A 288358-nucleotide genomic window follows, 5' to 3' on the forward strand; every position below is an offset into this window, starting at 1 on the left:
CTTTGAGTCCTGTGCACCCACCCCCATATGTCTGGACACTGCTGGTATTCATCTGAACACACCCCTCATATTGCAGGCCACTGCTGGGAGTCCTGTGCACCCACCCCCATATGTCTGGACACTGCTGGTATTGATCTGCACACACCCCTCATATTGCAGGCCACTGCTGGGAGTCCTGTGCACCCACCCCCATATGTCTGGACACTGCTGGTATTCATGTGCACCCACCCACATGTCTCTGTCCACTGCTGGGAGTCCTCTGCACCCACCCCCATGTCTCTGTCCACTGCTGGGAGTCGTCTGCACCCACCCCCATGTCTCTGTCCACTGCTGGGAGTCCTGTGCACCCACCCCCATATGTCTGAACACTGCTGGTATTCATCTGCACACACCCCTCATATTGCATGCCACTGCTGGGAGTCCTGTGCACCAACCCCCATATGTCTGGACACTGCTGGTATTCATCTGCACACACCCCTCATATTGCAGGCCACTGCTGGGAGTCCTGGGCACCCACCCCATATGTCTGGACACTGCTGGTATTCATCTGCACCCACCCCCATGTATCTGTCCACTGCTGGGAGTCCTCTGCACCCACCCCCATGTCTTTGTCCACTGCTGGGAGTCCAGTGCACCCACCCCATATGTCTGGACACTGCTGGTATTTATCTGCACCCACCCCTATATGTGTGGCAACTGCTGGGAATCCTCTGCACCCACCCACCCACCCCCTTGGAGCATTACACTGCTGGCCTGGACCTACACACACACCAATATGAAGGTAACATGCAGGACCAGTCCGTAAGCCCACATTCGTGGCGTGTGTACGCCTCGTATCCCAAATGTACTGGTGCCGTAGGGGTACATGTGAAATGCACCGTACCCAAGAATTCATTGCGTGTGTACGGTCCGTATCACTGTTCTACTTGTGCCGTAGGGGTACGTGTGGAATGCACCGTACCCACGCATTCATTTTGTGTGTACGGTCCGTATCACTGTTCTACTGGTGCCGTAGGGGTACGTGTGGAACTCACCGTACCCACGCATTCATTGCGTTGTACGGTCCGTATCACTGTTCTACTGGTGCCGTAGGGGTACGTGTGGAACACACCGTACCCACACATTCATTGCGTGTGTACGGTCCGTATCACTGTTCTACTGGTGCCATAGGGGTACGTGTGGAACGCACCGTACCCACGCATTCATTGCGTGTGTACGGTCCGTATCACTGTTCTACTGGTGCTAGGGGTACGTGTGCATTGCACTGTACACGTCCACTTCCGTTGTTGTGGTACGCAGGTGTTGCTGGCCACGGCCCCCCAAGTGACCAGACCCTGGTGGTAATGTGTGGATTCCATATGCTACGTTTTGCTTTGGGTATGGGGTATGTTTCCTGCCCCTCACCCCCCCTGGCCCCTGGGTGTTGTTCTCACCTTCTGAGGTGTGTGCGTCAAGTCCAGTGCACCAGGTCGTAGGCTAGGAGGACTGGGATGACACGTACGATGGGGTTCATGGCGTGTACGTCACGTACCGGGGCTCCGTTGCGTAGCGGTTCACGTCGGACTCTGCTTTTCTGGCTGTGTTTGGCTCACGTAAAAAAAGAGCCGTGCGGAGTGACGTAGGGACGATTCGTACTTGCTGGGCCGGAAACCGCTGCTTGAATGCGTCCGGACGTCGCGTACAAGCTATTCCGGATCAGAATCGTTGTTTTTTTTGACCCATACAGTGTTTTGTACGAAACGTACGGTAATAGGCTTTCTGTACGTATCGTACTTCCTAGGTTGTACGGACACTTTACCGGGTACGAGTCGTATGGAGAAAACGCTCCGTACAATGATTCGTACAGCCTTTACCCAGGATTGGAATCGGCCCCCCAATATGAGAGTTGGAAAAATGAGGACACAAAAAAAATACTAGTGTAATTGTCACAGTTTTCACCTCCCTCAGCTTATTCCTTTGCTGCATTCCTCTCTCTCTATTTTTCCTTTCTTGTTATGTTATGTTATGTTAAACACATTTATATAGCGCATGGCTACCCCAGCAGCAGGGTTTCCCAGCGCTAGTACACCATGTGACCAGATAAAGGATGTTTGATGGTAGAAAAGAGCCAGGTTTTGATCAGTTTCCTGAAGGCTCAATGATCCTGTCTGCTCCGGGCCATAAGTGGGATGGAATTCCAAAGGGCAGAAGCCCTCGCCTTAAAAGCACGCCCCCCTGCTCTATGGCTGCATGTAGCAGGAATGCATGCTAGATGCTGGTCGGCAGAGCGTGGGATGGGACATATGGTGTGCAGAGTCCCTTCAGGATTTGGGGACCCTGCCCATATAGGATCTTATGGGTGGTGCAGAGGGTCTTAAACTGGACTCTCTGTTCAATGGGCAGCCAGTGGAGACGATGGAGAAGATTGGAAGTGCGGCAGTGTTTTGGCAGGGCAAAGAGAAGGCGTGCCACTTCTGTGCCCGTTGGAGTTTTTAGTAACAGTTTTATTTACACCCAGAAAAAATCCATTACTATAATCTAGGTGGGAATGCACCACTGATTGCACAATTAATTGGCACGTAGATGCATCTAAGAACCCCAAGATGGGTTTTAAGCCACGTAGGAGGCCAAAACAGGTCCCTACCACTTTTTTTGCATGAAACTCAAAGGAGAGGGTATTGTCCATAAGGACCCCTAAGTTCTTATCTGTATCTTTCGGTTGGGGGGGAGATCCGAGAGCCGTGGGTCACCAGTGGCAGTCCCACTTATGGGTGTCACGGCCCACCAGCAGCAGCTCGGTCTTAGAAGAATTTGGTTGTAGATAATTGTCTGCCAACCAGGCAGAAATGGCCAGAATGTCTTCACGGAATTTCAGTTGATCCTGATCCGTGTTGTCGGAAAAGGTAAATAACAACTGAGTATCATCAGCATAGGTTATAATACTGATATTCCGAGCTTTTGCTAAAAGGGCCAGTGGGTGAATATACACGTTAAATAACCTGGGGCTCAGAGCTGAACCTTGGGGAACCCCACAGCTGAGAGGGTATGTGTTAGACTGATAGGGGGGGCATAGCCCTGAAAAGAGCGATTAGATAGAAACAACGTAAACCAGGCCAAGGCCTTGCCAATGACCCCGATCTCTTCTAGCCATTGAAGCAAGATCTTATGAGAGACCGTGTCGAAGGCCGCACTGAGGTAAAATAAAATCAGCTTCAATGTATTGCCCTGGTCCATCGTGGCCCACAACTGCTCTGTGACCGCCAGTAGAGCAGATTCCCTACTATGTCTTGTCCAATAGCCGTTTTGGGAACTATCCAAAATCTCATTTACTTGAAGGTAATTGGTCAGGGTGGCATTGACGTGGGACTCCATAATCTTGGCCAGATAGGGGAGGAGAGAAATAGGCCGAAAATTCTCTGGTAGAGATGCATCTAGTGTGGGCTTTTTTAATAATGGGACAACCTTGGCATGCTTCCACGAATTAGGGATCTCTGCCATCAGCAGTGATCTGTTGATCAGTTCCCTGCTCGCTGTCATAAGACATTCATGGAATTTCCTGAAAATATCAGGTTTTACAGGGTCTTCATGGGATCCTGATTTGACCTTGGATGTGGCATGTCATACAAATAGTGGGGGAGACCTGTTGGCATAGAGGTCACTAAAATTTCAGGGACACCTTGTCCCCTGTCAAGTGCACTATAAATGCAGTCAACCTTGCTAATAAAGTGCTTCGCCAGTGATTCACATTTTGTATTAGTGCCAATCACATTGTTAGTACCCATCAGGAGTTTTGTCATCTCTTTTACCAGGGAAAAATAGTTTTAGAGGGATTAGGACTCGACAAGATCAAATTTGCATAGTATGAGGCCTTGGTCATTTGAACTAGTTTCTAATAGGATTTAGTGGCATTCCTGTAAGTGATTTTTGCCTGGATTCATATATACGCCTCCAGGCTCGTTCCCAAATTTTAAATTTTTTCTTTTCCAGTATCAAGGTCTCATTGTACCAGGCGTGGGATTGTTTGCATTTAGCACCCATCAGTTTCTTTGGAATGGAATGGTCGAGTGTGATAATAATCCAATCCCTGAAAGCTTTCTCAGCTGCCTCCAAGCTGGTGGGCCAGTCAGGAAACGATCAGTTTAAAGTAGATACAAAGGTGGAGGCATCCAGTTTATGCCATGGGCGTTTCAAGGAGGGCTGGCTATGGAGCTGTGTGGGGAGACCAGCAATACCCAGACGCATAGAGATGAGAAAATGGTCCATCCAAGTCAGGGGAAGAGGTGCATTTACTTCCAGAGACTGGAGGTTTGAAAATATTGGGTCAAGTAAGTGACCTGCAACATGTGATGAACCCTCCACTAGCTGAGTTAACTGGCATGCATCCATATCTCCCAAAAAATTAGAAATCTCCAGAGAGTTAAGGCACTCCAAGTGGAGATTAAGGTCACCTATGATGTTCAAGTTGGCTGTTTCAAGGACAAGGGTGGATGCGATTTGAGTCAAGGCTTCTTGAAATGCTTTGGCTGGGCCCAGTGGACGGTAAATAAGAATCCCCGTTAGTGTAAAGTTATGTGACAACGCAATTTTAAACAGAGCACTTTCACAATCAGGGATAGCTTGAGGGGAGAGAGTACAAGAAAGCGAAAATTTAAGTATAACTGCTAGGCCTCCCCCCTCCATGAAGCCCTATTGTGTGTAGGCATTACATACCCTGCCGGAAGGTCCAGCGCAGGAATGGCCACAGAGTCACTGGTTAGACAGGTTTCCATCAAAAAGAGTATATATGGTGAGGTATCCTGGAGAAGATCAAATATTTCAGCATGATGCTTTACCAGTGACCTACAGTTCAAACTATAGATATTAATATAGGATAAGCCAGAGGCCAGATGGACTGACCTAGGGCTAGTGTTTATTTTAAAACCACAGACACTGCATTGCTTATGAGGGTAATCAAGTTGCCAGTTGTAGATAACACATGTTGATTGCGGTTGGAGGGCAAGCAGGCGGTGCCGCGTGTAAATTAGCCTATGGGGAGTCTCAGAGCCAGGGGTCCTGGTGTCTGGCGACAGCCCATCGTGGACGGGCGCAGACGGGCTTGCCTTATGTATGCCTTCGGTGCGCCCGCTGCGCGCGTCTGCGATGGCATTCGATTTAAATGGTTAGAGCAGCAAAGAGAGCCCGCCTCCTCCACCTCCCAGGAAATGATCCACTAGCAGGAAGACAGGTGAGTAGACAGGTAAACGCCCCCCACTCAAGTGGCACACAACCATGGTGGACCGAGGCAATACCAGAAAGTGCAAGTGCAAAGGTAGGAAAACCTGAAAATTAGCACCAAGCAGCTTGCAAAAAGGGAAGTTCTGAAAATGCTAAATAGATCCACGCAATCAAATACTAGCAGCTTAAAACAGATTATGTAAAAAAGCCCTTCCTAAACTGTAAACCTGTCAACTCCTTATACAACTAAGCTCCCTCTATCATCATCTCTTCTGTTCTGCATCGCACTTTGCACCAACATAAGTATGCACTGCCTTTCTAGCTCTTCCCTGATAACTTTCCTTCTCTCTAGCAAGAGATGCACGTTCCCAAGCATTTAGTGCTTCCAACTGTGTAGGTCTAAACTATGGTTTCATCTCATATAAAGTCCTCCTCAAGTTTTCAATGATTCTGATATTAAATTTACCATAGTGTGGAAACGACAGCGCACCTTTCTTCTTGTGCCATTGTTTAAGCTAAATACAATTGTGTAGCCATACATTTAATGCCATATACCTGTTTCTCCTCCCGCTCTAACAGGTATTATCACATCTCCACTAATCAAATCTTGTATGACCTTAAAACTTTTCATATTTCACGTAAAATGTCAATGATCACAATAAGAATTATTATTTTCAAATCAGGGCCCAATAATAAAGTCACAATTCTCATTCCAAATCAACAACTAATAACAGTGCAGCTCTCCATGATGTAAACAGCCAATTGCAGTACAGCTTTTCACCAACCAACCAATCTCAGCGCGGCCCACTGTGACATCAATTTCCCCCCTATGCAGCGGTTCACCCTCCTTCACAGACTTCACAAACATGCTCTCTTAAGCAACTCACATACAAACAAATCCAAATGAAATAACAGAAAATACCAATTGTCTGCTTTACTAAAAAAAATCAACAGAACTCACTCACATAAGAAATGATTCAATCTACCTTGACACACATTTGAGTGAAACCTCAATCTGTGGGTAATCATCCAGATCAGTATGATTTCCCTCTGAGAAAAAGATTCACCACACTGATCATACCTCACTTTCACACATAAAGATAATGTCCCTATCTCAATTGGGTTGTCTACAATGTCTCACAACAGACCGCACAAAACCTTATCAGACAATTACAATACAGTGTCTACACTTTTAATAACATACCAGGATATTAGGCCACAACGGACCTGTTAACAGCTTCAACTTAAGTACCACATTCAAAATACCTCCGTCAAATATCACACAACTTTTAACACCGCAAGCTAAGGATAAGCTGTACAGGTGCAACCCAATTTATACTCACACCTCCATGGTTACCACCCTGCCACAAACCACCGGAATTTTGCTGATCCTCCAAATCGATTCAAGAGCACTGGGACTGGGATTTTAACTATTCTATATAAAGTCTCCTAACGTCCTATCACCAGACCTAAACCGCCTCTGCTACCATCTGAGAAATAATCATACTTGGTCTCTGCCTTCCTGGGCCCCTGCAATGGAAAGTCTAAGGTTCCTGAGGAGTAAAATGAGTTAGGTTCAACTACATAGGACCCTATTCTCAAAGATAAACTTAGACATTTGGTCTAAATTGAGACCAAACTTCCATTTCCGACTTTAGGAATTCACAAAGGCAATTTACATGTACTATCTTTATGTCCACATTCGGGGTTTATCTTCACCCCGAGTCTGTACATAAAGATGTTACTCATAAATGCTCTTTGTGAATTCCCAAAGTAAGAAACCTGGGCGTTTGGTCTACTTTAGACCAAACATCTAAGTTTACGTTTGTGAATCGGGCCCATAGTACAAAAACACAAAATCAATATAGAATAGCTAAAACGACGGACACAATTGATACTTAATAACAAAATGCAAATGAGGAATTTGATAGCTATTACACAAAGTACAAGAAATAAAGTCTGATGCATGAATTGAGAGGTTGTCTAACGAGTCCTACTAAACCCTATTCTAGCTGGGGGTCAGGAAAACCAAATGAATCAAGGAAGCAGAGAAAGCTCTCAGCATAGCAGAATGTCTGCAGAATTTCTCAAAGGTAAAGTATATTGCATAGCGTGAAGGGTGAACAGTCAAAATATCAATATGGCAAAATATTGAGTTTAAAATAACGAGTGGACATATCGACTGTCAAAAATATAGTGGTGCAGAATATCGAAATGCAGGTAAAAAATATCGTTTGTCATAATATCGAAGTTAGAAATATCGACGGTCATAATATAGTTGTTAAAAATATCGTTTTTATTTTAGTGTTTTAAGTGTTAGTATCTGTGTTAAAAGTATGTATTATTTTTGTAATGTATGTTTGAATTTTTTTTAAGTAATAAATTTTATGTTAATTAATTTTTGTGTAATTTAATTCCGTAGCGGGTTGTGGGTTTATAGGGAAATAGGGTGGGAAGTAATTTATTATAATATATTTTTTAAGAATGATTTAGAATTAATTAATTATATGTTAATTACTTTTTGCGTATTATAATTCTGTAGCGGGTTGTGTGTTTCTAGGGGAATAGGGTGGGAGGTAATTTAATTTTAATTAATGAATTAATTATTTTATTAATTAGTAATTTAGTATTTAATAATTTATATTGTTAATTAAGATAATTAATTTACAATTAATTGGTAACTATGTTAATTGTGTTATTTTTTTAATTAATTAGTACTTTTTAGATATTAAATATTAATAATTAATTTGTAAATATGTTAATTGTGTACTTTTTTTAGGAGTGGGTTGAGAGTCTACAGGGGAGTAGGGTAGGAAGTAATTTAGTTTAAATGTAATTGTTATTATTTTATATACTATAATTATTAAAAGTAATTTTATTGTGTTATTTGTGTGAATTAATTTAGATTTGATGGTTATTAATTTTATTATTAATTGTTATTAGTTTATTAATTAATTGTTAATGAATTAAGTTAATTTATTAATAGTTTACAATATTGTAGGTGATGTTTATAGGGGAAAATGGTGGGAGGTAAATTAATTTCGAAAAAAAAAATGACTTGTTAATTAATGTTAATTATACTACAGGAGTGGGTATACTAAATTATTCCCCTACGCTATCCAACACATTCCCTACTGTTATAGTTGGTGGAGTGGGAATATTAGATTATTCTAACCCCCTATCCAACACTTTCCCACCTGTTGCAATCGCTGGAGTGGGAATAGTAATTTTTACCCTCCCGCTATCCAACACTTTCCCTACTGTTACACTCACTGGAATGGGAATAGTAATTTTTACCTAGCCGCTATCCAACACTTTTCCTACTGGTGTACTCACTGGAATGGGAATAGTAATTTTTACCCTCCCGCTATCCAACACTTTCCCTACTGTTGCAGTCACTGGAGTGGGAATAGTCATTTTTACCCACCCGCTATCCAACACTTCCCCTACTGTTGCACTCACTGGAGTGGGAATAGTAATTTTTCCCCTCCCGCTATCCAACACTTTCCCTACTGTTGCACTCACTGGAGTGGGAATAGTCCATTATTCCCAGTCGCTATCCAACACTTTCCCTACTGTTGCACTCACTGGAGTGTGAATAGTAATTTTTACCCTCCCGCTATCCAATACTTTCCCTTCTGTTGCACTCGGTGGAGTGGGAATAGCACATTATTCCTAGCCGCTATCCAACACTTTCCCTACTGTTGCACTCACTAGAGGGTGAATAGTAATTTTTACCAACCCACTATCCCACACTTTCCCTACTGTTGCACTCACTGGAGTGGGAATAGTAAGTTTTACCCACTCGCTATCCAACACTTTCTCTACTGCTCCACTCGCTGAAGTGTGAATAGTAATTTGTATCCACCCGCTATCCTACAGTTTCCCTACTGTACCACTTGTTGGAGTGGATATAGTAATTTTATCCTTTACGCTAAATAACATATTTAGTATTGCTATATTTAATGTAGTGTCAAATATATATATATTTAAAATATTTATTTTAATGTTTTAACCTTATCATATTTCAAATGTCACGCCCCCATTTCGTAATCCACAGGGCTTTATGGGAGTAGTAGTGCTCAATTATTCACTCCTTAATACGGCGCACTTATCACTGCGATAGATATAGCCCAAAGTGAGCCCCAAACATGAATTTATGTCCTAAATCCTGCACCGCTGCTCCATTAAGAGGATGGTGTATCTAAACCTCATGGCCCCCTCGTAATCCTGGGGTGGTGCGTGCTCAGCAGCCTGGCCTCCGCCTCAAGATGCAAACATATGGTAACCCTAGTAGAGACACACTCAAACAGATGGCAAAGTTACCAGCCTTTATTTCAGATACGGACATGCTCCCATGTGTCGGAGTGAATAATTGAGCACTACGACTCCCATAAAGCCCTGTGGATTACGAAATGTTGGCGTGATATTTGAAATATATTTGGGAGTGGTTTGGTTGCTCGCCACAGCATGAACTTTGTGAAAAGCCTTTGAAAAAGAGGACACTCGAAACACGTCAGGCGCTGTGCAAAGCTGCCTATTTTACCGACACATGGGAGCATGTCCGTACCTGAAATAAAGGCTGGTAACCTTGCCGTCTGTTTGAGTGTGTCTCTACTAGGTTTACCATATGTTTGTATATATATATATATATACAATATATACAATACTATAGCAAAATCGCCATCAGCGTTGGAAGGGATTTGTTGGGGCTGTACATCCCTAACAATCGTTCGTGAGTGAAAAACTTTTTCAAGGTGACAATTAACATTGTGTTATTCATGTATCAGTGACTGTTTCCAACTGGATATTAGATTGAAAGCACCATGATTCTGTGTGAATTAATGAACTCTTTGAACTAATTAAGCACTGTCCTTTCAATATCAGACTTATTTGTGCTTTGTGGTGCATTGTAGGATTTGGAGTTACCAAGCAGTCACGTGTTTGTGAATTATTTAATTGCCAGCACGGAAGCACTTTGCTTACGCTTCCTGTCCGTGATCAAGGCCGACAACACGCCGAAACATGTAGGACGAAAGGAAGCATGTGTGCGGCATCGCTGTTGAATAAAGCGCTTCACTTTCGGAATGGGCCTCTATTCTTTGTTGCCTCTGATGTGTGGATTCAACGGGCTCCTCCGTGCCCGTCAAGAGGCTGCCCTGAAGGGTCGGGGGCTTCCTGTACGGGGACTCTTTCTGTGTATATATATATATATATTCACTGAAAAAACCATGGGTTTCACACACGTTATAGTTAGGAATTAGCATTTAAAAAACCTTAGAAATTCAGTGAAAAAACCATAGGTTTCACACACGTTATAGTTAGGAATTAGCATTTAAAAAACCTTAGAAATTCAGTGAAAAAACCATAGGTTTCACACATGTTATAGTTAGCTGGACATTTTACTCGTAAAAAACCAATGAAATTCCCCCGTTATAGTTAGTTCAGCTAACTATAACTCGCGCGCCCGCAATGAACTGCTGATGACGTCACATATTACATCACTCATGACATGGTCAGTGACATCACTCATGACATCACTGATGACATCTCAAATGACATCACTGATGACCTCACTGATGACATCATCCAGTGAATGTGTGTTTTTCTGAAAATTAAATATGTTTTATATATGTATATCTCAAGGTTGATGGAAGAATAAATGGGTATATTACTGTCTAAATGGATGATTTCTTTTTGAAAAATTGATTATGTAACTGACTGATTAAGTGTATCATAGTGAATACATGGCTTAGTGAGTAATGTTTAAATATATAAATATCTGTATCATTTTTTCACTTTGTGTATAAGTGGCTGCATGGGTTGGTGAGTAGCTACATGGGTGTCTATAGGTTATTAGTTGGTTTTTTGAGTATCAGTCTGAGTGTCTGCATGGTTCGGTGGGGGGTATGACGTAGTGCATAGGTGCATGAATGAGTGACTCACTGTTTGTATGTGTTGAACAGAGCATGTGTGCAGGACTGCATGGGTGGATGAGTGTGTGTATGGGTGTGTTAGTGAGTGAATGACTGTCTCAATAGTGTCTTTATGAGTAACTACATATGTTTAAAACTAGTATATGTGACTATTGGTTTATATATGTGAGTATATGTGAGAGTGAGAGATTGAAAGAGTTCCTGTATGAATAAGTATGTATTTCTATAAGTGATTGTTTAAAAGACTAAGTATGTGTAAGTTTCCGTAGAAGTAAGTGTGGTGGTGTGTGTATAACTGTATATGCAAGTAAATGTATGTTTGATTCTTTATTAGCATGAGTGACTATGTGTGTGAGTAGCTCTATGGATGAGTGGCATTGTGTAACAGGATGTATAGGTGTATGAGTACATATGATAAGTGAGTACATGTATGAGTGACTGTATTGGACTGTTGGTGAATGAGTGGATGTGTATGTGGATCTTAGAATTACTGAAGAGGTTGTTGTAACTGTTATTGGTATGTCCATTGTTTTGTAAATTTTAGTCTCTATTTTTGAATGTGTGTATCAAAGGTTTTATTAGGGGAAGAGGAGGTCTGCCACTCTATCACAAGGATGATGTAATCAGTGAGGTCATCAGTGATGTCATTTGAGATGTCATCAGTGATGTCATGAGTGATGTCACTGACCATGTCATGAGTGATGTAATATGTGACGTCATCAGCAGTTCATTGCGGGCGCGCGAGTTATAGTTAGCTGAACTAACTATAACGGGGGAATTTCATTGGTTTTTTACGAGTAAAATGTCCAGCTAACTATAACATGTGTGAAACCTATGGTTTTTTCACTGAATTTCTAAGGTTTTTTAAATGCTAATTCCTAACTATAACGTGTGTGAAACCTATGGTTTTTTCACTGAATTTCTAAGGTTTTTTAAATGCTAATTCCTAACTATAACGTGTGTGAAACCCATGGTTTTTTCAGTGAATTTGCAAGGTTTTTTAAATGCTAATTCCTAACTATAACGTGTGTGAAACCCATGGTTTTTTCAGTGAATTTGCAAGGTTTTTTAAATGCTAATTTTTTTTTTTCTTTTATTTTTTCTAACATATTTTTATTTTAATTTTCTTACCTTTTATAAAGACTATGATTAAATTTTTAAAATTCTTTAATATGTTTTTTTTTATATATTTTTTAAAATAAACATGTAAAATTTATTTGCAGTACTTTTTTTCTATTTTTTTTAAAAAATTTTTAGTACGCGTACCGTAAGCTCACGGTAAGCGTACGGTTTACGCAACGTCCGTAATTTTCCTACGCTGCTTGCGTATAGTTACGCAATTTGCGTAGCCGCGCGTACTCCGCGTGGGACGCGTACGCGTGTACGCTACACGCGCACGTTACGCGGAAGTGCCGGGAGTGACTGTTATGCGCATGCGCGCAAGCGCGTGTCTTTTTTACGCGCATGCGCACTTTTGCCGTAAGCGTACCGTAAGCGTACCGTAAGCGTACGGTAGGTCATGTGATCATGAAACACAACTTTTGATTGGTTGAAACTACTTTCAGTTCTAGAACTCTCCTACACCACACCCATTCCCCTCATTTCTGCTTGTGATCCCTTGGGAGAAGGAGCTGGTTTGTCTTTGGGATACGATGGCAGAACAGCAGAGCTCTTCTGAGAGTGAGGCTAGCACTAGCAGCACTGTCTTGAGGCAGAGATCGAGGAAACAAAAGCCCTCTTATGTATGGGATTATTTTACTTTTCCTGAAGGCCAGCAAAAGGTAAATGCACCCTTAGTGACTTGTAAGCTGTGTAAGCGTGTACTTTCTAGAGGTAATCCTAACAGGAAGTATTCCTTTGGGAATCACACCATGAAGAGACACCTCCAGGATGTACACAGAAGGACACATGGTCATCTTTTTGGAGGTAACTCTTCAGAAAGACAAGCCAGTACATCCACAGCAGCTCAGCCTGAACCATCATCTGCAGGGCTGACTCCTTCTTCTGCAGGTCAGGTGAGCCCTTCATCTGTGGGGGGAGAATCTCCTTTTGCTGGCCCTCTGGAAATCAACCCTCGATTTCGGAAGGTTGATATTCGATGCACATTTTGTCAAGATCTAATTTGCTATAGGGAGACCAGTGTTTCCCTAGTGAACAACAAAATAGATCAGCACATTTGTCGCTTTGAATAATTTTCCCATGCTTCCTTTCCTCTGTCCCTGCATGAACACACCGGTTCTTTTAAGAGCCAACCTTATCTTTCATCTTTTTTTTACATATGTTTTTAAAAACTTTTTTTTATTTTTTTTTACCGTACGCGTACGGTGCGCGTACTTTTTTTTTTTTTGTAAAAAAAAAACACTAAAAATCAATAAACACATTACAAGGTCCTTGAGAGACTACAATTATTATTATTGACTTACCATATTCACTGAAAAAATATTTATTCATTTGTTTTTTTAAAAAATAGTTTTAAAAATGTTTGTAGTTTTCGAAAATTTTCTATATCTATCTGGAAAAAAAGAAAAAAGTATTAATATTTTTAAAACATTTTATAATACAGTACACATATTTACATTTTTTTCCATAAAATATTTTTGCCTTATTTTTGCTGTTTTCAGAATATATTGCATTTCACTATAAATTGTGAAAGCAATTGCATTCATCATTTTACAGCGGGCAAAAAAAAAATAACAATCACAAAGATTGTATTAAAAAAGCCCTGATTCTTTTTTTACTTAAACTTAACATTATAGAAATGCATAATATTCTAAAAAAATATCATCTAATACCAATACTTATTTCTTTAAAATACCGTCTGATATGTTTGTTTCAGAAGTATAATCACAATATTATATCTCAAATAACTCCAAAATACATCTGATTTCATTTCCTTTAGACCAAATAGTAATTTTAAAATTCTTTTTTGATTAAATTTCCAATGGTAATCCAATAAAATTCTAAAGTTTTATTTGTACAGATCTCACAGATTCTCTGTAACAATTCCTTTATTGTATTTAAATATATTACTACATTTCTTTTCACAATAGTCACAAAACGAAATTTCTATGCCAATTTGAATGCACACTAACTGCTCTTTTTTTTGGGCAAGTGAAAATCACTTTTACAAACTGTCACATTATGAAACCACTTTTCAGATTTTTTAAAAAGCCCATGTCCAGACTGCTACACTACAGCAAGGGCAACCAGCCTTAGTGATGCTGAATGTATTTGCATTACAGACTGAAACCTGAAAACCCCACTCGCTTGTAAATACTGTGCATGACTATACATGGCAAGCACATGGGTGTGTGCTAAGACTCTGCTTCTTCCCCCAAAAATTCGCTCCCCCTTTCCATCTAATGCAACTGTGAAATCACCAGAGAAAGACGCAATAAATCTCTGCCTATAATTCCTCTCTGCACACAGAGTCATGTTTTCACATTAGTCCCAAAACGAAATTTCTTTGCCAATTTGAAAGCACACTTACTGCTCTTTTTTTTTTCGGCGCAAGTGAAAATCACTTTTACAGACTGACACATTATGAAACCACTTTTTTTGATTTATTTAAATGCACATGTCCAAACTGTTTTTTCAGACCACCACCATGTGTATTCTCGGTGACTGCCTACACTCCAGCAAGGGCAACCAGCCTTAGTGATGCTGAATGTATTTGCATTACAGACTGAAACCTGAAAACCCCACTCGCTTGTAAATACTGTGCATGACTATACATGGCAAGCACATGGGTGTGTGCTAAGACTCTACTTCTTCCCCCAAAAATTCGCTCCCCCTTTCCATCTAATGCAACTGTGAAATCACCAGAGCAATACGCAATAAATCTCTGCCTATAATTCCTCTCTGCACACAGAGTCATGTTTTCACATTAGTCCCAAAACTAAATTTCTTTGCCAATTTGAAAGCACACTTACTGCTCTTTTTTTTTCGGGGCAAGTGAAAATCACTTTTTACAAGTGAAAATCACTTTTACAGACTGACACATTATGAAACCACTTTTTTTGATTTATTTAAATGCACATGTCCAAACTGTTTTTTCAGACCACCACCATGTGTATTCTCGGTGACTGCCTACACTCCAGCAAGGGCAACCAGCCTTAGTGATGCTGAATGTATTTGCATTACAGACTGAAACCTGAAAACCCCACTCGCTTGTAAATACTGTGCATGACTATACATGGCAAGCACATGGGTGTGTGCTAATACTCTGCTTCTTCCCCCAAAAATTCGCTCCCCCTTTCCATCTAATGTAACTGTGAAATCACCAGAGCAATACGCAATAAATCTCTGCCTATAATTCCTCTCTGCACACAGAGTCATGATTTCACATTAGTCCCAAAACGAAATTTCTTTGCCAATTTGAAAGTACACTTACTGCTCTTTTTTTTTTCGGGGCAAGTGAAAATCACTTTTTACAAGTGAAAATCACTTTTACAGACTGACACATTATGAAACCACTTTTTTTGATTTATTTAAATGCACATGTCCAAACTGTTTTTTCAGACCACCACCATGTGTATTCTCGGTGACTGCCTACACTCCAGCAAGGGCAACCAGCCTTAGTGATGCTGAATGTATTTGCATTACAGACTGAAACCTGAAAACCCCACTCGCTTGTAAATACTGTGCATGACTATACATGGCAAGCACATGGGTGTGTGCTAAGACTCTGCTTCTTCCCCCAAAAATTCGCTCCCCCTTTCCATCTAATGCAACTGTGAAATCACCAGAGCAATACGCAATAAATCTCTGCCTATAATTCCTCTCTGCACACAGAGTCATGTTTTCACATTAGTCCCAAAACGAAATTTCTTTGCCAATTTGAAAGCACACTTACTGCTCTTTTTTTTTTCGGGGCAAGTGAAAATCACTTTTACAGACTGACACATTATGAAACCACCATGTGTAACTACAACAAAAACAATTTCCATTTCTATTATTCATTTCTTAAGTTACCACATACATCCCCTCTCAAACTGTAAACTCACCTTTAAAATTAGTTAGTTGTGAAAGAAATGTGACACTCAAACAGCAGATTATCAGAGCCAGGATCTCTGTTGTGTTCACCTCTCTCCTCTCAGCAGAACCAGATAATGGCAAACTTTCCCTCTATTTTTCCACACATATACTTGTAAGTTTCGAATCTCAGTGCTTCCCCCTTTTTTTCAAATGTAATCACACATTTCTATTGGTTGAAAAACAACCCTTTTCCAAAAGTACCCTTCCCCCAACTTGACTTCTGCCTAGTACCCTTCCCCCAACTTGACTTCTGCCTGCTACCATAGCAACAGCTCATGGAACACTGCTGTGTTGAGTTAGGTCAGAAGTTCGCCAAACAATGTTTCAATTCCACAGAGCAAGAGTGCTTGACTTTTCAAACCTAACAGCAAATCCATAGTACTGTTCTTTGGTTACACATTTTTTTTTACCAATACAAAACATGCTTCTATTAATTTACACATACAGCCTAGTTTTTATTCTAGAATGGTATGAAACAGCCAATCAGTTCTTTTTGTTTTGAAAAAAATATGTATGCCTCCATTTCCAAACTGTCTTTCTTTTCATATTGCCATTCTACTGAAAGACACCTCCTGAGTGCATCCAGTTCTCCTTTGAAGATGTTCACAGTGTGGATTGTAGGGCACAGCTATGTCTTCTGGAGTCAAAAGTTTGCAGAGAAAACAGGTATGGTGAGAGACCTTGCTTTGCCAAATGTAGACATTAAATGGATTGGTCAGAGAGGGTTAAAGTGGCACCAATTGATGCCATTGGTGAAATCCTTCATTCAAATCCAACACCCTGACCTCATAATAGTGCACTGTGGTGGCAATGACCTAGGCACTTTGACTGGGGTAGGTCTGGAAATGCTTATGAAGGACACCTTTGCACAACTGTTTACACTTTTCCCTAAAACTGCCTTTGTGTTTTCCAACATATGCCGAAGGCAAAAATGGAACTGGTCCAATCATTTCTGTCCACAGATTGACAAAGCAAGAAAGCACGTCAACAAATCTGTTTCTGCTTTCCTCCGTGACTATGGTATGGGTGCCATTTACCACAACAACTTGCGTTATGACATGCAAGACATTTATAGAGGAGATGGTGTGCACTTCAATGATGAAGGGAACAGAGTCTTCCTCTTGAACCTTAGACTCTGCATCGGTACTTACTTGTAGGTACCACTAAAAAAATGACTTCATAAACACAACAGCTCTTTTTAGAGCTCCCTAATTTCTAAACTCTTAAATCTGCTTTTCATTTATTTATTTTTATTTTTTTTACCGTACGCTTACCATAAGCTTACCGTACGCGTACTCCGTGATTTTTTTTAAAATCAATAAATGTTTTTTTTGTACTTTTCTGTCCTTCTTTGACCCCCTTACAAATGTTAGGGGGTCTGTAACTCTCCTCATTGCCCCCTTTCCTTGTTTTCACTCTTTTTTTTCAGAGTGAAATACACAAAATGGCGGCCGCCGCTTCCTGGTTTCGGCCGATTCGAATGTTTACGAAGATCTAAGAGCCAATCAGAATCGCGCTCGCGCACGCCACCGTACGCTTACCGTAAGCGTACGGTAAGCGTACCGTAAGCGGGCTCAGATATATATATTGATTTAAAGGCTATTTTCTCAGAATCTACTGAACAGATTTACACCAAACCTACAAAAGGCACTTCCTTGACCTAGGGACTACCTCTCTGCCAAATTTTGAGTAATTCTGTTCAGCCGTTCGGGCTGTAGCTCGTTCTAAAGGTCCTATGGAAAAATGCATGGGAAAAACGCGTTTTGGGACCCCCCTTTTATCTCAGCCCCCGCTTGACGGATCCCCCCGAGACTTTCAGGGTAGGAGCGGAGCGTAGCGCCCCACCTATTTTGAGAACTTCGCGAGGATTCGTCGACCGGCGCCAAAGTTATTCAAAATAGAATGTTGAGGTTTTCCTATGGAAACGTGGTCCTAACTATAACTACCTACTGGCGACTGCCAGTAGGTAATATATATATATATATATATATATATATATATATATCATGCATACTCGTCTCGATCTTCCTGTTGTGGAAAAAGACGAAGAGAACCCAAAATTTGCAGTGCTTCTTTTTCTTTTATTATGAGCCCAGCTCCACCGCCATTACGTGTTTCGATCCTCGTGGGACCTTGATCACATGACACGTTACTGGGTACATTCACCATATTTAAATTGGCAATGCCTAATTGAATCAGCTCTTCCTCAGAGACATGGAAGAAATACATTGATATAAGGTGTGACGACACATTGTAAACAAAACAGCTCTTGAGTTTCAGCTTATGTGCAAATAGATGCAAAGTGATAAGAAATATAAATAGATAAATATATAAATATGTAAATATCAGTGTTGCAAAAAATTCACTGTTAAACCCGTAAATAATACTAGATAGAACCAACCCTTTAAAAAACGAAACAATGCGTTAAAAGGGTATAGCAACTAAAACGACATATATAAATAGTCAATTATAAATATATGTAAAATTGTTGATAAAATGCATAAGCCTTAAATAGTAAAAATATTAACCTTTTGCATCTTATTTGGATGTGGCAGCATTAACCAACTCAGCATCAGATATTAAATTGCACACAAATAAACTGTAAACAATGTTTCAGTTCCATGAGTTGACCTCACACAATCAACGTATATAGAGCCCAAGTGGGCAATAATCCAAGTCTTAGATTAAAGTGCTGGTGCATATAGAGTGTAAGTGAATAAAAAGCAGTGAAATAAAAATACTTTCCAGGAGTCAATAATTCTTGTAGTACATAAGCACTAATGTATTTATTGAATAATGCAAAATATGCCTAAATGTATTTATTAACTTGTTATATAGGTTGGGTATCATGTAGTACGTCTTTACTGCTGCCACAAGAGGGCAGCAAACAACCGATCTTATTTCAACATGTTTATTCACTTGGCTCGGCTCAGTGAAAGCATGCGCTCCGTTACTATGCCACATACAAAAATAACAAACCTTGATAAAGACAGTATGGTTGAATTTAATATACTATGGTGCCACCTCACTCCATTGCCTCCTGTTTTAGCTTCCAATGAGTTAAGATAAAGTCAGCATGTACAAATGATTTGTCTGTTAAAAATTCAGTCCTGGGAAAGACGAATTACACTCGAAAGCGTGATTGATGTTTACAAGACTAATGCAAGCTAGCGAGTTGGTAGAAAGTTTTAAATAATAACATACAATGGGTATATTGGTGTAAAAACACATCTACAGAAAAGAAATGTGAAGTGTATCATTTTGATAGGTATATCTGTAAATAGTTCTGATGAAAACTACAACGTAGCTTTAGCGGTGCTTCAAGTAGTCCCCAAATAACAAAATAACACTTACTAGTGTAAAGGCACTGTAATTGGCAGGTGCAAGGAAACAAAAAACGAGGCATGAATTAACCAATTAGAAGAAGCATGCCCGAAAGCCAGAGATTGCACTCCGTATCGTGATTACAGCAGGTTTTGCAGACAGCGCATGCGCGCAGATGCTCGAGCTAAAACGTATAAAATCAGCATTTCTGCTATATTAATGCTACAGCATATTTTGACTTGTGATCCTGTTAGTACAGAATTTAGGATGCCACCAGGAAGCAGTGCATTTTATTGGTTTAGCTTCTTCAGATTGTACTACAGTGCTATGGGTTAGTTTTCTCATGGTGCTTGTGTGATAGGCCAATATCCCTCCAATGCACCATAATGCATTGCTATATCGTCTGTTGGATACAATACAATATATTATACAGTTTTCTCCTGCAAGTGGTATAATGTGGTGAATTAATGCTTACATTTATCTGTGCAGTGTCAGTAGAGAATACTGTGGTGGGTTAGTTTCTTTAGGATGCATTACAACATGCTGGGGTACTGTTCATGATTGTTGTCTTCTGTGTATCTTTCTATGTTCATTCCTTAATTAAATAGGCACTGGACTGTATTGAGTAATTGTTAATAGCTGGAACTGCAGCATACCCGGTTAGTGCCACTTGAAAGTCAACGAGAAGGACATATTATCAATCAGACAGCACAGTGTGGCATTGGACAATAGTGTATCTAAAGTCTACAATGAGGTGGTTTGGTTTCCTTATGCTACAGTGTAGTATGAGGAGTTAATCATCTAGGTTTTCAGTGCATAGTGGTGGGTGAGTGTCTCTAAAGCCAAACATTGTGTGATGCGTTAGGCCCTCATTACGAATCTTTCAGAATTTGGTGCAGAGATACTGGGAGAACCGCACCATATGATTCCAGTAATTACAAGGTTTTTTTTTATATGAAATGGGGAATAAGTACACAGCTTCCAGAGCACGTGGAAGGCTTAAGAGTGAGTGACATCTACTCAGAGGAGGTGGAAAGTGGTAGGGTGATGGCTGCTAGATAGTGTTGTTTCGTGAGTTAAGGATGGCTGGTAAGGGCAGGTTTGAGCCTGTTCGGGGAACAGTTGTCTGTTCCCCCATGCTGCTGAAAGAGTCCGGTGGAAACCAGGATGTGGTCATACCTACTGCTTCTGCTGCATGAAACAGAGGAACTAGTGTTTTTGGATAAGTAATTATTGTGCCCAGAGACAGCATGACACTAATAATTATGGTTGACAGACATTCATCCTGAGCTATCACTCCAGGTTAAATTCTGCCTGTTAGAAATGGGGGTCTCTAGTTGGCAATGGTTTGCACCTTTATCAAAATAAAGACCCATGCTTCTAGTCAAGGAAAGGGGGCTGCACTCCTAAAATAACCCCTACTCACCCCCTTGGTAGCATGGCACGAGCAGGCAGGCTTTTCTCAGAGGCAGTGTGTAAAGCATTTGTGAACACATACAGTAATAGTAAAAACACTACAATTGGACACCACACCAGTTTAGAAAAATTAGTAATCTTTATCTAGACTTAACACAAGACCAAACTACAAAAATCCACAATGCAGTAATAAAAATATGACTTTCAGATAGTAGAAATAGTTTAGTTCAATGTAGATGGAAAAAGCGACACTTTACTCTCAAAGTACTTTGGATACGTCTCGGAAAACAAACAAAAGGGTCGCAGATAAGGTGATGCATCGGTTCCTTGCTTCAGGGGAGGTGATGCATCGGTTCCTTACTGGAGAGGAGGTGATGCGCTGGTTTCTTTCTGAGTTCTGGTTACGATGGGACAAGAGGGCGCCCCGATGCAATGCGACGATCCGGTGCGATGCGACAAAATGGTGTCTTTGATGCGATACGACAACGTGGATGAGATGCATACACGCCCAACGGCCGTGCAGCAAATTCAATGGTTACTTGAGCCACAACAAGTCCTGCGACGTGCTTCGCCAGTGATGCGACGACACCCTCCGCAGCAGTGGCACGTTTCTCCGGTGATGCAACATGCTTCTTCGGCAATGCGACGGCAAACAGCTACAGCGGCAGCATGCTTCTTCAGCGATGCGATAACAACAGCTGCGGGGGTGACACGCTTCTTCCTCATTGCATCGCACTTCCAGCTCCCAGCGACACACAGTCTCTAGAGGGCCCAAAACAACAGCAGGCACCACTCTGCAAGTACAATTCCAAGGAAGGAAATTCAGGGGGAGCTGGTGGTGAAGTCTTTGTGTCCCTGAGACTTCAGAACAGGAAACAAGCTCAGCTTCAAGCCCTTGGAGATCTTCCTCAAGATAGTTGATGTACACACAAAGTTCCTTTTCTCCTTTCCTTGGTAATAAGTAACCTCTGCAGGCCAACCCCAAACAACAAACAGCACAGGGGCAGTCTCCTCCTTCATCTTCCTTGGTTTCTCACCATCGCAAAGGTTTGTCTTGATTCCCAGAAGTGATCTAAAGTTCTGCGGTCTGGGCCCCGATATTTATACTACTAAATCCTTTTTTCTCTGAAGGCAGAGAGTATCTGTACCTAGTCAAAACGAGTTCTGTCCTCCCTAGTGTAGCTTCCTGGCAGGAGGCGGAGACAGCATTGTTGAAAGGAGACCTGGCCCAGGTAGCTGAAAGGAAGTCTGCTCCCCCTATACTCTATTCTATGAAGGCTCAGGCAAGTGAAAGGAAATCTCCTCCCCTACTCTCTGTGCAATGAAGGTCCTATTCAGCCCAGCCCTGACCCATCAGACTGCTGGAGCCAAGGCCCTCTCCAGTCCCCTGTCACTCATAAACCAGACATGGAATACACAACCCTAGCAGAGGCATACTGGATGGTTGGGCAAGAAAATACCTACTTTCTGAAAGTGGTATTTTCAAACACAGAATGTAAAAATTACCCACACTAAAAGATGTATTTTAACATTCTGAGTTCAAGCATATCAAACTCGTTTTTCTAACTTGTTTCCTGGGTCAGTTAGGATTATAAGATGTTATAATCAAACTGCCCATTCTGGCTTATGGGAACAGGTAGCCTTGCAATAGTGAAAAACGAAATTGGCAGTAATTCACATGCTACACACACCAGGGCATGTCCTACCTTTTACATACAATGCACCCTGCCCAGAGGGGTGACTAACATGTAGAAAAGGGAAGGTTTAGGGACTGGCAAGTGAGTGAACTTGCCAAGTCGACATGGCAGTCCCAGACTGCACACAGGCTCTGAAATGGCAGGCCTGAAACATATTTTACAAGCTGATTTTTGTTTAGAGCTTTATATAGCACAAACTAGACCCGAAGATATCAGGTATCATAGTGCTTTACATGAGCACCAGTTTCTTTACAGATGGACACATTCATTTTTATTGTTAGGCACGGGGAGATTAAGTGATTTGCCCAGAATCACAGTATGATGAGCATCCCTGCCAAGACTCAAACCCTATTTCCCAGCTTCGAGGTTGACCGCTATAGCCATAAGGCTACATCCTCTCCTCATTATGGTGCAAAGACCACACAGGATGCAATTCAGTGCCCTACAATATTGTGAATAGGATACTTTGCTTTGTGCCAAGATATGATTTACACAGTGCATAGGTGTTGACAGTACTGGGAAAGGGAATCCCTGATTCCGTCGGTGATTGCAAGCTTGCAGCAATCAATTGTGAGATTTTCCACCCAACAAATGCACTGAGGCGAGTTAGTCTCTCACAGGACAATATATATGGGAGGGTGGCAACAGGGGAGAGGAGTTGGCCTAACGGTTATAGTGGGCGACCTCAAATCTGGGTAACTGGGCTCATGTCTCGGGAAGGACGCGCAACATCCTGTGAAGGATTATGAAGGAGTGCGCTGTGGTGAGTCACATTCCTCGTATACAGGACATTTTGGCGGATTAGAATCTCTAGGATAACTTGGATTTGTATTGAATATTGTCCCTAAAATACAGGGGAGTGAGTTGGGTTAATATCTTCAAGATACTGACTCGTGTCAGGAGCTAACACCAGGCACCACTACAAAACTCTCCTAATGAGCAGACTACAACATGAGGGCAGTAAATAAATATTACATTCAAGAAAGAATATCTACAAGAACCACCGAGCGATGCTTCTTTTAAGACTTTCTGTTTTGTGTGGCATGAAATAAGGGGTGTCCAAAATGGAAAGTTTACCAACACAGGTTACACAGATATGTTTACTTTGCAAACCTTAAAATGCCAAATAATTTGCTAACAAGATTTTCGTGAGAAAGTGCTCCTACTAAAGTCTACCACTAACAGTGAGTTTTTACTGTGTTTCTGATGCCAAATTTTCCTTTTGCAAACCGTTTTTTCTCAATGTAATCCCGTCATGTTCACAGAGTTTCTACGAACACTTTAGAAGTTTAGAAGTGGACAATCATCATAAACGTGTGCATTCTTTTTATGACAATCAATAGGGGCAAGTTGTGTGCTCTTCTCCCTAAAAATATATGTGCGATGTATTGTTATATATACAGACATAAGGATTTATAGGCTCGCAAACATTTACACTCTCCCGAAGAAAGAACAATTGCATACATTCACCTTTACAAGGCAACACAACAAAAACACTAAAACATGAAGTGCCATGTAATATTCGAACCAGCAAACTCAAGCAGTCACATTAGCAAAGGATACATAAACCTTTTACAATTTATGCTGCTGCACAACGATATTTAAAACTCATTTACAGCTTTGGAACTCAGAACCTAGTATCTTATTAATAAGAAGCAGGAAAGAATGAATGCTTAGAAAAGAAAGTATTCTTTCACCATTAGATGATGAAATGTAATGACTGAATGTAATATTCCTGTTTGGTCATTTCTCTATGCTCTCTCTTTCAGGGAACCAAAACAGAAGCAAGTGATCAGAATTTCAAATGTGTGGTCAAGGACATCCTCTTTAATGTTGTAAGGGATTTATTTCTTCTTGGCAACATTTTTAGATATTTTCATGCAAAATTACAGGTTTTGGGGGACAGGGAGGTGATGCATAGTTTCATAGTGGATACTATAATTGATATGTATATTCAAGATTCAAGCATAGTGTCTCTGTAGTATGGGTTAGATGTCTTTGTCAATGAAGGAACAGTTGTTTTGCAATTATTTCTTGCAACATTTGTTCAATTCGTAATTTGAAGCTACCCACCTAGATATGGTCATGCAAGCAGCGTGCACATCAATATGTACTTTGTGTGAACTACATGGATACATTGCTCTCTTTTTTCATTCGAGGTGCTTTGATATGTTTTAATTCTTTGATATCATTAAGTGTGTAAGACTATTTAGTATTTCTATTGAAATAATATCTTTGTACAAAATATAAACAATTTTGGCCCTAAGATTGTTACATACTCTGCTTCACAAGGGTTTTACGGGTTGTTCTTGTAGCCTGACATGACCATCGATCAATGTTGTCATGTATAAGGTATAGGATGGCTACTTTTTAGATTTTACTTGGTTTGCAAAATCTCTTGTATTAAAAAAACAAATCTTAAAAGGGGCTCACAGCTTGCTCATTACACACCAGTTCTTACCATTGGTTGGCTCCCATGACGCTTTTGTTACCTTGATTCTGATTGGTCAGCAAGCCGCCTGCTTTCACTTTGAATGTCTTTCTGCTTTGCCTGTCCATGCAATGGAGCTTGGCCCAAGTACAGTTTCCAGTTACTGGCCACTTGTTAGTTGTCAGTGTGCTTTCATTGGCTACCCTCATCAAAATGTACTTTTTGATTATTTGCTTTCTAATAGTCCATTTGAGTGCATCTGCAAGCTGTGTCCTCCCCAGCGCTCTTCCCAAATCGTTCTTTCCACCCTCCCTCACTCGCTATTGTGTCCACATTATTGCTTCTTCTCTCCCTCTTCATTGCTTGTTTCACTTTGTCATTGTTGCTTCCACTGTTGCTTTTGCTGGTTTCCATTTACAATCCTTGACTGATCTTGTCAACACTCTATTCCCCCCACCCTGGTTCTCTCTTTGCTAACTGCATCCTGGCACCTCCTGCACCCCCTTCCATTCAAAGGGTTCATAGAAAACTCTGTGAGCAAGGAGAAGGTGTGTCACACCACCCCTGTGGAAGAATGCACATAAATAACACATCTAAAGGTAATGCCCAGCCCTCACCACACAACGGGCCATGACTGTCTCACTTCTCCTCAGAAGTGATCAGCCACTTCTTTAAACTTTCTGCCACAGGTACTTGAGTTCACAAAACCATAGACCCCTCAGTATTTTCACAGAAGGGAAACAATGGCACAAGGGTCATGAAAAGATGTCTGAGAGGTTGCCTCACCCAAAACGTATTGTGGCACACTTCATCATCGGTGACCTCTCACGCTGGGGTAGAAACAATGCCACCCCAATTTACTTGACTGACATCTGTGGATCGTGGAATTCTTATAAATCTTTTTACCATTATTGTTGAGTACCACTGTTATTGATTAAAAGCAATGTTAAAGAAGAGGGGGGCAGGAGCTAGTTAATGGTCCAGTGAATGTGCTATAAACTAACCATGAAGTTAACAACGGGAGGACACTGTGCCAAGGTGAGTGGTGCCAGCAGTCACACACTCACTAGAAGCAAACAATGGGAAAGAAAGGGAACAAAGGCTAGAAAGGGGAGAGTGCTAGGTCTAGGACTCAGTGGGGGGAACAGATCTTGTCTCTTGTAGCCCTCACACACCCGAAGGATTTCATGCTTCATCATTGGGCAGTTGTTCCTCGTCGGGCCGGCGCTGCAATGCCCTATGGGTCCCCGAAGGGTCACTTTAGAGAAGATCTTTTGAGAACTGCCATTTGGTGCATGTTTGGTGCAGAGTCCTAAGTGAAGGGTGATAAGGTGTGTGCAATGCATTAAAACTGTCTAAAGGTTACTGAAAGGGACGTTTTAATGAAGAGGTACCCTTCGTGGAGTAAAAACCCGTAGGTAAAGGGTTATTAGAATGGGCATAATGTGCCCAGGTAACTACAATGTCAACATGTTTCACGCCTCTATGGTCATAAAGATCCCTGGCGTTTCTTCAGGACCAGAAAAAACTGTGAAAGTTGTGTAGTGCACAAAGAGAATAATACTAATAGAGGGGTAACATTAGCTCTCTAGATGATCAGTGGGGATCATAAACTAAGGTTCTTTAAGTAATGGCTGTGACTCAATTGTCGAATTACCTTCTTGATCGTGACCTAATAAGTGGGAGAAAAGTGCTCCATAGGCTAATGGCGTAGGGTGTCGGCTCCGGTAGACCTGCCCGTCCTGACGCCTGCCTGAAGGCACTACACAACTTTCACAGTTTTTTCTAGTCTAGATGAAATGCCAGGGATCTTTATGACCATAGAGGCATGAAACATGTCGACCTTGTAGTTACCTGGGCACATTACGCCTATTCTGGTAACCCTTTACCTACGGGTTTTTACTCTGCCAAGGGTACCTCTTCATTAAAACTTCCTTTCGGTAACCCTTAGACAGTTTTAACGCATTGCACGCACCTTATCACCCTTCACTTAGGACTCTGTTCATATACCCACATGCTCCAAATGGCAGTTCTCAAAAGATCTCAGCTAAAGTGACCCTTCGGGGGACCCGTAGGGCATTGCAGCGCCAGCCCGACGAGGAGCAACTGCCCAATGATGAAGAATGACATCCTTCGGGTGTGTGAGGGCTACAAGAGACAAGATCTGTTCCCCCCACTGAGTCCTAGACCTAGTACTCTCCCCTTCCTAGCCTTTGTTACTTTTTTCCCCATTGTTTGTTTCTAGTGAGTGTGTGACTGATGGCACCACTCACCTTGGAAAAGTGTCCTCCTGTTGTTGACTTCATTGATTAAAAGCAGACAGAATGGTCCATAGATGCAAATCAATGATTCATCTGACCATTTAGAGTCCTTTGATTACCAACATGTTTCGACCTGTAGGTATGCAAAGAAAGGTCAAAGGCCTTGTCCAGTGTTATCAATTCCCTACTTGGTAACCAGGTAAAGGCCACACTATGGGCGCTCTACTGAAGTAAAAGGCAGTGTAACAAGCTGAGTTTATATTTCTAAAGTGGTGCTCTAAGGGGAAGAGTGGTTGGTTACCAATTCTACCACATAGCTACCCTCTAAAAGAGGGGATAAAACAACATACATAGGGGGTTCTACCACGACCACACAGAATCTCTATTTGCAGTCCAAAGTATAAAGACAAATCCTATAAATTGTTCCAGATTATCAGTTCTTTAGTCCAATATTCTTCTTTCAAGTCACTTTTCCAAGATATAAGGGTAAATTCACAAATATCCACAGTTCAATCCAATCGTCTTTCTGAAATACAGCTTGTGGCAAGAATTCTCAAAAAACCAAATATTCACAAATATTTAATGTAATTGTTTTAAGTATCAGCTTAATGCAAAGTTTCACAGAAAGCCAACACATGTTTTGTCTTGTGCAGTAGCACAAAATCGATTTCTTCAGGGCTATGAACCCAAACAGAAAACATATAGTTATACCTCAATTACAATATCTTCTTCAGGATATTCGGACTTCCTAGCTATCATATGCATTGGTACCATGCAAAAAAGGACATTATTTACTACCAGTCAACCATCTAATTGGATGGCAACTAGAGTCAGACTAAACAACAGGCTTTGTGTATCAGTGTGGGGGAATACCTACTCTAGTCAAAATTTCGTCAAGAGGAGTGAGTTGCTGCAGCACCTAGGTTGGGTATCCCTTCCACAGCTGTATCAACTTTCACAGTTGAAACAGCGATGTGTCTGAGTCACACGGGCTATCAGATGTGGTGTACCTCATTCCAGCTATCTATTTTTTTGTCTCGCTCTGTCCTCAAAATACAATCCTGTTCCTTGTAATTATTGAATTGTCTCCTCACACAGACACAAGGCACCCCGTGCCTGATTTATATTTTTCTTTTGCTTTTAGGATTTAGGTCTTTCTTTCACCCTGCCACACTTTCCTTTGCAAGCGTCTATTTATTTAGGCACTTTTATTCCATGTTTATCTAAAACACAAATTTGATTAGGCACATTGGTGTGTAGTATATATCACCAGTAATCATGATTCACATAAACAAATGCAGGGTATGATAAGGCTTCATGTGAAAGTGTGTGTTTATTTTCTGCTCCTGTTTGTATGTGTGTATGTGTGTATGTTTATGTATTTGTTTCACAAGCATTGGCAAAGCCAATAGATTTCTCCTCTGCAAAATTACTAGCTTTGTCAATGTATATTTTATATATTGCAAAGTTGAGCTGCTGTGGAACATGGCTAAAAAAAATTATGACACTGTCGAAGCTGGCCACATCATAACAGCTTTTTTTTTAAACTTGAAGTCATGTTGCACAGGAGGTCAACTACTGTCCACGATGAAAAAAACAGTAACAAAGGTCCACAATTTTGCATAGGCAAAAGCCTATTACCTCTGCCAATGCTAAATTTAGACTTTAAGCAGGAAGATTTAGGGAAGAAGGACACAAAATCATATTTTCACAAATCTGAGGAGAAGTCAAATACACTGCCTCCAGGCTGCTCATTTTGATTCAATAAAACTCCTTTACATTTTTTGTTATCTGCAAAAAGGGAATAACAAATAATTTAGATATATTTTGGCAGATGGGTTTGTAGACAGATCAGTGAACATAATATTGGATCTGAGCTAAAATCTAATTCTGATTGAATATAAAGAGTATTATACTTCATCTGAGAGCCTTTATGAGGTCTATGGACCCAAACCGAGATACAAGGAAAAATTGTACGAATGGTTTGCCAAGGAGCCAGTGATGATGACATTCCAACTCCAGGACAAGATTAGTCCACAGCAAAATCCCCTTTTTTTCAAATTAATCTTACTAGTTTCAAGCAGTTTCAAAGTGTTCCTGAATAGTTCTCCTTATTTCACCCACTTTTAAGTAACATTCAGCTTTTTCATTGGTATTGACCAGGCTAAATGGATTAATGGAGGCTTTATTGAGGACACCAGCAGAACAAAATAAGTACAGGATTAAGAAGTACCACCACTGCTACAGAACACCTCATTAACTAACTAGAAAGCATAACAAACAAGCAAATCTAGCATTGTAGTGATAAAAAGCATAACAAAAACCTGTGGTGTAAAATCTCTCTAGTAAAACGCTTGATTGTGTTTTCATGCTACTATCAAGAACTATGTCAGATGTCTAAAAGTTCCAAGGGGTATTGGCTGCCTCATGGAAAGAGGCACATATATGTATATGTATATATATATATTCACTGAAAAAACCATAGGTTTCACACATGTTATAGTTAGCTGGACATTTTACTGATAAAAAACCAATGAAATTCCCCCGTTATAGTTACTGTGGGCAACTATAACTCACGCGACCGTAATCCTCTGCTGATGCTAATACTGTATTTAGACACTTATTTGCCCATGTCTTCTTCCATTAAATTTTAGCTATACAGATATTACAAATATTTTTTTTTCATAAAGACACATATGTCATCAGCAGAGGATTACGGTCGCGTGAGTTATAGTTGCCCACAGTAACTATAACGGGGGAATTTCATTGGTTTTTTATCAGTAAAATGTCCAGCTAACTATAACATGTGTGAAACCTATGGTTTTTTCAGTGAATTTGCAAGGTTTTTAAATGCTAATTCCTAACTATAACGTGTGTGAAACCTATGGTTTTTTCAGTGAATTTGTACGGTTTTTTAAATGCTAAGTTACTTTACGCCATTTGTGGCGTGCGCGCCCACTTAACGCAGTTCGTTCCGATTTACACCAAACCTACAAAAGGCACTTTCTTGACCTGAGGACTACCTCTCTGCCAAATTTCAAGTAATTCTGTTCAGCCGTTCGGGCTGTAGCTGTGTCTAAAGGTCCTATGGAAAAATGCATGGGAAAAATGTGTTTTGGGACCCCCCTTTTATCTCAGCCCCCGCTTGACGAATCCCCTCGAGACTTTCAGGGTAGGAGCGGAGCTTAGCGCCCCACCTATTTTGAAAAATTCGCGAGGATTCGTCAACCGGCGCCAAAGTTATTCAAAATAGAATGTTGCGGATTTCCTATGGAAACGTGGTCCTAACTATAACTATCTACTGGCGATTACGCTTACCGTACGCATACGATAATAAAAAATAAATAAATAAAAAAATATCCACACTCTCCCCACCCCGTGTGCAAAAGGTCCCTGAAGGGCACCATTTGTGCATTGCTTATTATCTCATAAAAAAACATATATTTTACCTGTCACAACGATGCTCATCATATGTCCTCCATGTGTGCACGGTGCGCGAAGCGCATCGTGCATTCATGGCCCATCTAGCGTAACGTGGGCACGCGGTGCACGAAGCGCACCGCGTGCTCACCGTGCGCGCATGGAACGAACTGCGTTAAGTGGGCACGCACGCCACAAATGGCGTAAAGTAACTTAGCATTTAAAAAACCGGACAAATTCACTGAAAAAACCATCGGTTTCACACACGTTATAGTTAGGAATTAGCATTTAAAAAACCTTGCAAATTCACTGAAAAAACCATAGGTTTCACACATGTTATAGTTAGCTGGACATTTTACTGATAAAAAACCAATGAAATTCCCCCGTTATAGTTACTGTAGGCAACTATAACTCACTAGACCGTAATCCTCTGCTGATGACATATGTGTCTTTATGAAAAAAAAATATTTGTAATATATGTATAGCTAAAATTTAATGGAAGAAGACATGGGCAAATAAGTGTCTAAATACAGTATTAGCATCAGCAGAGGATTACGGTCGCGTGAGTTATAGTTGCATACAGTAACTATAACGGGGGAATTTCATTGTTTTTTTATCAGTAAAATGTCCAGCTAACTATAACATGTGTGAAACCTATGGTTTTTTCAGTGAATATATATATATATATTACCTACTGCCGGTCGCCAGTAGGTAGTTATAGTTTGGACCTATTTTCCATAGGAAATCTGCAACATTCTATTTGGAATTACTTTGGCGCCCGTTGACGAATCTTCGTGAAAGTTTCAAAACTTTTGGCCAGCTCCGGTCCGCTCCTATCCTGAAAGTCTCAGGATGATTCGTGTAGCGGGGGCTGAGAAAAAAGGGGGGTCCCAAAATGCAATTTCCCATAGGACCTTTAGCCACAGCTACAGCGGGAATTGCTGAACAGAATTACACCAAATTTGGCAGAAAGGTAGACCTTGGTTCAGAGTCATGCCTTTTGCTTAATGGTGTAAATCCGTTCAGTAGTTCCTGAGAAAATCAAAATCAAAATCACATATATATCTGGGTGGAGCCTAACCACACATCTCATCGTGAGATCTGATTGGCTTTCAGTACTTCATCCAAGAAGTGTTGGCAGCCATCTTGGGACCAATATACATGATAGCACCTCATTAAAAAGCATTGCAGTTAATAGAAGGTTTTAAGACTTTAGTTACATTATAAATCATTTGTTGATGGTACCATACTCATTTTAGGAATTGTGGTGTGTTCTAAGGTGATTTTACCATGTGAAAAAGCCTTCTGCTGTGATATCATGAATCAAGTTTGAGAGAAAACTATTTTCTCTTGCTTTTCCCACAGAGGTTTGGAAGGTGATCTATAAGCTAAACTGAGAGCATATTTTCTGTAAATTCACATTATCTTTCTCAGTCATGTGAGAATGAAGTCTGACATTCTCAGTAAAACATGTACATCCAACAAGGGCAGAGACTGTCGGTTGATTCCTTTGTGTTCTACTGCAGCTTCCCAGAGTGTTCTAAAGAACAACTAGAGCGCTAACAGTCCTACTTATGACAAACTTATTGCACACCTGAGGCCATCTTGATTGGAATAAAGTGGTAACTCCTAAAACATTTAATTTAAAAAGGAACAAAATTAGGGTGTTCATTTTTCCATAGAAAGTATGATTAGTGCTGCAGAAAGAAAAATTAGGGCACATTTTGAGTGACTTCTCAAATCCTCTTCTATTTCATTAAACAATTCTGACATGCAGACTGAAACATGCACTTTCAATACCAGCAGCAGACTTCCCTGGTGAGCAGTAGCTTTACTACAGTGATCTAATGAGCAACTAGAGTGCTAACATTCTGAATTTATGGCAAATATGTTACACATCTGAATGCCTTCTTGATGGAATCAAAGTAAAAAACTGAAAGTATTTCCTACTGAGGAGACGGTGGTAAATGAGGAAATTAGGAAACTTCATAACAAATAAGTCTCCCAAGATTGCCACCAGAGACAAAAGAGCCCAAATGTAGCACAAATATCACCCAGATGTTTTCTAACAAACAACTAGAGCGCTAACTGTCTTACTTATCACAAAAGTATGGCACACCTGAAGCTAACTTGATTAGAATAAAGTGTTAACACTTAAAACATTTAATTTGCAAAGGAACAAAATGAGGGGGTTCATTTTGCCATAGAAACAATGATTAGTGCTGCAGAAAGAAAAATTAGGGCACATTTTGCCTTCTCAAATCCTCTTCTATTTCATAAACAAATTCTGACATGCAGACTGAAACATGCACTTTGAATACCAGCAGCAGACTTCCCTGGTGAACAGTAGCTTTACTACAGTGATCTAAGGAGCAACTGGAGTGCTAACATTCAGAATTTATGGCAAATGTGTGACATATCTGAATACCTTCTTGATGGAATCAAAGTAAAAAACTGAAAGCATTTCCTACTGAGGAGACTGCAGTAAACGAGGAAATTAAGAACATTCATAACAAATACATCTCCCAAGATGGCCACCAGAGACAAAAGAGCCCAAAATGCAGCACAAATATCACCCAGATGTAGCCCACATGTAGCCCAATGACAGAAGTGTGCAAAACAATTATTTTTTGTGTTTTTGCAGTTTTATATAGTTCAGACTTGTCAGGTATTGGAGTGCTTTACATGAGCATTGGTTACATCACACACGATCAAATTCATTTTTGTTGTAGACATGGGGAGTTTAATTGATTTGACCAGAATCACAGAATGTTGAGGTGAAGCAGAAACTCCAACCTTGTTCCCCAGTTGCAAAGTCTTCAGCTCTGGAAGTAACACCACATCCTCTCCCCTAAGTGCAAAATGTAATCAAGTGGTCAATTGGATAAAAAAACATAAAGATAACAAATAATTTAAAAGTGCTTTGTCGCTATTTGAAAACTCAGTAAATATGTCCTCATTTTAGTTTTTTAGAGCACCAACATCATTTTGATGCAAATAAGACCATCTCATATATGTAATTTCTAAGGGAAATGCTCTAGGTATTACAGTTTAGATTACATCAAGATGACGTCAGGCATTCCACACTTTTGTAATAAATATAGAATGTTAGCAACCTAGTTGTTCATTAGGATACTGTTGAGAGGCAGAGGCCAGGGGCACGGACTCTGAAAATTGAAGGGAGGTAGGAGGGTGCAGAGGACTTCTGTTGCTTCTTTCTGCATTTCTTTTTTTTCTTTATGTGCGTTTTTTCTTCTTTCTTCACATGTCCTATCTCTGTAGGCATAGTTAGAAATTAGCATTTAAAAAACCTTTGAAATTCACTGATAAAACCATAGGTTTCAGGCACGTTATAGTTAGGAATTAGCATTTAAAAAACCTTAGAAATTCACTGAAAAAACCATAGGTTTCAGGGGCGTTATAGTTAGCTGGACTTTTCACTCGTACAAAACCATTGAAATTCCCCCGTTATTGTTAGTTCAGCTAACTATAACTCGCGAGCCTGCAATGCACTGCTGATGACGTCACATATTACATTACTCATGACATGGTCAGTGACATCACTCATGACATCACTGATGACATCTCAAATGACATCACTGATGACATCACTGATGACATCACTGATGACATCATCCTTGTGATAGAGTGGCAGACCTCCTCTCACCCTAATTTAACCTTTGATACACACATTCAAAAGTAGAAACTAAAATTTACAAAACAATGGACATACCAATACCAGTTACAACAACCTATTCAGTAAGTCTAAGATCCACATCCACATCCACTCATTCACCAACAGTCCTATACAGTCACTCATACATGTAAGCACTCATCATATGTACTCATGCACCTATACATCCTGTTACACAACGCCACTCATCCATAGAGTTACTCACACACATAGTCACTCTTGCTAATCAAGAATCAAACATCCATTTACTTGCATATACAGTTATACACACACCACCACACTTACTTCTACAGAAACTTACACATACTTAGTCTTTTAAACAATTACTTATACAAACACATACTTATTCATACAGGAACCCTTCCAATCTCTCCCTCTCACATATACTCACTTATATACACCAATAGTCACATATACTAGTTTAAAACATATTTAGTTACTCATAAAGACACTATTGAGACAGTCATTCACTCACTAACACACCCATGCACACACTCATCCACCCAAACAGTCCTGCACACATGCTGTCTTCAACACATACAAACAGTGAGTCACTCATTCATGCACCTATGCACTATGTAATACCCCCACCGAACCATACAGACACTCAGACACTCATAATGATACTCAAAAAACCAACTAATAACTAGGGGTGGGCGGAATTTGCGAAAGTGACTTTCGCAAATTATCGCGAAAATGTTACAAATCTCCGCAAACATGCGAAAATATCGCAAAGATGCGGAAGTTTTTTTCCCGCCCGTTTGCGGTATTTTCTGCATGGTCGCGGCTCGCCAACATACCCATGCGGTTGCTTGCGGGCGCGGCCATCTTGTTTTCACTCTTCTCGCGGTGCATGATCGCGAGAAGAAAGACGTGATCGCGCGACCAATGACATTACTGCGGCCGCAAACTGTCGCGAGACAGAGCAAATGGCTACCAACAATCCAACATCTTGTGGAGAACGCTGGGATTCAGGTAAGGCGATCGCGCGCGCGAGAATGTATTATTTTACAGCGCGAGCAAGAAACAAATTATTGCTAAGCTGCGGAAATTTTGACGTTTTTGCGCTCTCTGCGGAACGCGAAAATGTCAAATTATAGCAATTTCCGTGAGCGGAACGGAAATTTAGCCCAGGCATACTAATAACCTATCTAGACACTCATATAGCTACTCACCAACCCATGCAGCCACTTATACACAAAGTGAGAGACTGATACAGATATTTACATATTTAAACAGTACTCACTAAGCCATGTATTCACTAAGATAGAATTAATCAGTCAGTTATACAATCAATTTTTCAAATACAAATCATCCATTTAGACACTTATATACCCATTTACTCGACCTTGAGAGATACATATATAAAATATATTTAATTTTCAGAAAAACACACATTCACTGGATGATGTCATCAGTGATGTCATCTGTGATGTCATTTGAGATGTAATCAGTGATGTCATCAGTGATGTCACTGCCCATGTCATGAGTGATGTAATATGTGACGTCATCAGCAGTGCATTGCGGGCGGGTGAGTTATAGTTAGCTGAACTAGCTATAACGGAGAAATTTCAATGGTTTGTACGAGTGAAAAGTCCAGCTAACTATAACACCCCTGAAACCTATGTTTTGTTCAGTGAATTTCTAAGGTTTTTTAAATGCTAATTCCTAACTATAACGTGCCTGAAACATATGTTTTTTTCAGTGAATATATATATATATACATATATATCACAACCAAACCCGATCTTCATAAAATCGGACACCGACACAGGAGATGCTGTTAGCCATCCGGCTTGGGTTTATTCTTCTTTTTGCAACGCGTTTCGGCACAACTGCCTTGCTCACACAATTTAACATTATGAATCAATTTCATTTAAATACAAGTCACAGAGTCACATGACCATTTCCAAAATAACCACTGAAAACAGACTCATGTTATTTTTCTCGTAATGCTGATGCTTTTAACACAGTAATTTTTAACACAGTATTCAATTATAGCTTAGTGCCACACTCCCTCCTCTCTTAATATATTAAAATCCTAAAATTCTTTTTCATTTAAGGATTTCAAAACCCATAATACTGAAGCATTACAGTTATATTAAAAAAACCAATAATTCTCACAGAGGACACCGGGAGTAAGTGATTCTTAAGCATAAGAAGCCTTAAAAATGTTAATACAGCATTACACAGTAATATAATTAATACTCATATATTACAAAAAAACAGTAGTAATTTTCAAAATTTGATGCAGTGTTTCTGGGCAAGTGCCCCATCATTATCAACAGTTGATCATTAGATGTCGTATTGATCTGATATAACGTAGTAACTATTTTCTGTCAATCCACTGTTCAGACCTTAATGTGGACAAGAAATCAAAAGAGGAAAAGAACATTGTAGAATGGTCATTTTTTGGTACATACCATTATTTATATTAAACTGTCTTATTAACAATAAATAATATAAATATTAAAATTATTGTAAAACACTTGTGCGCATTGGTTCTAGATAAAGTGCTAGTGCCTGCTGTGTGCAAAAACCGCAATTCCAGTAAAGTGCAACTCCATTAAAGTGCAAATGCATTACAGAACTTGGTTTTAAGACAGTCTATAATTAACTTATTAGGTATATCCTTTCTTATCATTACTACGGATGATGAGATTCTCTTCATACCAGCACCTAGTTATTAATGATGTTTTTAAAGGAATTTGTCTAATTCGTTTGTGACCCTATGACAATTTAAAATCTGTAAAATTTGGACTAAAAAGAGGAGCAGCACTCACTCTTAATGGATACTTCTATATCAGATGTACATGGAGATCCTCTTCAACATTCAAACCGTTTGGACTTTTCGTATTGAACATCAATATATATTTAGACTCCAATTTCCGTAACTTTCTTTCTCTATCTCCTCCTCTCTGTTCTATGGGGATCTGGTCAATAGCAAAGTACACTAGTACACTAGTGTTGCCTTTATGGAATTGCCCTAAGATGTTGTAGGATACGTACATGAACCATGTGAATAGTGCTTCCCACATACATCTTAGGGCAAGAACATTTTAGAATGTAGACAACAAATTCACTTTTACAGTTCAAGGTTTCCTTAATTTCCAGGGGCTATTTAAGAGAGGAGAGGCTACCTGTTGCGTATTTTTTCCGTGTTTACAGGCCTTGCATTTAAAACATTTGTGAAAGCCCGGACTTACTTTTAGCCAACCACCTCCTTTCTTGACCTCCTGATTAGTCTTGAATAAATCATCTCTCATAGACCTGGCCCGATTGAATGTCATTAAGGGCCTTCTGGATATTGTCCCCTGTAGGATCGGATCCTGTTTGACCAGGTACCAGTGTCTACTCAGACTGTCTCTCACCCGAGTCTGGTATGCACTGAATCCTGTTATCATACGGATTTCACTCTGGGTGTGTTTCTTCTTTTCCTCGACTTTCTTTTTATCTGGTTTTAGTAACGTACATCTATCCAAACCATCTACTTTTTCTTTAGCTTGATTTAGTATTTCCAATTTGTATCCTCTTTGTAAGAATCTATGTGTGAGAGCCCCCTGAGCTTTACTTAGGGCATTCGCTTCACTACAATTACGCTTCATTCTTAGGTTCTCCGCATAGGGGATACTCATCTTTAGTTTGGTAGGATGAAAACTAGCCGCGTGCAGGATTGAATTGCCGGCGGTTGTTTTCCTGTATGTACATGTTTGGATTGATTGTTGTGCGATATACACTTCCAAATCGAGGTAAGTCACACTCTCTGTACTCATTTGTTCTGTGAATTTCAAATTTAGGTTGTTTACATTAATGCGGTCAATGAAATGTTGGGCTGATTCTCTGGATCCATTCCATATGATGAATAAATCATCAATGAATCGGATCCATTTGATGACATGATCCCTCCATTCATTACTGTACTCAACTCTGAGCACCTGTTCCTCCCACCAGCCCATATGCAAATTAGCATAGCTGGGGGCGAAACAGGTGCCCATTGCCGTGCCCTTCAACTGTTTGAAAGTGTCTCCTCCAAATAAAAAATGATTATTGTTGAGATACAATCTACACATCTCCAACAACATATTGGTGTGTTGGTAGAGGTTGATCGGTCTTGAATTGAGGAAGTGTCTCATTGCTCTTAACCCATCTTCATGGGCAATGCTCGTGTATAGGCTCACGACATCTAATGTAATGAGGATATAGGAATCCTGCCATTTCACATCTTCCAATTTAATCAGAAAATCCCTAGAGTCTTGTATGTAAGCCGGTAAGGCTCTCACATGTTTTTGTAGAAATGAGTCCAAATACCTTGACGTGGGTTCAAAGAGACTCCCTATAGCGGAGATTATTGGTCTCCCTGGCGGTTTTTCCCTCTGCTTGTGGATCTTTGGTATTAAGTATAGAATCGGTACGACTGGTTTGTCTACCTTCAAAAAGGAGTATTCTGATTGGTTAATCAAGCCAATCCCTCGCCATCTGGCCAGTTCCTTTTCGTACTTCATTTTAACCTCAACCAGATTGCTATGTGGCACCAATGCATAACAAGACTTGTCTCTCAGTTGCATGTTCGCCTCACGATTGTAAGCCTCCAATGGCCATAGTACAAGGTTACCCCCTTTGTCGGCCTGCCTTACTACTATGTCCTGTCTCTTTTGGATTTTGGTTATCACCGACTGATACTTTTTATCAAAAGTTGTTTCAGTTTTCAGAAAGCCTTTACTAGAACTTATAGATATTTATTTTAGATCCTTGATCACTAAATCAGAAAATAAGTCTAGAGCATCGTTGGGAGTATTAGGCGTGAAGGTAGATTTTGATCTGAAGTTAGTGACTGAACTGTCAAATACATCAAAACAAAATGGCTCAATTGTCTGACTAATTTGCTCTACCCCATCACCCACTTCGCCTTCCCTCATTAACTGATGGCAGTAAAATAACACTTGCATATCTCCAACTTCTAAATTACCTGGATGTTCACCAATCACATTCTTATTCGTCTTTGGATTGGTGATCTTCATATCAAAGAATTTTTTAAGCTTCAATTTCCTCACGAACTTAAAAAAGTCAATGCGTGTTTGGGTGTAATTGAAGTTAGTGCGTTTGCAAAAGGAGAGACCAAGTGACAAAATCTTCGTTTCTTCATCTGTCAGGGTCAAATCTGTCAAGTTTATCACTGTTGGTGCTACTTCTTCCACCCCTTGCGTTGGGATTGCTCCTTCTTCTTTTTCCCCGATCTTAACTCCATGCCTGCTCCGTCTGTTTTTCCGTTTACGTAATTTTCTTTTCTTTGATTTTGAAACGGTGGTCTCTGGTTTTGAGTCCGGTCCTGATATAAAAAACCGAACTCTTCGATGATGGAGGGGGGTGTAGGGGTTTCTATTCCCAATGACTGCACTGATCCCTCTTCAGGAAGTGAATCAACATCAGAGCTTGCTCTTGAACTCATATCAGAACCTTCGCCTGCATCGTTTCTGGCAAGATCGTTACCCGTTTGTTTACTTTTCACTGCGCTTGTTTTTGAAAGCCGTTGTTTGCGAATAGTGTCAAAACGGCGCGCAAATGTGTATATTTGGCCACGCAGGTAATCCTGTCTGTCTCGCTTAAATTTAGTGGCTTTGCGTTCCGTTATCGACTGTTCATATTTCTTTAAGCGAATATTGAGATCCAGCTTGAATTTATTTAATTCATCCTCTCCCAAACATTTCAATAGGTCAACTTCCAATGAAATGATATCCGCCAATAGCTTTTCACGATCTTTCACAGCGTATTTTATCAGAATTCGCATCATGTTTTCTGACGCCTGTGCATTATTTGCCGCCCATTCTTTGAGCATCTCCGGGTCTGGGTTCTCATACGTGGGGGCTGTCAATACGCGTAGCCCTCGGGGAACTCTCCCCACATGCAGGTATCTGCTCAGTGACTTTACCTCCCACCATTTTGAGATCTCATTACGATGCAGTTTTTCGATTTTTCTTTTCAACGCTACGATATTCCCATTTGGTTCCTTCGTTACAGAATCCGCTCCGTGTTTTGGATCAGGCGCTGTGTTACTCCCTTCACTAAATACAGAGTCAGCTGTCTCCTCGCGCAGCTGAATTAGAGTATCCATTATTAAAACTCTTGTTTTTTTAAAATGTTCGTTTGTTCGTATGTTAATTATATATTCCTCTTTACGCTGAACATACCCGTTTGCCTGCCTTGCGATCTCCGCTACAACTTTTTCAGTCGTGGCTCCTCTCCCCGCTGCCTTCAATTACTGACCGTTTTTTCTGTGGCGATTCACCTCCGTGCTCCGCTTCCAGAAAAGGCTCACAGTACGCAGCTCCAGTAGTAGTTGCTCCGTGTGCCCGGTCAAGCATTCATCGGGACGGCATAGGGGGGGTTCTCTCGTAGTGTTAGCCAACACTCCACACCAATTTCTGCCAGAAAGTCGAGAGAACACCTAAACGAGGTCGCGTCGGTACTTCCGCTATTCCAGCAACGTAGCGGCTTAGTATCACAACCAAACCCGATCTTCATAAAATCGGACACCGACACAGGAGATGCTGTTAGCCATCCGGCTAGGGTTTATTCTTCTTTTTGCAACGCGTTTCGGCACAACTGCCTTGCTCACACAATTTAACATTACGAATCAATTTCATTTAAATGCAAGTCACAGAGTCACATGACCATTTCCAAAATGACCACTGAAAACAGACTCATGTTATTTTTCTCGTAATGCTGATGCTTTTAACACAGTAATTTTTAACACAGTATTCAATTATAGCTTAGTGCCACACTCCCTCCTCTCTTAATATATTAAAATCCTAAAATTCTTTTTCATTTAAGGATTTCAAAACCCATAATACTGAAGCATTACAGTTATATTAAAAAAACCAATAATTCTCACAGAGGACACCGGGAGTAAGTGATTCTTAAGCATAAGAAGCCTTAAAAATGTTAATACAGCATTACACAGTAATATAATTAATACTCATATATTACAAAAAAACAGTGGTAATTTTCAAAATTTGATGCAGTGTTTCTGGGCAAGTGCCCCATCATTATCAACATTTGATCATTAGATGTCGTATATGTATATGTATATATATATTATCTACTGGCGGTCGCCAGTAGATAGTTATAGTTAGGACCGTGTTTCCATAGGAAATCTGAAAATTCTATTTTGAATAACTTTGGAGCCGGTTGACGAATCCTCGCAAATTTTTCAAAATCGGTGGGGCGCTCCACTCCGCTCCTACCCTGATAGTCTCGGGGTGATTAGTCAAGCGGGGGCCGAGAAAAAAGGGGGGTCTCAAAACACGTTTTCCCCATGCATTTTTCCATAGGACCTTTAGTCGAAGGTACAGCCCGAACGGCTGAACAGAATTACGTGAAATTTGGCAGAGAGGTAGCCATAAGGTCAAAGAAGTGCCTTTTGAAGGTCTCGTGTAAATCTGTTCAGTATTTCCTGAGAAAAAACGCATTTAAAACCATATCAATATCTATACGCGCGCACCGTGCGCGCACCGTGCGCGCACCCTGCCGTGCGCAAGCACAATTCTGATTGGTTGTTAGATGTCAGTAAACATTCGAATCGGTCGAAATCAGGAAGTGGCGGCCGCCATTTTGTCTCTCGCAGCCTGAGGCAGTGAAAAACAAAGGTGGAGAACGTGAAAAGGGGGCAGGGTGTGTGGAAATATGGATTTTTATGATCAGTTATGTCCCCTATCTTGGACCCCAACGGTTTCATGTATAAGTCACAAGTACATGTATGTTCCCTCCAGTTCCAGTTATGAAGACTCAAACACATGTGCGTCCACCGTCAACATGTCCTCTTTCAGATCCGCCATGAATGGGCCGGATATTCTATTCCTAAGTATGAAAGGCCACCGGCTTTATATGGTTTACTTTCCACATTTTACAGTCCAGGCGAGTAGGCCCTGATTCTGCCATTAAGCCTTTTCCTGCCTTCTGCCTCTGAAAGCTCCAGTCTGAGCTCGCATCTGTATCCATGAACTTTGTCCTACTCCCTGCGCGGCTAACGGTGCCTGACTCGGCCTGTCTGCCTGCCAAAAACTGTATTTCACCTTCAAGATTATCTGCTCTGCTCCGCTCCTCATCCAATGCATTCCTGTCTAGTAGCTTAAGTAAACATTCTTCCAGCTACCGAGCAAAAGGCCCGGCTTCTCTGTCTTTATGCCAGTAATTCATAGCCCTGTTACTATGGAAGATTTCTGCCCTTGCATCTCATGTAGACACTTAGACGCTTGTACACGCACTCACAGTCAGTATAGAATAGATTTTGTTCGAGAGACCTTTCCTTTTGGATAACATAGTTCTTTAAACATAGGATGTTAGATATGATTTGGGATTAGGTTGACTTGACCCCCCAGACTTCTGTCTCCACATGTAGAGCTAAATGTCAAGTCCCCTTCACCCCCTAGTTGCACGTCAATCACACGTCATGCTGCTGCGCGCGCATCTCTGCCAAGTATTTCTGCTGACATTGCGAAATTCTTTCATGGAACCACCCATTTGTGACATCATACCTAATGACGTTCTTTAGTTACGCCTAGTTACACCCATTTTAGTTACGCATGTATGTCTTTATCTCTGTTATCAACTGTTACGCCTCCTGCATCTGTTTCACTATAATGCCTCTTCTATAAAAATGATTACCTGTCAATAAAGTATTGTCCTTCACTTCCTGAACCTTCGTGGTGATGGAATATGGAGTCCACAATTCGAATTGATTTTGGAATAAAGCCCGTTCCGAACCTCTAATACCACGGATTCTGCCTCTTATTTTACTGAGCTATTCTTATTAATTTTCCGCATCAAATTAAGTACCGGTAATTAAATTATTTACCACATATATGGCGCCCGAACAGGGACACTTTCTCATCTCACGCGCCGGAGGTGCGTTGCAGGCCCGGTCTCCTGTCACAGCTGGACGGACAACAACGCGTACCCACAGGATTTCCTGTATCTCCCTCCTGCCGAGCGGGGGTAACTGAGGCTGCGATCAACACCCAGACGAGGCGGTGAGAAGTGCGAAGTATCCCGACCAGAGCCTAGCTGAGAGAGCAAGATCCGAGGTATACAGAGGCCCACCAGGTTCCGAAGTTCCGAAGTTTCGAGTCGAGTCCAGTCCGGTTCAAGTCCAGTTCAGTTCAGTTCCGAGGCCTTCCGTTCCGAGCTACCCGGTGAGTACCATTGTCGGGGAGGCGTTCTGACGTGCACATAGGTTGTGCCGGTCAAGACGGGTTTGGGTACACAAATCCGGTCTGCACTGTTTCAGCAGTGTATCTGTACTGTTCAGCAGTATATCTAGTATGTCTAGTATATAATTCAGAATTACCTAGTTAGTGCCGAGTATTATGCTTAGTGACTAGTTCCTTAAATGGCCATCATTGTTGTTCATTAAATGTTAAATGTTAAATGTTTTAAAATACGTTCTGCATATTGTGGTGTGAATGACTGTTCATTATTGTGTTTTGTTGTATTAAACGTGTTCAAAATTAGGTATCAGATCAGTTCTCAATATGCCGCTCTTTTCGAAATTAAGACAGATCAAAACTAGAAAAGGGGTACTCGAAGAAGCTGTTCCCATTCCTCCTAGGGACACTCCAGGGTACTTTATGTATCATAAACATGGCCTAGACGCCATATTATTTCTTGATTTATGGGTAGACTACACCAAGGAATTACCAGAAAGTCAGAGGTGGCCCGCAGCTGGGACCTGGGATGCAGATTGCATCATGAAAGTAGAGGAAGAATTATGGAAAAAGAAAGCTAGACAATCACAGAAAGATGCCATTGAATTATGGCGTAAAGAATCATATAGATGTACAGAAAAAGCACTCAGACAGGAAGAGAAAAGTAAGGAGAATTCAAATAAAGTCCGAGAAAATCTATTAATTGAAGAAGGTACCCGAGTAAAATCAGAACAAGTAGACAGACAAAGAAATGCCCTAATGAATGGTATGTATCCTCTTCTAGCCGAAGGGTTACCTAAAGCTACTCCGGAGATACCAAAAGACTTGCCACCCCCATTGTTTCCGATAAAAGCACATCCCAAAGGGCATCCCAGAACCGCAGAAGATGTTTTCCTTTCCTCTTATTTAGACGACGCAGCTCCCGAGTATGCTAATACTGCGCCACATAGACCGCCTGCCGAGGGGGTTCAACGCCAAGACCCTCCGTCTGTACCTCCGCAACAACAAACTCCGACACAAGTTCCGGCAAGCACATCTGTTTCTACAGCTGTATCCACACCTATGGTTGCTATATCACGTTCAACGAATCCCTTCACATCCAGCACCCCAGGCGGTGCTACAGGAGGTACAACAAACATTTTTTCCACGCCACCCAGAGTAAATAAACTTTCCTTTCAAGAATTAGCCCACCAACGTACGCCCAAACTAGTAACTCCCGACATGCTTAAGGAACTTCTAGTAGATTGTAGATATGACCCTGTGCCCGGCAAAGAGGACGAAATGCTGCTGGCATCATTACGTATCCGACGAGCTGCAATATATTTAGGGAGGCTACCAGGAATGACTACACATTTAGAAAATATATATCACTTTGTCCAGTCAGGGCGAGATTCTGAAAGTATTAATCGAGCCATGGAGTACCAGAAAGTGGAGATACAGGGGGAACTGTTACGTTTCCTCATAAATTGTGTGATCAGAAATCAAGACCGACCAGGGGTAAATCCGGAAGAAATGCGAATTCTTACCACATGGAGTCGGAATATATCAGAGGGGAGACATAATAAACTATTAAGTATAGTAGCTATGTGCCGAAAGATCCGCAAAGAAGTAGAACGAATACACGAAGAAAGATTAGCGGTAGACCAGCCTGAACAAAACGAGGAGGAGGAAGAATTAGAACTGCCCACAGGACAGTTAGAAACCATGGCCTATGTAGGTAGAGGAAGATCTTGCAATAATACTAGATGCTTTACGGATCCGATACGTCCGATACGTCCAGATAATAGCAGAAATTTCCAAACCCCTATAATAAATATAAGGTCCCCCGAACATTCGTTCCAAGCCGCTGACAAATTACTCCGAGAACGAAGGGGTTATCATATACTCGATTCTATGGACGAACAAGAATTAGCCAGGTCAGCCGTTCACTGGGTTGACAGTCCCGGAAAATATAGTGATGATACACTAGCGCACACGTTTTTGAACCTCACCCCAGATGAACAGCGTTTAGCTGGTATCTACATGATTCAACAACTCCTTATATTATATAAAAGTCAACACTCCGATCCTGGTCCCTTACCTGATATATTGACTGAATTACTCACGAATAAATGGAGAGGTTCAGGTACTGAGTTAATTAGAGAAATACTAGAATCCAGAAAGCAGTACATTCTTTTTGTATGCCCCGAACATGTCTCACTGCCCATCAAGGAAAGAACGACGTATTATATGGATAGACAGAATCCCTTACGCGAAGTGCACCCGATAAAAGGTGATGACAATCAGTTTAAACGTGTGTTTGTATACACACCCATATCTAAAATAGAACTATTAGAAATGAAGAAAGTGGTACCCAGTCATGACAAAGACCCAGCGGGTTTCCACCGTGAAATTAAAGACATGTTGCTCATGGGAGAGTATACCTATCCCGACATTATGAAAATATTGAAGGTATTAATGCCTGCGGGCATTTACGAAAAACTCAAGGAAAAGGATTGGGAGGTGGGAGACCAAAAGATAGATTGGACAGCATTAGAAAACGAAGAAACAGCTCGAGGTCCAGGTTTAGGGCTTGGGGAAAAGACCAAAACACTACCAGGTTTACTAGTACAGGTACTGCCACGTTTATTAACTACGAAAAAGGAAGACTGGGGTGCAATCTCAGCCTGTAAACAAAAGCAAGATGAAGACACTAGTGATTTCTATGCCCGATTCGAAAAATGTTTTGGTATAAATAGTGGAATAAAAGCAAGTAGCGAATCGTATCCACATCTGTTTGTGACAAAATTAGTTGAAAATTCCTTGCCCCAAGTTAAGAATAGAGTATTGAAATTCGAGAGTACCTGGCAAGGTAACACTCCGTCACAAATGTTACAAATGCTACAGTACCATCACAATAGAATTAGAGAGGAACAAGAACATGAACAAAGACGCATGAAAGACACGAAAATGAAAATGCTAGTTTCCCAGACAGTTCCAGCTGACGGTCATAAAAAGGGTATGACACAGTCCAGTGTTTCAGCAGGTTCTGTAAAAGGAACATGCAACTATTGTAAACAGCCAGGTCATTATGTACACGATTGTCCAGTTTTAAAACATAATATCGCCATAGGTAATACAAAAGAAAGACCACGGCCACTTAGACAGGATCAGAACCAACAAGGAGCCCCGCAGCATGCACAGTCCATGCCAGCTCCGCAACAGTCTATGCCAGCTCCACCACCGCAGCCTATTGCTGCCACACAAACAACGACACAACAGATGTACCAGACCGCACAGTATGACTATCCTGATTATCAACGATACTCATGAAACAGCCTAGAGAGGGAAGTTGGCTTACCCCTTATCGAGGTCCCTGTAGATCAAGAAGGACCTTATGTACACAGTGAACTATTAGGCCAAGATAGAAAATTTTTACTTGATACAGGGGCAAGCCGAACAACCATAAAACGTAGTGAAGTTCCAGGGGCCCCCCTCTCAGGCTCACAGAATATTTCCCTTGGTTTTTCAGGAAATCCTATCATTAACGAAGTATCACAGCCTCTTCCACTTACGATTGGTCCCTTGACACGAACTACAGATTTATTGCTTACTAAATCATGTCCAGAAAACCTGTTAGGTATAAAAACATTGAAAGCTCTAGGAGCTATAATATGTAGTTCTCCGGAAGGAGTAAGATTGTTTTTACGTGATTTCAAAGGGCACTATGTGTCCCGAGACATGGATCCCTGACTGCAGACTTTACCCACACATTTATGGGCACAAGGCCCTACAGATGTTGGTTGCATGAACATTACACCATATCGAGTCACACTAAAGACAGGAGTGGTACTACCACGAATGCGACAATACAAGTTACCCCCAGATGCTGTAGTGGCTTTACTGCAAATCATTGACGAGCTTATTACCCAAGGAGTGGTTGTGGAAACCGACTCCAATGTATGTAATTCCCCGATCATTCCGATTCTTAAACGAACTGATCCAAAAGCCCCGCCAGTATATCGATTGGTTATTGATCTGCGCGAATTAAATAAATGTATTGTACCACAATACCCCGTAGTCCCAGACATTTCTTCATTACTGACAGCCATTGATTCTGAAGCAACATTCTTTACTGTAATTGATCTCAAGAATGCCTTTTTCAGCGTCCCAATAGATCCGGAAAGCCAATACTTGTTCGGATTTAGTTTAAATGGACGAAGCTTTAAATTCACACGCGCACCTCAAGGATTCACAGAAAGCCCCAGCATCTATAGCCAAGCACTGAAACGAGAACTTGACAGTATCCACATGCCAGTCAACACTGCCCTGCTTCAATATGTCGATGATCTGCTGATCACCGCTAGAAGCGAACCTGAATGTGAAAAAGCCTCACTGACGGTTTTACAATTTTTGGCCGAAAAGGGGCACAAGGTGTCCCCTTCTAAGCTGCAATTCTGTGTCCAGCGAGTTGTTTACCTTGGGCACTCGCTGTCCAAGGAGGGAAGGCAGCTTACACCCGATCGCATCCAGTTAATTGCTAACATGCCAATACCCAAGACACAAAAGGAGGTGCGGGCTTTCATAGGCCTCACTTCATACTGTAGGCAGTGGATCCCTCAGTATGCATTTCTAGCAAAACCACTCATTCAGTTGACAACACAGGAGGCAGCCACATCGACTGTCCTCCCTTGGATTCAGGAACATACACAAGCTTTTGAAAGCTTAAAGAAAGCTTTATGTCAAGCACCTGTTTTAGCAACACCATGTTACAATAAACAGTTTACACTCTTTGTTACAGAACGCGAAGGTACTGCCTTGTCAGTACTCACACAGGAACAAGCAGGATCACACACCATGTGCTTATTTTTCTAGTACATTACTGTTACCAGTAGGCGGAACAGACCCACTAGCACATGATTGTATTGAAGTTATTACTATCACGACGAAACCCAGACAAGACTTGACAGACGTCCCATTGTCAGATCCAGACATGACGTTGTATGTAGATGGTTCATGTAAAAGAACAAGTACAGGAGAGCTAGTGGCCGCGTACGCAGTCACAACAGACACTAAAGTCATTGAAACAAATTGCATAAATACCTTGTCAGCTCAAGCAGCAGAGCTCATCGCTCTGACACAAGCCTGTATTCAAGCCACAAATAAGAAAGTCAACATATACACTGATTCACGTTATGCATTCGGAGTTGTACATGACTTCGGCGTGCTGTGGCGAGAGAGAGGTTATTTAACTTCTCACGGTGCCCACATTCAGCACGGACCCCTCATTCATGCCTTATTAGATGCAATACATCTACCCACTGCAATATCAATTATGAAATGTAAAGCTCATACGAAAGTTACTGATATCATTTCCCAAGGCAATGATCTAGCTGACAGAACAGCTAAACAGACTGCTCAAACTCACACATCTGACATGACAAAGACAATAGTTCCGACACCAACACATTGCATGACGGTTAAGGATCCCGCTTTTGACGTAATTGACATACAGACACATGCTACACCAGATGAAATAAAGAAATGGACTGAATTAGGAGGGATCCAAACGGATCAAGGATGGATGACGAAGGAAAAATCTGTATGGTTCCTTCCTGACTCTATGGTTCAAGTTATCATTAATACAATACATAGTCCAGCGCACCTAGGAGAAAAAGCTATGCTAGACAGCATTCAACACATTTGGTTCAACAAACATTTACGAGCAGCAGCTAAACAAAAAGTTCGTACCTGTATGATCTGTTGTCAGTTCAACCCAGGTAAAAGCATTCCCGTAGAACAAGGTGGATTTCAGCCTCCTGATCACCCTTTTGAAGTCCTCCAGATGGATTATATCCAGATGGAACGATGTCGAGGATTCAAATATGTTCTCGTAGTTGTCTGTGCTCTTTCCCGTTGGACAGAGGCATACCCGGTCTCAGATTACACTGCCCCGACTACTGCCAAACAGCTAGTTCGAGAATTCTTCCCACGATACGGTTTACCACGTGTTGTCTACTCAGATAACGGCCAGCCGTTCTCATCCGAACTAATGAAACACGTTTCACTTTTGTTAGGATATCAATGGAAATTTCACTGTGTCCGACACCCCGAGGCAGCAGGTCTCGTGGAACGACATAATCAAACTCTGAAAATTAGATTGTCCAAAATATGTAGAGAGAAAGGTGTCGATTGGGTAGTAGCCTTACCAGTTGCACTCTTTTACATGAGAATGGTAGCGCACTCTCGAACAGGGCTATCAACTTATGAGGTGATCTTTGGCAGACCACCAAATATGTGGGGGACGCCTATACCACGCAAAATAACTGATGTTGACTGTAATATGCTGACAGATTACCTGGCATCCTTGATGTCTGCACTACAATCTTGTCGTTCACAGGTAGCTGCAGCCTTTCCCGACAACACCGAGGTGAAACCCCATGACGTAGTTCCCGGGGACCTGGTGTTAGTGCGAAATTTTGACCGGAAGACTCAGCTGGATCCTAGGTGGAAGTCGCCTCAACTTGTACTACTCACCACGAGGACAGCCGTGAAGATCGAAGGTCGCAAGGGATGGATACATTCAAGTCATATCAAGAAATTTCATGGACTACCGTCTGATGTAAACGATACACCTCGCGTGTCTTCACCGATTGACTCAAAGCTTCCTTTGGTTGAACAGAGTGATAAGGAACTATACAAACTAAAATTACGGTCTAATAAGTCAGACAATTTGATTGTTTAAGTCCTCTCCAAGGTGAATCGGTCGAATTTGTCTCTGACATGTATCCCCTAGACCTGAATAGAGAAAGAAACCGAAAGATGCAGTTGAAAAAACATGCGTACTGTAAATCACTGCGTAGTCATTGCACAGTGACGTTATTAATTTTGTTTTTCTTAAGTCTTTTAATAATCGCTGCAAGTATATTGTTGCACATATATTATCCTATTTCTAAACATGTTTACAATGTTACTGCTGAACATTCTTTTAGTGAATTACCCCCGCATGAGTTGTCCTATAGATTTGCGCTGCGCAATAACACTTTTATTAGTATGTTACATCATTCCCATCAGGCTAGCAATGCTACAAATTGTTGGATATGTGGCCGACTCCCTCCCTATCAGAACTATAAGGGAATTCTGCCACTCGTTCCATATCCGTTCACACACAATGGCTCCTGTGGAGCATGGTTTAGTTTAATTAATTCCCTAGATTCGAATTCCGCAGTTTATCAAGACAACTGGGTATGGGGAAACCTGAACCTAGTTTTACTCAAAGTCTGCTACCCTGACAAGGAGGGACTTCCCAAAAGAACAGGAACTGATCTAGAAAATGAAGTATATGGATTAGGGAATTTCACGCTTAATCTCATGATCCTGAATGTTGAATCTGAAGCTGCACCAATTTTGCCCGCTATGTCAGTATTTCCAGTTAAAGGTGAATTGTGTGTAAGAAAGAATGGTTCCATACATATGGGCCATAGTAGATGCACCACTGTAATAGAATTCAGTGATCAAGGCAAGTCTACATTTAGAGCTTCTCGCCATTCCTACTTCGTATGTGGTCAGACTGCATATATACGTTTGCCTCTAGATTGGGATGGTACCTGTTACATCGGATTCCTTTTGCCACCTGTTTTCCTAGCTCCTCCTGATTATCATAGAAATACTCATTTAGTACACAATAGACAGCAGAGAGATCTCCCAATTGTCGATTACACTGAGACGGCATGGGAAAAATACACAGATTTCAATAAAGGTTTCTTTCCCTATATAGGTACAGTTACCAATAGTAAGTTGATACGTAGATTAACCAGAACCCTTGAAGCCGTAGTAAATGAAACTATTTCCGCCTTAGGCAATTTAACAGAAGAGCAGTCTGCTATGCGGATTGTTGTGCTTCAAAATCGTCTTGTCCTTGACGTGATCCTGGCCGATAGGGGCGGAGCTTGTAGGGTCATCGGATCAAGTTGTTGCATTTTCATACCAGAAAATTCGCCGTCAGTATATAAAGCCATAACTCGCCTTCATAAGATTGTAAGCCAGATACACCAGAATCCAGGCACCTGGACTTGGTCCGGTTGGTTTTGGAGTGTATTGTCAGCCTGGGGATGGAGGGTCCTATCCTTCCTAGGTATTGGCTTTCTCATACTATTCAGTTGCTGCTTATGCCTACAATGTGGACCAGCGATTTGTGGTCTGTGTGCCACATCGTGTATTCCACCACCAAGATTTCATTCATCCCGGAAGAAGAAAGAAGAACAAATGATGCTATATGAACAGATCGATGGATTGATGAAGATCGATATCTCCTAAGGGCCAGTAGGGGACAAGGAGGGAATGTGGAAATATGGATTTTTATGATCAGTTATGTCCCCTATCTTGGACCCCAACGGTTTCATGTATAAGTCACAAGTACATGTATGTTCCCTCCAGTTCCAGTTATGAAGACTCAAACACATGTGCGTCCACCGTCAACATGTCCTCTTTCAGATCCGCCATGAATGGGCCGGATATTCTATTCCTAAGTATGAAAGGCCACCGGCTTTATATGGTTTACTTTCCACATTTTACAGTCCAGGCGAGTAGGCCCTGATTCTGCCATTAAGCCTTTTCCTGCCTTCTGCCTCTGAAAGCTCCAGTCTGAGCTCGCATCTGTATCCATGAACTTTGTCCTACTCCCTGCGCGGCTAACGGTGCCTGACTCGGCCTGTCTGCCTGCCAAAAACTGTATTTCACCTTCAAGATTATCTGCTCTGCTCCGCTCCTCATCCAATGCATTCCTGTCTAGTAGCTTAAGTAAACATTCTTCCAGCTACCGAGCAAAAGGCCCGGCTTCTCTGTCTTTATGCCAGTAATTCATAGCCCTGTTACTATGGAAGATTTCTGCCCTTGCATCTCATGTAGACACTTAGACGCTTGTACACGCACTCACAGTCAGTATAGAATAGATTTTGTTCGAGAGACCTTTCCTTTTGGATAACATAGTTCTTTAAACATAAGATGTTAGATATGATTTGGGATTAGGTTGACTTGACCCCCCAGACTTCTGTCTCCACATGTAGAGCTAAATGTCAAGTCCCCTTCACCCCCTAGTTGCACGTCAATCACACGTCATGCTGCTGCGCGCGCATCTCTGCCAAGTATTTCTGCTGACATTGCGAAATTCTTTCATGGAACCACCCATTTGTGACATCATACCTAATGACGTTCTTTAGTTACGCCTAGTTACACCCATTTTAGTTACGCATGTATGTCTTTATCTCTGTTATCAACTGTTACGCCTCCTGCATCTGTTTCACTATAATGCCTCTTCTATAAAAATGATTACCTGTCAATAAAGTATTGTCCTTCACTTCCTGAACCTTCGTGGTGATGGAATATGGAGTCCACAATTCGAATTGATTTTGGAATAAAGCCCGTTCCGAACCTCTAATACCACGGATTCTGCCTCTTATTTTACTGAGCTATTCTTATTAATTTTCCGCATCAAATTAAGTACCGGTAATTAAATTATTTACCACAGGTGGACAGTTCCTGACCCCCTAGCCTTTGTCAGGGGGTCACTGAAGGACCCTCAAGGGGGATTTTTTTTTAATTTTTTGCCAAAAAACCGCGGGGTGCACGCATGGTGCGCGCACGGCACGCACAACACTTCGTGGGCGCTCGGTGCGCGAAGCGCACACAGTGCCCACAGCGTGCACACGGTGCGTGCACGGTGAAAAACCTGAAAAAAAAAATATTAATAAATACATAACTTAGCATTAAAAAAAACGTACAATTCACTTAAAAAACCATAGGTTTCACACACGTTATAGTTAGGAATTAGCATTTAAAAAACCTTGCAAATTCACTTAAAAAACCATAGGTTTCACACATTTTATAGTTAGCTGGACATTTCCCTCGTAAAAAACCAATGAAATTCCCCTGTTATAGTTAGTGCAGGCAACTATAACTCACGCGACCGCAATCCTCTGCTGATGACGTCAGATATTACATCACTGATATGTGTCTTTCTGAAAAATAAATATTTGTAATATATGTATAGCTAAAGATTATTGGAAGAAGACATGGGTAAATAGGTGTCTAAATACAGTGATGTAATATCTGACGTCATCAGCAGAGGATTGCGGTCGCGTGATTTATAGTTGCCTGCACTAACTATAACAGGGGAATTTCATTGGTTTTTTACGAGTGAAATGTCCAGCTAACTATAACATGTGTGAAACCTATGGTTTTTTAAGTGAATTTGCAAGGTTTTTTAAATGCTAATTCCTAACTATAACGTGTGTGAAACCTATGGTTTTTGAAGTGAATATATCTATATATTAAATTAAACTAAAGAAATTTTTCCAATTGAACAAATCGACAAAAGGGGCCACTACCTCTGACACTATGTTGGATACGTTACAAGTCCGGGACTTAGACATGCTTCAAACGATGCAATCTTTGGCCAAAGAAAACTCAGACCATCCAGTATCCGGCAATGACTTTGAACACCTTGAAGGAATTAACACGGGAATGGCGGCTGCCAGTCCATTTCGTTCTCCTTCCTGTTTCTACCCGGTTATGCCTAAAGACTCTGTAGATGTTTTTAGTGACATGGTAATCGATGATTTGAAGAAATTAAATCTGTCTACTTACTCTAAGTGTGGTAAAATCAATTTGAAATTGAGAAACTATTGGGCGTTGATCAAAAAAATTCGTGAGAATGGTCAAATTGTGGTTATGGGTGCTGATAAGGGAGGTAATATAGTTCTATGGCCTAAAAGTGATTATCTTCAGGAGGCTCAATGCCACCTATCTGATACCAATTGCTACTGTAAAGTAGGCCGAGATTATCTTACACAAATCAAAAAATCTGTATCCTCCCTTTTGGCACAATGGAAAAGAATGGGACTCCTTTCCAAAAATGAGTATTTGTTTCTTAAAAATGATTTTCCAGCCACCCTGTACTTTATTCCTAAAGTTCACAAGGGTACTCACCCTATACCTGGCAGACCCATCATCTCTGCCAGGAACAATCTTTTGGAAGCCATGTCCAAATATGTTGATTATTTTCTTCAACCCCACATGACTGCTTTGCCATCCTTCATTAAGGACACAGGCGACTTCTTGAAGAAAATACAAGCAATACATTGGCAATCTAACTTCACACTTATCACGCTTGACATAGCTTCCTTGTATACCAGCATACTACACTCACAAGGGTTGATAGCTGTAAAACATTTTTGGGACTCTCGCTCTATCAACTTCAAAGACCACAATGCCATGCTCCTCCAAATGATTGATCTATGCCTTAACAATAATGTGTTTCTCTTCGATAAAGTTTTGTACAAACAACTGAGGGGGGTGGCTATGGGGGCATGTTTTTCTCTAACCTATGCCTGCCTTTTGGTGGGTTGGTGGGAGGAACATGTCCTCAGGGTCACCCATAAGACCATGTGGGATTCACATATCCGTTATTACGGCAGATACAATGACGACATTTTTATCGTCTGGGAAGGATCCAAAGAGGAGGCTTCTTTTTTTGTAACATCTATCAATACTAATATCATGAATTTACAATTCACGGCTACCATTAGTACTGAGAGGGTGGAATTTCTGGATGTGGAGGTCTTTATTTTAGACAACCACATAGAAACCAAATTATACAGAAAAACCACTGCTGGGATTTCCATCTTACATGCCAGCAGTGCCCACCCACCCCATCTCATACACAGTATACCCTATGGGGAATTTCTCCTCTTACGGCGAATATGTAGCCGTCAATCTGACTTAGAACAATGTCAGAAAGAAGCATCTGATCGGTTCCTTGCTCGGGGTTATAAACAACTTAACCTCAAAAAAGCCCTTGACAAAGCTAATCTCTGTTCTCGGGAACTCTGCCTTCCCACTGAGCAACTTCAGGTCACATCCAACAGTTGTGAAGTAACAAATGAGGCCATGCAACCCATCAGACTAATTACCACATTCTGTAAACAAAACAAGACTTTTCGCAGAATAATTTACAAACACTGGCCAATTGTTCTGACTGACATGACTCTCAAAGTTTTGCTGCCCAATCTACCCAACATTACTTTCAGGAGAGCGCCCTCAATGAGGGATGCTTTGGTTAAATCCAATCCTGAATCTACGGAAAAGACCACCTGGCTGTCACGTTCTGTTTTTTTTAAATGTTCATCATGTCGTGCTTGCAAATTCGGAATCAATGTTTCCGAGTACTACACAGCATTCAGCAACATTCCAGTACAAATAAAACACCACTTCACATGTCGTACTGATTTTGCAGTCTATGTGCTTGAATGCACCTGTCACCTTAAGTATGTGGGCAGTACTAAATTACCGGTTTTCAATCGCATTCTGCAACACCTTCGTGCGATTGTCAACTCGGATTCCACATACCCTGTTGCTCGACATTTTAAAGCCATTCATTCCAATAAAATCTGTGACTTGAAATACTTTGTCATTGGGGCAGTACCCCCCTCAATTCGCGGGGGCAACAGAGAGAGACAACTTCGTCAGTTAGAATCCTCCTTCATTCTATTACTTGACACTAAAATGCCTAATGGGATGACTACGAGTGAAGATCTGCACAACTTTTTGTAAATATCTGTATTTGACAATTTGGTCTTTTTTTTGTTGAATTGCAGTCTGTCAACCAGTCACTTCAACACCTAGATGTTTTATCCTTCACTGGCGGTCATAATATCGGTTTTATTTTTAAAGGATTAATACTTTTTTGTCTTCTGTTTCACCTCTTTCTTTCTTCCTTTCCTTTGTTATATTCTTTTTATCCCCTTTTTTACTTTCATCGCTCCTCTTAATTTTGATTCAATGATACTATACCGTTTTTTTGTTTAAACTTTATTAACTTGTTATTCTGAGAACATGAGTGTGCATTTCTATTATAACCAATGAATGAACTTTAGATCTTTTTTAGTACATCCAATCATGGTTGTGATCAACTATCAGCATTATAGAATTTTGGGGCACTTGCCAGATATTCATTTGCTGTTACATGCTTATTTTTGTGATCTGTACTAATTATTGTTACTTTTGTCGGGTTATTAATCGTTCTGAATTGAATCCATAACACTCTCACGATGATACACTCCCACTACTTTAGTTTTTGTTTATGTTTACTGTGAACAAGAGATTTGATTGGGTGAAACAATCTTTTTAAAGGAAGGTCCGGCATCAGCGCGTCAGGTGATCAAGATCGCGGAGGCAATCGAAACGCGTCTGAGGCGGACACTTGTCTGACAAAATGAAATAAATGTCAGGACTTGAATCGTGAAACCGCTTGGTGTATTCTTTTTGAACGGCAGCATCGAGTATGGATTGAGGTCCGTACCTGTTTTGTAACTCCCCTGGGTGCAATCGGGAGATCAGGACTTTGTTTGTATATATATATATATATATATATATATCCAGCACGATCCAGCATTAATCCATTGAGAGACATAAGCAGGAACGGACCACCGCACAAACAAGTCTTGTTTCAATCTTGAGTGCTTTATTCCATATTTTCAGCTAGCATGACACGTTTCGAGCGGGGAACCCGGTCTTGATCACATGACATGCCCCGACCACCCACGTGTTTAAATACAGGTATGGTTGAAAAACGGCTCCTCCCATGAGTAAATATAAACAACAGACTTAAGACTTTAGACATTTCTCATTCCATGGTCGCTGTTACGTGCACACATTTGAACCAACATATATTTTTTGCAATCAAGGAAAAATGTGTGAATCCAAACAAATATAAATATAAATATAATTGCATTTGGATCATGGTGGGCAAGTGCCCATTATTTAACAATTGTATATTTAATTGTACCCAAAAGGGAGCATGTGTATTCATATTCGTGAATCAAAACAAATATAAATATAGTTGCATTTGGATCATCGTGGGCAAGTGCCCATTATTTAACATATGTATATTTGTTTATACCCAAAAGGGACCATGTATATTCCTATACCAGTATTAAATTTTAGGTTTTTCTTAATTTTATACGTGTTTTTCCAAAATTATATCTTTGTAAAAGTAAAATAAATTCAAAGAACAATTGTTCTGTGATTTGATTCATTACAGATTAACCAATTTTTTAACCATTCATTTAGAATAATTTTAAAAAACACCACTTTTTTTGTATTTAGGAGGTATACTGCATAGGTCCGCAAATGTATACTAATTCATTTTTTTCTGATTTCTTTCGATATAAAGTGCTAAGTGCAAAAACAATCAGTATCTTAGTGCAACACATCGGGCGATTCCCCATTAAAGTTTAACATTAATATTTAGATACCAATGATTAAATTCATAACAGTTTGTTTTAGCGAATATCATATTTCATACTCAGTTTTTTCAGTTCCTCTAAAGCTCCTTAACAGTACAGTACATAACAATGGTTTATAAATAAATATAAAAAACCAATGTGCAAACAGCAATCAACAAAGCCACCCACCTCATAAATATCAGATAAAAACCAGTAAAACCAAGTCAAACTAATTAAAATCCAATAAAATGAAGATCGTAGCTCATATAAAAAACCATCCACACACGATTAAAACATCAATCCTAAAACCATTGTCATAAATAATTGTTAACAAACTTCAAATTTTTCGATCAAGGGTTTAGCAGCAAGTTGGAGGTACAATATTCATCGACTAATTTCTACACTTTCACTGAATCCTTATAAAAATACATAAAATTCTCCACAAAGTATCTACAAAAAGTTGTGTAAGTGGTGCGACCTGCAGTGGGCCTAATAAGTCTTCCCCAGTGTTTAAACCGTTTGGCATTTTAGTATCTAATTGAACAATATATTGGCTTTCCAGTTTTCGTAATTGTTTCTCTCTGTTACCACCCCTGATGGATTTCGGTACGGCATTTATTACAAAATATTTGAGGTCATTCAAATTGTTCTGATGCACTAATTTAAAGTGTCGGGCCACAGGGTAGTTGGAATCGGAGTTAACAATAGCCCATAGATGCTGAAGAATACGGTTAAATACTTGGAGTTTTGTACAGCCAACATATTTCAATTGACAAGTGCATTCCACGACATAGACCGCATAATCAGTTTTACATGTAAACTGCCCTTTAATTTTACATGTGTTTGTGGAGAAAGCGTCTAAAAACTCAGTTTTGTTAATGCCAAATTTACAAGCCCTACAAGAGCTGCACTTATAAAAACCTGTCTTATTTGTTAACCAATTTGTTTTTTCTTGTATTTCTGGACTAGTCTTTACAAGTGCATACCTCATAGAGGGTGCTCTTCTAAATGTAATTAATGGAGAATCCTGAATTTCTGATGATAATGAAATGTCAGATTTTAAAATAGGCCAGTTTTTAGTAATAATACGTCTGACCTGTTTGTGATGACAACTATACATAGTTATTAGTCTGACTGATGATTTTTCTTTGTTGGATTCATCATTAATACATAGAGGAATGACATCTTTCTCAATGTTTGTTATCGTTGTGTTTGCAGGGCTCTGTATCTTGGTTAAAGCAGTTTTTAGATCATGCATTTTGTAACCTCTTGCTAAGAATCTCTGTACTGATTCATTTAGGCAAATAGTTAAGTCTTGTTCGTTGCTGCAAATTCTTTTAATTCTAAGAAATTCCCCATAGGGAATACTCTTGATCAAATATCTAGGGTGGGTGCTACTAGCATGGAGAAGCGAGTTTCCCACAGTTGTTTTTCTGTGTAATGTTGTGCATATAGTATTGTTGTTGATATATATCTCAACATCCAGGAACTCTGCCCTCTCTTTGCTGATGTTTGCTGTAACTTTCAGGTTAAGGTTGTTGATATTGATAGTATCAACAAACTTTTGTGCGGATTCAGTGGTGCCATGCCACACTATACAGACATCGCCAATAAAACACCACCATCTTACTATGTTTGACATGTCTGATTCTTCCAGGGTGTGGTTCAGGACATGCTCCTCCCACCAGCCTACATGAAGACATGCATAGCTGGGGGAGAAGCATGCTCTAATCGCCACACCTCGTAGTTGTTGATAGACTTCTTTGTTGAACAAAAAATAATTTAGGCATATATGTATCATGGTTAATAACATTTTGTTATGTTCATTACATTTCACATCCCTGTTTTCGAGAGATTGTTTTATAGCATTAAGGCCATCTTCATGATTGATGCTGGTGTATAGGGAGCATATATCCATCACAATAAAACAATACTCACTGTCCCATGTAATCTCCCTAAGTTTGTTGAGAAAGTGGCCAGTATCCTTTATATATGAAGGAAGCTTTTCTGCAAAGTCCCTGAGAAAGAAATCCACATATTTAGACATGGATTCCAATAATCCACGTTGAGCGGATATTATAGGGCGCCCAGGCACAGGGTTTACTTGTTTGTGTACTTTAGGTATAAAATACAACGTTGGAGTATATGGATGATCAGTTTTCAAAAAAGTGTATTCTTCTTTACTAATAAGACCCATTCTTTTCCACTGTGCTAGTTCCCTAAAGACTAGATCTTTTACCGCTCTTATTTCAGGAAATGTTGCCTTCCTATAACATAATGGATCCCCAAGATGTCTTTAGGCCTCTTTTATATAGGCATCACGTGGCCAGAGCACAATATTGCCCCCTTTATCTGCATTTTTCACAATTATGTTATTGTGCTCATTGATTTTCCTAATTAATCTCGAATATTGTTGTTCATTATACCTTCTATGTTTATTTTCACACAGTATATTTCTGTTCAACGTTTTCAATTCATCAACAACACAGTCACTGAAAATGTCTATAGCATCCCGTGGCATAATTGGGATAAAGGTTGAAGGGGGACGGAAAGGGCTGGTGGCAGGGCTGGTGCTAATAATCCCCATTTCACGAAGCTCCTCCTGTGTATTCCCCATTATTTCATTTGCATGGCCCGCTAATGAATAAACATTTCTCAACATAGGCCCATCCGATACCTGGAATTGATTACTTGGTTGATTCTCTATATTGGTCGCTGTAGCTGTGTTGGTCGCTTTCTTAAGTTTGTGAAATTTTATAAGTTTCAGTTTTCGTATGAATTTGAAAACATCAATTCGCGATTGTATGTATTTAAATCCTGATTTGGGGCAAAATGAAAGTCTAAGAGTTGAATTTCTGCCTTATCAAGGTTCAAGTCAGTCAGGTTAATTACAGTGTTGTTAATTTTTTGATCTTCTTCTCTTTTTACTTCTGGAGAGGTTTCCCCCTTCCTCTTTTGCCTCTCCAATTGCCTCTTCCTCCTGCGCCTCTCATTGTGGCGCTTGTTTCGTTTAATCCTTTTGGTTTCTGTTGTAATCTGGGCCTTAAGGTGTTTTTCCGGTCCTCTATGATAAACCCCAATTCTTCAGATGGAGTGAAACTAGCAGAATTAGTTATTCCTACATTTGGAAGACCACCTTCATCCGATTCACCACTGCTTACTAGAGAGCTTGCATCTGTGTCAGACAAAATAACAACATTGTCTTCATTTTGTATTTGGGTTGCTGGTGCTTTCTGACCCAAAGCTTGTTTTTTTACAGATTCAAACTTTTTAGAGAAAGTGAATATTTTTCCCATCTCATAATCTCTTTTATCCCTGGCGAATTTGAAAATTTTACGCTCCTTGATAACAGTCTCATGTTTGTCTAAACGTTTCTTAATGTCCTCTTTTCCCTTCTTGATTACATCTTGTTCATCCATGGTATCAAGTTCCTGATTTAATTTATCTATTTGTTTCACTATTTCCGCCCTATCAATTTCAGCGTATTTTATCAGGATGCATACCATGTTCATTGATGCATCAAGATTGTTGGTGTCCCATTCTAGTAGCATTAGGGGGTTGGGGTTCTCAAATGATGGTGCAATTAGGACCCGCAACCCCCTTGGAACTCTTCCTGCTTCCTTATATTTCTGCAGGGATTTTCCTTCCCACCATTTTGTTAGTTCCGTGCGTTGTAGTTTTTCTAACTTCTTCAAAAGTACTTGGACATTTTGTTTCTCCCCATTGTTGGCATTGGTATTTCTATTGATGTTGATATTGCTGCCCTCCGGTAAATTTAAGTACAAGGCGTCCGCAGCTGCCTCACGGTCACGGAGCACGTCCGCCGCTGTAGCCATTACGGCATTTTCGTATGGAAAATATTTATGCACTGTTCGCCGAAGAGTATATTTGCTTTACTCCACTCGGCTCGTGTTACTTATTCTAGATTGTGTCGAATCTCTTCACCCTCTTAAATGTCAATACATACAGACACTGTTTTTTGTTTATGCGTGTGCACGGCTCACCTCAGAGCATCCCGGTTTTACTTCGGTTTGTTCACGAGCACAATTCTGATTGGTTGTTAGATGTCAGTAAACATTCGAATCGGTCAAAATCAGGAAGTGGCGGCCGCCATTTTGTCTCTCGCAGCCTGAGGCAGTGAAAAACAAAGGTGGAGAACGTGAAAAGGGGGCAGGGTGGACAGTTCCTGACCGCCTAGCCTTTGTCAGGGGGTCACTGAAGGACCCCCAAGGGGGGAAAAAAAACGCGGGGTGCGTGCACGGTGCGCGCACGGCACGCACAATGCTTCGCGGGCGCTCGGTGCGCGAAGCGCATGGAGTGCCCACAGCGTGTGCACGGTGCGCGAAGCACACGGTGCGCGCACGGTGAAAAACCTGAAAAAAACAAAATATGAATAAATACATAACTTAGCATTTAAAAAAAACGTACAAATTCACTTAAAAAACCATAGGTTTCACACACGTTATAGTTAGGAATTAGCATTTAAAAAACCTTGCAAATTCACTTAAAAAACCATAGGTTTCACATATGTTATAGTTAGCTGGACATTTCCCTCGTAAAAAACCAATGAAATTCCCCCGTTATAGTTAGTGCAGGCAACTATAACTCACGCGACCGCAATCCTCTGCTGATGACGTCAGATATTACATCACTGATTACATATGTGTCTTTCTGAAAAATAAATATTTGTAATATATGTATAGCTAAAGATTAATGGAAGAAGACATGGGTAAATAGGTGTCTAAATACAGTGATGTAATATCTCGCCCCTGATCGGCCCGCGCAGCGGACTCTAGCGCTGCCGCGAAGTCTGACCTAAAAACTATGTTTTTTTCTGTGAATTTCTAAGGTTTTTTAAATGCTAATTCCTAACTATAACGTCTGTAAAACCTATGTTTTTTTCAGTAAATTTCAAATGCTTTTTAAATGTTAATTTCATATTTTAATATTTATAAAACTTATATTTTTTCAATTTTTTTGTAATATTTCAGAACTCTATTATCCTTTTTTGTTTTTAATTTGAAAAATATGTAATGTTTTATATCTTCCAAAAAAAGTATATATATTGTTTGTTTTTTATGAGAAAACTGTAGTCCCGTACCGGTAGTGTACCAAGCTCCATCAGCATGTGAATCCTATCCGCTATATTGCTAAACTCGTAAAAGATGCGCATTTCGTATTCGACGGGTTCATAGCACCACGTCCCGCATAACATCATATATGTATGTGGTTGTGCCAGCTGCTACTTTGGTATGCGACATGTACGCAGTACCACGCCGTGCCTTACGTCATGTACGTATGGGGTCATGCCGGCTGTGCGTTGCGTATGCGACGAGTGCACGCTGCCAGGCCCTGTTACATCATAGACATATGGTGTTGCGCCGGAACGCAATTCCCTCTTTTTTTCCGTCTCAAAACTATATCTAAATAAGTTTAAAGTGTATATGAGAACAAGCGATAATCTAAAATATTTTAAACATTGATATATTTCTAACCACAAGCAACCTATCTCCTGAGGCGGAAGCCGGGAGTGTGAATTTGCGCTATTTTTAAAAACAAAATCTATTGTCACTTAACTTTGTGTTTTTAAACTCACCACGCTTGCAAAGCATTTCCGTGCACTTGCTCGCCCCTGATCGGCCCGCGCAGCGGACTCTAGCGCTGCCGCGAAGCCTGACCTGAACACTCCTCCTGACGCCATTACCGGCGAGGACAGAGGCCACGCCCCTTTTTCAGGCCACGCCCCCTCCCCTCCACCCCCTTCCTTCCGCATAAACCATGTGCATCTGCCGGAAGCGCAGCGGACGAGCGCAGCGGGAGCGCTGTCTGCGCTCCGAAGGCGCACCTAAGGCAAGCCGGTCTGCGCCCGTCCGCGCCAGACCGAGCCCTGAGCCCAGGACCCCTGCTTCCGCCATACCTTCTCCCCTGAGATATACCCAGGAAACCCTCCTCAAACTCAGGGGCTCTCCCTCCGCTCCCTGTTGCAGCATTATCTCCCTAAAGGATGGACATTCCGGCTGCGCAAACTGTCCATATAGGCTCAGTCCACGACTCCCCCTGAAACCACGCTGGCTCAATATGGCTCTACTCAATTGCAGATCCCTCCCGAAACACCAAGCAGAAATCAACATGCTCCTGCAGGATTCTGAGATCGAGATCCTCTTTCTCACCGAAACTTGGATCAACCCCAACTCTGACCCAGACATAATCCAAACACTCCCCCGGGCTACCTTATCAAACACCAGGACAGACCCTCCGAGACAGGAGGTAGGATAGCAATCATCTACCGTGATCACCTGGCTTGCCATTTTAAGGACAGCCCAATTCAGGACTGTGAAAATGCCCAGTTCTCTATCAACTTGCCACCATCCATAACCCTCTCGGCGATATTAGTCTACCGTCCCCCAGGACAGCAATGACTTTTCTGCAACTCCTTTGTGGAATCCATCTCCTCTCTTGCCTGCCTGACCCCTAACTTTACGGTCTTAGGAGACCTAAATCTCCATTTCGACGACCTAACAAACAAAACAGCCGTCGACCTTAAAGAAGACCTAGCCTCCCTTAATCTCCACTTGAAAAGCAACCAGCCTACCCATTCTAAGGGCCACCTGTTGGACCTTATATTCACTAACCTCACGAGACTAGTCGTGAATACCCCCATACCTGTCCCCTGGTCAGACCATTTCTTAATCCCCTTTAAGCTTCAACGTTCAGCTGAAGCACCGGAGAGACCTCCTCCCCAAGCACCATCCCACCCGTGGCAAAAACTGGATACGGCCTCATGGGCCCAAGCACTTGCCTCTACCTCACCAGTGCTGGACCCAGACCCCTCCAGAGCAGACGTTCAACTACGCGGCTGGATCGATCAATCCCTTGATGCTATCCTTCCCGTCAAACCCCTCCCCAGTAAGAAGAAAACCTTCAAATCTCCGTGGTTCACCCAAGAACTACGCCAACTCAGGAAAAAGTGCAAAAAGCTTGAGCGCCTTTGGAGAAAGGACTGGGCGACTGAAAGCAAAAACGAATACAGGTCCGCCATGAAGCACTACAAAACCTGTATAAAAAACACCCAGGCAACCTTCTTTGAGAAAAAAATATTAGCTGCAGCTAACTCTGCCAAAGAAACCTATCGCATTGTTCGCCTTCTCACTAAAACCCCAGACCCTTTGCCCACACCAGACCAATCGGGCACCAGATGCAACCAGCTAGCTGAGTTCTTTGCAACAAAAATTAATAATATCCTCAAATCCCTCCCATCTCCCATTACCTCCCAACTCCCCTCTACCCCCCCCCCCTTATGCAGAGGCTCCACGCCTCCAAACATTCTCCCAGGTCACCACAGAACTTTTCCTGACCACTTTACAATCCGTGAAGAGCGGGGCTCCATCAGATCCAGCTCCTATGAGCAAACTAAAACTGGTCGCCGCCACTGTCGCCCCTCCACTCACCCACCTGATTAACGCTTCCCTGGCACTAGGCATTGTTCCAGCCGTGGGCGCTCGGTGCGCAAAGCGCATGGAGTGCCCACAGCGTGTGCACGGTGCGCGAAGCACACGGTGCGCGCACGGTGAAAAACCTGAAAAAAAAATATGAATAAATACATAACTTAGCATTTAAAAAACCCTACAAATTCACTTAAAACACCATAGGTTTCACACATGTTATAGTTAGGAATTAGCATTTAAAAAACCTTGCAAATTCACTTAAAAAACCATAGGTTTCACACATGTTATAGTTAGCTGGACATTTCCCTCGTAAAAAACCAATGAAATTCCCCCGTTATAGTTAGTGCAGGCAACTATAACTCACGCGACCGCAATCCTCTGCTGATGACGTCAGATATTACATCACTGATTACATATGTGTCTTTCTGAAAAATAAATATTTGTAATATATGTATAGCTAAAGATTAATGGAAGAAGACATGGGTAAATAGGTGTCTAAATACAGTGATGTAATATCTCACCCCTGACTCTAGCGCTGCCGCGAAGCCTGACCTAAAAACTATGTTTTTTTCTGTGAATTTCTAAGGTTTTTTAAATGCTAATTCCTAACTATAACGTCTGTAAAACCTATGTTTTTTTCAGTGAATTTCAAATGCTTTTTAAATGTTAATTTCATATTTTAATATTTATAAAACCTATATTTTTTCAATTTTTTTGTAATATTTCAGAACTCTATTATCCTTTTTTGTTTTTAATTTGAAAAATATGTAATGTTTTATATCTTCCAAAAAAAGTATATATATTGTTTGTTTTTTATGAGAAAACTGTAGTCCCGTACCGGTAGTGTACCAAGCTCCATCAGCATGTGAATCCTATCCGCCATATTGCTAAACTCGTAAAAGATGCGCATTTCGTATCCGACGGGTTCATAGCACCACGTCCCGCATAACATCATATATGTATGTGGTTGTGCCAGCTGCTACTTTGGTATGCGACAGGTACGCAGTACCACGCCGTGCCTTACGTCATGTACGTATGGGGTCATGCCCGCTGCGCATTGCGTATGCGACGAGTGCACGCTGCCAGGCCCTGTTACATCATAGACATATGGTGTTGCGCCGGAACGCAATTCCCTCTTTTTTTCCATCTCAAAACTATATCTAAATAAGTTTAAAGTGTATATGAGAACAAGCGATAATCTAAAATATTTTAAACATTGATATATTTCTAACCACAAGCAACCTATCTCCTGAGGCGGAAGCCGGGAGTGTGAATTTGCGCTATTTTTAAAAACAAAATCTATTGTCACTTAACTTTGTGTTTTTAAACTCACCACGCTTGCAAAGCATTTCCGTGCACTTGCTCGCCCCTGATCGGCCCGCGCAGCGGACTCTAGCGCTGCCGCGAAGCCTGACCTGAACACTCCTCCTGACGCCATTACCGGCGAGGACAGAGGCCACGCCCCTTTTTCAGGCCACGCCCCCTCCCCTCCACCCCCTTCCTTCCGCATAAACCATGTGCATCTGCCGGAAGCGCAGCGGACGAGCGCAGCGGGAGCGCTGTCTGCGCTCCGAAGGCGCGCCTAAGACAAGCCCGTCTGCACCCATCCGCGCCAGACCGAGCCCTGAGCCCAGGACCCCTGCTTCCGCCACACCTTCTCCCCTGAGATATACCCAGGAAACCCTCCTCAAACTCAGGGGCTCTCCCTCCTCTCCCTGTCGCAGCATTATCTCCCTAAAGGATGGACATTCCGGCTGCGCAAACTGTCCATATAGGCTCAGTCCATGACTCCCCCTGAAACCACGCTGGCTCAATATGGCTCTACTCAATTGCAGATCCCTCCCGAAACACCAAGCAGAAATCAACATGCTCCTGCAGGATTCTGAGATCGAGATCCTCTTTCTCACCGAAACTTGGATCAACCCCAACTCTGACCTAGACATAATCCAAACACTCCCCCGGGCTACCTTATCAAACACCAGGACAGACCCTCCGAGACAGGAGGTAGGATAGCAATCATCTACCGTGATCACCTGGCTTGCCATTTTAAGGACAGCCCAATTCAGGACTGTGAAAATGCCCAGTTCTCTATCCACTTGCCACCATCCACAACCCTCTCGGGGATATTAGTCTACCGTCCCCCAGGACAGCAATGACTTTTCTGCAACTCCCTTGTGGAATCCATCTCCTCTCTTGCCTGCCTGACCCCTAACTTTACGGTCTTAGGAGACCTAAATCTCCATTTCGAGGACCTAACAAACAAAACAGCCGTCGACCTTAAAGAAGACCTAGCCTCCCTTAATCTCCACTTGAAAAGCAACCAGCCTACCCATTCTAAGGGCCACCTGTTGGACCCTATATTCACTAACCTCACAAGACTAGTCGTGAATACCCCCATACCTGTCCCCTGGTCAGACCATTTCTTAATCCCCTTTAAGCTTCAACGTTCAGCTGAAGCACCGGAGAGACCTCCTCCCCAAGCACCATCCCGCCCGTGGCAAAAACTGGATACGGCCTCATGGGCCCAAGCACTCTACCTCACCAGTGCTGGACCCAGACCCCTCCAGAGCAGACGTTCAACTACGCGGCTGGCTCAATCAATCCCTTGATGCTATCCTTCCCGTCAAACCCCTCCCCAGTAAGAAGAAAACCTTCAAATCTCCGTGGTTCACCCAAGAACTACGCCAACTCAGGAAAAAGTGCAAAAAGCTCGAGCGCCTTTGGAGAAAGGACTGGGCGACTGAAAGCAAAAACGAATACAGGTCCGCCATGAAGCACTACAAAACCTGTATAAAAAACACCCAGGCAACCTTCTTCGAGCTAACTCTGCCAAAGAAACCTATCGCATTGTTCGCCTTCTCACTAAAACCCCAGACCCTTTGCCCACACCAGACCAATCGGGCACCAGATGCAACCAGCTAGCTGAGTTCTTTGCAACAAAAATTAATAATATCCTCAAATCCCTCCCATCTCCCATTACCTCCCAACTCCCCGCTACCCCCCCCCCCCTTATGCAGAGGCTCCACACCTCCAAACATTCTCCCAGGTCACCACAGAACTTTTCCTGACCACTTTATAATCCGTGAAGAGCGGGGCTCCATCAGATCCAGCTCCTATGAGCAAATTAAAACTGGTCGCCGCCACTGTCGCCCCTCCACTCACCCACCTGATTAACGCTTCCCTGGCACTAGGCATTGTTCCGGCCAACTGGAAGAAAGCTACAGTCAGGGCACTTCTTAAAAAACCCCACCTCGATCCCGGCCATCAGCAAAGTGGCCGAGCGAACTGTCAACCACCAACTATCCCTCTTCTTGGAAACCAACAATCTCCTGCGCCAATACCAGACAGGGTTTAGACCTGGACAAGGAATAGAACCATCATAGACGCAGGAGGATCAGTGGCAGTGAAACTCCTCGATCTGTGTGCTGCCTTCGACACGGTGGATCATGCCATCCTCATCCACCGGCTCAGCTTGGTAGGAGTTTCAGGCACCGCCCTGTCCTGGATCAAATCCTTCCTTGAAGGCAGAACCTTTCAGGTGTCGGATGGCACAGTTATGTCCAGAGCTCTTCCTCTCCAGTGTGCGGTCCCCCAGGGCTCCTCCCTGAGCCCCACACTTTTTAACGTCTACATGTCCCCCTTAGAGGACATTATAGCCCCATTCGGCATAAATACAGTCATGTATGCCGATGACACCCAACTGGTGGTGTCCTTAAACCAGTCGAGTAAAAGCCTGGACAACCTGGCAGCTTGTCTTGAGAACATCTTCCACTGGATGTGCGAATCACGCCTGAAATTAAAAGGAGAGAAATCCGAGATCCTCCTCCTGGGAAACCCACGCAAACTCCCTCCTTCCCTCTCTTGGCCCCTCTGCATGGGATCACCTCCCACCCCCAAATCAAAAGTCAAGAGCCTTGGTATCTGGTTGGACCAAGAGCTCAACTTTAAAGCCCAGGCCAGAAAAACCACAGGCATCTGCTTCGGTCTCATTCAAACAGCGCAGAAGATCCTCCACTTGATCCCCTTCCAGTCCAGGAAATTGCTCATGCAGGGGCTGGTGAACTCCAGACTAGATTACGGAAACGCCCTTTATCTAGGGGCCCCTGCATCGTTTATTAACAGACTGCAATACGCCCAAAACGCGGCTGCCAGACTCCTAACCGGGACCACATCCAGATGCTCCGCCAAACCGGCCCTCAAAAGCCTACACTGGCTCCCGATTAAGGAAAGGATCACCTTTAAGACCCTTTGCATTTCACACAAAATAATGCAAGGCAGAGGCCCGCCGATCCTGAGATCCCTCGTCAAACCCCATCAGTCTAACAGACAACTCAGATCAGACTCCCTCTCCCTGGCCAGCGTCCCCAGAATAAAAAAGGCCCGCTCTGGGGGGCGATTGTTCTCCTACAATGCTCCAAAACTGTGGAACTCCCTTCCACTTTCCATCCGAAGAGAACACAACCTACTTGCCTTCCGTAGGCAACTTAAAACATGGCTCTTCCCATAATTCTTCACCTCCTCTTCCCCCCCCTCCGGAACAATAGGTCGACTGACAGCGCTGGGACGCCCCAGGGTAGCTACGCGCTTTATAAATCCGTATTCAAATTCAAACTGTAATCAACTTATATTATGGTAATATTTTCTCAAAATCGCGGCGGGTGTGGCCTCCTTGCGCGCTCGCTGCGCGATTGCCATGTGACCTTAAAGAAAAGCATTTGATTGCTTCATAACATTTCCCATTGTAACAGATGGAGGACCCCACCCATTTTCGCCATTCTCTCTACAACGTTTGATGAGAGACTCCTCTTCTGCTTACAGAGCTTTTTTGAAAACTTTTTGCTGTGTACACATATCTGACAGTACACACAACATGCAACCATCATCTTCATCATTATTCATGCTCTGTAAAGCAGACTTCCACTTGTGATAGCCATGCATCTAAAAGCTACATAACAGAACTTTTCCCACTGCCAGAGGTAACATGGTTGCATGCGCTGTCCACAGCACAATGTAATGTGGTACGGCCCAGGGGTAGTATCATGCATACATAATTAACACACAGACACAGATAGATAGTGGAAGTGGGTACGGGCACGTGCGCTCGACTCCTTTTTATTACCAGGGTCACATATCAAGTGATGTCTGTGCTGGATGCATGTGGGGTGAGTGTAAACCAGCTCTCAGGGAATGGTTGCTGCTAGCATCAACTACAACAGTAATCATTGGATCACACACAGAGATTCAATAATAAAAGTGTAAATAGTTTGTGCTGCAGTAAGGTAGGGACACTAGATGTGAAATAATACAGAAAAGATTCTATCGTAAAACAACCATAACTTGTGGTTTACTAAGATACAGGCAGTAGATCTGAAATAATGCACAAAATACACAAAAAGATTGTATCATAAAGGGTCCATCAGGTCTAGTGCACTTAGATATCCACATCAAAAGCATTCAGCATGTGCACAGCCAGCGATGATGCATGCTGAATTGCGGGCCGTACTAGGAGCAATGTCTGTTGCTTACAACACTACATCATCTGCAATAGCGACTCAATCAGAATTGTAAACACTGCTGTCTGCAGTGTAGTCCAGAGAGCGGTCAGCAAGGGCCCACAGCCACTTGGCATTGACTTGTGCTGCCCAGTTTGCCGTACGCGAAGCAACAAAAAGTGTGTGCAGACCCTGTGATGATGCGTATGCGTGGTGCGGACAGAGCGCACTCGAGCAATGTCTTTTGCCTACAGGACTGCGCCATCTACAATAGCGACTCGATCTGAATTGTGACCACTGCTGTTTTCTCACGTCCTCTTCACAAAATAAATTAAACAAAACTCTGTAATAAATAAATCAAAACAATTCGAATTGCAATCTCTGCTGTCCACTGTGTTCACTGTTATTCAGTGTTCTTTACCACTACCAAGAAGAATTTGGTCATTGCACTAGAGCTATAAGTCATCTTAAAAAACTTCTTCAAGCAAGTATACTAAAAGGCTATTGTGTATATTTCAATAGACATTGTAGTTAGTTGCCTACTGGATTCTGTAATTAAACAATCACCACTCAATCTGAATTGTGTGGCCTGCTGACTACACTGTAGGCCAGAGGCAGTGGTCATTAACGCCTCACAGCCACGTGCCATTGGATTCGGAAGCATGCAGTTGGTTGCACATGATCAGAATGGGTACACAGAAATTATCACAAACTTTAACTTCAGACATCCTCAATCACAGGATCATGACCCTGTTTCACTGTTCCAACCTGCTGTACCACGGTGTACTCCACCAACTGCAGTCAACCAAGCCCAATAATCATGTGCAGCAGTTAGCTACGCAAGCACTGAGTCTGATGCACCTCAACGGAGGGAGTTCTCTCAAAACCAAGCAGCAAGTAATATCGGACATCGTCCATTTTGGGATCAAGACACCGTTCAACTGTTGGGACCTAGAGTTGGTTGCACCTGGTCGAAAGGACTACCTTCATCTCCACTCTCAGATACAGTTCTAACATTGTCCATTGTGGGATCAAGACACCGTTCCACTGTTGGGACCTAGAGTTGCGTGCACTTGGTCGCAGGGAGTACCTTCATCTCCACTCTCAGCTGTAGTTCTAACATCATCCATTCTGGGATCAAGACCCCGTTCCACTGTTTGGACCTGCTGTACCACGGTGTACTCCGCCGACTGCAGTCACCCAACCCCAATAATCATGTGCAGCAATTAGCTACGGAAGCACAGAGTCTGATACACCTCAACAGAGGGAGGTCTGTGAAAACCAAGCAGCACGTAATATCGGACATCGTCCATCCTGGGATCAAGACACCATTCCACTGTTGGGACCTAGAGTTGCTTGCACCTGGTCAAAGGGAATACCTTCATCTCCACTCTCAGATGTAGTTCTAACATCGTCCATTCTGGGATCAAGACCCCGTTCCACTGTTTTGACCTGCTGTACCACGGTGTACTCCACCGACTGGAGTCAACCAAGCACAATAATCATGTGCAGCACTTAGCTACGGAAGCACAGAGTCTGATGCACGTCAATGCAGGGACTTCTGTGAAAACCCACAAGCAGCAGGAAATATCAGACATCTTCCATTCTGGGATCAAGACACTGTTCCACTGTTTGGACCTAGAGTTGTTTGCACCTGGTCGAAGGGAGTACCTTCATCTCCACTCTCAGATGTAGTTCTAACATCATCCATTGTGGGATCAAGACACTGTTCCACTGTTGGGACCTAGAGTTGGTTACAGCTGGCCGAAAGGAGTATCTTCATCTGCACTCTCAGATGCAGTTCTAACATCGTCCATTGTGGGATCAAGACACCGTTCCACTGTTGGTACCTCTTTGACTACTGTGTTAGTAGTATACAGAGCACTTCACGGTGCTGGGCCACAGTCTGGGCGCTGTATGTCTGTGTCGCGGTAGCCAGCGTTGATCCCAGCTCGCAGACCTCGGCCCAGGAGCTTCCGCCGGCACATGGTGGGCCCTCTTTCACATACGACGGTGTCAAAAGTTGAACTGTGGGGCATTTGTGCATCACAGCGGCCATGACGGTTTCTGGGTAGCAGCAGGCTGAGAGCATTATTCCCGCAGCCACCTTCGCTCACGGTGTCAGCCTTGTGGCGGTGTAAGCTGCGCACCCCTGACAGACATGTTCGCCATTCCGGAAGAGAACCACACCCAGAGAAACGTCCCTTTTATTCATACCCCTACTCTAGCCTTGTGTACGCCGAGCCAGCCCACTACGCTAAAGATTTGGGGGAGAGGGGGCACGTATGCGCTATGTTTTCGTATTCTTTCCTACTGACGGTACTATCATGGTTGCGTCCACTGTCGACCTCACTCAATAGACCATCAGTGTATGTTGACATGTAAATGTCTGTGCTCTGCATACTCAAGTCTGTCCGGCACAGCCCCTCAATACTTTGCATTGTATACTTTTATAATCGAGAATCACATGCCACCTTTGCACATACTTTGCTCCCATCTCTCCCCGCATTCTGCATTGTGTGGCAGAGGTGCCATGCCATGTTTGGTTTGTGTACATGGCTAGCCACGGTTCCCATAGTACGTAGTGTTGTTGTGTCTGCTAGGTGTACATGTTGTTTGTCATGTTGTATGTGATTATATAAGGTACTGCATTTATTCACGAGCAGTGGTTTCTCCTATTTATATATCCCTGTCTTAAAGAGGATACCATCATTTTTCTCACAGGTGAAAGTGGGACCACAATGGCAATCATTCATTACTATGCAAGAATGTCCAACTGCACGACGCTTCTAAGCTTATAGCTCCCAATTGTGTGTGCTTTCTTAAAAGCACGCCAACTCCCACAATCAGACCAACATTCACACAGCTTTCTAACAGCAGTTATATGCTTCTTAATAACATGGACTGCTACGCAATGTGAGCTGGCATACCGCATGTCCTTACTGTTTCAAACCAGATAACTTCCTCTGGCAATCTCTATTCTGACCCACACAAAGTAACTCCCAAAGTTCAACTTGCCCTTCAATACCTACTTTGAAAACAGATTTTATTAAGCGGAGCAAACTGAAAGTGCTTTTGTTTCAAACAGAAGTGTCCCTCACTTCTCCAAAAGTAATTTATCTACTGCAGATAGCACGAACTTCAAGTAAAATACACTCCCTTTTAAATACGAACCTCCCATTACAATTTGTGAATTGTTGCACAATTTTCAACACATCTGACATTTAAGGTCTGGCACACTTTTTTAACATTGTCTTCTCTGGCCTTCTCACAGGCTTTCAAACAGTTTTTAGTCTAATACCAGACTTCATTCATTCGATCATCTCTGTAATAACGGCAACAGTGCCCATAATTCTCGCTCTGTTTGCGGCCATCTGTTAGAAAAGGTAGATGGACCGGGAGGGTCGGCCGGGGTCAGGAGGAGAGGTCTCCGGGGAGAGCCGTCTCCAGCGATCGTACAGACAAGTAACTTCCCCCCCACAGACAGATATCACACACGGATAAGGTTCAGTGATCTTTATAGGCACTTATTTAAGGTACGGTAAAATGGTACAAGGAGGTCTGGACTCAGGGGTCCCCTCGATTAGAGTCTCGTAAGGTAGGGAAGGGGGTAGCGGGACAGTCTAATTACCAATCAGGTAATTCGGATGAGATGGTGATGAGCTCACAATCCTCGAGCGTGGTGGTTAGGTGGTATGGGCCGCGGCAGCGCCAGCAGGTCCCGGTGCGGAAGGTCGATACAACGGGCCGCGGCAGCGCCAGCAGGTCCCTGGAAGATGAACGGTCCGCGGCAGCGCCAGCAGGTCCCGGTGAGGATGGTCGTTACAACGGGCCGCGGCAGCGCCAGCAGGTCCCAGGAAGATGAAGGTTGCAGAGGGCCGCGGCAGCGCCAGCAGGTCCCGGTGAGGATGGTCGGTACAACGGGCCGCGGCAGCGCCAGCAGGTCCCAGGAAGATGAAGGTTGCAGAAGGCCGCGGCAGCGCCAGCAGGCAGGACGATGGTTCACAAGAGCGGGCTACGGCAGCGCCAGTAGACCGTCAGGGTTGAGTTCACTCGGTGTCTCTCGACTCCAGGATACAACTGCCTTCCTGCTCCGGAGCTGCCTCAGTTATAGGGCTGGTGCCCTTTGATGTCCGGACCCTCGCACTTGGAGGTCGGAGGGTCCGGGATGAAGGTGTCCAGACACCCAGCAGGGGGTGGAGCCAGTGCCCGGGGGAGCTGGGAGCGATCGGCACCTGGCGGGGGAGAGCCCTTGACACTTCGGTCTCCCATTGACCTGCCAAGTGGTCCGCTCACCTCCTGGGTGGATAGTGGTGCCGGGATGTCGGGGCCGGCCAGGCCCGGGGTTAGGGTCGAGGGGAGGCCAGGCGGCCGCGTGGTACAGGGTCCAAGATGGCGGCTTGACCCGGCCGGGAAAGCCGGTGGGGCTGGACCCCGTGATGAGTAGGGGTCCGAGGGCAGAGGGTCCGTCGGGGGACAGGGTACAGGTGCTGGTCGCGGGGTTATGCCAGGTGGCCCGGAGTCCTGGCCTTGTCGAGCGGGGAGGGCGCGAGCCGTCTGTGAGGCCTGTCCAACATGCGTCCCCCCCAGCTGAAGGCGGGGAGAGTCACCCATCCCCTTGGGGACTCTCTTCGTCGAGGCGGAAAAAGCGGGACAGGCCATCCGCGTTGGCGTGGTCTCGGCCCGGTCGGTGCTCCACAGTGAAGTCCATTCCCTGCAGGGAAATGGACCAGCGCAAGAGTTTTGGGTTCTCCCCCCGCATCTGCATCAGCCATTGCAGGGGTCGATGGTCGGTCTGTACCCGGAAGTGGGTACCGAAGAGATAGGGCCGGAGCTTTTTGAGGGCCCACACCACTGCGAAGGCTTCCCTCTCGATGGTGCTCCAACGCTGTTCTCGGGCCAGGAGACGTCGACTGATGAAGGCCACCGGCTGGTCCTGACCTTCGGGGTTCAACTGAGAGAGGACGGCTCCGATGCCGTGGTCGGAGGCGTCGGTCTGCACCACAAACTCCCGACTGTAATCGGGGGCCTGGAGCACCGGGGCGGTGCACAGGGCGGCCTTCAGCTCCTCGAAGGCCGCTTGACAGTCCGGAGTCCAATTGACCCGCTTTGGCTGGTTCTTGGATGTGAGACCCGTGAGGGGCCCCACGATGCTGCCGTATTCCTTCACGAACCGCCGGTAGTAGCCGGTGAGCCCCAAGAAGGCTCGGACCTCGGTCTGGGTGACGGGGGGCTGCCAGGCCTGGATGGCAGCAATCTTAAGTTGTAGGGGGGCCACCAGCCCGCTCCCCACTTGGTGCCCAAGGTAGGTCACAGACCCTTGGCCAATCTGGCACTTGCCGGCCTTAATGGTGAGGCCGGCCCGCTGGAGGGCTTGTAGGACCTCTTGGAGGTGACGGAGGTGGTCGGACCAGTGGCGGCTGTACACAGCGATATCGTCCAGGTAGGCAGCGCTGAATTCTTCAAGCCCCGTCAAGACCTGGTTCACAAGGCGTTGGAACGTGGCGGGGGCATTCTTCATGCCAAAGGGCATGACCTTAAATTGATAGTGGCCATCGGGGGTGGAGAAGGCCGACCGTTCCTGAGCCCTGGGTGTGAGGCCGATTTGCCAGTAGCCCGCCGTTAGGTCGAAGATACTAAGGTAGCGGGCGGCCCCCAGCCGGTCGATCAGCTCGTCTGCTCGGGGGATGGGATGAGCGTCGGTCCGGGTGACAGCGTTCAAGCCCCGGTAGTCGACGCAGAATCTCAGTTCAGGTGCGGTGCCGGGGGCAGCGGCTTTGGGGACTAGTACGACCGGGCTGGCCCAGGGACTGTCCGAGGGCTCGATGACCCCGATCGTGAGCATCTTGGCCACTTCCTCCTGTATGCAGGCCCGTACCCGATCTGGTACGCGGTAGGCCCGGTGCCGGACAGGGGGACTGTCCCCGGTGTCTACGTCGTGCAAACACCAGGGGGTGACCCCGGGGGTGAGGGAGAACAGGGCAGCGTACTGCAGCAGGAGGTCCCGGCAGTCCTGTCGTTGCTCCGTAGTGAGGGCGTCAGAGAGCCGGACCCCATCTACGGACCCGTCCTTCTCTTGAGTCTTCAGGAGATCCGGGAGGGGCTCGGAGTCTTCTTCTGTGCCACTGTCCGTAGCCATCAAGAGGCTTAGTTCGGAGCGCACAAAGTGCGGTTTGAGCCGGTTGGTGTGGAGGACCCGAAGGGGGTTCCGGGAGGTCCCCAGGTCGATGAGATAAGTGACGGGGCTTTTGCGCTCGACCACTTTGAAGGGCCCCGTCCACTTATCTTGCAGGGCACACGGTTCGGTGGGGGACATTACCCATACTTGTTGCCCCGGCTCGAATTCCACGGAGGAGGCATTGTGGTCATACCACCTCTTCATGTCTTCCTGGCTGGCCTCGAGGTTCGCCTTGGCAATCTCCCTGAAGCGCCGGGTCTGGTTTCGTAAGGCCAGGAGGTATTTGAAGACGTCTGGAGGGGTCGTTAGGGGGGCCAACTCCCAGCCCTCCTTCACGAGGCTGAGGGGCCCTCGCACAGGGTGTCCGTATAGGAGTTCAAAGGGGCTAAAGCCGAGGGACTTCTGGGGTACTTCTCGGTAGGCGAAGAGGAGGCACGGGAGCAGTACATCCCACTGGCGACGGAGAGGCTCTTCCAATCCCCCAATCATCCCTTTGAGAGTGCGGTTGAACCGCTCCACTAGTCCGTTTCCTTGGGGGTGATAGGGGGTCGTGAATCTGTATGTGACCCCGCATTGTTGCCAGAGGGACTTCATGTACTTCGATATGAAGTTCGTACCTCGGTCGCTGACGACTTCTCGGGGGAAGCCTACCCGGGAGAAGATCCCCATCAGGGCCCGGCCAACCACTGGAGCGGTCACGGTCCGTAGGGGCACCGCCTCGGGATAGCGGGTGGCATGGTCCACTAGTACCAAGATGAACCTGTGTCCTTGTGCCGTGCGAGGGTCCAGCGGCCCCACAATGTCTATCCCCACCCTCTCGAACGGGGTGGTGACCACCGGGAAGGGTTGTAGAGGGGCCTTAAGCTTCCGGCCACTCTTCCCGCTTGCTTGGCATGTGGGGCACGATCGGCAGTGGTTCAGGACGTCATTCCTCATTTTTGGCCAGAAAAAGTGGGTCACCAGTCGACTGTACGTTTTATCTTGGCCCAGGTGCCCAGCCAGGGGGACATCGTGGGCTAGGTTGAGTAGAAAGTCTCGGAAGCGGAGCGGTACCACCAGAACTCGACTGGCCCCCAGCTCGGCGATTCTTTGCTCGCTGTAGAGCAGGTCGTTATCCCAGTAGACCCAGTGGGTTCCGGTGGTGTCCCCGGCGGCTTGGGTGCTGGCTTGTTGGCGAAGTCCCTCGAGGGAGGGACAGGTCTTTTGCTCCTGGCGGAACTGTTCTTGGGTGGGCCCCCCTTCTTGCCGCCACTGAGCCAGATCCGGAAGGTCCTGGGGTTGCGCGTTTTCTTCGGGGGCCGGGTCTGGGAGGTCGGCCTCGCCGTTGTCCTCTACGGGGGCAACCGGGGGCGGAGGTGCCGGCCATTCGGTTTCTTCTGATCGGGGGGCGGCCCGGCCGGCCATGGATCGGGTGGTTATGCAGGCCCAGTCCGGGAGGCCCAGCATCCCCAAGTGCTCTCTTCTCTCGACGGTGGCCCACGGGGAACTCTCGAGGTCATTCCCCAGGAGGCAGTCCACGGGGGCATCGTCCCGGACCGTCACTTTCAGTAGGCCGGAGACCCCTCCCCATTCAAACGGGACGCAGGCCATCTTGCACATGCTTTCAGAGTTATCTGCCGAGCGGACGGGGCAGAGAATGTTCGGCAAGATCTGCTCGGGCTTCACCAGGTGACAGCGGACGGCCGTCACGCTGGCGCCGGTGTCGCGCAAGGCCTCAGCTCTCTGTCCATTAATGGTCACCCACTGACCGTATTTCCTGGTGTTGGCAGGTAGGGGAGCCCGCGGAACCATGTCTCTTCCCCCTAAGCATGCCAGGACCATGGCGGCCGGTTCCCACCCTTGCTGGTCCGGCTCACACTCCTCGGGACCCTCCAACGACTGCTCCTCCCCCAGGGCAGCGGCAGCTACCTGGCGGGGTTTGGGCGTTTGGTTCAGCGGGCAGTTCGGATCGTTGGCGTAGTGGCCTAGTCGCTGGCATCTGTGGCACGTGACGTTGGCTCGGTACCCAGGCCGCAACGGGGGGTTGCCCCGGCCGGCCGGCGGCGGGGTGCTGGCCACGGTTGTTGCTGGCAAGGCGTCTCTCCCCCGCCCCTGGCCTCCTCCTCCTCGAGGACGGTGCTGGCCTTGGTTGCTTCTGTTCTGGTCGTGTGGCCCTTTCCGGCCCACTCGGGTGCTCTCCCACCGGTCAGCTTCGGCGGCGAGCTGCCGGGGGTCAGTCAGCTTACTGTCGAGTAGGTGCTGCCGGAGCTCGACGAAGCAGTTGTTTGACAGGTGTTCCCATACCATGAGGTTGAAGAGCTGTTCGTAGGTGGTGACCTGACTTCCCTTGATCCAACCGTCGAAGGCCCGGCTGAAATAGTTCACGTATTCCACCCAAGTGGTACCTGGGATCCGGGTGCAATCCCTGAACCTCTGGCGGTACATCTCGGGCGTGAGGCCGTAGCGGGTGAGGAGGGCAGCCTTCATGTGGTCGTAGGACGACATTTGGTGATCGGGGAGCTGCAGCAGGGCATCGCGACCCTCGTTGATAAATCTCCCCCAAAGTCCGGCTCCCCAATCACTCCGGTCGATCCGGTGGGAGGTCATTGCGATCTCATAGGCCTTAAACCATTGTTGTATGTCGTCTTCTCGGACATACTCGCGGACCACATCCTTGGGGATGTGAACTTTTTTCTCAGTTGGTCCCGGGGTGTGTGGTCTTTCAGGCACCCCCAAGTCCTTATGCTGTTTGCGCAGTTCTATCTCTGCCAATTGGCGCTCGTGCTCGAGCGTTATCTTTTTCTCTTCCAGCTCTCTCTGTCTCTGTTTTTCTTCTCGCTCCTCTCGAATCCGCATATGCTCGAGGTTGAGTTTCTGTTCAGCCAACTTGAGCTCCCCATCCATCTTGAGTCGTGCCATCTCTAATTCGTGCAGTCTGACTCTGTCTCTTTCTCGTATTTCCTCCGGTGAGAGGCCCGTTCCCCGTTCCTCGGGAGTCGTGGCGTTCCCCTCTGGTGTAACGCTGTTTTGGTCTGGTGTGACGCTGCCTTGGTCGGAGGGTCTTGCGACCCCCGTTTCTGTCCACGACTCAAGGGCGTGCTTTAGGTCATCCTTGGTACTCAGGCCAGTGGTAGCAATGCCAAGTTCTATGCAAAATTGTCTCAGTTCGCGGTGGTTGTACTCCTCTAGTTTCTCCATTTGGAACTTCTCGGTGGAGCTGCTATCTTTGGTCGACATCGTGCTTTGTCGTGGGGTGAGCTACTCTCTGTACGATTACGCGTTGATTCGGATCGCGCCGCTGGCCACCAATGTTAGAAAAGGTAGATGGACCGGGAGGGTCGGCCGGGGTCAGGAGGAGAGGTCTCCGGGGAGAGCCGTCTCCAGCGATCGTACAGACAAGTAACTTCCCCCCCACAGACAGATATCACACACGGATAAGGTTCAGTGATCTTTATAGGCACTTATTTAAGGTACGGTAAAATGGTACAAGGAGGTCTGGACTCAGGGGTCCCCTCGATTAGAGTCTCGTAAGGTAGGGAAGGGGGTAGCGGGACAGTCTAATTACCAATCAGGTAATTCGGATGAGATGGTGATGAGCTCACAATCCTCGAGCGTGGTGGTTAGGTGGTATGGGCCGCGGCAGCGCCAGCAGGTCCCGGTGCGGAAGGTCGATACAACGGGCCGCGGCAGCGCCAGCAGGTCCCTGGAAGATGAACGGTCCGCGGCAGCGCCAGCAGGTCCCGGTGAGGATGGTCGTTACAACGGGCCGCGGCAGCACCAGCAGGTCCCAGGAAGATGAAGGTTGCAGAGGGCCGCGGCAGCGCCAGCAGGTCCCGGTGAGGATGGTCGGTACAACGGGCCGCGGCAGCGCCAGCAGGTCCCAGGAAGATGAAGGTTGCAGAAGGCCGCGGCAGCGCCAGCAGGCAGGACGATGGTTCACAAGAGCGGGCTACGGCAGCGCCAGTAGACCGTCAGGGTTGAGTTCACTCGGTGTCTCTCGACTCCAGGATACAACTGCCTTCCTGCTCCGGAGCTGCCTCAGTTATAGGGCTGGTGCCCTTTGATGTCCGGACCCTCGCACTTGGAGGTCGGAGGGTCCGGGATGAAGGTGTCCAGACACCCAGCAGGGGGTGGAGCCAGTGCCCGGGGGAGCTGGGAGCGATCGGCACCTGGCGGGGGAGAGCCCTTGACACTTCGGTCTCCCATTGACCTGCCAAGTGGTCCGCTCACCTCCTGGGTGGATAGTGGTGCCGGGATGTCGGGGCCGGCCAGGCCCGGGGTTAGGGTCGAGGGGAGGCCAGGCGGCCGCGTGGTACAGGGTCCAAGATGGCGGCTTGACCCGGCCGGGAAAGCCGGTGGGGCTGGACCCCGTGATGAGTAGGGGTCCGAGGGCAGAGGGTCCGTCGGGGGACAGGGTACAGGTGCTGGTCGCGGGGTTATGCCAGGTGGCCCGGAGTCCTGGCCTTGTCGAGCGGGGAGGGCGCGAGCCGTCTGTGAGGCCTGTCCAACACCATCCTATTAATATTTTAGCTTGTTAAAAATGTCTACACTCCCTGTGGTAACAAGCATGTCCGACAGCATACGCCTCTACGCAAAGCTACATCAATATCGTGAAAAAATGGAACAACTTTTCGGCTGCCTGCCTCTATCTTTTATCGGAGCCAGCTACAACATGATATTTATGTACACATATACAATCTGCGTGTAACCATCTTTTAATTGCAAAACTTGCCCAATCGACTGGCAAATGGATCTATGCCATGCCAACATACCAGCAAACGCTCCCAATATCCAGCAGGTAATGGAGTATCTTGAAAACCATGAACTTGACTGTTCGGGCAGTGGAGCAATGGCGGATGTAATGCAAAAAGGTATCCTGGCGGGATGGGATTTCTGCGCAGCCGCGAAAGATCTTCTGCAACGTGCGACCTTTGAAAACATCGCACATTGCCTGCCAATTCAAATTGCTGCTCCAACATTCGAGGAACATTACTGTCCCTTCGAGGATATGAATTGGATCGCTTCGCTTTTCTCACACGATGATAACAATCGCCTCTTGGAACATTACATATCTCAAGCCGCTGAAGAACTTCCAGACTGCAATCTCCAAGACTTGCAAGAAATTCACTTTATTCTTGGATTAATTTTTTTCAACTTTCTTGACTTTTTCCTGTTCAATTTTTGAATACACTTGAATTTAATTATTTTCATATAATAACGTTCTATGTATGCTTAGGCATTTGAACTCTGTTTTCATTATTGGCCCTTACCTCTCCACACTAAGCAGGGATGGATGATGTATGACCTATGCAAATGCGCTATTTACTTGCTAAATTAGCTTAAACACAACATCCATTTTGAAACCATATCTATTCTTTGTACACACATCTCTCTGCCTGCCTCTTATCCACTAAGCCCTTTCACACAAATTAGCTCATCCTCAGCCTCTGCTCACAAACTGGCGATCAATATAAAAAAACACGGCATTGTTTAGGAACTGGTTGGCACAGTGTGGTAATTGTATCCTACCTTTATTTTCATTATACAATTTACAGTCATTCATGTCTAATAGGTATTGTTTATGTCACATGGAACTGTAACATGTAATGTGGAATTGACTGATGCAGGAGCCTAGGTGTGAAGACAGCAGAAGCGGTTGGAGTTTGCCTCAGTTGGATGCCTTAGCTCTTGCACCAGTGGGTCCATTTATGGCACTTAAATAAAGACACTTTTGATATAACTTGCAGACTCCATCGCTTTATTACACACAGCCACTTTCTTAAACACCCCTGATTTCACCATTTGTCTTCTGTGGCATTGCAACATTCTGCATTATATTCTGCATGATTATTTCTTTATTCCTGCATGCTAAAACACTCCATTCGAGTCTTCAGACCGGTGTGGGTGAGTAGTTTGCTTCCCACTCCTGCTATAGTCTAAACCAATACTAACACCCCTTGCACAGCTATGCTACAGTGGCCAGTATGCTACAGCACCCAGAGCACATCAGTTTACAGCAGTCAGCTCACGGATTCATCCCCGAGTGTACTGGCACCTCACCTCAGCACCATCTCACTATGGTCAAAACAGCACTTTCACATCGCTAGGGGTGAATACTTTACTTCACACTCCCTGTATAGCACACCCTAACCACCCCACGGAGCTCACACGCCACACTCTAAACCCATACTAACAACATTTGCACAGCTATGCTACAGCGGCCAGTATCCTGCAGTTCCCAGAGCACATAAGTTTACAGCAGTTAGCTCACGGTTTCATCCCCGAGTGCACCAGCACCTCACCTCAGCACCATCTCACTCTGGGCAAAACAGCACTTTCACACTGGTAGGGGTGAATACATTGCTTCACACTCCCTGTGTAGCACACCCTAACCACCCCACAGAGCTCACACCGCTATACTCTAAACCCATACTAACACCACTTGCTCAGCTATGCTACAGTTGCCAGTATCCTACAGCACACAGAGCACATCAGTTTACAGCAATCAGCTCACAGTTTCATCCCTGAGTGTACCGGCACCTCACCTCAGCACCATCTCACTCTGGGCAAAACAGTACTTTCACACCGGGTGAATACATCGCTTCAAACTCCCTGTGTAGCACACCCTAACCACCCCACAGAAATCACAGCGCTCCTACCCTCATCTTTCCTACTGTTTTCACCCTTTTTTCCCCTTCCTTGCTTCAACGGAATCACAAAATGGCGGCCAACCCTTCCTAGTTGCAACCGCTCGCAGCGCTCAAAACCAATAAGCAGCAAGCTCGTGCTCATAACGCCTCAGCCAATCAGATGGCAGAATTCCCAAATATTGATATCTGTACATTTTGATATTTCTCAAAAACTACTGAATGGATTTACACCAAATAAACAAAAGCATGCTTTATAGACCAAGACCCTTCTCCCTGCCAAGTTTGGGGTAAGTTTGTTCACCCGTTCGACCTGTAGCCTTGTCTAAAGATTCCTATGGAAATTAACATAGAGAAGACATGTTTTGGGACCCCCCTCTTTTCTCGGCCCCCCCTTGATGAATTACCCCCAAACTTCCCACATAGGGGCTGATATGAACAAAGAATTAGTTTGGTAAATGTCATGAAGATTCATCAAACGATGCCAAAGTTATAATCAAAACTAAAAATGCTATTCCGATGGAAACTTGGTCCTAACTATAACTACCTACTGGCGACTGCCAGTAGGTAATATATATATATATATATATATATATATATATATATATATATATTCACTGAAAAAACCATAGGTTTCACAAACGTTATAGTTAGGAATTAGCATTTAAAAAACCTTGCAAATTCACTTAAAAAACCATAGGTTTCACACATGTTATAGTTAGCTGGGCATTTCCCTCGTAAAAAAACAATGAAATTCCCCCATTATAGTTACTGCAGGCCACTATAACTCACGCGACCGCAATCCGCTGCTGATGACGACAGCCAATCAGATCTCACGATGTGTGGTTAGGGTCCGCCCAGATATATATGTGATTTTACTTTTGATTTTCTCAGGAACTACTGAACGGATTTACAGCATTTAAGCAAAAGGCACATGCCTGACCTGAGGACTACCTATTTGGCAAATTTCAAGTAATTCTGTTCAGCTGTTCGGGCTGTACCTTCGACTAAAGGTCCTATGGGAAAAATCCATGGGGAAAATGCGTTTTGGGACCCCCCCTTTTTCTCGGCCCCCGCTTGACGAATCACCCCAAGACTTTCAGGGTAGGAGCAGAGCGGAGCGCCCCATTAGTTTTGAAAATTTTGCGAGGATTCGTCAATCGGCGCCAAAGTTATTCAAAATAGAATTTTGAGATTTCCTATGGAAACTCGGTCCTAACTATAACTATCTACTGGCGACCGCCAGTAGATAATGTATATATATATATATATATAATCTACTGGCGGTCGCCAGTAGATAGTTATAGTTAGGACCGAATTCCCATAGGAAATCTGAAAATTCGATTTTGAATGACTTTAGCGCCGGTTGACTTATCGTCGTGAAAATTTCAAAACTAATGGGGCGCTCCGCTCAGCTCCTACCCTGAAAGTCTCGGGGTGATTCATCAAGCGGGGGCTGAGAAAAAAGGGGGGTCCAGAAACGCGTTTTCCCCATTCTTTTTCCCATAGGACTTTTAGTCGAAGGTACAGCCCGAACAGCTGAACAGAATTACTTGAAATTTGGCAAATAGGTAGTCCTCAGGTCAGGCATGTGCCTTTTGCTTAAATGCTGTAAATCCGTTCAGTAGTTCCTGAGAAAATCAAAAGTAAAATCACATATATATCTGGGCGGAGCCTAACCACACATCTCATCGTGAGATCTGATTGGCTGTCAGCACTTCATCCAAGAAGTGTTGGCAGCCATCTTGGGACCAATATACATGATAGCACCTCATTAAAAAGCATTGCAGTTAATAGAAGGTTTTAAGACTTTAGTTACATTATAAATCATTTGTTGATGGTACCATACTCATTTTAGGAATTGTGGTGTGTTCTAAGGTGATTTTACCATGTGAAAAAGCCTTCTGCTGTGATATCATGAATCATGTTTGAGGGAAAACTATTTTCTCATGCTTTTCCCACAGAGGTTTGGAAGGTGATCTATAAGCTAACTGAGAGCATATTTTCTGTAAATTCACAATATCTTTCTCAGTCATGTGAGAATGAAGTCTAACATTCTCAGTAAAACATGTACATCCAACAAGGGCAGAGACTGTCAGTTGATTCCTTCCCAGAGTGTTCTAAAGAACAACTAGAGCGCTAACAGTCCTACTTATGACAAACGTATGGCACACCTGAAGCCATCTTGGTTGGAATAAGGTGGTAATTCTTAAAACATTTAATTTGAAAAGGAACAAAATGAGGGGGTTCATTTTGCCATAGAAAGTATGATTAGTGCTGCAGAAAGAAAAATTAGGGCACATTTTGAGTGACTTCTCAAATCCTCTTCTATTTCATTAAAAAATTCTGACATGCAGACTGAAACCTGCACTTTCAATACCAGCGGCAGACATCCCTGGTGAGCAGTAGCTTTACTACAGTGATCTAATAAGCAACTAGAGTGCTAACATTCAGAATTTATGGCAAATGTGTGACACATCTGAATGCCTTCTTGATACAACCAAAATAAAAAACTGAAAGTATTCCCACTGAGGAGACTGCAGTAAATGAGAAAATTAGGAAACTTCATAACAAATAAATCTCCCAAGATGGCCACCAGAGACAAGAGAGCCCAAATGTAGCCCAAATATCACCCAGATGTAGCCCAAGTATAGCCTAATGACAGAATGTCCCAGCGTGTTCTTAAGAACAACTAGAGCGCTTACTGTCTTACTTATGACAAAAGTATGGCACACCTGAAGCCATCTTGATTGGAATAAACTGGTAACACTTAAAACATTTAATTTAAAAAGGGACACAATGAGGGGGTTCATTTTGCCATAGAAATTATGATTAGTGCTGAAGAAAGAAAAATTAGGGCACATTTTGAGTGACTTCTCAAATCCTCTTCTATTTCATTAAAAAATTCTGATATGCAGACTGAAACATGCACTTTTAATACCAGCAGCAGACTTCCGTGGTGAGCAGTAGCTTTACTCCAGTGATCTAATAAGCAACTAGAGTGCTAACATTCAGAATTTATGGCAAATGTGTGACATATCTGAATACCTTCTTGATGGAATCAAAGTAAAAAACTGAAAGCATTTCCTACTGAGGAGACTGCAGTAAATGAGGAAATTAGGAAACTTCATAACAAATAAATCTCCCAAGATGGCCACCAGACACAAAAGAGCCTAAATGCAGCACAAATATCACCCAGATGTAGCCCACATGTAGCCCAATGACAGAAGTGTGCTAAACACTTATTTTTTGTATATTTGCAGTTTTATATAGTGCAGACTTGTCAGGTACTGGAATGCTTTACATGAGCATTGGTTACATCACACAAGATCAAATTCATTTTGGTTGTAGACATGGGGAGATTAAGTGATTTGACCACAATCACAGAATGTTGAGCTGAAGCAGAAACTCCAACCTGGTTCCCCAGTTGCAAAGTCTGCAGCTCTGGAAGTAACACCACATCCTCTCGCCAAAGTGCAACATTTAATCAAGTGGTCAACTGGATAAAAAAACATAAAGATTACAAATAATTTAAAAGTTCTTTGTCGCTATTTGAAAACTCAGAAAATATGTCCTCATTTTAGTTTTTTAGAGCACTAACCATAATTTTGATGCAAATAAGACCCTCTCATATATGTAATTTCTAAAGGAAATACTCTAGGTATTACAGTTTTGATTACATCAAGATGATGTCAGGCGCTCCACACTTTTGTAATAAATATAAAATGTTAGCAATCTAGTTGTTCATTGGGATACTGTTGAGAGGCAGAGGCCAGGGGCACGGACTCTGAAAATTGAAGGCAGGTAGGAGAGTGCAGAGGCAACAATTTGACCACACTGAGCAGGCAGGAAGGGCAGTGGCAGCAAAACAATATATGGAGGGCAGTGGAAAGGGGGGCAGGGGCAACAAATCAACAATACAGGACTGGCAAGAGAGGCTGTGGCAATATAATAGACCATTGTGGGCAGAAGGAAGAGGCAGTGGTAGTACAACCATACATGCCAACAGACCCGTTTCAGCCAGAAAACGTCCAATGTTTTTAAGCTCATATGGGCTTTATTTGATCTGTCTCCTGTCTACAATCTCCTCTTTTTCAATGTAACTCAAAGGGGAAAATCAATACCCCAGTTTTTTTTCAAAATCTCCCTCTTACCAAGTTCAAAATGTTCGCAAGTATGGTACATTGAATCATGGTAGGCAGGAGGAATTGGGGTAGGGACATGGACTCGGGTAACAGAGGACAGGAGGGACATGGAGAGGTGCAAAAAACTGACCCTACAGTGTAGGCATCAGGGTTTGCAGCAGCACAATACACCACACAGCGCATGCGGGACGGGAGTGCAGCACAACAATCCATAGAAAGCAATAGGGAGGGGACAGGACCATGCACATGGACAACAGAGAACAGATGGTAAAGAGGCAATGGTAGCTAGCTGACCATAATGGACAGACAGGAGAGAAAGCTGCAGCATAACAGACCATAAAGGGCAGGAGGGACGGATCAGGGGCCTTACAATGGAACAGACAAGGCAGGAGGGAGGGAATAGGGGGTCTGCACATGGAAACAGAGGCCTGGGGCATGGTGGCAGGAAAGGAGCAGCAGGATGACCATGGAGGTAAGGCAGAATGGGCACTAGAAACAAGACACACCATGGAGAGCAACAATGAGACTATGGTGGCATACACAAAGAACATGGAGGGACGGTGGGAGGGGGTCAGGGGCAGCTAGCTGACCACAGAGGGAAGGTGGGAGGGGCCATGGCAGCACAGAAGACCATGCATGGCAAGCGGGAGGGTTAGTGTCAGCACAATGGCAATGATGGGCAAGAAGGAGGGTGCAGGGGCATGCACAATGGACCATGGAGGATAGAAGGGAGGGTCAGGACCTGGGCACAGACAAGAGAGATCAGGGGAAGGGGCCTCACAACAGACCGCGCGGGGCAGGCGGGAGGAGCAGATGCAGCACAACAGATCAGGGAGGGCAGAAGTGTGTGGCAGTAAAATGGACCATGGATGACAGGAGGAAGGGGATAGGGGCATGGCATGTGGACAGGCAGGGTGGAAGTGGCAGGGACAGGTTTCAGTCATCTGTCAATGCTAGGAAGGTGGGAGGGGAGTGGCAGCTCAACAGAACACTCAGAGTAGATATGAGTGGCAGGTCCATGGAACATAGTGGGCAAAAAGGATGGAGCAGGGGCATGCACAAAGACATCGGAGGGCAGGGGGGAGGAGAATAGGGGCAGCAAGCTAAGCACAGAGGCTAAGCAGGAGGCCAATGATGGGCCATAGAATTGGGCAATGGAGGGCAGGAGGAGTGGACTGGTACATCATGCTAAATAGAGGGCAGTGGCAGCACATCAGACCATGCATGGCAGGAGGGAGGAGGCTAGTCCATGGATTCAGACAACAGAGGATAGGGAGGAGGTGGATGGGGCAGCAAGCTAACTGTTCAGAGAAGGTGGGTATTAGGAACTTTATTGTTTTTAAAATGTGTGTCTGTGTGAACTACTTAAAATATGAACAAGTTTGCAGCATAATCTCACTTTTATTCAGGAAGAAGAGGACGTTTGTGACTGTGACTCCGGGCTCACTTGGCAGAAACACCCCCTGACCCTCCACCCCATCGCAAAATTTAATGCCCGTGAAAAGGGTATGTGGACGCAGTGTTATATAGAACATAGTCCTGAGGGCACGATTGAAAATGAAAACTAGATGTAGTATATGGTATAAACTATGCACCAAAAAGTGTGATATAAGATGAACCGGGGCGTGAAATATAATATGCAATACATTGTGCGCAATGACAGATTCATTGGCGAGCGCGAGATAGCACAGGCACTAGCGCGTGCTATGCGATATGCGCCTTGGAGTGTAATATGCACAGGGCAGTGTTGTGTAACATAAATAGTCTCTAAAGTTGTAATATAAAATATGTGCTGGGGAGTGTAACGTTGCATATGCACTGTGACAAAGATATGGATCCCAGATTGTAATATGTATGGCATAGCGCTGTGCGTTATATCATACACATCGAGGAAGGCACGTTAGATGGGGCAATATAACCCGTGCGAAGGCAAGTGTGGCATGACATATTCACGGGGTGGTGTTACAGTGCACATGGGCTAGAGAGTGTCATAGCATACGCACTAGCTGGTGGAATACAACACAGAGGTGTGAGGCAATCGGCGGGCACTGGTGGGTGTAACACAGCATTGGGCTCAGCAAGGAGCACGCTGTGACTCTCAAGTGAGGTTTGTCTCCTTTCCAGAGAGTGAAATAAAAAGTATTACACGTCCGGCGGTGGATGTGTTTTTTATTAACCGTGAGGGGGGTTTCTTGCATAGTTTGGTCGAATTTTTGTCGAATCCGCTTTGAATGGCTTGGTGTGCGTTTATATTAAATGTGCCCGTCAATAGCTACCCATGTTTGTATAAATAAACAACAAGGGTGTCTACTTGGAGAGTACCCCCCGGCGGGGGCGCCGGGATTAGGCACGGTAGGGCATCAGACACGTCATAGCTTCACTAGCGGTGTAAATACATTCCATGTGGATTCATTCTATGAATAGTCGCCTTTTAATGAATATCAAGCAAATCGTCATGGTGATAGGTACATACGGTTTGTCCAGCATGTCCTAGGTGTTTCTATAAATATATATATTTTTAAAATAATAAAAAACAAAGGCCGGCCCCGGGGGATGGGGTCCCCAGAGCCATAAGTGGCCTGAGGAGGGGGGCAACGCAGCCCCCTCCTAAACAATTTAAATTAAAAAAAGGCTATGACCCGGGGGTTGGGGTCCCCGGGGCCGATTAAGACCTTGGGAGGGCCACATTTTTTTTTTCAACAAAAAAAATGAGGGTGCAGGCCCTGGGGTATGGGGTCTCCAGGGCCAGTAAATTAGAAAAAGAAGGGGGGCCACACAGCCCTCCTTCTTAAAAATATAAAATAAATAAAAGTCCGGCATCGCGCTGGATGCCATGTCCCCTCCTTGCAGCACTCTGCAAACACGCCCCCTGGCCAGTTGTAAGTTGGGGAATTAATTCCCCTTCAATAATGAGGGTCCCTGAGGGCCAACTAGCCCAACAAGTATCTCCAGTGTGCGCCAGGGAGCTGCGTTCCAGACAGGTGTTCTGAGGCCATGCCCCTTTTTACACCTCTATGCAATGCAGCTCTGTGGCGTTTACTGGAGGTACCTAGTGGGCTAGTTTGATGCTAGGGACCCTTAGGCTTCAAGGGGACTTAATCTCTCAACTTAGAACGGCCACAGGGCGCGTTTACACAGTGGTGAAGGGAGGGGACGGGGCCTGAGGTGACGTGTGCAAACACGCCCTGTGGCGCTCTTTAAGTTGGGGAAATAATTCCCTTTCAATCCTGAGGGACCCTGGGGGCCAACTAGCCCACCAGGTGCTTCCAGTAAGTGCCACTGCTCTGCGTTGCAGAGAGGTGGTGCAGGCCGTACCTCTTTTTACACCTCTCTGCAATGGCGCTTACTGGACGTACCTAGTGGGCTATTTTGCCCCTAGGGATCCTCAGGATTCAAGGGGACTTAATCTCCCAACTTAAAAAACGGCCACAGGGCATGTTTACACAGTGGGGAAGGAAGGGGACGGGGCCTGAGGTGACGTGTGCAAACACGCCCTATGGCACGTTTTAAGTTGGGAAAATAATTCCCCTTCAATCCTGAGGGCCCCTGGGGGCTAACTAGCCCACCAGGTTCTTCCAGTAAGCGCCACTGAGCTGCATTGCAGAGAGGTGGTCCAGGCCGTGCCACTTTTTACACCTCTCAGCAACGCAGCTTTTTGGCACATACTGAAGGTACCTAGTGGGCTAGTTGGACCCTAGGGACCCTCAGGATTCAAATTAACTTAATCTCCCAACTAAAAACTGCCACAGGGCTTGTTTACACAGTGGTGAAGGGAGGGGACGGGGCCTGAGTTAACGTGTGCAAACACGCCCTGTGGCGCGTTTTAAGTTGGGGAAATAATTCCCCTTCAATCCTGAGGGCCCCTGGGGGCTAACTAGCCCACCAGGTGCTTCCAGTAAGCGCCTCTGAGCTGCGTTGCAGAGAGGTGGTCCAGGCCGTGCCACTTTTTCCACCTCTCTGCAACGCAGCTCTGTGGCGCATTCTGGAGGTACCTAGTGGGCTAGTTGGACCCTAGGGACCCTCAGGATTCAAATGAACTTAATCTCCCAACTAAAAACGGCCACAGGGCGTGTTTACACAGTGGTGAAGGGAGGGGACGGGGCCTGAGTTAACGTGTGCAAACAGGCCCTGTGGCGCGTTTTAAGTTGGGGAAATAATTCCCCTTCAATCCTGAGGGACCCTGGAGGCCAACTAGCCCACCAGGTGCTTCCAGTAAGCACCACTCCGCTGTGTTGCAGAGAGGTGGTCTAGGCCGTGCCCCTTTTTACATCTCTCTGCAACACAGCTCTGTGGCGCTTACTGGAGGTACCTAGTGGTCTAGTTGGACCCTAGGGACCCTCAGGATTCAAGGGGACTTAATCTCCCAACTTAAAACGGCCACAGGGCGTGTTTACACAGTGGGGAAGTGAGGGGACGGGGCCTGAGGTGACGTGTGCAAACACGCCCTGTGGCTCGTATCTAAAAGGTAGTTTTAATCCCCTGCCCTATTATCTACTAGGGGCTTACAGAGGAGGTAATGCTGATCACGGGGGGACCCCAATGCATAGTGTTTTCACTGTATTCTGAGTGTTTTGTAACATAGCACTGGCTCTAGGACTGCTTAGTCAGACTCAGTTACCACCAGCATCTGTCTGAAAAAGTTGAGGGTACAGGATGATTTTGCAACAAGGCTTCTTTCTGCTCTTCTGTTTGTTCTCTCTGCACGTTATCCTTCTTCCTGCACTTTTCTTCGTCTTTGAGGACTTCTGTTGCTTCTTTCTGCATTTCTGTTTTTTTCTTTCTGTGCGTTTTTTCTTCTTTCTTCACATGTCCTATCTCTGTAGGCATAGTTAGAAATTAGCATTTAAAAAACCTTTGAAATTTACTGAAAAAACCATAGGTTTCAGGCACGTTATAGTTAGGAATTAGCATTTAAAAAACCTTAGAAATTGACGGAGAAAACCATAGGTTTCAGGGGCGTTATAGTTAGCTGGACTTTTCACTCGTACAAAACCATTGAAATTCCCCCGTTATAGTTAGTTCAGCTAACTATAACTCGTGCGCCCGCAATGCACTGCTGATGACGTCACATATTACATCACTCATGACATGGTCAGTGACATCACTCATGACATCACTGATGACATCTCAAATGACATCACTCATGACTACATTTAACTGAAGCGTAACATTCCCTCCTATTGCTGCCCAAGTGGGCGTTTCACAGTTACCAATTACAATTCAATTTCATTCCACAAGTCTAAAACTATCTTGGTTACTAACCATTAAGAACACATTTATATCTTAATATTCAAGCTAGATGAGTATACAGATCCTCTTCCATATTTAGACCGTCTGGTTGTTTGAAATTTAATTCCACTATATATTGTGACTCCAATTTCCTCAATTTCCTTTCACGATTCCCACCTCTTGGATTTTTTTCTATGGCATCAATCACAAATTAAGTCAATCCTTTCACATCCTTATTGTGAAATCTCTCAAAGTGTCTGGCGACCGGATAGGTTCAGTCACTATTTTTTACAGCTCTAAGGTGCTGCAGGATTCGCTTATGCACCTCTAGGATTGTGCTGCCCACATACTTCAGGCCACAAGGGCACTGGAGTTCATAGACAGCGTTGTCCGTTTTGCAATTATATTTTCCTTTGATTCTCTTCATGCCTTTACTTAAACCTGGTTTGTATCTCTCTGTGTTCACCCCATGTGAACATGCCTTGCATTTAGTGCACTTTACAAACCCTTGGTGCTTCTTCAGGATATTCTTAACCAGTGACTGTTTAAAGGACCTTGCTCTACGGAATGTGATTTGAGGCCTCCAGGGCAGCAATGGGAGGGAATGTTACACTTCAGTTAAATGTAGGCCCACTTGGGCTCAAACAGAAAATCAGCAATGTAAAATATATATTTTTTAAATATTTGTAAAATATTTTTAAAATTCTTACATTTTCAATATGTATATTTTATACGGTATTTAACTGCACATGTTTTATACAAATCCATGTGAGTAGTAATGAAAGCGTTCGTTCAATACCTCGTATAGCAGTTCAAAGGCAATGAAATGGTAAAAACTACAAGTCTTTCTTCACATGCACTCGGAATGTAGTTTTAGCAAAATCACGTGTGAAATAATGTAAAATGGCCACTCGCTAGAGTTTTCATTGTCAGTGAACACGAGTGCGTTGCACTCGAAACGCGTTTGACAAGTGGCTGAATAAAAAATCAAGTAACCGCGCAAGGCTTCGTTTTTCTTCTAAGATACATGAAGAATTTGAAAGAATTTAAACAGGACCCGCTTTCGTGGGGTCCTCCTGCAACAAAGCGACTTTTGATTTGGAGGAGGCAGTTTATACACGGAAGGCGCTTTGAAATATATCTATATATATTCACTGAAAAAACCATAGGTTTCAGGGATGTTATAGTTAGAAATTAGAATTTAAAAAAGGTTTGAAACTCACTGAAAAAAACATAGGTTTCAGAGACGTTATAGTTAGAAATTAGTATTTAAAAAACCTTAGAAATTCACAGAAAAAAATATAGGTTTTAGGGGTGTTATAGTTAGCTGGACATTTCACTCATACAAAACCATAGAAATTCCTCCGTTATAGTTAGGCCTGCTAACTATAACTCGCGCGCCCGCAATGCACTGCTGATGATGTCACATATTACATCATTCATGACATGGTCAGTGACTTCACTGATGACATCTCAAATGACATCACTGATTACATCACTGATGACATCATTCAGTGAATTTGGGTTAGTTTGAAATTTAAATATGTATTATATATATTCCAATCTGTATTGAAGATTGAGTGGATATATAACTCTCTGAATGGAGGATTTAGTAGCTGTCTGACTGTTTAAGTGAGTAATTAAAAGTGTCTTACTTAATACATGGTTTAGTAACTAAACTATGTGAATGTGTGCATCACTGTCTCTGTTGTTGTATAACATGCTGCATCAGTTGGTCACTAACTACATGAGTGTGTATATTAGTTATTGATTAGTTGGGTGAGTATTTGTATGGGACACTGAGTTTGTGTGTGGTTGGATGGGGTGTGTGTAACTCTATGCATAGATGTGTGAATGGTTGATTGACTAGGTGTATAGGTATAAGTGTGCATGTGGAAACAGTTGTTTATGTGACTGAGTGTATTTATTTGTGTGTTGGTGAGCGAATATATGTTTTAGTTGTACATCTTCAACAAAGTAAAAAAATAAAAGGCATTGTATGTGAGAGTTAGTGTATATAAATAAGTATATATAAGAGTCAGTGATTGTGAGAGTAACTATATGAATGAGTGTATAATTGTAATGGTGATTTTTTAACATATTAATTTATGAGTTACTATGTGTTTGAATAAATGAGGTGTTGTGTGTATAATTGTGTAAGTGAGTAAATGTAAGTGTGATTAATTTTTTTCATGAGTGAGTAGGATGACTGCATAACCGACTAAGATGACTGCTGATGTGTCAATGTCTATATATGTGTATAAGTGCATTTGATAGTGTTCTATTGATTAGTGACTGCCTGTATAAGTGATTCTGCTGTTGAATGGGTAGTTGTGTGTGTAGACTTAGGAATCAGTGAGTGGGTATGTAGTAACTGGTATTGGTGTGTCAATGGTTTCAAATATGGTACTCTGTATTTTACAGTGAGTGAGGAAAGGTTATACTAGTGTATGATGAGGTGTATCAGATTGTCATGTGGATGATGTCATCAGTGATGTCATCAGTGATGTCATTTGAGATGTCATCAGTGATGTCATCAGTGATGTCACTGATCATGTCATGAATGATGTAATATGTGACATCATCTGCAGTGCATTGCAGGTGCGCGAGTTATAGTTAGCAGAACTAACTATAACAGAGGAATTTCTATGGTTTTGTACGAGTGAAATGTCCAGCTAACTATAACAACCCTGAAACCTATGTTTTTTTCTGTGAATTTCTGAAGTTTTTTAAATGCTAATTTCTAACTACAAAGTCTCTGAAAAAGATGTTTTTTTCAGTGAATTTCAAAGGTTTTTTAAATGCTAATTTTTAAGTTTAATAGTAGTTATACCTATTTTTTTTGTACTGATTTTCTACAGTTTTTTAACTGTTTATTTATAAATATTTAATTCATTAAATAACATTTTCCGAAAATTGCTAAAAAAAATTAAAAAAAATTAAAACTGAAATATTGTTAATTTTTTTTGTTTTATTTTAATATATTTATATAATTTTTGTATTTATTTATTTTTCCAAAAGTCGCACTCCCAAAGTGTACATATCACAGTGGGTGCGTGGATTCTAGCCGCCATTTTAGAAACGTTGTGAAGGATCCACGTACCGTGTGCGACGGCTGCGTGTTTTTCAGTTACATCGTATACATTTAATATTATGTGATGTGCGCGATTGATATGCGACCAGTCTGTGACTCCTGCTCCCGTGCATTCGTGACACATGCTCATTACGGTACGCGATTCTTGCGCGGTGGCGGGTCCCGCGTGATGTCATATACTTGATGGGGCGCGCTGGGTGCACGACTCCCGTGAAATTTTTTTATGTTCTAAAATGATATGTATGTGTGTTTAATATACATATTAGGACAAGAAACTATCTAAGATATTCATAAAAATAATATATTTCTACTTATAATCAATCAATCAATCAATCAATGCATTTATATAGCGCACTACTCACCCAGAGGGTCTCAAGGCGCTAGGGGAGGGGGGTCCGCTACTGCTCGAACACCCAGGTCTTGAGCTGCTTCCTGAAGGTGAGGTGGTCCTGGGTCAGGCGTAGGTGGGTCGGGAGGGAGTTCCATGTCTTGGCGGCGAGGTAGGAGAAGGATCGTCCCCCTGTGGTGGCTCTTCGGATTCGGGGGAAGGCGGCGAGGGCATGGGCGGTCGATCGAAGCTGGCGTTTGGGAGCGTAGAAGTTGAGGCGGCTGTTGAAGTATCCTGGTCCTTGGTTGTGTAGGGCTTTGTGAGCGTGGGTGAGGAGACGGAAGGTGATTCTCCTGTTGACCGGGAGCCAGTGCAGGTCTCTCAGGTGTTCGGAGATGTGGCTGCGACGGGGGATGTCCAGGATGAGTCGTGCTGAGGCGTTCTGGATCCGCTGTAGTCTCTTCTGGAGTTTGGCGGTGGTTCCTGCGTAGAGGGAGTTGCCGTAGTCCAGACGGCTGGTGACGAGGGCCTGGGTGACCGTCTTCCTGGTCTCGGTGGGGATCCACCGGAAGATCTTTCGTAGCATGTGCAGGATGTTGAAGCACGACGAGGAGACGGCGTTGACTTGTCTGGTCATGGAGAGGGAGGAGTCCAGGATGAAGCCTAGGTTGCGTGCGTGGTCTGTTGGTTTGGGTGCACTGCCTAGGGCGGGGGGCCACCAGGAGTCATCCCAGGCGGAGGGTGAGGATCCCAGGATGAGGACTTCCGTCTTGTCCGAGCTCAGTTTCAGGCGGCTGTTCTTCATCCATTCGGCTACCTCTTTCATCCCTTCGTGGAGGTTGGCTCTGGCGGTGGCGGGGTCGTTGGTGAGGGAGAGGATCAGCTGGGTGTCGTCGGCGTAGGAGATGATGTTGAGGTTGTGCTGGTGTGCGATGTCTGCGAGGGGGCTCATGTAGACGTTGAAGAGGGTTGGACTGAGCGAGGAGCCTTGAGGAACGCCGCAGATGACTTCGGTGGCTTCAGATCTGAACGGGGGGAGGCGAACTCTCTGTGTCCTTCCGACGAGGAAGGAGATGATCCACTCCAGTGCCTTCTCCTGGATTCCGATGTTGCGGAGTCGCTGCACAAGTGTGCGGTGGCAGACAGTGTCGACGGCCGCGGAGAGGTCTAGGAGGATGAGGGCTGCTGTTTCTCCATTGTCAAGCAGGGCTCGGATGTCATCGGTGGCTGCGATCAGGGCGGTCTCGGTGCTGTGGTTGGCCCGGAAGCCAGACTGTGAGAGGTCTAGGGATCCATTCGTCTCGAGGAAGACGGCCAGCTGCTTGTTGACGGTCTTCTCGATGACTTTTGCAGGGAACGGGAGCAGCGAGATGGGGCGGTAGTTCTTGAGGTCGGTGGGGTCAGCTGATGGCTTCTTTAGTAGAGCGTTGAGTTTGGCGTGCTTCCAGCTCTCCGGGAAGGTAGCGGTGTCGAAGGAGGTGTTGATGATGTCCCGCAGGTGGGGTGCGATGACAGCATCGGCCTTGTTGAAGACTTATAATATTTTTAAATATATTTGTGTGAAGTTGCGTCGGGTGCGTGCCTCATGAGCGCAGAATGGGCGGATCCCATGTGACCTGATAAAAAAAGAATTCATTGGTTCATAACATTTCCCACTGTAACTATTGAAGGACCCCACCCATTTTAATCATTCTTGTTGGAGCATCTTTAGAGAGACATCTCTTTTCCTACAAGAACCCTTTTTGCTTGTTTTTTTTGGTGTTTTTCAAAAAATATCAAACAAAATGGCATCTGGACAGCAGCAGCAGCAGGAGGAAGTATCTTCTGAAGAACAATTCTTGAAGGCGGTGCCACGTCCACAGAGGCCAGAATCTGTTGTGTGGAAATTCTTCACTTTTCCACCTGGAGAGAAGAAAGTAAATGCGAGAAAGCTGACGTGCAAAATTTGTGACCGAGTCCTGTCAAGAGGCAGTGAAAAGAAATACTCTTGTGGCACTGCTTCTATGTACAAGCATCTCCGGACCACACATCCTCTCAATCTTGCTCGGGAGGAAATGAGGCGAGCTGCTTTGAACCCCTCACCTGCTGTGGCAAGTACATCTGGAGCGTCCTCAGGAACACCTGCAATGGACATTAGTGCTTCGGGGGATGCAGTTTGTGCTGCGCAACACAACCATCATTGTTAATTTTTTTGTTTTTGGCATGATAAGTAATTCCAAATGTTTCCTGTTTTATTCTGTTTTTTTTGTTCATTTTTTGAAAAAAAAAAAAAATACAAAATTGTTCAAAAAAATAAAAAAAATACAAAAGAAAAAAGAAGAAACTCAGAACTACCTTATCTGGTTAAAGAAAGAACCATAATTGCAAGGTAATGTGCGAAAGTTTGGTTGAATATATATATACAGCATGATTGACTGAAAGAATGCATTAGTAGTGTATGGTGAATTTATAGGTGAAGATTTATGAGGAAGTACTGCAGCGTGACACTGCAAGCTCCTTAGCTGCACTGCACTGTGGCACTTCCAAAGCACAGGGATGTGACATATGTACATGAATATGTTGCAACTCTGTGCTTCCCTCTGCACTGCGGCACAAACTGCCGCCATGCGGTGACACAGGCACCCTTGCACCATGGTGCAAGGATGTCTGTGGCATGTGGAGATTGTTTTTGTGCAGGAATGGACACCTTCCTGCACAAATACAATCAGTAAAGGCATTTTCCTCTTTCACTGTATGCTGTGAAATGCAGCATGCATTGAAAGAGGAAAAAATGAGGAGAAATGAAAACAGTTTTCCTCGTTGCGCCTTGCTATACCAACTCTAGGATGGCGCAGCATTCACACACATCTCCAGATTTACCATTTCTCATTAATCTGGAGCTGTGTCTTGTTCTATGGGTGTTTTGCGTGAGAACACCCACAGCAACACCTATGGGATGCCCCTTCAACGCAAAAATCTGTGTATGAAGGGGTCGTATTTACAAGGAGAGGAAAAAAACACGAAGGGTGGCTTTTCCTCTCCTTGTAAATATGAAGGAGTGCCTGGCGCCATCACTACGTAACAAAAAGTGACGTACTGGTGGCACAGGGTGCTTGTAAATCTGCCCCATAAGTGCTTAGGTTTTGGCAGACTGATACAATAAGAACATAGTGCTGGATGGGTAATTGAAGAATTGCATGAGACTGACAGGAGGTATCCTACGCTGCATGGGTACTACTTCAGTATTTAATGGAGTGGACCAATAGTATGTATCTTCTTAGAGATCTGTAGGGATTATGCACAGAATGATTTATGTGTACTTGTGTTGGTGCCTAGGTCATTTTATAAGAATACCACTGGTAACTGGAATGATGACAGTGGTAGATAAGTGATTAAAGACGTGCATGGGACAGACTGGACGATTCCTACACTGCATGAGTACTAACTGGGTATTTAGAAGAGTGCATACTTGATTCATGGGTTCACACTCTGCGACTCTGGGCAATAGCTTGCTTAATCTCCACAAGGGCCCCTCGCGGCAGGATGCCTAGCTTTCACCTTGTGGATGCCCTGCTGGGTTATCTCACAGGGGAATACCAGGACGGGTTCCCTAAGCAAGCGCTTAGAGACCGGTTGGTGATTTGCGCTATATAAATATCTGCACATTTACATTTACATTTACTTCAGTATTTAATGGAGTGGACCAATAGTATGTATCTGCTTAGAGATATGTAGGGATTATGCACAGAATATTTTATGTGTACTTGTGTTGGTGCCTAGGTCATTTAATAAGAAGACCCGTAGTAACTGGAATGATGACAGTGCTGCAAACACTTAATGTATAAGTGCTTACGTATTGGTGGAGTGATATGCTAAGTAGATAGTGGTAGATAAGTGATTAAAGAAGTGCACGGGACTGACTGGACGATTCCTACACTGCATGAGTACTAACTGGGTTTTTAGAAGAGTGTATCAATATAACGTTGCTAGTTAGAGGTGTACCTGCACTTGTGTTTTTGACTACACCATTCCTTAAGTATACGACTAATAACTGGAGTAGTTTCAGTGTTGCAAAGAAAGTGCGTGCTGAATTTATACGTGCTTAGGTATTGGTGGAGTGATAGGATACGTAGATAGTGCTGGATGGGTGAATGGAGAAGTGCATGGGACAGACAGATGTATTCCTAGACTGCATAGGTACTAACTGGGTATTTAGAAGAGCGTATCAATAGTATGTAGCTGGTTAGAGGTCTGCATGCATAGTGTACACATTATTGTACCTGCACTTGTGTTAGTGGCTAGGCCATTCCGTAAGTATATGACTAATAACTGGAGTAATTTCAGTGCTGCAAAGAGAGTGCATGCTAAATTTATTAGTGCTTAGGTATTGGCAGAGTGATAGGATGCATAGATAGTGCTGGATGGTTGAATGGAGAAGTGCATGGGACAGACAGAAGGATTCCTAGACTACATAGGTACTAACTGGTATTTAAAAGATTGTATCAAAGCTATGTAGCTGGTTAGAGGTCTGCATGCATAGTGCACAGAATATTGTAGCTGTACTAGTATTGGTGTGTCTATGGTTTCGAGAATGGTAGTCTGTATTTTAGTGTGTGAGGAGGTGCATCAGATGATCACGTAGATGATGTCATCAGTGATGTCATTTGAGATGTCATCAGCGATGTCATCAGTGATGTCACTGACCTTGTCATGAGTGATGTAATATGTGACATCATCAGCAGTGCATTACTTTCATCCAAAAAGCTGGCGGCCATATTGGCCTGGTCACGATGTGAAAATTCAGGAATTGACACAATAAAGAAAAGAAAACAAGTGTTAATATGCACACAATGTCATTTCAGCATATCTCGCCCCGTGATCGCCATACCTGTATGTTCGTCAACGTGACTTATTCATAATACACATACTTAGAATTGCAAACATCAACATAAACAATGGACTACACATTACTTTAAAGTGAAAGGCTATCGGCCATTTTAATCTGGGCACGTTGCTCATTATAATGGTTCTTACACAAAAGAAAAGGAAAAAAAGGGGTGTTAATATACACACGCTATCCCTAAATAAAGTTCTAGGGCCCGATTCACAGAACTAACTTAAGACAAAATCCTAAACTTACTACCATTTTGGTATTCACAGAAGGCACTTACTCATTTTGGTATTCACAGAAGACACTTACTCACTTCGGTATTCACAGAAGTTAGGAGTCCTAACTTTAGGACTCCTAAATGCCTTCTGTGAATACCGAAAGTCTTAAAATTAGGATTTATCTCAGTTTAGGAGTTCTAAAGTTAGGACTCCTAACTTTACTACTACTAAACTGAGAAAAATCCTAATTTTAAGGCTTTCGGTATTCACAGAAGGCATTTAGGAGTCCTAAATTTAGGAGTCCTAACTTTACTACTACTAAATTGAGAAAAATCCTAAATTTAAGACTTTCGGTATTCACAGAAGGCATTTAGGAGTCCTAAAGTTAGGAGTCCTAACTATACTACTACTAAACTGGGAAAAATCCTAATTTTAAGGCTTTCGGTATTCACAGAAGGCATTTAGGAGTCCTAAAGTTAGGACTCCTAACTTCTGTGAATACCGAAATGAGTAAGTGCCTTCTGTGAATGCCAAAATGAGTAAGTGCCTTCTGTGAATACCAAAATGGTAGTAAGTTTAGGATTTTGTCTTAAGTTAGTTCTGTGAATCAGGCCCCTAGTGATTATAGTTCCATTCCATTCACTGCTCATTAGAGATGTCATGAGTGATGTCATGAGTGATGTAACTGACCATGTCATGAATGATGTAATGTCTGAGGTCATTAGCAGTACATTGCGGGGGTGTAAGTTATAGGTAGCTCAGGTAACTATAACTGCTGAATTTCACTGGTTGTATATGAGTGAACTATACCGTCCCTGTAATCTTTGTTTTTTTCAGCAAATTTCTACTTTTTTATAACGTTAAATAAGATGCATATCACAATGGATGGTGGGGGGTTGGAAGCAGGGCCTGGCATTGTGCTGCCCCCACCCAAGCTTGCTGCTCCTGCCTTCCCTCCTCCTAGCCATCCATTGTCCAAGCCAATGTCCCTGCTCCCTTATTACAGCCCTGTGTGGCCGTTGTTCTGCCACTGGCCTTCCCGCCTTCTCTGAACAGTTAGCTTGCTGCTTCATCCACCTCCTCCCTATCCTCTGTTGTCTGAATCCATGGACTAGACTCCTCCCTCCAGCCATGCATGGTCTGATGTGCTGCCACTGCCCTCCATTTAGCATGATGTATCAGTCCTCCTGCCCTCAATTACCCAATTCAATGCCCCATCATTGACCTCCTGCTTAGCCTCTGTGCTTAGTTTGCTGCCCCTATTCTCCTTCCCCCTGCCCTCCGATGTCTTTGTGCATGCCCCTGCTCCATCCTTTTTGCCCCCCATGTTCCATGGACCTGCCACTCCTATCTACCCCTACCACCTGCCGAGCATTGTCAGATGACTGTAACCTGTCCCTGCCACCTCCACCCTGGCTGTCCACATTCCATGCCCCTATCGTCTTCCTCCTGTCCTCCATGGTCCATTTTACTGCCGCACCCTTCTGCCCTCCCTGGTCAATTGTGCTGCAACTGCTCCTCCTGCCTGCCACGCGTGGTCTGTTGTGAGGCCCCTTCCCCTGAACTCTCTTGTCTGTGCCCAGGTCCGGACCCCCCCTTCTATCCTCCATGGTCCTTTGTGAATGCCCCTGCACCATCCTTCTTGCCCATCATAGCCATTGTGCTGCCACTATCCCTCCCACTTGCCATGCATGGTTTTCTGTGCTGCCACGGCCTCTCCCACCTTCCCTGTGTGGGCAGCTAGCTGCCCCTGACCCCCTCTCACCTTTCCTCCATGGTCTGTGTGTATGACATCATAGTCTCACTGTTGCTCTCCATGGTGTATCTTGCTTCTAGTGCCCATCCTGCCTGACCTCCATGGTCATCTTGCTGCTCCTGCCCTGCCCCCTTGCCCCCAGCCCTCTGTTTCCATGTGCAGACCCCTATTCCCTCCCTCCTGGCTTGTCTGTTCCATTGTAATGCCCCTGATCCGTCCCTCCTGCCCTTTATGGTCTGTTATGCTGCAGCTTTCTCTCCTGTCTGTCCATTATGGTCAGCTAGCTACCGTTGCCTCTTTCCCATCTGTTGTCTGTTGTCCATGTGCATGGTCCTGTCCCCTCCCTATTGCTTTATATGGATTGTTGTGCTGCACTCCCATCCTGCATGCCCTGTGTGGTGTATTGTGCTGCTGCAAACCCTGATACCTGCCCTGTAGGGTCAGTTTGGTGCACCTCTCCATGTCCCTTCTGTCCTCTGTTATCCGAGTCCATGTCGCTACCCCAATTCATCCTGCCTTCCATGATCCAATGTACCATACTTGCGAACATTTTGAACTTGGTATGAGGGAGATTTTGAAAAAAAATTGGGGTATTGATTTTCCCCTTTGAGTTACATTGAAAAAGAGAAGATTGTAGACAGGAGACAGATCAAATAAAGCCCATTTGAGCTTAAAAACGTTGGAAGTTTCCTGGCTGAATCGGGTCTGTTGGCATGAATGGTTGTACTACCACTGCCTCTTCCTTCTGCCCACAATCGTCTATTATATTGCCACAGCCTCTCTTGCCACTCCTGTATTGTTGGTTTGTTGCCCCATACCCCCTTTCCACTGCCATCCATAGTCTGTTGTGCTGCCACTGCCCTTCCTGCCTGCCCAGTGTGGTCAGATTGTTGCCTCTGCACCCTCCAACCTGCCTTCAATTTTCAGAGTCCGTGCCCCTGGCCTCTGCCTCTCAACAGTATCCTAATGAACAACTAGATTTCTAAAATTCTGTATTTATTACAAAAGTGTGGTACGCCTGACCTCCTGATGTAGTCAAAACTGTAATACCTAGAGCATTTCCTTTAGAAATTACATATATGAGAGGGTCTTATTTGCATGAAAATTATGTCTAGTGCTCTAAAAAACTAAAATGAGGACATATTTTCTGAGTTTTCAAATAGCGACAAAGCACTTTTAAATTATTTGTTATCTGTATGTTTTTTTAATCAGTTGACCACTTGATTAAATGTTGCACTTAGGGGAGAGGATGTGGTGTTACTTCCAGAGCTGCAGACTTTGCAAATGGTTAACCAGGTTGGAGTTTCTGCTTCAGCTTGACATTCTGTGAATATGGTCAAATCACTTAATCTCCCCATGTCTACAACCAAAATGAATTTGTTCTTGTGTGATGTAACCAATGCTCATATAAAGCACTCCAATACCTGATAAGTCTGCACTATATAAAACTGCAAAAACACAAAAAATAAAAAGTGTTTTGCACACTTCTGTCATTGGCCTACATGTGGGCTACATCTGGGTGATGTGTGTGCTGCATTTGGGCTCTTTTGTCTCTGGTGGCCATCTTGGGAGATTTATTTGTTATGAAGTTTCCTAATTTCCTCATTTACTGCAGTCTCCTCAGTAGGAAATGCTTTCAGTTTTTTACTTTGATTCCATCAAGAAGGAATTCAGATATGTCACACATTTGCCATAAATTCTGAATGTTAGCACTCTAGTTGCTCATTAGATCACTGTAGTAAAGCTACTGCTCACCACGGAAGTCTGCTGCTGGTATTAAAAGTGCATGTTACAGTCTGCATGTCAGGATTTTTTAATGAAATAGAAGAGGATTTGCGAAGTCACTCAGAAAGTGCCCTAATTTTTCTTTCTTCAGCACTAATCATAATTTCTATGGCAAAATGAACCCCCTCATTGTGTTCCTTTTTAAATTAAATGTTTTAAATGTTACCAGTTTATTCCAATCAAGATAGCTTCAGGTGTTCCATACTTTTATCATAAGTAAAACGGTAAGCGCTCTAGTTGTTCTTAAGAAAACTCTGGGATATTCTGTCATTGGGCTATACTTGGGCTACATCTGGGTGATATTTGGGCTACATTTGGGCTCTTTTGTCTCTGGTGGCCATCTTGGGAGACTTATTTGTTATGAAGTTTCCTAATTTCCTCATTTACTGCAGTCTCCTCAGTAGGAAATACTTTCAGTTTTTTACTTTGGTTCCATCAAGAAGGCATTCAGATGTGTCACACATTTGCCATAAATTCTGAATGTTAGCACTCTAGTTGCTCATTAGATCACTGTAGTAAAGCTACTGCTCACCAGGGAAGTCTGCTGCTGGTATTGAAAGTGCATGTTTCAGTCTGCATGTCAGAGTTTTTAATGAAATAGAAGAGGATTTGAGAAGTCACTCAAAATGTGCCCTAATTTTTCTTTCTGCACCACTAATCATACTTTCTATGGCAAAATGAACCCCCTCATTTTTTTCCTTTTTAAATTAAATGTTTTAAGAGTTACCACTTTATTCCAATCAAGATGGCTTCAGGTGTGCAATACGTTTGTCATAAGTAGGGCTGTTCTTTAGAACACCCTGGGAAGCTGCAGTAAAACACAAAGGAATCAACTGACAGTCTCTGCCCTTGTTGGATGTACATGTTTTACTGAGAATGTCAGACTTCATTCTCACATGACTGAGAAAGATAATGAGAATTTACAGAAAATATGCTCTCAGTTTAGCTTCTAGATCACCTTCCAAATCTCTGTGGGAAAAGCATGAGAAAATAGTTTTCTCTCAAACATGATTCATGATATCCCAGCAGAAGGCTTTTTCACATGGTAATATCACCTTAGAACACACCACAGTTCCTAAACTGAGTATGGTACCATCAACAAATGATTTATAATGTAACTAAAGTCTTAAAACCTTCTATTAACTGTAATGCTATTTAATAAAGTGCTATCATGCATATTGGTCCCAAGATGGCTGCCAACACTTCTTAGATGATGTGCTGACAGCCAATCAGAACTCACGATGAGATGTGTGGTTAGGCTCCTCCCAGATATATATGTGATTTTACTTTTGATTTTCTCAGGAACTACTGAACGGGTTTACACCATTTATCCAAAAGGCACGACTCTGAACCAAGGGCTACCTTTTTGCCAAATATGGTGTAATCCTGTTCAGCAGTTCGGGCTGTAGCTGCGACTAAAAGTTCCTAAGGAAAATTGCATGGGGAAAACAAATTTTGGGACCCCCTTTTTTCTCGGCCTCCGCTTGACAAATCACCCTGAGACTTTCTGGATAGGAGCTGACTGGAGCCTTGCCAAAAGTTTTGAAAATTTTGCGACGATTCGTCAACCGGCGCCAAAGTTATTGGGAATAGAATGGTGCGGATTTCCTATGGAAAATAGGTCCTAACTATAACTACCTATAAGGTAATATATACATATATATATATATATATATATATATATATATATATATATATATATATATATATATATATATCACCTACTGGCGGTCGCCAGTAGGTAGTTATAGTTAGGACCCCTTTTCCATAGGAAATCCGCAACATTCTATTTTGAATAACTTTGGCGCCGGTCGACGAATCCTCGCGAATTTCTCAAAATAGGTGGGGCGCTACGCTCCGCTCCTACCCTGAAAGTCTCGGGGGGATTCGTCAAGCGGGGGCTGAGATAAAAGGAGGGTCCCAAAACGCGTTTTTCCCATGCATTTTTCCATAGGACCTTTAGACAGGGCTACAGCCCGAACGGCTGAACAGAATTACTAGAAATTTGGCAGAGAGGTAGTCCTCAGGTAATGGAAGTGCCTTTTGTAGGTTTGGTGTAAATCTGTTCAGTAGATTCTGAGAAAATAGCCTTTAAATCAATATATATATCTGAGCCAGCTTACGGTACGCTTACCGTAAGCTTACCGTACGCGTACGGTGGCGTGCGCGAGCGCGATTCTGATTGGCTGTTACATCTAAGTAAACATTCGAATCGGTCGAAACCAGGAAGCGGCGGCTGCCATTTTCTCTCTCGCACTCTGAGGGGGGGGCAGTAAATAAAGGCAAAAAACATATAAAGGGGCTGTTTAGACAGCGCCCATGCACATAGCCATGTTAGTTGAGTCCTCAAAGGCCAAAAACGGTAAATTTTTATTTTTTGAAAATTTCTCCGATTACGCTTACCGTACGCGTACGGTGCGCTTACGCTAAAAATTTTAATAAAAAAAAAAAAACTCTCTGTGCATGGCATATTATTGTCATCACTTACAAATTAAATTTAACAGATTACCTATCACAAGGAAGCGCATAATATGTCCTCCATGTGCGCACGGTGCGTAACGTGGGCACGCGGTGTGCGTAGCGCACTGCGTGCCCACCTTTCGTGTACGGCACTAACTGCGTAAAGTGGGCGCGCGGTGCGCAAAGCGCACCGCGTGCTCACCGTGCGCGCACGGAACGAACTGCGTTAAGTGGGCGTGCACGCCACGAATGGCGTAAAGTAACTTAGCATTTAAAATACCGTACAAATTCACTGAAAAAACCATAGGTTTCACACACGTTATAGTTAGGAATTAGCATTTAAAAAACCTTGCAAATTCACTGAAAAAACCATAGGTTTCAGACATGTTATAGTTAGCGGAAATTTTACTGATAAAAAACCAATGAAATTCCCCTGTTATAGTTAGTGCAGGCAACTATAACTCACTCGACCGCAATCTTCTGCTGATGACATATGTGTCTTTATGAAAAAAAAATATTTCTAATGTATGTATAGCTAAAAATTTATGGAAGAAGACATGGGCAAATAAGTGTCTAAATACAGTATTAGCATCAGCAGAGGATTGCGGTCGCGTGAGTTATAGTTGCCTGCACTAACTATAACGGGGGAATTTCATTGGTTTTTTATCAGTAAAATTTCCGCTAACTATAACATGTCTGAAACCTATGGTTTTTTCAGTGAATATATATATATATATATATATATATATATATATATATATATATTACCTACTGGCGGTCGCCAGTAGGTAGTTATAGTTAGGACCACGTTTCCATAGGAAAACCTCAACATTCTATTTTGAATAACTTTGGCGCCGGTCGACGAATCCTCGCGAATTTCTCAAAATAGGTGGGGCGCTACGCTCCGCTCCTACCCTGAAAGTCTCGGGGGGATCCGTCAAGCGGGGGCTGAGATAAAAGGGGGGTCCCAAAACGCGTTTTTCCCATGCATTTTTCCATAGGACCTTTAGAACGAGCTACAGCCCGAACGGCTAAACAGAATTACTCAAAATTTGGCAGAGAGGTAGTCCCTAGGTCAAGGAAGTGCCTTTTGTAGGTTTGGTGTAAATCTGTTCAGTAGATTCTGAGAAAATAGCCTTTAAATCAATATATATATCTGAGCCCGCTTACGGTACGCTTACCGTACGCTTACGGTAAGCGTACGGTGGCGTGCGCGAGCGCGATTCTGATTGGCTCTTAGATCTTAGTAAACATTCGAATCGGTCGAAACCAGGAAGCGGCGGCCGCCATTTTGTGTATTTCACTCTGAAAAAAAAGAGTGAAAACAAGGAAAGGGGGCAATGAGGAGAGTTACAGACCCCCTAACATTTGTAAGGGGGTCAAAGAAGGACAGAAAAGTACAAAGAAAACATTTATTGATTTTAAAAAAAATCACCGGGTACGCGTACGGTAGAAAAAAAAAAAAAAAAAAAATGAAAATCAGATTTAAGTGTTTAGATATTAGGGGGCTCTAAAAAGAGCCGTTGTGTTTATGAAATGATTTTTTAGTGGTACCTACAAGTAAGTACCGATGCAGAGTCTAAGGTTCAAGAGGAAGACTCTGTTCCCTTCATCATTGAAGTGCACACCATCTCCTCTATAAATGTCTTGCATGTCATAACGCAAGTTGTTGTGGTAAATGGCACCCATACCATAGTCACGGAGGAAAGCAGAAACAGATTTGTTGACGAGCTTTCTTGCTTTGTCATCGCACCGCGTGCCCACCGAGCGTGCACGGCACTAACTGCGTAAAGTGGGCGCGGGGTGCGCGAAGCGCACCGCGTGCTCACTGTGCGCGCACGGTGCGCGAAGCGCACCGTGCGCGCACGGAACGAACTGCGTTAAGTGGGCGCGCACGCCACGAATGGCGTAAAGTAACTTAGCATTTAAAAAACTGTACAAATTCACTGAAAAAACCATAGGTTTCACACACGTTATAGTTAGGAATTAGCATTTAAAAAACCTTGCAAATTCACTGAAAAAACCATAGGTTTCACACATGTTATAGTTAGCGGAAATTTTACTGATAAAAAACCAATGAAATTCCCCCGTTATAGTTAGTGCAGGCAACTATAACTCACGCGACCGCAATCTTCTGCTGATGACATATGTGTCTTTATGAAAAAAAAATATTTGTAATATATGTATAGCTAAAAATGTATGGAAGAAGACATGGGCAAATAAGTGTCTAAATACAGTATTAGCATCAGCAGAGGATTGCGGTCGCGTGAGTTATAGTTGCCTGCACTAACTATAACGGGGGAATTTCATTGGTTTTTTATCAGTAAAATTTCCGCTAACTATAACATGTGTGAAACCTATGGTTTTTTCAGTGAATTTATATATATATATATATATATATCCAAAATATGAATCACGAGAGGGCTTTGAATTGTTCTGAACATTGCAGTTTGCAATCCCATACATTTTGTACATGATTTTGACATTTTTGGCATGGACTTTATTTTGCACATTATGTCATGGAGTACCGACAATATTCATGTGTATTCGTTACCTATTTGTTTTTACCATTCCAAATATGTCTGACAAATTCAACACAAACAGTCCAGTTCTTTGTTGATGTATTGTAAAACTTTATCAGTTACCCACTGCACATCTTGTACGTGACCAAGGCTCCGCAGGGTGCTGAAACGCGTTGTAATAAACACCTCTTGCAAATTCGATTGCTGAGTTCTGCATTACTGAGAGCGCATAATGCATAACTCAGCAATCGAATCGAACACAGAGCACAGATAGTACATTATACATTTATACATAACAAATGAAGAATATAATGATGTTCTCTTTCTTCCATGCACATAAGCAACAAGAAACGAGCAGAGATCGAGAGAAAGCAGTTGGTAAAAAAGAATGAGCTTAAGCATATAGAAAAAGGTACACAGGTCATCAAGTATTAATCTCTAAGATGTACTGCCAATTCCTCATCCTGGTTGAGCCCCCCAGGATGTTTCGTTTGGAAATTGACAATATATTTTGATTCTTTTTGTCTCAACTTCAGAGTGCGATTCCCACCCCTGGGATTGTGGCAAATTTGTTCCAGGATGAAGAATTTGAGAAGGGCAGGATTCGAAAAATGTAAATCTCTGAAATGGCGAGTCACGGGGTATTTGTCATCTTTGTGTATGATTGCCCGGTAGTGTTCGAGAATGCGTTTCTTGGCCATGAGAGTGATGCTGCCAATATACCACAACTTACACGGGCATTCAATTGCATAGATGACAAACGTGGGACTGCAGGTTAAAAATTTAGTGATTTCCTTGCTTATCCCATTGTTGTGGGCATTCTTGCAAAAGACACTGTTTTTGCAGGCCTTACAGTTGCCGCATGGAAAGAAACCCTGAAGACCATGTTCATGTCTGCTGGGATAGGTGGTGACATCACTCCGTACAAGAAGATCCCTGATGTTTTTTCCTTTCCTGTAAATGATACTGGGTCTGATGGGAATATTGGCACCAATGATGTTATCACATTTTAAGATATCCCAATTTTTGGCCAATATATAGTGTATCTTGTTGGAATCAGAATTGAATGTCGTGATAAGGCTAGTTTCATTCCCCTCTTCCTCATTGGTACTGGGAGGTTTGTCTTCAATGGTGGAAGCTCTGTTAATGCCATCAGCTCTGTCTTTGGCCCTACGTAATACCCAATTGGGGTATCCCCTGGCCTTAAAACGATCCAGCACGCGACCACATTCCAGCTGATAAGCTTCTTCAGTCTTACAGTTTCTTTTAGCCCTCAGCAGTTCTCCAAACGGGATGCTCCATTTGAGCATGTCTGGATGGCTGCTGAGGGCATGAAGAATGCTGTTCCCTGCAGTAGATTTCCTAAACAAAGCGGAGCAAATGGAGTTCTCTTTAATGTCAAGCCTGACATCAAGGTATTCAGCCATCGTGCTACTGATGTTACTGGTGAGAACAATGTTGTATGGGTTGATGTTCAGCTGTTCAATGAATTCAGTAGCCTCGAATTCCGTGCCTTTCTATATGATGAAAAGGTCATCAATATAGCGTACCCAGGTGTTAACATGTTCTAGATGACCTTTCATATCAGGATTCGCAAACAGTTCTTCCTCCCAGCATCCCATGAAGAGATTCGCGTAACTGGGAGCGAAGCATGAACCCATCGCAGTACCGATGTTTTGTCTGTAGAGGGCGCCGTTGAACAAAAAAATGTTGTTATTGAGACAAAACTCAATCATCTCCAAAATCATGGCAGTGTGTTCCCTAAAACGGATGGGTCTATCTTTAAGAAATTGATTACATGCTGTCAAGCCCTGTTTGTGATCAATAATCGTATATAACGATTGGACATCTAATGTAATAAACAAACATCCTTTCTCCCAGCTGAATTTTTGCAACTTGTTAAGAAAATCTTTAGTGTCCCTTATGTAACTGGGCAGCTTGACAACATAATCTCTGAGAAAGTGGTCAGCATAAACACTCCCTCTGGAAGACACAATGGGACGCCCAGGAGGGTTGATGGGATCCTTGTGTAATTTGGGCAGCAAATACAACACAGGTAAGATGGGATGATCATTTTTGAGATAACAGAGCTCCTCCCATATAAGAATACCCTTTTCATACCAGTTGGTCAATTTATCCCAAATTGTGATGATGCTGTTGTTGTAAATCTCAAATGGGATCGGCATGTAAAATTTCTGATCTGAAAGTTGTCTCAGAGCTTCCTGGATGTATTTGTCCCTGTCCAGAATAACAGCATTCCCGCCTTTGTCAGCTGGACGGATAACAATATTGTTATCTTCTGCCAGGGATCTTAAAGCCTCTCCTTGTTTGAATGTAAGAATATTCATCCTGTTCTGATGTCTATTTTTGTGTCTAAAAGTGCAAAGAGCTTTGCTGACAATATCATGAAAGGTGTCTATGTTATCATGTGATATCATCGGTAAAAATGTGGATTTAGGTTTAAAGCCTGTTGCACAAGGTAAGTCAGTTGGTAACTCTAAACTCCTGATAATTTGAGTAGAGGATATCTCACAGTCAGTGGAAGAAATGTGGATTTGTGTGGAGTATATGGTATTCATGCTGTTATTCACTTCAGATTCTTGCCCTAGCTGTACCATGGTGACAAGGGTGTCTATGTCACCAGAGTTAATGTTGTCCTGACAATTGGATATGGTCGATCCTACCCTTCTGTTATCTCCCAATCTTTTAAGCTTATGCCATTTTTTTAGTTTTAGTTTTCTCGTGAATTTGAACAGATCTATTCTGGTCTCTATAAAATCAAAGGATTTAGAGTGGCAGAAAGATAAACCAAGACATAAAGTTCGTTTTTCAACATCATTCATCACCCTGCTGGAGAGATTAATAACAGTCTTATTAACCATTTCATGCTCCATCAATAGTTTTTCCTGGGGCGTGATCTTCTGTTGCCCATGTTCCCCCTTGATCTGCCTCTTCTGCCATCGCTGGAATATTCGTTTCCTTCTGTTTCTACGCTTCCGCGTCCTCTTCCCCGGCCTCGGCCCCTCTGTCCTCTCATCTGAGGCATGGGGGTTTCCTGTATAGTCCGTCTGATCCGGCGTAGGTGCTGGTATTCCTCTAAAAAATTAATTTGACGGGAAGTGGAATTGGTGACGTGGTGTTCTTCACAGAAATATCAGATTCGGTGTCATTGGGGAGAGAGGAAAAAGTAGCTGGACCTTCATCTTTCTCGGTATTGGTAGGTACGGATGTATTATCTTGTTTATACCGATGGTCGTATTTGCGACTAAAAGTGAGAATCCTACCACTCTCATAATCTCCATAATCACGGTTAAGTTTTCTTTCTTTCCGTGCCTTGATGTCATCCTCATATTTTTTCAAACGGTCTTTCATGGCACTTATTGCTTTGTTAACTTTTTCCACATCAGGATGTTTCATGATGTCCTCCATAATTTCCTGTATCTGTTTAATTATCCTGTCACGGTCTATCCAGGCGTATTTCACCAATATTTCTAACATCCTTCTAGAACTTAGAGCGGAGTTCTGAGACCATTCTTGCAACATTTCGGGATTGGGCAATTCGTATGTGGGTGTGGTGAAAATACGCAAGCCTCTTGGAACCATGTCTTGATCAATGTAATTTTGTAAAGATGTTGCTTCCCACCATTTTGAAGTCTCAGTTTTCTTAAATTTCTCTAGTTTGCGTAGCTGTTCATCACTTAATGGTGTTGGAACAGTCTATACATTAGTAGTTGCTCTTGACTGTCTTTTGGAAAACAGTGCATGTGCTGCCGCTTTTCTCTCGTCCTCCTCGTCCATGTTCTAACACCTCCAAAGATGTTTGATATAGAAAGCCGAGAGTCTGCACTACCCCTGTATAATTACAGGTTCCTCCTGCCGCGGGAAGCGTGTCAGATATCCATCTGCCTGGAATGCAGGGATACTATGCCGTGTAAGGAATCTGGACACTTGTCCTTTAGACCCTCATGCACTTATACTCTCTTATGTAGATGGAGATATTGGCCAATTGGCATTTTGTTTTCTGTTCTATTTCAGATACACTGGGTGACATCTGCCGATGTCTTCCCATACACTGATTAAAGGCTTACCACCTTGTGTTTGTGTTCGAGTGCTGACTCAACGTGTGGGAACTGGTTACTAGGAGCTTTGATGTTAGGCGGCTGCCCAGCCGCCGAGTCGCGCACCACCTCAAGATGAAAGAGGGACATGCGGCCTGGAATTTTTCACGCCGATCTGTGACCACACACACGGGATGGAGGGAAGACACTGTTCGCTGTGGCCCATCTACGGGCTTGAAAGGATGACAGAAATTAGTGCCACCATCGAGGGATGTAAATATCAGGACTTCAGTTCCCATAATACAGCAGTCATTTGACCGGCCAATCAGTCGGCGTAATTATAGCATTTGAGGGACTGAAACCAGATGCATGCATTCAATTCCGAAAAGCCTCTGAGGAAGAAAGTGTATAATTTCGAAACGCGTCAGGCGGAGGAATTGGCTGCCCTATGTGAGCAGAGAACAGATGTGTTCCCATACCCTGATTAAAGGCTTACCACCTTGTGTTTGTGGTCGAGTGCTGACTCAACGTGTGGGAACTGGTAACTTGGAGCTTTGATGTTAGGCGGCTGCCCAGCCGCCGAGTCGTGCACCACCTCTAGATGAAAGAGGGACATGCGGCCTGGAATTCTTCACGCCGATCTGTGACCACACACACAGGATTGAGGGAAGACGCTGTTCGCTGTGGCCCATCTACGGGCTTGAAAGGATGACAGAAATTAGTGCCACCATCAAGGGATGTAAATATCAGGACTTCAGTTCCCATAATGCAGCAGTCAATTGACCGGCCAATCAGTGGGCGTAATTATAGCATTTGAGGGACTGAAACCGGATGCATGCATTCAATTCCGAAAAGCCTCTGAGGAAGAAAGTGTATAATTTCAAAACGCGTCAGGCGGAGGAATTGGCTGTCCTATGTGAGCAGAGAACAGATGTCTTCCCATACCCTGATTAAAGGCTTACCATCTTGTGTTTGTGGTCGAGTGCTGACTCATCGTGTGGGAACGGGTAACTTGGAGCTGTGATGTTAGGCGGCTTCCCAGCCGCCGAATTGCACACCACCTCAAGATGAAAGAGGGACATGCAGCCTGGAATTCTTCATGCCGATCTGTGACCACACACACGGGATTGAGGGAAGAAGCTGTTCGTTGTGGCCCATCTACGGGCTTGAAAGGTTGACAGAAATTAGTGCCACCATCGAGGGATGTAAATATCAGGACTTCAGTTCCCATAATGCAGCAGTCATTTGACCGGCCAATCAGTCGGCGTAATTATAGCATTTGAGGGACTGAAACCGGATGCATGCATTCAATTCCGAAAAGCCTCTGAGGAAGAAAGTGTATAATTTCGAAACGCGTCAGGCGGAGGAATTGGCTGTCCTATGTGAGCAGAGAACAGATGTCTTCCCATACCCTGATTAAAGGCTTACCACCTTGTGTTTGTGGTCGAGTGCTGACTCAACGTGTGGGAACTGGTAACTTGGAGCTTTGATGTTAGGCGGCTGCCCAGCCGCCGAGTCGCGCACCACCTCAAGATGAAAGAGGGACAGGCGGCCTGGAATTCTTCACGCCGATCTGTGACCACACACACAGGATTGAGGGAAGACGCTGTTCGCTGTGGCCCATCTACGGGCTTGAAAGGATGACAGAAATTACTGCCACCATCGAGGGATGTAAATATCAGGACTTCAGTTCCCATAATGCAGCAGTCATTTGACCGGCCAATCAGTCGGCGTAATTATAGCATCTGAGGGACTGAAACCGGATGCATGCATTCAATTCCGAAAAGCCTCTGAGGAAGAAAGTGTATAATTTCGAAACGCGTCAGGCGGAGGAATTGGCTGTCCTATGTGAGCAGAGAACAGATGTCTTCCCATACCCTGATTAAAGGCTTACCACCTTGTGTTTGTGGTCGAGTGCTGACTCAACGTGTGGGAACTGGTAACTTGGAGCTTTGATATATATATATATATATATATATATATATATATATATATATATATATATATATATTACCTACTGGCGGTCGCCAGTAGGTAGTTATAGTTAGGACCACGTTTCCATAGGAAATCCGCAACATTCTATTTTGAATAACTTTGGCGCCGGTCGACGAATCCTCGCGAATTTTTCAAAATAGGTGGGGCGCTACGCTCCGCTCCTACCCTGAAAGTCTCGGGGGGATTCGTCAAGCGGGGGCTGAGATAAAAGGGGGGTCCCAAAACGCGTTTTTCCCATGCATTTTTCCATAGGACCTTTAGACAGGGCTACAGCCCGAACGGCTGAACAGAATTACTAGAAATTTGGCAGAGAGGTAGTCCTCAGGTCAAGGAAGTGCCTTTTGTAGGTTTGGTGTAAATCTGTTCAGTAGATTCTGAGAAAATAGCCTTTAAATCAATATATATATCTGAGCCAGCTTACGGTGCGCTTACGGTACGCTTACCGTACGCGTACGGTGGCGTGCGCGAGCGCGATTCTGATTGGCTCTTAGATCTTAGTAAACATTCGAAACGGCCGAAACCAGGAAGCGGCGGCCGCCATTTTCTCTCTCGCACTGAGAGTGATGTTTAAAATATAAAGCACAAAAACATGTAAAGGGGCTGTTTAGACAGCTCCCACACACATAGCAATGTTGAGGGAGCCCCCAAAGATCCCCCAAGGCCAAAAACGGAATTTTTATTTTTTCGCTAATTTCGCCGATTACGCTTACCGTACGCGTACGGTAAAAAATTATTAAAAAAAAAAATTATCCACACTCTCCCCACCCCGTGTGCAAATGGTGCCCGAAGTGCACCAATTGTGCATGGCTTATTAAAGATGAGTTAAACTAAAATATTTTTAAAAAAACATAATAAAAAAAAAATTATCCACACTCTCTCCACCCCGTGTGCAAATGGTGCCCGAAGGGCACCATTTGTGCATGGCTTATAACATATACGAAAAATTAAAATATTACCTTTCAAAACGAAGTGCATCATATGTCCTCCATGTGCGCACAGTGCGCGAAGCGCATCGTGCGTACATGGCCCATCTAGCGTAACGTGGGCACGCGGTGCGCGTAGCACACCGCGTGCTCACCGTGCGTGCACAGCACTAACTGCGTAAAGTGGGCGCGCGGTGCGCGAACGCGCACGGAACGAACTGCGTTAAGTGGGCGCGCACGCCACGAATGGCGTAAAGTAACTTAGCATTTAAAAAACCGTACAAATTCACTGAAAAAACCATAGGTTTCACACACGTTATAGTTAGGAATTAGCATTTAAAAAACCTTGCAAATTCACTGAAAAAACCATAGGTTTCACACATGTTATAGTTAGCGGAAATTTTACTGATAAAAAACCAATGAAATTCCCCCGTTATAGTTAGTGCAGGCAACTATAACTCACGCGACCGCAATCTTCTGCTGATGACATATGTGTCTTTATGAAAAAAAAATATTTGTAATATATGTATAGCTAAAAATGTATGGAAGAAGACATGGGCAAATAAGTGTCTAAATACAGTATTAGCATCAGCAGAGGATTGCGGTCACGTGAGTTATAGTTGCCTGCACTAACTATAACGGGGGAATTTCATTGGTTTTTTATCAGTAAAATTTCCGCTAACTATAACATGTGTGAAACCTATGGTTTTTTCAGTGAATATATATATATATATATGAAACCATGTTGTTTGCCCTGCATTGAGAACGCACTCCGCAGCAGATGATAAAAAAATCCTTTATTGAAGAACTGGCATTTCATCCTACTCTTCAGTTCTGCCTGACGCGTTTCGGGGTTCCAAACCCCTTATTCATAGGCTCGCATGGAATCCACAGTCCAACAGCTTCCCTGCATGCTCACTAATTTATGCACGTGGGTGTGCCTCTCAGGTGAGTTCCATTTCACATTGCATGCCGGAATTTGTAGTGCACTTACGTGCCGATTTAACCCTTCAGTGGGTCCTGTGTGATAAAATGCGATGTCTTGATTCATTTTTGTGACCCTCCAGTGGGCCTGAGGAATAAAACGACCAGTTGCATTTTCTTCTCTGCTGCGCCGCTTGTGAAAAGAATGTTTCAAAACCCAGCAGCCTTGCATTTCGTTTTCAAGTGGTGCAGTCCTCTACGGCTGGACCTGCCGTAAATAATGAAACCATGTTGTTTGCCCTGCATTGAGAACGCACTCCGCAGCAGATGATAAAAAAATCCTTTATTGAAGAACTGGCATTTCATCCTACTCTTTAGTTCTGCCTGACGCGTTTCGGGGTTCCAAACCCCTTATTCATAGGCTCGCATGGAATCCACAGTCCAACAGCTTCCCTGCATGCTCACTAATTTATGCACGTGGGTGTGCCTCTCAGGTGATTTCCATTTCACATTGCATGCCGGAATTTGTAGTGCACGTACGTGCCGATTTAACCCTTCAGTGGGTCCTGTGTGATAAAATGCGATGTCTTGATTCATTTTTGTGACCCTCCAGTGGGCCTGAGGAATAAAACGACCAGTTGCATTTTCTTCTCTGCTGCGCCGCTTGTGAAAAGAATGTTTCAAAACCCAGCAGCCTTGCATTTCGTTTTCAAGTGGTGCAGTCCTCTACGGCTGGACCTGCCGTAAATAATGAAACCATGTTGTTTGCCCTGCATTGAGAACGCACTCCGCAGCAGATGATAAAAAAATCCTTTATTGAAGAACTGGCATTTCATCCTACTCTTTAGTTCTGCCTGACGCGTTTCGGGGTTCCAAACCCCTTATTCATAGGCTCGCATGGAATCCACAGTCCAACAGCTTCCCTGCATGCTCACTAATTTATGCACGTGGGTGTGCCTCTCAGGTGAGTTCCATTTCACATTGCATGCCGGAATTTGTAGTGCACTTACGTGCCGATTTAACCCTTCAGTGGGTCCTGTGTGATAAAATGCGATGTCTTGATTCATTTTTGTGACCCTCCAGTGGGCCTGAGGAATAAAACGACCAGTTGCATTTTCTTCTCTGCTGCGCCGCTTGTGAAAAGAATGTTTCAAAACCCAGCAGCCTTGCATTTAGTTTTCAAGTGGTGCAGTCCTCTACGGCTGGACCTGCCGTAAATAATGAAACCATGTTGTTTGCCCTGCATTGAGAACGCACTCCGCAGCAGATGATAAAAAAATCCTTTATATATATATTCAACCAATTCCTTCAAAAAAGGCACAGGGTCGCAATCCGCAAAAAAGTTAAGAATGTGAAGGTATTTAATTTCATTTCTTTAGCTCATAATTATTGTGAAAAGACACAAATCGATGCGTTTCGGTCTTGACACAAGACCTTGATCACGATCGTGATCAAGGTCTTGCGTCAAGACCGAAAAGTGTCGGAGTGCGACCCTGTGCCTTTTTTGAAGGAATTGGTTGAATACGTAACGGTCAGGCTCGACCATAAGGATACCGCATGGATATGGAGCGCTAAGAACCCGACAAGTGGAGCCAACGTGAGGGAATATATATATATATATGTATATATTATCTACTGGCGGTCGCCAGTAGATAGTTATAGTGAGGACCCTGTTTCCATAGGAAATCCGCAACATTCTATTTGGAATAACTTTGGCGCCGGTCGATGAATCCTCGCGCAATTTTCAAAATAGGTGGGGCGCTATGCTCCGCTCCTACCCTGAAAGTCTCAGGGGGATTCGTCAAGCGGGGGCTGAGAAAAAAGGGGGGTCCCAAAACGCGTTTTTCCCATGCATTTTTCCATAGGACCTTTAGACACAGCTACAGCACGAACGGCTGAACAGAGTTACTTGAAATTTGTCAGAGAGTTAGTCCTCAGGTCAAGGAAGTGCCTTTTGTAGGTCTGGTGTAAATCTGTTCAGTAGTTCCTGAGAAAATAGCATTTAAATCAATATATATATCTGAGCCAGCTTACGGTGCGCTTACCTATTCTGATTGGCTATTAGATCTTAGTAAACATTCGAATCGTTCGAAACCAGGAAGCGGCGGCCGCCATTTTCTCTCTCGCACTCTGAGAGCTGTAGGAAAAACAAAGGCAAAAAACATGTAAAGGGACTGTTTATACAGCTCCAAACCACCTAGCCTTGGTGAATGTGTCCCCAAAGAACCCCCAATGCCAAAAATTCATTTTTATTTTTTTTCGGTAAATCGCCGATTACGCTTACCGTACGCGTACGGTAAAATATATTTGTAAAAAAAAAATTATCCACACTCTCCCCACCCCGTGTGCCAATGGTGCCCGACGGGCAACATTTGTGCATGGCATATTAATTCCAAAACAAAATTTAAAAGCTTACCTTTCACAACGAAGCGCATAATCTGTCCTCCATCGTGCGTACATGGCCCATCCAGCGTAACGTGGGCACGCGGTGCGCGTAGCGCACCGCGTGCCCACCGTGCGTGCAAGGCACTAACTGCGTAAAGTGGGCGTGCGGTGCGCGAAGCGCACCGCGTGCTCACTGTGCGCGCACGGTGCGGAGATATTACATCACTGATGACATATGTGTCTTTATGAAAAATAAATATTTGTAATATATGTATAGCTAAAGATTAATGGAAGAAGACATGGGTAAATAAGTGTCTAAAAACAGTGATGTAATATCTGACGTCATCAGCAGAGGATTGCGGTCGCGTGAGTTATAGTTGCCTGCACTAACTACAACGGGGGAATTTCATTGGTTTTTTACGAGTGAAATGTCCAGCTAACTATAACATGTGAGAAACCTATGGTTTTTTAAGTGAATTTGCAAGGTTTTTTAAATGCTAATTTGTAACTATAACGTGTGTGAAACGTATGTTTTTTTCAGTGAATATATATATATATATATATATATAGATATATTACCTACTGGCGATAGCCAGTAGGTAGTTATAGTTAGGACCACGTTTCCATAGGAAAACCTCAACATTCTATTTTGAATAACTTTGGCGCCGGTCGACGAATCCTCGCAAATCTTTCAAAATAGGTGGGGCGCTACGCTCCGCTCCTACCCTGAAAGTCTCGGGGGGATCCGTCAAGCGGGGGCTGAGATAAAAGGGGGGTCCCAAAACGCGTTTTTCCCATGCATTTTTCCATAGGACCTTTAGAACGAGCTACAGCCCGAACGGCTGAACAGAATTACTCAAAATTTGGCAGAGAGGTAGTCCCTAGGTCAAGGAAGTGCCTTTTGTAGGTTTGGTGTAAATCTGTTCAGTAGATTCTGAGAAAATAGCCTTTAAATCAATATATATATCTGAGCCAGCTTACGGTACGCTTACCGTACGCTTACGGTAAGCGTACGGTGGCGTGCGCGAGCGCGATTCTGATTGGCTCTTAGATCTTAGTAAACATTCGAATCGGCCGAAACCAGGAAGCGGCGGCCGCCATTTTGTCTCTCGCACTGAGAGTGATTTTTAAAATATCAAGCCCAAAAACATGTAAAGGGGCTGTTTTGACAACTCCCTCCCACATAGTCATGTTGAGGGAGTCCCCAAACATCCCCCAAGTGCAAAAACGGTTTTATTTTTTTTTCGGCAATTTCGCGGGGTACGCTTACCGTACGCTTACCGTAAGCGTACGGTAAAAAAATAAAAATAAAAAAAACACTATCCACACTTACCCCACCCCCTGTGCTTTTGGTGGCCGAAGGCCACCAAATGTACAGGGCTTATGTTAAGGGCAAAAAACACTATCCACACTTACTCCACCCCCTGTGCTTTTGGTGGCCGAAGGCCACCAAATGTACAGGGCTTATTATAAGGGAAAAAAACTTAGCATTTAAAAAAACGTACTAATTCACTGAAAAAACCATAGGTTTCACACACGTTATAGTTAGGAATTAGCATTTAAAAAACCTTGCAAATTCACTGAAAAAACCATAGGTTTCACACATGTTATAGTTAGCGGAAATTTTACTGATAAAAAACCAGTGAAATTCCCCCGTTATAGTTAGCGCAGGCAACTATAACTCACGCGACTGCAATCTTCTGCTGATGACATATGTGTCTTTATGAAAAAAAAATATTTGTAATATATGTATAGCTAAAAATGTATGGAAGAAGACATGGGCAAATAAGTGTCTAAATACAGTATTAGCATCAGCAGAGGATTGCGGTCGCGTGAGTTATAGTTGCCTGCGCTAACTATAACGGGGGAATTTCACTGGTTTTTTATCAGTAAAATTTCCGCTAACTATAACATGTGTGAAACCTATGGTTTTTTCAGTGAATATAGATATATATATATATTCACTGAAAAAACCATAGGTTTCAGGCACATTATAGTTAGGAATTAGCATTTAAAAAACCTTAGAAATTCACTGAACAAAACATAGGTTTCAGGGGCGTTATAGTTAGCTGGACTTTTCACTCATACAAAAACATTGAAAATCCCCCGTTATAGTTAGTTCAGCTAACTATAACTCACGCACCCGCAATGCACTGCTGATGACGTCACATATTACATAACTCATGACATGGTCAGTGACATCACTGATGACATCACTGATGACATCTCAAATGACATCACTGATGATATCACTGATGACATCATCCAGTGAATGTGTGTTTTTCTGAAAATTACATATGTTTTATATATGTATATCTCAAGGTTGATGGAAGAATAAATGGGTATATAAGTGTCTAAATGGATGATTTGTTTTTGAAAAATTGATTGTAAAACTGATTAAGTATATCTTAGTGAATACATGGCTTAGTGAGTAATGTTTAAATATGTAAATATCTGTATCAGTCTCTCACTTTGTGTATAAGTGGCTGCATGGGTTGGTGAGTAGCTACATGAGTGTTTATATAGGTTAGTAGTTGGTTTTTTGAGTATCAGTATGAGTGTCTGAGTGTCTGTATGGTTCTGGTGGGGGGTGTTACGTAGTGCATAGGTGCATGAATGAGTGACTCACTGTTTGTGTTGAAGACAGCATGTGTGCAGGACTGTATGGGTGGATGACTGTGTGCATGGGTGTGTTAGTGAGTGAATGACTGTCTCAATAGTGCCTTTATGAGTAAATACATATGTTTTAAACTAGTATATGTGACTATTGGTGTATATAAGTGAGTATATGTGAGAGTGAGTGTTTGAAAGAGTTCCTGTATGAATAAGTATGTGTTTCTATAAGTGATTGTTTAAAAGACTAAGTATGTGTAAGTTTCTGTAGAAGTAAGTGTGGTGGTGTGTGAATAACTGTATATGCAAGTAAATGGATGTTTGATTCTTTATTAGCATGAGTGACTATGTTTGTGAGTAACTCTATGGATGAGTGGCATTGTGTAACAGGATGTATAGGTGTATGAGTACATATGATGAGTGAGTACATGTATGAGTGACTGTATAGGAATGTTGGTGAATGAGTGGATGTGTATGTGGATCTTAGAATTACTGATTAGGTTGTTGTAACTGATATTGGTATGTCCATTGTTTTGAAAATTTTAGTTTCTTTTTTTGAATGTGTGTATCAAAGGTTATATTAGGGGGAGAGGAGGTCTGCCACTCTATCACAAGGATGATGTCATCAGTGATGTCATTTGAGATGTCATCAGTGATGTCATGAGTGATGTCACTGACCTTGTCATGAGTGATGTAATATGTGACGTCATCAGCAGTACATTGCAGGCGCGTGAGTTATAGTTAGCTGAACTAACTATAACGGGGGAATTTCAATGGTTTTGTATGAGTGAAAAGTCCAGTTAACTATAACGCCCCTGAAACCTATGGTTTTTTCAGTGAATTTCTAAGGTTTTTTAAATGCTAATTCCTAACTATAACGTGCCTGAAACCTATGGTTTTTTCAGTGAATTTCAAAGGTTTTTTAAATGCTAATTTCTAACTATGCCTACAGAGATAGGACATGTGAAGAAAGAAGAAAAAACGCACAGAAGGAAAAAAAAGAAATGCAGAAAAAAGCAACAGAAGTCCTCAAAGACGAAGAAAAGTGCAGGAAGAAGGATAATGTGCAGAAAGAACAAACACAAGAGCAGAAAGAAGCCTTGTTGCAAAATCATCCTGTACCCTCAACTTTTTCAGCCGGATACTGGTGGTAACTGAGTCTGACTAACCAGTCCTAGAGCCAGTGCTATGTTAAAAGACACTCAGAATACAGTGAAAACACCTACATACACTAGGGAACACTATGCGTTGGGGTCCCCCTTGTGATCAGCATGACCTCCTCTGTAAGCCCCTAGTATATAATAGGGCAGGGGATTAAAACGACCTCTTAAATTGCGCCACAGGGCGTGTTTGCACACGTCACCTCCAGCCCTGTCCCCTCACTTCCCCACTGCGTAAACACACACTGAGCCATTTTAAGTTGGGAGATTAAGTCCCCTTTAATTCTGAGGGTCCCTGGGGTCCAACTCGACCACTAGGTACCTCCTGTAAGCACCACAGAGCTGTGTTGCAGAGAGATGTACAAAGGGGCACGGCCTAGACCACCTCTCTGCAACGCAGCACAGTGGCGCTTACTGGAAGCACCTGGTGGGCTACTTGGCCCCCAGGGTCCCTCAGGATTGAAGGGTAATTATTTCCCCAACTTAAAACGCACCACAGGGCTTGTTTGCACATGTTAACTCCGGCCCCATCCTCTTCCTTCACCACTGTGTAAACACGCCCTGTGGCCGTTTTTAGTTGGGAGATTAGGTCCCCTTGAATCCTGAGGATCCCTTGGGGCAAAATAGCCCACTAGGTACGTCCAGTAAGCGCCATTGCAGAGAGGTGTAAAAAGGGGCACGGCCTGGACCACCTCTCTGCAATGCAGAGCAGTGGCGCTTACTGGAAGCACCTGGTGGTCTAGTTGGCCCCCACGGTCCCTCAGGATTGAAAGGGAATTATTTCCCCAACTTAAAATGCGCCACAGGGCGTGTTTGCACATGTCACCTCAGGCCCGTCCCCTCCCATCACCACTGTGTAAACGCGCCCTGTGGCCGTTCTAAGTTGAGAGATTAAGTCCCCTTGAATCCTAAGGGTCCCTAGGTCAAACTAGCCAACTAGCTACCTCCAGTAAGCGTCACAGAGCTGCGTTGCATAGAGGTGTAAAAAGGGGATGGCCTCAGAACACCTGTCTGCAATGCAGCTCCCTGGCGCATACTGGAGATACCTGTTGGGCTAGTTGGCCCTCAGGGACCCTCAGTATTGAAGGGGAATTAATTCCCCAACTTACAACTGGCCAGGGGGCATGTTTGCAGAGTGCTGCAAGGAGGGGGCGTGGCCTCCGGCGCGATGCCGGTCTTTTATTTATTTTATTTTTTTAAGAAGGAGGGCTGTGTGGCCCCCCTTCTTTTTCTAATGTACTGGCCCTGGGGACCCCATCCCCCAGGAACTGCACCCTAATTTCTTTTGTTGAAAAAAATAAATGTGGCCCTCCCAAGGCCTTAATCGGCACCGGGGACCCCAACCCCCGGGTCATGGCCTTTTTAAAAAAAAAATATTTAGGAGGGGGCTGCGTTGCCCCCCTCCTCAGGCCACTTATGACCCCGGGGAACCCATCCTCCGGGGCCGGCCTTTGTTTTGTATTATTTTAAAAAAATATATATTTATAGAAACACCTAGGACATGCTGGACAAACCGTATGTACCTATCACCATGACGATTTGCGTGATATTCATTAAAAGGCGACTATGCATAGAATGAATCCACATGGAATGTATTTACACCGCTAGTGAAGCTCTGACGCGTCTGACGCCCTACCGCGCCTAATCCCGGCACCCCCGCCGGTGGGTACTCTCCAAGTAGACACCCTTGTCGTTTATTTATACAAACATGGGTAGCTATTGACGGGCATATTTAATATACACGCACACCAAGCCATTCAAAGGGGATTCGACAAAAATTCGACCAAACTATGCAAGAAACCCCACTCACGGTTAATAAAACACTCATCCACCGCCGGATGTGTAATACTTTTTATTTTACTCTCTGGATAGGAGACGAACCTCACTTGAGAGTCACAGCGTGCTCCTGGCTGAGCCCAATGCTGTGTTACACCCACCAGTGCCCACCGATTGCCTCACACCTCTGTGTTGTATTCCACCAGCTAGTGCGTATGCTATGACACTCTCTAGCCCATATGCACTGTAACACCACCCCGTGAATATGTCATGCCACACTTGCCTTCGCACGGGTTATATTGCCCAATCTAACTTGCCTTCCTCGATGTGTATGTTATAACGCACAGCTCTATGCCATACATATTACAATCTGGGATCCATATCTTTGTCACAGTGCATATGCAACGTTACACTCCCCAGCACATATTTTATATTACAACTTTAGAGACTAGTTATGTTACACAACACGGCCCTGTGCATATGCTTCTGCAAAGCTTCTGATGAGATCAGGACCATCATGGATCAGGGGGGGGGGGGCGGCGGTCCTGGTGCTCCTTGATCTGTCCGCCGCCTTCGACACGGTCGACCATTCCATCTTGATCGACCGTGTCGCATCCATGGGGATTACTCATCATGCAAAGGATCTCATCACTTAATTTCTGGCCAACCGAACTCAAGCGGTGAAGCTGGGTAATTTCTATTTACCAACTTTTACTCTCCCTTGAGGGGTTCCTCAGGGATCCTCACTAAGCCCCACATTATTTAATATATATGTGGCGGACTTAGCAAGGGTTATAACAGCTCACAGGCTGCGGTTAACCACTTATGCTGACGACACCCAACTGGTGCTGTCTATTCAAAAAGATGGTCCCGCAGTCGCCGCTCAATTCCAGAAAGGGATGATAGCCATTAGCTCGTGGATGGCGGATAACAGTTTGAAATTGAACTCGGATAAGACCGAGGTGCTGACCTTTGGTAGGCTCTCTCCTGAGTGGTCTGCGATCTGGTGGCCCAGTGATATGGGTCCCCCTCCCACTCCAGTAACCAAGGTCAGGAATCTCGGCATCATGTTTGATAATAAACTGTCTTTTAAGCATCATGTCAATTCTGTGGTGGCATCTTCCTTCTATATGCTGAGAAAGATCAAGAAGTTGCTGCCATACCTTCCCTCTACTGCAGGAAAAACCTTGATTACCACCCTTGTTTTCTCAAAAATGGACTATAGCAACGGCCTCTTCCTTAATGCTCAGGAGCAGGTTCTAGCTAAGCTACAATCAGTACAGAACGCAGCAGCTAGATTAATGCTTGACGTTCCATTTTGTCACTCCACATCTGTGGCCATTCACCAGCTGCACTGGTTGAGAGTAAAGAGTCGGATAAAATTCAAGGCTTTATGCATTGCCTATAAAGCCATTCATGACTCAGGACCTAAGTTCCTGAAGGATGCTTTCCGGATCTATGTTCCCAACAGAACTTTAAGATCAGCCTCCATACATCTGCTCCCGGTGCCACGCACCAGAACCTCCACGTGGGGAGACATACGTTCTTTGGTAGCAACCCCCAGGCTGTGGAACTCCCTCCCTTTTGCTATAAAAACTGCCCCTACCCTTATTATGTTCCGTAAGCTTTTGAAGACCTGGTTATTTAACCAGTGATCCTTTCAGATGCCTTTGTCAGTAGGAAGCACTGTATGCGCCGAGACACCCCAGGGTAGTCGTGCGCAATAAAAATTGTAAAAACATAAACATATTACACTCCAAGGCGCATATCGCATAGCACGCGCTAGTGCCTGTGCTATCTCGCGCTCTCCAATGAATCTGTCATTGCGCACAATGTATTGCATATTATATTTCACGCCCCGGTTCATCTTATATCACACTTTTTGGTGCATAGTTTATACCATGTACTACATCTAGTTTTCATTTTCAATCGTGCTCTCAGGACTATGTTCTATATAACACTGCGTCCACCTACCCTTTTCACGGGCATTACATTTTGCGATGGGGGTGGAGGGTCAGGGGGTGTTTCTGCCAAGTGAGCCCAGAGTCACAGTCACAAACGTCCTCTTCTTCCTGAATAAAGGTGAGATTATGCTGCATACTTGTTTATATTTTAAGTAGTTCACACAGACACACATTTTAAAAACAATAAAGTTCCTAATACCCACCTTCTCTGAACAGTTAGCTTGCTGCCCCATCCACCTCCTCCCTATCTTCTGTTGTCTGAATCCATGGACTGGCCTCCTCCCTCCTGCCATGCATGGTCTGATGTGCTGCCACTGCCCTTCATTTAGCATGATGTACCCAACCACTCCTCCTGCCCTCCATTGCCCAATTCTATGGCCCATCATTGACCTCCTGCTTAGCCTCTGTGCTTAGCTTGCTGCCCCTATTCTCCTTCCCCCTGCCCTCCGATGTCTTTGTGCATGCCCCTGCTCCATCCTTTTTGCCCACCATGTTCCATGGACCTAGCACTCCTATCTACTCTGAGTGTTCTGTTGAGCTGCCACTCCCCTCCCACCTGCCTAGCATTGTCAGATGACTGTAACCTGTCCCTGCCACCTCCACCCTGCCTGTCCACATGCCATGCCCCTATTCCCTTCCTCCTGTCCTCCAAGGTCCATTTTACTGCCACACCCTTCTGCCCTCCCAGGGCTGTTGTGCTGCAACTGCTCCTCCTGCCTGCCCCGCGCGGTCTGTTGTGAGGCCCCTTCCCCTGAACTCTCTTGTCTGTGCCCAGGTCCTGACCCACCCTTCTATCCTCCATGGTCCTTTGTGCATGCCCCTGCACCCTCCTTCTTGCCCATCATAGCCATTGTGCTGCCACTAACCCTCCTGCTTGCCATGCATGGTCTTCTGTGCTGCCATGGCCCCTCCCACTTTCCCTGTGTGGTCAGCTAGCTGCCCCTGACCCCCTCCCAACTTCCCTCCATGGTCTGTGTGTATGCCATCATAATCTCATTGTTGCTCTTCATGGTGTGTCTTGTTTCTAGTGCCCAACCTGCCTGACCTCCATGGTCATCTTGCTGCTCCTGCCCTGCCCCCTTGCCCCCAGCCCTCTGTTTCCATGTACAGACCCCTATTCCCTCCCTCCCTCCTGGCTTGTCTGTTCCATTGTAATGCCCCTGATCCGTCCCTCCTGCCCTTTATGGTCTGTTATGCTGCAGCTTTCTCTCCTGTCTGTCCATTATGGTCAGCTAGCTACCATTGCCTCTTTCCCCTCTGTTCTCTGTTGTCCATGTGCATGGTCCTGTCCCCTCCCTATTGCTTTCTATGGATTGTTGTGCTGCACTCCCGTCCCGCATGCGCTGTGTGGTGTATTATGCTGCTTCAAACCCCGATGACTGCCCTGTAGGGTCAGTTTGGTGCTCCTCTCCATGTCCCTCCTGTCCTCTGTTATCCGAGTCCATGTCCCTACTCCAATTCCTCCTGCCTACCATGATCCAATGTACCATACTTGCGAACATATTAAACTTGGTAAGAGGGAGATTTTGAAAAAAAACTGGGATATTGATTTTCCCCTTTGAGTTACATTGAAAAAGAGGAGATTGTAGACAGGAGACAGATCAAATAAAGCCCATTTGAACTTAAAAACATTGGACATTTCCTGGCTGAAACGGGTCTGTTGGCATGTATGGTTGTACTACCACTGCCTCTTCCTTCTGCCCACAATGGTCTATTATATTGCCACAGCCTCTCTTGCCAGTCCTGTATTGTTGGTTTGTTGCCCCTGCCCCCCTTTCCACTGCCCTCCATAGTCTGTTGTGCTGCCACTGCCCTTCCTGCCTGCCCAGTGTGGTCAAATTGTTGCATCTGCACTCTCCTACCTGCCTTCAATTTTCAGAGTCCGTGCCCCTGGCCTCTGCCTCTCAACAGTATCCCAATGAACAACTAGATTGCTAACATTCTATATTTATTACAAAAGTGTGGAACGCCTGACGTCATCTTGATGTAATCAAAACTGTAATACCTAGAGTATTTCCTTTAGAAATTACATATATGGCAGGGTCTTATTTGCATCAAAATTATGGTTAGTGCTCTAAAAAACTAAAATGAGGACATATTTTCTGAGTTTTCAAATAGCGACAAAGAACTTTTAAATTATTTGTAATCTTTATGTTTTTTTATCCAGTTGACCACTTGATTAAATGTTGCACCTAGGGGAGAGGATGTGGTGTTACTTCCAGAGCTGCAGACTTTGCAACTGGGGAACCAGGTTGGAGTTTCTGCTTCAGCTCAACATTCTGTGATTCTGGTCAAACTCACTTAATCTCCCCATGTCTAAAACCAAAATGAATTTGATCTTGTGTGATGTAACCAATGCTCATGTAAAGCACTCCAATACCTGACAAGTCTGCACTATATAAAACTGCAAATACACAAAAAATAAGTGTTTTGCACACTTCTGTCATTGGGCTACATGTGGGCTACATCTGGGGGATATTTGTGCTGCATTTGGGCTCTTTTGTCTCTGGTGGCCATCTTTGGAGATTTATTTGTTATGAAGTTTCCTAATTTCCTCATTTACTGCAGTCTCCTCAGTAGGAAATGCTTTCAGTTTTTTACTTTGATTCCATCAAGAAGGTATTCAGATATGTCACACATTTGCCATAAATTCTGAATGTTAGCACTCTAGTTGCTCATTAGATCACTGTAGTAAAGCTACTGCTCACCACGGAAGTCTGCTGCTGGTATTAAAAGTGCATGTTTCAGTCTGCATATCAGAATTTTTTAATGAAATAGAAGAGGCTTTGAGAAGTCACTCAAAATGTGCCCTAATTTTTCTTTCTTCAGCAATAATCATAATTTCTATGGCAAAATGAACACCCTCATTGTGTTCCTTTTTTAAATTAAATGTTTTAAGTGTTACCAGATTTTTCCAATCAAGATGGCTTCAGGTGTACCATACTTTTGTCATAAGTGAGACAGTAAGCGCTCTAGTTGTTCTTAAGAACACTCTCGGACATTCTGTCATTGGGCTATACTTGGGCTACATCTGGGTGATATTTGGGCTACATTGGGGCTCTTTTGTCTCTGGTGGCCATCTTGGGAGATTTATTTGTTATGAAGTTTCGTAATTTCCTCATTTACTGCAGTCTCCTCAGTGGGAATACTTTCAGTTTTTTTATTTTGATTCCATCAAGAAGGTATTCAGATGTGTCACACATTTGCCATAAATTCTGAATGTTAGCACTCTAGTTGCTCATTAGGTCACTGTAGTAAAACTACTGCTCGCCAGGGAAGTCTGCTGCTGGTATTCAAAGTGCATGTTTCAGTCTGCATGTCAGACTTTTTTTATGAAATAGAAGAGGATTTGAGAAGTCAAAATGTGCCCTAATTTTTCTTTCTGCAGAACTAATCATAATTTCTATGGCAAAATGAACCCCCTCATTTTGTTCCTTTGTAAATTAAATGTTTTAAGTGTTACCACTTTATTCCAATCAAGATGGCTTCAGGTGTGCCATACTTTTGTCATAAGTAAGACTGTTAGCGCTCTAGTTGTTCGTTAGAACACTCTGGGACATTCTGTCGTTGGGCAATACTTGGGCTACATCTGGGTGATATTTGGGTTACATTTGGGCTCTTTTGTCTCTGGTGGCCATCTTGATAGATTTATTTGTTATAAAGTTTCCTAATTTCCTGCAGTCTCCTCAGTAGGAAATACTTTTACTTTTTTACTTTGGTTCCATCAAGAAGGCATTCAGATATGTCACACATTTGCTATAAATTCTGAATGTTGGCACTCTAGTTGCTCATTAGATCACTGTAGTAAAGCTACTGCTCACCAGGGAAGTCTGCTGCTGGTATTCAAAGTGCATGTTTCAGTCTGCATGTCAGAATTTTTTTATGAAATAGAAGAGGATTTGAGAAGTCAAAATGTGCCCTAATTATTCTTTCTACAGCACTAATCATAATTTCTATGGCAAAATGAACCCCCTCATTTTGTTCTTTTGTAAATTAAATGTTTTACCACTTTATTCCATTCAAGATGGCTTCAGGTGTGCCATACTTTTGTCATAAGTAAGAGTGTTAGCGCTCTAGTTGTTCGTGAGAACACTCTGGGACATTCTGTCATTGGGCTATACTTGGGCTACATCTGGGTGATATTTGGGCTACATTTTGTCTCTTTTGTCTCTGGTGGCCATTTTGGGAGACTTATTTGTTATGATGTTTCCTAATTTCCTCATTTACTACAGTCTCCTCAGTAGGAAATACTTTCAGTTTTTTACTTTGATTCCATCAAGAAGGCATTCAGATGTGTCACACATTTGCCATGAATTCAGAATGTTAGCACTCTAGTTGCTTATTAGATCACTGTAGTAAAGCTACTGCTCACCAGGGAAGTCTGCTGCTGGTATTGAAAGTGCATGTTTCAGTCTGCATGTCAGAATTTTTTAATGAAATTGAACAGGATTTGAGAAGTCCCTCAAAATAAATGTGCCCTAATTTTTCTTTCTGCAGAACTAATCATACTTTCTATGGCAAAATGAACGCCCTCATTTTGTTCCTTTTTAAATTAAATGTTTTGAGAGTTACCACTTTAGGCCAACCAAGATGGCTTCAGGTGTGCTATACGTTTGTCATAAGTAGGACTGTTAGCGCTCTAGTTGTTCTTTAGAACACTCTGGGAAGCTGCAGTAGAACACAAAGGAATCAACTGACAGTCTCTGCCCTTGTTGGATGTACATGTTTTACTGAGAATGTCAGACTTCATTCTCACATGACTGAGAAAGATAATGTGAATTTACAGAAAATATGCTCTCAGTTTAGCTTATAGATCACCTTCCAAACCTCTGTGGGAAAAGCATGAGAACATAGTTTTCTCTCAAACATGATTCATGATATCACAGCAGAAGGCTTTTTCACATGGTAAAATCACCTTAGAACACACCACAATTCCTAAAATGAGTATGGTACCATCAACATATGATTTATAATGTAACTAAAGTCTTAAAACCTTCTATTAACTGCAATGCTTTTTAATGAGGTGCTATCATGTATATTGGTCCCAAGATGGCTGCCAACACTTCTTGGATGAAGTGCTGACAGCCAATCAAATCTCACGATGAGATGTGTGGTTAGGCTCCGCCCAGATATATATGTGATTTTACTTTTGATTTTCTCAGGAACTACTGAACGGATTTACACCATATATGCGAAAGGCACATGCCTGACCTAAGGACTACCTCTTTGCCAAATTTCAAGTAATTCTGTTCAGCCGTTCGGGCTGTACCTTCGACTAAAGGTCCTACAGGAAAATGCATGGGGAAAACGCATTTTGGGACCCCCCTTTTTTCTCGGCCCCCGCTTGACGAATCATCCCAAGACTTTTAGGGTAGGAGCTGACCGGAGCGCCCCCATTAGTTTTGAAACTATAACTATCTACTGGCGACCGCCAGTAGATAATATATATATATATATATATATATATATATATATATATATATTACCTACTGGCGGTCGCCAGTAGGTAGTTATAGTTAGGACCCCTTTTCCATAGGAAATCCGCAACATTCTATTTTGAATAACTTTGGCGCCGGTCGATGAATCCTCGCGAATTTCTCAAAATAGGTGGGGCGCTACGCTCCGCTCCTACCCTGAAAGTCTCGGGGGGATTCGTCAAGCGGGGGCTGAGATAAAAGGGGGGTCCCAAAACGCGTTTTTCCCATGCATTTTTTCATAGGACCTTTAGAACGAGCTACAGCCCGAACGGCTGAACAGAATTACTAGAAATTTGGCAGAGAGGTTGTCCGTAGGTCAAGGAAGTGCCTTTTGTAGGTTTGGTGTAAATCTGTTCAGTAGATTCTGAGAAAATAGCCTTTAAATCAATATATATATCTGAGCCCGCTTACGGTACGCTTACGGTACGCTTACCGTACACGTACGGTGGCGTGCGCGAGCGAGATTCTGATTGGCTGTTAGATCTTAGTAAACATTCGAATCGGCCGAAACCAGGAAGCGGCGGCCGCCATTTTGTGTGTTTCACTCAGAAAAAAAAGAGTGAAAACAAGAAAAGGGGGCAATGAGGAGAGTTACAGACCCCCTTACATTTGTGAGGGGGTCAAAGAAGGACTGTAAAGTACAAAGAAAACATTTATTGATTTTTAAAAAAATCACGGGGTACGCGTACGGTAAGCTTACGGTAAGCGTACGGAAGAAAAAATAAATTAAAAAAGAAATGAAATGCAGATTTAAGAGTTTAGATATTAGGGAGCTCTAAAAAGAGCTGTTGTGTTTATGAAGTCATTTTGTTAGTGGTACCTACAAGTAAGTACCGATGCAGAGTCTAAGGTTCAAGAGGAAGACTCTGTTCCCTTCATCATTGAAGTGCACACCATCTCCTCTATAAATGTCTTGCATGTCATAACGCAAGTTGTTGTGGTAAATGGCACCCATACCATAGTCACGGAGGAAAGCAGAAACAGATTTGTTGACGTGCTTTCTTGCTTTGTCAATCTGCGGACAGAAATGATTGGACCAGTTCCATTTTTGCCTTTGGCATATGTTGGAAAACACAAAGGCAGTTTTAGGGAAAATTGAAAACAGTTGTGCAAAGGTGTCCTTCATAAGCATTTCCAGACCTACCCCAGTCAAAGTGCCTAGGTCATTGCCACCACAGTGCACTATTATGAGGTCAGGGTGTTGGATTTGCATGAAGGATTTCACCAATGGCATCAATTGGTGCCACTTTAACCCTCTCTGACCAATCCATTTAATGTCTACATTTGGCAAAGCAAGGTCTCTCACCATATCTGTTTTCTCTGCAAACTTTTCACTCCAGAAGACATAGCTGTGCCCTACAATCCACACTGTGAACATCTTCAAAGGAGAACTGGATGCACTCAGGAGGTGTCTTTCAGTAGAATGGCAATATGAAAAGAAAGACAGTTTGGAAATGGAGGCATACATATTTTTTTCAAAACAAAAAGAACTGATTGGCTGTTTCATACCATTCTAGAATAAAAACTAGGCTGTATGTGTAAATTAATAGAAGCATGTTTTGTATTGGTACAAAAAAATGTGTTACCAAAGAACAGTACTATGGATTTGCTGTTAGGTTTGAAAAGTCAAGCACTCTTGCTCTGTGGAATTGAAACATTGTGTGGCGAACTTCTGACCTAACTCCACACAGCAGTGTTCCATGAGCTGTTGCTATGGTAGCAGGCAGAAGTCAAGTTGGGGGAAGGGTACTAGGCAGAAGTCAAGTTGGGGGCAGGGTACTTTTGGAAAAGGGTTGGTTTTCAACCAATAGAAATGTGTGATTACATTTAAAAAAAGGGGGAAGCACTGAGATTTGAAACTTACATGTATATGTGTGGAAAAATAGAGGGAAAGTTTGCCATTATCTGGTTCTGCTGAGAGGAGAGACGTGAACAGAACAGAGATCCTGGCTCTGATAATCTGCTTTTTGAGTGCCACATTTCTTTCACAACTAACTAATTTTAAAGGTGAGGTTAGAGTTTGAGAGGAGATGTATATGGTAAATTAAGAAATGAATAATAGAAATGGAAATTCTTTTTGTTGAAGTTGCGTTTATCATTTTCTCTTTTGGGAGAAATTTAAATGTGAGGAACATGTAAAATAATATGGACTATGTTTTCACGATAAATTAAGGTGTACTGGAAAAAAAAAGAATAGTTTAAGGGTTTGAGGTTGGACTCAGTAATGCAAATACATTCAGCATCACTAAGGCTGGTTGCCCTTGCTGGAATGTAGGCAGTTACCCAGGTTACACATGGTGGTGGTCTGAAAAAGCAGTTTGGACATGTGCATTTAAAAAAATCTGAAAAGTGGTTTCATAATGTGTCAGTCTGTAAAAGTGATTTTCACATGCCCAAAAAAAAGAGCAGTAAGTGTGCATTCAAATTGGCAAAGAAATTTCGTTTTGGGACTAATGTGAAAACATGACTCTGTGTGGAAATAGGAATTACAGGCAGAGATTTAATGCGTTTTGCTCTGGTGATTTCACAGTTGCATTAGTAGGAAAAAGGGGGAGCGATTTTTTGGGGGAAGAAGCAGACTCTTAGCAAACACACCCAGCTGCTTGCCATGTATAATCATGCACAGTATTTACAAGCGAGTGGGGTTTTCAGGTTTCAGTCTGTAATGCAAATACATTCAGCATCACTAAGGCTGGTTGCCCTTGCTGGAATGTAGGCAGCCACCCAGGTTACACATGGTGGTGGTCTGAAAAAGCAGTTTGGACATGTGCATTTAAAAAAATCTGAAAAGTGGATTCATAATGTGTCAGTCTGTAAAAGTGATTTTCACTTGCCAAAAAAAAAGAGCAGTAAGTGTGCTTTCAAATTGGCAAAGAAATTTCGTTTTGGGACTAATGTGAAAACATGACTCTGTGTGGAAATAGGAATTACAGGCAGAGATTTATTGCGTATTGCTCTAGTGATTTCACAGTTGCATTAGTAGGAAAAAGGGGGAGCGATTTTTTGGTGCAGAAGCAGACTCTTAGCACACACCCAGCTGCTTGCCATGTATAATCATGCACAGTATTTACAAGCGAGTGGGGTTTTCAGGTTTCAGTCTGTAATGCAAATACATTCAGCATCACTAAGGCTGGTTGCCCTTGCTGGAATGTAGGCAGCCACCCAGGTTACACATGGTGGTGGTCTGAAAAAGCAGTCTGGACATGGGCTTTTTAAAAAAACTGAAAAGTGGTTTCATAATGTGTCAGTCTGTAAAAGTGATTTTAACTTGCCAAAAAAAAAAGAGCAGTAAGTGTGCATTCAAATTGGCAAAGAAATTTCGTTTTGGGACTAATGTGAAAACATGACTCTGTGTGGAAATAGGAATTACAGGCAGAGATTTATTGCGTTTTGCTCTGGTGATTTCACAGTTGCATTAGTAGGAAAAAGGGGGAGCGATTTTTTGGGGGAAGAAGCAGACTCTTAGCAAACACACCCAGCTGCTTGCCATGTATAATCATGCACAGTATTTACAAGCGAGTGGGGTTTTCAGGTTTCAGTCTGTAATGCAAATACATTCAGCATCACTAAGGCTGGTTGCCCTTGAAGGAGTGTAGGCAGCCACCCAGGTTACACATGGTGGTGGTCTGAAAAAGCAGTTTGGACATGTGCATTTAAGAAAATCGAAAAAAGTGGTTTCATAATGTGACAGTCTGTAAAAGTGATTTTCAGTTGCCCCAAAAAAAAAGAGCAGTAAGTGTGCTTTCAAATTGGCAAAGAAATTTCGTTTTGGGACTAATGTGAAAACATGACTCTGTGTGCAGAGAGGAATTATAGGCAGAGATTTATTGCTTATTGCTCTGGTGATTTCACAGTTGCATTAGATGGAAAGGGGGAGCGATTTTTTGGGGGAAGAAGCAGACTCTTAGCACACACCCAGCTCCTTTCCATGTATAATCATGCACAGTATTTACAAGCGAGTGGGGTTTTCAGGTTTCAGTCTGTAATGCAAATACATTCAGCATCACTAAGGCTGGTTGCCCTTGCTGGAATGTAGGCAGCCACCCAGGTTACACATGGTGGTGGTCTGAAAAAGCAGTTTGGACATGTGCATTTAAAAAAATCTGAAAAGTGGATTCATAATGTGTCAGTCTGTAAAAGTGATTTTCACTTGCCAAAAAAAAGAGCAGTAAGTGTGCTTTCAAATTGGCAAAGAAATTTCGTTTTGGGACTAATGTGAAAACATGACTCTGTGTGGAAATAGGAATTACAGGCAGAGATTTATTGCGTATTGCTCTGGTGATTTCACAGTTGCATTAGTAGGAAAAAGGGGGAGCGATTTTTTGGTGCAGAAGCAGACTCTTAGCACACACCCAGCTGCTTGCCATGTATAATCATGCACAGTATTTACAAGCGAGTGGGGTTTTCAGGTTTCAGTCTGTAATGCAAATACATTCTGCATCACTAAGGCTGGTTGCCCTTGAAGGAGTGTAGGCAGCCACCCAGGTTACACATGGTGGTGGTCTGAAAAAGCAGTCTGGTCATGGGCTTTTTAAAAAAACTGAAAAGTGGTTTCATAATGTGTTAGTCTGTAAAAGTGATTTTAACTTGCAAAAAAAAAAGAGCAGTAAGTGTGCATTCAAATTGGCAAAGAAATTTCGTTTTGGGACTAATGTGAAAACATGACTCTGTGTGGAAATAGGAATTACAGGCAGAGATTTATTGCGTTTTGCTCTGGTGATTTCACAGTTGCATTAGTAGGAAAAAGGGGGAGCGATTTTTTGGGGGAAGAAGCAGACTCTTAGCACACACCCAGCTCCTTTCCATGTATAATCATGCACAGTATTTAGAAGCGAGAAGGGTTTTCAGGTTTCAGTCTGTAATGCAAATACATTCAGCATCACTAAGGCTGGTTGCCCTTGCTGGAGTGTAGGTAGTCACCGAGGATACACATGGTGGTGGTCTGAAAAAGCAGTCTGGACATGGGCTTTTTAAAAAAACTGAAAAGTGGTTTCATAATGTGTCAGTCTGTATAAGTGATTTTCACTTGCCAAAAAAAAAGAGTAGTAAGTGTGCATTCAAATTGGCAAAGAAATTTCGTTTTGGGACTAATGTGAAAACATGACTCTGTGTGGAAATAGGAATTACAGGCAGAGATTTATTGCGTTTTGCTCTGGTGATTTCACAGTTGCATTAGTAGGAAAAAGGGGGAGCGATTTTTTGGGGGAAGAAGCAGACTCTTAGCAAACACACCCAGCTGCTTGCCATGTATAATCATGCACAGTATTTACAAGCGAGTGGGGTTTTCAGGTTTCAGTCTGTAATGCAAATACATTCAGCATCACTAAGGCTGGTTGCCCTTGAAGGAGTGTAGGCAGCCACCCAGGTTACACATGGTGGTGGTCTGAAAAAGCAGTCTGGACATGGGCTTTTTAAAAAAACTGAAAAGTGGTTTCATAATGTGTCAGTCTGTAAAAGTGATTTTCACTTGCCAAAAAAAAAGAGTAGTAAGTGTGCATTCAAATTGGCAAAGAAATTTCGTTTTGGGACTAATGTGAAAACATGACTCTGTGTGGAAATAGGAATTACAGGCAGAGATTTATTGCGTTTTGCTCTGGTGATTTCACAGTTGCATTAGTAGGAAAAAGGGGGAGCGATTTTTTGGGGGAAGAAGCAGACTCTTAGCAAACACACCCAGCTGCTTGCCATGTATAATCATGCACAGTATTTACAAGCGAGTGGGGTTTTCAGGTTTCAGTCTGTAATGCAAATACATTCAGCATCACTAAGGCTGGTTGCCCTTGAAGGAGTGTAGGCAGCCACCCAGGTTACACATGGTGGTGGTCTGAAAAAGCAGTTTGGACATGTGCATTTAAAAAAATCTGAAAAGTGGATTCATAATGTGTCAGTCTGTAAAAGTGATTTTCACTTGCCAAAAAAAAAGAGCAGTAAGTGTGCTTTCAAATTGGCAAAGAAATTTCGTTTTGGGACTAATGTGAAAACATGACTCTGTGTGGAAATAGGAATTACAGGCAGAGATTTATTGCGTATTGCTCTGGTGATTTCACAGTTGCATTAGTAGGAAAAAGGGGGAGCGATTTTTTGGTGCAGAAGCAGACTCTTAGCACACACCCAGCTGCTTGCCATGTATAATCATGCACAGTATTTACAAGCGAGTGGGGTTTTCAGGTTTCAGTCTGTAATGCAAATACATTCAGCATCACTAAGGCTGGTTGCCCTTGAAGGAGTGTAGGCAGCCACCCAGGTTACACATGGTGGTGGTCTGAAAAAGCAGTTTGGACATGTGCATTTAAAAAAATCTGAAAAGTGGATTCATAATGTGTCAGTCTGTAAAAGTGATTTTCACTTGCCAAAAAAAAAGAGCAGTAAGTGTGCTTTCAAATTGGCAAAGAAATTTCGTTTTGGGACTAATGTGAAAACATGACTCTGTGTGGAAATAGGAATTACAGGCAGAGATTTATTGCGTTTTGCTCTGGTGATTTCACAGTTGCATTAGTAGGAAAAAGGGGGAGCGATTTTTTGGTGCAGAAGCAGACTCTTAGCACACACCCAGCTCCTTTCCATGTATAATCATGCACAGTATTTACAAGCGAGTGGGGTTTTCAGGTTTCAGTCTGTAATGCAAATACATTCAGCATCACTAAGGCTGGTTGCCCTTGCTGGAATGTAGGCAGCCACCCAGGTTACACATGGTGGTGGTCTGAAAAAGCAGTTTGGACATGTGCATTTAAAAAAATCTGAAAAGTGGATTCATAATGTGTCAGTCTGTAAAAGTGATTTTCACTTGCCAAAAAAAAAGAGCAGTAAGTGTGCTTTCAAATTGGCAAAGAAATTTCGTTTTGGGACTAATGTGAAAACATGACTCTGTGTGGAAATAGGAATTACAGGCAGAGATTTATTGCGTATTGCTCTGGTGATTTCACAGTTGCATTAGTAGGAAAAAGGGGGAGCGATTTTTTGGGGGAAGAAGCAGACTCTTAGCAAACACACCCAGCTGCTTGCCATGTATAATCATGCACAGTATTTACAAGCAAGTGGGGTTTTCAGGTTTCAGTCTGTAATGCAAATACATTCAGCATCACTAAGGCTGGTTGCCCTTGAAGGAGTGTAGGCAGCCACCCAGGTTACACATGGTGGTGGTCTGAAAAAGCAGTTTGGACATGTGCATTTAAAAAAATCTGAAAAGTGGATTCATAATGTGTCAGTCTGTAAAAGTGATTTTCACTTGCCAAAAAAAAAGAGCAGTAAGTGTGCTTTCAAATTGGCAAAGAAATTTCGTTTTGGGACTAATGTGAAAACATGACTCTGTGTGGAAATAGGAATTACAGGCAGAGATTTATTGCGTTTTGCTCTGGTGATTTCACAGTTGCATTAGTAGGAAAAAGGGGGAGCGATTTTTTGGGGGAAGAAGCAGACTCTTAGCACACACCCAGCTCCTTTCCATGTATAATCATGCACAGTATTTACAAGCGAGTGGGGTTTTCAGGTTTCAGTCTGTAATGCAAATACATTCAGCATCACTAAGGCTGGTTGCCCTTGCTGGAATGTAGGCAGCCACCCAGGTTACACATGGTGGTGGTCTGAAAAAGCAGTTTGGACATGTGCATTTAAAAAAATCTGAAAAGTGGATTCATAATGTGTCAGTCTGTAAAAGTGATTTTCACTTGCCAAAAAAAAAAGAGCAGTAGGTGTGCATTCAAATTGGCAAAGAAATTTCGTTTTGGGACTAATGTGAAAACATGACTCTGTGTGGAAATAGGAATTACAGGCAGAGATTTATTGCGTATTGCTCTGGTGATTTCACAGTTGCATTAGTAGGAAAAAGGGGGAGCGATTTTTTGGTGCAGAAGCAGACTCTTAGCACACACCCAGCTCCTTTCCATGTATAATCATGCACAGTATTTACAAGCGAGTGGGGTTTTCAGGTTTCAGTCTGTAATGCAAATACATTCAGCATCACTAAGGCTGGTTGCCCTTGCTGGAGTGTAGCAGTCTGGACATGGGCTTTTTAAAAAATCTGAAAAGTGGTTTCATAATGTGTCAGTCTGTAAAAGTGATTTTCACTTGCCAAAAAAAAAGAGCAGTAAGTGTGCATTCAAATTGGCAAAGAAATTTCGTTTTGTGACTATTGTGAAAAGAAATGTAGTAATATATTTAAATAAAATAAAGGAATTTTTTTTTTAGTTTTTTTCAGGTATTGCTGAAGAGCAGTGAACAAAATTTAAGATGCCTACAAAATCCAGAGTTCAAAAAACGCTAAAAAAAAACCTATATTTGAAGACAACTAGAGGACCAAAGTTAGTAGAAGATGCTGATGTTGGGAAAAAGAAAAAATCTTCTGGTAAGCACAAAAAACAATTTCTTAAAAATATATTCAAAAGAATGAAAAATGTACAAAATGTCTGTACTCGAAAGGATGTTTTTAAAAAAAAAGGAGAGGAAAAAATTGACAATTTAGTTAATGCAAATATACCTTCAGCAACTGAAAAGATTTATATAAATAGAAAAACAGCGTTTAAAGAGATACGTAGAAAAATGTTTCAGAGAAGAGTTATGTCTAATTTGATGAAGGATGTGAAGAAATATAAGAAAAAGACAAAGTTTTATAAAAGAAAAAAAGAAATAGAAGCCATTGCAGCAAAGGCATTAGAATTAAAAAGGAAACTATTCATATTAATTTTGAATAGGATGCGTACATTAGACAAAATGGTTAATGTACTGAAATCACATAGCAAAAGGAAAAGAGTAGTGAACAGAACAAACTTTTGTAAAGTGTTTTTAGGCAAGTGGATGCATAGTTCAAGTAGTGAACCTTTTTTTAATGAAGAAAGCTATTTTCAAAGTAATAGTTTGCTGCATGCAGTTGACACCAGAGGTCGTTCATACGAAGTAAAAAATGGTTGCATAATGGAGAAGGAGATAATGGTTCCAAGAGATGAGGTACAAGTGATGGCAGATGAGGCAATGGGGAGACGTCCTAAAGCCCCAGTGTACACTTGGAATTGTAGTAGTATTTGCACTGTGCGTCAGGAATCTATTGACAAATTTCGAGAGTTTCTAAGAGAATATAGTAAAAAAAGTATAAAACAGAAAATTAAGGTGCTTCAAAGTCTGGATCCATGCAGAGTGAGAGAGAATACTGGTTTGCAGGGTCATTCTCTGGCTTGTCTATCTAGGAAAGTGTGCAATAGTGTTTTCCATCATTTTAGGATGCTGGCTGTTCATCATACTGAAATGAGAAAGTTTGTGAGACGGTTGTATTTTGCTAAAAGTCCAGCAATAAAGTTAAATGAATTGAATAGGGCTCTGTTCCGAGGAACGGTATCAGATGTAGAGAAGGTTGTTGATGAAATTCAGTTTTGTTACTTTGGTCCTGAACAAAACAGTGCAGAGAAGGACACACTAAATGAGGAAGAAGTGGAAGAGAATGTACAACCATTTGTAAGTAAGACATTTAATGATCACATAACAAAATTTGAAAAAATCTCTAATGAAAGACCAAATATTACTTGTATTTGTTGCCGCAGAACTCATTATAGAAAACAAACCAGGTATGTTGATCTGTATAGAAAGAGTGAAAATGAAGATAATTATAAGTGGAAGGATTTTGCCACATATATATTTCTTGAAAATTGTTTTGAATTGGGTGAAGTTCAGCGTATTTGTAAATACTGTTACAACAAGTTAGAGGAAAATAGAATGCCGACCAGAGCTGTACATAATAATTTAGAATTGGATGCTATTCCTGCTGAACTTTCTGAATTAAATACTTATGAGTCTATACTCATTCAATGTGTTCATCCGTTCCAGACCATAGTACGTATGGAGCCCAAAACTGGTAAATTACCTCCTTCTGATTTACTGAGAGGTTTAAAAGGTAGAGTGGTGTATTTGCCCTTGGATTTGAAAAAAAATATGGAAACTATTGATGCGGATACTGAACCATTAGTTATTCTGGTAAATGGTGTACCTACAAAGAATAAGAAGATTTGGCAGGAGCTGGTAGATGTACGGAAAGTACAAAGAGCAAATTTGTATTTGAAAAGGAATAACAAATGGTATGAATCAATTTATATAATAGAAGAAGAAGAAGAAGATTTACAAGAAGACACAGAAACACCAACTGGACAAATTGAAAAAGTGGACAAGTCAAAGGAAGAAGAATTTATGAACATTTTAGCATACATCCTCGTCATTCAAAAGAAGTTATGGGAGACAATATTGATCTCTTTCAGATGAAGAAAGCAAAAGGGACTCCCGTGAGTGTATGGGAGGAGAGCTTGGAAGCTCGATGTTTTCCCCAGCTGTTTCCTAAAGGAAAAGGAGGACGATACGATGAACGTCCAGAACAGATTCCAGCTTCTGAGTATCGGACTACAAGACTATATGCTGAAGATCCCAGATTTCGACAAAGTATTCCTTATTTGTTCCATCTTTTATTTGAAAGCGACTTGTCTGCACTGTCTTATGCAGTAAATCACATTTTAAAAAGTGGAGTACATTTACAAAATGTGTCTGCTAAGGTTTTTATGGAGAAAGTGCAGCACCGAGATGATCATTTGGAAACACAACTGATCAATCTGATGGCTTGTCAGCGTGGGACAAATGAATATTGGTACCGACGCCATGGTGAATTAAAATGCATGTTACGGAATTTAGGAACTCCAACATGGTTCCTTACCCAAAGCTGTGCCGAGTACGCTTGGGATGATTTACTGGATTTTCTACGAGAGGCAAATTCAAACATTAAAAACATCGAATACAAGACAGCAGGAGAACTGTGCTCATTGGATCCGGTTAATGTTTGCAGATATTTCAATCATAGATTTGAGGCTATGATGTCCTTCATCTGCAATAAAAAAAAATCCACCTCTTGGAGAAGTAGTGGATTTCTTTTGGAGAAAAGAGTACCAGGCAAGAGGTGCTCCTCATATTCATATGCTGTTGTGGATCAAGGATGCCCCAAAGTTTGGAACAGATACTGATGAAGCAGTGTTATCTTACATTGAAGAATATGCAACATGTGCTATACCAAAAAGCACAGAAGAGAAAAAGTTAAAGGAGCAAGTTTTACGTTTCCAAAGTCATCGGTGTGGAAAATACTGTCGACGGAAATACAAGAGCAAAGAAAAATACTACACTAAATGTCGATTTAGATTTCCTAGACCTTTTCTTTCAAATGGAAGAGTTAACAGTTTTATGTCAGCTGTGAGACATACTATCACAAGAAAATCACCTAAGAATACCTACAACCTTAAAAGAAAAGAAGAATCAAAAAATATAAATGACTACAACCCAGTCATTTTATCCATGTGGAACGCTAACATGGATATACAGTATGTAGCTGACAATGCCATTGCTGTTGCTCGATATGTAACGTCTTACATTACGAAATCAGAAAAAACAGAATTGAAGGAAATGTGGGAAGAGATTTCTCACGAGAAGACTGTCAGTAAGAAGCTGTACAGTTTCAGTTTGAAGATGTTATCGCATCGAGAAATTGGATCCTACGAATGTTCAGATAGGTTATCTTCTGCAAGTCTCTACTCGAAGTCAAGAAGAATAATTTGGGCAAGTTTAGGCCTTGCAGCAATGAGAAATCGGGTACTGAAATCTGTAGGAGAAATTGAATATTTGGCCGAGAATGACCCAGAAAGTACAGATATTTTGAAATCAAACATGTTGGACACTTATTATCCCAAGAGAAGTCATCATCTGGAGAACATGTGTCTCTATGAAGTGCTGCAGAACTACATTTATTCACGGAAAGCCGCAGAAGACAACAACAATGGAAAATATAAAGTCGTTGGTGAAGAAGGATGTTTGGTGAAGCAAACAAAAGGAAGTTTGATAAATCACCGGAAGCTGAGTTGTGACACTACTGACAAGAAGGAATTTTACTACTTGGCTCTTTTACAGTTGTTTAAACCATGGCGTACAGAGGATGAACTACTGGGAGAATTTCAAAGCTATGAAGATTCTTTTAATGCTTGCAAAGACAGCATACAATGCAGTACATTCTCAACTTATCTGCAAATGTTAAATGAAGAAATTGAACAGGAAACTACAATTGCAGCAGAAATAGCTAGAGACGGTTCTCAGGACAGCCAAAGTTCAGGAACACTCAGTCAAGATCCCCTAGGACAACCAATCGTTGAAAATGAAGCATCAATAGCCATGAATGAAGTGGAAACGGCTATGAATCAAGCTCAAGAAGAATTTATAGACTTAGAAAATTTGGAAAGACAACTGAATCAAGAGCAGCAACAAATTTATGAAGAGATCAAAAACAAAATTGATCACGGATTTCTACATGAAAAAAAAGAGTGCTCATGCACATCATTTCATCCAATCAGGATGTATGTAAGCGGACAAGCTGGAACTGGAAAAAGTTTCCTAATAAAAGTCATCAGAAGCTACCTACAGCAAAAAACGGATTCTACTTTGTCTTGTGTGGTTACTGCTCCAACTGGGTTAGCAGCATATAACATAAAAGGAATCACTTTACATCGTTTGCTAATGTTACCAGTGGAGCATGAGAACAAAATACAATACAACAAGCTAACTGGAGAAGCATCCTTGGAAGTTTCAAGAGTATTGAAGAAGATGCAAGTTCTCATTATTGATGAGGTGAGCATGGTATCAAACTTAATGCTTGCCTTTGTGCATTTAAGAATGCAGCAAATTTTGAAGACAGACTATGACATGTTATTTGGTGGAAAACACGTCATAGTTTTTGGAGATCTTCTGCAGCTTACTCCAGTTAAAGGACAACCAGTTTTTAATACTGTCACACATGAAGACACGAAGAAGTCATTGGGAAGCATCGGAAATACAAATATTTGGTCCTTCTTTGAGTACAAGGAACTTACTACTAATATGAGGCAAGCAAGCGATGAAGAATATGGAAGTATTCTGAAAGATATCAGAATTGGACTACTCACAGAAGTTGGCAAAAAAGCATTACAGAGTCGGCTGCTACATAATTTATTTCCAAAGGAAGAAATAGTTGCAGAGAAAATATACAAGAATATTGCAGAAAACAAAAGTGTCATCTGCTTAATGCCAACTCTACGTGAATGCTCAATATTTAATGAGGAGCTTTTGAAATTGGAAAAGGAAGAGATCAGGAAATTGGAAGCAGTGGACAAAATTGAGGATGGAAGAATTACTGTCACAGTAACAGGCAAACTGAAAAATAAATTGGACTCACTAGAGAAGAACATCTCCAAAACAGCTGGATTAGAAACAAATCTATATGTTTGCATGAACTGTAGAGTATTTTTAAGAAGAAATTTGGATGTTGAAAAAGGTTTAGTTAATGGAGCTATGGGAAGAGTTGTGGGTTTTATTAATTATCAGAAAAAAGAAGGAATTGAATGTTTAAAAATAAAATTTGATCAGATAGAAGAAGTTAAAGATATTTGTCGTTGTACAGTTCGTTTCATGCTTGTGAAAGACTTATATGTACGTAGGAAGCAGTTTCCGTTTTCTCTAGCATATGCTGTAACTATTCACAAGTCTCAAGGATTGACTGTAGATTGTGCTTTTGTGAACATTGGTTCAACTGTGTTCAAAGAAGGTATGGCATATGTTGCTTTGTCACGAGTGAAAACATTATCAGGTTTATTCATGATAGACTTTGATGATTCAAAAGTTAGTGCTGATACAAACTGTGTAAAGGAGTATAATAGATTAAGAAGAAGCTATGCTCCTCATTTAGGTCAGTATCCTGTGTTGGAGAAACGTGTAGTTTCTCGTAAAAGAAAAAATGAGAATATCTGTAATGAAGATGTAGAGAAGAGGAAAAAAAAGAGGAGTGATGTAATTGCAAGCAAAAAGAAAAAGGAAAATGAAGAACAGGTTGTAGGATGTCATTTTGAAAATAGCTCTGGTGTCAACTGCTACGCAAATGTAGTGCTGAATGTTGCATTTTATCTGGAAAGTTTGCAAGAGCAGATAATAGTAAATCAGGGAAAAAGATTCTGTTCAGAGCTGAGTCTCCTTTTTCAAAAGCTGAGTAAAGATAAAACTCAAATAGAAAGTGCTACTGAAATTAGAAAACTTTTAGATATATGTTCAGGACGAACACAGTTTTCTCAAAATGAACAGCAAGATGCACACGAATTTTTGATGTATTTTCTTCAGGTAGTGGAAGAAGAAGGAGTTCCCATTGAAATTTTTTTTGGTCTCTCTTATAAATGGGAACATAGTTGTGAAAATTGTTATAATATATGTGGCTCTAATGTTGATAATGAAAGGTTTATTTATTTGACATTGCCAGAGAGTAAAACAGTCACTTTTGCAAAATTAGTTAAAGATGCTAATCATAGCATGAAATGTGGTGAGTGTAAATCTGACATGTTTTCAACATTAATTTTAAAGGAATACGGACAGTATGTAATTTTAATGATGCAACGATGTAGAGCTGATGGTTCAAAATTGGATACTTTAATAAAGAAGTTTACAGGACAGCAATTATCAATTTCAGGAAAAACTTTTGTAACTGTTGCAATAATTTTCCATGATGGACCTACTGTTACTTCTGGACATTACACAGTTTATCTTAAATGTGAAAAAGGCTGGACACTGTGTAATGATTCCCAATTAATTTTCAAACAACGTTTGCCTTTTGATTTAGCAAATTCCTATCTAATCTTCCTGAAACCTAAATTTTAGAGAGATTTGGCAAGATCTGGACAAAATAATTTTACCATTTTACTGGATTACCATTGCAATTTTGTAAAAAAAAGATTTTTTAAATTATCATTTGGCCTAATGGAAAGATAACCAATTGTAATGTGGACTTTTTTAATTTTTAATGAAACTTTCAAAAACCAATAATTTAGAGATAATCGGTAACATCTGCACAATTTAAATTTTGGAATGTTATTGGACTGCCATTGGAAATTTTTTCAAAAATGATTTAAAAAATTACTATTTGGCCATGTGGAAAAGTAACCAATTCTCTTGTGGACTTAATAAATTATTCAAAAAATTTTCGTGAACCAAAATGTTACAGAGAATCGGTGAGATCTGGACAAATTAAACTTTAGAATTTTATTGGATTACCGTTGGAAATTTATTCCCAAAAAAATTTTAAAATTACTATTTGGCCTAAAGGAAATGGAATCAGATGTATTGTGGAGTTATTTGAGATATAGTATTGTGATTATACTTCTGAAACAAACATATCAGACGGTATTTTAAAGAAATAAGTATTGGTATTAGATGATATTTTTTTAGAATATTATGCATTTCTATAATGTTAAGTTTAAGTAAAAAGAGATTCTGGGCTTTTTTAATACAATCTTTGTGATTGTTATTTTTTTTTGCCCGCTGTAAAATGATGAATGCAATTGCTTTCACAATTTATAGTGAAATGCAATATATTCTGAAAACAGCAAAAATAAGGCAAAAATATTTTTTGAAAAATATGTAAATATGTGTACTGTATTATAAAATGTTTTAAAAATATTAATACTTTTTTCTTTTTTTTCAGATTGATATAGAAAAATTTCGAAAACTAGAACCATTTTTAAAGCTATTTTTTTAAAAAACAAATGAATAAATATTTTTTTGAGTGGGTATGGTAAGTCAATAATAATAATTGTAGTCTCTCAAGGACCTTGTAATGTGATAATTGATTTTTAGTGTTTTTTTTTTTTTTTTTTTTAAAAAGTACGCGCACCGTACGCGTACGGTAAAAAAAAAAAAAAAAAAGTTTTTAAAAACATATGTAAAAAAAAGATGAAAGATAAGGTTGGCTCTTAAAAGAACCGTTGTGTTCATGCAGGGACAGAGGAAAGAAAGAATGGGAAAATTATTCAAAGCGACAAGTGTGCTGATCTATTTTGTTGTTCACTAGGGAAACACTGGTCTCCCTATGGCAAATTAGATCTTGACAAAAGGCGCATCGAATATCAACCCTCCGAAATCGAGGGTTCATTTCCAGAGGGCCAGCAAAAGGAGATGCTCCCCCCACAGATGAAGGGCTCACCTGACCTGCAGAAGAAGGAGTCAGCTCTGCAGATGATGGTCCAGGCTGAGCTGCTGTGGATGTACTTACTTGTCTTTCTGAAGAGTTACCTCCAAAAACATGACCATGTGTCCTTCTGTGTACATCCTTGAGGTGTCTCTTCATGGTATGATTCCCAAAGGAATACTTCCTGTCAGGATTACCTCTTGAAAGTACACGCTGACACAGCTTGCAAGTTACTAAGGGTGCATTCACCTTTTGCTGGCCTTCAGGAAAAGTAAAATAATCCCATACATAAGAGGGCTTTTGTTTCCTCGCTCGCTGCCTCAAAACAGTGCTGCTAGTGCTAGCCTCACTCTCAGAAGAGCTCTGCTGTTCTGCCATCGTATCACAAAGACAACCCAGCTCCTTCTCCTAAGGGATCACAAGCAGAAATGAGAGGAATGGGTGTGGTGTAGGAGAGTTCTAGAACTGAAAGTAGTTTCAACCAATCAAAAGTTGTGTTTCATGATCACATGACCTACCGTACGCTTACGGTACGCTTACGGTACGCTTTCGGCAAAAGTGCGCATGCGCGTAAAAAAGACACGCGCTTGCGCGCATGCGCATAAAAGTCACTACCCGACACTTCCGCGTAACGTGCGCGTGTAGCGTACGCGCGCACGCGTCCCACGCGGAGTACGCGCGGCTACGCAAATTGCGTAACTATATGCAAGCAGCGTAGAAAAATTACGGGCGTTGCGTAAACCGCACGCTTACCGTAAGCTTACAGTACGCGTACTAAAAAAATAAAAAAAAATAAAAAATGTACTGCAAATAAATTTTACATGTTTATTTTAAAAAATATATTAAAAAAAAACATATTAAAGAATTTTAAAAATTAAACCATAGTCTTTATAAAAGGTAAGAAAATTAAAATACAAATATGTTAAAAAAAATAGAAGAAAAAAAAAACAACTAGCATTTAAAAAACCTTGCAAATTCACTGAAAAAACCATGGGTTTCACACACGTTATAGTTAGGAATTAGCATTTAAAAAACCTTAGAAATTCAGTGAAAAAACCATAGGTTTCACACACGTTATAGTTAGGAATTAGCATTTAAAAAACCTTAGAAATTCAGTGAAAAAACCATAGGTTTCACACATGTTATAGTTAGCTGGACATTTTACTCGTAAAAAACCAATGAAATTCCCCCGTTATAGTTAGTTCAGCTAACTATAACTCGCGCGCCCGCAATGCACTGCTGATGACGTCACATATTACATCACTCATGACATGGTCAGTGACATCACTCATGACATCACTGATGACATCTCAAATGACATCACTGATGACCTCACTGATGACATCATCCTTGTGATAGAGTGGCAGACCTCCTCTTCCCCTAATAAAACCTTTGATACACACATTCAAAAATAGAGACTAAAATTTACAAAAGAATGGACATACCAATAACAGTTACAACAACCTCTTCAGTAATTCTAAGATCCACATACACATCCACTCATTCACCAACAGTCCAATACAGTCACTCATACATGTACTCACATATCATATGTACTCATACACCTATACATCCTGTTACACAATGCCACTCATCCATAGAGCTACTCACACACATAGTCACTCATGCTAATAAACAATCAAACATACATTTACTTGCATATACAGTTATACACACACCACCACACTTACTTCTACGGAAACTTACACATACTTAGTCTTTTAAACAATCACTTATAGAAATACATACTTATTCATACAGGAACTCTTTCAATCTCTCACTCTCACATATACTCACATGTATAAACCAATAGTCACATATACTAGTTTTAAACATATGTAGTTACTCATAAAGACACTATTGAGACAGTCATTCACTCACTAACACACCCATACACACACACATCCACCCATGCAGTCCTGCACACATGCTCTGTTCAACACATACAAACAGTGAGTCACTCATTCATGCACCTATGCACTACGTAATACCCCCCACCAAACCATGCAGACACTCATACTGATACTCAAAAAACCAACTAATAACCTATATAGACACCCATGTAGCTACTCACCAACCCATGCAGCCACTTATACACAAAGTGAAAAAATGATACAGATATTTATATATTTAAACATTACTCACTAAGCCATGTATTCACTATGATACACTTAATCAGTCAGTTACACAATCAATTTTTCAAAAAGAAATCATCCATTTAGACAGTAATATACCCATTTATTCTTCCATCGACCTTGAGATATACATATATAAAACATATTTAATTTTCAGAAAAACACACATTCACTGGATGATGTCATCAGTGAGGTCATCAGTGATGTCATTTGAGATGTCATCAGTGATGTCATGAGTGATGTCACTGACCATGTCATGAGTGATGTAATATGTGACGTCATCAGCAGTGCATTGCGGGCGCGCGAGTTATAGTTAGCTGAACTAACTATAACGGGGGAATTTCATTGGTTTTTTACGAGTAAAATGTCCAGCTAACTATAACATGTGTGAAACCTATGGTTTTTTCACTGAATTTCTAAGGTTTTTTAAATGCTAATTCCTAACTATAACGTGTGTGAAACCTATGGTTTTTTCACTGAATATATATATATATATATATATATATATATATATATATATATATTCACTTAAAAAACCATAGGTTTCACACATGTTATAGTTAGCTGTACATTTCACTCGTAAAAAAACAATGAAATTCCACGTTATAGTTAGATCAGGTAACTATAACTTGCGCGCCCACAATAAACTGCTGATGACGTCACATAGTACATCACTCATGACATGGTCAGTGACATCACTCATGACATCAATGATGACATCTGAAATTACACATTGTGGATTGCGGTCGCGCAAGTTATAGTTACCTGATCTAACTATAACATGGAATTTCATTGGTTTTTTACGAGTGAAATGTACAGCTAACTATAACATGTGTGAAACCTATGGTTTTTTAAGTGAATTTGCAAGGTTTTGTAAATGATAATTCCTAACTATAACGTGTGTGAAACCTATGGTTTTTTCAGTGAATTTGTACGTTTTTTTAAATGCTAAGTTATGTATTTATTTATTTATTTTTTTCTGGTTTTTCACTATGCGCACACCCTGCGCTGTGGGCGCTCGGTGCGCTTCGCGCACCGAGCACCCACATTGCGCAGTCCATGCCGTGCACGCCTCGCATTTCTTTACGCAGTAACATTTGTTTTTTTCTCCCTTGTGGGTCCTTTAATTTATTTAATAAATGTGATTGTTACGTCTTTATTTTTTTTGTTTATTTTTTTTTGCCGTACGCGTACCCCGCGATTTTTTTTTAAAATTTATTTTTTGTACTTTTGGGTCCTTCTTGGACCCCCTGACAAACACTAGGGGGTCTGCAACTCTCTTCGTTGCCCCCGTTTCACGTTCCCCACCTTTGTTTCTCAGTGCGAGAGACATAAAATGGCGGCCGACACTTCCTGATTTCGACCGATTCGAATGTTTACAGTCATGTAACCACCAATCAGAATTGAGCTCGCGCACGGCACCGTACGCGTACGGTAAGCTTACGGTAAGCGCACGGAGCGCGCTTACAGATATATATATTGATTTAAATGCTATTTTCTCAGGACCTACTAAACAGATTTACACCAGACCTACAAAAGGCACTTCCTTGACCTGAGGACTACCTCTCTTCCAAATTTCAAGTAATTCTGTTCAGCCGTTCGGGCTGTAGCTGTGTCTAAAGGTCCTATGGAAAAATGCATCGGGAAAACGCGTTTTGGGACCCCCCTTTTTTCTCAGCCCCCGCTTGACGAATCCCCCCGAGACTTTCAAGGTAGGAGCGGAGCGTAGCGCCCCATTAGTTTTGAAAATTTCGCGAGCATTCGTCGACCGGCGCCAAAGTTATTCCAAATAGAATGTTGCGGATTTCCTATGGAAACAGGGTCCTAACTATAACTACCTACTGGCGACCGCCAGTAGGTAATATATATATATATATATATATATATATATATATATATATATATATATATATATATATATATATATATATATACATATATATAACCTACTGGCGGTCGCCAGTAGGAAGTTATAGTTAGAACTTATTTTCCATTGGAAAAGCATTTTTTGTTTTCCCAATAACTTTTGCGTCGTTTGACGAATCATCGCAAACTTTTCAAAACTAGTGGGGCGCCTCGGTCAGCTCCTGTCTTGAAAGTTTCGGGGTGATTCGCCAAGCAGGAGATGAGATAAAAGGGGGTCCCAAAACGTGTTTTCTCAATGTTATTTTCCATAGTTAACTTTAGACACGGCTACAGCCCAAACTGCTGAACGGAATTATACCAAATGTTGCTAAAAGGTAACCCTTGGTTCAGAAAGAGCCCTTTTTGTTAAATGGTGTAAATCTGTTGAGTAGTTCCTGAGAAATTAAAAAAATAGAGGTCGGAAAATTAATTTCCCTTAGGAAACTTTAGACACAGTTACAGCTCAAACTGCTGAATGGAATTAAATCAAATTTGCTTGGTTCAGAAAGCGTCCTTTTTTTTAAATGGTGGAAATCCATTCAGTAGTTTTTGAGATATTAAAGGAAAAAAATCTTTATATATCTGGGAGGTACCTAACTACACAAGCATAAGCTTGGTTCTAATTGGCTGCCAACACTTCAATCCAGGAAGTGTTGGCAGCCATCTTGGTGCAATGCCTTTTAGGTCTCGCCTAGCGAAGCAGCGCATGCACTGTTCACTACACAAACACCACTGCACTGCCCTAAACCCTAAAACACTACCCCCTGCCCGACCCCCTACACTGTCCAAACACCACTGCACTGCCCTAAACCCTAAAACATCACCTCCTGCAAGACCCCCTACACTGCCCGAACACCACTGCACTACCCTAAACACTAAAACACTTCCCCCAGCACCACTCCCTATACTACCCAAGCACTACTGCACTACCCTAAACCCTAAAAAACTACCCCCAGCACGACCCCCTACATTACCCGAACACCACTGCACTACACTAAACTCTAAAACACTACCCCCAGCACGACCCCCTACATTACCCGAACACCACTGCACTAACCTAAACCCTAAATCTACCCCAGCACGACCCCCTATACTACCCGAACACCACTGCACTACCCTAAACCCTAAAACACAACCCTCAGCACGACCCCTTACACTACTCAAACACCACTGCACTACCCTAAACCCTAAATCTACCCCCACTATGACCCCATACACTACTCAAAAACCACTGCACTACCCTAAACCCTAAAACACTACCCCCAGCACCATCCCCTACACTATCCAAACACCACTGCTCTAACCTAAACCCTAATACACCACCCCGCACGACCCCCTGCACTACACAACCACCACTGCACTAAAATAAACCCTAAATCTACCCCCAGCATGACCCCATATGCTACCCAAACACCACTGCTCTACCCTAAACCCTAAAACACTACCCATAGCACAACATCCTACACTACCCGAACACCACTGCACTACCCTAAACACTAGCCCAGCACAATCCCCTACACTACCCAAACACCACTGCTCTACCCTAAACCCTAAAACACTACCCCTAGCATGACCCCCTACACTAGATAAACACCACTGCAGTGCCCTAAACCCTAAAACACTACCCCCTGCATGACCCCCTACACTACCCAAACACCACTGCACTAGCCTAAACCCTAAACACTACCCCCAGCACAACCCACTACACTACACAAACACCAATGCACTACCCTAAACCCTAAAATACTACCCCCAGCACGACCCCTTCACTACACAAACACCACTGCACTACCCTAAACCCTAAAACACTACCAGCAGCACGACCCCTACACTACCCAAACACCACTGCACTACCCTAAACCCTAAAACACTACCACCTGCATGACCCCCTACACTACACAAACACCACTAGACTACCCTAAACCCTAAAACACTACCCCCCGCACGACCCCCTACACTACCCAAACACCACTGCACTACCATAAACCCTAAAACACTACCCCAGCACGACCCCCTACACTACCCAAACACCACTGCACTACACTAAACCCTAAAACAGTACCCCCAGCATGACCCCCTACACTACCCAAAGACCACTGCACCACCCTAAACCCTAAAACACGATCCCCCACATGACCCCCTACACTACCCAAAGACCACTGCACTACCCTAAACCCTAAAACACGACCCACTACACAAACACCACTGCACTAACCTAAACCCTAAAACACGACCCACTACACTACACAAACACCACTGCACTACGCTAAACCCTAAAAAACCACCCCCAGCACAACCCCCTACACTACACAAACACCAGTGCACTACCCTAAACCCTAAAACACCACCCCCAACACGACCCTCTACACCACCCAAACACTACTGCACTACCCTAAACCCTAGAAAAGTAACCACCACCCCATGCACAATCCCCCTTACCTCTCACTCCTCATGGTTTCACTCTCCTTGTGGTTCCTGCTACATTTCGTCTCTGAGGGGCGGTGCACGTCGTTGTGAGGAAACAGAACAGCCTCTGTTTCCTTACAACGACGCGGATCGTCTACATATTTTTTAGAATTCATGGTCATTTACCATACATACCTTTACAACAAAATTCGTTGTAAAGGCATGCGTGGTAAATGACCATGCATTCTAAAAAAATGAGTAGTAATGACTTTGCGATGTACAGCACATGCGTGGTAATGCATGTAATGGTATCGTGAAGTAAAAAAGTAATTGTAACGGCTGTTTACCGATCAAAGTTGGCCCCTGTTCTTCAGTGAGTCGTTTATTTAATAAATTAGGAGGAAGGAATGTATTTTTTTTTACCAAAAAGTGCATTCCCGGCTGTTGTATTTTGAAAGTGTCCGCATTGCCAGGTTCCACTTCCGGTGAGAGAGTGGAAGAGTCTGTTTGGATCTAAAGGGGTTCTGCTGTTGGACGGGCCGGCACGACACATCATCAGAAAACACAGTTAATGGAAAGCGTTGTCCCCGAAGTGTGGAGCAGTGCCATGAGAGGTCAACGAGTGTGCGTCCCACTTCAGTATGACCGTACCGCGTGACCCATGTGCCGCTGCGAGTATACGGAAAGCAGAAGCGGCATCCATCGCAGGTCCTCTTGAAGACCGTTGTAGCACTAATTCTACATTTTGGAACTAGGGGATTTTAACCTTGTTGTTCCTGCCAGATACAAAGAGAAGATCCTGTGTTATTCAGTGCAGTCGTTACCTTTTTTGTGGGTAGTGGTGCTTGTCACTTCACTGCCCAACCGGTGCACACGAATGGGCTCCCCAGCTCGTGTGCCATCTGCAGGGCCTCTGCCCTCGGATCACTGGTTTCAGTTTCTGGAGTGGCAACATAAACAGTTGCTCCCAAAGGACTAGCCTGAACACTTAGGTGAATATCCCCTGCGGCAGCATTCCGTGGAAATTCTTTCCTAACTCTCCCACGTCGATGATGATGTGGGAGAGTTACCCGATGACATCACGTGCCCATTAGGGGGCGATATAATGGAAATGAGGGACTCTCTCCCACGTATCAAATGGACTGTTGCAGCCGGATTCCCGACTTCGTATAACAGGATGGCAGGCTGAGGATTTTACTGGCGAGGTGACCGGAGGCTCTATGCAGAGTCATGAACTAAAGTGCTGTTAGGCGGAACCCATACAGGGTAATATTTTAACGTGAGGACTTCAAGTCCCAGAATCCCGATGACATCACGTGCTCATTAGGGGGCGATATAATGGAAATGAGGGACTCTCTCCCACGTATCTGCCAGCAGCAACCGACCCGTGAGCAAGGAGCAGGAGCTCCGAAACGCGTAGGGTCTGAATGAAATGTTTGGGAGCGGAGCTGGTATTTAATAAATTATAACCCTGCTGCACAAGCTGAGTTGCCTGCCATCGCTTGCGCCTTCAAATGTGGGACAGTTTTTAGAAGAAAAAAAATATATATATACAAAAATGCATAACCAATAAAGGCATAAAGAAATAGCAAAAGATCAAGCATTTCTCACTATTAAAACATAAACATGATTAAGACATATTAAAAACATGCATGCCAAACAGTAAAAGCATATTTTTGGTAGAAACAGGTGAACAGGTGGACAACGGGGAGGTGGGTGGGACAGTGAGGAATCCACAGGCAGATACTGTATCCACCAGAAAAAGCGTTACCGAAGGTTAGTAACTTGCTCTTCTGATGGATACTTCTGCCTGTGGATTCCTCACCTTTTGAATAGAATCGTCAAGCCATACCTCACCCAGAGGAGGGTGTCCACCTGACTGACCTAAAAAATCTTCCAAAACCGATCGAGCAAAATGGCCATCCCTCCTAACCTCCGAATCCAATAATAATCGAATAATGTTTAATCGAAATGATATTGAAAATAATACTTTAAAAATACTTTTATTAATAAATTTAGACAAACACTATAAGGAAAACTTTTATTTATAATTAATTTAAAGATATTTCATGCTTTACATAATTTTTTAAAAATATATATTTTTATTATGCTTTTATAGATACCAGCACACAGTTATACATATGCTTTAGACATGAGGGATGCTCCGTTCTTGCTAATAATAAAGATTTTGTATATATTTACAGGAAAATTGGGCTACACAAATAAATAGTAAATGAGAGAACGGGTGACACAATTTACAAATTAATCCAAATAAATTCTCAATATCATCAATCTTAGCAATGGCGGGCAATAACACCAGATCTGGTCAGAAAAAGAAACATGCCACTTCCCAAACAATAGACCTTGGAAGATAGCTAGTTACAGCCAAAAAACTACGATAAATCAGGGACCATTCTTTTCCTGAACCTCCTTCCAGTTTACAACAGGAGCCCAGATACACCTGTCAGACAATCTCCCTTTTCTGCCCCTTCTCTCATAAATACCTCTTTCCAAATTAAACATAGGGAGCAGCCGGGCAAGCCATTGCTGAAATGTTGTGGCTTCTGGATCTAGCCAGGCCAAAGCTATACAAATCCGGACAATGGCCATAGCCAGGAAGAGGAATCGGTAAAATTGATCTTGCTCACCTTTGCTATCGAACACTAGTAGTATTAAAGCAGGGGTTAGCACAGTTTTTACACTCAATGTCGGATCCATGAATTTCTCTATTGAGTTTAATAAAATCTCCAGACACAGGCAGGACGCAAACATATGGATTAAATCGGCCTCCGAAGAGTCACACCGAGGGCATCTAACTCCCACCTGCCCCCCATTGTTCGATTCCTCCCTTCTCTAACAGCGTCAATGAATTTTATTTTGCTGAAACCAATCAGCCAGCCCACCTTCCCGCTGGGAAAGCTTTGCAACTGCAAATATTTTAAAAAATTGACTTCTCAAGTCCAAACTAGCCCTGTAAATCACTAAACTGGCAGATTCCGTCTGGCCGTATTAAATCCCTGACTGTCCTGACACCCCGCCTTGCCCACTCTGCCATAATCATATCTGAGAAAATTCCAGGCAGCGTGGGATTTTTATAGAGCTGCGTGTAACAGTTTATTATCCCAAGGCCCGTCTTCTTTTTAAGTGCTGCCCAGATTTTAAAGGCAGCCATCAAGGTCTTGAATCTTGTTTTCTTGTAGTAGCTGGGCACACTAAACTTCATAAAACAGTTAAACGCATCATCACCTAGCAGTAGTCTATACATATCTGGTAACCCAGTTTCAGCCCGAGGTCCATTGTGCACCCACCAATTGAGTAACTCATATATTGGATTACAGCAACAGCTCAGTAGTAGGCTTTAAAATCAGGAACTGCAAAACCTCCTCTTTCTCTTGGCAGTGACATAAACCTGAAAGTCCTCCTAGTTTTGCTGTGTGCCCATATAAACCTATTTACTATGCTCTCAAGTGCAGCAAACCAGTGTTTTTCGAATTCTAAGGGTAATGCCCGAAATATATGGAGTATTTTGGGCAGAAACATCATTTTAACCACAGTACAGTGGCCCACCAGAGACATATGTAGATTATTAAACGTGTCAAAATCTTTAGCCTTGCTGATTACGAGCTCAATGTTTATTGCGACTAACTTCAGGTCAGACGTTATATCACTACCCAAATAAACCGCTGACTCTGTCACCCGAGCATCGTCCAGACAAACTTACCATTCTTAACTATCTGAGTCTTTTGCTTGTTTAGGACATACCCAGCGAATCTCCCAAAATCGTGAGCTACCTTCTCCACTGCAACTGACGCAGTTGAGGGATTGGATGTAACAATGGCTACATCGTCCGCATATGCCAGAATTTTTGTTTCCAGCCCTTGGCTGATAATGGGCTCAATTCCATTATTAGCCTCCAACAATCGAATTAGGGGATCAATATATATGGCGAAAAGAAGGGGCAGCCCTGCTTTGTGCCACGTTTAATCAGAAATGGTGCCGTATATCCCCTGGTTAATCTTAGCCGAGCCGTTGATGCTTAATACAATATCCGGATAGCTTTCATAAATCCCCTCCCAATATCAAACCATCTCAAAGGCTTCCAGAGGTAGTCCCGGGAGACCCTATCAAATACTTTCTCAGCATCCAAAAGCATCAGTGCCATAGGGTCCCCTGAGACCTCTGTTGCATCAAACATAGTCATTACCCAACGGATGTGTTACGTTGTTCCCTCCCCACTATGAACCCATGCTGACAAGGGTGGATTGTTTTCCCGATAAGATTTTTTAGTCGGGTCGCCATGGCTTTAGAATTTTTTTTCACATTGCTATTCATCAATGTTATTGGCCTGTAAGACCCGGGTTACCTGGGTGGCTTGCCCTTTTTCCCAAAAATTATAATATCTGCTCTGGCCGATGTCTCAGGTACCACCTCGCCCTCCTGAACCTGGAGGATGATATCCACGAGATCATATCCAATCACATCTAAAAAGATTTTATAAAATTCTAGTGGAATCTGGTCTGGTCCAGCAGCTTTAAGAGAAGGGAGGTTTCTCAGTGCACCATAAATCTCATTCTTGGTCAATACAGTCTCTAGGGATTCGCTATCTACCGCATATATACCATGCAAGGGAATTCTGCTTAAGTATTCCTGGATTACATGTTGCTCCACCTGGGATTCGTTGCTACATAAGCGCTGATAAAATTGTCGAAAAACTTTCCGTATACCGGGTGGGTCAGCAATTAATTTACCACTGTCATCTGTTATTTCAGGTATTTCCCCCGCCCTGCTCTTTTGTCTCAATCTGACAGCAAGTGTGTGCCCCACCCTTTCACTAAACTCATACCAGTGTGCTTTATTAGACAAAAATCTTTTAGCAGCCTTGACGGCTGTTTGATCTCCTATTTCTGCCTTGACTATGGCCAGCCGGAGCAGTATATCATCCGTTGGGTTGCCCCTATTTACCGCATTTGCATGCTCCTCCTCAATCCCAGACGGAGTCTTACATAGCGCTTCCTCTCTTTGAGGCTCCTTCTTCTGTAGACGCAGACTATAACGTAGTGTCTACCCTCTGAGCCCTGTTTAAAAGCATCCCAGACACTAGCGCTATCCCTATTAAACTCCCAGAATTCCTTAATCCATTTTTCCATTTGGAGCTTGTATTCTTGTTCTTGTAATAACCCCTTTTTGAAAGTCCAGGCCAGCTTGGGCCTTACTTCCCCTGTAAAACCCACCGAAAGGACTAGGGAGTTATGATCCGAGAGTATCCGGGGATATTTCTCTATCCTAGCCCGTGCCACCAAACACTGTGAAGTAAAAACATAATCCAATCTAAAGAGAGCCTTATGAGGGGCCGAATAAAAATGTGCTACCAGGGTCTTCAGGCTTTAAATTGGCCTGGATGTCAGTTAATCTATTGTTCATTACTAAATTTGTGAGGGCTTTGAAAACCTTCCTTTTGTGCCCAGCATAGCCACCTCCTACATTGCTTCACAGCCCCCCCCAGTCCGTTAAGGTTCAAATCCCCACACATTATTACTGTAGTAGGTCAGGTTGCTAACTCGGTGTCCAAAAATTCAAACACCTCAGGAACCTCCCCTGAAGATCCATAAACTGAGCAGACTGTAAATATTTCCCCTCCCCATAGACATTCTACCAGTGCCCAGCGGCCCCATTTATTGCCCAATTTCCTTTTAATTATAATATCACTTCTGCGGATGAGGTTATCAACCCCTCTCGTTCGGGTCCCTAGCTTGCTGTTAATCATAAAATGAAATCCTAATTGTTCCAGAATATTGCCTCTGGCACCCTCTATGTGGGTCTCTTGAATATATAGGATACCTATAGGCATTGTTTTAAGTAAAATTGCAGCCCTTTGCCTTTTACCCTGGACATTTAGCCCACATATATTTATGGAAGCAATTTGTAGATTCATTTATCAGATATTAAAAACAATTCTTACTAGCCACCAGCCCAAATACCGCTTTAGTTCACTCAAAATAGATTTACCAGAGCTTATTTTCATCATTTTCTGAGAGCCAAATACCACAAGTTCCCTCATGTATTGTGCTGTGCAATCCTGTGCTGTGTCCTTGCTCACTCCGCCCCCTGAACTACCTCCAGCAGTGGACCCAAACACCCTTACCGGCAAATAGGTCAGTGATGACCTAAGTATGACAGCCAAACTCACATCTCGAGTCCCCACCCAATCCTTTACTACACCATCAAACCCCAAACCAGATTAATTCCTAGACATAACCATGTGTAATGAAGAAGACAGATTTAACCAGCCTATATCAATCTGAGGCCACCCGCTGCCCAGAGCCCCCCACAGTGTTTGTGGTTCACCCTGACTGGGACTGAGTTTACTTCTTGACCAGGGCTCATACCCCAGTCCACCAGGAACACCATTTCTAACAGTGCAAATTTTAGTCTCAGTAAATATATTTTTTGATGCGAAATGAGAGCAAAGGCAAAGCGTACCTAAAAGCAACATGGTTGCCTTTAGCTTCTGTAAAGGCAGTTATTAGCCAATCACATAATGACTTGTCATCACTATGTACCAAGGTACAAAATACTGTGAATTTTTACCACAAAACAGCACCAACAGATATTGTTAAGTTAAAATGTCTTACAGTCTTAATCTCTTTTTACCTTACTTACCTGTAGTACCCAAAAAGATCATCTGTGCACCATAAATTCTAATCCTGCTAAATTTCATTTAAATCTCTGAAGCCATTACTACGCAAGATACAAAGGATGATAGAAAATGCTTTGGTGGAAAAATGTGTTTGTCTCCCCCCCTTATATTTGCATTACCTTTAACAGTCACCCAAAAACTTTGAATTATCCACAATGTAGAACAAAGAATAGGTCTGCTAAGTGCTAAAAAGGGGGGTCCCAAAACGCGTTTCCCCCATGTTATTTCCCATAGGATATTTTCGACACGGCTACAGCCCGAACTGCTGAATGGAATTACACCAAATTTTGCAAAAAGGTAGCCATTGGTTCAGAAGGTGCCCTTTTTTTAAATGGTGTAAATCCGTTCAGTAGTTCCTGAGAAATTCAAAAAATAGTGGTGAAAAAATCATTTTTCCATAGGAGACTTTAGACACTGTTACAGCAAAAACTGCTGAACGGATTTACACCAAATTTGGCAAAAAGGTACTGCTTGGCTCAGAAAGTGACCTTTTTAAAAATGGTGTAAATCCGTTCAGTAGTTTTTGAGAAATTAGGAAATAAAGATAGTGATATCTAGAGGCACGGAGGATCCGCGCACCCTCCCGATCCCGAGCTTCATGCTAATTGGCTATCAACACTTCAATCCAGGAAGTGTTGGCAGCCATCTTGTGCCTCTGTAGAATCGAGGCACAAGAAAAGCTAAAAACAAACACGCAAAACACGTAAAGGGGGCAGGGTAGAAACACCCTGACCCCCTAGGCCTGGTCAGGGGGTCCCGCAAGGATCCCCAGGGCCTTTTTTTTTTAAATCGTGGGATGCGCAGAGGATCCGCGGATCCGGCCAAGAAAATTTTAAAAAATGAAGCGCGGGCTCCTGCACTTTGTTTGAATAAAACCCCCGGGTGGGCCAGGTCCAGGGGGCAGAAAAAAAAGTGTGGTGGGCCCCAATCCCCCATACAGCCCCGGGGACCGCCACCCCCGGGGCTTTGCAGAAAGATTTGCAGTTAGTTGGACATTTCACTCGTGCAAAACCATTGAAATTCCCCTGTTATAATTAGTTCAGCTAACTATACCTTGCGCCCCCGCAATGCACTGCTGATGACGTCACATATTACAACACTCATGACATGGTCAGTGACATCACTGATGACATCATCCATGTGATAATTTCATGCATCTTCTCGCACCGTAATATAACTTTTAATACACCCACTCGAAATTACAGACTGCCATTCTCAAAACCATACACATTCCAAGACCTATAACTACATACCCGCTCACTGATTCTTAAGTCTACACACACAGAGTAGTAGAGTGAGTGGTAGAGAGTAGTAGAAAGTAGTAGAGTGAGTAGTAGAGAGTGAGTAGTAGAGAGTGAATAGTAGAGAGTAGTAGAGAGTGAGTAGTAGAGAGAGTAGTAATATAGAGTGAGTAGTAGAGAGTAGTAGAGCGTGAGTAGTAGAGAGTGAGTAGTAGAGAGTGAGTAGTAGAGAGTAGTAGCGAGTGAGTAGTAGAGAGTGAGTAGTTGAGAGTGAGTAGTGGAGAGTGAGTAGTCGAGAGTAATAGAGTAGTAGAGAGTAGTAGAGAGTGAGTAGTAGAGAGTGAGTAGTAGACAGACTGACTGACACTGACTGACTGACACTGACTGACACTGACTGACACTGACTGACTACTCTCTACTACTGTACTACTGACTCTCTACTACTCTCTCTCTACTACTCACTCACCCATACAGTCACTCATACTTACGGTCACTCAGTACAGGACTATCATATGCACTCAGACACATATATAGACACTCACACACCGCCACTCATCCATAGACGTATTCACACACCTAGTCAGTCATGCAAATATTTAATCACACTCCCATTTACTCACCTATACAGTTATACACACACACCAGCTCACTTACTCAAACAAATACTAGCACATTCTTACGCTCTTATACAATCACTGATACAAGCACATACTCATCCATACAGCCACTCTCACAATCACACACTCTCACTTATAGCCATTTAAATACTCTAACACACATATATACTACCTTTCACATATGTAGTTACTCACACATGTTCCACTGAGATATACATTCACTCACTAATACACCCATACACACACTCACCCACCCATACAGTCCATTACAGAAGCAGTCTTAAAACCATGCACCCAGTGAATCACCCACTCACACATCTATGCACAGAGTCACACACACCCCACCCACACAAACACTCAGGCACCCACACAGATACTCAGACAACCAATGAATAACTCATGTAGACACTCATGTAGTTATTCACAAATCCATGCAGCCGCTTACACACCAACAGACAGACGGATACAGAGATTCACACAGTTTAGTCACTAACTCATGCATTCAGTAAGATATGTTTAATCACTCACTTATAGAGTCAGTCACACACCTAGTAAATCATTCATTCAGACACTTATACAACCACTCATTCTTCAATACGCCATTCCCTATAAATATATTAAACATATTTAAACTTTACAGAAACACACAGTCACTGGATGATGTCATCAGTGATGTCATCAGTGATTTCATTTGAGATATCATCAGTGATGTCATCAGTGATATCACTGACCATGTCATGAGTGATGTAATATGTGACGTCATCAGCAGTGCATGGCGGGGGCGCGAGTTATAGTTAGCTGAACTAACTATAACGGGGAATTTCAATGGTTTTGTACGAGTGAAATGTCCAACTAACTATAACGCCCCTGAAACCTATGGTTTTTTCTGTGAATATATATATATATTACCTACTGGCGGTTACCAGTAGGCAGTTATAGTTAGGACCTAGTTTCCATAGGAAACTTGTTTATTGTTTTCTCAATATCTTTGGCGCCGGTTGATGAATCTTTGCGAATTTTTCTAAACTTGTGGCCCGCTCTGGTCACCTCCTGTCTTGAAGGTTTTGGTATGATTCTGCAAGAGGAAGCTGAGAAAAAAGGGGGTTCCATAACGTGTTTTCTCCATGTTAATTCCCATAGGAAACTTTAGACACGGCTACAGCTCAAACTGCTGGAAGGAATTACACCAAATTTGGTAAATTGGTAGCCCTTGTTTCAGAGAGAGACCTTTTTTTAAATGGAGTAAATCTGCTCAGTAGTTACTGAGAAATTAAAAAAATACAGGTCAGAAAAAAAATTTCCCATAGGAAACTTTAGACACGGCTACAGCTGAAACAGCAAAACGGAATTACACCAATTTGTGCAAAAAGGTAGCCCTTGGTTCAGAAAGAGACCTTTTTTTAAATTCAGTAAATCTGTTCAGTAGTTGCTGAGAAAATTGAAAAATAATAGTTTTGATATATAGAGGCGCAGTGGATCTACGCACCCTCCCAATCAGGCGCTTTTTTTCTAATTGGCTGTCAACACTCTAAACCAGGAAGTGTTGGCAGCCATCTTGTGACTCGGTAGAACTGAGGCACAAGAAAACAGGGCAAACAAAGGTGAAAAAAAGAAAAGGGGGCAGGGTAGAAACACCCTGACCCTCTAGACCTGCTCAGGGGGTTCCACAAGGACCCCCAGGGCCAAAAAAAGCCTTTTTCTTTTTTTAAAAACAGCGAAATGCACGCTGGGTGTGCGGATATGGACAAAACATTTGAAAAAACAAATCAAAGGCTTCCTAGCTTTGTTATTGTTAAGCCCCCGGGTGGGCCAGGTACTGGGGGGATTTGGTAAATGAAAGCGGGGGCCTGTGGGGGCCCCGCTGCCCCAGGGACCGCCACCTCCCTGGGGCTCTGTTTTTTCAATAAAAAAACCTCTGTGGGGGGCTCAAGCCCCCCACACGCCCCGGGGACCACCACCTCCCAAGACTTTGGAAAAGTTGGGAGGGGGCTGTACAGTCCCCCTCCTGGAGCCTTTGATGACCTTGGGGACTGCCACCCCCAGGGCCAGCTCCTACAGTGTCCCGGGGTACCCACCCTTGAGATACTGCTGTTTGCTATGGTAGGGTAGAAGCAGGTCTCCTGCCCTACCATAGTAAACTCTGCTTTGGATTTTGGAAGAGAGAGCATGGAAACGTTTCCAATATGGCAAATAATTATAAAATATTCCAGTTTCAAAAATACTTTTTTTTAAATTGAAATTTACAGAAATCTTTTTAAATATTGTTTAATAAATATTAAAATTACAAATGTACTCTTAAAAAACTCAAGAAATTCAGTAAAAAAACATAGGAATAACAACCATTATACTTAAAAATTAACATTTAAAAAACCCTTGAAATTAATTGAAAAAAACATAGGTTTCAGGCACGTTATAGTTAGAAATTAGCATTTAAAAAACCATTGAAATTCACTGAAAAAACCATAGGTTTCAGAGACGTTATAGTTAGAAATTAGCATTTAAAAAACCTTAGAAATTCACTAAAAAAAACATAGGTTTCAGGGTTGTTGTAGTTAGTTGGACAATTCACTAGTTCAAATCCAACGAAATTCACCTTTAAATGTTAGTTGAGCTAACTATAACTCGCGCACCCGCAATGCACTGCTGATGACATCACAGATTACATCACTCATGACATGGTCAGTGACATCACTCATGACATCACTGATGACATCTCAAATGACATCGTTTGACGAATGTTCGCGAAATTCTCCAAAAAAGGTCTTTCCAGGTCAGCTCCTGTCCTGACCGTTTGGGGATGATTCGTCAAGCGGGGGATGAGAAAAATGGGGGGTCACAAAAAGTGTTTTTCTCCATGTTAATTTCCATAGGAAATTTTACTTCTGAACGGATTTACACCAAATTTGGCAAAAAGGTAGAGCTTGGTTCAGAACGCGACCTTTTTTTAAATGGTGTAAATCTGTACAGTAGTTGCTGAGAAATTCAAAAAATAAAAGTCAAAAAATCAATTTCCCATAGGAAACTTTAGCCAAGGCTACAGCCCGAACTGCTGAATGGAATGACACCAAAATTGGCGAAAAGGTAATGCTTGATTCAGACAGCAATTTTGTTTTTAAATGGTGTAAATCCATTCAGTAGTTGCTAAGAAATTAAAAAAATAAAAGTTTTGATATCTGGGGCAGCGGTGGGTTCGCGCACCCTCCCTACCACGCACTTCACTGTGATTGGCTGTCCTGACCATGAGCATAACTGTGATTGGCTGCCAACACTCCAAACCAGGTAGTGTTGGCAGCCATCTTGTGACTCTGTAGAACTGAGTCACAAGAAAACAGTTGAAAAAAGATTAAAAGAGTAGAAAAGGGGGTAGGGTAGAAATACCCTGACCCCCTAGGCCAGCTCAAGGGGTCCCACAAGGACCCCCAGCCACAATTCAAATGTTTTTTTTAAACGTCCGAATGCACGCTGGGTGTGCAAATCCAGACAAAAGGTTTTTTTTTAAATGAGGCGGGGGCTCCCCCACTTCATTTAAATGAGCCCCCGGGTGGGCCAGGTTCTGGGGGCAATCCTATAATTATATTGCGGGATTTCTTTTGGGCAAGGGGAGCTGTATGTTAGCAGCTCCTCTTGCTCAAAAGCAATGCCGGCTCCTGCAGAAGGCAGGGAGCCTGCGGGGACCATGGGGGCATCGGGGCTACCCCCACGGTCCCCAACAAAGAGGCCAGGCTCCGGAGGATGGTGTCCCTGGGGCCAGAAGTGGACATGGGAAGGGGGAACACACAGCTTCATGATTAATAAATACATTCAAGAATTGGGCATGCCCCGGGGATGGGGTCCTCCCCAGAAATGTGGCTCTAGTTGCGCCCCTGACTGGCATACACTGGCTCTGCCCACTCCGCTAACTCTTACAGAAGTCTGTTGGATCTATCCGCCGTATGTCATTGATCCAGCTGTGGGGCTGTGAATATCTTGCAGACAGGATTCTGGGCCTTTCCCGAGGCTTGGTTTGCAACCCTGATTCTCTGCTGGGGTTGCCACTGGTTGGCAGCCAATTAGAGCCAAGCTCGTGCTCGGAGGTTAGACTCTGCCAACATATGTACTTATCCAATCACTCTGCCAATCCCCAAGCACTTATAAATTCATTACACAGTCTCCTTGCAGTACTCTAATGATCCAGTCTCTACCCATGAACTCATAGAATGACCCATACAAAGTTACATAACTGAGGTCTTCCCCACTGCCAGAGGTAACATGGTTGCATGCACAGTCAACAGCACAATGTAATGTGGTAGGGACCAGAGCCATCATGCATACATAATGAACACACAGACACAGTTAGATAGATAGTGGAACTGGCTATGGGCACGTGCGCTCGGCCCCTTTTTATTACCAGGGTCACATGTCCACTGACATCTATGCTGGATGCATGTGGGGTGAGTGTAAGCCAGCCCTCAGGGAATGGTTGGTGCTGGCAACAAATACACCAGTGATACTCGGATCACACACAAAGATTCAATCATAAAGGGTCCGTGACTTGGGGTGCACTGAGGTAGGGGCACCAGAGGTGAGCATGCTGATGTGAAGAAATTGTTAATGTCTTTTCGGGATATTCCTGCTGCATGAGGTGACATTGTTACATCCGGTGTCTATCATAAAGGGTCCATGAGTTGTGATGCACTGAGTTAGTGGCACCTGAAGAGCTCAGCATGTGCACAACCAGCGATGATGGCGTGTTCTTGCAGGACAGCATTGGATTGGATATGTGTGAGACCTGCTGATAGCAGTGCAGGCCGGAGGCAGTGGTCAGCAAGGACCTAAAACCACGTGGTGTTGACTTGTGGTGCACTGAGTTAGTGGCAACAGTGGTGGTCAGCGTGTGCGTAGCCAGCGATAATACGTAGTTCGGGATGGCCACACTGGGAGCAATGTCTTAAGTCTAATGAATTCGGCATCCATAAGGCCACGTGGTGGTGACTTGTGGTGCTCAGAGTTAATGGCATCAGAAGCATTCAGCATGTGCACAGCCAGTGATGATGCATTGAAGTGTAGTTCCTTTTTCCCTAATAGGCAAAAATATACCCTTTAGATTTGGCATAGGACTGAGGTCAGTATGCTCCTATTGAGTATATTAAACTTAATTAATTTGTACCAGCTATCTCAGAGGCCACTAGAAACTCCCTGTAAACAAGAAAGGAGTAGTTTCTGGCAACCGCATAAACATGACAATTTTGTTTCACTTTAGAATCGGAACACTCTCAGAATTGTGGAAACAGTAGATAACAGTTTCACTCAGTAATAGTGCATGCTTAGTTTCTTCAGAGTTTACACAGAAAGAATAGACGGGCGTTTCAATGAAAGGATTTATTGAACAGTCTTATTTCTTGTGCAAGAGATATGACCTGTTATGATCACAAGACAGTATGCGAGATATATTATGTACAGAGTAAGCAGTAGAAAGAAATAATACTGCCCTAGCACTATCTTTTAGCTATGACACATATATTCATATACATATATAACATAGGCTAAAATGGGAGTACTCATGAGATGCTTGTAGGTCTACCCCAGTGTACCTAACCTAAGTGTAGTACTATGTAAGAAGTAGGTGCTGTATTCTATAGGATGTTATTCTATAGTTTAGTATAGTATTCTAAGTCTGGTATGCCAAGAGTCCCTCTAGGTTCTAGTCAGCACCATACCTTGTGATGTACCATAAAACTAAAGGACTATACCTACCAATAGTCCCAACACCATTACCAAATAATCAGTCAGTTGGCAGTGAAGAAGGTTCAATCGTTTATTAAGCAAAATACTCTATAGAGGAGCCTCTCCGAACCTCACCAATCAGGTGCGCCGAGAAGACTGTTGGCTCGTATTCAAACATGAGGTTATATACTTTTCGGTTCAATACATACAATCACTGTAAAAGGAAAAACACCAGTTGGCCCTTGAGCTCCAGGAAAGGACCATATATGGCACACATCAGGTCAGTACAAAGGCTTGACTATCTATTACTGATGAGGTCAGGAGGGGTGACTCCCTTTCGCCTTAGTGCCTGGGAGTGTAGACACGGCGCCTCCAGGAATGCGCTTATCGCCCCCAAAGCCAGATGCGACCTTGAGTCTTAGAATAGTAAAAGTAAAACAGCCTACCTTCAGCTGCTACCAGTAACTCAAATGAACTGGGGCCTGACAATTGCACGTGATCAACGCGTGATCATGGCCCATGCTCGAGCATATGTTCAAAAGATGGCGTCTGTATGGTTCTCGGCCTACTCTTTTAGCAATAGATATACAATGAGGAAATAAACGAGATTCCTCCGAGCAAAAGCATATATATCAAACAGGGAGTATACGCATAGGTGCATCATGCTAACATAATGTAGGTCTGACACTCCTTATATACAGGAAATCTACTTTTTTATCCCTCAGAACGGCCCTTTTAGCATGATGTAGCTAACTAAAACAGTTCAATCTTCAAATATTCCCTCATCAATCTGCATTAAGTCTTTGAGCTCCTGCTGAACTAGCTGAGCTTTTACTGCTGTTGGGGATGGACCAGGCACAGAGGAAGTGAGTTTTGTCACGCAATAAGAGCTACATGCAGGTCCACATTGTGCACAAACACAACACGTGAATATGATACCGGCTATACATGCCAGCACCATCAAAATTTTCCATCCCCAAGTAGACAGCAAACCCCAGAACCAACCACAGAGAGACTACGTACCAGTTTCTGCATGTATCTTGGAAGCTTAACGATGTAGCTTCTGTAAGCCAAATGAACGGAAGGGGCGGAGTCAGGAATATAAACACAGCTAGAGCTGCCAATCACACGGCATGCTCCTCCATGATCTGCCAAGATAACGTCCAAAACCATACGGTTTTGAAGCGAAACGAGTCTGGTCGCCTGTAGCTCTACTGTTATATTAGTCAGTATTCCTGCAGTGGTGTTAATTACCCCTTCAACTACTCTAGACAAACGGCGTACTTCTTGGCTAGTGATCACAGGCCCCCAAAAGGGTAACACTCCCTTCTTAATGTCGGTGAAATACTGCAATGGAGTATCGGTCTGATTTATATCAGTGGTATCTATCACTCTTTGATCTCTCCTAATAAGCATGCTACGTTTTTCTAGTCTGTGATCCTTGTGATAATTAGAAGGGGCAATGTAGACTGGAGGGTACAGGAAGGATAGGTAACAACGTCCATTCCAACCTTGTGAAAGCCAAGTATAGGCACTTTCTCCACAGACAAAATATACATTAGGAAGGGTTAACAACGGAGGGCTGCTAAAGGTACCCAACCGATAAGTGTAATTACACCAGATTTTCCCTACTGATATGTACCCTGCTCCTTGAACACAAAACGCGGAGGTACTGTTTAATACAGGCACTGGAATAGCCTTATCTTCGGTAACATTACGGTCCTGAAAGTGTCAAAAATATTGAGTGAAATTGAATTCAACAAAGTCCAAAATTTCATTTTTCAACCAAGTGGTATTTTTGTGCGTTATATACATATTCATGCAGGCCTTCGGATCTAAGGTTCCCTCTCCATTATTCCCATCGGGGTTGATTCCTTGTTGAACCTCAATAAAAGCTAAAATCATTTCATAATCTCTCTCTGAAAACCTTTGAGAGTCCACAGTTTAATGCATATATATCATAGAAAGCAATTTGAACCAAGCCTCGCAACTTCCCAAATGAGACAAAGGTAGAGATATAAATAGGTCGTGCTTGTGCATAACAGATAGTAAAAGACCACAAATCCAACAATTCGTAGTATTGGTGGCACTGTGTGTTTGATGAAGCATTTCAATGAATGAGTTTTTCACATAGGTATGACGATGCCTTTCCTTATGAGGGGGCTAAAGTATGAAACACATGTTCTGGAGATGTGGTAGTTGTTCCTAAAACAGTATGCATTGGATGGCGAAATTCTAGATGTATGAATACTCCCAGTAATATAATTAGCAATATTGCTATAGTAGCTATAAATGCAATTTTAACACGATTGGTCCAACTAGAAAAGACATGCATAACTGTAGGAAAATAGCGTGGTACAAAAGGACGTTCCTCTTCAGGAACAAAACGAGCAAAGGGATACATGCTAACTAAAAGTCCGACAATAAACTAGGGCAATGCAGTCCAACCTGCCAGAGGGTGCTTCTTTCCTGTGTTCGTTTAGAGCCTCACAGGCAGGCTCCTATCGTTCATCATAGATAATACCAAAACAAACTTCTCACGTTGGAGTTATGTTCTCGCACAACCCTTGAAGAAAAACACAACCTGGGCCCCTTTGAACATGAAATTCAGTCTTTCTTTCTGAACAGAGCAAACAAATGTTCAAGGCTTTCAGCACGTTCAGTCCAGTGTCCCACTCAGTACACCAGAAGCGTATCTAACAGACATTCATAGCACAGGTCTGTACCCTATCACTCAAGTCTCTCCCTATCTCCTACCATATTCACATGGTGTACCGTGTTGTTTTCTGGGCCGCAGGTTGTATCGAGTATGGCCAGGCACTTTTTGATCAGAGAACAAAACAGAGGATGACAAATCCGATGAAACAGGGGTACTGCGAGCCTCTGGGTTAGCTGTAGGAACACCAGAATCTGGGGCGATCAATTGTGCTGATGCAAGCGCCCCTTCCGAGCCCAGTACACCTTCTCTTTGCCCTTCTCCAATTACCTGGGCGTCAGAAAAAGGGATTAATCGAGGAACTCCCTCACTTTCCTGAGTCAGAACCCCGTCCTGGACTCGCTGATCATATGGAAGCGGGAGGGGTAGTTTTTTCAGATGTGACACATGAATCCAGTGTTGCTTGCTGATCACTTTTACCGCCGTCCGCATGGCCAACAAGACTTAAAACAGGTCAGACCATCGAGGATCCAAACTGGATTTTCGCTGATAATTACGGACCAGAACCCACTGTCCTGGTTCCAAGCGATGTCCAGGACCCTCTGGCAGATCTTTAGTCAAAGCATACAAATAGTCTGTCAGCATAGGATACTCTATATCACAAAACGTTCTGTGTCTCGGGACGCCCCAAACATTAGCAGGGCGTCCAAAAATGACCTCATATGGAGACAAACCAGAACGGGAATGTGGGGTAACTCGTATTGACATTAATGCCAGCAGCAGAGCATCTGGCCACTTCAATCCAGTACTTTCTTGAATTTTAGCTAATTTGAGCTTTAATATCCCATTATACTTCTCGACCAACCCAGCGGACTGGGGGTGTCGAGCCGCATGGAATTTCTGTTTAATCTGTAGTCCATTACATATATGTGTGATGAGTTCTGCATTAAAATGTCTTCCTTTATCACTCCAGATCACACGAGGCAATCCGTAGCGAGGGAAATACTCCTTTACCAACACTTTTGCCGTTGCCAAAGCAGTGTTTTCTTTTGTCGGGTAGGCTTCCACCCAGTTACTCAAAGCACATACACGACCAGAACATACTTCAAATTGTTAACGTGCTCCAGCTGGATATAATCCATTTGAAGCACCTCAAAAGGCAAAGATGGTGGTGCAAAGTTTCCACTCAAAACAGGCTCCCTGCCCCCTGGATTATGTCGGAAGCAAACCATGCAATATTGTACCAAATGAGCAGCAGTCCTCGAAATATTGGGGTTGTACCATACAGGATCTAATAATGCACAAATACCTTTCACCTCTATATGAGCTGAACCATGTGACATTGTCACCACCACATTCACTAATGCATCTGCCAACAGCCACTGCTGTTTTTCTGTCAGATAAGTCCAACAACCATCTGCATCTAATCTCCCAATTCGCTCTCTCCAGTGAGCCAGTTCAAAAGGGGTAGCTTTTTTCTGTATTTCTCGGACACTCTCCATGGTATTATCAAACATCTCTGTTTCAGCCACCCACCTAGCAGAGCTAGTCACAAACATTGAAGTCAATTTGGATTTCGCAGTTTCCTTAGCTACTTGATCGGCAAAGGCATTACCCTCCCCCACTGCATCAACCACTGCCTTGTGTGCACTACATTTGACTACAGCCACTATTTCCGGCAGCGTCAATGCTGTCAGTAATCGCAAAATCAAAGGGCCATGCTGTATTCGCTCACCATAAGAAGTAAGAAAACCTCTCTCTGACCAAAGTCGGCCAAAACTATGAGCCACGCCAAAGGCGTACTGGCTGTCGGTGTAAATATTTACTCTCAGTCCTTCACTTAACTCACAGGCCCGAAACAATACTACTAATTCAGCCACCTGTGCTAACTGATAGGGTACTCGAGAAGCCTCAACTATAGTGTGAAGAGTAGTTATTGCATATGCAGCAGTTGTTGTGCCATCTGGTAACTTGAAACAAGAGCCATCGATATACAACTCCCCTTGGGGGTCAGATAGAGGAGTGTCAATCAGGTCTACCCGTCCCTTCGTTTCGTCCTCAGGCCGAAATATACAATCATGAACATCATTGTTCTTTTAATTCAAAGGGAGGGGTAGTAACGTAGCAGGGTTCAGAGTGGCACATCGTTTAATCGTAATGTGTGGAGCAAACAAAGTCAATTTGTTTCCGGTAAGACGCGCATTTGTAAGGTGCTGGGTCTTTGTTTTGTTCAATAATGTATCCACAGTGTGCGGTACCATCACTGTGAGGTCAGTGTTCAGGACGAGCCCTTCCAACTGTCGAATAGCCACCGCAACCGCAGCAGTAGCTCACAAACAGCTAGGGAGTGCTCTGGCGACGTTATCCAACACCGCCTAGAAATAAGCACAAGGTCTCTGCTTACCACCAAATCCTTGTGTTAACACAGAAAGCGAGCAACCGTCCACCTCATGTACGTAAAGCACGAAAGGTTTTCGGTAGTCAGGAGTACCAAGAACAGGTGCAGAACAAAGCGCAGATTTCAAAGAGTCAAAAGCATCTTGACAATTATCAGTCCAGGGTAAAGGTTCATGCACATCTTTAGTGGTTAAGTACAGAAGAGGTTTAGTAAGAAGGGAAACATTAGGGATCCATTGGCGACAGTAAGAAGTTATGCCGAGAAATGCACGAACATCACGCTGAGTATGAGGTACAGACATATTAAAAATGGTCGTCACGCGCTCAGGGGTTAGTCCCCTCCCCTCCTTCGACAGTAGATGACCGAGATAGGTCACCTCCTGTCGACAATATTGAAATTTAGAAAGGGATACTTTATTGCCATTAGCAGCCAAATGAGACAATAATTGTACAGTGGCCTTCTTACAACCTTCCTCGGTATCAGAGGCCACTAACAGATCATCTACGTATTGCAAAAGTACATTACCAGGGGGCAAGACCAAATCCTCCAACAATGTTTTCAAAGCTTGACTATAAATACTAGGACTCTCTGTGTACCCCTGGGGAGCACGGCAGAACCGGAAGCTACAACCAGATAATGAGAAGCCAAAAAATATGGCGGCTATCAGGATGAATCGGAATGCTAAAGAAAGCATTTTTTAAATCAATCACAGAGAAATATCTAGCAGTAGGAGGAAACATAGTGAGAATAGTAGTGATGTCTGAAACCACAGGGTATTGAGGCACCACTATTTTATTAATTTTGCGCAAATCAATCACAAAACGATAGGTATCAGCATAGTCGGGATCGCTTCCAACAGGGGCTTTCTTTAAGATAGGCAAAATGGGGCTGTTGCACACATTAGCAGCTGTCTCTTCCACCACACCCCTTTTTACCAAATCTTGTATGATGTAAATGTAAATGTCCAGTATTTGTAAAGCGTGAACAATTACCCGAAGGTGTCAAGGCGCTGGGGGCCGTCGGGAAGATTCAGCGAGCTATTGCCCAGAGTCACATGGTGCTGGGCAGACCCCTGCCGCTGGAGCCGGGGATCGAACCGTGATCCCCAGCATCCAGCGTCTGTCGCCATGGCCGCTGCACCACACCTCTTCCACTGATGGAGAGCAAAGCCTTCTCGCCAGCCGGAGAAATTTTGTACTGAGGTATACGGGGAAGCCAAGCATTTTGCTTCAAAGTAATAGAAACGGGCAGAATCTTTAATAATCCTACATCTGTGTCACCAGTGGCCCACAATGTTGCTGGAATAGCGGCAAACTCAGGAGGGAGGGGTTAATTTTTAGTGAAACACTGCAAAGTATGCTCCCCAAGAGAAGTAATAGTCAAGAAAACACCATCAGGTGAACAATGAATCTTAGCATTTAATTTCTTCAACAAATCCAAGCCCAACAAATTTTCGCCACAGTGGGAAGTCAAAAGAAACGGGGAGTCTATCGTAATAGGACCAATTATAAAAGGAATGGGTTTGGAGATGGGGCTCACCACCGGAAATCCCGAGAATCCTACCGAAACATTATTGTGCCTGGACTTTATTGTGCCTGGACAGAGCAGCCCCTGCGACCAGGGAACGAGAAATAGAACTATTCATTGCACCCGTATCAACTAAAAACTTTTCCGATGTCCTCATTAATTGTGCCTCTACATAAGGTCCTTGCTGATCAATGGGTACTGACACCTGGTCCTCACTCTGTCCATGGCTATCCTATGTATAAGCATACCCTTCGGTCGCGTCCATTACACACTCCTCATTATAATACTGCCTACCTCTTGGATTATCAAAATAGTTATTTTCTTGTCCAACTTGCGTCGCCTCTTCTCGTCGCATATCACTGCGATCCACACTTCTCCGACCTCTTCCTCTGTAGTGAAGATCGTTATCTACCTATGTACAACGCTAAGTTAGCATTACCGCGTTAAATGTTAGAAATCCATCTTGCCGCTTTTGCTGCTTTTGCACATGACACTGTAGTCACATGTTATTAAAATTGAGAAATGCTTACTCGACTTTGCTTCACATGAGAACTGTCTGTTGTTAACATCTTAAAAAGTGAGCAGCGACGTTGGTCTGTACACAATGTAACAGAAACAGTCTGGGTCGCTAGACGGTGCATGTTGTTGAGTTCAGGTTGATCGGCCCACTAGTTTAGCCATAACACGCACGTAGCTGCAAATACCTGAAAGTCGAATGCTTTTAATATTGCAGTGTTACATGTTTTCAACACATTCGGAAGAAGAGCGTTCCTAGGAGCAGAGTATAGCTGATACTGTGATGTGAACTCTCTGAGCTGATCTAAACGGTATGGGGTTCCCCATTCAAGCCTAGAGACCTTTTATTAGTCTAATAATAACTATTAGTGTGTTAGAGAAAGAAAGGTGGCTAGAGCCACTGTCATTTTAGTATGATTGCTCCTTTCATTTTCTATGGTATTGTAACTATGCTGATGGTTTTGATTTTAATCGTTTGTCTGCTAATGTTAGCCAAACTGCTGCATATTAGGACACGAGGTTTATAAAATAAACTCTTTAAACTTTTCCGTGTCTCTGTTTATTCTGTTGTGGACTGGTACAAGAATAATTACGAAAAGGTGTTTCTGATTCCCACCAATCCTGAGAAATATACTAAGTCGCTTGTTCTGGGTTGTGTATACATTGGGACCGCCGAGCTAAACCTCGGATAACGAATGGGACACTGATGCTGACCGGATAGGGGGTTCTGGGTTCTGAGGTGAGTTTTTGGTACACCGCAATTCACTGAGGGCCTGGGTTCCTGCGCATAGTCCTGCGCATAGGCAGAATCCCTGCCACACCTCTACTTCTCATAGCCCCGTTCTGGGTCTGCAACAACGGACACTGAGATCGCCAATGCCCTTCCTCCTTACAATAAGCACACTGATTTATTCCCAAAACAACAGCCGGCCCTCTGCCTTGTCCAGTTCCCGCCCCCCTCGGGACGAACCCTCTACCACCTCTCTCTCTGCCTCGTTCTTGAACTTGTTGCAGCAACACCCATGTTTTAAGATCCTTCGTCCTCTTTTCCGTCCTATCCTTACTCTCATTTTCTCTATGTTCATAATATTGGGCCATACTCAACATTACCGAGGATGTGGAGGTGGTCCAGGTACTTTCAGCGGCTTGTAGCCATGCAGAGACTTCTGGTAACAAATTGATCACAAAACGATTAACAAATATTCGTATACCGCCTTCCAACGACAAATCCTGTCCACTAAAATCAATGAATACGCCCTAAAATTTTGTGAAAAAATAAGAAACACTTTCATTTTTCTTCTGTTTACATGCGGTCAATTTGTCCCAATCCACCTTACGAGGCGGAATTAAGGAATGCATGTAAGTGATAGTACGGCCAGGTAATGCAAATAATTCAGGTTTCGGCCTATCTCCAGGCTTACGATCCTTGTCCCAATCTTTTATTTGCTCCCATTTTCCGCCTAATTCTGGAACATGGTCCTGATCATGCACCTGAAGCCATACGTCAACGGGAACTAACAATGCAAAAAATAGCTCTATGTCAGCTAAGGTCACGACGGCCGAAGAGGCCGCTTCTGTGAGTTCTTTATAATAAGCCGTGGTATTCTTACGGGGGTCAGGTGATTGTGATTTTAGCGAGAGAACTTCACTCCTCTTGCAGGGGGTGTAAACCCATTGCTCCTGCACTCGGGCCTCTACACGAGGTCTAGTCACCACGCCCTGGTCATTCTTTAGTTCCGGTATTTCAGGATGAAGGATAGGATGAACTTCTCGCATAGGATGCTGAGTGTCCCAAGAGTGACACTTCTGTTGCATCCGTTCTCGATAATTTAATAAAACCTCCACATTTCTATACACTTCATATGGGCTAAGTTCAGACTTATGAGCACTGTCCCGGATGTCATACATCACTTGGGGGGCCATCCCTCCTGGAAAACACTGTTCCCAGAGAGTAATAATACATGCAGCCATGTGTTTCAAAGCATGTTGCTTCATAACAGGCTCATAGTCTTGAAGCGTGTTCCATATATTTGTTAAAGTGTAAATAGGCTGTCGCATCCACTGGGATGACTGATTCTCAATCATCTGGTTCTCATTCGGTCCTACTGCCGAACGGGTAAACAACTTCTGTGTGTCGAAATCCCCCGGAGCATGAAATGGAGAAGAAACAGCTGGAGATATGGTCGTGTTCGCAGAAAGGAAAGCCCACACAGGGGTGGGGGGAGACAAAACAGCTGTAGACACAACGGAAGACGGCAGTGCAGGCCATAAGGTAGCCGTCTCAGACACTGAGGGAAACAAAACAGAGTACGTTCCCGGAGAGGCAAGGGAAGAAGAATCACCAGGGGCGGAAGCTGAATGGGCCTATACTAGATTCGGGGGAACAACGGGATATACACGCTGCGGAGCATAAGGTGGAGGTGGACGAGTAGCCAATAAATCCTCTATCTCATCTTCCGCTTCAGTCCTAGCCACATAGGTCTTATCCACTTGCAATCTAAATTGTCTGTCTGCACAATCAATCCCTTGTTCAGTTCGTGCTTTATCATAAGCTATAGCTTTCTGCGTAATCGTCTGATTTCCTCTCATCCTACATACTTTCTCCTCCCGCATACGTCTACGCTTTGCTTCCTTCTGCCACAGGTTTAGGGAGTCAAACATTGACTGTCGACTACGTTTAGAAAATAATCGATCCTGCAGGAAACTTATCTTTTTTTCATCAAAAGACCCGGTTAAAGGCCATTGCAATTCCACATTATCTTTAGTATATTTATGCCATAGTGTATTAAACAAGAGAGGTGTTATACCATGCTTTACATACATATCATAACTTGGGCTGCCCTCAGGCGGGGCAGGTTGACTTTCAGCCAAACGCATATCATTAGGATGACAACAACATCCAAAACAACTCAATTTGCTAAAACACGGCATGGTGATTATCGTCACGCGTTCTTCATTCGATCATAAAAATAAACTTCCAAACATGACCATGTTCAAACATTCATAAAACATACCACCTCACGCTCGTTCAAACATACACAAGAAAATAATATATATATATACATAAAAAGATATTAAAAAAATGACGTATTTTCAAACAAAGAACAGACTCCTGTTCATGGAGAATCAATCACATTCAGATTCCAAGACCGACAGATACCAAAATCAAGCAGTCCAAAGACTACCAAGAGAACGTCAGACAGGTATAACCATAGACCGACCTACGGACCATCCCGCAGCATTCCTGGTTCACTCTTGGGACTATTCTGACTAAGCCCACTTCATTAGCACCGCTTCAGATTTGTTCCCAAGGCTACCCAGGTACAGCCACAGGCTTTTCCAAGAGCAGTCCGGCCGGGCGCGCACCACACGTGCCACACCGGGAGTCCGATCGGCGTCTCTATTATTCACAAAAGGTCCGTGGAGCATCTATACGTGCATCCACCACAATGCTGCCCCGTCAGACCCCCAAGATTCTCCGTGGTACACTGACCACCAAATACTTACACAGTTAACTGCTTAAAAAGCACTGCTCGACAGTGCATACCAAGAACACCAAAACATTTCCACTCATCTGGTGCATACAGGTACAATTGCATGTTCTCCACTGCCAACTCCTAAAGACCAACGCGGTCAGCTCCTGGGTTACGCCCGTAGGACTCCTGTGAAGGGTCACTAGCAGCTGGGGATACTCTGATCGTGAGAGCAGAGTAAGTTCATACCAAAGATGGCTACATTTCAAAGGATCTTTTTTACGTCCACCCGCTCGACCAGAATTACCCCTTGTCCTTACCACCCATTTATGAGGAGGACGACCCAGTCACGCAGTCCCGGCGGAGTCGCCAACTGATGTACCATAAAAATAAACTAAAGGACTATACCTACCAATAGTCCCAACACCATTACCTAATAATCAGTCAGTTGGCAGTGAAGAAGGTTCAATCGTTTATGAAGCAAAATACTCTATAGAGGAGCCTCTCTGAACCTCACCCATCAGGTGCGCCGAGAAGACTGTTGGCTCGTATTCAAACCTGAGGTTATATACTTTTCGGTTCAATACATTCAATCACTGTAAAAGGAAAAACATCAGTTGGCCCTCGAGCTCCAGGAAAGGACCATATATGGGACACATCAGATCAGTACAAAGGCTTGACTATCTATTACTGATGAGGTCAGGAGGGGTAACTCCCTTTCGCCTTGGTGCCTGGGAGTGTAGACACGGCGCATCCAGGAATGCGCTTATCGCCCCCAAAGCCAGATGTGACCTTGAGTCTTAGAACAGTAAAAGTAAAACAGCCTACCTTCAGCTGTTGCCAGTAACTCAAATTAACTGGGGCCTGACAATTGCACGTGATCAACGCGTGATCATGGCCTGTGCTCGAGCATATGTTCAGAAGATGGCATCTGTATGGTTCTCTGTCTTCTGTTTTAGCAATAGATATACAATGAGAAAACAGACAAATTTCCTCCGATCAAAAGCATATATATCAAACAGGGAGTATACGCATAGATGCATCATGCTAACATAATATAGGTCCGACACTCCTTATATACAGGAAATCTACTTTTTTATCCCTCACCTTGAGAATGAGAGAGGTGGGAATCTCTTTCCGGGTCTCGAACTCTAAAACCCCGCAAAGGGAGTCAGAACACTGGAAGCTGTATTCTCTGCGAGCAGGGATGACAGCGTCTCTTGTCAGTGCCTTGTCAGTGCGTCAGGCCGGGACACGGGCTCCTCTAAAGTCGAGGTCTCCTCCTACTTGCTTGGGCAAGGTAAGGTATATTTATACCTGGTAGGTGCCTTGGCATGTTAGCATTGATGTAAAGTCGGGCAGAGGAGGACGTCAGGAATGAACCCTCAAGGAATAGCAGTTCATGCATAATAAATGAGTTCTTGGAGAAATCTATAATCCTGTGCTAGGGAAAACTCCCAAGAGCTTAAGGGTCTGGTTTCTAAGAAATCGTTGTGACGTTGGGGTGGACGGATGTAGGTGACCATGCCTGTAATTGGATAGCATGGCTAATGCCTAAATAAGGACTGGGATCGTATGCCTATATAAGGGCATTGCAAATTGTGCCTATATGAGGACGTTTCATGAAAACCTATATGCGGACACCTAAAGCGGAATCCAACACCCACTCCACTTTCGAATGAACGATAATACTAAATGCCAAACATAAAATGCTAAACATTAAACTGAATACCACATGTTGCTAAAAACATTTGTAAAAGAAAAACTAAAAGAAGTCTATTAAAAACTTTGCTAAAACATGTAATGCAAAGGTACTGTACATTTTAAAGCAGTTTTTCATTCTAAGCATATTTCCGAAATCAATGCAATATGAATGAAATAGAAATATATACATATGACGAAATGGTCGACAAGTATTCAAAAAATCAAAGCCATTTCATAACATGGTAAATGAAATTGTGGTAAATATGGTGACAATGTGTCCCTGGAAGTATTCAAAGAAGTCCGTTCTATATGAATATTTCTACTGTAAGCAGATTGATTTGCCATGTATTTTCAAATTTAGATAAAAATCAATTTTAGGAAGAGTTCCAAGTTATGTTCTGTTATGAAAATATGGAGGCCAAATTCATTGCTTTCCTGGTACACTGTGAGTTGAATCAAAGTCAGTGTATGGGTCTGGTGAAAACATGAAATCATCTTCTCTTGTAGACAAAAGATTGTCTACTGATGTCGGTGATAGTTGGAACACATCCTTTAGAAGGTTAACTGCACAGAGATGTGAAGCATTCCCTTCAGCATGGGATGCCGCAGCAATGTTCGCGTCCGTTGTTACCTGTATGCCTGTTGATCCATCTCGTACCTCAGCAGCAGCAGGAAGTGTCTGTGAGATCTCAACGAATGCCGTCATCAAGATTGGTAGCCTCTGAGGACAACACAGGACATGGGCCGTTATTGGGTCCAGCAGAGTATCGATATCCCTTGGCATGACTGATGGGAGTGTTAGACAGATGTCTTGCACGCTTGCTTCACCACAAAGCAGGCAGCGTAGAACAGGTAAGATGCAATCTTGCCAGATTGGTCTAAATGACAGAAACCATGTTGTATTAAGTTCCCGTAGTCGAGGTATGGCCAAAAGTTGCACTATGCACTCACGGCACTTCCGTTCTAGGAGAGCTTTCTCCAAGTTGCTAGGAGTGACACTGGTGGATAGGCTTGCTATAGCGTAGCAGTAGGAAGAAAAACAGGATTCCTGCAACGAGAGCTAGAATTAATGGCAGACCACTAAACACCGAATGCACGAAGTTTGGAATGATTCCGAGGACTGTCTGAAAAGGTGTTGACAGTCCTGAGCATATGTTCTTAAATACATGTACAACCCCACTCGTATCAGACATCTTTAAGTTACATCCCATCATTTCTATGAAATGTATAGGGCAGTTTGTACGAATTAGAGCCTATATCTCAGCCGAAGTCCTTGCAATTTGTAAATGATAGGTTTCTTTGACCGAGGTCAAAGGCACGGTATGTTGCAAAAGCATGGCTTTCATTCTGCCTAAAGTCTCTAAACATATAAAAGAAACATTCAAAGAAGTCCATGGAGGCGACTCCCTGACTGTGTCTATTGGGGGAACAATACTTGCATACAACAAGTAACCCTGGATCTAACCGTTACCAGATATAGGATTCCTGGCAACATGCCACAGCAACCTTGATCATTCAACATGAGGTAACTCCTGTTAGAAAGTTGGCCAAATGTTGGATTAATCACAGCAGCTGGTGCACCTGTAGGTGGCAGGACAAGTTTGCCACAGAACCATTACAAGCCCAGTGTAAAGAAATGTCCTGAAGTATGAGAGATCCACTCAGTACATTTTCACAGTGTGAACCGCTTAGAAAGATTTCACGACCCCCACTCCAACATCTGTATTTGTAAGGTAAAACCCAGGAGGTCTTAATGTATTCTTTACCCAACCTTTCATATTTGCCTGCTTGCATTTGTTTGAGGCAATATTGAAAATGAAAAGTAGTGACAGGCAGAGTTATTTTGCCATGGACAAGCCATTCTGTAGCTGGATTTTCTGCTACCGTAAATGGTAATTTTTCCAGTTTTTCAATGCTCAGCACTGTATACCTTGCTCCCCTTTGTGCCATTTTGATCTGTTTATCTGTGACATTGTATACAGAAAACAGAGATGACGTGTTGATAAAACACCAAGGCATATAGCCTGCACGCAAGGATTGCAGCGTCCTGCCTAATAACATAATTGAAGGTAACTGAGATTGGCCTTGTTGTAACATGGCTAAATCGTGTCCCAGTATGTCAATAGCAGAGGATACAAAGTTTTCCAGTGAATATATTCTGGATGACAAAGTTGTTAACCCATTGTCGACTACAGTGAGACATTTCTCTAAGTTAATACGATCAAGATCACGTATTCTTTCTGCGGCCTCTGCCTGTGAAACCTTCCATATTTCATTATAAGCAGCATAAATGCCGGCATATATGATATGTTTTTGACTTGGCTTTCTTGGTCCTAGCAAGAAATCCCTAAGGTCTGCATCTTCTTTAAGTAAACATAAGTGTTGTTTCACATCCTCGAGTGTAGATCTTTGTTGCCAGTTGAGGCACAATTTTCCTTCACTATATGTTGTTACTACCCCCAGATGCTGTCGTTGAACATAACGTGGGTCTGGCCCATGGATAGTAAAGCCCTGTATTTTATTTAGGAATCTTTCTTGACCCATGTTTGTGTCTGGAGGCCAGAGCATCCATTTTTCCCAATAAGGATCTGATCTGTTGGTTTGTAGTATTGTGTCTACTGTGACCGCTTCCTGTGTAGTGTCATAACTTGCAGGTATTGGTACATAAGGTGTGTTCATGTATTTGATCTTGGCTAATCAAAGGCAAGACATTTGTTGCACAGTGTCATTCAAAAACATGATTTGCTGAGGGATGATACAGGCTTTTAACAAAGCTTCTATCTTAGTATCAGCCACGCAGTGTAGTTTGATGAGGTTGATTGACACAAATCTTTTCTCCTTTTTTCCAGCAAGTGGCTGCAGAAGTACTGTTCTTGTTCCGTGGATTGGTAGGACAGGTACTGGATGTCTTTAAGAAGGTCCAAATTCCTTCTTGTCTGCAATTTTCTCTCTGACCAGATCCCCAACTTTTGGGATCCAGATAGGCCTTGCTGTGACTGCCAGTTTTTCCCCAGTGGTGGTTCACTTCAGGAACACATTGCTTTGTTCCGATCTTAGTTCATTTAGATCTTGTAAAACAGCCAAACGATCTTTGATATCAAAGGGTTTATTTTCCACCACTGTGCCTTTACATTCAAGATCAGGAACCCACATCCTTGTCCTAAATAGGACCTCATAAGGAGTGACCCCCCCAGAGAACTTCTTGGCAAATTGTTTAATGAGTGTTGGACCCCATAAAGATGTTTGATCCACCCATCACTCAAACCTAATACTCTAGCTGTTATAGACTGCTTTATGTCTCGGTTTTTCCTTCCCACAACAGAGTTTCCCTCAGGATGAAATGGAGACGAGTACCGCAATGCTACACCCAAACTGGCCGTGGCTTCTTTGTAAGCCAGAGACCTAAACACAGGGCCCTGGTCAGAATGTAGTGTGCCAAATGCGTATGTGCCGATAAAGACTCGCAAATCTTTTATCACAGTTCGAGCGGCAGCCGAGTGCTGAGGCTACATCCATAGGAACCTTGAGCACAAATCTACTGCAACCATTATATATTTATAGTTACCGTCCCTTTGCAGGGGACCGCAGTGGCCCAGTTGAACACAAGCGAATGGTTTGTCTGAAATCAACAGAGGTGTCTGCGCAGAACGTTTCACTGTGGAGACTTTCATCTGTTGACATATTTCACATTCCAAAACATAATTTTTGGTCTGTTTCCTAATGCCAGGCCACCAATATCTTTGCTTTAGTAAAGATACTGTTGCAGAAACACCTGCATGGGCAGAGGCTATCCCTTCATGTGCTGCTAGGATCAGTCCTAATCTACGTTCAGTGTTTGGAATTACCCTATCCTCCACTCCAGGGATTCGAGCAAAAGGATTGTTGTTTGCATCAATTACATAAGAGTACTTAAGTGGAAATTTCTTTGGTAACGCTGCACCACTGCCTTTGCTTGAAGCATTGACAGCCAAGACTATTTCACTGTCTATTCTCGTTTTTGAACGAGTGATCGCAGCTACAGAAGCCGTTTGTACAGACCTCTTTGCGGCTTCATCAGCTAATGAATTCTCTGCAACATGAACGCCATCACGTTGATGAATTAGCGTGTGTATCACATGAGCTTTTGGTAGTTCGGTTCTCAACTGAACTGCTGTTCCCAAAGCGTTTTATGCTTTATTGTGCCACCTTTTGCATCTTTGAATCCGTTTTGAAGCCAATTCTGTAAATATTCATTATATGACTGGACACAGTAAAAGGAATCGCACACTATAAGTGTGGGGAATTCGCGATCTGCATTTTCAAGTGCCAGTTTGAATGCTTGTAGTTCAGCTTGCTGAGCTGTACAATCTCCTAGAGATTGAGTTTTTGTGACCATTGGTCTGAAGATACCATTGCACATGCGACCTTTAACAATTGCGCACGCTGCACTGTAAGCTTGCTTACTCCCTGTAGCGGGTTGTGCTGATCCGTCAGTATAAATTATAAATTCGTACTGACCGAGAGGTAGAATTTCAGTGGGCAGAAGACATTCATGTTTATATTGCAGGAACACTTGTGTTTTTAAATCAGGATCAAAAACATATTCAATATCTGTTGCAGCAAGAGAATTAGCCCATTGTATCCATCTAGGATGTAAAGCTTTTGCATTTGGAATTCTCGCTTTTGTAACCACCTCTAAGGCTGGTACTGGAGTCACAGCAATAATGTGATTCCCCAGAGCTAGAGCTGTTTGTTTTGCTACAGCGGTTTGAACTGCTGTCAGTATCTTTTCTGTTGAAGTGAAGCGCATTTCTGCTTGTGTATACAAATGTGATTTGTATGCTATTGGTATTTTTTTTACCCTCATTAAATGTTAAATAGGTGAATCCCCATTGACCCGAAATTATTTGGATCACTAAATTGTGTTTATTTTCACGCATTTGTAAATGATTTGTAGCTAACATGTTAGCTTGGAGTGAACACAGGATGTCTGTGTGTTCCTGTGTCCAATGTTTTATTGAAATATCAGGTTTGATTAATTCGTAGAGAGGTTTTACTCTTTCTGCGTAATTTAGAATGTAAGTTCTTCCAAAATTTAAGAAACCCAAGATGGATTGTAAATTTGTCAGTGTTTTGGAGTCTGGAGCACCGCACACTTTTCTAAAAAGTTTGCTGCCAGGCTCTTGCCTTCACTTGAAAGCTCATTTCCTTGGAAAAGGACATTGAGATGGGCAATTCCAGATTTTTTAAAGTTGAATTTATAGCCCTCAGAGGTGAAGCCCAGTATAATGGGACTCACCCTGTTCAAATGCCTATCTAGGTCATCGTCTGTCAGATTGATGTCATCGACATATGACAATGCCTCGTCATAAATGTGTAGTAACTCTGTTACCCTTGCTGAGAATAACCCCGGGCTGTTTTTGAACCCTTGTGGGAGTCTACAAAATTGACGCTGGGTCCCCATTATTGAGAAAGCTGTTAAGTACCTGCTTTCAGGTGCTATGTTTTGACAAAATAAACCATTTGAAATGTCCAATGTGGTTTTATATTTTTTACGCACAATGTTATTCATTAATGCTTTGGAACAAGTGTTCAAGTGTCTGTAATCCAAAACAAGATGATATGTATTGTCTGGTTTGAATACAGGAAACAAAGGATTGTTCATTGAGGAGGTGCATGTTTCAATCACCCCTTGGTATTCAAGTTGATCTAAGATCTCCCTGACCTGTTTTTAAGCGTCTTGCTTTATTGTGTACGGCCTTTGTGCAGTAGGTTGATTTTTTAGCTGTATTTTGTGGTGAGGTGAGTCCTCGTCCCATCCTACATGAGTTTTGTAGAACGCTGGGGCCTGGGCTACTACCCATTTCCTGGCATAAGTATATTTTAGGCGAATTGGAATATGGTTGGAGAAGTCTGGCATAATTATATCCTCGCCATGTGGGCACTCCCTAACAGATTTTGGTGGCCAGTCCTGTTCTGCTGGAAGTATATCATAACCCCTTTAAAGTTTCTCCCAAAGGAGTGCTATCACATTTTTTGGTATGTCTCCGTCTATTCAGAGTGTTATATCATATAACTTTTGTGGAGTACTAACCTTGGTGTCTACAGTCTCTACTGTGATGTACTCTTTCAAGTCCACTATCTCCAGAAGTTCCTTCAGGTTCTGGCGAGCTCTTGTTACTTCTGCTGCACTGTCCAGCACTGTCTGAACCCATTCTCTGTTCTTGAGCTGTGTTCTCAGTATTCTCGGCATGTCTGATCTTCAGACCTCCTACCTTCTTTTTTGTGAATTGAGGTTTTGATTTCTTTTTCTGAACGTGTTGATCATCTTTCGACTTCACGCTTTCTTCTTTGGGATCTGACTGTCCTCTTTTTCTGATGTCTGTGACGATATCTGAAAGGTACGAGAGGAACGTGTATCAGTATCCTAATATCTGTCAGGTTTTCTTAAAGTGTCCCCATTCCTGAGGTTATACCTGCTTTCAAAGGGCTCCTTTTGAGGAGACCTACCTCGGGATTGAGAACGTGTCTCTTTTGGATTTTGTTTATTAGTTTCCCACTTCTTTTTAGAAGATGCAGGATTTTGAATATTAGAGTCCTTCTCAGGACCTTCAGATATTTTGGCTTCAAAGATTTTCCACCCAAACTGTTTCTGCCTAATTCTGCATAAGAGTTTTCTTTTATTCTGGGTAGTTCACGTTGATGTTCTGTTACATCAAATTCCCTTATGTGTTGGCGGATCGCTTCTGATGCTGCCTCCCCTTTAATATTAGATAATATCATTGTTGAGACCTGGTCAAAGTTTTTCAGTAATTCCATACCTAAATTCAGAGCAGGCTCTGTCACGTATTGATTTTGAATTTGTTTCAGGACATCTGGTATTACTGCAATTGGTGGAACACCATGTGTTTTAGTATAAATGGCAGCAAAGACTGTGCCCCAAGTGGTGCAATCTTCCAGTTGTGGTGTGATCCCCATTGGTAAACAGATTGTTGGAATTTTGTGTTTCTCGTAAGGGCTAGTATTAGGAAATACTGATTTGATTTGAGGCATTTTTTGATCTATCCAGAATAGAATTTGTTCACGTTTTGTGGGCATTTTATCCATGACTGCGTGTAAAGTCTGTGGAGTAATTTTTAGTGTATACCCTTGTTGAGGGGTTTGTAGGAGAGTAGGGTCTGCAATCCTATGATCACCCAGATTTTTTTCTTTTGCTTCATTGGTTTACGACTTTCCCTGGCTGTGGGCCTGCCAATCAGACCCACAGCCTAGCTGTTCTCTCTTGAAATTAACACACATGTACATTAGGTGCATCCACTAATTGGAACTGGGCCGCCTTGTCAGTCCCTGTCTCAGCATACCACAGGTATCCAGGGCATCGGTGTACCCAGGGCCTACCAGGGGCTGCAGCATGTATTATGCCACCCCTGGATGGCCGTCCAAATCTGACACAACTGGCTGCACGACAGCTGGGGCAAAGTGGTGTAATCACCCGTTGCTGTAGGTGTAGTATTCCTACACCTAACCCTAAAATGGACACATGGATTCCTATCAGTCACTCCTATGGCAGGCCTTATCAATCCTGAAGGCAGAGTGCTGGGAATCATGTGGGACGGTGCTCTGGCGCGAGCTGAGCCCGTCGACGGCTTGCGGAACCAAGTCCTAATAGCCGTTCCATGGTGACGCGGGCCAACTACTTTAACATGCATTATAATCCTTGCGGTTATTTGCTAACTTTGGCATTGCACCACCCACACATGTCGAGTAAGGTGTCATACGAATTGGAATACGAACCCCTCGCCAATTCTGGCGACGAGGTTAGCATTCCCCCCTTTTAGAGGGGCACGACATGGAAGTAACCTTGAACCCCGGTTAGAAGTTGACTCAAGCCTCCGCATCACAAAATGGATGCTGCCACCAGACACAAGTCTGACCTCCTGCTGCTGGGGGACCTTCCAGCGGAGGGAGCTTGGAGAAAGGGTTTCCTGTCGAGGGCGGTGTTAGCACCATCCCAGACAGGGTTTGTGTATCCCAGGTAGGTAGGGCTGAAAGGAAGGTGATTGCAAGTGGCACCCCGGTGCTCACTGTGCATAGCCTGGCTCAAACCAGTTTCGGGGGCAACCCTGCCCCTGAGCTGGGGCGAAGCCGGACAAAGGATAGGGGTGTAACCACCCCCCTCCTGGCCCCACCCATAGGTAGGACCTAGTCACGGGCCAGCCCCTTTCCTTAGAATAAAGGTAGGAGCGAGTCCCCTTCCCAAATTGGATAATTCTGAATCTTGAACTACCTTCCACGAAAGGAACTCTTGACTTTTCTGAAGACTCTCCCTTGTGGCTAAGGAGTAGCCACCCTGCACCAGCAGGCACCACCTAAGCGCTTGCGGTTTGCTGTACGTCTCTCCCACGGATCAAGACTGCCCAGCTCGACGAGACCCGAGTCCCTGCCATCTCTGACCTCTACCTACATCATCAGCCCAGCTGAGAGTCATAGGTGTGACGAGACCTGCGGGACCGGCTATCTTCAGAACCTGCACGACGCTTATCTAGCACGCCCACCGAGGGACCCTCGAGTGAGTGTACCTAGGGTTTGAGAAGCCCTAACCCTGAGCAGCTCCAGCACCGAAGGCTGTCTCCCCCGCATCCACGGGATCTGCATGGGGGCCCTTCCGCTCCTTGCTGTTCACCGCGTTGTCTGACCACTCGCCGACCGGCTTGTGGCCCTCTTCACGACGCACCACAATAGTTTCATCACCGGTCTGGTTGCTCCAGATTGGCTCTTGCTCCCCTTCCACAGAGGAGTACCCCGGACCCTCCTGGTCCACTCCAGGCATCATCTTGACTCTACCGCGTGGGCTGGCCACTGCCAAGACCTGCTGCCCCACTCCTGGGCCCAGCATCATCGACAGCAGACACCTTCGTGGGACAGCTCGCCCTCCATCCGGGTTGCCGCCGCGCCTCCTGGTCCGAGGAACAGCCGAGTCCGACGCCATCCACTCACCTGGTCGAGGTGACTTCAGCCGGTACCCTCCGGGTACCCACACGATCGCTGGCTAGCGGTTGAGAACTGAGTCCCCTCTGCTTTCAGGTTTCCTTCATCACCGATCCAGGCTTGGATCTCGCTGAACATCGACACTGGTCGCCTGCCAGCAACTTCTTCTTTCAGGCTCCCGAGACTACAACGAGGACTCCCGACATCTTGCCGAACTTCACGCAGCCGCAGCCTCTGGGCAAGGTAACTCGAGCATTTCGGTGCTCCATCGCAGGTTCGCTCTACAAGTGTCCAGTTCCATTTTCGTTTAGTCCCACTGATCGGATCACTCCGGAATCAGTAACTCCAGACTCTAACCATTCGCATTTCACTGTTAGTGTAGATGGTTTCTCGTGCCCCTCGGGCATTTGTGTAAATTGTGCAACTTGAAGTATTTTCGTAAGAGTTTTGTAGTGTGCTTAGCTCCCTGACTCATAAAGAGCCAGGGTAGTCTTGTTATAAATAAATATCCTTTATTTTCATAACAACTTGTGTGGTGTCCTTTCACGTGGTGTTCAAGTGGTAAATGTGGTGGTAAAACAGCTGGCTTAACATGCCCTCTAGAGTTTAGCCTAAAAGACTGCTTGTGTCCATGCTACTAGGATAGCTGGTCTATAAGGTTGACTTACAACCAATCATCAATAAGGGTCGTTTGGAATGATACACAGTGATCGCTAGAATAGTGAGCACTACATATCAGGCCAACTTCTCACATTGGTGAGCAGCGGTTGGGATTTGAGCTTGCTGTTGTTTTACCACACACGTATCCTAAGAATATCGAAGTGAAAGATCACATAAGTACCCAGGTACATATAACTTAACTTAGAATACTCTGAGTTCTACTGAACCAGCTGTTGTAGTGTAACAGGGCTTAGCACACCCTGACTACAACTCTTAGCAAGGGATCAGTAGGTAAACACATAGTGTAGGTAGGTGCATCACTTACACCTCACTAGAAAGCATGTCGGTCCACAGAGAGTCTGCAGAGACTCCCTTAGTGGTCAGTGACCCTCCACAGGTCGTGTCACGATATGCAGCTCTTAGCTTCAAGGAGATGAGACAACTGTGTGCCTCCAGGAAGCTAAACCAGGGTTCTAACCCTACCATCGCAGTTCTGATAGGTCTCTTAGAGGCGTACGATGCTAGGAGGTCCTCTAACACAGGTCCCCCCAATGCTGATGGGAACATGCCTCCCTTAGAGGGAACCCTTGGTGACCCAGACCTCGACCCCCATACAGAGGAGGAGAACGAGGAAGAGTTATCAGGAGACGAGGCAAACAAAGGTCCAGTGGTAGTCGGCAGGCTTACGAGGACCAACTTAAGCAGGCATGAGAATGGAACTGGGGGAGCCCCGGGCCCACGCTCAAGCAGGCCTAACCTTGGGAACGGACGAGCTAGGTCTCTCTCCAGAGGCTCTAACGGATCTGTTCGTACACATGTCTCTCAGGCATCTTCTCAGAGAGGAATGACGTCCCCTCAGAGAAGGGAGCATGAAGCGAAGATGAGGGAAGTCAATCTGAGGATCGAGCGGGAAGAACTTGCCCTCGCCAAAGAAAGACTTGCCTTGGCCCGAGAGCAGAAATTAAGTGGGTTAGATCCCACTGGTGGCAGCATTCTCATTAGAGAGAAAGACAGGGGTATAGACACTAGACACCTGAGTAAAATAGTGCCCCCCTTTAAACAAGGGGACAACTTCCACAAGTGGATAACTGCTTTGGAGAGGGCCTGCACTGTCCAGTGCGTCCCCCCAAGTCAGTGGGCAGCTATACTGTGGCTCTCCTTTGAAGGTAAAGGGCGAGACAAGCTCCTCACTACTAGAGCTGAGGATGCAAACAACTACCAAGTCCTGAAGAACACACTGATTGATGGGTTCGGCTTAACCACGGAACAGTACAGGTTGCTGTTCCGGGACACCCAGAAAATTCAGTCTCAGGATTGGACTGACTTTGTCGATTGTGCCACTAAGGCTTTGGAAGGCTGGTTGCTGGGTAGCAAGGTTACTGATTACACAGGATTGTACAATCTTATCATGCGAGAACAGATTTTAAACAACTGTCAGAACCAATTGTTGCATCAGCACCTTGTCGACTCGGATCTGACCTCTCCCCAAGAATTGGGAAAGAAGGCAGACAGATGGGTCAGAACAAGGGTCAAGCAGAACCAGAATCAGAACCAGGGTGGTCAGAAGAAAGCAGACCAAAAGGGTAGTAACAAGAACGAACAAAATGACCAGAAGTCTTCGACAGGTCCCCAACAAACCAAAGAGGGTGGGGGTCAGGCTTCACAGAAGAAGAAGACTCAAGAAGGCCAGTCAAAAAGGTGGTGCCAATACTGTAAAAGTAAGTCTCACTGGTTTAGTGAGTGCACCAAGAAAGGAGGGCAAACTCCTGCCACTGCAGCCCCTAAGGCACCTGCACCCCCTAGTACAGTCAGCAGTGGTAGTGCGCCTCCCAAGGCATTAGTTGGGTTAACCTTGGGAACCGAGGGGAGTGACGACTTAGTCAGCACGCTCACTCAGGCCGTCCTTGTCTGTACCGGGGATATGGATATGTCCCCTGATGCCAGTCCCAATACTTTGGGCAAATACAGACAGACACCTTTGATCAATGGAAAAGTGGCTCAGGCCTACAGGGACACTTGTGCCAGTGTCACCATGGTGACGCCTAACTTTGTGGACCCTGGACAGATCATGCTAGGTACCGATTACCTAGTGACCAATGCCAGCAACGTCACTACCAATCACAGTATGGCAGTTGTTGATTTCTCCTGGGGAGGGGTAAGTGGCCCGAAAAAGGTTGTGGTTAGTTCAGACCTCCCCGTAGAATGTCTGTTGGGCAATGATTTGGAAACGTCACAATGGTCAGAAGTGGAGCAGAGGACTCACATGGAAATGTTAGGCTTGCCAGCACATGTCCTTGCTGTGACCAGGTCACAGGCCAAAAGATGCCCCACTGAACAGGTGCTGGATCCTGGAAGAACGGACCAGACACCTTCCAAGAAAAGGAGCAGTAAGGGTAAGGCTTCGCCTTCCCCCTTGCCCCAGGTCGTGGATCAAGTCTCTGAGGAGGCTGACCTTAAAGAACTGAGGGAAACTGAGCCAAAAGAGCTTGAACCTGGTCAGGTTGAGTTTCTGGGCTCAGGGGGACCCTCCAGGGAAGACCTGGGGAAGGCACAGTTAGACTGCCCCTCACTTGAACCCCTCAGACAGCAGGCTGCTGCTGAGGCTGCAGGGAAGGCCACAGGTACCCACAAAGTGTACTGGGACGATGGACTCCTGTACTCCGAGGCAAGAGACCCCAAACCTGGCTCAACCAGGAGGCTGGTCATCCCCTTGTCTCTGAGAGGTTTCCTTCTTACCTTGGCCCACGAGATTCCCCTTGCAGGTCACTTAGGCCAGAATAAGACTTGGGACAGAATTGTTCCACACTTTCACTGGCCCCACATGTCCGAAGATACGAAGGAGTTTTGCCGCTCCTGTGTCACTTGCCAAGCCAGTGGTAAGTCAGGTGGCACGACAAAGGCCCCCCTCATACCACTACCGGTGGTGGGGGTACCCTTTGAACGAGTGGGGATCGACATTGTCGGACCAATGGAACCCCAGACAGCATCAGGGCACAAGTTTATACTGGTGGTGGTGGACCACGCCACCAGGTATCCTGAAGCTATTCCCCTTAGGACCACTACAGCACCTGTGGTGGCACGGGCCCTAGTTGGAGTGTTCTCCAGAGTGGGCTTCCCTAAGGAGGTCGTCTCAGACAGAGGTGCAAACTTTATGTCGGGATATCTGACTGCAATGTGGAAGGAGTGTGGTGTCAACTACAAGTTCACCACACCCTATCACCCACAATGCAATGGGCTTGTTGAGAGATTCAACAGGACCCTAAAGGGATGATTCACGGACTACCTGAAAAGCTTCGGCGGAGATGGGATGTCCTGATACCCTGCCTCTTGTTCGCCTACAGAGAGGTCCCGCAGAAGGGGGTTGGCTACAGCCCTTTTGAACTTCTGTTCGGACATCCTGTAAGGGGACCCCTTTGTTTGGTAAAGGAAGGATGGGAGAGACCTCTCAGAAAGCCGGCATCAAACATTGTGGACTATGTGCTCGGTCTCCGCTCGCGGATGGCGGAGTACATGGAAAAGGCATCTAAAAACCTTGAGGCGAGCCAAGAATTACAAAAAGCTTGGCACGACCAAAAGGCTGTCCTGACTGTGTACCAGCCTGGACAGAAGGTGTGGGTGCTGGAGCCAGTGGCCCCAGCAGCACTCAAAGCCAAATGGTCTGGGCCCCACACGATCATTGAGCAAAAGGGAGAGGTCACCAACCTGGTAGACCTGGGAACTCCCCGGAGCCCCCACAGGGTGCTCCATGTAAACAGGCTCAAGGCATATGTCGATAGGGAGGGCATGGGCTTGCTCATGGCCACAGATGAGGGACAGGAGGAGGAGAGTGACCCTCTCCCGGACCTGCTCTCTCAGAACCCTGACGATGGGTCAGTAGATGGTGTTGTCTTTTGTGGCAGCCTCTCTGGACATCAACAAAAGGATTGTAAACAGGTTCTTCAATCCTTTCGACATATGTTCTCTCTGACACCCAGTCAGACCAATTGGTGTACCCATGAGGTCGAAACTGGGGACAGTCTGCCCGTAAAGAGTAAAATCTATCGACAGCCTGATCATGTCAGAGACTGCATCAAGACAGAGGTGCAGAAAATGTTGGAGCTGGGAGTCATTGAGCCCTCGGACAGCCCCTGGGCTAGTCCCGTAGTTCTCGTGCCGAAACCTCACACCCAGGGCGGTAAGAAGGAGATGAGGTTTTGCGTGGACTACAGAGGTCTCAATGCAGTCACTAAGACTGACGCCCACCCGATACCAAGAGCAGACGAACTTATCGACCGGTTGGCTTCGGCCAACTACTTAAGTACGTTTGACCTGACAGCTGGGTATTGGCAAATCAGGTTAGCTGAGGAGGCCAAGCCCAAAACAACATTTTCTACCCTGGGTGGGCATTATCAGTTCGTGGTAATGCCCTTTGGTTTGAAAAATGCACCTGCCACCTTCCAAAGGCTGGTGAATCGAGTTCTCACTGGGTTGGACGACTTCTGTGCGGCGTATCTGGACGATATTGCTGTCTTTAGCTCCACCTGGGAGGATCACCTGGTCCACCTGAGGAAAGTGTTAGAGGCCCTGCAAAAGGCAGGCCTCACTATCAAGGCCACTAAGTGCCAGATAGGGCAGACACAGGTTGTATACCTGGGCCACCTTGTAGGTGGAGGCCAGGTTCAGCCATTGGAGAGCAAAATACAGGCCGTCCAGGACTGGGCTCCTCCAACCACCCAGACTCAGGTTCGAGCTTTCTTGGGCCTGACTGGTTATTACCGGAAATTTGTCAGAAATTATGGATCCATTGTGACCCCGCTAAACGACCTGACAAGTAAAAAGATGCCAAAAAAGTTCAGTGGACAGCAAGCTGTCAGAAGGCATTCGATGACCTAAAGCAGGCCATGTGCACAGCACCTATCCTAAAGAGTCCAGACTACTCCAAACCATTCATTGTCCAAACAGACGCTTCGGAGTTGGGTGTGGGAGCTGTTCTATCTCAACTGAATTTTGATGGTCATGACCAGCCCATAGCTTTTATTAGCAGGAGGCTGACCCCCAGAGAGAAGAATTGGTCAGCTATTGAGAGGGAGGCCTTTGCTGTGGTTTGGGCCCTGAAGAAGTTGAGGCCATACTTGTTTGGCACTCACTTCAAGATTCAGACCGACCATAAGCCCCTCTTGTGGCTAAATCAAATGAAGGGTGAAAACCCCAAACTACTTAGGTGGTCCATTTCCCTACAGGGGATGGACTTCACAGTGGAGCATAGACCTGGCACTGATCATGGCAATGCAGATGGGCTCTCCAGGTATTTCCACTTAGAGCAAGAAGACTCACCTGGTCAAGGTTAGCTTATTGTCCCAAAGTTTGGGGGGGGGGTCATGTAGGAGAGTAGGGTCTGCAATCCTATGATCACCCAGATTTTTTGCTTTTGCTTCATTGGTTTACGACTTTCCCTGGCTGTGGGCCTGCCAATCAGACCCACAGCCTAGCTGTTCTCTCTCGAAATTAACACACATGTACATTAGGTGCATCCACTAATTGGAACTGGGCCACCTTGTCAGTCCCTGTCTCAGCATACCACAGGTATCCAGGGCATCGGTGTACCCAGGGCCTACCAGGGGCTGCAGCATGTATTATGCCACCCCTGGATGGCCGTCCAAATCTGACACAACTGGCTGCACGACAGCTGGGGAAAAGTGGTGTAATCACCCATTGCTGTAGGTGTAGTATTCCTACACCTAACCCTAAAATGGACACATGGATTCCTATCAGTCACTCCTATGGCAGGCCTTATCAATCCTGAAGGCAGAGTGCTGGGAATCATGTGGGACGGTGCTCTGGCGCGAGCTGAGCCCGTCGACGGCTTGCGGAACCAAGTCCTAATAGCCGTTCCATGGTGACGCGGGCCAACTACTTTAACATGCATTATAATCCTTGCGGTTATTTGCTAACTTTGGCATCGCACCACCCACACATGTCGAGTAAGGTGTCATACGAATTGGAATACGAACCCCTCGCCAATTCTGGCGACGAGGTTAGCATTCCCCCCTTTTAGAGGGGCACGACATGGAAGTAACCTTGAACCCCGGTTAGAAGTTGACTCAAGCCTCCGCATCACAAAATGGATGCTGCCACCAGACACAAGTCTGACCTCCTGCTGCTGGGGGACCTTCCAGCGGAGGGAGCTTGGACAAAGGGTTTCCTGTCGAGGGCGGTGTTAGCACCATCCCAGACAGGGTTTGTGTATCCCAGGTAGGCAGGGCTGAAAGGAAGGTGATTGCAAGTGGCACCCCGGTGCTCACTGTGCATAGCCCGGCTCAAACCAGTTTCGGGGGCAACCCTGCCCCTGAGCTGGGGCGAAGCCGGACAAAGGATAGGGGTGTAACCACCCCCCTCCTGGCCCCACCCATAGGTAAGACCTAGTCACGGGCCAGCCGCTTTCCTTAGAATAAAGGTAGGAGCGAGTCCCCTTCCCAAATTGGATAATTCTGAATCTTGAACTACTTTCCACGAAAGGAACTCTTGACTTTTCTGAAGACTCTCCCTTGTGGCTAAGGAGTAGCCACCCTGCACCAGCAGGCACCACCTAAGCGCTTGCGGTTTGCTGTACGTCTCTCCCACGGATCAAGACTGTCCAGCTCGACGAGACCCGAGTCCCTGCCATCTCTGACCTCTACCTACATCATCAGCCCAGCTGAGAGTCATAGCTGTGACGAGACCTGCGGGACCGGCAATCTTCAGAACCTGCACGACGCTTATCTGGCACGCCCACCGAGGGACCCTCGAGTGAGTGTACCTAGGGTTTGAGAAGCCCTATCCCTGAGCAGCTCCAGCACCGAAGTCTGTCTCCCCAGCATCCACGGGATCTGCGTGGGGGCCCTTCCGCTCCTTGCTGTTCACCGCGTTGTCCGACCACTCGCCGACCGGCTTGTGGCCCTCTTCACGACGCACCACAATAGTTTCATCACCGGTCTGGTTGCTCCAGATTGGCTCTTGCTCCCCTTCCACAGAGGAGTACCCCGGACCCTCCTGGTCCACTCCAGGCATCATCTTGACTCTACCGCGTGGGCTGGCCACTGCCAAGACCTGCTGCCCCACTCCTGGGCCCAGCATCATCGACAGCAGACACCTTCGTGGGACAGCTCGCCCTCCATCCGGGTCGCCGCCGCGCCTCCTGGTCCGAGGAACAGCCGAGTCCGACGCCATCCACTCACCTAGTCGAGGTGACTTCAGCCGGTACCCTCCGGGTACCCACACGATCGCTGGCTAGCGGTTGAGAACTGAGTCCCCTCTGCTTTCAGGTTTCCTTCATCACCGATCCAGGCTTGGATCTCGCTGAACATCGACACTGGTCGCCTGCCAGCAACTTCTTCTTTCAGGCTCCCGAGACTACAACGAGGACTCCCGACATCTTGCCGAACTTCACGCAGCCGCAGCCTCTGGGCTAGGTAACTCGAGCATTTCGGTGCTCCATCGCAGGTTCGCTCTACAAGTGTCCAGTTCCTTTTTCGTTTAGTCCCACTGATCGGATCACTCCGGAATCAGTAACTCCAGACTCTAACCATTCGCATTTCACTGTTAGTGTAGATGGTTTCTCGTGCCCCTCGGGCATTTGTGTAAATTGTGCAACTTGAAGTATTTTCGTAAGAGTTTTGTAGTGTGCTTAGCTCCCTGACTCATAAAGAGCCAGGGTAGTCTTGTTATAAATAAATATCCTTTATTTTCATAACAACTTGTGTGGTGTCCTTTCACGTGGTGTTCAAGGGGTAAATGTGGTGGTAAAACAGCTGGCTTAACACGCCCTCTAGAGTTTAGCCTAAAAGACTGCTCGTGTCCATGCTACTAGGATAGCTGGTCTATAAGGTTGACTTACAACCAATCATCAATAAGGGTCGTTTGGAATGATACACAGTGATCGCTAGAATAGTGAGCACTACATATCAGGCCAACTTCTCACAGGTTTTGATTTGGAATGGTTATTGGTGGTTGGACTCTGAAATTCTGCATGACATATTGGACTAATTGTCTGTAAATTTTTATTAACTCTTGTAGTTGAGTAAGTAATTCCTCGTCTGGCATCTCTTCGATGTCAGGATGAGGTGTGTAGCTGGCTAAAATCGGCAATGTTGCTCCTGGTTTACCTAGTGGACCGAGCCTGGTAATGTTTTTGTGATGGTGTAGAACCAGAGATTATGCTCCTGGTATGTGAATGGAATTTCAGTAGTCTCAAAAGGGATATATTCCTCAGGTGGTTCATCTTCTTTAAGGAAGTGAAATACTTTTGTTACTGAATTTGATTCTGGGAATACAATCCATGAATAGAATACCTCTGTCTGAAAAGATTTGTGTGGCTCTTCTTAAGTTTGGAGGGATGTTTATAACACCCTCATCGGTTTCATTTAAACCTGTAAAATTAAAAGATATTACAACTGGATCGGTCTCAGCATTATACCCGTTCTGGGACATTGTTTTTGAAAGAATGTAGAACAAGTTTCAAGGAAACAAAGATAAGGTGCATAATATTTTGGAACACTGTATGCTTCAATGTTTAACAAATCGAATAGCTAATATATAGGATTTTTGAAATATTCAGCTTTGGCGGATACTTAACCCTACCCACTCCAGACGTCTTATGGAGTGTGTGAGTAGAGGTCTCTGAGAAAATCATGACTGAGTTACTCAGTATCTAGCATTAAATTAGTGCCTTACAAAACGTTTGGGTGCCATGTAGTGTAGTTCCTATTTCCCTAATAGGCTCTGCGCATTGGAATAATATACCCTATAGATTTAGCATAGGACTGAGGTCAGTATGGCCCTATCAACTATATTAAACTTAATTAATTTTTACAAGCTAACTCAGAGGCCACTAGAAACTCCTAGTAAACAAGAATGGAGTAGTTTCTGGCAACCGCATAAATATGACAAATTTGTTTCCCTTTAGAATCGGAACACTCTTAGAATCATGGAAACAATATATAACAGTATCACTCAGTAATCATGCATGCTTAGTTTCTTCAGAGTTTACACAGAAAGAATAGACAGGCGTTTCAGTAAAAGGATTTATTGATCAGTCTTGTTTCTGGTGTAAGAGATATGAGCTGTTATAATCACAAGACAGTATGCGAGATTTATTATGTACAGCGTAAGCAGTAGAAAGAAATAATACTGAGCTGGCATTATCTTTTAGATATGACACATATATTCATATACATAAATAACATAGGCTAAAATGTGAGTACTCATGAGATGCTTCTCTAACTAGTTCTACTCCAATGTACCTAACCTAAGTGTAGTACTATGTAAGAAGTAGGTGCTGTATTCTATGGGATGTTATTCTATAGTTTAGTATAGTATGCTAAGTCTGGTATGCCAAGAGTCCCTCTTGGTTCTAGTCAGCTCCCTACCTTGAGAATGAGAGAGGTGTGAATATCTTTCCGGGTCTCGAACTCTAAAACCCCGCAAAGGGAGTCAGAACACTGGAAGTTGGATTCTCTGTGAACCGGGATGACAGAGTCTCTTGTCAGTGTGTCGGGCCGGAACACGGGCTCCTCTAAAGTCGAGGTCTCCTCCTATTTGCTTGGGCAAGGGAAGGTATATTTATAACTGGTAGGTGCCTTGGAATGTTAGCATTGACGTAAAGTCAGGCAGAGGAAGACGTCAGGAATGAACCCTTAAGGAATAGCGGTTCATGTATAATAAATGAGTTCTTGGAGAAATCAATTATCCTGTGCTAGGGGAGACTTCCAAGAGCTTAATGGTCTGGTTCCTAAGGACTCGTTGTGACGTTGGGATGGATGGATGTAGGTGACCATGCCTGTATTTGGATAGCATGGCTAATGCCTAAATAAGGACTGGAATCTTATGCCTATATAAGGGCAATGCAAATAGTGCCTATATGAGGACATGTTTCATGAAAACCTATATACGGACACCTAAAGCGGAATACAACAGCGTGGTGCAGGCGGGCCTCACTGGGAGCACTATCTGTTGCCTACTGGACTGCGTCATCTGCAATCGCGACTCGATCTGAATTGTGAGCCCTGCTGTCTGCAGTGTAGATGGAAGGCAGTAGTCAGCACAGACATTGAGGAATGCTTTTTGTCACTTCCTCTTGACAAAATCTGAGAACATAGAGTACAATTCTGTCTGCAATTAATAAATCAAGACTCAATTCAAATTGTGAGCTCTGCTGACCGCAGTGTAGGGAAATGGGAAAAAAAGATGAAATATGTATGGAATACATTGTCGAAATGTGTAGGTTTCAGGGACGTTATAGTTAGTTGCCTACTGGGTTCTGAAATTAATGAATTAAGACTGAATTTGAATTGTGAGCCCTGCTGATCGCAGTGTAGGCCCGTAGGCAACGGTCAGCAAGGGCCCACAGGCACGTGGCATAGAGTTGAGCTGCACAGTTAGTGGCACATAAAGCACTCAGCATGTGCACAACCAGCGATGGTGCGTGGTCTGGCCGGGCCGCACTGGGAGCAAAGTCTGTTGCCTACTGGTCTCTGCAATTAATGAATCAAGACTCAATTTTAATTGTGAGCCCTGCTGACCGCAGTGTAGGTAGGAGGCAGCAGTCAGCAAGGGCCCATAGCCACGTGACGTTGACTTGAGCGGCACAGATTGGGAGCATTTGGTCTTCTTAACCGATTATACTCTCTTACACAATTTGCATTGGCACTAATCTTGAATTGTGAGCCCTACTGAGTGCAGTGTAGGCCAGAGGCAGCGGTCAGCAAGGACCCACAGCCCCATGGCTTTGAGCTACACAGAGTAAGTGGTACCTAAAGCACTCAGTGTGTACGCAGCCAGTGATGATGCGTGGTCAGGGCGGGCCGCACTGGATGCAATGTCTGTTGCCTGCTGGACTGCGTCAGCGGCAATCGCAGCTCTATCTGGATTGTCAGCCCTGCTAACTGCAAAGTAGGCTGGAGGCAGCGGTCAGCAAGGGCCAACAGCCACGTGGTGTTCACTTGAGCTGCACAGAATTAGTGGTACCTGAAGCACTCAGTGTGTGTGCAGCCAGCCATGATGCGTGATCCGGGCAGGCCGCACTGGTAGCAATGTCTTTTGCCTAATGAATTCTGCCTTAATAAGGCAATGTGGCGATGACTTATGGGTGCACTGAGATAGTGGCACCTGAAACACTCAATGTGTGCGCAGCCAGCGATGATGCATGATCCTAGTGGACCGCACTGGTAGCAATGTCTCTTGCCTACTGGACTGTGTCATCTGCAAACATGACTCGATCTGAATTGTGAGCCCTGATGTCCGCAGTGCACATCGAAGGCAGTAGTCTGTACAGACATAACTCTGCGGTGCTGTGCCACTGTTCTGTTCGGCGCTGCCTTGGTGGTAGTAGGAGGGGGGTGGTCCATGGGTGAGGTCCTGGAGGTGGTGGCAGTGGGTGTTGTGGCCTTCTTGGGTGTCGGATCTGCATATCTCTATGACAATATGTTGGTCTTCAGATGTGGTTCTGGGCTGGGCTCCCTTTCATACTGTAGGTAGTTGTCCTGCTGTGCACCAGTAATAGGCAGATGTAAAATTCGTACTGCTAACGCAGCTTATCGCCTGTTTTTGGATCGCATAGCAGATTTTGCTGTTTGTTGAAAATATCGGGAAGTGGTGTTTTCATGGTGTTTTTTTTGCATGGGAACGCCTGTTCTGTATATCATTAGCATTAGTTGTCGCTCTCATTAGTGGCAATGTTTTTTTGAGGAAGCTATCACTGGAAAACTGGCGATATCTGCAGTTTTCACCAGGTTGAGAATGGGTTAATTTTTTTGCGGCGGTAAAGTACCAATAACTTAGCGATAAGTTCTTGAGAATACACCCCATCGTTTTTTGTTCATTTTTTTTTCCGGATTCGTGCACACAGCCGCTTTAAAAAAAAAATAGTAATACTTTTTGGGGCCTGGAGCTTTTTGTGGGATCCCCTGTGCAGGCCTAGGGGGTCAAGGTGTTTGTACCCTGCCCACTTTTCTTATTTTTTTCATCTTTTTTCTTGTGATTCAAATGTAGCTACAACAAAGTCCTAATAAACACAAGGGCTTGTTTTAGTCGCCGAGTTATGTGCAGTTTAGCGCAGCAAAAGTGGCAAAAGTATTATGGCCCCATTCTCAAGTTGGTGCACACTGCCACATTGCCCACAGGCTGACGGTACCAACACAGTGGACAATCAACATTGTTACACAGACAAAGCTGCTGGCTGTGCTGCACCTATTGCCCTCAGGTATCTTCCAATTAACAACTGCGAGAGTCGGAGTAGTCTCACAGCCAGCCCGATTAAACTTCCTCACACGTCTGGGATGCATGTCTACAAAAGCAACTTAGGGCTCCTGCATCTGCACCACCCGCTCGTCACAATTTGCAGTATTCCTGCACAACCAACCCCAACCCCAGCATTTGCTTAAATCCACTGTGCTCCAGAACCAAGATTGTAGTCACTAAAATGGGGGTGCACCAGGTCATGAAGTCTTGTAGTCAACAGTAGTGGAAAAACAGTACTTTATTAGAAAAACATAAATTAACAACACAAAAACATCAAACAATGAGTGACATTGCCATTGGGCAGCATTAACTTGTGGATTGAAATAACTGTAGATCATCCTGGAAATCCCAAAAGTCCGTATTCAGAAACCTGTTTGATAAATGAAGACAATGGTCAAGCATTAGTATGGTCACAAGCGTAATATGGTACAATGTATTGCACTTGGTCAAACCTGAATGCTTACAGGTATGATCCGCTCTGCACAAAATGACCGTAACAGAAGCTTGTGTGGTCGTAACCTTCGTAGGAAAGAAAAGGAACGTTAAAACCACACAAACTTCTGTTACGGTCTCATTATGCAGGATTTATCACACCTGTAAGCATCAGGGTTCGTGTCAGCTTGATACACATGCATGTTCACTTCACCTAAACTATGCAGAAACAACTGGAGACAAAGCAAGGGTATCACGCCATAGCAGCATTCCTGCATGTGTGGGGGGCAACTAACTGCACACTTGTACTATTTGTGCCCCCTGCCGACAATGCACCCAATCACCGCAACTGAAACCACACGCATTCCAACAATGTGCAGGCAAAACTGGACCACCGGGGCCTGTTCACTAATGTCATCGCAATCTTCTCAGGCAGTGTGCATGATTCTTACATCTTTTGCAAGCATCCCAGCCCTGGCCCCCAGACCAGTCCGCCACCCAGCGATGACTGCCCGACCCTATGCACCCAGACCTCAATGCTCACCTTCACCTGCGTGTCTCCAAGAGGGCCCACCATGTGCCAGTGCAACCTCCTCAGCCGTCAGTAGATTCAGCAGCACAGGCCACCAGCGCATCCTGCTGAACCATGCCGAGGAGTCATGTCTATACAGCCAGCTACCTTTGGCATACACACCGTTCAGCTGAGCTCACAATTCAAATCGGGTCTTGATTGCCAGGATAGCGTATCGAGGCCACGCATCATCGCAGGCTGCACACCCGCTCAGCTCTTGTGGCACTAACTCAGTGCAGCTCAAGTCATCGTCACGTGGCGGGAGGCCTGTGTTGGCCAAAATGCCTTGGCTACCACCAACTCTGTGCACCTCAAGTAATCGTCACGTGGCAGGAGGCCAGTGTCCGGCAAAGTGCTTCGGGCTATCACCATCTCTGTGCACCAAAACTCATCGCGACGTTGCGGGAGGCCCGTGTCGGTCAAAGTGCCTCGGCTGCCATCAACATATTAAGCACAGGAATACACCCAGCTAGAGAGTGGAAATGGCGTCGAGCACGTGTGCCCCGCCCTTTTTATTGCCAGGGTCACATGTCCTGTGACGCCTGTGCTGCATGGGTGTGGTGTGGGTGTAAAGCAACCATGAGGGAGTGGCTGTGGCATGCTGACAACTAAACCTGTGATCAGCAGATCACTACAGGGTAGACCTGGGACATGTAGCATTGTAGTTCCCTCCCTGTAAGCGTAAGTGGAGTAGGCTGGCTGAAACATGCATCCACACACCCAGCGAGATAGGTACACGATGGGTGTGCGACTCCACTTTTTCTCAAAAATAATATATATATATTAAAATTTAAGAAAACAGAAGACATTATATTATTTTAATAACAAATAAAAACAAAATACAAAAACTATTTTTGGGATATTAAAGTCAAAATATAAAAAAAAAATCAAAATTACTGAAAAAACCACAGCTTTAATTAACATTATAATTCGAAATTAGCATTTAAAAAACCTTTGAAATTCACTGAAAAAACCATAGGTTTCAGGCACGTTATAGTTAGAAATTAGCATTTATAAAACCTTAGAAATGGTATTGGTGTGTCGATGGTTTCGAAAATGTTAGTCTGTATTTTACTGTGGGTGTATCAAAGGTTATATTACAGTGTGAGGAGGTGGATCAGATTTTCTCGTGGATGATGTCCTCAGTGATGTCATCAGTGATGTAATTTGAGATCTCATCAGTGATGTCATCAATGATGTCACTGACTATGTCATGAATGATGTAATATATGACGTCATCAGCAGTGCATTGCGGGGGCGCGAGTTATAGTTAGCTGAAATAACTATAACGGGGGAATTTCTCTGGTTTTGTACGAGTGAAATGTCCAACTAACTATAACGTCCCTGAAAACTATGTTTTTTTCAGTGAATATATATATATATATATATATAAGTCAAAGATTTCTTTTTGACAAGTGGCCGGAGCAGGGGTGCTAGATAGAAGATGAGACGATGCCCCGAACGGCAACCATGGTGCTAGCATGGGACGATCTTATGGCTTCCCTTCGAGAGTTCAAGCAGGAGCTGCGAATGGAGCACAGAGCAGATATTAAAGCAGATGTGGAGGTCTCCTTCGAAACATTCCGCACTGAGGTGAGAGAGAACCTGATTGCTGTACAAGCGGATGTCGACTCAGTGGGCACGCGTACCCTCGATCTCAAAGCAAAGCAACAGGAGGTGACCGACAAGATTAAGTCCTTGGAAGAAGGAACTGCGGAGCTGCGTGGCCAGTTGCAGGATACGCTTCTCAACTGCGAGGATTTGGAGAACCACTCTCGCCGTGACAACATTAGAGTCCGAGGCCTGGTGGAGGATTGTGAAGGTCCGGACCTGGAGACATTCATGGTGGGCCTCTTCTCCTCAACTTTAGGGGAGGACGGCCATAAGGTACTGTTGGAGAGAGTACACAGAGTTGGACCGCGACTGCCAGGGGAGAATCAACATCCAAGGGACGTTCTGGCGAAGTTCAGCTCATTTAAGATCAAAGACATTGTCCTGCAAAGGGCGAGGGCTGCCGACACGGTCACCTTTCAAAATGCCACATGCACGCTCTAGCAAGATGTTGCTCAAGCCACTCACCTGCTACACCAACAGTTCCGCCCAGTCACCGAACATCTGCGTGAGTAGAAAGTCAGATACCGATGGATCTACCCCTTTGGGCTCACTTTCCAATGACACAACAAGCAGCATCATTGTGTGGATCTATCGGAGGTGGCAGACCTGCTGGGTTTGGAGCTCCCTACAACCTCATCGGACCCAGACATGAGGAGTCCACCTGATCGGAACAATGGAGGACAATGGCGTAAAGTGGGCAGGAGAAGCACAAAGTCACCAGTCTAGGGCCATTGATCCAGGGGCCCGAGATTTCCTTCATATTGCCCCAGCAGATATACAACCGTCCGGAAGCTCCTCTGACCGGATCCACTCCAAAACTGAAGGGGCTCTGCCCCCCTTCCTCTCTACCCTAGAGGGCATTGTGCTGAAGACGTGGAGAGCTGGATAGTGCAGAAGACTTGCATTTTCTGTACCTGAATAGAGCCCGGGTGCCTAGGCGCTACACAAAGCCTTGATCTCAGCGCTTCGCACGGGCATCATGTAAGAACGCTATATCTGCGGTGAGTGGTTAAGGGGACTGTTTTTATCCACACAGTGGTAAGGGGGTTCCGGTCGGGGGTGGTAGTGGCGAAAGACTTGCAATCTTTTGGTCGTTTTGAGTTGCATCTGGGGATTCCTGTTAAGCATAATTACTACAAGGGTATAGACTTCAGTGTTTATTGTTAATCAGTTGGGAATTTTTATGCGTCGTATGCCTTGATCTTTGCTATGATAAGGGCTGGGGGAATAGAAATGGTAATGTTCCTCGAGTGTTTTTTGGTACTGGGATTCCCCTCTAAGAGGGGATTCAGCACACTCATTTTAAGTGTTTGCTCTGGTTATTTAATTTAGTTCGATGTCAAGGTGCTTTTTTTTTCTATTGTTTATGGGTGGGGAGGGTTGTGGGGCGGGGGAGCAAAATTGTTTTTTAAGCAGAGCCTTTCATCAAGAGGGGACAATGGCAGTTAGAATTATTACTTGGAATGCCCGTGGACTAAATTCCCCTAATAAGCACCAACGCTTCTGGAAGTACCTGCTAGATCACAATGTCCAAGTAGTGGCTCTTCAGGAGATGCACCTCAAAAAGTCAGAGGACCATAGCCTACGCCATAAAACTTATCCCCTCATATTTCGCTCTTCACATTCCTCGAAACAAAATGGGGTAGCACTGCTGTTCCACTCACGGGTCCCCTTCCAGGTCTAGGACACTAAAGCAGACATATGCGGGAGGTTCCTTATGGTTCGTGGGGCACTTAGAGGCCACAAATGCACATGTGCAGTTCTTTAGGCTCCTAACATAGGTCAACAGGTCTTAATTCTCTCCTTCCTTATGACTCTGGGGAACTTTGCTCAAGGGGACATTTTACTCTTGGGGGACTTCAATATAGTCTGGGATCTGAGCATGGACACAACACACTCACAGAGGGCACATGGAGGAATGTTTGGAAAGGCGCTTTGTTCACAGCTTCAGCTCATGAGTTTGGTGGATGTGTGGAGGGAGGCAAATCCCACGGAGCACGATTACTCATTCTTTTCTCATTCCCACAGAACTTATTCCCATGTTGACCATATCTTCATGAGCCAATCCATGTTCCCTTTGGTGCTGCAAACTCAGTTCCACCCAATTTGCCTATAGGATCAGGCCCCTCTAGAGCTGACGATCATTTGGCCGAATCCGCGCCCAATACATGCACGATGGTATTTCCTCAATTTCCTATGCAGGGATCGACTTCTCTATGACGACCTTAGAAAGACCATTAGGGAATTCCACGAGCTAAATGACCCTGAGGCTACTTCCCATGCAACTACCTGGGGCACCCACAAAGCAGTAGTCCGGGGCAAGTGCATTGAATTGGCCACTACTTTACGCTCTCAGCAGCATGAATAATGCCTCCAATTAGAGCGAGACTTAACGTCTGCAGAGCAGGTCCATAAAGCCAACCCCTCTGTTCAGGCATTGCAGAAAGTCACAGCCCTGAAGGTGAAACTACAGGCTATTTACACTAATAGAGCGGAGAAAACTATCTTACGCTTACAAACCAGGGGCTATGAGGGCGGGAATAAAGTGGGGTCCTTATTGGCGCACCAATTACGGGCCAAGCAGGAAAGAGAATACATCAAACTTATTCTTGATGGGGAAGGCGTTTCTCACAGGTCAGAGGAAGGGAAGGCACAGGCCTTTTAGCAATTCTACAAAACTCTTTACACGTCAGAGCTTCCAAGGGAGCATGACCCATCGGGGTATTTGGACCCTCTGGACCACACTCAGGTCGGGTCTAGATCCAATGAAGTCTTGGCGAAACCCATAACCGCAGAAGAGGTACAGAAGGCAATTGACTCCCTTAAACTCCAGAAAGCTCTGGGGCCGGATGGCTTCGCAGCCCACTTCTATCGTACCTTTGTGCCAGAGCTCGTTCCCTTCTTAACTATTCTATTTAATAACATCACCTCCATACAGCAAGTTACTCCCTCCATGGGAGAAGCGATAGTGGCAGTGCTTCTAAGCCCGGGAAGGATCCCTCAGCTTGCTCGTCTTACCGCCCAATTGCTCTCCTGAACGTGGATGCAAAAGTTTCCTCTAAAATCCTGGCCACACGTCTCAAATCATTTCTTTCTGGTCTTATAGATCCGGATCAGTCAAGATTTATTAAGGGTCGTCAGACCCATGATAACTTGAGACACATCATCCATATCATTGAAAAAGCCCACAAGAAAAAACATCCCACCAGCGCTTCTGTCGTTAGACGTGGAGAAAGCCTTTGATCGCATGGAATGGACTTTTTTATTTAGAGTGCTCCAGCGCTTTGGCTTCAACTAAACCTTTATTGGGATGATTTGCGCTAACTATCATTCTTCCTGCTCTCGGGTCCTTGTTAATGGAATTGCGTCTTCCCCCTTTAGTCTGGCTCACGGGACGAGACAGGGTTGCCCCATATCCCCTCTCTGCCTTGAGCATAGAACCCATGGCCCACAGAATCAGAGAAAATCAAGTGATCCGGGGAATACGTTTTGGCATGGACGATCATAAAATATAGTTATTTGCCAATGACGTGCTTCTCCCAGTCTCAGACCCTATTGTCTCTCTTCCGGCTATCCATGAAGAGCTGGAGACGTTTGAACGGGTGGCGGGATTCAAGATCAATCTGACCAAATCCTTCTTACTGAACCTAACAATTTCAAAAGATGAATGGCGAAGGGTTGAAGAGGTGTCACCTTTTCGCTGCACCAGTAAAGAAATCACCTACTTAGGTGTTAAGCACACCCCTCGAATACGGGATCTATATAAAGCTAACTTGCCCCCGCTACTGCGACAACCAAAGACAGATCTGGGTAAATAGAGTGTGGTATACATCACCTGGTTGGGTAGGATTAATGCCATTAAGATGAATGTTCTCCCTCGCTTACTTTACCTTTTTCAAGGGTTGCTGATTCCAGTGGAGGGAGGGCTCTTTAGGGAGCTACGACATATGCTTACCAAATTTATTTGGGAGAGGAAAAGGGCACGCCTGCCCTATAATTTGCTCATACGACCACACAAAGAAGGTGGTCTAGCATTACCGGACTTTCAGTCCTAATACCGAGTGGCACAAATGCGGGTAATCACGTAATGGTCACTGCGGGCTTCAGAGAAGCACTGGCTACATATAGACAGACAGATAACAGGGCACACCATCTGGGATCGTCTATGGAAACCAAAGCAGGACAGACCACTCAATCCCTATATTAGCACGCCTATCTCCACCACACTGCAGGTTTGGGATATCCTCACCAAAAGATTGCACCTTTCGACCTTCCCCTCTCCTCATACGCCTATACATTTTAACGCTGCATTACCCCTGCACTACAAGAGGGTCCCTTTGAGGCCTGGATGGAGGGTGGCTGCCACATGATCTCTCACCTGTTTGACAGAGAAGAACTCCTTACTTTTTAGGGATGCAAGAGGCAATTTGCATTGACCGCTAAAGAAGAATATCACTACTTGCAGCTGAAACACTGGGTGCAGCAGCCCCTGGTGAGGATGGCCACCACCAGGGAGTTGCTCCCCATCGAGAAGTTTGCTCAATCTTCCAAAGGTTGTATCTCCTATTTATATGCTCTCATACAAGCGATAAGTCCCAGATCGATCCCGCGTTTCAAACGCTTTTGGGACGCCATCACGTATATCCCTTTGGAAGATAAGCACTGGGAACATTTAAGCAGGGACATAGTGAAATTCAACCGCTCACGGTACCTCAGGGAGGCACACTACAAAATGATGTAGTATTGGTACCTATATCCTCAGAAACTTCACACGATTTTTCCCAGTTCGTCGGACAGGTGCTGGAAGGGTTGTGATGTGTTAGGCGATATCAGACATATATGGTAGGACTGCCCCTCCATACAACCGTTCTGGAAGGAGATTTTGTCTCAAATTAGACGTATCCTAGGCCATCCTATTCCCAGCTCCATGGAACATGTTCTGTAGGGGATCCGAGATCCCAATTTGAAACGCCAAACACAAGGTGACAAATCAGTGATGTGGCTTTGTTTGGGGGCAGCCAAAATGGCAATTGCCGCAGCATGGAAATAACAAGAGGCCCCATCCTTAACCCAATGGCACACGAGACTGTGGAGGGCTTTGGCGCTGGAGCGTATTGCTGATATATTTGATGATACTAGGAAAAGCTTTGATTACATTTGGACTCCACTGGTAAGCTACTTATCGGAGGGGCTTCCTTTGACGGCATGCAGCCCACAGCTTAGGGCCCTCAACCTGTTCGTTTTCTAACCACATTACAGTGAGGGGTCCACTGAACAGTGTGTTGCACACCTGTGTAGTGGCCCTGGTGGCCCTTTCCTCACGCCCACTTTATTCAAATTTGCACCATGACATCGTAGTTTTGTTCGTTTTTAGGTATATTTAAGTTTCTTTTCTCTGTTACTATCTTGGGAGCGAAGATCGATGCTCAGTAACATGGACTTGAAAGCAATACGTTATGAGAATGCTGTTTTATGTATCATAGTTTATTCACCATGGACCTTGTGGAAAAGCTGTAACCTTCATGAGCGATCTGTACATCCGGGCTGAATGTTTTTGTGACTGATGTTGCCTATGTAATGCTTTCTTGTGCACTCTACGAAGAAAAACTTCAATAAACAGATTTTGAAATAAAAGCTGCAGGCAGTATAATCTTGAGCACCTTCAGACCTTGGTTGTGTTAAGTCAATAGTGTATTTTTTGACAAGTGTTACATAAAGTTTGCACTGTTCTTAGTACATCATTTTTACTACTCTGTGGTGTATTTCTCATTTACTGAAGAAACAAAAGGTTACAAGAAGGTTGTAGTTAGGCGACAATATCAGTTAAAACATACTGTTTTAATCTAACAAAACCCCTGAAAGTCACCAGTTATAGTTAATTCAAGTAATTATACATTGTGACCTGAAGTAACTAGAACTTGCACCCCCAAAATATAATCCTAGAAAAATGTGTTCAAATTCTTTCATGACAAATGTCATTGTGCATTATTACTGAAATTGTTTAGGTAATTAATATTAACCTAGTGGATTCTTGGTTTGAATGTTGCACTTTACCTTTATGCCAAATTATGTTTTGGCAGTTTTAAGTTATGTTTCCTTTTCAAAGTAGTTAGGTATTTATTTCATACAGTGCATTTTACAGTAAGAGGAAGGCAGCATCACTCTTCATACAACATAATTGGTATGCTGTGCTCATATCAATACACAATATAGTATGAGGTGCTTATTGGCCATGATTTAGAAAATATTCCTATAGGTTTGCCATTATATTGAGGTACAAACTTACACATTTTTGTTATTCAATAAGATTTCCAACTCCTTGATTGCTATGATACAACTACATTTCTAGGTATACTCCTGGAAATCCTTTGAGAATTCCCTTACTTACATGCAGAGGAAGATCTGCATTCATAGTTGTACATATGGTAAAATATCGCATGCATGCATATCATGAAGGCACTTCCAAGTTTTTTTTTCTGTACCATAATCTTTGTCCCCATTGGAGAATCTCCTTCCTGACTGATTGTAAGGCTGTTCCCTCCTCTTTCGAACTCTGAGCATTACTTTCACAGGTGCAATCCTTCAACTATTTCTAAGGTGGGAATAGATAGAGGAAATGTTTGAGAATATACTGAAACTGTTGTTTTTAGCAGTATTTCAACATTATCATGCCATTCCTTCTCTGCAAACCCCACTCCCTTTCCCCTGTAGAAGACTACTGACACATAACCGCAAGAGCTGATATATATTTTAGTGTGTATGAAGCCATTTTATGGGACTTACAAAGTGACTTGCACCTATACAAAGGCTATTTGTGCATGTAAGTTTTACATACATACTCAGAAAGCTATTTCAGTGGCCATTTGCATGTATACGCATAATGTAAAACATGCATTATCCACAGTTCTTATACCTTTAAGATGCATTACATATTTTCATCATACTTTCCCCAAGGAGTCTCTATTATAAGATTGAGTATAATGCACATGAAATAATTCAAATTGTAGCATGTTGTATGACATTATAATGTATGTTATAGTATGTCAAGTCCTCAGCAGTAAAGAACTCTATTACTTATTGGTGCAACATTATTTTTCAGAAAGAAGTGCTCAAAGAGCTGGACTGCATAGCTGACACTGTCCTACAACAGCTGGTAACAATCTCACACTAAATACACTATTCTAGTTGTCTTTTCTTGCATATAAGAATGCTTGTGTTAAAGATTATGTATGGTCGGTTGAACATTTCATGTTGTTTCCTTTTTGTTCTTTATTACATACCATACGTTACCAATGTAGCCTAAATTGTGCCTGTGTGCAGGGACTGTCAGTGAGATTTCTACCCAATGTGAGTGACTTTGCATATTTAACAAGGAGGCAGGGATTTGGCAGGCTGTAGAGTCACTGGGATGGTGTTGGCACTGCCTGTGACTGCCTTCACTAGATCAACATATTAAAAATGTCTGGACAGTCTGTATCTCTTCTGCTGAAGGAGATCCTGCAATCAGGGCTGTGACTGTTTGTCTTTAATAAAGAAAACAAAATCATTTCCCTTTACATTGTAGGAGTTTTGTAACAGCAAGCGGGTAATATGTGATTCATTTTCCTGCTGAATTCTTCCATGCATTGCTTGGCAGCCCCAGAGAGACGCAAAGTTGGCAAAATTGGTTCCAAAAGACTGACTTTAATAGAGCGCAATTTCCAATACAAAATCCATTACGTTCTGAACATTACGAACATAGCTGACAATTCAGCTGGCAAGGGCTCAGCCTTTAGAAAAATTGTCATGTATGAGTCTATAAATGAGGTGGGGAATGGGATCAGTTGGTGGAAGGAAAGCTACTCCTAAATAGCCCTCTTAATTTTAAAGGACATTGACAGAAAAACCTGTGCTTTCTGTATAGTATGTTGTCGCTCAAACATGAAATACCTTTGAAAAACAATAGACAAGATGCATTTGGGAAAACTGGAACAGTTAGTTTAATTAAACCTAGCATCCAGGACAACAGTTGCCTGTACAGGGTCTGAGGACTATCTCAAATTTCAGTTACAATTCATTATAGACCATAAACATTTCCAGCGATCCTTTTTATGGTGAGGAATGTAAGTTGCTGCCTTTGGAGCCATAAATTAATTTAAATGTATAATACAGGTGGGCAGTGACATTGCATGGACACAATGTGGCCAGAGGGTATCATGTCCAGATATCTGGCATGGGGAATGTGCCATCACAGTATGTGCTGTGTTCTGATTGGCTATATGTGGCAAAGCTACGTGATATCTGACTTTATGGTGTTTTAGGAGTGCACGTACCCTCTCCGGCCATGTGTGCTTCATTTGGGCTAATCTCCCTTGACCATTGTAGTGGTGTTGTGCCTATCTGTGTGATTGATCTAAAGTTTCCTGTCAATGCATTTGTCTGCCAGCTACATGCCGTCCCACTTGTGACTTATGGATCAATAACCTCGGGCCTAGGTCTCAGTGCTTGCCTGACTACATATTTGCAAGTCGGGTTAATGTGATGTTCACAACGGGTGAATTTGTTAATAAGGACACTATTTCATTCACCTAAATGAACTTATCATTTCTTATATCATAATCAATTGTATCCATAATAACGTAATTTGAATATCAGAGTTGTTCAGGGGTATTAGTCAGATATGAGTTAGTGAGGGTGGGAAATGCTTCCTGGTGGACCTTTTCTGAGAAAGGGGTTCCAACGGTGGTATTCAGAACAGTCAGAGTTGTCTGGAATCAAGAGTGATCATAAAGAGCGCTTTCCTGAGGGAGTTAAAAAGTTGCACATTCATTGTTATAGTTTGCTGATATCCTCTTCTTCCCAGTCTGTGAAGATTCCTTTTGCGTCCTTTCAGCTTAAACTTTGATGAGGACACAGACACATAGAATTGCTTTTTTGTAAGCCTCTTGGCAGCTGGCAATGGTCTTGACATTGCTAGTCTTTGGCCTGGTTTGTACCTGTATCCGAGGAAAAAGATTTCATTATTCTAAGTACAACACCTGATAAATGCATTCACTTAGATCAGGAAAAGTGCAAGATTGTCCATGTTCCTCAAAAGAAGGAGTGTTAATGGCTGGTCCATGGAATTAGGGATTGACATGGACATTTCCCACTGTGGCTAATGAATGTTCCATTTGTTTTTGGCTAAATGAATGTGGTGTTGATTTAACAGAGGCAAATTAATTGTTGATGAAAATGAGTTGTTAGAAAGGGTGATGTGTGTGTTTTTTGTGTGTCTGAGTGTGTATGTTGGCTTGTGTGTGTGTGTGTGAGAGAAAGAGAGAGGAAGAGAGAGAGAGAGAGTGTTTGTGTCTGTGTGTCTGTTAATGAACATATTGATCTTGTAAAGGTTGATTCTTTAATATACATTTTTGGATGATCAGTTGAGGTGTCCTGAGTGCACTTGGCTGAAACTAGAATTAACTTTTGGCAATTGTTTATTGGGAATAATTGAACACAACCCTGCTCACTGCAGAGGCTAATATTTATATTTAATAGAGTCAGACATTCTTCAATTGTGTCTCCTAGAAAGCCTATATTTTCACATTTGTAGCAGTCTTGTAAATTTCCACCATGCAATCATCTTGTTAAAAAATATTTTTACTTCTAAATCTTGCATGGATTCAGTATCTTTTTTCTCTCTAGACATTCAACATGATGACAATAATGACTGAGAAATGCATAGCAAAGCCTCACCATTGAATTGTATAATAGAGAAGGGATGCGTGTTAACCTCAGCTTTATGACATTGACACATTTATTTTGCACATTTTTGGTTAGAATTTGATCTCTTAGCATTTTGTATAGCTATATTTTGTTATGCTAGTTTTATGATTACAGATGCCTAATATTTCACGATGATGTATTTTAACATGAATAATCTTTAACCAGTATACCCTTGTTGTTTTAGGGAAGACAAATGCAAGAAGATGAGCTATTTTTGTCCCATCTTGGATCAAATGGGCCTGTTAGAAATATTGATGGACAAAACAGGCATGTTGAAGACCATTCTGAAAAGGAACTTTCAGGATGTGATCTTGGCAACCATGGACCTGATACACATCTGCTGAGAGATGAGGAAATGGTTGAAAGCATTTTAGGAAAGAATATGGCTGATGGTGACCTTCAGGGAAACAACAGAGCAGCTGGATGCAACAATAAGCCTATGGAAAACAGTTTAGAGCAAGTTAAACCTGTTAAAGATTTTTTTGTAAAATATACTTCAATTCAAAACCTTCCTGCAGAAGGTGAAATCTTAGCCAGGGATAAACTTACTGGAGAAAAATGGGCTGTTGATGGGCTTTTAGGAAATAAGAGTAAAGGTGGGTGCCATATTGTAAAAAATGAATTTATCAAAGCACATCTTGGAAAAGACAGTCTAGTTGGAGGGAGACCTGGAAGAAATGGACTTTTGGGAGGCTTTTTCGGAGAGAAAAGACCTATTAAAAATCTTTTTGGAGGTGATCATGTCGGAGGGATTCTGAGGAAAAATGGAACAATTGGAGTTCTCTTAGGAATGATTGGACTAGCCAAAGGTCTGCTTGGAGACAAAGGACATGTACAAAGTGTTCTAGATGCAGGTGGGCCAATTGGGGGACGTTTAGGACTAAATAGACCTGAGGGAGGTATTCTAAGAGAAAATGAAGTTGAAGTAGATAGAGTTGCTGCAGAACATTTAGGAAAAAATGAGCCTCCTACAGATTTAGGAGTACTCTCACTTGTTGGTCTTGGAAATACAGCCCCAATTTCTGATATTCCCTTGGATGATAGACATGTGAACAGCCTTCTGACAATTACTAAACCTGTAGGAAGCTTTGTTGTAAATGGAGGAACTCCTGGAAACCTTCTCAAAGGTAATGGAAGTATTGAAAGTCTTCTTGGAAGCAGTGCAGCTGCTGAAAGCATTATTCAAAAAGGCCAATCTACTAAAGATGTTTTTGTAAGCAACAGTCCTCTTGGGGAACTAACTGCAAACAGTGTACCAGCTGCAGATCTTCTAAGTAACAGAGGACCTGCTGGAGACCTTAATGCAAACAGTGGACTAGTAGGATATCTTCCTGGGAATAGTGTTGCTGCTGAAAATATTCTTGAACAACATGGACTTGTTCGTGCCCTTCTTGAGACTAGTAGGCCTACCCAAGATGTTTTACAAAAAAGTGGACCTGCATTATCTCTATTTGGAAAAAATGGAGCAGATAATGATCTTTTTAAAAGTAGTGAACCCGCTAGAGCGCCTCTTGAAGATAGTGAGCCTGGCAGCTCCATTTATATTGAAAATGGACCTGTTGGAGACCTTTTTTCAAACAGTGTGCCTCCTGGAGAGCTTAAGGGACATAGTGGATTTGTCAGTGCACCGGAAGAAAAGAGTAAGCCTGCTGAAACCCCTCTTTCTAAGGTTGGAGCTGGTGAAGATCTTTTAAACAGTGGGGCTGCTGAGATGCTTCTGGGAATCAGGAAAAGACTTGGAGGCACTTTTGGGAACAGTGGACTGATAGGGCGTTAGGTGCTGCAAAGAATACTATGAGTTTTGCTTCATTACGTACATTTGTGATTTTAGTTCAAGAACATGTTCAGGAAACAAACCTAGAAGGTCCACTCAAAGTGTACAGGACTTTAAAGAAGAAGCACAAAAGCTCAACTGTACCCTTTCTTTCTTATTTTTCCTTGTACACCAGTTCTAAATCAAGTAATATGTGAACTTTCTTATATTTAACTTGCTTACAACTGTGAATGAATTAATCATTATATACAGAGGAACAGTAAAACAATCTTAATTTACACAAGCATCATAGTGCCACATAGGAGATATTAGATAGGAATATTTAGCACAAAAGCATCAGTTAGCATTCTGATAACTGCTTATGGGTGAGTAGACAATAAACAGCTTGCAAGTAGCAGTGAACTTATAAATATTTAGACAATGTCTATGCCTGATAAAGCATATTTTATTTCCGTCTGATTTCCAGTAGTTAAAGTTTGACAATAAATTGGGACTCAACTCTTCGAAACATTAAAAATTGATAGTCTTATTGTGACTTTCTGTTCCTTCTCTTTTAATTCTTTCTCCATGCATCACTTGTTTTGTCTCATACAGCTCTCTAACTATTTATATATATTTTTCCTCAGTGAAAATATGGCACCTTCAATGTTAAACTTAAACTATAGAGTGGTGTTATCTCTCTTTCAGCTCCCATATTCTATTTGTATGTTGAATTAGTATTTTTAATGAAGATTTGTTCTGAACATGGAGCTCCTATCAATAAATACTTTTCACACCTGCATTGTATTCTTAAATTTGCCTTTTAAAAAAATATTAACTTTAGTGAATTCATAGGGCCTTCATACTTAGACCATTTTTATACCCTCCAATTATACGATTTATAAATCTAAAGAGATTGTAGAAGATTCAGAACAGAACTGTCAAAAACATATTAGACCTACTGATGTGAAAATTAATTTATCTTAACAATTCAAATGGAACATAGATATGGCTTACTAGGTCTTGATTGGCACATGCCTGATATATTTTGAATATAAATTCAAATGTGGAATATCAGCCAGATGGAGTGCTGTTTTTACTGGAAGAATGGGAGCACCAGAGTAATTCCTTAAATATGAACTCAAAATGAGAGGCTTTTTCTGGGATAGTGAATGAGATGTTTCCCTGGTGGGTGAAGATCTTTGTGCTTTCTAGGACATTTTCTTGTTAGAACAAGAGGTTGTTATCAGTAATCAGTAGACATCACACTGCTAGTTATGGGAGAGGCTAAAAGGAATTACTCTGTACATTAAAAGGTTCCAGAATGGAGGCACACAGGTTGATCTTCTTTCAAGTATTTAAGTGACAGGAGCTACAAAGCCTGTGAGTGACAACACCAAGCAAGAGATGGGACCTTTCGAAGCGAGAATCTAATGATTGCTTTACTAATAAAATCTAATTACAAAATATGTGATGTTCTGTGAGGTTGGCCTGGGCAACATTGAGGGGTAAACCAAGAAACCAAACCCTGCAAATGTTCTTCCTCTGTTATACCTATTTTACATAGAGTATCCTTTATAAGATGCACCGACCCTCAACCACTGTGGCGGCATGGTTCATCATTGGGTCATGCTCCATACTGGGTGGGAGGTGCAATACCTGGCATGCCCCTCCAACGGTGACTCTTTGATGGAGATCTTTTCTTGCCTCATTCACAATCTGATTGTGGTAACTGGAGATTATGAGAAATGGGTGCAGCAATAATATAGATGACAAACATACACTGTCTTTATTTTTGGGAAGACAATCTATGGTAAGATTAAATACATTTTCTGGACCAGTTGAACATAAGTTATTCCAAATATGGTCAACATATTTCACGCCTTCCTATTTGGATGGATCAATGGCATTTCAACTGGACCTTGATGCGTCATGCCACTGTCTTATAAATTATAGTTCTGTTGCTGATCTTTCAGGTTTAATTATAACTTCAACTAACATGTAGAAGTGTTGGACTTGAAAAAAGCGGTGTGCATCCTGAATTTCAGTAACTCATATGCTACGGCTATGAGAAAACCCCATATATATTATGTCAGGGCCCTCTTAGGATGCAGGGTTGCAGCTCCCTCTAAGTACACTGACTCTGCCTTTAAGTTGTACCTGCGGTCTTGCTACCCTGGTATTCAGCTCCTGAATTGTCTTTGGGGAGAAAGATATTTGGGGTTACTGCAGTAGTAGCACACAAGTTATCAAAATACTGGATATACACAGCTTTTTCAGGTCTTACACGACTGCATCACACATATGGCGGATGTTCCCTCCGACCTATAACAAGTACATTAGACCATGTGCCACTTGTACAATGGTAGATACGATAAATGTAATGTATGTATGTAATTGTCGTCAATCTTTAACCAAGGCCCTTATTCATTTCCCTCAAACAAGTTAAGAAATTTTCTTCAATAGAAGTTGAGAAGTCTTTTAACCAGTCTTTGTTCTTTAGCTTATTGTTCTTTTACAGGTCTCCCGAATATCAATTTTGGTGATAGCATGGCATTTATAAATCCACAAATCAGTGCAATTTCCCTTAGATTTAGGTGCAAATTAACCCATAATTCTCTCTCTGTAGAAGAAAAAGCAACACATATGCATGCCCATGGTACCAAGCTTTCTCTATACAGTATTAATACATAGCACCTCATTCAGAATACAGTGGAGAGTACGCCAAACTGCTTAAGCATTAGAAGACCTTGCCATACTTAGAGACCCACAAACTTGAAAATCTTGATGGGGTTTCTCACCTTGTTGGCTGAAGCATGTTCACTTAAAAAACAATACTGGGTAGGTCAGCAATTTATGGCCCACTGCATGGCAATAGTTTTATTTTTCAAAACCAAACTTGAAAGCAAAACTTTACTGCTAAAAAGAAAACTGAAAACATAATTTATCTGACTTACACAAAGTTTTCTTTCGCTGTGCACTGGGTATATGTATGGCTGATTTAAAAAGGAAAACTGTGTACTGACTGTCAATGACAACTCCAGTATCCAATTTAGGTTTGCCATATAATTACTTTTTATCTTTCTTATCTTGGAAAATCCGGAGTAAATTACAGCATTGTGTGGCAAATTATAGCAGTGCCTTATCCACTATAGTTCCAATTCCTAAACACAATTTGGTTAAGAGTTTTCAGTTGGAAATCAATTGTACCGAGCTCTTGGTTGCCAGATATCTATATTATGCAAAGCAAGAAAGATTCTATGAGATGTTAACAATCATGGTGAAAAGTCTATTTAGTAAAACATAGCCATAAGCAGCCACAATACTCCAGATTGCCTAGGCAAAAACCTATGTTTGTATGGATGTTAATCATATAATGATAAAATACAATGTATGACAAAATAGTAACAGAATAAATCAAACTCCATTCCAATAAAAATATTTTCAGCAATTAGACTTGTAAAATATCACCCATGACTTCATAGAGTGTCATTTGTTTTACTCCTGCTGGGGCCTGTCAGAGTACATGGTCAATCAAGAAGCGAGTAAGGAAAACAGTAGAAGACTTCTACTCAGAGGTATGCAACCTGTCCAAGCAGGAACCACAATTCTAGTCAGGGTAAGTCAAATGCACACTTTAAATTAACAAGTGCTCACCCTCTGGGAGCTTGGCACAGAGCAGGCAGGCTTAACTTAAGAGGCAAAGTCTAAAGTATTTGTGCAACACATCAAACACCATGAAACACCACAAAAAGACATCACACAAGTTTAGAAAATATAATATGATTTTATAAGTTAAGCAAGACCACAATTACAAAAAGACACTAAATAAAATTCAAGGTATGAATTTTTCAAGATTAAAAGTGAAAATAGCGCTTAGAAGCAATATGTGCCTATGGGTGTCATCTGGACGCGCTGGACTGGGCAAAGTCAATAATTCAGGCCTACTGTGATGAAGTGCAGGCTAGGCACAGGAGCCATTCAAGGCCTGCTGAACAAAAGTACCCTGATCCTGGTCACAACAGCGAGATGCAGGGTGCACCCGGGTGATGAGTCATTGTCGATCCTGCAGTCGTGTTGATGCATCAATTTATTCCATGCAATGATGGTCATGCACCAGTTCAGAAGACGAAGTGCTCTGTCTGAGATATGTTCGTTCCCAAGCCGATGCACAGGGTTTCAACACACAGGTGAGGGCAAGCATTGATCGTCCCTCACTGCAGCAGTGGCGATTCAGTGACTCTGATGCGTTGGTTCCTATGGCGATGTGCTGGTTCCAAGTGCGATGCAATGGTTCTGTTCCTGAAACAGCAGTGATCCATCGGTTCTGCTTCACTCAGCAGAGGATACATCAGTTTCAATGGAGCAAGCACCTGGGTCCACTTCTAATGAACCAGACACAGGAGCAGGAGGGAAGACTTTGATGTCCCTCAGTCTTCTAAGAACAGGAAGCTAGTCAGCTAACTCTTGGAGTCACTCTGGGTCAAGTGATGATGGTCCAGTTAGAGAGAGCATCAGGCAGCAGGGCAGCTCAGCAAGGTAGCAGTCTTTGAGATCAGCAGTCCAGCAGAGTGGCAATCCTTAGCACAACAGTTCTTCTTGCCAATTTGGTTTCAGGCCTAAAAGTGTACTAACTTGGTAACGTCAGAGGTCCAGTACCTATACCCAATTGTGCCTTTGAAGTGAAGGTGACTTCAAAGAGGGGCTTTGAAGTGCAAAGAGGTCCTCCCTCTCAGCTCTGGCTCCATACTCAGTACAGGGGGGTATGCAGCCCTTTGTATGGTGATGCAAACAAAAATTGGACAGTGGACCAACTTTAAATTAGGCACCAAACTCAGAATATAGACCAATACAATTACTGAAACAAAGATGCTTTTGTGTGCAAAACCACTACAGCTCCTTCTGTCCAAAAGCACCACCCTGTACCTCAGGGTCAAAAATGCAGAGTACGATTGTATAACGGTTGCACCACTTTACAAATATATATGAGATAGTCCACATTAAATCCAGCGAGTGGTTGAATATTCTTCTTTAGTATTTTTTCTCAAAACTTTTTTTTTATAGTTCAAATACAAACATAACATAACACATAGACATATAACAGCTACAATATGCTTTTATTTGTGGTGTAACAGCACCAGCACATATAACCTAGTAGGATATATGTGTCTAGCTAAGTGATAATATAATCATAGTAATACAGTTATTCTCTCCACAATGGATTTCCCCATTGTATGATCACTTCAACGAAGCACCTAACCATGAGCCCGATCACTAAGATTTCTATGAACCAATAAGGAGCAATCAACATAATAAGCCATAAAGGCAATGAAAAGGGGAGACAGAATAAACAAATAACAACGCAATAAAGCAGAAAGTGAATTTATATGTGTTTTTGTATTTCAAAATCAGTTAATTCCTTGGAATGAATCTATTTATTCAAAAACAATCTATATTATTGTAGGATTTATTAGAGGGAAACATACCATTCGTAGTAAACACAAACTATAAGGCATGTAGATATAGGACACTATAATCCTCATTTCATGAAAAAGTTGCATCAATGTTCCCAAATCAGCTGTACAAATAATAATGTTAATAAAATATAGTATTTCGTACATAACAGGATAGCACTGATAATGTCAAGAACCTATATGCGTACAAATCATATAACCCAAAGAAAGTGAAAAAAATATCATAATATTCATCAGCCTACCTTATTTGTTATGGAAATGCTGAAGATATTGGAAGTACAATGATAGTGTCCATGAAGATAAAGTGATATGATAGTCACTATAATATGTGCAAACCAATGTCTATAGCCAGCACATCTCGCACCATACCGGGTAAAATTCAACCATGAAAACTGTTTACTAATAATAAGATCTCAATGACAATACGAAAAGAAATTTCTACCAATAAAATAACTTTGTATGGTGATAGGAAACTGCCTATCCAGATGAAGATGAGGCACTGCTCAGCTCAGCTCTGCCCCCTTCAAGCTTGTTAATAGCCCATTAAGGCCCATCAATTCACACCTAACCTCATATTGTGACTGGCTGTCTAGAGGGAATGCACAAAGTCCAGCTGCCACTGACCACGGATATGTACTAGAGACAGGCTGCAGGTACACAGGGCTAAGAGAAGGAAAATGGCAACTTTCTAAAAGTGACATTTTTAAAAGGGTAATGATAAATTCGACTTTAACAGTAATGAGGATTTATAATCGCAATGCCAATTATATGAAACATGAAAGATTAACTCCTTCTCAAGCGGGAATTACAGCTTATAAGTGTAATATGGAATTCCAAATGTTAACCTGGAGAAGAGCAGGTCTCACAGCAGTAAACAAATGTCCTGCCTTTTAATGACAGCAGCTCCTTGCCCTTTGGGCTACCTGGGGCCCACCTTAGGGGTGGTTTATATGTAGTAAAAGGGGAGTTTAAGACTTGGCAAGGGGTTTTTAATTCCAAGTCAACAGGGCAGTAGAATTGTTCAGAGGCTCTGCAGTGGCAGGCCTAAGACATGTTTAAAGTGCTACCTGGGTGAGTGGCACAATCAGTGCTGCAGGCCCACTAGTAGCATTTAGTTTACAGGCCTTGGGCATGTGTAGCGCACTTGACTAGAGACTTATAAGTACATTGAATATGCCAATTGTGGGTAAATTAATGTTACCATGTTCTTTAAGCCAACAAAACTTAAATCAGAAAAAGAGTTGGTGGAAGGCAAAACATTTGGACTGACCCTTCAGAGAGCACCATTTTCTAACACACCTCTTTTAGTTGTTGCAGGTCTGCACATTAGTTAACCAGATACAGCATGCATACATCTGCATAACATAAAAGTAAAGTTTCCTGGGGTGGTTCACTGACATCTAACAGCAAACTTAATGAGCAGTGAGAATATGACAATAATTGTTAGGGCATTAGTACCTAATATTAAAGAAAGACATATGCACATATCAAATTCTTTGTAACCATAATTGACCCCCACCCCTTGAACCCTGCTGTTCTCCTGCATTGATGAAAATCAATGCACATCTCTTGAGGTTTTCTGCATTTTAAGGGGCAAAATATAATTTTCTTGAGTAAGAGAAATGGGAGGTGGCAGGAGACAGGACAATTAAGACTTTGAAGTTAGAGAGGTGAATTGAAGGGAGGAAGGTGTAATAAAAGTGGTATAGTAGTTAAGAGAGGAAGACATTGCAATTAAAAAAGAGAAAGTGAGATAGAGGAGTATATAGGTAGAGAACTAGAAGGCTTTACAATGAGTTAGAGACCTAAAGATAGAGACTGAAATGTCGGCAGAGGAGTAGGGTACCCTAACGGTTAGGTAAAGAAGAATATAAAGTTGAAAGAGAGCTGATTGAAAGCAAGGGGAGGAAGTGATTTTAGAGGTTGTGAAGAAGAGATATGAGATAGTGATAGGTAAGTAGAGTGATGCACAGTAGACAGAGAAGGCTAAAGGAAAGAAAAATATGAATTGTAAAGAGGGAAAAGATGAGGTAGAGAGACAGTTAAGATGGAGAAAGAGGGTTGATGTTGATAAAGTGGTAGAGAGAGGGTAATGTAGAGAGACAGTGGATAAATAAAGAGACAATTAGACATGAGGACTAATGCTGTGGAAATACAGTGTGACTTACAGAATGGAGAGGGATAGGGAGTAGATTGAACCAGAGAAGAATATACATATGGACAATACAGATTGAATGAGAGCGAAGAACATATTTGATAAAAAAAGAGCTACAGGTAGAGAAAGAGAGGTAGAAATTGAGGCAGAAGTACAATAGTGAAAGAGGTAATGTAGAGGAAACTGCGAGAGAGAGGGAGAAGGGGTGGAGAGAAAGGGGGTAGAGAAGTGAGATGCAAATATATGGTCCTGTGGGTTATGAGGTTAGATAGTGTGAGAGACTGATGTGGCGCAGAAAAAGATGAGGAAGTGAGGAAGATGTGAGTTAGGGAGAAAGGGATGACAGGGATGCAGAGGTCAGCTATCTAGAGATGACAAGAGAAAAAGAGATATAGAAGAGAGATAAGAGATGAAGTTGAGAGGAAACAGAGACGTTAGGTACAGTAGGAGGTGTGAGTAACAGTTGTAATATATAGCAGTTTGCAGAGGTACTTTTATAGAGGTAGGAATAGAGAGTGGTAGAGAGATTACTGAGGCAGTGAAAGAGATGGAGAGAGTTGGGATAGAGAATGTTGTATTTAAAAACATGTGAGACAAAGGCAAGGTAGAGTGAGTAGAGATAGAGATTGGGTAGGTAGATAAAGTTGTAGAGGGAGGTAGAGAAAGATAAAGCTAAAGTGAGAGTTGGGAGTAGTGAGGTGAACTAAGGAGAAACACTCTGGATAGAAATATAGGTGAAGCGTAGAAAAAGAAAGTATGGTAGAGAGAAGTGATTTAGATAGTCAAAGAGACCAACACATGGAGAAGCGCGGTACAAAGAAGGCTGTGAATTATTTTGTATTTGGTGAGGCTGATACGGATAATATATGACAAGAGAGATGAAGTAGAGAAAGGTAAGGGAGAGGTAGGAAAAGAGGGGAAATAGGAAAAGAGAGAGAAAGAAAGATAGCCATGTTAAAAGGAAATTAAAGGTTATTTGAAGGAATGTAGGCAGATAATTATATTGAGCAGTAAAAAAGAATTAACAAGGTCGGGACAGAGGGTGACCCATATTTATACCTCTGTTAGACCTACTGCTGCATCTAAACTGTTTTGCTTTTCTTGTTCTTTCCATAACACCGAAGGGCTAGGATGAACATCCCCAGTGCTGCGTTGTGTGTTGTTCTATTCACTACAACTCTGCTCTCCATCTGGCTAAATATTCTTTTCCTGACTATGCCTGATTGAATGAAGAGGAGGGTGGCATTGGTGCAGAAGGCACCTCGTTACCCGTGGATCTCCACTAAATTTGTGGTTCATAACGTTTGAAGAACCTTTGTTTAATTAGTACTTTAGCACACTTCCATATTCTCTTTTTACAAAACTAGCCTGTATCAAAAGGTAGTTCCAGATGCCACCAATGCTAATGCTTTCCACAGTGGTACAACTTTAATGTATTTTTTATACCGTGGTTTACAGCAAATCAAGAGCACAGCTCATAGGGGTGGGTCTTATAGGATTGGAAATTGTTTACCTATATGGGAACTTGTTCATGTTTGTTTCTCTTTGTCAATCTTACCATATAACACAGTTTGAGAATTTGGTTTGAAGAATGTGACCAATTTCAGACCATACAAACCTACATATTGTGCACCAATACTGAGATTATTTGGGGGATTCCTAAATAAAACATGTACCTCAAGTCTCCAAGTTAATGCTGGGCACACCCAAGGCATTCATTTCATTTTCATTTCATTTCATAAGGCTTTATTCGGAGCTTAAAACACAAAGTCCATAAAAGCAAAACAAATACACAACAAATACATTAATCATAAAACCATAATGGAAAGATTACAGAACAAATTGCATGGTTAAAACATTTAAAATGATTAAAAAAGCATACTGGGCCTTGCTTTGATAGCTTGTGGGAGGAAAGTAGCAGTAAAAAAGCAAACATCAGGGTAAGGTTTAAAAAGCAACTTCAAAGCATCTTGAACACTCCTGACCCCATATTTTAACAGGATAGGCTTTAGGTAGGTTTGACGAAAGTTACCATATAAATTACACAGTAAAAGAAAGTGCATAGTGCTTTGAACTGATACATTGTCACATGGGCATGGGCCAACCGGGTGTTTTTTAATACACGGGTAGGCCACCAAATGGTGCACTATCCCGAACCTTAATCTGGTAATAACATACTGGTGAGAGGATCGGGTGACTAGACTTAGATACGGCTGGAATCCCTCGGTTTCACAGAATCTACCGTAAAACATACATGTACTTAAATTACTACTAATCCTTTCTCGCCTCTCTGATTTGAAGTTCATAAAAACTGACTTCATCACTTCTTTGGGCAGACTAGAAGGGGCGTAACAAAAATGTGAATACATTAGTGGGGTGCCTTGATCTGGAAATTCTGGATTGTTGTAGGGACAGTAATGGCTTACCTATCCCCACATTTAGAAATTGGCGCTCCAAGTCTGTAATTGATCATGTGTTGGTATCCTCTAGTATTGTCGATTGCTTTGCCCCATTAGAAATGGAAATAATGGACACTAGTGATCACAATTGTATTATTGTGCCCATGACTTTGTGGGGGGAGGATGATAGAGAAACAGGGATCACGGTTGGAAATATCGAAGCCCACCGAGCTAATGGGGTAAGGTTGAGGTGGATAGGTACAAAAGCATCCGAATTAACTGAATCCATTATTATGAAGAATTTAGCGGACATTGTTTTTATAATCAACAATGCCATTAACGCAAAGTTCACAAGTGGTGGTAGGGGTGGTACAAAACCTGGTTTTGTCTGGTTTGATAAAACCTGTTCTGCTGCTCTGACTGATCTTAAGCAGGCCCTAGCAATAAGACCTAGGGATAAAAAATTAGTATCAACCTTGAGGCTAGAATATAAAAAGGCCATTGCAGTTAGGAAGACGGTTTTACAGCTTCAGGCATGGGACTCTCTTAACCAAGCGGCGGAACTCTCAAACTCTGTATTATTTTGGGCAACAGTCAACTCCCCATTCCTTAAGGAGACAAATACACCTGAGTTAACAGCAAATGTCTCATGCGAAGGCTGGATTACCCATTTTTCAACAATCTTTGATTCAGGTAAAAATAGTAATAGTAATAATGGGTCAGATAGATGGCCTATATTACCACTTGATATTACTGTGGAAGAAGTTGAAAGGGGGATTAGGGCAAGTAAGGGAGGAAAGGCCCAAGGCCCGGATGGGGTTCCAAGCGACGTGTATAAGGATGCGCCAGAAGTATGGGGTCCTCTGTTGGCTGTTGTTTTTAACGCCACAGTTTGTATAGACCCTCCGTCGACATGGGAGGAGTCTATAATTGTACCCATATATAAAAAGGGATCCAGGTCCGAGGCTAAAAACTACAGACCAGTTTCATTACTGGATGCTTCCGTAAAAGTTATGAGTAGGATTATGCTGGTAAGATTGGAAGAATGGGCAGAACAAGATCATATTTTGGCAGATAGCCAATATGGTTTTAGAAAAGGCAGAGGTACGCTCGATCAATGTATCAATTTAGAATTATTGATCGGGAAGTATAGTGAAGCCAAACCTGGCCATATATATATGTGCTTTGCTGATCTAAGCAGCGCTTTCGACATGGTCGACCACTCTATTCTGTGGTCGACCCTGTTGAAATTGGGTGCGCCAGAGGGCATAATTTATTTTCTTGCCAGGATGTATGAGAGATTACAAACATGCGTACGTTTTGGCAGGAAGGGAGAATGTACCGCGAACTTTAGCGTAAAACGAGGTATAAGGCAGGGTTGTGTTTTAGCCCCTCTTTTATTTATTTTATTTATAAATGGGATTGATGCAATTTTAAAGGAAGTACATGCAGATGCTCCAATGATTAATGGTGTTCCTGTACCGGTGTTACTATACGCCGATGATGCTGTATTGTTGTCAAGAACTCCGATAGGGTTACAACGATTGATGGATAGTTTTGCATCCTTTATTGACGACAAAAAATTAGTTATTAACAAAAGTAAAACGTACACTATGATTTGTGGTCCAAAGAAATCTAAACATGTAGTGAAAGGGTTTTTCATTGATAAGTTAAAAGTACAGCAGGTGGACAAATTCTGTTATTTAGGTATAACTTTTTCTTATGACAAAAAGTGGACACATGAATTTAATAATATACGTAATAAAATGGCTAGAAATGCCCATGGAATTTTTAGATTTGCACAGAAAATTGGGGATCGTAGGACCAGAGACATGGTAAACATTTATCAGGCTAGATGTGTATCAATTGCATTGTATGGGGCAGGAATCTGGGGTTACAGTAGCGCATATGAACTGCAACTTGAACAGAATTCCTTTTTTAAAAAACTTTTATGTTTACCCACTTCGGCCTCTAATGCATTATGTCATCAAGAACTATCTGTGAACTACTTGTCTGACCTTTTGTCACTTAGACCTCTGATGGTTTGGCGGTCAATTTGGTTAAATGAGGAAAAGTCCTTCACAAGGTCTATTATCCAGGACTGTTTGCGTTTAGATAAAATCACAGCAATACCCTGGATTAAATACATTATTATGTGTTTCTCAGATATTTTTAACCTGAATATTGTAAATGATCCGAACGCTGTTTTATTGATCCCCAAAGTCGAGTTAAAAAGGGTTTTCCTAGCTTTTGCTGAGAGGAAGAGATCAGTTATTGCTGGTGCTTTGTCCACTGTTATGTTTTATAACAGATACTTGGCCATGGATGGATTCCCTGTCTATTTAACCCTTGTCACCAGGCCGACACATAAATATGTGCTGACCAGATTGAGATTTGGAATAGTGCACCATTTGGTGGCCCATCCAGTAATGAAAAAACATCCTTTAGGACCTTGTAGATGTGATGGGATCTCTAAGCAGAGTACAATGCATTTTATATTATTCTGCAAGCTGTACTCTAATTTCCGTATCGTTTTGCTTAAACCCTTGTTTGTTAAATACGGTACATGTACGGTTGAGCACGCAATGAAATTGATTTTTAATCTACAATCTGCGGACATCTGTTTTTATACTGCTACGTTTTTAAATAAATGCATCAATTCGAGGAAAAGTATGTGTTTTTAGATGTAGATATGCAATTTTAAATGTGTAAATCATTGTTTTAACTAATATAACATTTAGTGATGTTTGATCATGTCTGCTTTAAGTCGTTCATATTTTGTATTTGTGATTATGATGGTGTATGCTTTTATGGTCATTAATTTGTACCGAATAAAGCTGAATTGAATTGAATTGACTTCATCACTTCTTTGGGCAGACTAGAAGGGGCGTAACAATCATCTTTGAGTTTAAAACCATAGATCTCTAGATAGCAATTTAAAACAAATTTGATCCAGGGAATCTTTAGGTGGCCATCAGTGGAGAGACAGTCTCCAATAATAGCTCTGTTTAAGGAGGTCTCTTCCTTTGACCAAACGGAACGCCACAACATTAAAGGTCTTATTGCCAATAGGTCAGAAAGATGTAAAATACCAAGCTCTCTGTGAGCCAAATCGTTAGTAGCTGACTTGGGCAAACACAGGAGCCTTTTAAGGAAGAGATTTTTCTCCACTTGCAAGTTCCCTACCTTGATATGTCCCCACACCCCCGCTCCATAAAAGGCCACTGAAAGACATCTCATTTGGAAAATTTTTAGCATATCTTTGATCCTTTTATCTCCAATTTTGGTAGCAAATTTAAACACCCCATGAGAGCTTTTCGCCATCTTGGCCCGGACACAGTTGATCTCACTGGACCAACTGCCCGACTTAGAAAAGGTGATGCCGAGGTAATTAAAAGACTCCACTGTTTGCACCTTGTGTCCATCAATAAAAAAGGCATGGGGTTTTTTACATCCCGCACCACATTCCATAATAAAAGTTTTGGATTTATTAATCAACAGCTTCCTATCCTTAATGAACAGCGAGAACCTGTCCATCAAGCGCTGTAAACCGATAGGGGTCCTAGACAAGATTATGGCATCGTCCGCATAAAGAAGTAAGGGGACGTAGAAATCATTTATTTTTGGTGCGTCAGCCGCAACCGTCTTTCAAGCTAAATCCACTTCATTAATAAAAAGAATAAAAAGTAAAGGGGCAAGCACACACCCTTGTCTAATACCCCGCATGATCTATATAGTGGACAACCCAATATACCCTTGAGGGCTTGGGTAAGTAATATGTGTAGGTAAAGAGTGCCTTCAAGGGATTTCTTTAAAAAGAGCTAAGTTGTGCAACTTGGCTATAGGATAAAGATATACCTATAGGTGAGATTTATCTTAAAGTATGCGTTTCGTACAATTGTATACTATGCATTAGTCATATATATATACAAATCTTTTCTGTTAATTTTAAAGCGGTTGAATAATCAAAAAGGAAAACAGACAAAAGGTGTGTGAGAAACAAAATTCATTTATATCAACAAATGGTAATTAGGGTACCTAAAATTGAGACAGTTATACAAAATTCGGAAGGAAGTGGTACATTCAATGATTCCTCCACTACATAATATATCAAACACTTTTTCAAAGATATTTATACATTTATCTAGAAAACAGTGTGACAGTCGACGTTTCGGTCTTTATGTGCGAATTTATAAGACCATCTTCAGGACTGGTAATTAAAAGTTGACCCCTATAAATCAGAAAAATACAATGAATATATAACACACACACCTCTGTAAATAAACAAATACCGAGGTGTGTGTGTTATATATTTAGGTACCCTAATTACCATTTGTTGATATAAATGAATTTTGTTTCTTTTATTTGCTTTTGATGGCGGATGGGCGGGCCGCTGCACAGCTGCGGACCTCACGGACTCCTGGGACCTGCAGTCCCGTCCGGCAGCTCCTCACCAGCCACAGCAACACAGCGGGTTCACAGCACAGCCCCACCAAGGGCGACAGACACGGTAAGTCAAAGCCCCCACCAGCGATGCGGGACCCAAGGCATTTATCTGGTAACTTTATAAAAATGGATTCAGTTTGGCTGGGGTGAAATATAACATTCATCTATTACACAAACATCATGAAAATTTGCATCTGCCATGGGGTAAACAACGTTTACCCCGAAACTTTTTACCCGCTTGGAATCACAACGCGGTCGTTACAAGGACCGCGTTGTGATTCCACATACCATTACTCCACAAGTCGGAAGAACGACTTGTGGGGGGGGTGTTGGATTTAAAATCCAACACCTTCCCTAGTGTCCGCACACACTGGAGTTGGAATAGTAAATTATAATATTCCAACATCCAGCGCCCCCCCTCTGCAAGTCGTTGTTCCGACTTGTGGAGTAATGGTATGCGGAATCACCGCGTTGTGATTCCAAGCGGTGAAAAAGGCGGTGAAATAACATCCTACATTCCTGCCATGGCAGTGTACTCAACTCTCCTAATATCAACTTAATGAAATGAAAATACATTTTATAAAGCGCTTGGTTCCCCATGGGTGTCTTGGCACTAATCCAGCAACAGAATGATAGAAATATATGAAAGAATAAACGTCCGCGTTAGGATCTACAAATTAAAAAGAAATGTTTTAAGTTTCTTCCTGAAGGAGGATGAGAAGGTGCATGTCCTAATGCCCATCTGGTGTTTCCATTTATTTCTAATGGCCCGATTCCCCTTTCGGTTTTACTTGTATTTCACAATACTAATAGCCAAGTTTAAGATCTTGAAACTTAGGGGAGAATGATTTGTTTAACAAGTTCATGTAATGGCACTGAGCTAATTTCTTCTCATTTAAAAGTTTAATCAATAAATCAATAATTTATAAACTTTTTGGATATAATTGTCTATGAATCCACGGCAATGCGTTTCAACAATTGAGCGCAGACTAGCAGTAAACTACTAAAACACATTCGATCTATCGAAACAATGACCATCGTAAATGCTAAAAGCATAGGTTAAGAAATTAAATAAGTTATGGAGCTTATTTACAAGCCCCTTGCACCGCCGGTACATCACATTTTCCCATATAAAAAGTGACGCACCCGTGGTGCAAGCAGCTTGTAAATTAGCCCCTGTTTGTCTAGTCCTTCTTACTAGTTTTAAAAATGTCCCCCGCCATTACGACACTTATAGAATTCAATTCTCTCAAATATCCAAATGCCGCACAAATAGCAAAAAAGGGTGTTTTCAATAATCAATGGTTTCAGATATCTGACCCTGTGAGTTTTAAAAGCAGAGCAAAACCGGGGGCCTGGCTTGACGCCCAACGAAGATGCCGGCTGCACCGTGAGCTCCGGTACAAAGGCGCTAGTCGGCAGTCATTTTTCGCGGGTCCCCAAACTCGTTCTTTTCATATGCTGCAGATATAGGGATGCGGTCAACCTCCTGGCTGTGAGTGAAGCACTCCAGCAACTTTGTTTGAGGTACCTTGCTGTTTTTTGCCTTTCCCTCAGATGCGGCCTCCATTTTCATATGCGGCAGCGTTAACAATTCCCACTTATCTTTCCGGCAGCGCTGAGGTGACGCGCACTTGCAATGCCTTATTCATAATATGGGATATGACTACACACTAGTTTCATCTTGTTGAAATAGTTGATGACTATTCATTTTTATGCTTCGCTCACCAACATCAAAGTTCTAAAATATCCAATACTTTTGATAATGCTTCAGAAGAGGTTTTTACTTATTATTACAACTACGGCAATTGCTGCAAAGTTTCAAAACTGAGGACATGAGCCTTAGCAACTCTATTGTCTTATCCTCACCCGCCAATGTTGCTGCCCTATTTGAAAAATGTGTCTGACATTTGATCCACATTAATTCTCTTGTGTTTACCAATTATTATTTCAATACAATTATCTCTGTTTCACTGAGTACTTTACAAGTTTCTCCTGTCTTTGATGTTCCTGAACTGATTATTTTATCTGAAATGTGATTGTTCTGTTATTAAGAGACTTTTGTTTTACTATCCCTCATTTTTGGCTTTTGTCAAGAAACTCTGTTCCACATAATTGATAAAATCTCTGTCACCAGTCAATTTTTTGTGTTTGCTGTTGTAGCTGAATCTTTCGCACCTAGTGTTCTGCACCTCTGTTATCTTTGCTCTTGCATAGCGTAATGGGAGATTAAGGAGGCTTACTTCTTCAACTTCACCTCCAACACATAGTTTCATCAAAAACTCTACAATCTTCACGATGTTTGCTGCAATAGAATCAAATCAATTTCTCAATAAAAAACTTGGCGCATCTTCATCTGTGTCACCAACAGTAACCACCTTGGCGAATCCGGCCAAAGTCAGTTCTAAGCGCCTCAAAAAAGATCCTCCTTCTCCTACAAAGTCTCCACCTCCTGCTTTGTTGGATCTGTTACTGGAAGAAATACGTGCATTAAAACCATTTATGGAGGAAAAAACACTAAACTTCAATTTTTAACAGACAGATGGTCCCAAATGGAGGAATGTCTCCTTGTGGTAGAACAAAGCGTCTCTTCATACAATGTAACTGATAGCAAGGTTAACCTCCTACAGTCACAGGTCTCTTCCCTGCGGAAGTATTTTGAAGATGTGGAAAATAGCAACAGGAGAAATAATCTTCGCATGTACTGCTTACCAGAAAACGCAGAGGGTATAGATCCTGTCACCTTCTTCAAAAGTTTTTTTACCTAAAGTGTTGGCTCTACCTGAAGAGACTGTTTTGAACATTCCACGAGCACACATACTGGGTCGTTTGCATGTTAATACTTCTGGTCCTAATCATCCAAGAGGTGTCATTTTATATTTCTTGGAATATACAGACCTTCTTAAGGTTCTTTCAGCCTCTAAAAAGTCAATACGTGTTTCTTGGTTAGGCCATACGTTGCTCTTTTCGCAGGATTATGCTAAGAGCACTGCAGACAGACTCTAAATATGAGGCCAGATCTCCGTGCTATTGGCGCCCGATATGGCCTCTTCCACCTGTGCCTTTTTAAGGTCACATATAGGAACAAGACAACCTCCTACGATGATCATATTAAGCTGAAGAGTTTTCTTAATGCCTGCAGAGTTGAAACGATGGACACTTCTGGCACTTCCATTTCTCAATTTGGTTAAAAATATGCATTTATTTTAATGATATTGTTATGTCTCTCTTACTTACCTTTTTGACTCCTCAGTCATTTCTATCAAGTCACCTTTGTTTTATGTCGTCTTGATGATACTGTGAACTGCTATTCTCAGATTTTCTTTTGTTCTGATGTTGTCCCACATACATTGTGATTTGTTCTGTAATAAATTTGCAGCCTAATCGTTTGTATTTCCTCCTATTATCATCTCTGCTATGTGTTTACTCCCTTCCATGTAACTCACCACCCCATCCTCATTTTTGAATTTTTATAGGTGATGTTTTTTCTTGTGTGTTATTCTTTTTCCTCATTCTTTGTTACTCTTCTTTTACTCAGAATTCCTTTCCCCTCTGATTCTTCAGCTGTCTGCCTACTATTTCTCTATTTTTCCTTTTACTTACAATCTTTTATTGTCCTCCTAAGATGATTCACATTGCTTTTTTCCTTATTTGCATGACACTCTGGTCTTTTTTATGCCATTTTTGTATTCTGTTCTTACCCTTTTTCAATATCTGTTCCTTCTTTCTCTTTCTTTTTCAGATATTTTTCTCTAATTTTTCAACTTTAACATTTCTCTCCTTTTTCCTCCTTTCATATCGTGTTACATTTTCTCTATATTACATAATGTTGTGGTTTATCATATATATCGTTTTTTAATTATTCAACTGTTTATCCTTAATTTTTCATATTTGATCCTCTTCTTTTTTCCTCCTTCATATAGTGTTATACTATTTTCCACTTACATAATGTTGTGGTTTACCATGCATCAAGTTTTTTATATTATCTGGTCTAATTTAACTTGTTCTCTTAATTGTTATTAGATGTCATTAAATATTGTTACTTGGAATGTCCAAGGTTTGCACTCAACGATCAAAAGACAACGCATGTTATAGCATTTGCCTAAATTGAAAGCTGATATAGCAATGATGGAACAATCACACTTCACCGAATCCAAATCTTTAAAGTTAATAAGAGATTGGGTTGGGGATGTTTTCTTTTCTCCAGGTGATGGTAAGCGTAATGGTGTTATTACATTGTGCCACAAGTCTCTCCTTGTTAAGCTTATATCTCAAGAAAAAGATGATGTAAGTCGTTGGTTACGTATGGATTTATTGATTTGGAAGGTTCCACTCTCTTTGCTTAATATTTATGCACCAACTATGGGTGATTGTCTATTTTGGACTCACCTTGCAATAAAACTGATGCAACTCTCTCATGACAACTAAGCCTGGGCAAAGCACTACGCTACGCTCGCGTAGTTTGCGAAGTTTGCGCTACTTCGCACTACGTGAATTGCACGTAGCACAGTGCAAACACGTGTATGGTAGTGCAGCGGTCATTTTTTGCTTGCTCGCGGTCCTCAACGTCAAGTTGGCGACCGCGAACAAGCAAAATGGCATCCAGGCGAGACTTTTTCCCCATTCGCGATCAGCAACATCAAGTTGCCGATCGTGAGTGTGGAAAATAAACCTCCCGGCGAGCTTCTCAATGCGGGGAGGTAAGGTTTCTCATTGCGAGTGGTCGCGCATGCTCGAGACCGCTCGCGATGAGAAACTACCAGTTCGCGTTGAGAAAGCTGCCGCTTGAGTAGAAATCTACTCGAGCGTTAGAAAACGACCGCTTGCACTGTGCAAGATGCAGTTTGCACTGATTGCACAGTGCGGACAAGCATCCAGCACTGTGCAATCAGTGCGAACAGCATCTTGCACAGGGCACTACGCAGTTCGCGAAGCTACGCATAGCTCGCGTAATGCGAAGTGCACTGCACGTAGCTATGCGTAGCACTATTTCGCAAACTACGCCCAGGGTTAATGACAACCTTATTTTAGCTGGAGACTGTAATCAAATTATTGATCTCTTCATAGACTGCAACTCCTCATCTTCTTTTATATCTTCTAAGGCTCATACATCAATTGGAATTGAGAGCACAGCGTTAACCTGGCTAAAGAGTTTTCTGTCTGACCGCACCCAAACTGTCAGCATGGGCACATTTAGGTCGGCAGAAACTCATATCACCAAGGGGGTGCCACAGGGCTCTTGTCTAAGCCCTACCTTGTTTAACATCTATGTGGCACCCCTGGCCAACATATTGAGAGACTTTGGGTTTGTGCCTGTCTCCTATGCTGACGATACGCAGCTCCTATTCCCTTTTAAACATCTTACCGACGAAGTGAGGGTGGCCTTCTCAGATGGCATGAAAGCTGTTGCAAATTGGATGAAATCTAATTACCTCCAATGCAAGGTAAATAAGACCGAAGTAATGCTTTTTGGGGAGGTCAGAAATCTGTGGACTTCAGAGTGGTGGCCATGTGAACTGGGCCAAGTACCTGAACCCAAATTGGTCGTAAAAAACCTAGGGGTCCGTCTTGATCGTGAGCTCACTTATAAACAACCTGGCAATTGGGTTTTCGGCCAATGCTATCATGTTATTGGACTCTTACGCAAAGTGTTTCCACTATTACCTGATTCCACTAGAAAAACGTTGGTTCAGGCACTAGTGTTGAGTCGCTTAGATTACTGCAATGGACTCCTGCTGTCAGCTAACCAGGGAGTCCTAGCAAAACTCCAAGTAATACAAAACACCGCGGCAAGACTTGTGCTGAATGCCCCTCCAAGAACACCTTCTAAACCACTCCTTGACAAATTACACTGGCTCCCAGTTTGTAAAAGGATTACGTTTAAGACATGCTGTCTTATCCATAGAACCATACATGGCTCTGGACCCTCCTATTGGAAAGATAAATTCACTCCCTATAATCCCACTCGGCTTCTTAGGTCCAGTAGCCAACTTCGACTTAAAGTACCGACCATCAAGAGGAGCAGACAAGGTGGGAAAGCCTTGTCTGTGGCAGGCCCGACACTATGGAATAAACTTCCTCTCGAGCTAAGGCAATGTTCTGAACTCTTGGTTTTTAGGAAAAAACTCAAAACGTTTCTATTTTAGTAATTCATCTACCGTTTTAGTTCTATACGCTGCATTGTGCTGAGCTGTTTCCTTCCGTCTCCTGTAGCTGCCAACTTTTCTCTCTCTATTTCTTTCTGTGCGCAGAGATACTCTTATGCAAGAGTCGATTCTAGCACGATATAAATCTATAAATAAATAAATAAATAAAATAAATTCCTACACTCCTTTCGACACAGACATTTATTTGATGCATGGAGATTGTGTAACCCTACCCTGAAGGAATACGCTTACTTCTCTCCAGTCCATCATACGCAATCACGCATTGACCATATTTTTATTTCTCATGACATCTCTCAATCCATAAGATCTGCAGATATTGGTTCTATCTTAATTTATGATCATGCCCCAGTATCCATTTCTCTAGACATACTTCACAAACCTTCTGTTCGTAGATGTTGCATTTTAATAATTCAATGTTGCTTGAACCTGTTTTTACCTCCTCATTCACCTTTTTTTAAAAGAATATTTCCGTTTTAATGGATCAGATACCCTCCCTTTTTATGTCATATGAGACACTTTTAAAGCTGCTGCACGTGACTATATCATTAATTACGTTTCTGAGAAACGTCATAATGCCTGAAAAATCGCCACAGATCTTTTTGTCTCGATAAAGAGATTGGAACATTCCTCTTATACTACTAAATCATAAGGTTGTTTAACAGACCTAATAGCTGCCAAACATCAATTCAATAGGTACTCTACTGAAAGCGCGTCTTTGTATTTGCTCAAATCAAGTGCAAAATTCTATGGCGGCCAAAATATATCAGGCAAATTATTGGCAAATTAACTTAATGTTAAATAAAAAAAATAACATTGATTCAATCCTTGATGATCAGCAAATACCCAACACTTAGGAGATAGGTATGTAAATCATCTAAAACACCAATAGATTAAATGAGTTAGACAAAATACACAATACAAATCCAACTCCAATTTATAAACATAGATTATATTTGTGTGAACAAATAAACACAAAAACAACACAAATCCAATTTAGGGAACCAGAGATATGAATTTTTAACATGAAATTTAAATCTATTGCTTAGGAGCAAACTGTGCTCAAAAAGTTAAAAAGGTCATCCTGGACTGGGAAAAAGTCAAAAGTTCTTAACACTTACTTCCAGAAGTGTGTCTTGATGCAGTAAAGTGGTCCACAACAACACCCAAAGGTTCAGATGCTCGGATTTGCCTCTTGGGATCTGGGAGTGGGACTACAACTCCCAAAATGCACCTGGTCAGTGTATAGAACATTTTATAAAAGTTGCTCTAAACTTCTCCAAAGTTCTGGAATATCTTCCAGAAGATCTCCTTGAGGGATTCAAAGTGTCCCACAACACACCTGGCCAAATCCTTAAAAGTCCACTGAACACACTCCAGGTTGGGAACTTCTTTGTGGTGATGATGCAGGTGGGCTCTGTTAAGCTGTAGCTTGCATGGAGTCCACTCATTAATCCTTATTGAAGCTTGGCAAAGTCATTAGGGCTGTGGTCTCAGACTGTGCAGCAGCTGCAGTCCTTCATAGTGCAGACCTTTGTGGTACAGATAAGGTTTCAATCAGGGCAGTCTTTTTTCTTCTAGTAGTTTCTGGCAGCAGATCTGGGGGGCTTTGCAGCTCCTTCCTATTTATTCAGTGTTCCTGGGCATCAAACAGTGGGGCCAACCCTTACCAATGGGATGCTGGTTACAACCCACGTGTATCACCACTTCCTTCAAAGTGTGGCATGTTCTTACCACAGAAAGTGTTATTTTTCCAAAATCAATAATGGAGAAAATGTCTACTCAATTTAGATCAGGCTATGCCAACCCACTGTCATGGCCACAATTCCCTAATACTCCCCATACAGCCCTCTCCCATATCTAATTACTGGGACTCCTGTATTGCTGGGGGTGCAGGATGTGGGGATGAGCCTGTGCTGCCCTAAAGTGTGTTTCTCCCTTTGAATATCAGTTTAGCCACTCCACTTCCTAAGTGTAGCTTCGACAGCTGCAGTTCTCCTTCCACAGAAAATCCATTGTCTCTCTAGCAGGCTAACTTATACCCCATTAAGGCAGCTTGGCTCAGCCTGACAGAGGCTAGTCAACCAGCAGAGGAAAGCTGGTTATCTACTACATACTAAGGGCCTGATTACGAGTTCTCCAGTCTTAAGACTACCAAACCCATGGCTGGGATCCGATTTCCATGACCTCAGCAGTCCAACTGCTGTATTATGAGTGCGGCGGTTGAACCAGAACCAGCTCGCTACAACACCACCCGCACCAACAGGATCCTGGATCCCACGATGCTGATGGTGTTTAGAGAGGGGAGGAATGGAGGTGGTGCTGAGCCCTGCACTGCTGTCCATATTAGGGCTTGCCCTTCTGCAAGCTTTTCCATAGCGGTGATACCACCATGAAAATGCTGGTGGAAAGGCAAGGCAGAGGCCCCAAACAGGGACCCCAGGCATTGTTGCCCATTTAGTCATGTGACTGTGGGCACATATTGTGACCTCCTACGTCTGCACTGTTGTGTGTGCACTGTATGGCATGCACAAAATTGTGCATGTCAGCACTGTGCGTACGACAGCACAGGTGCTGCTCAGCTGCTGCTGCCATACCTTCACGCTCACTCAGTGAGCTGAAGCATGCAGGAAGGCAGGAGGACCGTTGGTGCACCGGTGTTGCAGCATACGGAACTCTGGGACCACCGAGTCCGCAATGAGGCCTTAAGTATTCTTAAGCATACATATGCAACTTGTGAGAAGTTGGCCTGATATATGCTGTCCACTAATTATAGTGGGCACCTTGTATCAGTCCAAACAACCCCTGATAGGTTATAGGTTAAAGACAACCTTTATTGAAAGCTGTCCTAGTGGTAGCCATCAGGCTAAGTCTTGAAGGAATGTAAAGCAGCTTGTTTTACCAGTCTATAATCTCTTGAGTCACTAAATGAAAGATATCCACACTAGGTATATATATAAAATATATGTATTTATTACTAAACACACCCTCCTAGTCTCTTTATGAGACTAGAGGTCAAAACATAAAAGTTACACTTCAATAATCACAGTAAAATAGCACAAATACACGTCAGGCCCTAGGGGCGAGCCAAACCATATACTAAAATAGTGGTATAAGAACCACGCCTTAACTAGACACAAGGCCTAGAGCCTGTAGAATCACTGGGACTCCAAGGAACCACCGAAGGTAGTGACACAGGGGACACATGGGGGCCTTGTGCAGTGTGTGAACTAGGGGTGGGCGGAATTTGCGTAATCGCGTTACGCAAATCTCCGCGAAACGGTAAAAAATCTCCTCGAACACGCAGGAATTCCGCAAACACGCGGAATTGCTTGTTCGCGATGCTTTTTTCCTGTTCACAATCGCTGTTTGCGTGCTCGGGGAGAAATATCTCGCGAACATGCATTTTGAGAACGCGAACAAGCAAAAAATTTCGCAAAGTCGCGGAAAACAGAATTTTGGGCTCACGGAATTTGCGGAATTTGGGTAATTTCGCGTTCCGCGGAGAACGCGAAATTACCCAAATTCCGCAAATTCCGTGAGCGGAACGGAATTTGCCGCCCAAGCCTAGTGTGAACACAGCCGCGAGCTCCCGTTAGCTTCTATGGAGAAAGTCGCGGTTAGATTTTTAAAGATTAGGGACACTTAGAAATGAGTCAGGACCAAACCCTTTTGGACTTTGTAAGTTCTAGGGCTAGCACCCACTGGAGAACCGGAGTATTTGTGTTACCTTACCCAGGGAAGCCGGGTGCATAGGCGTCTTTTGGTGTCGGGTCGTGTCGTCGATTTCAATGGGAGCTGGCGAAGAAATGCTGCTGCCGTGAAGATGCGAAGTGTCCGAAGAGATCCAAGCCTGGATCGAAGATGAGAAGAACCTGAAAGCAGAGGGGACAGAGTCTGGGTCACTAGCCAGGCACCAGGAAGGCGATGGACAGATGCCCACCGATGTCGGGGGATTTCAGGTGAAAGAGGTGAAGCTTGACACTTCAGCCGTGAGGTCCAGGAGGGTGTCAAAGACAACCAGGAACTGTATTCAAGCTGTCACACAAAGGATGTCGAATGCTGCAGTGTCGGTGCCTGGATTGGACACAACAAGCCTTGGCAACAGCAACCCACGCAGAAACGAGAAAGATGCTTCGGTGAAGACCAGCAAGGTCTATGGGACTCACCACTTGGTTGGGAGTCAGGGCACGTCTGGAGCAACCAGGGAAGTCCAAGAAAATGCAAAGTTACACCCTCAGGGACCCAACCCATTGAGGGACCAGGGATCGAGAAGGGACCTCAAGATGAAACACAAAACGGCGGCTCACGGGTCACTCAGAATGACCAGGCTGACAATCTTCAGTGCATTCAGTGCTCAAGGTAGGTGCTACAAGTCAGCCCAAGCACAACTTCAAGAGATGTCAGGAAGTCAATGCACATGCAGAAATGCATGTTGACCAGGAGTTCTGGTTCCACGCTACTCATGGGAGCTGCGGGTCTCAGCTTTGCTGGGGACTCGGGACAGCCTTTGAGATATCTGGAAATCCTCTTCCTGGGCTGCAAATCCTTCGGCGGGAGCTTCGATGATGCAGACCGGCAAATTGCTTCTTTGGTGCCTGCCAAGCAGGGGAATCACTCCTTGACCCCAAGGGAGATTTCTTCAGTCCTCTGGTCTTGAGTGGAGCGTTGAAGTTCCAGGATTCAGCTTCAGAGTTTCATCCAGGGATATCTAAAGTTCTGGTTACAGAGGTTCCTTACTTATACCTAAGGAAGGGTTTGGACTACCTCTGGGGACCAACCTATGGGAGGGTTTGGAAAGAGAGGTGGCTACACCCATTTCCTTTTTTCCAGTTTCACGCCAGAGCAGGGGCTGGAAGCTCCTGAACCGGTCTGAGCTGGATTATGCACAGGGACACCAAATGTGCCCCCAGTGCAGGACTTCAAAGCACTCAGAGAGTGCTCCCACCCAGCCCCAATACACATAAGCCTGTCTGGGAGGTGGTTACACCTCCCTGTGACAGGAAACCTATTGTCCAGGCCTCCCCTGTCAGAGTTTTGGTCAGCAGCAGGAGACCAGACCCGTGTCTGTGGCTGCAGCATCCATTTTGTGATGCCAGGGCTCTTTTAAGTTTCTACCGGGTAACCCAGTACTGTCACGTCTCTCCCACTAGAAGGGTGGAATTCTACCCCCGCTGACAGAACTGGCAGGGGGTAGGATTACAAAGTGTTTGACACAAAAAACAACATGTTTCTGTGCAGCCATCCCAAAGTTAGCATTTACCGCAAGGTTATAATGCACTTAAGAGTATATGGTCAGGCTGCATTACAAACAGCATCAGAGAAGGGTCTCCGAATGCTGCAGAGGGTCTCTGCTCATGCAGGGGCCCCCTCACATAAGAACCAAGCACTCTGCCTTCAGGATTGATAAGGCCTGCCATAGGAGTGACTTATAGGTTTTTATGTGTGTATATAAATAGTGATATAGGTAACCATGGGGATCCAGAACTTTGCTTTGCTGTCCTGCCCCCATAGCCTGATCCGTGGGGGTCTGTGCTCCAGCTCCTCTCATTGTGGTGGGAGCCTTACCTTACCAGAGGGCGCACTCCTGACTCTTCCAGACGCCGCAGGCACGCGCAAAACCCTGGTGGGACTCCAAGTCCCAGGGTGCCTTGCGACACAAGATCTGCCTCAGGTGCGTGGGAGAGGAGCCTCGTCTGCCCTTATTAGCACTGCACTCCTACCACAGTGCGGGACCCAGAACTTTACTTTGCTGTCCTGCCCCCATACGCCTGATCCATGGGGGTCTGTGCTCCAGCTCCTCTCATTGTGGTGGGAGCCTTACCTTACCTGAGGGCACACTCCTGACTCTTCCAGATGCCGCAGGCACTCGCAAAACCCTGGTGGGACTCCAAGTCCCAGGGTGCCTTGCGACACAAAATCTGCCTCAGGTGCATGGGGGAGGAGCCTCGTCTGCCCTTATCAGCACTGCACTCCTACTGTCGTGCGGGATCCAGAACTTTGTTTTGCTGTCCTGCTCCCATACGCCTGATCCGTGGGGGTCTGTGCTCCAGCTCCTCTCATCGTGGTGGGAGCCTTACCTTACCTGAGGGTGCACTACTGACTCTTCCAGACGCCTCAGGCACGCACAAAACCCTGGTGGGACTCCAAGTCCCAGGGTGCTTTGCGACACAAGATCTGCCTCAGGTGCATGGGGGAGGAGCCTGCTCTGCCCTTATCAGAACTGCACTCTTACCGCAGTGTGGGACGTGCGCGGGCCACGCCCGGGCAAAGCCCGGGCCAAGGGGGGGCCCGTCCTGCGCCCGTCTGCGCCAGGTGGAGACAGGGCAGGGCCACCCCCCCTAGTCGACCTGCATTGAGTTACAGCAGCCACCAGGATAGGTAAGATGTACAGAGCTACAGAAACACCATATAACTAACTCTGAACACCTACAAGTAACCCCAGCTTGCATAGTGGCATTGAACTGGGAGAGGGCTGTGATACTAGCGAAATTAATTTATGTACTGAGGTGTAAAAGGTGCCCGTATCCCAGTCTATTGCCCTTTAACTAGAATTCATTTATTGTTGGCTGGGGCTTGCAGGAGGCCAGTTGAGGGTCTTCGGGACTACAGTCTATTGTATTACATCAACTGGCAGGTGCGGCGAAAAGGGTACAGTAGCAGATACTAGCCCTGCTCCCCCTGAGTCATCCTCGGCTTTCTTGGGCTGTGTGGAATGAGGTGTCAACTTGTAGTGTCTTTGCAAAAGGCATTTGAGCCGAAGGAGTTATTCCCTGAACGAAGGAGGAAAAAGGGCCCCATAATGGGTAAGAAAGCGCCAATAAGAGTAAAAACACCAATAGTATCCTCACTGCCCCAAACCTCAATTGACAAAATGCTGCAAAGAGCAATAGGGGTTGTGAACACTGAGATCAAATTAACTGAACGGCGCTTATCACTCACACCCGATCTATCCTTCCCACCCCCTGAAACCACAATGCTGCGAGAACCCACACAAATTCATGAGGAGGCCCTGCTTTTGCCTCCACCAACGCCAGTTGTGCACAAGAAAGCAGCACGCAAGAGTAAAAACACCACTTGTGTCACCAGGGTTGTAAAGTATAAACAAACTAGTGTGGCCGGCACAAATAAGAAAAATCAAAGCGAGGGAGGGCGAGAAGACCAGCTAGTGACCGTAGACAACCTTGTAGTAGTTGAGCCTGAAAAGATCTACCCAGCTTGGGCTGTGAATATGTTGGCTGACCTTCAGAATAATCTAAAGACCATCATCAAAGGTGATTTGGCGCCACACATCAATCGCCTAGACAAACTGGAGAGAACGGTGGCGGGAGGGGTTATGAGACCGGATGCTATACTGCCCTTTATTTGCAATACATCCAGAAATGGGATCACTGTAGGATGTCAGACAGATAGCAAAGGTCCACACTTGCAATTAAACCCCAGGAATGAATCTCGCACCAAAAGCCTTGAATCTGGCCAGCAGACCAAGGCTAAGGAACCCCTAACCAGAGCTGACAAAAGTGAGTCGAGAGGGAATTGTAGCCCTGACCCTTAAAGACATGAAGCAGGCTTTGTCACGCTAGTTCAGGGTAGTAATACAACAGATAGCAGGCAGCCAATACAAGAAGGCGGTAGAGACTCGTATGCAAATCAAAGGGCTAAACTTTGTACTATCAACCTCCCCCCGCCCTGCTCGCCCTATGTAGCAATCTTAACAAACACACCGCAACTGGCCCATAATGAAAAGGAGTCTCATTTAGAGCTGAGGAACAAGTGCCTGCATTGGCTTAGCAGGCACAAGCACCTCTACTATGCGAAAACAAGAGAGATCATAATGGTGCGCCGTGTTGAGTGGGTGGGGAATCGTAGGAAGGACGAGCCTGGAGACTGCATAGTGATAAACTTTAGCAACCCTTGTACCGTGGAGAACCTGCTAAAACCAACACCCAGCTGTCATAACGCCCCCACTAGAATGAGCTTGCGACCCCTAAGGTTCTTCTACCCCAAGTCCAGATAGGACAAAGAAGATATGTACCCTTTGTACGAGCAGCATGGGATAAGGGACCATTGGCTACCTTAAATGAGCCCCCCCGATTTGGAATCCCAGTGCACAATAGGTACGCTGCCTTGGAGGAGGTAGATTGACTGGGGGAGGGATTGAAGCAGCAAGGGAACACTAAATTGGTGAGGGAAAATGGAATGAGCAGAGTTGATTGTAATCTAAAAAAAAGCAACAAGTAGCGGCAGAACAGATCATATCCTACAATTAGACCCGCAGGGAGTGAAGCTGCAATGCCCCGAGGTCTTTACCCTCAACTACTCGGCTGCTCAAAGGGGATCAGTAAATAGAGAAGAAAAAACTATGTGGGCTGATGGGAAGGATAGTGCCCATATGGCCGACTGTATACATTTTAGGGATGGTAATACTGTAGGTGTGACAGATGAATCAGACCAGGGCATCGGGTTAAAAATTCTGTCATGGAACTTAGCGGGGCTAAAGAACAAACTCCCATGCCCGGACTGGGGGAAATTTGTGGGCAAGTATGACATCTGTCTCTTCCAAGAGACGTGGGCGACAGAGGGTATGCAGAGGGTGGGCTTTGTCACATTTGATAAGCTAGCAGTCAAGGGGAAGAGGGGGAGACCCTCGGGTGGGCTGTCAATTTGGGTGGGCTCATACCTTGGCTGTACAGTGGTAGTGTTGACTACTCCCTCTAGGGATATTCAGTGTGCACTCCTCTCGTTCCGCTCTAAGCTAAAAATTGCCTTAGTCAATGTATACTCTTGTCCGGTTAATAATAGCCAAGAATCGGCTACTATTGACCTCCTTGGCCAATTTATACCGTCGCTGGATCCAGGAATTTGGGTCATTGTGGGAGGCGACTTTAACTGCCACTTCGAACCACTCATAGATTGCAACTATTTAGACCCTTCGAAGAAGACCAATTTAGGCTCATCCCTGACCCACAGATTACACCCATTAAAACCTTGTCTCCTTTGGCCTTGCAGCTGAATGCGCTTACTTTAACCTTGTCGCTAAGAGCTTGCAATGGGCGGACCAAATCAGACCAGCCGGGGAAGTGTACATTTAACAGACCAGGCCAAGCCTCGCTCCTGGATTATATCCTGGTAGAAACCAGACTTTGGAGTAGGGTGCAAGATTTCTACATTATACAGAGGCAGGACAGTGATAGGATAGGATAGGATAGTCATTTGTATAGCGCAACGAATGCCGGAGCGTCTTGGCGCTGAGCTTGATCCTCAAACCCTGCAAGCTGGGGATTGGCAATCCATTCCAACGTTTTGAGAAAGAGACTAGTGCATTGGTTGTAACAAACAACAGAAGGAAAGTTAGATGGGAGCGTATACAGGAGTCTTCACTTAAAATAGCAAAAATATATCAGCTAGTCCTCCCAACGCAAATTAGGATGAGGGATTTCACGTTGGTGGAGGGGTCCAGCATAGATCAGGGTGAGGTAGAAAAAATTCATGCAGAATTATCCTTAAATCTGGCAGATATTTTCTGTCCGATGGGGAGCCATAGAAAAAGCGCTGGTTACAAATGCTCCTGGTATAATGGGGACTGCCGCAAGGCAAAACAAGAACTTTTGAGGGCGGTGAAAGAACAGGATATGGTGCAAGCAAAAGAAGCAAGGGCCAACTACAAACAGTCCATCCAGAAAGGTAAGAAGGAATGGGAGGAGAGGAGGTGGGATGGCCTTAGGACGGCCCTCAAAGAGAAAGACATGAAATCCTTCTGGGCTATAGTGACAACAGGTGACAGGGAGGGGACATTGGCTATTGCACCCAATATACCTCCAGAAGCTTGGGAATCATACTTTGGGTCACTATATGCATTAAGGGGAGACGAACATGAAAGTGGAGAGTTTAGTGGAGTAGAGTGCACGAGTCCTGAGGGAATGGAGCTCAGTGTGTTGGAGGTGAGCAATGCCATTTGCAAGCTCAGTCCCAACAAGGCCCCCGGGCTGGATAGACTGCCAGGGGACCTTTTTCTGGGAGAGCCACAGATCTGGGCCCCTTATTTTTGTGTTTTATTTAACGCAATTGCTGGGGGTATGGCTCTTCCAGACACATGGCGTGGGGCCGAGATAGTACCAATATTCAAGAAAGGTTGCCCCCACACGCCATCTAATTACAGGCCAATCAGCCTCATTGATATCTCCCAGAAACTCTTTGGGCGAGTGCTCCTGGATCGCTTACAGGACTGGGTAGAACAAGAACAAATACTCAGCCCATATCAGTCTGGCTTCAGATCAAAGATGTCAACCGTGGACCAGATATTCAGGCTTCAGCTCTTGTTCTGGAAAACGGTTGTCCTAGAGCATGGGTACTCACAAACTTTCTCTCGGGGGCAAAATTTACAGTGTGGTTTGTGGCCGAGGGCTGCACCGGTGGGGGCGGGGTCAGAGGGGGAGGGGCAGGACTAAAGCAAAAAAAATTGTGACCATGAGGTTGAACATAGGTCCCTGCAGCAGACACCTTCGTCCACTGAGCAACCCGACCCGGCATACACACATCTCTCTCTCTCTCTCTCTCTCTCTCTCTCTCTCTCTCTCTCTCTCTCTCTCTCTCTCTTCCCTTTCCCTCTCCCTCGCCCTCCCCCTCCCTCTCTCCCCCCCTCTCCCCCTCCCTCCCTCCCCCTCCCTCTCCCTCCCTCTCTCTCTCCCCCTGTCTCTCTCTCCCCGTCTCTCTCTCCCTGTCGCCCTCCCTCTGTCTCCCTCCTCCCTCTCTGTCTCCCTCCTCCCTCTCTGTCTCCCTCCCAGTCTCTCTCTGTCTCCCTCCCTCTCCCTCTGTCTCTCTCCCTCTGTCTCCCACCCTCTCCCTCTGTCTCCCTCCCTGTCTCCCTCCCTGTTTCCCTCTGTCTCTCTCCCTCTGTCTCTCTCCCGCTCCCTCCCTCTCCCTCCGTCTCCCTTCGTCCCTCTGTCTCCCTCCCTCCCTCTGTCTCCCTCCCTCCCTCTGTCTCCCTCCCTCCCCATCTCCCTCCATCCCCATCTCCCTCCCTCCCCCTCCCTCCCTCCCCCTCCCTCCCTCTGTCTCCCTCCTTCTGTCTCCCTCCATCTCCCTCCCTCTGTCTCCCTCCCTCTGTCTCCCTCCCTCTGTCTCTCTCCCTCTGTCTCTCTCCCTCTGTCTCCCTCCCTGTCTCCCTCCATCTCCCTCCCTGTCTCTCTCCCTCTCCCTCCGTCTCCCTCCCTCTCCCTCCGTCTCCCTCCCTCTTCCTCCGTCTCCCTCCATCTCCCTCCCTCCATCTCCCTCCCTCCCTCTCTCTCCCTCCCTCCATCTCCCTCCGTCTCCCTCCCTCCGTCTCCCTCCCTCTCCCTCCATCTCCCTCTCTCCGTCTCCCTCCCTCCGTCTCCCTCCCTCCATCTCTCTCTCTCTGTCTCCCTCCCTCTCCCTCCATCTCCTTCCCTCCCTCCCTCTGTCTCCCTCCCTCTATCTCTCGCTCTGTCTCTCTCTCTGTCTCCCTCCCTCTATCTCTCCCTGTCTCTCTCCCTCCCGCTGCCTATCTCTGTCTCCCTCCCTCCATCTCCGCCTCCCTGTGTCTGTCTCTCTCTGTCTCCCTTCCTCTCCCTCCCTCTGCCTCCCTCCCTCTCCCTCTGTCTCCCTCCCTCTGTCTCCCCCAGACTGCGCCTCTCTGTTTCCCTCTCTCTGTCACCCTCTGTCAACCTCTTTTTCCCTCCCTCTAAAATCCCTGCACTGGCTCCCTGTTTCTGAACGCTGCAAATTCAAGTTAGGCTGCCTCGTCTTTAAATCTTTGGTCGGCCTTGGCCCCTCGTTCATTTCCTCTCTCATTCACCCGTATGTCCCCTTCCGCAATCTGCGCTCGGCTCATCTGGCTCTTCTCAAAGTCCCCAGAGTCAAGCGCAAGAAATGGGGTGGCTTAAGATTCTCGTTCCTAGCCCCATCTCTCTGGAACACCCTCCCCCTGGACATTAGATCGGCTTCGCCTTACACCCACTTAAGATCCCTCCTCATGACTCACCTATTCCGCTCGGCGTACAACTAAACCAAATTTCCTTCTTTTCCTTGCTCCCCCCCTTCCTCTTCTTCCTCACTCCTGCCTTCACCCTCGCCTCCCTCTCATCCCTCAGGCAGTTGCATTCCGTTCTTTACCTCAGCGCCAAGAAACTGTATAGTGTACGCCGCGCTTTACAAATGCTTTTCACATTACATCACATCCCTCTCCTTCTGTCTTCCTCTCCCTCCCTCCATCACCCTCTGTCATCTCACCCCCTGTGTGTGTGTCAGCCCTTAGCCCGGGCTGAGACAGCTTCCCAGCGCACACACACAGTTGCACTGAGACAGCTTCCCAGCGCGCACACACAGCCGCACCCGAGTACTTCACAAGTCTTTAAAAGACCATTTACATGTTAATAAAGCTTTGTTGTATTTCACCTCTTAGGCCCCTGCATCTCCACTTTGACAATCACTGGAATCCCCCGGCCCCACAGAGCAGAGTCTCAGAGTCCAGGCTGCTGCACCCGGCAGTGTTTGCAAATTTTTTATTTTTTTTTACAACACAGGTAGGATGGCTGCAAGGTCCGCGGGCCGCCAAGGAAGGCTTGCCGGGCCGCTGGCGGCCCGCGGGCCGTACTATGAGTAACCGTGTCCTAGAGGGTGGCAGCCTCTATTTAATATTCGTGGATCTGAAGTCGGCCTTTGATATGGTACCAAGGGCGAAGCTTTGGATGGTCTTGAGGGATCCTGAGATTCCCCCGTACCTGCTCGGGTCTATCATAAAATTACACACGGATAACTTCACGCAGGTCCGATGTGGAAAATCAGGTGAGCTATCTGCCCGGTTCCCTGTCCTTAATGGTATCTGACAGGGATGCGTCCTCGCTCCCACCCTATTCTGTCTCTTTATAAACTGGCACATTGACTTCCTAAGGAAAATCAAGGATAGTGATGTCCCAAAATTAGCCACAGGAAGGGTTCCCGCACTAATGTTTGCGGATGATACCCTGTTACTTTCCAAAACTCCAATGGGCATCCAGCGGATCCTAGATGGGTTTGCAGAGTTCTGCATGTTGTGGGGATTGGAGATAAATCTAGTAAAGACTAAGTTTATGGTTTTTAATCCCCCCAAACTGAAGCATTCCAACCCAGTTCTACATGGTATCCCTCTTGAGAGAGTAGAGACGTGTGATGGTGCGCGACTATCCGACGGCGACCAACCCAAGATGGCCACCGTCAATACACCCGGAAACAGAGTCAGCGGTCTAGCGGACTCCAGAAGCTGGGCGGACGGGCCCACTAAAGCGGACTTCCGAAAGGAGGAAGAGGAGCGCGAAGTTTGGAGAGCGGGATCGGAAGGGGGCGAAGAGTGGAGAGCGAACAGAATAGAGAGCGGGACGGACGAAACCATCGCCTGTAGCAGAGGGACCGTCCAGCAGTATCGACCGCCGGATCAGGAGGAAAATGACGAGGAAAGCGACAGCTCGAGGAGCACTGCCCCCGGGACCACTGATCTCCTGGACGTCGAGAAGACTGGGTCTCCCCTCGCCACAGCCCATGGGGGTCGTGGAAGCAGGCAAGTGACGGGCGTATGCTCTTCTTTACTCCAGGGGCTGTGGACACGCATGAGGGGCACACCCGAGTAGAGCACAAACTCCCCTGCACGATAGGCACGGCACTGACAGTAGGGTTTGGTGACGGTATGCACTTTCCCCTCCCCTTTTGAGCCTTAGAACCAACCTAAGTGTCTCCTATTGTTTCCTTTTCTTTTGGGGTCCTCAAATGCCTGGCGCTGGGAGAAGAAGGAACCCGGCATCCCAAGACATCGCCAGTAGTCAAGCAAGAAGCTTCTAGTCCATTCCCGGTGGCCTTCAGACTGTTTCTTTTTCTGTATACAGCGTGTGTGACCCTAACAAACGCTGACCAATAAACCAAAAGAGTACCCCTTCCTAAAGCGGTCCGCATCATTCTTAAAGGAAAAAGGGGGCGGGAGACCCAACCAAGGAATCCGCCACAAGATGTTTGACTACTTGGGAGTCACCCTGGCTGAGTATTTTAATTGGGAGGCATCGGTGGCATAAGCTAGCCTTAAGTTAACACAGACGATTGGTGGTATCTTGAAGCTGCCTCAGACTCGAAACCCATTGCCCCTGCACCTGAAATTTATACTGCTCAAGCCACAGGGGCTGCATTATATGGAGTAGAGCTGTGGGGCCATTGCCAGATTTCCAATCTAACAAAGGCAGAAAATAATTTTATAAGGCAACTTTTAAGTCTACCGAACAGCACTCCACTTATTCCCCTCCGTATGGATTTGGGCATTAGGCCTCTGGGCGAAGAGATAGCACTGAGACCCCTTACATTTTGGAGGCGACTCTGGGTGACACCCGAACTCTCTGACATTAGGGCTGAGTTAAAAGAGATATTGCCCCAGTGCCGCAATAAGGGAATTCCTTGGCTCTGTCATATAAAGGACCTTACTCTGGAATTAAAGAACCCAGATCTGTGGAGTTCACCTGAAACTTCATGTACTCTGATCTCTATATTGGAACTAATAAGACAATACAGAGCAATGAAATTCATCCAAATACAAAACTATTCCGCACACGGGCGATCCACGTCAGAATTTCTCCTTATAAATGATACATATTACAAGGAACACTTCCTAGATTTTATCCTACTTCCCAGGGCTAGGAAATTATATCTGCAATTTAGACTAGGGACCCTCCCAATTCATGTACTAGTAGATGGGCGAAAGATTCAAAGAAGGAATGTCCTGTATGTAAGTATAAGGAGGAGTCTGAAATCCACGTTCTTTTTCTCTGCCCTGCTTATCGGATACAGCGTAAACACTGGTTAACACAACTTTGTAAAAACCTGGGTTTCAAGCAATGTATAGCGGCATTGAGAATCTTAAAGTATGATACCAGCCCTCCAATTGTATTTGCGGTGTCTCATTTTTTAAACAGTATGTGGTATATCAGGCAAGCTGTCAAGTATAATTGTATTGGAGTGTCTAATAGCACAGCCTGATGTCCGCCATTTCCACTATTGTAAATCTTCTTGTATCTATTTTTAATGATAGATTTAACATCCTTTTATTCTTTTAACTTATTAGTTTTTAGGTATCCTTTGATCGTGTTGCTTTGGAGAGGTCTGTCATGTAAGGATGTAAATGGCTTGTAAATATATTGTATCTATGATTTCTTTTTAAAATGTAAGCACTTTTATGTCTTTGCGCCGAAATAAATGTTTTACTGACTCACTGACTGATATAGGTAACCTATATCACAGTAAGGGTGCATGCACCACCTTACCCAGGCTGCAGTAGCCGGCCTGTGGTGTCATTTTGCGTGGCTTTCCAGGGGTGGCATAATACATGATTCAGCCCCTGGTAGGCATCTGGGGTACCTATGCCCTGGGTACACAGTGTACCATATACTAGGGACTCACAAGGGTACCACAGGATCCAATCTATGGTGTACCTAAAGTACATGCAATCAATTTAAGAGAAAGCAGATAGGCTAGGGACCTGAATAGCAGGTTCCTAGCCAAACTAAGTTAAAAACCATCAAAACACCAGGAAAAAAGTGGGGGCAACCATGCAGTCAGATTCCACCTTCCTACAAAACGCAACCAGATGTCCCAATTTAGCGCTATTGGTTGTAAGCACTAGATAGTGTTTATTCTTTACAAATTCATATCTCTGTCGTTTTGTTGCTTATATGTTCATAAAAATATAATCTATGTTTATAAATTGGTGTTGTATTTGTATTGTGTGTTGTGTCTTACTTTTTTACTATATTGGTGTTTTTAAATGCTTTACACACTTGTCTCCTAGGTTACGCCTGCCTGCTCATTGCCAGCTACCAAGGGTTGAGCTAGGGAATAATTTATTAAGACCTTTATTTAACCTTTTATTGTGCTTGTGGCCTTATTCCAAGTGGTAAGTCACTACTTACAACTACTAATACACCACTTTCCAACACCCATGAGCCAACATAGCCCCCACTGCGTGGGACACATTCCTTGGCATCAGGGGACTCCAATCCCATAGTAGGAAATGCCATGGAGATGCTACTGGCCTGCTCAAAGGAGAAGGAGGAGAGTGAATCTCCCTTGCACTATAAAGTACCGATATGCATGGCCCTTGCCCCGAGGAAGCCCAGGCCAAGGGCCATCTTCTCATTCCCTGTCATAACCCAGAAGAGGTTGGGCTGGCCAACCCCCCTGCTTTTAAACTCAGGACTGCCTGGTATCTACTAACTATCATTTCTTTTTATTAAATTAGGGGGCCGATTACGATCCTGGAAAAACCCGGTACAAACCATGGGTCGGAGCTTTTTCTCCGTCTGACTCGTACCGGGTTGTAAAACTTTACAAACATGCAATTACGATTCGTACGGAAACACCATTTCCGTACGAATCGGAAAAAAGACCAACCGACAGAAAAATACATACAAATGTGATCCGGGACACCGCGGACGTGACGTCCGGACGGAGTTAGGCTTGTTTTTACGTACCAGCAATTACGATTCGCACCGACTGCAGTCCGGATGGGAAAATTTTTACGGCACCTAAAAAGTGCCGGAAAAGCTAAGTACGCAGTGATGCGAGCTGATTAGGGGGCCCGGTACGCGCCGTACCCCCCACCCCGCCCCCGTATGTATGGAGCGTACCCCCCAGCCCCCCGTATGTATGGAGTGTACCCCCATACCCCCCAGCCCCCCGTATGTACGGAGCGTACCCCCGTACCCCCCAGCCCCCCCGTATGTACGGAGCGTACCCCCCAGCCCCCCGTATGTACGGAGCGTACCCCCACCCCCGTATGTACGGTGCGGATCCCCAGCTGGGGGTCCGCACCGTACATACGGTGGTGGGGGTACGCTCCGTACATACGGGGGGCTGGGGGGTACGGGGGTACGCTCCGTACATACGGGGGCTGTGGGTACGCTCCATACATACGGGGGGCTGGGGGGTACGGCGTGCCCATCCGCGGGGGGGCTGGGGGATACGGCGCGCCCATCAGCGGGGGGGCTCGGGGTACGGCGCGAACATACGGGGGGCGGGGGGGGGTACGGCGCGTACCGGGCACTTGTTTGGACATCTCCATGGTTGCTATGGGAGTTCGCTCCGGACGGTCTTTTTTCCATACAGTTGTACAATCGGACGGATGGGACGGATCGTACTTGCGCATTTGGACTTCAGTTTTCCCATCTGTACGTAAAAATGTCCGGGGACGTGTCGGAGACTTTTCCCGACCCGAGGACGTGTGGGGGAATTTTCCCAATGCAATTTGTATGGACTTTTTCCCATACGAATCGTACTTGGCAGTTTGTACGCCACTTTTACCATTTGTACGGAAAAAAGTCCAGATTCAATTCGGTTGGGGAAATTTTTCCAGGATCCTAATCGGCACCTAGGGGTTATCTGGTTCCCATCTGACCTAATACTTCTTTGTTTGCTTTTGTGTTTATTTTGCAGACTTTGATGTTGTCAAATTGACACTTAGAACTCACCAGAGTCAAGCAGGACTACCTTCTAATTCTATGGTTTATGTTTGTTTCTAATTGCTGATCTTATCCATTGGGAATTGTTCAAATGATTTCGAATGTACACAGATTTTTATATCAGTATTTTAGTGTGGGCTACTGCGGTGAATATTTGGGGTAGTTAATGGTGCTAGACCAACAGTTAATAAAATGGTAATGCGAAAGCCTCCAAAGATACCACCCAGAAGGGGAAAAAACCTTAGAATTACAAAAAGTACAGGGGACGATTGCACTATATCAGAAATTGATTACTTAATTGAAGTAGAGACAATGTTGGGTGATAAAAGTAAAATGGGTAGCCTGCACAAATCCAAAATACACGCTTTAATAAAAAACATAATGGTGTTCAGCAATCTATTTCTAAAGCTGCTCCCAGTATTTCTAATGAGGGACAGAGATATGGACATCATTCAATTGAGGCTTCTAATGCAACGCCCCCTGACACTATTCATGGCTGTGGGCCAGTACATAAGGATGTTATACCCTTAACTGGTTCAGCTAATACTGGAGTAGCGTAAGCAATCTTTCAACTAAAGTATCTCCCCAGGTCTATACCTTTACATAGTCAGCCACTAGATGCACCCCTCCACCACCTGAGGATCCCACAAATTATATTGCTGTTCTCCCTAAGGAGCTATTTAACACCCAGAGTAAGATAGTAATGAAAGAACTGAGTTAAAAAAGAGCCTCCCTCACGCAAGAGGTTGTGGCTCTAAAAGGGCAAGTTAAGCTTCTATTGGCACATTTTGAAGATCAAAGAGTGGGTTTAAGCAGCTGTCTCCAGAGCAAATATAGTATAATGCATTGCAATGTACTAATACGTCTGCTGACTCAAATAACAGAGACAAGGCAAGACACACAGGAATCTGCTCCTCCCTTTAAACCATCTAGACACTTGTGTGCCCAGAACAGTTATATTACACAGGCCCATGGGTTGAAAGGGAGCTGTTTGATGAGTGTTGATAGGATACCTAAAGATCAAATAACCCAAACAGGTCATAAGGTGTCAGCTGATCTTAGAGGTCCTATGGTGCCCCTGCAATATAATCTACCCCAACATTGTTTTTATGATGTTCCTAATGAGAGGACTTCCACCAAAACATACCCCAGTGAAATGATAAACCATCCTAGATCTTTGCACCACCTAAATGAACTACATTATATAGGTCTACAAAAGAACATGGATCATAGATTGTAAATGACAAATGTCCTCAAATTATGGTACAGCACTAGCGAGGATAGGGATTCATCAGAAAACAAAGTTATTCACAGGATTATGGTTAAAATACAATGTCTACTGGTTGTGCCATCAGGCATAGTCAAGGTGGAAAGTATTGCCGATAACGGAGAGAAGCATGATAGTGGGTGGTCTGTTTTCTATGCAATTTACATTTCCTTCATTGACAAGCTCATTGTTAAGGTTCAAGGTAAACACACCTACTTCTTCTACACAATATAATATAGGTAGCTTAACACCCTACCATAAGACACACCTCTGTAAGCCTGAAGGCAGTCGACTGACTAGTTGGGAATGAATTGTCTCTCCAGTATGATGAGTCTCCAACCAAAGAATTTTGAAATCACTTGATAAAAACCCTAACGGCTCACAACACAACAGACCGAAAACTGGTATTACAGCAACATGAAGATAGGATCCCCTCCCTAGTTACTAATGTAAAGATAGCCGTAGACCTTCCCGCTTGTAGATATAGTGAGAATAAGCATATTGAGTCTATACATCTGGCATCATGGAATGGTAAACACCCAAAATATCGATTCCAAAATATCGACTGCCCAGAATATCGAAGTTAAAATATAGAGTGGACAGAATATCGAATTATCAAAATATAGATAGGTTAGAATATTCGAAATTAGGGTACAAAATATCGTTTACCAAAATATAAACTTTAAAAATATTGAATACCATAATATCGAATATTAAAATATAGATTACCATAATATCGAGAAAAAAAAATTGTATTATATATGGTAGTATATGTGTTAAAATTATGTATTATTTTTGTAATGTATGTTTAATTTATTTCAACAAATGAATGTTATGTAATTTAATTCCGTAGCGGGTTGTGGGTTTATAGGGGAATAGGGTGGGAAGTAATTTAATTATGGTTAATTAAATGTTCGTTATATTTATATGTTTTGATAATTAATTAATTGATAATTAATTATTAATTGGTAATTAATTTTTAATAATTGGTAATTAATTTATATTAATTGATTAATTGATAATCATGTTAATTGTATTTGTTATTATTAGGAGCGGGTTGTGGGTTTGTAGGGGAATTGGGTGGGAAGTAAATTTTTTGTAATAAAGTAAATAATTAATTATTTATTGATGTGTATTGATAATTAATTGATAATTAATTAATAATTGGTAATGAATTTGTATTAATGGGTAAATAATTTGTATGAATTGCTAAATAATTTGTATTATTTGCAAAATTATTTTTTTTAACTGATTAATTGATAATAATGTTAATTGTATTTTTTATTATTGGGAGTGGGTTGTGGGTTTATAGGGGAATTGGGTGGGAAGTAAATTAATTGCAATAAAGTAAATTTTTTTTTTTTTATTTATGTGTATTGTTAATTGATAATTAATTTTTAATTGGTAATTAATTATTATTAATTGGTAATACATTTTTATCAATTGATAATTAATATTTTTAAATGGTAATTATTTGGTAATTATTTTTAATTAACTTTTTATCGGTATTGATAATGAATGTAATCTTATTTTAAATTTAAATCATTACTTTCCCCACTGTTGCACTCTCAGGAGTGGGAATAGTATTTTTTACCCTCCGCTATCCAACTCTTTCCCTACTGTTGCACTCACTGGAGTGGAAATAGTAATTTTTACCCTCCTGCTATCCAAAGCTTTCCCTACTGTTGCACTCTTTGGAGTGGGAATAGAAATTTTTACCCCTACGCTATCCAACGTTTTCCCTACTGTTGCACTCACTTGAGTGGGAATAGTAATTTTTACCCCTATGCTATCCAACGCTTTCCCTACTGTTGCACTCACTGGAGTGGGAATAGTAATGTTTCCATGTGCGCTATCCAACGCTTTCCCTACTGTTGCACTCTCTGGAGTGGGAATAGTTAATTTTATCCTCCCGCTATCCAACGCTTTCCATACTGTTGCACTCTTTGGAGTGGGAATAGTAATTTGTACCACTACGCTATCCAACACTTTCCCTACTGTTGCACTCACTGGCGTGGGAATAGTATTTTTTACCCCTACGCTATCCAATGCTTTCCCTACTGTTGCACTCTCTGGAGTGGGAATAGTAATTGTTACCCTCCCGCTATCCAACACTTTCCCTACTGTTGCACTCTCTGGAGTGGGAATAGTAATTTTTACCCCGACGCTATCCAACCCTTTCCCTGCTGTTGCACTCTCTGCAGTGGGAATAGTAATTGTTACCCTCCCGCTATCCAACACTTTCCCTACTGTTGCACTCTCTGGAGTGGGAATAGTAATTGTTACCCTCCCGCTATCCAACGCTTTCCCTACTGTTGCACTCACTGGAGTGGGAATAGTAATTTTTACCCCTGCGCTATCCAATGCTTTCCCTAGTGTTGCACTCTCTGGAGTGGGAATAGTAATTGTTACCCTCCCGCTATCCAACGCTTTCCCTACTGTTGCACTCTCTGGAGTGGGAATAGTAATTTTTACCTCTACGCTATCCAACGCTTTCCCTACTGTTGCACTGTTTGGAGTTGGAATAGTAATTTTTCCCCCTACGCTATCCAACGTTTTCCCTACTGTTGCACTCACTGGAGTGGGAATAGTAAGTTTTACCCCTACGCTATCCAACGCTTTCCCTACTGTTGCACTCACTGGAGTGGGAATAGTAATTTTTACGCTCTCAGTATCCAACAAAATCTCGACTTTTTTAAATTACTTATATTATGTTTACATTTTAAGCTTTTTTATATTATATTATGTATGTTTTATTTAATCGTTTTTAATATTTAATTGATTTTATATTATTTTTAATACATTTAAAAAATTCGATATTTTGGCTAACTATATTTTGACAGTCTATATTTTGGAATCGATATTTTAGTAATTACCTGTTTGTAGATAGGGAGTCGATATTCTGTCCTTCTATATTTTGGTGTTGATTTTTTGTGCAGTCGATATTTTGTCCCTCAATATTTAGTCACTGAACCTCATGGAATATAGCTGGCTTAAGAGATAAGCTGATTGATCCAGATTGGAAAGAGTATGTTGCCCAGTTCCATTTTTTTTTTTTTAAAACTTGCTCTAGACCACCAGAGGCACGTGCCCTCTGGGCAACAATTTCACTCAGTGTGTCTATTGATATTCTGAGAATTGATTCTCCTGACATTATTGGTGCACGAGTTAGTACGCAAAATGGCCTTAATTTATACCTCCTCAATATCTATGTTCGACCAAGGAGGAGCAATATGGAGGCCCATTAACAGAGCTATTAAACACCCTTCTTAACACCTTAAACCCAAAAGGCAGACTCATTGTAGGAGGGGACATTAACAGCACATTTGAGCATATAAACGGCTTGTACTTGGTCACAAAGGAGGAAGATATGATATGGGGTACACCTTGCTTTGATAGCTGTACCTTTATGTACTGTGACCGCTATACAAATGGCCCAATTAATGATAGAATATGGGTTTTGGGTCTGCAGTGGCAGGTCCATATCTGACAATCCTAGTTCTTTTCCATTCAAAAGAGGTAACTCTCAGTCAAAGATTGATTATGCACTTATTATTGTCAAGATTAGGGCCAGAATGCTGCCCTTTAAGATAGATGTAAGAGAAAATAGTGATCATCTCCCCTTGCATTTAGTGATGTCAGGATTGTTTGGAGCCGTCTCATGAGTTCAGAGGTGGTTCCTGCATGTAGTGATTTGCTGTAGTCCATGGCAGTTTTTCTTGTGCTTTTTGAGAGCCATTTGAAGATTCCTCGGGGCATCTGGAGGGTCTAGAAGCAGACAGAGTAGACTATGTTGATATGTTGTTTCATTGAGAGTTTGCCTTCCAGGATGATGACATGGTCTTTTGGTGTGGGGGTGGGTCCAAGTTTGGTGGGCCACCAGGTGTCATTCCGAAGGAGAAATCATGGTTATCAAAGGACATCACTTTGGTCTCGTCCATGTTGAGCTTTAGACACTTGTTCTTCATTCAGACTGTGACATTCTTCATGCACTTGTGGAACTTTGTCTTAGTGGTGGTGGGGTCAGCTGAGAGTGAGTGGATGAGCTGGGTGTCATCAGCGTAGAACAGGATGTTGATGTTGTGGGTTTTGATGATGCCGGCAAGGGGCATCATGTAGGTGTTGAAGAGGGTAGGGCTGAGGGTTGAGCCTTGATGGATGTGGCAGAAGGTGCTTGTGGGTTCCAAGGTGAAGGGGGGTAGGCGGATTCTCTGCATACATCCTTTGAGGAAGGATGCAATCCATCTGAATGTGTCTCCCTTGATTCCGATCAGGTGCAGTTTCTTGGTGGTATACAGTGTCAAAGGCTGCAGATATGTTGAGGAGAATCAGGATTGCCAATTTTCCTCTGTCGAGTAGGATGCAGATGTCATCAGTGGCAGTGATCAGGGCAGACTCAACACTGTTGTTGGCTTGGAAACTGCATTGGGAGGTGTCTAGCAGGTTCTTTCTCTCCAGGTCTTCGGTGAGATGTCAGTTGATGGTCTTCTCCAGGACTTTGGTGGGATACGGGAGCAGCAAGATAGGGTCTGTACTTCTGGAGGTACGTCTGCAAGGGTTTTTTGAGGAGGGGTCTGACTTTTGCTTCCATGTATCAGGCAGGTAGATGTTGTCATGGATGCGTAGAGGATGGTGGAGAGTTGGTGGCTGATCTAGTTGCTTTCTAGTTTGAAGAGGTGGTAGAGGCAGGGGTCGGTGGGTGCTCATGCGTGGCTAGAGTTCATGATCGCTGTGAGGTGAGGGGAGCTGTTCTCATGCAGTGAAAAGTTGGTCTTGTGAGGCTTTCATTGGAATGTGGAGGCTGAAGAGGTTGATGGGTTGGAGCTTGAAGTTCCAGTGGATGGTGGGTATCTTGTTATGAAACTCTCTGATGAAGGTGAAGAATTCCTTGGTGTGATTGGTAGTAGCCTTGATGAGGTCTGCAAGGGCATACTTTTCACATCTTTGAGTCACTGGTGGTATTTGTTAAAGGCTGACTTGAAGGTGGCTCAATCTGAATCATCTCTGCTGGTGCGACATTTTCTCTACAGTTGTTTGCAGCTGTGTTTTATTATGCCAATTTCCGATTTGTGCCAGCTGGCTTGTTTGGTGGATCTGCAGGATTTGACTGGTTTGATGGGACAACTCCATTGATGATGTTTGTGATCCAGTGTTGACATTTTTGCATGCCTGTTTCAGGTTGGTTGTAGCATCTGGCTGCATGGTGTGGAGGGTGTCTATCCATTGGGTCTGTGTCAGTTTGTTACAGTTGTGGAAAGATGTGCTGGAAAGGTTGGGGGTGGTGAAAAGTGGTCCTATGTTTGTGAAGAGAATGATGGAGCAGTTGGTCCAGGTGAGTTACGTAGTATGGCTGTAATTGACTCAGATGCTGGACATGTAGATAGAGTCCAATGAGTGTTCTGCTCTATTTGGGGCATCTCTCACCAGCTGGGTGAGGCCGATGTTGCACTACATATACAATCTTTAGAAAGATATGGTTCCACATGAATGTTGTAACCTGGGCTTTATGAAGTACTTAGGCGCATTAAGGATATTAAAAACCATTTCATCTTCACTTATAGTTTATAGCGTAAGTAGATATTTCATCTCAGTTAAGTTTATGTTGAGGAAGAGGGGCCAAAACTTTAAAAATTGAAAACAAAACTTTAAGGGAAGAAGGAAAGATAAAAGGGAATTTTCCCAGATACCTTTAGGGTGCTTTGGATTACTTTAAACAATTGTTACAAATGACATTATTTTTAACATTATGGTGCCGATTCCGATCCTGTAAAACCCGGGAACGAATGGTCGTACGGAGCGTATTCTCCGTACGACTCATACCCGGGAAATGCACCTTACAAACCAGCAAGTACGGTTCGTACAGAAATACCATTTCCGTACGATTCGTAAAAAACTATGTGCAACGAAAAAATACCCACAATTCCGATCCGGGACATCGCGTATGTGACGTCCGGGCGGAGTCAGGCAGCGTTCTACGGACCAGCAAGTACGATCCGTGCCTACGTCACTCCGCACGGATCATTTTTTTACGGCAGCCAAAAAACTCCCGGGAAATTGAGGACGACGCGAAGAAGGAGCAGCAGTACGCGAAGGACAGCCATGGACCCCATCCTACGTGTCATCCCAGCCCTCCTAGCCTACGACCTGGTGCACCGAAACCACCGCGCACGCCGCAGAAGGTCAGAACAACACCCAGGGGCAAAGGGGGGGTGAGGGGCCGGAAACACAACTTCTACCTCATTTTAAAAATACCATATACTGCCCATACATTACCTCCAGGGTCTGGTCACTTCGAGGGGCGTGTCCACCAATCCCCACATACGCGTACCCGTCACCACTACAATGGTGGTACGGCCTGTAACCATGCCCTCCCAGCGTGGGTACGGCCCGTACCACCATTGTAGTGGTGATGTAGGTGTACGCGCCGTACGCACGCCCTCCGAGCGTGGGTACGGTCCGTACCACCATTGGAGTGGTGATGTAGGGGTACGCGTGGTACGGGCCATACCCACGGTCGGAGGGCGTGGGTATGGCGCGTACTCCTACATCACCACTACATTGGTGGTACGGGCCGTACCCACGCTCGGAGAGCATGGTTATGGGCCGTACCACCATTGGAGTGGTGATGTAGGAGTACGCGCCGTACGCACGCCCTCCGAGCGTGGGTATGGTCCGTACCACCATTGGAGTGGTGATGTAGGGGTATGCGTGGTACGGGCCATACCCACGCTCGGAGGGCGTGGGTACAGCGCGTACTCCCACATCACCACTACAATGGTGGTATGAGCCGTACCCACGCTCGGAGGGCATGGTTTTGGCCCATACCACCATTGGAGTGGTGATGTAGGAGTACGCGCCATACTCACACCCTCTGAGCGTGGGTACGGCCCGTACCACCATTGGAGTGGTGATGTAGGAGTACGTGATGTACCCACGCCCTCAGAGCATGGGTACGGCCTGTACCCACGCATACCCCTACATCACCACTACAATGGTGGTACGGGCCATACCCATGCCCTCCGAGCGTGGGTACGGCCCGTTCCACCATTGGAGTGGTGATGTAGGAGTACGCACCGTGCCCACGCCCTCAGAGCGTTGGTACGACCCGTACCACGCGTATACCTACATCACCACTCCAATGGTGGTACGGGCCGTACCCACACTCGGAGGGCGTGGGTACGGCGCGTACACCTACATCACCACTACAATGGTGGTACAGGCCGTACCCACGCTCGGAGGGCGTGGGCATGGCCCGTACACCATTGGAGTGGTGATGTAGGAGAACGCGCCGTACCAACGCCCTCCAAACGTGGGTACGGCCCGTACCACGCGTACCCCTACATCACCACTCCAACGGTGGTACGGCCCGTACCCACGGTCGGAGGGCGTGGGTATGGCATGTACTCCTACATCACCACTACAATGGTGGTACGGGCCATACCCACGCCCACAGAGCGGGGGTACAGACCGCATCACCCGTACCTCTAGGGCACCAGTACATTAGTGATACAAGGCGTACACACGCCACGAATGTTGGCTTAGGGCCTGGTGCAGCATATAACCAGTATATTGGGGTGTGTTCATGGCCAGGACAGCAGAATATAGCACCAAGGGTGCGGGTGGGTGGGTGTCTGCCTAGGAGTCCCAGCAGTGGACAGAGACATGTGAGGGGTGGGTGCAGAGGAATACCAGCAGTGGACAGAGAGATGTGAGGGGTGGGTGCAGAGGAATACCAGCAGTGGACAGAGACATGTGAGGGGTGGGTGCAGAGGAATACCAGCAGTGGCCAGAGACATGTGAGGGGTGGGTGCAGAGGAATACCAGCAGTAGACAGACATGTGAGGGGTGGGTGCAGAGGAATACCAGCAGTGGACAGAGACATGTGAGGGGTGGGTGCAGAGGAATACCAGCAGTGGACAGAGACATGTGAGGGGTGGGTCCAGAGGAATACCAGCAGTAGACAGAGACATGTGAGGGGTAGGTGCAAAGGAATACCAGCAGTGGACAGAGACATGTGAGGGATGGGTGCAGAGGAATACCAGCAGTGGACAGAGACATGTGAGGGGTGGGTGCAGAGGAATACCAGCAGTGGACAGAGACATGTGCGGGGTGGGTGCAGAAGAATACCAGCAGTGGACAGAGACATGTGAGGGGTGGGTGCAGAGGAATACCAGCAGTGGACAGAGACATGTGAGGGGTAGGTGCAGAGGAATACCAGCAGTGGACAGAGACATGTGAGGGCTGGGTGCAGAGGAATACCAGCAGTGGACAGAGACATGTGGGGGTGGGTGCAGAGGAATACCAGCAGTGGACAGAGACAAGTGAGGGGTGGGTGCAGAGGAATACCAGCAGTGGACAGAGACATGTGAGGGGTAGGTACAGAGGAATACCAGCAGTGGACAGAGACATGTGAGGGGTGGGTGCATATCACTCCCAGCAGTGGACAGAGAAATGTGAGGGGTGGGTGTAGAGGAATACCAGCAGTGGACATAGACATGTGAGGGGTGGGTGCAGAGGAATACCAGCAGTGGACAGAGACATGTGAGGGGTGTGTGCAGAGGAATACCAGCAGTGGATAGAGACATGTGAGGGGTGGGTGCAGAGGAATACCAGCAGTGGACAGAGACATGTGAGGGGTGGGTGCAGAAGAATACCAGCAGTGGACAGAGACATGTGAGGGGTGGGTGCAGAGGAATACCAGCAGTGGACAGAGATATATGAGGGGTGGGTGCATATCACTCCCAGCAGTGGACAGAGACATGTGAGGGGTGGGTGCAGCGGAATACCAGCAGTGGACAGAGACATGTGAGGGGTAGGTGCAGAGGAATACCAGCAGTGGACAGAGACGTGTGAGGGTTAGGTGCAGAGGAATACCAGCAGTGGACAGAGACATGTGGGGGGTGGGTGCAGAGGAATACCAGCAGTGGACAGAGACATGTGAGGGGTAGGTGCAGAGGAATACCAGCAGTGGACAGAGACATGTGAGGGCTGGGTGCAGAGGAATACCAGCAGTGGACAGAGACATGTGAGGGGTAGGTGCAAAGGAATACCAGCAGTGGACAGAGACATGTGAGGGATGGGTGCAGAGGAATACCAGCAGTGGACAGAGACATGTGAGGGGTGGGTGCAGAGGAATACCAGCAGTGGACAGAGACATGTGCGGGGTGGGTGCAGAAGAATACCAGCAGTGGACAGAGACATGTGAGGGGTGGGTGCAGAGGAATACCAGCAGTGGACAGAGACATGTGAGGGGTAGGTGCAGAGGAATACCAGCAGTGGACAGAGACATGTGAGGGCTGGGTGCAGAGGAATACCAGCAGTGGACAGAGACATGTGGGGGTGGGTGCAGAGGAATACCAGCAGTGGACAGAGACAAGTGAGGGGTGGGTGCAGAGGAATACCAGCAGTGGACAGATACATGTGAGGGGTAGGTACAGAGGAATACCAGCAGTGGACAGAGACATGTGAGGGGTGGATGCATATCACTCCCAGCAGTGGACAGAGACATGTGAGGGGTGGGTGTAGAGGAATACCAGCAGTGGACAGAGACATGTGAGGGCTGGGTGCAGAGGAATACCAGCAGTGGACAGAGACATGTGAGGGGTAGGTGCAAAGGAATACCAGCAGTGGACAGAGACATGTGAGGGATGGGTGCAGAGGAATACCAGCAGTGGACAGAGACATGTGAGGTGTGGGTGCATATCACTCCCAGCAGTGGACATAGACATGTGAGGGGTGGGTGCAGAGGAATACCAGCAGTGGACAGAGACATGTGAGGGGTGTGTGCAGAGGAATACCAGCAGTGGATAGAGACATGTGAGGGGTGGGTGCAGAGGAATACCAGCAGTGGACAGAGACATGTGAGGGGTGGGTGCAGAAGAATACCAGCAGTGGACAGAGACATGTGAGGGGTGGGTGCAGAGGAATACCAGCAGTGGACAGAGATATGTGAGGGGTGGGTGCATATCACTCCCAGCAGTGGACAGAGACATGTGAGGGGTGGGTGCAGCAGAATACCAGCAGTGGACAGAGACATGTGAGGGGTAGGTGCAGAGGAATACCAGCAGTGGACAGAGACGTGTGAGGGGTAGGTGCAGAGGAATACCAGCAGTGGACAGAGACATGTGAGGTGTGGGTGCATATCACTCCCAGCAGTGGACAGAGACATGTGAGGGGTGGGTGCAGAGGAATACCAACAGTGGACAGAGACATGTGAGTGGTGGGTGCAGAGGAATACCAGCAGTGGACAGAGACATGTGAGGGGTGGGTGCAGAGGAATACCAGCAGTGGACAGAGACAAGTGAGGGGTGGGTGCAGAGGAATACCAGCAGTGGACAGAGACATGTGAGGGGTGGGTGCAGAGGAATACCAGCAGTGGACAGAGACATGTGAGGGGTAGGTGCAGAGGAGTACCAGCAGTGGACAGAGACATGTGAGGGGTAGGTGCAGAGGAATACCAGCAGTGGACAGAGACATGTGAGGGGTGGGTGCATATCACTCCCATCAGTGGACAGAGACATGTGAGGGGTGGGTGCAGAGGAATACCAGCAGTGGACAGAGACATGTGAGGGGTAGGTGCAGAGGAATATCAGCAGTGGACAGAGACATGTGAGGGGTAGGTGCAGAGGAATACCAGCAGTGGACAGAGACATGTGAGGGGTGGGTGCAGAGGAATACCAGCAGTGGACAGAGACATGTGAGGGGTGGGTGCAGAGGAATACCAGCATTGGACAGAGACATGTGAGGGGTAGGTGCAGAGGAATACCAGCAGTGGACAGAGACATGTGAGGGGTAGGTGCAGAGGAATACCAGCAGTGGACAGAGACATGTGAGGGGTGGGTGCAGAGGATTACCAGCAGTGGACAGAGACATGTGATGGGTGGGTGCAGAGGAATACCAGCAGTGGACAGAGACATGTGAGTGGTGGGTGCAGAGGAATACCAGCAGTGGACAGAGACATGTGAGGGGTGGGTGTACAGGAATACCAGCAGTGGACATAGACATGTGAGGGGTGGGTGCCCATCACTCCCAGCAGTGGACAGAGACATGTGAGGGGTGGGTGCCTATCACTCCCAGCAGTGGACAGAGACATGTGAGGGGTGGGTGCAGCGGAATACCACCAGTGGACAGAGACATGTGAGGGGTAGGTGCAGAGGAATACCAGCAGTGGACAGAGACACGTGTGGTGTGTGTGTGCATATCACTCCCAGCAGTGGACAGAGACATGTGAGGGGTGGGTGCAGAGGAATACCAACAGTTGACAGAGACATGTGAGTGGTGGGTGCAGAGGAATACCAGCAGTGGACAGAGACAAGTGAGGGGTGGGTGCAGAGGAATACCAGCAGTGGACAGAGACATGTGAGGGGTGGGTGCCGAGGAATACCAGCAGTGGACAGAGACATGTAAGGGGTAGGTGCAGAGGAATACCAGCAGTGGACAGAGACATGTGAGGGGTAGGTGCAGAGGAATACCAGCAGTGGACGGAGACATGTGAGGGGTGGGTGCATATCACTCCCAGCAGTGGACAGAGACATGTGAGGGGTGGGTGCAGAGGAATACCAGCAGTGGACAGAGACATGTGAGGGGTAGGTGCAGAGGAATATCAGCAGTGGACAGAGACATGTGAGGGGTAGGTGCGGAGGAATACCAGCAGTGGACAGAGAAATGTAAGGGGTGGGTGCATATCACTCCCAGCAGTGGACAGAGACATGTGAGGGGTGGGTGCAGAGGAATACCATCAGTGGACAGAGACATGTGAGGGATGTGTGCAGAGGAATGCCAGCAGTGGACAGAGGCATGTGAGGGGTGGGTGCAGAGGAATACCAGCAGTGGACAGAGACATGTGAGGGGTGAGTGCAGAGGAATACCAGCAGTAGACAGAGACATGTGAGGGGTAGGTGCAGAGGAATACCAGCAGTTGACAGAGACATGTGAGGGGTAGGTGCAGAGGAATACCAGCAGTGGACAGAGACATGTGAGGGGTGGGTGCAGAGGATTACCAGCAGTGGACAGAGACATGTGATGGGTGGGTGCAGAGGAATACCAGCAGTGGACAGAGACATGTGAGTGGTGGGTGCAGAGGAATACCAGCAGTGGACAGAGACATGTGAGGGGTAGGTGCAGAGGAATACCAGCAGTGGACAGAGACATGTGAGGGGTGGGTGCACAGGAATACCAGCAGTGGACATAGACATGTGAGGGGTGGGTGCCCATCACTACCAGCAGTGGACAGAGACATGTGAGGGGTGGGTGCCTATCACTCCCAGCAGTGGACAGAGACATGTGAGGGGTGGGTGCCTATCACTCCCAGCAGTGGACAGAGACATTTTAGGGGTGGGTGCCTATCACTCCCATCAGTGGACAGAGACATGTGAGGGGTGGGTGCAGAGGAATACCAGCAGTGGACAGAGACATGTGAGGGGTGGATGCAGAGGACTCCCAGCAGTGGACAGAGACATGGGGGTGGGTGCCTACCACTCCCATCAGTGGACAGAGACATGTGAGGGGTGGGTGCAGATGAAAACCAGCAGTGGACAGAGACATGTGAGGGGTGGGTGCAGAGGAAAACCAGCAGTGGACAGAGACATGTGTGGGGTGGGTGCAGAGGAATACCAGCAGTGGACAGAGACATGTGAGGGGTGGGTGCATATCATTCCCAGCAGTGGAAAGAGTCATGGGGGTGTGTACATCATGATCAGATGAGCACAACTCCATGGGTGTATGTACGCATCCCTAATGTTCGACTATGTTGATAGTGCCATAACAACACATCACTGACAGCAGTGTCCCACTCCCATGAGGATGGATGACCTTCCCGCACTGCATGACACAACACATATGGGTGTGAGGACAAATGACACATGCATACCCACCCCTGGCGGATGCAGCACAATACACACACAGAGATCATGCCACAAGCCTGTATAGTCAGGTCATTTCATTTCATTTCATAAGGCTTTATTCGGAGCAAATAATAATGTCCATATAAGCACATACATAGTAAAAATTGATAGCATCAGAGATCATCACAGTGGTCGGCAAATAATTAGCAAACAAACATATAAAGCAAGACGAGGGGAGAATAAAATACTTAAAAACTCATACTTTTCCTGATACTGATGGCTTTTAGTAAAAATATTGCAGTAAAAAAACAAATATCAGGATGATGCAGATTAAAAAGTAATTTAAAAGAATCGTGAACTGTCCTAACACCAAATTTAAAAAAAATAGGTTTTAAAAAAGCTACACGTAAGTTCCCATACAATGGGCATATCAAAAGAAAGTGCATCGTGCTTTGTGCTGTCGAATTATCACAGGGGCATGGGCCGACGGGCTGCTTATTCACAGAAGGGAAAGCGACCAATTTATGCACCATCCCCATTCTAAATCTAGTTAAAACAAACTTATGGGAGACTCTGTTCACCAGGGTAAGATACGGCTGATAACCCTTCAATTCATTCATAATATAATATTGCACACAGGTAGATAGAGTACCATAATTACCAATCCTGTTCTCAGATTTACACAGCAGAAAAATATGCTTCATTTCTAACTTGGAAATTACTGCGGCCCCATATCTATCAGTTTTGATATCAATACCATAAATCTCCTGGAAACTGTTGACAATATACTTAATCCATGGTATCTTTAAATAATTTTCAGCAGAAAGGCAATCATTGATAATGACTCTATATAGAGACGTCTCTTCTTTCAGCCAAATTGACCGCCACAACAATAATGGCCTGAGGAGAATCAAGTCATTTAGAAATGGGATACCAAGTTCACTGTGGACCAAGTCATTAGAGGCAGATTGAGGTAGATACAACAATTTTTTCAAAAAGACATTCTCCTCCACCTGTAAACACCCAGCCGTGGTGAAGCCCCAGATCCCCGCCCCATAAAGCGCGATAGAGAGGCATTGTGACTGGAAAATCTTGAGCATATCGCTTATTCGTTTGTCACCTAGTTTAGTTGCAAAGGTGAACACCCCATTAGAGCTTCTGGCTATCTTGGCTATAACACTAGTGTGCTCTTTAGCCCAACTACAATTCTTAGAGAAAATAATGCCAAGGTAGTTAAAATTATCAACTGATTTAACCCTGTGTTGATCGATATAATAAGAATGAGGCTTGATCTTTCCGGGACCACATTCCATGGTATAGGTTTTGGTTTTGTTAATCACAAGCTTTCTAGATGTAATAAACTGTGAAAACCTATCCATTAAACGTTGAAGACCTATCGGGTCCTGGACAATAAAACAGCATCGTCCGCATAGAGTAAAACCGGAATATTGATGTTATTAACTCTTGGGGCGTCAGCCGCTATTGACTGTAGGACAGAGTCCACTTCGTTTATGAAAAGGGTAAAAAGCAGGGGGGCAAGAACACAGCCCTGCCTTATGCCCCGCCCGATCCTGAATTTAGTGGTACATTCCCCATTAGAACCATACCTAACACTGGTTCAAAGTTTTTCATAAAGACGGGCCAAGAAGAAAATAATACCCTCAGGGGCCCCCATTTCTATCAACTTAGTGCAGAGAATAGCATGATCCACCAGATCGAAGGCGCTACTTAAATCTGCAAAGCAGAGATAAATAGAGCCCTTTCTAGCCTGGGTATATTTCCCAATTAAAAGTTCAAGATTCAAACATTGCTTGATCGTCCCACGGCCCTTTCTGAACCCATACTGGCAATTTGCCAGAATGTCATTGGATTCTGCCCATTCTTCCAGCCTAACCAGGAGTACCCTACTCATTATTTTTACAGAGGAGTCCAGCAGGGAGATGGGGCGGTAGTTCTTCACATCCCCCCTGTCACCTTTCTTATGAATAGGTATGATAATTGATTCCTCCCAAGTTGGGGACACCCCAAGGCAGACTGCAGCATTAAAAACCTTAACAAGTATAGGGCCCCAAATCTCCGGGACTAACTTGTAAACATCAATGGGCACTCCATCAGGGCCCTGGGGCTTACCACCTTTACTTGAGGCAATGCTACCTAAAACCTCCATGATATTAATATTCAGGGGCACTATAGGCCAGCAATCATTTCGATTGAGCAATGCATTACCTGAATCGAAAATTGTAGAAAAATGGGAAACCCAGGAATCCATACTAACCATTGAGGTTAATTCCGGAACCTTCTCATCTTTTAAAAAGGGGCAATTAACCGTGGCCCAGAATAGTGAACAATCTTTCAGTTCAGCGGCCTGTGACAATTTATCCCAGGCCTCATGTTGTAATTCGATCTTCCTGCGCTTAACTGTGTTCTTATAGTTAAGTCTGAGCTGACACACCTGGTCCCTATCTCTAGGTTTGAATGCCAGAGCGTCTTTAAGCTCTTTGAGAGCGCAGGTACAGGCACGATCAAACCAACCCCTGTGTTGTTTAGACTTAGCCTCAAATTATTTAGTAAATTTTTGGTCTATAATGGAGTTAATTCGGACAAAATGTTGGACAAGATCGGCAGTGACATCATCCTGCACAAGAATCTCAGTGATTTCGGGTAAGCAGCTATTAATAATAAAATCAGACGTCATTTCCGATTTGTCACCTTTCCATTTTAACCTAATACCATTGGGTCTATGTGGTTCAATATTATCTATAATCTCTGGTATGGGTACAGATTTTTTGTTCCACAGAACAGCCTCAACAACAATGCAATTATGATCGCTAAGCACGATATCCACGACCTTAGGTGCCAAACTCCATGGGACAAGGCTTGAGGACATACAAATAAAATCAATGACAGTATTTGCCCCCCTCCCTGTAAATGTCGGAATACTCTCATCTTGATCATTCTTTTCAGTAACCAATATTTCCATGTCAAGAGCCGCTAGGAGGTAGTTCAGAGAATCCCCATATTTATTATGAGAAAAATGAAGATCCCCATCCCCAAAGCGGTTGGTAATCCCACACAAACTGTGACTAGAGAGGGGGCAAGCTACAGTATTAAAATCCCCTGCAAAAATAAATTCAAAGACAACTTTAGAGCCATTGATAATATCTTCAATTGCACTACTCAGTGCATCTACCACCAAATACCTGGTGCTATCAAAAGTATTATTATAAAAATTAATTAAAAGAATATTTCTTCCATCCTTCTCTGAAAGCCATACAATCTGTGAGTGGGCCCCCACTAAAACATGCTTCTTAACTATAATGGGGGTTTTGATGGAAATTAAGACCAAAAGCCCTCCCTTAGCTCTACCAGAAATGGATGCGGTTGCAGGTAACTGGTAAGAAACAAAACCATTATAATTTGAAAATTTTTTACACCATGTTTCTTGAAAGCAGCAAATGTCAAAGAGATTAATAAACTCAGACCACCCTGTTAGACCTGGCACCTTGGCGTGAGTCTCCCTTCCTCTTTTTGTCGCTGTGCCTCATGTGTTTTTATGGTGTTGGCCGCTCAGCGCGCTGTGCCACTGCCAACCAGTGTCACGGTGCGAGTGCTCCCTATGTAAATTGTATATGTTGGTTGGGTTCCATGATTGGATTGTTGGATTTACTGTCAGACCCCAGTAAAGTGCGCCGGGGGCGCCAGGGCATGTAAATGCGAACACCGCTGGTGGGCTTGCAGCACTGGTTGTGCCACCCACAGAAGCGGCTGGTAAAATATATCTAAGGTCTGCCATCGCAGAACCTGCGTGCAGTCTGGTACTGACACGCCGACCGACAAGTGCCCACACTTGCCGGTCCCTGAAACCTTCCCTTAGCTGCATGTTAGTCACCCCTCTGGTAGGCCCACGGGCAGGGTGCGTTGTACGCCTAAGGTAGGACAAGCCTGGATGCGTGGCATGTCCTAGTAGTGAATTCCCGCCATCTTGTTGTTCACTACTGCAAGGCTACCCTGTTCTCATAGGCCAGTATGGGCGGCCTGGATTATTACACCCTATGATCCTAACCGACCCAGGGAACATGGTAGGAGATCGAGAGTAGGATGCCTGAACTCAGAATAATAAGGTACATCTTTTCGCAAGGTTTATTTTAATATTCCGGGTTTGCAAATGCCGCTTTTAGAAAGTTGGCCTTTGCTTGCCTAAACCTTTCAGCCGCCTCTGCGTGTTGTGTATCTGATGTCTGGCTGGTGTGAGTGACAGGGCTGGGGGAACCCAGATGGGCAGGGCTAGGCAGCCTGGTATGAATAGGACGATCGACAGGTAGATGGGTGGGAGGAGTGCTCCTAGGTTCTGAATAGGACAGTGCTCCGCTACCTCGATGCCGGCTCCACCCCCTGTGGAGCGTCTGATGACTCTGCCCTGCACTCTGAAAGGGGAAGCCTGCATCACGTAAACAAAGTGCTCAGAAACCGGACTGAACTAGGCAAGGGCCCCCCTGGCCTGGGAGAACAAAAGATTTGTGGTATAAATGGAGGAGCCCTGCTCCTAAGAAACTAGATCCGCTTTTGACCAAGAAGAATCTCTGCCTGAGGAGGAGGCACCGGGAAAGCTGTAGGAGGAAGACTGTCCCTATCCTGGGGGATTGGCCTGCAGTGGTGACCTTGCTGCCAAAGGGGAGAAGAGAAACTGTTGCTGAAACTTTTACTTTACTTTTACTTTCAAGACTTGTGCTTTTCCAAAACGATCTCCAAGGGCTTGGAACTGAGCTTGCCCCCTGAACTGAGCCCCAGGACCATTGGGCTCTACCTGATCTTCACTCGCCTGCTGCTGGACTGTGGTGTCCTTTCCCTCGCCGGAGCTGTGACCCTCGTGCCCAGTCCCTCCCTGAGCCGTGACCAGGACTGCTTAGCCGCCCCCGCCTTGGGAAGAGCCTCGCTTGATCGGAGCCGCTCCCCCTACGCTGTGCCGGGCTGCCCCTGTCACCTCGCTTGCTGGAGGCTCGCTGTGCACCTTCACCCTCCCGCCGGAATCGGCGTTTGTGAGCATCTCCCAGCCTCGGACGGCCCGGACGCATCTGCGTGCCCGGCTGCCCCGCTTTGTTCACCCGCCACCTGCAACACCCCGCTCCTGTCGTGAGCCTGAAGATCAGACCCCCATCGTGAAGTGTGGGAGCCCCGGACGCCGCCTCGCTCTTCTGTCGAAGAGCCGCTGAAATCCCGCACCCGCCTTTGCGTCAAGAAACAAGGTACTGTACTTACGAACTCGACCGCGAGCTCGCATCGGATCCAGGGTCCGCAACGTTCTTATTTCCCTGTCATCTGCTGTGTGCTCCCCGGGCGCTGCTTCAGCACGAAGTGCGCTGAGGCCTACAGTTACCTTGTGCCCGCCTAAAGAACTTTCCGTAAAACCAAGAGAATTTGACCGTATTTCCAAGAATTGTGGCCCCATCAGTTCAACGTTACTGGGCCTTGTATTTAACTCTGCTGAAACTACATAAAAGCTTATTTTTATATACTTCCTGATTGGTGTCCGTTTGTGGTGCATGCAAGGGGTTTACTGTATGTGTAATTGCATTTGCTTAACCGTGTACGCCTGAGACTTAGCCTAGACTGCTCGCGCCACGCACCTAGAGGGTGAGCAGGGGTTATTCTGGGGAGTCATCCTTCGCCCTGACAAGAAGTAAAGGGTCCCTGCTTGTTGTGGGTTCACACCTGCGTCAACCAGAGCCCCCTCATTTCTAACATTGGTGGCAGCGGTGAGGATTTACGGATTTGCATTTGTGGTTTGCGTATAGTGAATCACTGATCACCACGTAGTGAGAGCAGACCAGTAACACAGCCACAAGGCTAGCATTTGTTTTTGTTTTGCCAAGAGTCTCCGTTGTTAGAGCCATGCCTGGTTCACTTTCCGCCGGAAGGGCGGCTTCCATAATCTCTGGATTTGAAGACGTAGATTGGGAAGAAGGCGCACTTCTGGATCGTACCAATGAAGACTTGAAAGGTCTTTGCTCCAAGTTCAGGATTGCCCAAACTGGGTTGAAGAAGAAGGAGCAATTTGTGAAGGCGCTGAGGGCCTGGTATGAGTCAAAGGCACCAGAGAATCAGGTGGAAGTGGTTCCACCAGAAAGTGTCCATGAGTTTGGCAGGTGCCTGTCGCCAGAAGAGTTGGCAGACAGGGCCGCAACCCGGGCACACGAGGTGGAAATGGCAAAACTTCATGGGCAGATGGATATGGAAAAACAAAGATTAGCCATGGAAGAAAAGAAACTACAATTAGAGCATGACATGAAGCTGAGGGAGCTGGAGCTGAAAGCAAAAAGTTTGGGGCTTAATCCCTCTGGTGGCAGCACACCGCCAGTACCGGCGGAACCAAGAGTTTATATTCCCAAGGATGTAGTGAAGGAGTTCTTCAGGAATGACGACATCGGGCAGTGGTTCAGAGCCTACGAGGTAGCCATGTCTTCCCACCGGGTCCCTGAGAAAGATTGGGGAGCGGGGTTGTGGGGAAGGTTCCTGAGTGAAGGGCGGGACACACTGTTAGATTTACCTGTTGATGTTCGTAATTCTTATGCCCATATGAAGGAAGCATTGATGGCTAGGTATGGGTTGACCCCTGAGTTATATAGACAGAGGTTCAGGGGTTGCACTAAGATTCCCAATAGTACGTATGTGGAGTATGTGACTTTCTTTTGCAGAGCGCTGGATGGTTGGGTAAAGGGTAGTAAGGTAAATGATTATCAAGGGCTTCTTGATTTAATGGCATGGGAGCACTTGTCCAGTAATTGTTTCCCTGAGCTACGCCAGCACCTGATCGATAGTAAGCTGACTAACCCGAGGAAGCTTGCTGAGGAGGCGGACCGCTGGGTCAGTACCAGGGTCCACAAGGGTACCGTGGGAGATTCCGCCAAAGGTGGGCAGGGTCCCCAGCAGAAGAGTGGGGGGGACAGGGGTAAACAGAAGCAGTTCCAAAAAGGGCCCCAAAATAGTCCCCAAGGGAACCACGGGAAGGGTTCTCAGCCTCCCCCACCCCAGAAACCGACCGGGGCCCCGACAGGTCCTCCTGTTCCAAAGGGGCCCGTAAGATGTTACAGGTGTAACAATTTGGGGCATTTTGCCTCTGATGTAAAGTGTCCATTGTTTGGTAAACCAGCACCCACTGGTGCTCCACCCCGGCAGGTGACTAGTGTAGCCTTGGGGGAGGAGAGGGATGTCCAAGGTGGGTGGGGTCCCGCAGAGATGTCCCTGGTCTCGCTAGGAGACCATGAAGTGGTCCCTCCAACCCAGCTGCCTGAGAACACTAAGAAGTACAGGCAGTGGGTGACCATAAATGGCCATAGGGTGGAAGCTCTTAGAGATACAGGAGCCAGTGTGACGGCTGTCCGGTGTCACCTGGTGTCTCAGGAGCAGGTGGTCCCCAATGCATTCTATCCCGTTGTTGCCGCTGACAACACAGAGAGACACTGCAAGGTGGCTCAGGTTCCCTTTGAGTGGGGGGGGGTCTCTGGTACTCTTCAGGTAGCTGTGAGGCCCGCCATGCCTGTAGACTGTTTGTTAGGGAACGATTTGGAGAGCTCACCTTGGGCTAAGGTGGAGCGGAGTGCTCACCTGGAGATGTTGGGTATGCCGGATTGGGCGTGTGTCACCACACGGTCCATGGCAGCCAGTAGAGGTACTCAAGAGGTCCTGGAGCCTGAGAGGGAGGCCCAGGAACCGGCCTCAGAGAAAAGGAGCAAGGGGCGCGGGAAGCCGGCCCCTGAAGTTCCCACGGTCCAGGAGGAAGCAGACCTTGAGGGGGATGCCCTGGAGCCTACAGGGGAGCAGATAGCTGAACTGGGAGACCTGCCGGAGCTGACCCATTGGCAGCAGGAAGGGGGTCCCACCAGGGAGGACTTTTGCAAGGCACAGAAGGAGTGCCCTTCTCTCGTGGGTATGCGGCAGCAGGCTGCAGACCAGGCCGCAGGTGATCAGTCAGGATCGCATTTCGTTTACTGGGAGAACGACCTCCTATATACAGAGCCTAAGGTTGCTGAGCCTGGGTCAGCCCGTGCGCTGGTGGTACCCCAGGACTTCAGAGCCTTCCTACTGGGGCTGGCTCACGATGTGCCATTGGCAGGGCATTTGGGGCAGGACAAGACCTTTGAAAGGCTTGTCACCCACTTTTATTGGCCTCAAATGCGCAGGAGTTCCGATACTCACTGCAGGACATGCCAGACTTGCCAGGCAAGTGGAAAGAGTGGAAGGAAGCAGAAGGCTCCACTCCAGCCATTCCCTGTGGTCGGTACCCCATTCCAGCGAGTGGGGATTGACATTGTAGGGCCACTGGACCCCAAGACAGCGATGGGCAATAGGTTCATCCTGGTCCTGGTGGACCATGCCACCCGGTACCCGGAAGCCATTCCTCTGAGGACAGTGACGGCCCCTGTGGTGGGACGTGCACTGATGGGAATTTTCTCCCGAGTGGGATTCCCTCTAGAGGTGGTGTCTGACCGAGGTACCAATTTCATGTCCAAGTACATGAAATCTCTTTGGCAAGAGTGTGGTGTAACCTACAAGTTCACCACCCCTTACCACCCCCAAGGAAACGGGTTGGTTGAGAGATTCAACCGAACCCTCAAAGGCATGATAATGGGCCTAGAAGGAGCCATGAGGCGTAAGTGGGACGTCCTCTTACCATGCCTTCTCTTCGCTTACCGTGAGGTGCCACAGAAGTCTCTGGGGTTCAGTCCCTTTGAGCTTCTGTATGGTCACCCAGTCAGAGGACCTCTAAGTCTGGTCAAAGAAGGCTGGGAGCAATCTCCCAGGAAACCTCCCCAGAATGTATATAGTTACATGCTGGCCTTCAGGAATCAGACTAGGCGATTCAGGCAACTTGCTGAGGCAAATCTGGAAGCCAGCCAGGAGGAGATGAAGCGGTGGTACGACCAGAATGCCACTCTGGTAGAGCTTCAGCCTGGACAGAAAGTATGGGTCTTGGCCCCCGTGGAGCCGTGTGCGCTCCAGGATAAGTGGACCGGTCCCTTTGAGGTGGTGGAGCGCAAGAGTCCTGTTACCTACGTGGTGGACCTGAAGTCTCCTAGGAACCCCTTAAGGGTCCTACATGTCAACCGCCTCAAGCCCCACTTGGAGAGGTCCCAAGTGGGCATGCTCTTGGCAACAGATGCTGGAATAGAAGAGGAGACAGAACCTCTTCCTGACCTCCTGTCAGCCAAGGAGCAAGATGGGTCAGTGGATGGTGTCATCCTCTCTTCCACCCTGACCCCTGAGCAACAGAATGATTGTCGCCAGTTGCTGGGACAATTTTCTGACCTGTTTTCCCTGGTCCCTGGTGTCACTGATTGGTGCGTCCATGATGTGGACACCGGGGATAGTCCACCTGTGCGGCACAAGGCCTACAGGGTGACTGACAGGGTGAGGACCTGCATCAAGGAGGAGGTCTCCAAGATGTTTGCCCTCGGGGTAATTGAGTCTTCTAGCAGTCCTTGGGCCAGCCCCGTGGTCTTGGTCCCAAAGGCTGCAGCGCCGGGAGCCACACCCGAACTCCGGTTCTGTGTGGACTACAGAGGACTCAATTCGGTCACTAGGACCGACGCACACCCCATCCCCAGAGCTGATGAGCTCATCGATCGGCTAGGGGCTGCCAACTACCTCAGCACGTTTGATTTAACGTCTGGGTATTGGCAGATCGCCTTGACCGAGGGGGCCAAAGAGAGGTCAGCATTTTCCACCCCCGATGGGCACTACCAGTTCCGGGTTATGCCATTTGGGATGAAGAATGCCCCTGCCACCTTCCAGAGATTGGTCAACCAGGTGTTGGCTGGGCTGGATTCGTTCAGTGCAGCCTACCTGGATGACATAGCAGTGTTCAGCTCCACTTGGGAGGAACACTTGCGTCACCTCTGGGAAGTGTTGATGGCGCTGCGCAAGGCAGGCCTCACGATCAAGGCAAGTAAGTGCCAGATCGGGCAGGGTTCCGTGGTGTACTTGGGACACCAAGTTGGGAGTGGCCAGGTGGCACCCCTTCAGCCCAAGATAGAAACCATCCTGAATTGGGAGGCACCCAAAACCCAGACGGAGGTGAGAGCCTTCCTAGGTCTCACCGGGTACTACAGGAGGTTTGTCAAGGGGTATGGCAACATGGTTGCCCCCTTGACAGCGCTGACTTCGAAGAAGCAGCCCAGGAAAGTGATCTGGACTGACACCTGTCAGAAAGCTTTTGAGGCCTTGAAAACTGCTATGTGCACGGCGCCCGTGCTCTTGGCTCCCAACTTCTCCAAAGAGTTTATCGTTCAGACAGACGCTTCAGAGAATGGTGTGGGGGCCGTTCTTTCACAGATTAATGAGGAGGGCCTAGATCAACCCGTAGCCTTTCTTAGCAGGAGGTTACTTCCACGGGAACAGAGGTGGAGTGCTATTGAGCGTGAGGCATTTGCTGTGGTCTGGGCGCTGAAGAAGCTAAGACCCTACTTGTTTGGGTCTCACTTCCGGGTTCAGACGGACCACAGGCCCCTCAGATGGTTGATGCATATGAGGGGTGAGAATCCAAAGCTGTTGAGGTGGTCCATTTCCCTACAGGGTATGGATTTCACGGTGGAACATCGCCCTGGTACAGATCACGCCAATGCTGACGGTCTGTCCAGATTTTTCCGCCTTAGTGATGAGGAACTCCCTGGGGTAGGGTAGTTCTCCCCACCTTTCAGCTGGAGGGGACACGTGTTAGACCTGGCACCTTGGCGTGAGTCTCCCTTCCTCTTTTTGTCGCTGTGCCTCATGTGTTTTTATGGTGTTGGCCGCTCAGCGCGCTGTGCCACTGCCAACCAGTGTCACGGTGCGAGTGCTCCCTATGTAAATTGTATATGTTGGTTGGGTTCCATGATTGGATTGTTGGATTTACTGTCAGACCCCAGTAAAGTGCGCCGGGGGCGCCAGGGCATGTAAATGCGAACACCGCTGGTGGGCTTGCAGCACTGGTTGTGCCACCCACAGAAGCGGCTGGTAAAATATATCTAAGGTCTGCCATCGCAGAACCTGCGTGCAGTCTGGTACTGACACGCCGACCGACAAGTGCCCACACTTGCCGGTCCCTGAAACCTTCCCTTAGCTGCATGTTAGTCACCCCTCTGGTAGGCCCACGGGCAGGGTGCGTTGTACGCCTAAGGTAGGACAAGCCTGGATGCGTGGCATGTCCTAGTAGTGAATTCCCGCCATCTTGTTGTTCACTACTGCAAGGCTACCCTGTTCTCATAGGCCAGTATGGGCGGCCTGGATTATTACACCCTATGATCCTAACCGACCCAGGGAACATGGTAGGAGATCGAGAGTAGGATGCCTGAACTCGGAATAATAAGGTACATCTTTTCGCAAGGTTTATTTTAATATTCCGGGTTTGCAAATGCCGCTTTTAGAAAGTTGGCCTTTGCTTGCCTAAACCTTTCAGCCGCCTCTGCGTGTTGTGTATCTGATGTCTGGCTGGTGTGAGTGACAGGGCTGGGGGAACCCAGATGGGCAGGGCTAGGCAGCCTGGTATGAATAGGACGATCGACAGGTAGATGGGTGGGAGGAGTGCTCCTAGGTTCTGAATAGGACAGTGCTCCGCTACCTCGATGCCGGCTCCACCCCCTGTGGAGCGTCTGATGACTCTGCCCTGCACTCTGAAAGGGGAAGCCTGCATCACGTAAACAAAGTGCTCAGAAACCGGACTGAACTAGGCAAGGGCCCCCCTGGCCTGGGAGAACAAAAGATTTGTGGTATAAATGGAGGAGCCCTGCTCCTAAGAAACTAGATCCGCTTTTGACCAAGAAGAATCTCTGCCTGAGGAGGAGGCACCGGGAAAGCTGTAGGAGGAAGACTGTCCCTATCCTGGGGGATTGGCCTGCAGTGGTGACCTTGCTGCCAAAGGGGAGAAGAGAAACTGTTGCTGAAACTTTTACTTTACTTTTACTTTCAAGACTTGTGCTTTTCCAAAACGATCTCCAAGGGCTTGGAACTGAGCTTGCCCCCTGAACTGAGCCCCAGGACCATTGGGCTCTACCTGATCTTCACTCGCCTGCTGCTGGACTGTGGTGTCCTTTCCCTCGCCGGAGCTGTGACCCTCGTGCCCAGTCCCTCCCTGAGCCGTGACCAGGACTGCTTAGCCGCCCCCGCCTTGGGAAGAGCCTCGCTCGATCGGAGCCGCTCCCCCTACACTGTGCCGGGCTGCCCCTGTCACCTCGCTTGCTGGAGGCTCGCTGTGCACCTTCACCCTCCCGCCGGAATCGGCGTTTGTGAGCATCTCCCAGCCTCGGACGGCCCGGACGCCTCTGCGTGCCCGGCTGCCCCGCTTTGTTCACCCGCCACCTGCAACACCCCGCTCCTGTCGTGAGCCTGAAGATCAGACCCCCATCGTGAAGTGTGGGAGCCCCGGACGCCGCCTCACTCTTCTGTCGAAGAGCCGCTGAAATCCCGCACCCGCCTTTGCGTCAAGAAACAAGGTACTGTACTTACGAACTCGACCGCGAGCTCGCATCGGATCCAGGGTCCGCAACGTTCTTATTTCCCTGTCATCTGCTGTGTGCTCCCCGGGCGCTGCTTCAGCACGAAGTGCGCTGAGGCCTACAGTTACCTTGTGCCCGCCTAAAGAACTTTCCGTAAAACCAAGAGAATTTGACCGTATTTCCAAGAATTGTGGCCCCATCAGTTCAACGTTACTGGGCCTTGTATTTAACTCTGCTGAAACTACATAAAAGCTTATTTTTATATACTTCCTGATTGGTGTCCGTTTGTGGTGCATGCAAGGGGTTTACTGTATGTGTAATTGCATTTGCTTAACCGTGTACGCCTGAGACTTAGCCTAGACTGCTCGCGCCACGCACCTAGAGGGTGAGCAGGGGTTATTCTGGGGAGTCATCCTTCGCCCTGACAAGAAGTAAAGGGTCCCTGCTTGTTGTGGGTTCACACCTGCGTCAACCAGAGCCCCCTCATTTCTAACACACCCCAAGCTAGCTTCTTTCGAAGCTAGGCCAGCAATATTCCAACTAACAAAAAAGCTACTAAAAAGACCAGAGGCTGTTTCAATGCCTTCGACCAGGGGGTAAGTGCTTGGACTTACACAGGAATTGTCAGCTGCATGAGATACGTCTTTAACCCCCTCAATATCATCTGCAAAACCGATTAATGGGCAGGGGTCAGGGGGGCTACCAACATTTCCTGGCGTCCCGGGAGTCTTTCCTTCTAACACCGCCCCACAGAGTACTACCCCATCTTCGCAGGGCGCCACAGCAGGAACCAGTCAGTCGTTACAATCTAGATCGCTCAGACATTGAAACCGATTGGATGTAACCACCTCAAACCTGTTAAACACATTAGAGACGCTGCCACTACCCCTTTTAAAAACATTAGAAGTTTTACTGATAACATGTTGATAGAAAAACCCCAGTGGTCTGAGTGAAATACCCTGTTCATTCAACGGTCGAGAGGTGGCTCTAAGCAAAGTAGTAGTAGCTAGTTGTGGATCGTTAAAATTGACGATCACACAATCGCCACCAATACTTTTGGAAGAGTTCCCTATCCAGTTAGCTCTAGTTGTAGTTAAAATTTGATGAGATAATGCTACTGGATAACCACATTCTCGATTTAACCAAGCCACCGTTTTATTCTTTAGGGACTCATGGGTTTCTGGATTACTACGGGACCCATTGTCCTGAAGTGGTGGAACATTTGTTAAAACCACCACTTATGGTGCACATTCCGGGGGTAAATTAGGTCTAGGATAGCCGTAACTTCTAGGCTTAACGGCGATATTCCCTGGCTTATCCATCACAATAGATGTAGGTGGTGTTTTAGGGCCCACCGCTAGGTTCGGTATGACTGCGATATTGGGGCAGGAATCCCCATTAGGAATGTTAAGAGTTATTGGTTCTGGCCCCTTAACCATTAATGGGCCCTCTATATTAAGCTTGGTCCCTGGGTGGGAGTTTAGAAGCCCGCCCAGCCTCTTAATTTCTTCTGAAAGAGTATCAAGTTTATTCATTAAAGGCAAAATAATCTTGTCAAGCTTCGTATCTATTATACTAACCAGAAACTCTAATTGCTTGGGATCTAATTTTACTTGGGTATTTTCAGTTTCTATAGCTGGATCACTCACAATACACTTAGATGGGGGGTCTAATCTTTTTTTATTATGGTTGCCCCCCCCGTTTTGAAATAGTTGGCCTAGCAGCACCCTTCCCTGATCTTAGCACTCTCTGCGTTCTCGGGACCGGAAAGCATAAAGATAATGGTACTTGAGGTGGTTCTAGCGTGGTCAAGGTAGGCTCTGTTTCTGAAACGGAACCCATTATAGATTGTTCAGGGCATTCTAGATTGTCACTACCATCCTCTGATAAAATAGGCAATGAAATGGGTGGATTGGGAGTACTAGGTAGAGGATCCAAAGTACATCCCCGATCTAAGAAAAGTCGATGCTCTTTGTTAATTTTATCGACAACTTTCACAAGGTAATTGTCAAGGGTGGCTATATTAGAACGTACAATCTCCTTATTGGCTGTAGACATGGTTAACTTACTAACAGCCTCATGCATCAAGCCAAAATCCAGTCGGTAAAATACCGAATCGGAAAAATCACCCGTTAGCGATTACAAAATACCTACTTCAAATGCATGAACTCCAAACGTGAGCAAATAACGAATCGCAAAAAATGAATCCGCAAAAATACCGAATCGCTAATAACCAAATGCAAAATTACCGATTCGCTAAATACAGAATTAGCAGATACCGAAATCACTATTAGCTCCCGGAAAGTGCCAATAGCAAATAACGATTCGCTCCCCAATGCAGCAACAGTCGCTAATAACGAAAATCCCAAAAATGGCTATTTTGCAAGAGCTAAATAAGGGGAATCAAATCCTGGAGGTAAAGTTAAAATAAAAAAAAAATAATCCTAAAAAAAAAATATGGCATGTGCAAATGATTGAGGCAATCACAAAACCCTTAAATGTGGCCCAGGAGACCCTGTTCGCTCCCACAAAATGACTGCCCTCTACGTGCTTGCAAGGAGGATGCGTATCAATGCAGCAGGACAGCGCAGGAGAAGGGTCCAGGAGCGAGTTTTCAGACTGCGCATAACCTTGCTCGGGCAGAATGAGGACGAGGTGTACGAGAAGTATCGCCTCAATCGTGCAATGATCATGCGCCTGATTGCAGACCTGGAACCATTACTGCAGCACCAGACACACCGGACCAATGCAATCCCTGCGCACGTTCAGGTCCTATGCAGCCTGCACCTACTGGCCTCAGGGAGTTTCCAGGGGGTAATTGCGGTGGCCGGAGGCGTATCGCAAAGCGCACTGTCACGCTTCTTCAAGAAATTCCTAGATGCCATGCTGACAATGCTGCACACCCACATCAGCTTCCCCACAACCCCACAGCAGTTGGACCGCACCAAACAGGCTTTCTACCAGGTGGCACAATTCCCACATGTAATTGGATGCATCGACTGCACGCATATCCCCATATGTCCACCCGCAGCAAATGAGTACATATTCCGGAACCGCAAGTCATACCACTCAATCAACGTGCAGGTTGTGTGCGATGCCAATAACATCATAATGGACCTAGTGGCACAATTCCCGGGGAGCACACACGACTCCTACATCTTCCGCAACAGTGGAATGCACAGGCGACTAATCAACGGAGAATTTGGAGAGGGACTCCTGCTAGGTACGTAAAAATTACGCTTCCCTACACCAACACCACACATGTATGTACATCACCAATGCTAAGTCTATGCTTCTATCTTCTAGGTGACAGTGCTTACGCCCTGCGTGAATACATACTCACCCCATACATCAATCCAGCCACCCCACAGGAACATCACTACAACGCTGCACACATCAGCACTAGGAATGTCATAGAGAGGACATTTGGGATTCTGAAGAGTCGCTTCAGAATCCTACATAAGACTGGCGGCGCCTTGCTATACAAACCTGAAACATGCTGCCAGATAATTGCTGTATGCGCAATGCTGCACAACATAGCGACCAGAAGGGGGATACCCATAGAGGTGGACAGGAATGAGGACCACCGGGATGACCAACCACCTGCCCAACAACGACAGGCACACGTCCCGAACACAGCAGAGGGCCATAGGAGGCGGACATACATAATGCAAAATCATTTTTGAAACATGTGAGAATGAAACATGACCATTTTGTTTGGGGTGCAACTGTTTAATGCACAGTAGCACTGAGGTTTGTGCAACAAAACTAGCAATGCAAATCATGCTCCAATTGCCAAAATAAAAATCAAATTGCCTTAAACTCACGCCTGTGCATACTCAGTAAGTGGTTGTCCATGGTTGCCCCACCATGGTCCTGTATGCATGTTCAACTGTCTAGTGGCGCTTGCCACATACCCCAAGCCTCCGCTCAGGTGTCTCCATTGCCTCACCACGGCCTGTCCCCGTGGATGCCCGCGAACTGCGGCGCCTGGTGCTGGCCTCTGCCAGTGACACGCTGCTGACACTGGAGGCAGCCTCACTAGCGTTATCTTCCCCCAAAGCTGCAGCACTGCATGTGCTGCTCTGGAAGTGTTCCACAGCAGTGTTCAACTGCCCCAGTGCCTTTGCCACATCCCCGCAGAAGTGCCCAAGGTTGACCTGCAAGGACACAGTGCGGCGTGCCAACACTGCGGTACTGTTGCTGTGGCGCGTGATAGCCTTAGTAGCGGCAGCGGAACGCAACAATTGCTGTTGGTGCCTCCTCTTCTGGCACTCATGGCCCTCCCTCATGGCACTGGTGAGCTCCTGTACATCTTCCCTGAGGTGAGCATTGCCCTCTGCCGCCACAGTGCTCATGTCCCTGACCGCCGTGCCCATGGCCGTTACTGCGGCAGTCATGGCTCGCATTTCACGAACAAGGTGCACGATGTTGGTGCTGATGGTTGCCATGTGGCGGCTCTGCACGCGCTGTACAGACAGCATCCTCTCCTCAATGCCAGGAGTGTGTTGGAGATCCAGGTTGCCTGATGAGACCGAACGTTGGCGAGACCTGCGCCGCTGTGTTAGCCTGGTGGGTGGTGGGTGTTTCCATCACCGGCAAGGGCGCAACCTGGGACCTGCGCCGTGGCGCTTTGGTGGCTGTCGTGGCAGCAGCTGGTGTGGCTGGTGCTGGTGCTGGTGGTGCTGGTGTTGCTGGTGCTGGTGCTGGTGTTGCTGGTGCTGGTGTTGCTGGTGCTGGTGGTGCTGGTGGGGTGGCAGATGTAGGTGATGTGAGGGCATCCTGCGCTGTCTCAAGGTCTGAATCAACCGGTGTTTCGGAGATTACCAGCTGCCCGCTGTCATCTGAATCCCCAGGTGATGCATCTGTGTGTGAAACAGTGAATGGTTAGTGGGATGGTTAGACCTACGTAGTGTTGTACACATACATGTCCCTCCGTGATCCACTAAATATACTGTCTATACCCAGCTTCTACTGATCTGGTGAATGGTTATTGCATTTACCCCTGCACACTTGCCTGAGTAGACTACAACTCCCATGATGCACTAGTGTTAGGAGTCAAGCTGTGTGTTGCAAAGCTGCATGCACACTCAGATCCTGCTGGGGGCCTTGAATGGGATTTACGCTATGCTGGGTATGGGCACAGGCATGCATCTTACCTTGGGCACTTGTGGCTGCGCCGGACGTGTCCAACTGGGTCACTCCCACGACGGCTTCCCGCTCAATTGTTCCTTCCACCAGCTCCTCCAGGGCAGTGTTAGCCTGGACCGTGGAAGGGCCACCTCCCGTTCTGCTTGCGTCCCGGAGCCTCTCTGCTATCCTCTCCTTCGCACGCTTCCGCAGGTCGTACCACCTTTTTTTTAGGTCGTCAATGCTGCGGGGCGTCACACCTACTGCATTCACCCTCTC

Source organism: Triturus cristatus, chromosome 7 (genome assembly GCF_964204655.1).
Source record: "Triturus cristatus chromosome 7, aTriCri1.1, whole genome shotgun sequence".
Taxonomy (NCBI): domain Eukaryota; kingdom Metazoa; phylum Chordata; class Amphibia; order Caudata; family Salamandridae; genus Triturus; species Triturus cristatus.